The sequence below is a fragment of the Python bivittatus genome, unplaced genomic scaffold (assembly GCF_059951505.1).
Source record: "Python bivittatus isolate LINGU-HERP-01145 unplaced genomic scaffold, Pbiv_v1 ctg000080_np1212, whole genome shotgun sequence".
NCBI classification, from domain to species: Eukaryota; Metazoa; Chordata; class Lepidosauria; order Squamata; family Pythonidae; genus Python; species Python bivittatus.
In genome coordinates this window covers 4,315,296-4,603,653 of record NW_028277035.1, presented here as the reverse complement: position 1 = coordinate 4,603,653, position 288,358 = coordinate 4,315,296, and the positions used below count along the sequence as shown (strand labels likewise).

At 40.5% G+C, this 288,358-nt stretch overlaps 1 protein-coding gene across 1 annotated transcript; it reads right to left on the bottom strand.

The window, feature by feature from the left end:
- Nucleotides 1–58,764: 58,764 nt before the first annotated feature.
- MGAT5B (alpha-1,6-mannosylglycoprotein 6-beta-N-acetylglucosaminyltransferase B) lies at nucleotides 58,765–281,590 on the bottom strand. Its single transcript, XM_088134743.1, has 18 exons — nucleotides 281,326–281,590; nucleotides 269,026–269,138; nucleotides 195,681–195,825; nucleotides 166,831–166,943; nucleotides 157,952–158,025; nucleotides 154,405–154,575; nucleotides 152,596–152,760; nucleotides 152,271–152,440; nucleotides 117,111–117,242; nucleotides 110,276–110,409; nucleotides 105,054–105,184; nucleotides 103,402–103,461; nucleotides 95,281–95,436; nucleotides 93,106–93,252; nucleotides 91,973–92,089; nucleotides 67,451–67,525; nucleotides 63,927–64,198; nucleotides 58,765–59,264 (listed from the first exon to the last, which is right to left on the bottom strand). Exons 1-18 carry the CDS (start codon nucleotides 281,391–281,393, stop codon nucleotides 59,066–59,068), a joined length of 2,442 nt encoding a protein of 813 aa, XP_087990869.1. The 5' UTR covers nucleotides 281,394–281,590; the 3' UTR covers nucleotides 58,765–59,065.
- Between the last annotated feature and the right edge of the window lie 6,768 nt (nucleotides 281,591–288,358).

Genomic DNA, 288,358 nt, shown 5'->3' with positions numbered 1-288,358 from the left:
ACGTCCACCAACTAGAGCTTCCAATTATACCCAAAAGAGGGAGAAAAACAAGATCTGAATTTGTAAAATATGTCATACCACATGTTCAGGAATCCAGATGTAAATTCCTCAGGTTTTTCTGCATGAATTTGACTTCACAATTCTGTTGTTCACCTGCCTCACAGCTATTAACTCAATTACAATTGCATGACTATAGTAAGCATGTTACTACAGCTGGTATGCACATGACAGGGCTGTTAATTTCTTTATGTGTTTGTTTTGTCAGCCCACCCTCGATGTTCTTGGTGCACCTGAACTTGGTAGCAGCATTGCAAAGTGATAAGCAAAGCTGGGAATGTATTGATACACATTTGGGCCACTTGTCTGTCCCTTTAATTATCACCATGGCTCTATGATAACACATTTTCCCCCCAAATCCCAAGAGATGCCAGTGCTCACTGTCTTGGAGGGGTGGACTTCTGTTTTATCTAGTGACCCCAAAGATTCCCCATAAAGTCCTCATACTAGCATACCTCCCCATAAAATGAGGCAACTTTAAAGAGTATTTGATTCTTCAAAAAACAAAAGAACAAATATAGGCCCTGAGGATGTTTGAACTGAACAAGAGTGCAAACGTTATGGCCCAGGAGCAGCATGTAACACACCAGTAGTCCTTTTATACTCCTAGAATTCTCACTGAGTGCATGAGGCCAAATATATTGATTTATTCATCACCATAATCCTCATCATGGATTCATTCATCACCAATCCTCATTTCTGAGTTTTAATACATTCAAGAAATAGAATGGGTTCCTTCAGTTTTGCAGATGCATTTCACCTCCAAAATTCCCCAAATCATTCAAAAAATGGTTCCTGGAACCACTCAGTTTTGAAGTATGTTCTCAGTGTGCTATTGTGCAGCCTTGTACTAAAAGGATACTAACCTACAGTACTTTGGAGGCCCAGCTGGATAGCTGCCACCTCCCTTTGTTTACATACTGGTGTTGTCCTTGGGCAGCTGAGCCAGTTTCCTTCCAGCTGACCCACTGAACTCCCACCAGTGCAGCTTAGCAAGCAGGGCTCTTTTCTTTCCTGCACAGCAACAGTATGGAAAGGCAAAGATGGGAGAAGGTGCTGGCTGCTGGCCATGTTCTGCACTGCTCAGTTCAGGGGAAGGAGTACCTCGGAATTCAGGCTACGTGAGAATTACTGTGTCCCATTCCAAGACTGCTGCTGAGAACAAATGGAATGTTTGGCCCTCCAACAACACTGGCAGTAGGGAAGTAGCACTGTTCTTTGTCTGCATGGGACCATTTATGAATACCTGGTGTCAGGATTGCTGTCCTTGGTCCTGAATGTTGTATGGATCTCTTTCCATAGTCCTGAATCTGTGTGTCCATACTTGCTTTCATCATCTGTCTCATGTTGTCTTGATGTAATGGTATGTGAGAATGGCCTTGGGAGGAGGAAGAACTGCAGCCTAGAGGACAGTCTGTTAAATAAAAATTGAGTCTGAAGGAAGAGGGGTGGCTCAGAAGGGACCCTCCCTAGTTTTCAGGAGAGTAAAAGTGAGGGATGGGAGAGGTACTTTCAGGCTTGCAAGTTTCTGTTAATGTAACCTTACAGTAAAGATAGAGCTAGGACTTCTGGGTGTGCTTCTTGTCTGGACTACCTTGCAAGGCTGACACTCCCCTTGCCTGAGCTATCACTGACTTAAATGATAGAAACCATAATGGACCAGGGCATAAGGATGGGATGACATTAAATCAGTTTGTATCTGGTAATATAGGATGAGGATTGCTAAACCTTTATGCTGTGGAATGAATACCACCCCTGCTGCTTTCATCTAATTCAGCTCCAAAATGAAACAGCTGCAGGCATTTTGATGCTTTCCAACCATGGATGAATCATGAACTTGAATCAAATCATGACCACTTTTAATTTCAGATCTTCAATCTGAACTCAATCAGAACTGATTCATGCAAGCCTAATATTGACTTGGAGTCTCAGCCATCATGTTAAGATGAAGGGTTTTTTCCCCCCCCTACACCTATTGCCTGGAAATGTGAGATGGAGTATTTGTTGTCTTCAGGGGCCAATTCCAGCCCAGATTAAAAGTTGGATGATGAAAGATATGCAGAATGGAGTTGTGAGGACCAAGAACTGGGGACAAGTGTTCCAAAATATACTCATTTAGAGAAAGGGAACATTGTGTCTCAATATGCAGTGGTGTCCAGCAATGCAGGATCTTGTATGCAAACTCCCAGAGCAATACTGCCAAGGAGAATTTGAAGAAGATCTGCTGGCTTTCCTGGTGTTTTGGCAGCCATCAATCCTTCTCTGAAAAAAATGTCCTCCTGTGTTTCTGTTCTACTATGTTGCTACTCAGAGGCCTGCTCTTTTTGTTTTTTCTAAAACATTCAGTTCTAAGATGCTGCCAAGAAGGTTCTTCCATTCAATGCCCAATCTGTTCACTTTGTGGCTGCCTATGGTTCTAGTGGAATGCTGATGAAGATATAAATGCTACACTAGCAAAAGGGAGATGGCTTGATGGTATCCTCTCCCAGGGAAGGCATGAGAGGAAAAGGATGACATCCCACTGCCTTTCTATTGCTGTCCTGCCAAAAGTTCCAGCTTCATATTCATGGGTGTGCACAAGAATTTTTTTTAAAATTAATATTTATTAAGAAATGTTTACAGAATAAAAGTCATACAAACTTAGAAAAGAAAAGTAAGAAAAGATGGTGGATAGATAAAAAGAAAAAGAAGAGATAGAAAAAGAAAAGAAAGATAAAATAGAATGGCTTCTCATCTTCTTTGCAGCAGTTATAAATGCATTTATACTTCATCTTCTGACTTTAAAATTACATCATAACTCCCTTCTTTCCAGATTTTACACATTCTAATCATCAAACCCATAAATCTCAAGTTCATTTTTTTTCTATTTTCAGCAAAAAGTCCATTAACAAATGTAGTTATTATCTTCTCCCTAATCAGACATGCCAATTTTGCCATATCTGCAAGTTCTGTCATCTTCACCGATCATTCCTCTATTGTGGGTATTTTAGAGTCTTTCCATCTTTGTCCACATAATAATCTCCCTGCAGTTACCATATACAAAGACAATATTCCAAAAGTCTTTTCTAACTGACTGTCATGGGTGTGCACAAGAACAAAGACAATCAACAAGGGCTGCAGGATCAGCAAAGTGAATTGTCCATTGTGATGCCAAAATCAATAACCTTGGTCAATATAAGGATCTGGGGAAAAGCCAAAATGGCATGCTTGCCAGCTCTTGAATTCAATGGTTAGGTCTATGTTGGTTTTAGATATTTTTCACTTACCTATTGTTTGGTATGAAAATCATGGGGTATGGATCAAAGGCACATGATGCTGTCACTTTGCCAAAGGCCTGGGTGATCCACCACTGGGAAATGCCATGTACCCTACTATGGTTCTATGAAGAATAGTGGGATATAAGTGTACCATAAATACTATGTGCTAGAAACTGTAGGTATGGCACCATATACTATTGAAGAAAGTGATCAAATCTCAAAGGGCTGAACAGGTTGCATTATCTTAGTTAAAAGGAAAGGAGGACACTCCCTGGGATATAGGGAAAATAGGCAATATTTATCCTGGGAGTGTCAGCCCCATTAAACCAGGAAATCAACTCCAACACCATCTCTTATAGAGACTGGCTCCTCCCCTTCAGATATTCCTCCCCTTCATAATACTCCAGTGTATCAGGGAGGCATCTGCCTGAGCCACTTCTGAATGTTATCTCATTGCTCTGGATTAAAAAAATTGTCTCAGCCCCTTTTGCCTAGCTAACAGTGCTTAGATATTTCCGTCACGGTCATCTTCCTTACTCTCTACACTGAGCCTTAAAATCCCAGAGCTGGGCTTTGCTCATAAATCATGGCTAATAAATAGCTGAACTACTCTGGGCTTGTATCAGATGCTACCAGCTGAAAATGAAGCACTGTAGCGTAGTGTGACCAGGAATGTTAAAAACAGGAAGCTCAACTGCAAGTCACAGGCTAGTCCAATGCATACACCCGCTGAAGTATGTTCCACTGAACTGAATAGGATTTCTCCCTTATAGACTCCCTTCTTCATTTTGGACAAATCCACTCAATCAGGGCTGAGCAATCTGCAGTTTCAGGGTGAGCCTGGACACCTCTTTTTGCAGCATTTGGAGTCTCTTCCAATGACTGAATTTTATCTTCCTACTATTTTAGGAGAAGAACCCAAAGAAACAGTACTGGAAGTCTAAAATAGGCTTAAGAAATACAGGAACAAAACAAAAAGCTCCTCTTCTCATAGTCCACCCCACCCCTGAAAATGTATGGATATGTGAATGAGGAAACCACATCCCCTTTGCAATATTATACCATCTCCTGTGATCCTCCCCCCACAAAAAAAACTATATGTGGCCCTCCTCCACCAAAATTATGCCCATCCGCACTGCAAAATAATCTCACATATCTGGGGCTGCCTTTGTCATGCAGACTTCAAGGAGACCTCTTCATCTTCTCCACACCTCTCTTATCACTGGATACAGGAATGTAGCCTAAAACCAGCCATACGTCAGGAACTTCTCTGATATGGTTGAGAAACAGCAGCCAGAATGAACGCATTGCATCATTATGGACTTGCTGGGGTCTCAAGCTGGCCCTAGGACAGCATGCCAGCACGATTTGCAGAGAGGCACTGGTCTGTGGAAACCCATCGCGAAGAAACACACAAGCATTCCACAGCCAGGGTTTGACAAGAAATAATCACCTTATTTTTCAAGTGCATCCAAGAGGCAGTGACATGCTGACAGGACAGCCTGGCTTCTTTAGACTCTTGGGGATGCCATCTGGCATTGAGAGCAGGGCAACTGGCACTGAAGAACTGTGCTCTTGCTCAGAAAAAGGGATTTGGGTACACAGCTTGAAATCAGAGCAGAGTCGTCTTCCCCCTTTAGAGTTTCATGCTCGCAGCCTATCTATTCAGCAGGAGCCCCAAAATGAAATGGTTCTCTTTGTGAAACACCCTGCAGGAACTTAGAGAAGGGGTTGGGTATTGGCAAGATAAGTAATGGGCACAGTGTTGCCTCTGGATCAGGAACAATTGGGTTCAAATGTCTGCTGAGCCATGAAGCAATTCCTTAGCCTCCTTGTAGGGGCTGCTGTAAATACAATTGGCCTATGGACATACCCTTGGAATCTTTATAGAAACTGTAGGAGATGAATGGCGCCAATTCATGGCAGTGCTGAATAGCTGCTCATCAGTTGCTCATCCCCTTTACAATTGCATGTGAGGAATGGTCACTGTATTTGTTTGTATTCATGTTGCTGGAGTCAACATGACAATAATCCCAAGGAGGGGATTGTATGGAGCTCATGGTAAGGCACCGTCATTCCATGTTAGATCCCATGCTCTTTAGTCAGAAGGTTTGAAGTTCAGCCTATCATCTCTGCAGAAAACAAAAAGTTAGTAGGTGATAAGAATACCTGTGAAAAGGGACTGCACCTCAATCTGAACTCTCATGCCAGGAATTCAGCTCCCAGAATCAACTCATTTGAAAGGCATTTGGTTGGGAAAGGCTGGAGTAAGTGATAGTGGGAAAGAGGGAGAGATCACCTGACTTTGAGTAATTATCTCTAGAGTTCTTGTGCTTGAAAGAAACAAAAGAGAGCTGGGAAAGTGAGAGTGATATGGCTTGTTTAGCCACCCACCATCCTGATGTGGCTTGTCCCTAGGTTAAATGTAATGAATACAGAATATGGCAAAACAGGTCCAGGAATTGATCGTTCCTCTGTGCTGCCCTACTAAAAGACAGGGAGTTTGGGTAAAGCTTCAGTCAACTATGTTGACCAAACTTCAAGTATTTATGAAAGTCCATGTAACTCTGATAGCCACCTGCAAACTGTTTTGATCCTGTAACCCCTTGAGTGCTGACAAATGTTGTATTTAATTTCTAGCTGGAGGGATGCTGGTATAGTCAAAAAAAGAGTTTGTTGTATTGTAATCATGTCTTGAGACCAAACTGAAATACCTGGACAAACCAAACTTTTGTACTTGCAGACATAACTCTTCAGATAGTCCAATTAGTGCTTTAGACATAACATCTCACCTACTAGAAGGAGCTAAAAGTTCCTTTTGAATGTAATTTTCAACAACTGTTGTTCTTAAAGGACAGAAGAAAAAGAAAGTAAGTGTATGCATTAGGACTACACCCTGCTTCTAAAAAGGTGCTCATTTCAAGCATGCAGTAAAATCTATCTGCAACTCTTGACAGCAGCTGCATCTTTTTCTGGGATCACATGGCTTCCCAGCCAAAGGCATAGTTGCTTTAAAGGGTCAAGAGAAGCGTTATGTCCCATGTGCCCCAAAGCATGATTTAGAATTGAATCTGAAGTACTGTAAAGACCTAGTATGCATGTTTATATATATGTGCAAAGAAAGAAAGAGAAAGACAAAGAGAAAGACAAAGAGAAAGAGAGATGCTTATTACCTTGTCCTTTGTAGATCAAATCTTTTGTGAAGTCTATAGTTGAATCATTCCTTGGAGTTGAAACCCATATCCAATATTTTCAAATGCAGTGCTTGAATATCATCATTTGTTCCAACCAAACCATTACTGCGTATACATGAATTGAATAACATGTCAAATACCAATGATGCCCAAAATTGTTACTTACAAGTTCCTGGGGAAATTTTTCCCTGAACAGCTGTTGTTTGCACAATGTCATGCAACTGAAATGGATATTTTGAATGATATCTCACAGACTTCCAATATGCAGACAGAATTATGTATATAATATGCCTAGAAGTAGCATAGGGTTCATTGACAACTATGAGTCATGTTACAGCCACCGCATTTGTGAATAATTGTTTTATATTCAATAATCCATTTGTATATCTCTGCTTTAGTTAAGCCATTAGCTTAACAGCTTATCAGATATCCTTAGAGTTCTTAAGTATATTGTAAAACGTCCCTGGGGATATAAGTCTCTCTGGAATCTTATATGTCCAATATTTATCTTTAAATCATTTTCTGAAGCCAAAAGTCTCCCTCTCTCTCTTTTTATTAAAACACAATTCTACTGCAAGTTAAAACAGGCAAACATCATATCAAAGATAAAAAAGTTAGTTTAGCATGGCACAGCATTTACACAATCATGTAATAATATATTTCTACATCGAGACTGGTATGCTTAGCAGGACTAGCTGTACCACACATAAGTAAAAAGGAACTGTTCATTTTGGATAGTTTAAGCAGCTTCAGGATAGTTTTTTATATTCTTCCTGATCTAATGTTTATTAATTGTTCATATCTCATGTTTGATTATTATTTATGACCAAATAACCTAAGATACCATATTTTCTTCCAAACTGTAATATAGATCAAGATCTAGACAGATATTAGATTAATATCATATTCCAGTAATGTAACTGTCTGGCTTATACTGGCTTGAATCTATCTATGGCAGCAGCAGCAAGAAAGGAAAAGAAAAGGAAGTTGATGCTACTGGGAAGATTAAGAGGACAGGGCAGGTGAACATGGGCTGGTTTGCTTAGTGGTGGTGAGAACAGCAAAGAATAGGGAAGGAAGGTGCTGGTGCTGGGTTGATCAGTTGAGTGATGCACAAGAGGTGGGGTGCATCAGCATTGCCCTACTTGTCCGGCAAGACCATTTGGAATTTGTCACTGCCAAAAGTCAGAACAATCAAGAGGCAAGAGGTACCACCCATTCCCTTAGAGACATGGCATGGACCCAGCCCTGGGGCATGTTCTTCACTTGCATGTTGTCATGTGCTGTCCAGGGCCTGAAGGAAGGAGTGTACATCAGGTACCAGTTGGACAGCTCTCCCTTTGACCTTTGAAAGCATGGATGAAATGGCTCCATACAGTCATCCAAGAAACCCTCTTTGCTGATGATGGGTGCTCCTGGTGCACAAAGGCAGTGATCTAACAGTTGATGCTGAATGAATTCTCAGATGCTGCTATGCTCCTTGGCCTGACAATCAGGCTAAATAAGACTGAAGTGCTTTACCAGACCATGTCAAATACCAATCCTGTAGAACTAAAAATCACTGTTGATGACACCCAGCTGACAAATGACACCCAGCTTCAAATACTTGGGAAGCATCATCTCAAGCGATGGGTCTTTGATTCCAGGATCAGCAAGGCCAGCCAGGCACTGGGGTGGCTGCTTACTAGAGTGCTCAATGAACACAACATCCATATCTCCACAAAGCTGAAGGTCTACAGAGCTCTGGTTATCCCTTCTCTCCTATATGGATGTGAGTTCTGGACTCTGTACTGAAGGCAAATCAAACAACTGGAGAAATTTCACATGCATGCTGTCTGCTCCATCCTCTACATTCATTGGCAAGACTATGTCTCCAACCTGGAGGTCTTGGATTGCATGGAGTCCACCAGCACTGAGTCCATGATTATCAGAGTTCAGATGCAGTGGGTGGGACACATCATCAGAATGGATGACCATCATATGCCTCACCAGATGCTCTATAGTGCTCTTCCCAAGTGGAGTCTGGGAAGAGGCCTTGAGGTCAACCACATAAGTGCTACAAAGACACTGTGAAAGAAATCCTACACCACTGTGACATCCAGCCAAGGGAATTAGAAACTGTGCTGCTGATAGAACCCTCTGGTGAGCCCTGTGCTATGAAGCCTCCACCGATTTTGAAGACAGGCACCGTCAAAAACTGATAGAAAACCGTGAGTGGCATTACAGAATAATACCCACAGTTACTACTACAATGGACTTCCAGTGGCCCCATTGTGCTAGACTCTCTGCTTCCAGGCTGGGACTACAGAGCCACTTCCATGTCCACAACACCTCCAACTGCACAACAGCGCGTCTTCTTTGAACCCAAAGGACTATCATACAAATAGAATTTCAGCTGCCCTTCCCTCTTCTGGCATCTGCTTTCCCAGGAAAATAGAATATACTGAATTGCTTTAAGGCCTAATTGCTCAACCATTCCAAGATTAACTATTTCTCTGCCTGTAATACAATTGCTTCTGTTAATATGGCAGTTTGTCTATCTTGAGCTGAATCTACTGTGCAGCTATAATTAATCCACAAAGAATTAATGAATGGCATCAGTTGAAATTAGCTGGGAACCTCTCATTGCTAGTGCAGCCTTGATCTTCTTTTTTGATGCCTTCTGATCTTCTCACTCTGAACATCTGCATTGGATAGACAGATCCCATACAATGTCATTCTCCTTCCTGCATAAGAATTTATATGCCAATTCCTCTTCAGTAATCTTGAATCACCCAGTCTGAGATTGCCTAATTTCATCTTTGCTTGCTAGCCATTTTCTTCACTTTACGACTGAGTCCAATTCCCACATTACTTCTGCTTGCTTCTTAGTCTATTCCCATGAGAGATTCTGTGTGCATGGCAACCCATATATGTTCTTCTCTAAGCTATTTCCCAGACTCAGTTTATCACAAGTGCAGTTTGTATGTCTGGGAGATCACAGGACAGACTAGCAGACAGTGTTTACCTTCTTCATTCTGTCACACTTTCCATCCATGATATAATGGTGGGTGAATGAGAAGAACTGGCATGTATGACTGAGTTCTAGGTAGGCAGTGATTAGGATGTAGCCAGGTTGGAGAGGTGATGGCAGTGATCAGATATTCTGCTCTGATGATGCTTTGCTGATGACGCTTTAGTTTGAGTGTCTTGCAACAGCCTCCATTGTGGAAAAAGTTGGGGATGCTGCTGGAATACTACCCACCCTACTGATCAGTAGCAGCCCTGCCTGAACTCCTGGATTTCACTGCAAGGCTGGGCTGTTGTTGATGGTGTAGGCTTATTAAGCTAAGGGACTTATGCACAATGCCATAGCAATGGGGTACAGAGGGGTTCAGGATTTCATGGCTGCCACAGAACCCAAGGGCTTGCCTGATACTATGTTGTCTTGACACATTCTGACAATGAGGAAGGTAAAGTCAAGTCCGTGGTTACTCCAACACGGGATACCTAGGCCTGGCCTACTCCCCACTGCTGTATTTGTTGTTGAATTTTGGCTTTAATGTGATTTATTTCTGTGCCTTTCATCTTATTATTGGAGTCATGTGTGTGGGCTGAATATAAGTATTGTAAAATAAATAACATAGAAAAGGTATTTGAACTATTTCTATAATACTGTATTGAATTATATTCTTCAGATCATTCTTACAAATTGTTCATTCTGATATTGTTATTATCTAATCCATCTTTTTTTGCTAGGATTTCTTTTTAGATAGCATTTTCTACAATATTAATTAGTATAATCTGTAAAGAGGACTATAAACAATATTCTCCATATTGGCAAAGCACATGGCCAATGATGCCAAACCTTGAGCATTTTTTAACATTAGGATTTCAACTTATTCCCCTATAACATTTCTAAATTCTGATTTCATGTTTTTGGCACCAGTTCAACAAATAAATCATAAAAAAATGCACTCTATCCAGCTCATGAAGGAGTTCCTTTGGAATAGAAAATAATATAATATTAGAAAAATGATTAATCTTACAGATGATTTGAAAAAATAAAAATAAAGGCAGCAATAACTTTCATCAGTTTGGATAAAGCATACCTTTCCTTTGCTGAAGGTTCATAAATCTTATGGCTTTGGGATAACTTTCATAAAATGACTTAAATTGAGAAGCACTGTATCCAAATTATAAAAGATAATTGTACTCTATGCTGGTTGGATTGCACTTAAGAGTACTAATATCCAGGTTTGGGCATAGTACTGTAGGAGGATCATCGAAAGGTTAGACTAAGTTCAGAGGAGAGTTACCAGGATAATAAATAGCCTAGAGACCAACAATTGAGCATATTTAGCCTTTTTTTAAAAAAGAAAACTAACAGCCTATATGACTATGGTCTAAAAGGCTCTCACATACAAGAAGAGATGAACTCGTCCTCTTTGAAACAAAGAGCAGATCAAGAATTAATGGACTGGAATCAAAAAGAAATTCAGGCTGAATTTTATGGCAAGAGCTGTAAAGCTACGGAACTGTCTGCTTAGAGATTTTCAAATGGGGGCTGGGTAGGCTTAGTGCGGTGTTTCTCAACCTTGGCAACTTTAAGACATGTGGACTTCAACTCCCAGAATTCCTTGGCCAGCATACTGGCTGGGGAATTCTGGGAGTTGAAGTCCACATGTCTTAAAGTTGCCAAGGTTGAGAAACACTGGTGTAGTGGATTCCTATACTGAGCAGGATATTGGACAAAATGACTTATCAGGTCCCTTCCAACTCATACATTCTATAACTCTATCTACTTGGAACCATAGATTATTCTCATAACAAATGGGGTATTTTCTCCAAGTGTACTTGACAAAAAACAGGAAGTTGGAATTTCAGGCCCAGATTTTCCTCCCACTTGATTTCATCCAGCTTCCTTCCATTTCCAAGGAACTCCTTCCCTCTACCTTGATGAAAGGCCAGCAAGGAAAGGGGCCAATGAAGTCCTTTTAGTGGAAAGCGTTCTAAACATAATCCCACCTTGCCAATGTTTGTATGTGAATGGCAAGTTAGGAAAGCAGGCAGTTGGGCATTGTGGCTGGAAGATGTCCCAGCCCTTATAACCACAGCAATTGTTTGTTGTTGTTTAGTCGTTAAGTCGTGTCCGACTCTTCGTGACCCCATGAACCATATTGCGCCAGGCCTTCCTGTCCTTCACTGCCTCCCTGAGTTTGCTCAGTTTCATGCTCATTGCTTCAGTGATGCTATCTAACCATCTCATCCTCTGCCGTCCTCTTCTCCTTTTGCCTTCAATCTTTCCCAGCATCAGGGTCTTCTCCAAAGAGATCTCTCTTCGCATTAGGTGACCAAAATATCTGAGCTTGAGCTTCATTATCGATCCTTCCAATGAGCAATCAGGGTTGATTTCCTTTAAGATTGACTGGTTTGACCTCCTAGCAGTCCAGGGGACTCTCAAGAGTCTTCTCCAGCACCACAGTTCAAAGGCATCAATTCTTCGGCGCTCGGCCTTTTTTATGGTCCAGCTCTCACAGCCATACATTACTACTGGAAAAACCATAGCTTTGACTATGCGGATCTTTGTCGGCAAGGTGACGTCTCTGCTTTTTAATATGCTATCTAGGCTTGCCATAGCTTTCCTCCCAAGGAGCAAGCGTCTTTTAATTTCATGGCTGCTGTCTCCGTCTGCGGTGATCTTGGAGCCCAAATAAATGAAGTCTGTTACTGCTTCCATTTCTACCCCTTCTATTTGCCAGGAATTGATGGGTCCAGATGCCATGATCTTAGTTTTTTTAATGTTGAGTTTCAAGCCAGCTTTTGCACTCTCCTCTTTCACCCTCATCAAGAGGCTCTTTAGTTCTTCTTCACTTTCTGCCATTAGGGTGGTATCGTCCGCATATCTGAGGTTGTTGATGATTCTCCCTGCAATCTTAATTCCGGCTTGTGATTCTTCCAGCCTGGCATTTCTCATGATGTACTCTGCATATAGGTTAAATAAGCAGGGTGACAGTATACAGCCTTGTCGTACACCTTTCCCTATTTTGAACCAATCGGTTGTTCCATGACCGGTTCTGACTGTTGCTTCTTGGCCCGCATACAGATTTCTCAGGAGACAGGTAAGGTGGTCTGGTACTCCCATCTCTTTAAGAATTTGCCACAGTTTGTTGTGATCCACACAATCAAAGGCTTTTGCATAGTCAATGAAGCAGAAGTAGATATTTTTCTGGAACTCTCGTGCTTTCTCCATGATCCAGCGAATGTTGGCGATTTGATCTCTAGTTCCTCTGCCTCTTCGAAACCCAGCTTGTACATCCGCTAGTTCTCGGTTCATGTATTGCTGAAGCCTAGCTTGTAGGATTTTGAGCATAACCTTGCTAGCATGTGAAATGAGTGCAATTGTGCGATAGTTTGAGCATTCTTTGGCGTTGCCCTTCTTTGGAATTGGAACGTAAACTGACCTTTTCCAATCCCGTGGCCACTGTTGCATTTTCCAAACTTGCTGGCATATTGAGTGCAGCACTTTAACACCATCATCTTTTAGTATTTTAAATAACTCAGCTGGAATACTGTCATCTCCACTAGCTTTGTTGTTAGCAATGCTTCCTAAGGCCCACTTGACTTCACTCTCTAGGATGTCTGGCTCAAGGTCAGTGATCACACCAGCGTGGACATCAGGGACATTAAGATCTTTCTTGTATAGTTCTTCTGTGTATTCTTGCCACCTCTTCTTAATCTCTTCTGCTTCTGTTAGGTCCCTGCCTTTTTTGTCCTTTATCATGCCCATCTTTGCACTAAACGTTCCTTTCATATCTCCAATTTTCTTGTAGAGATCTCTAGTCTTCCCCATTCTATTGTTTTCCTCGATTTCTTTGCATTGTTCATTTAAGAAGGCCTTCTTATCTCTCCTGGCTATTCTCTGGAAATCTGCATTCAGTTGCTTATATCTTTCCCTTTCACCCTTGCTTTTCACATTCCTTCTTTCCACAGCTATTTGTAAAGCCTCATCAGACAGCCATTTTGCTTTCTTGCATTTCTTTTCTTTGAGATGGTTTTAGTTGCTGCCTCCTGTACAATGTTACGGACCTCCGTCCATAGTTCTTCAGGCACTCTGTCTACCAAATCTAATCCTCTAAATCTATTCATCACCTTCACTGTGTACTCACAAGGAATATGATCTAAGTCATACCTGAGTGGTCTAGTGGTTTTCCCTACATTCTTCAATTTAAGCCTAAATTTTGCAGTAAGAAGCTCATGATCTGAGCCACAGTCAGCTCCTGGTCTTGTTTTTGCTGTCTGTATAGAGCTTCTCCATCTTTGGCTGCAAAGTATATAATCAATCTGGTTTCGGTATTGACCATCTGGTGATGTCCATGTGTAGAGTCGTCTCTTGTGTTGTTGGAAAAGAGTGTTTGCTATGACTAGCTTGTTCTCTTGACAGAACTCTATTAGCCTTTGCCCTGCTTCATTTTGTACTCCAAGGCCAAACTTGCCTGTTATTCCGATTACTCCTTGACTTCCTACTTTAGCATTCCAATCCCCTGTGATGAAAAGGACATCTTTTTGGTGCTAGTTCTAGAAGGTGTTGTAGGTCTTCATAGAAGCGGTCAACTTCAGCTTCTTCAGCATCAGTGGTTGGGGCATAGACTTGGATGACTGTGATATTGAATGGTTTGCCTTGGATACGCACTGAGATCATTCTGTCGTTTTTGAGGTTGTACCCCATTACTGCCTTTCCCACTCTCTTATTCACTATGAGTGCAACTCCATTTCTTCTAAGGGTTTCTTGCCCACAGTAGTAGATATAATGGTCACCCGAATTAAATTCACCCATTCCCATCCATTTCAGTTCGCTGATTCCCAAGATGTCGACGTTCAATCTTGTCATCTCATGTTTGACCACATCCAGCTTGCCTTGGTTCATAGATCTTACATTCCAGGTACCTATACAATATTGTTCTTTACAGCATCGGACCTTCTTTTCGCTTCCAGATACATCCACAGCTGAACGTCCTTTCGGCTTTGGCCCAGCCGCTTCACTCTTTCTGGAGCTACTTGGAAATGCCCTCCGCTCTTCCCCAGTAGCATATTGGACACCTTCCGACCTGAGGGGCTCATCTTCCGGCGTCATATCTTTTAGCCTTTTAACATTGTCCATGGGGTTTTCTTGGCAAGGATACTGGAGTGGGTTGCCATTTCCTTCTCCAGTGGACCACATTTTGTCAGAACTCTCTGTCATGACCTGTCCGTCTTGGGTGGCCCTGCACGGTATAGCTCATGGCTTCACTGAGTTACGCAAGCCCCTTCGCCACAACAAGGCAGTGATCCATGAAGGGGAACCACAGCAATAGCCTTCTGTTATTCTGCATCTCCCTCAAACTCTTTAACCAACCCTATGTAGCATAGATTGCTCCGTGCATAGGTTGACTGTGAACAATCCACATAACAGCTACTTAAATTCTAAAATCTTCTGGTTCTTAGACAAGCCCAGGGGCAACCTGATCCAAAGAGATCCCAGAGTTCTCTCCTGTACCAGATCCTGAAGATCCTCCGTTTTCATGATATAATTGCAAAATCAACAATCATCTGTACCTGCTAAGTGGCAACTTTTAAAAAAAATTTCTTCATTCTCTATATTTTTCTGCAATCTATCTATCATTTCATCTCATCTCATCTCATCTCTGCTATAAGTGATAGGACCTTCATCTGCATTCCCAATTTATCTGTAAGATGAAAGCCTTCAGGCTGAATTTGCTATAAACTTATTCTGGACTATAAGAAAATATCCTGGACTGATATGAGTTAATTCCTCTGAAGAGTTAGATTCCAGATTGCAGACCTATATTTTGATTAGGTCAAAATGTGTTATTGTTCTTAGTTATTGGTTCTCAGCCTGAGTAGAGGAAGCTGCAGGAGATGGCAACTCTAACACTATTTTCTTAACTACGGCAATATTTGTATTTATCTACAGGATTTTAATTTAGATTAAAATAGGAAAATGTTCTGAACCATCCCTCTGAATCTGGTTTCAGGCTGTCTTTTCTTCTTTTCTTTTGAGAAATGACAAGATCATCTCTTATTCTCAAATTCTGGAAGCAATCAGTAAATTAAGACTCTCTCCTTTTTAAATATTTCTAAGTTTGACATTGTCTGGCTCAGTGATTGAGAAAATAATATTGGCTTAAAAGAAACAAAACAAAGAAGTCCCTAGCTGAAATTTATCAGATCTCAGTTGAGTATTAAGAAGGATAATCCAGGATATATTAACAAACAGAATGTATTCTTGCAAACATACTTTCCTATAAAGAATTGACATTATTAATGGATCTAAACAGAGAAAAATAGCTGCAGCTTTGAAGTAAAGCTCTGTGAAATGATGGTCAAAGGTATTTGACTCAAGTCAAATTATCCAGAACACTTAAAAACTACTGAGAATTAAAACATAATTGCAAGGGCAATTTTCACAGTTGCTGATGGTTTGTATCAAAATGCAGACATTTTGGAGATATTTTTGAAAAAAAAAAGCCACAATTGTATTATGAGCATTAATATGAATTGGACTCAAATATTTTAATAGTGGCTCTGCAGAGGGTAAAGAAATTTTGCATGGTAGTAGCAGCCAAAATTATCCCTGCTAGTTGAGAAATGGAAAGTACCCCACATTTTAAGATAAAATGAATAGAATGTGGAATTGCAGTCCATTGGGGTAAACTAAACTGATCAAAGTATATTAGTAATAGGGGAAGATGGCTGGTGTGGGTCTTCCGGGCTGTGTGGCCGTGTTCTGGAAGTTTTGTTTCCTAACGTTTTGCCAGCATCTGTGACCGGCATCTTCAGAGAGCAGGAGCACAGACAGGAGCAGTTCTCTCTGTGTCCAGAACTGCTCCTGTCTGTGCTCCTGCTCTCTGAAGATGCCGGTCACAGATGCTGGCAAAACGTTAGGAAACAAAACTTCCAGAACACGGCCACACAGCCTGGAAGACCCACACCAGCCATCGTATTCCGACCATGAAAGCCTTCAACAATACAATAGGGGAAGAATTACAAATAGAATAGATGTGGTCCTCATTATTCACAGGGTTTTCATTCCAGCTTAATTGTGGTTAACAAGACCTGGGGGAAAAGACATACTTTATAGACGTGTGGCATATGGTTTTTAGTGTTCTGGTATGGCTGTGGTTATGCTGGTGTGAATCAGCAAAAGGAGGGAGAAAAGGGGAGAAGAAACTCAATTCTAGCCTTCAGGTTGCTGGGGGACATGCTTCTGATCTGACCCACAATTGGAGAGAGAGAGAAGGAGGGGAGAGAAAACGAGAAAAGACAGTGTAAAACAGAGTGGCTGGAGAGAAAGTTACATCAGTGTGCACAACAGTTGTCGATTCCCAGTGGGAGACAGAGAAGAAAAGTCCATGGGTGGCTTCTCTAGAGAAAGGAAAGTGAAGTTCCAGAGAGACAACATCTTCACACAATACCCAAGATGGGGAGGAGGGAGACAGCTGTCATTGGTGAAGCCCTGATCACTGGGGAAGGATTGGGCAGAAGACCCAGAGAGATGTTCTCCCCTCAGTGGAGGAAAAGGTGATTGGCTGAGCAGATCCAAGAGAAGGAGACAAGCGGTGCTGAGCACACTAGCTATAAATCCAGCACATCCCTTCCTTGATAAGACCAGAAATGGGGGAGGGAGAGGGAGTGAAGGCCGAGGAAGTGAAGCAGTTAGCAGGAGAGCTGGAGGAAAATCTGACACAGGGTAAAAGCCAGAGCTGCTTGTCCTAACCCTGTTGTAAATATCTATTGTAAATAGTTTCATTGTATATAGCAAAAACAAAAACAAAAACAAACAAAAAAACCCATAAAAGCCTCCACTGTCTTGGTTTCTCTGTGTCAGTTGCCTTCCTTGCAAACCAAGATACCCCTCCAGTTCTAAAAGAATCTGGTCACACTGTAACAATATACACAAAAGCTATCTGCCATTTTTCATATGTGCAAAATACCCCCAAACTCCCTCAAAACAGAATTATGCTCTGTTGATATGTGAAATCCTTTACTGCAGATGTTGCAGTCTGTTCTGTATTTGCCAACGATGGACACATGAAATCACAGGTAATGGACTAGGGAAAGTGAGGGCCACCTGTATTTTGCAAGTGAATCTATCATGGTGACAGCTGCTTATGATATTTTATGGCACAGTAGAATGTCTTCTAAATCCAATAGCTCTTCAGTCGGTGGATGTTCATTTACTGATAAAAAAGGTCTTTGAGATGGGTTGGTGATTTATTCTCTTTCAGCGTAAGCAATGTTATACAAAGCTAAACAGGGAATTTTTAAAAAAGGAAAATCAAAGACAGGAGATAAGAAAAGAAAAGGTAGCTGAATGGACATTGTTCTCTCTATCTGTTCATACCTTTCTGTTCTGTCCTTACAAAGCATCCTTATTATAATCCATCCATCCATCCATCCATCCATCCATCCATCCATCCATCTATCCATCCACTGCTTCATACGTTGTCTTTTCTTCCTTAAAGTTCTCACCTCTTTCTTTCTGAGGTTCTCATCACCTCCATCCAACCACAGCTTTCTCAGTCTTCTCCTTCCTTTATTTATTTTGCAATTTGATCCTCATTCATTCACTTTATACAATCAAAAAACCCTTTAGCATACTCCTTTCCTATTGGTCCCTCACTTTCACATTCAGCTCCATTCATCCTTATCTCTTCTTGTGCTTCTGCCCATTTTGTTAAATGGAAGTGAGAACTGAATTTTTCAGGAGAAACAAAAAAGTAAGTTAAACTCAGTAGAAAATCAGCTTAAGAAGTATGCATGGTAAGACAAGAAGAAGACCAAATCACAGATCAGTGAGGGTCAACTCACAGAATAAATACACAAAGAGGAAATGGGTTGAGAAGATAAAGAAATTGGCAGCTGGATGAAAAAGATGAGATCCCAAAAAAGAGAGAAATTAGAAATTTAAAAAGCCAAAGATACTATATGAATTGAAATATGGACATGGTGAAAGCAACAATGGTTTGTAAGGACAGAAACATATGGAAAGGAATAGTGAATGGTGTGGGATAAGCAAGATTTAGATGTATTTCCTTTTTTTCCTGTATATGTTGCACAGAGGCCTGGCTACTTTAATTAGTAGCAGAAAGGTGCTATGCTTACATAAAGCTTGAAGTATTTCTTCAAAGCATACAGGGTGAATAGAAAATAATTATTTCATGACGAGATTGATTGGAATATCTTGAAGCCGCACAATTTATGAAGATGTTGCCTGCCACTGCTAAGCGCATGGGTGTTTGTAGGGCTCCAGTGTTTGTATTCTTCAGGCTAGATCAGAGAAACCAGGATGCAACCATCAGAGAAGGATATGCATCTATTTTAAGCTACTGATCCTAAAGGAGGAGAGAGGTATGCTGGTATTTGATTGAAAAATCATGAACTCTTCAAACTGCTTATCCAAAGGCAAATAAAAGGTAAGCCAAAAAAAAAAGGAACTCTGTATATTTGAACTCTGTATGTTTACACCAGTTCTTCTTGAAGAAATTTCTATACCATATACAGCAGATGACTTTTGGATATATTTGTCCATCTATAGTTTTCATAACATATTAGGAATGTCTGAAGACTGCCTTTTAAAAAGGCCCGGGTGAGAGCCATTGCAGGTTTTTAATAAAATAGTGTGTTATTCCTGCTGACATTTATCTGCAGATTTATTTATTTATTTAGCATCCTAGAAATAACTCACCTCATCACCGCAAACCAAACGGCGTTAAGCTGGTCTTCCAGCAGCCCTCGCTGACATCCATCAACCTGCTTGTATAGATTGTTCCTCATCTTCATTCTTATTCATTTATTCTAGAGACACGGAGACAGAACTGCAAGCTTAAATGCCTCCAATTGGGTTCTAATACCAATTAGAATTTTGCACAGCATCCAGTCAAAAAAACCATCTTCTGGCAGATACATACACACTTGCTATTTTGGGCCTCCAAGGGTGGCACTGTGTCTCATTTATTTATGTTTATTTATTTACTTATTTACTAGACTTATACGGCCACCCATATTGCAGATGCGACTTTGGGTGGCTTACAACGCATTAAAAACAATGAATGAAAACAGTACTGACAAAACATTAAAAATTTATGACGATTGCTGAAAATAAGCCCAAAGAAACTCATGGGCCATGTAACCTTCAGACCCCCATGCCCTGGAATACATAGAAGTTTTCACTGCTTTGTGAAAGGCTGATATTTTTGTTGTGTAAAATGTGACATTGCTACCAGGTTTTGGCTACGGGCCATCAAGTTGGTGTTGACGTTTAGTAACCAGACAGACCTTCTCCAGGATCATCTGTCCCCACCCTGTCCTTTCAGGACTCCCATCCTAACTGTAATCAAGTCCATCTACCTTGCTGCTGATTGTCCTCTTCTCTTTCTCATGGGTGGTGCCTCTGATTTGTTGGTATATTTGTCCATCAAACTGAAAATAGGTGGTGAGGCAGAGGTTGATGAGGTCCATGATTTTGGGTATTTCGATCTGGGTGTATTTGGTTAAGTTGGGTGTGTTGTGTAGTACTGCTGATATGGATTCTTTCGCTAGTTCTGGGTTCACGGATGTAAACGGTGCTGTGACATCAAATGAGACCATAATTTCATCTTCATCTATGTGTACGTCCTTGATTTTCTGGAGGCACTGTAGTGAGGAGTTGATAGAATATTCACTGTTCTCGGTGAGATGTCCAAGCTTTTTTGTCAGTTCTTTCGCTATGTTGTATGTTGGGATCCCTGGTAAAGATACAATTGGTTGGAGTGGTATGTCAGGCTTGTGTATTTTTGGTCATCCATAGAAGCATGGGAGGATGGGTCCACTGCTTTTCATCCGCCACTGTTCTTCCTTTGTGATCTGGCCTTTCTTAGTTAGGTCATTGAGGGTTCTCTTGATTAGGTTGTCTAGTTTCTGTATTGGGTTGGTGTTAACAGGGATGTAAGTTTCTTTGTCCTCTAATAACTGTTTGGCTTTTTGCAGGTATCGTGATTTATCCATAATAACTGTGGTGCGGCCTTTGTCTGCTGGGAGGAGGAGGATGGTTTGGTCCTTCCTTAGGCTATTGAGGGCTGCTCTGTCCTCTGCTTTGAGTTGGTGTTGATACCATGTTCTTCTGATCTGTGGTATGATTGTCTTCCTTATGTTTTTTTGGGTCTCTGGGTTGAGTCCTGTCGTTTTGAATGCTGCTTCTAGGGCTGCGCAGAAATCTAGTTGATTGGCATTGTCCATGTTATAGTTGAAGCCTTTCTGGAGGATATTGTATTCTGCAGTGGATAGTGGCCAGCTAGACATGTTGATTACCCATTCTGGTTTGGGTTTAATTTGAGTAGTTTAGTTTGAAGTTTAATTTTTCTTTTCTCTGCTTGTCTTCTGGATGTGTTCTGGATGGTGGTAGTCAGTATCTTAGTATGCTCTGGGGTCATGGTCAGTTCTAGTTGTTCCTTGAGGTTGTCTATTGTTTGCTGGTACTTGTTCAGTCTGTGGTGCGCATCCATGATCATTAGTCTTACCATTTTGTGGCCATTTTGTTGTGCTATCTTCCATCCAGCTGAGCTCTTAGGCATTCATGTAGAAAGAATAGCTGTTCTTTGGTGGAGGTTTGCCTGCGTGCAAATTTCTCCCATCTGCATGCTTTCTGAAGCGTTTGACGCCCATATGTGGTACCAATAGAGGTGAATATGTGTAGCTCAGGGTTGAACTGTGGAGTCCTTGGGGTTCTCTGAGCTTGGTTCTTTTCTTGCAAACATTTCATTACCCGGCTAGGTAACATCTTCAGTGCTAAAATGGGATGGGGTTTGCTCTCTATTTATGTGCTGTGGCCCGCCTTGCCAGTGCTGATGGGGGTGGGGGTTTTGTTTTGCTCCTCTGGTAGTTCCTTGATTAGCATATGTTTACTGCGTGATTGTGTGCCTGGTGGTGACCTTTGCTTATCTGGGTGATGATTGCTGGTGAGGCGATCTTCTGGACTTTCTTTCCACCTTTCCCAGCATTATGGAATTCTCTTTTTTTTACATATACTAAAAGTTTTAAAAAGAAGATAAAAACTAACAAAAACCAATATAAAGTAAAGAAAGAGAAGAAAGGAAAAGAAAGAAAAAAGACAAAAGACAAAAGTGCAAAAAGAAAAGATAAAAAGAAATAGAAAGAAGAAGCTTCTGATTTTCTTTGCAGCAAATACTTGTATGGTTACAAAAAGAAAAACTCTTTTTTCTATAATCTATTTGTTCTAATCATCAAAACCATAAATCATGTTCATTTTTTTTTCTTTCTGTTTCACGCAGAAAGTCTGTAAGGAGTTTCCAGTCAGCAATAAACGTAGATGTTGTCTTTTCTCTGATCAAAGAAGTCAATTTAGCCATCTCAGCAAGTTCCCTCATCTTCACGAACCATTCCTTCATTGTGGGTACCTGAATCTTTCCACTACTGAAAATATAATAATCTTGCTGCAGTTCCAGCATTATGGACTGCTCAAGGGAGACATGTCTTTGCATAACATGTTCAAAATCTTATAATTTTAACTTGGTCATTTGTGTCTTGAGTAAGAATTCTGGATTTGACATGATGACAGGTAGGAATGGCAACATTGGATTCCAATAACCAACAAGGTGTTTTTCTGTGGGGATATGCATGTGTGAACCTAAGCAGTGTTCAACATGTATTTCATTAATGTACATTTATTCTTTTTATATTAAGTTTTTATAAGGATTAACCAGGCTTTGGATTAACAAACTGATTACAATAGCCTTGCAATGAAGTGATGGGTGTCATGTTCCCAATAAACCCATAACCATTAGGGGTGAATTGCTGAGGAGATAGATAACAGAACCCAGACATAGCATTTCCTGGGGGAAGTGTGAAGGTCATCTCCTCACTGTAGTAAAGGGATAGTTTGGTTCATATGTTGATTGTAGGTGACAGGCACCTTCTATGGAGATACAAAGGATGAAGGTGCCAACTTGCCAAGGCTGAAGACCATTTAGTTGTGTTATCTAACTGTTACCCTTGCATCTCTAGGACATAAATTCATGACATCTTTGTGACACCTTTAATATCCTTCTCTTTCCTATATAATCTTTGTTTCTTTGCCCAGGCCTAGTGACCACTGTATTTCCTTGCATGCCAATGCAATAATTGTGTTGCAAATTCTCCAAACACTTTGGTTCTTCTTAAGGGTGGGCATTTTCCTACAACATCTCAAACCAGAGAGATCCTTACAATCAGGCAAACATTGGTCATCCTACCTTAAAGCATAGAGAGATGGTAGAGAGAAACAAAAAAGCCCTTAATTTCAATATCATTATCCATTTTTTTATCCTGAAATATATCTATTTAGGTAATCCAACACTTATTCTAAGCATTAGTGTAATTCTAAACCCCAGTAGACACTCTGTGTACATCATCTATCAAGCACCATGTTCAACAGGCGTGGGTGAAAAAGATTATATTGAGATACTGCTTTCCACCTGATATTATATTCACCATATTCAGAAATGGATGTGGATTTATGGCAGCTGAAGTCCAACTTAGGTGGAGGGCACAAGGCTGTGGACACTTGGCATGAAGAAATACATAATACTTAAACGTTGATTCCAGAAGCCTATATTCCAGCCTCCTCTTAAAAACCACCTGTTATACACTTCCTAGAATCTGGGAAAAGAGGGATGGTGGAAAATAAAGAAAGCTCTGAACATCTCCACATGCCTCCATTATCAAGGACACGGACATCTAGCTCTCCTGTCCATCATAGGGTGATCAGCAAGGAAATTAAGAAGAGTGTGCCCTAGCAACTTGGAGGTCAACTGAGATATAAAAATGAAGTGAGATGTCAAAATTTCTGTAATCTAATCCATTTCCTTTTCCAGTAAATATGATTACAGAGGTCTTTATGAGAATCATGTTTTCTTTTATGAAGTTTGTCCACAGAGGAACATTTTAGAACTTTCATGAAGATCCAGATCCAAATATTGACTCTTTAATAGGAATCGTTGGTCTATGGGCTGTCTCTGTACAGTAGCATACTGCTCTAAAAGCATAAGCCCCCCACCCCCAAAGTAGGATCCAGGATCCATGAACATTAAATTGGGGCACTTTCTAAAAGCAGCTAATCAGAATGTGAAGAAATTCATATTAACTGCATAATAATTTCATTTCCATTGCAAATGAAGCTATATTTATGAAAGAATAATTAACTGGGTAACCATTTTTATGAAGTTTTAAAGAACCCAGCTGGCCATTTTGCTCTATGCCATCTATCAATGTATTACCATTAGCCACATGTAAATACTGCTTATCATATGACTGTGAATCCCTCTGCACCACTATCAAAACAGATGTTTTTTGCTAAATCTTAGCTGTTTAGAATGTTATTGTTATCAGAATTATTAACAGCACAGACCAATTTTTTTCCTATTAAAGCCAAGTGTTGCTCTTTACTACTTGCTGAAAGCTGTTATTTGACAGATGTTCACCAATTGTTTTGTGGGTTGTTTAGGAGCTAGAAGATGTGTCAGGGACTGGAAATAAAGTTATTTTCTGCTGTTACATTTGCATCTATAATACCTTCCATTGGATCTAGTTACAGTTTCCAAATTTATGGATTTTCTAATACTGATACTCCTCTATTAGTCTCTTCTGGCAGCCAGAAATCTGTGCACTGAATAGAACATATTATTCTACAAATTTCCTTCAGGAAAGGCTTAGGACTGAACTCAGTCAGGAATCAAAAACATTAGATGCTCAGGATTCAACAGAATTTGCTGGCAGTTTGGAATAAATAATTCTAGTACAGAAAAATAGTAGGTTTTTCCCTTTTTTCGTACTTTCTCACCAAACTCCAGTTATAAATGGCTAGGTCAATGGTTGACCTTTATTGTTAACTGACCTTTAAAACAAATGTATTGCCTTTGAAATGGTGGACAAAATGAAGCCAGTTTGTAAGGCAGTCTCTACACTCACCCTCAATCTGCTATTAATTTTTAATGTTGTGGGCTGATGTTGATCTTTGCAAACATTAGGATTTTTTAAAATCAGCATTACTATTTAAGCCTGTTTTGATAAATGTGTATCAAATATAATTTGAAAATAGTGATTGAATTTAGAATGACATAAACACACACATTCTTCAGTAAACCTATTAACACAGAAGTATAAAGAACCTAACTGCTACAGATTATAGTTATGGAGGTGGAAGACTTCTAAGAGACCCAGTTTGATAAGTGGTTAAAGCACCAGGCTAGAAATCGGGAGATCGTGAGTTCTAATCCTGCCTTAGACCCAAAGCCAGCTGAGTGACCTTGGGCCAGCCACTCTCTCAGCCCCAGAAAACAGGCAATGGCAAACGACTTCTGAAATCTTGCCAAGAAAACTGCAGGAACTTGCCAGGCAGTCACCAGGAGTCAAGACTGACTTGAAGGCACCAAAAGGGGGGGGGGGAGGGAGAGAGAGAGAGAGAGAGAGAGAGAGAGAGAGAGACTTTTTACCATCTGTGGGAGGGTACCCTAGTGACTACAGGATTGCTCCTATTTCCACTTCCAGGTTCCCAAGGAGAGAGTGCTCCAACTTCAGAAGTTGAAATCTAACATCACATCCCTACCCTTGCTCAGCCAGACCCTTCCCCCCCACTGGCTTTCTATGCGGCATGCATACATTACAGCTGCTATAGGAACAGATTGCCCACTAGGATCCCTATCAACATGACACCGTGTGAACAAAGCAAAAGGGTTTGTTGGTGGATTTCCTGTGAAAGTATCATATCATATGAGGTTATTGGAGATTCTAGGAAAGGATGTTGATGCTAGCATGCAGTCCCTGAGATAACAGAGGTGGGGGTGGGGGTGGGGGGGCAGTGTGGGTAAAGGAGAGGTTCACAGTAGTGCCAGGCATAGAGATATACTGTAGGAGATGCTGGGTGACACTTTGCAAGCGAAGAGGGATTGGAAACTTCCAGCCCTCTTTTCTCATCTTATGGCCAGATGGTGGGACACCTATCTTCAGTTACTATTTTGCTGGCCACTTTGAATCAAAAGGATTGAAGCAGTATATAAACTTTCATAATGAACAAATAGATAAATATTGCTGTACATTATCTACAGCTGCCTTCACATTTTCTCCAATGGCTTCTATTATTCTTTCTGTCAAATCTCACGAAGGCCACAGGGATTTATTGAAGACTGAGCAATCTCTACTCTTTCTTTTCTCCAGCCCACCATAAAAGCCCGTGCACAGAATGTAGATATTATGCACCATTACGGGCTCAATCATCCTAATGGCAAAGGTTGGATCCAGGGTGCTCCTTCCACAGAAGGCAGCTTTTTAGGAAGCACAGCAAAAGAACCTCAACAAAGAACACTTCCAAACAAGCAGCCTTTTCATCCCTTAATAACACAAAACGTGACTGACCTAGGATGTTTTGGCTATTTTCTGATCTGATCAGACTTTGGGATACTATAAGCCCAGGCAAGTTTACATGTTTTTGAATTGGTCACTCACAAAGAACTGCCAGCCAGTCAGTGCTTGTCCTTCGTGGTCAACAATCGAACACAGAGAATGGTCAGCCAATCAGCACCAATCAGTAACTGAGATCCTGGTCCTACCTTCTCAGGTCAGAACCTAAATACGCCTTCCTTTTCCTTCTTCACAACAATGAAAGAGAATTCTCTCTCTCTCTCTATCTCTCTCTTTTTCTCTCGTGCTTGTCATGGTTAAACCTCTGTTGCCTTCAAAATACTTAATGCTCACATGCTGGCAGTGCTGCATTTGAATCCCTTTAATTAATTATACCAGCACACTGCTATGACAGCTCCTCAGGAGCTAGAAGGTACCGCTAATGAAAAATCCCTTCTACAGACAGCCCCTCCAAGCACAGGAAGGCGGCCATAGTTTTAGTGGCATTTGATGACTTGAAATGGCATTTTCTTGTTCAATGCCAGCACGCCAGGATACACTAGAATTGTTTGCAATTGCAAGCCCAATTATGATATTATGTGATTAAGGAGGGACTGTCCTTTTATTTGGAAAAGCTCTTAATTACTCCACCCCCCCCCCCCTTCTAGTGGGAGCATCCCATGAGTGAAATTGTGTTCAGAGGAACTCTGGATCCAAGTCTTTGCCTATACAAGCTGTTGAATAATTAAACCAAAGGAAATTAATACTTTCTGCTTTAAATCTAAATCAGGGTATGTGTAATCACACTTTTACACATTAAAAATTAAAGTGCATCTTGAGGTTGTACTTTAGATAAGTACTGCATTAAGTGCTGGACAAAGAATGAATATAGTTGAGGAACTCCAGGGAGAAAGCTGTTGATTAGAGACCTCTAATTAATGAATAATATAGGGAGCAACAAGCCTACAAAGAACTAGTGTTACATGGCCCAAAGTTGCCAGAGGAGAAGAGTTTTTACTGGAATTTTGGCTAATTAAAAAATGTGTACCATATAGTCTCATTATCCTAAGAAGTTAATTAAGGCACTCTTAGTGTAGAGAGTTGGGGCTGCTCATCTGTTATTAGCTGACCTTGCTGTCCAACTACATTTGATCATCTTGGGCTGAAAATGTAACATTGCTGAGCTGGACTTCATCCTAGAAGCAAAGTGTCCAAGAAGTTTTGGTTCCCTCCCTCCCTCCCTTCCAGTGGTGCAGTGGTTAACATGTTGGAATAAGATTGGGGTGATCCAGATTCAGTTCCACCCTCAGACCTGGAAGCCCACTAAGTAACTTTGGGCCTGTCACTCTCACTTTAACCTACCTTAGAGGGTTGTTATGAGAAAAATTGGAGACAGTGTTATCTTTAGTTTCTTTTTTAGGAAGAGAGGTAACATAAATCAATAATAATAATAATAATAATAATAATAATAATAATAATAATAGGAGGAGGAGGAGGAGGAGGAGGAGGAGGAGATACTATTGGGAAGGGAGAATATCATTGGGATAGCATCATTAAAAGAAAATATATTTATTTTTTTCCTTTCTTTTCAGATAAACACCCTCCTTAACTTTGCTGTTATTCCTGACAGGTGGGAAAACTTCCATTGGAATAAATGGAGATTTCTCTCCTTGAACTAATATCAGCTTGTCTGCGTGTTTTCTTTTTGTTAGGACCACTGTGGAGATAATGAGTTAATTTTCATCACTTTGCACACTGAGTTCCCAGTGAAAATTTTTCCTGAACTACCTGTTACTAACTTGACATCAGTTCAAGTGACAAATTTGGTGTCATATCTAAGTTAGTCCTGAGAAGGTCTCCACCTGAGAATCCAATGTGTACCTTTAATTCAAAATACAAAGTAGTTGCTAAAGTAGACATTGGGCCTAATCTAGCATGACAGTTCCTATTCATTCTACCTTCCTCAATATATAGGCACCACCATATTATGGGATTTGCTCATCTCTCATACTATCTGATCCAATCAATCAATCAATCAATCAATCAATCGCTAGCACAGCACTACAAAAAGAAATAATTTGCAAAGCAAAGCATAGTGGGATGCTGTATTGGTAAATATTTTCTTACCCACAACTCTTAAGAAAGATTTGGAAATCACAGTCTGAAAACAGACACTTTAAAAATAAACGATAAATATATGAGATCACCATTGAATGCACTTCAAGGTATATACCAGACATTTTTCCACCTTATCACTGACTTCCAGTTATATTTCTTTTGAGTGAAGAACAATCCAGAGGTAGATTTCTGATGTACAACCTAAGCAAAATCTATATGGATGAATACATTTGGTCTGAATTTGGTTTGGTCTGATTTAATTTTCTAGCTGGTAGACTGTATGAATAGGGCTACCATTTTTATTGGCCTTGCTCCTGTGCCTTTAGTTGTACCCAGTTGGCCTTTATGAAACCGTGGATATATGCAAATGCCTACCCTACTCTCAAGGCATTGCTTTATCCAGATAACACACAAAGCATCTTTGTAAAGGGGGACTTCCGGTGGAATAAATGGTGGACTGAAGATGGCTCTGTGAAAAGCGGAGCCATTGACCCTGGAGAAGAACAAAGAACCAACAAGTAGACCGGTCTTCGAACCTCTCCAGACAAAGAGAGGACTTGAGATCGCCCACAAGTGCTCCAGACAGTTGCTCCTTGCAAGGAGATCACAAGACAGCGGTCTCCAGTGGGTTTAGAACTCTGGGAGATGACGGAATAGCCATCTTGCTCAAACCACGGTTGGTGCCTTTGAAAGGACACTAAGTTCGCATACTTCCTTTACTAATCACTTTTGGAAATTGCTTGTTAACTGCTTTTCAGCTATTAGAAACCTTTGTATGGACAAGTTTGACAGCACTGGGTGATTAAAACACTGATTTTAGAAAATTACAAATGGACTAAGGATCCAGATAAATTTGAAATAAGATTTTGGAATTAATTATAAGAAATCCTTCCCTTGGGAAAATGATTTTGTTTTGAATCTTTTAAAAAAACTTAATAAGATTTTAAAGATTGCACACTAGGGGGAACTAAAGATTATAATTAAAGGAGAAGAACACATAAACTTGACTTAACAATTACAGAATGGAGCAAAATATTCTAACATTGGATATATTGAAGGATATTTTTGAAAAATGGACTCAGAAGTTAATATTAATAGTGTCAACAGAGACATCTTCCTCTATGGAGAGACTCTGTCTAAAGGATGTTATGGAAGAGGAACAAGTTCTACCTTCTACCTGACAAGATCAAGACTGAGTTGAAAGTGGATTTACAGCTGAATCCAAGAATACACAGGAATGACATGGAAAAAGATGTTACACTGGACATACAAAAGAAACTGGCTGATGTTGTAATAATTAAAAGGGACATACAAACAATAAACCAAGAGATAATTTTCCTATATTGGATTTACAAAAGAGGCTTGTTAAAGTTTTAAAGAAATATGAGGAGGAACAAAGAAAAAATGAAAAGAAATCAAGTTCTACAAAATTATTTGAATGGACTAAAATTAAGATTGTTAGAAGTAAAAGGAAGGAACATAAACTTGGTTTATTTGATCAAGATTAACATAGATATGTTGTTATTTCTGGTAACCCTTAATGGACTTTTGCTGACACCAGGACTGAAATAAAATGCCTTATGGATTTTTTTTATAGATAAGAGATGGGATATGGGAAGAAGATATCATTTGTTGTATTTTAAGAGGAGGTGATAAGTTATTAAAATTGTTCATACTTGTGATGAAGGTTGGAAGTCACTTTATATATTTATTTTCTTTTTCTTTACTATATTCTTACTTTTCTTCTTTTCTATTTCTCTATTTTTTCCTCTTTTTTCTTTTCTGCATCTTCTACTCTTTCTATTCTTTTACCCTTTTTTAGGGTACCATTTTTACTATGGTAATTATAACTTGAATAACATTACTATTAAAAAAAGCTCCTTTGTACAGGGATGAGCCCAACATCTTGAAGAAATACATGCACCAATTCTGAAGTGCCCCCCAATCCAAGGCAGATTAGCAATTTAAAGTATTGTCTGACCACTTTTTGTGATGCCCTTTGTGTACCCAACTCTCCTTGAGATGCATAGTTTTGATCTGTCAGTTAGCTTTAATTCAGCTGCCATTAACCAAGAACCTCCTTGAGCTTTCTTGAATTCCTTAGAGCCAGCAACAGAATGCTTTGCTCAATTTCATATTGAATCTGGCCTTAAATGATCAGTCCCTTTTATATTGTTGGTCTTTAAAAAAAAATGATATCAAATGTTCTTTCAGTTCACTTTTATCTTGGAGTTCAACATGGACAAATTGCATAGCTCCAGGAGCTCTCTTGGTTCTTTATGGTAAGACAGCAGCTTAGAAGTCTTTTTCTTTTCTTTTCTTTTCTTTTCTTTTCTTTTCTTTTCTTTTCTTTTCTTTTCTTTTCTTTTCGCCTTCGAGTCAGTCTTGACTCCTGGTGCCTGCCTGGACTAGTCCTTGCAGTTTTCTTGGCAAGGTTTTTCAAAAGTGGTTTGCCCTGGCCTTCTTCCTAGGGCTGAGAACGAGTGACTGGTCCGAGGTCCCCCAGCTGGTTTTGTGCCTAAGGCAGGACTAGGCCTCACGGTCTCCTGGTTTCTAGTCTGATGCCTGAACCACTACACCAAAGTGGCTCTCTTGGTTCTCTCTAGCCCATTCCTAATGATCTTACCTAAGAATCTCCTTTTTCCTATCCTGCTGCTAGCCCATGCACTTGGCTAGAGAAACAACTGTCCTGGGATAGCCACACCCCCTCCCCCAGAAGGCCCTCTGGGACAATCAGACTGGGGCCTTGGTCTTGGCTGACCCCTGTGATAGTGACAGCAGTGCTGCAGCTGCAGAAACGGGGCCACTCTTTCCTTAGCCAACATAACGCAGCAATGCACCATCCCCCTCCATCCCACTCCACTCCCCTGATTGGAGATATTGCTGGATTGGGATCCTGTAGCACGATCAGAGGGAATAAACTGGAGAAAGGGTGAAACGTGAGAGTCTCCAGTAGTAGTTCTATTATACGGCTGCTGCTTTTCTGCTATAACTCTGTTCTTATTTTTAAAACCAGACTGGGGGCTTTTCTGATAAAGAACAAAGTTGTATTTTTAAAACCTTACTGTTGCTCTAAAGCCAATCAGAAATCCACACAAAAACACAGCGAAATTACATTCAATTCCTCATAGAGGGCTAGCAATTTATAAAGCCATCCAGTAAAGGAAAGAAGTACGTTGTTCACAATGTTATCATGCTCCCCTCTGTAGTTAGGCATGTTTGGCTGAATCTTTGAGATAAGCATTTGCTACTGGCAAGATTAATTTCGCACAGAACTGCTCCCACAGTGGGAAACATGGCTGTAGCCGCAGTTGATAATATCTTGTTCTGTTGGATCCACCGCTGTAGGGCTTCAGAGAGAAATGCATGGTAAGGCAGTTGGGGAAAAGAGGAAAACTAAATACATAAATGCTGCATTACAGATCAACAAAAAGGTGAAAATCTTCTTCCAGGCAAGCTCATCTCCTTGCTACTTCATGGACCCATTATGTAGTTTTCTGGACAATATAAAAGGAACTTGACATTGCCTTCTTCTGAGGTGCTTTTCTGACAGCGGCGATATCCTCAGAAGACCTCTCATCCCAGTGTTAACCAGGCTTGACCCTGCTAAGCTGCTAAACCCAGACTCAGCCAGCTAGATCCTGCCGCTGGCTGAGAAACAAATGAAATGTTATGGGAAGCCTATGAGTGGCTGGCGTGATACAAGCAATCCGTTTATAGCAAGGGCCCTCAAACCTTACCACGGCCCTCTTTAATGAGAAACGAATTTGTGAAACTGCTCTCATGAATAAAATTAATGATTTCATGGGGGTTAAGGCAAAGCAAGAAATAAATGCAGCCAATTACTTAAAACTATGTAACTTTCAGCACACTTTCTTGAGTTAGGCTTACATACTAGGAAGTAGGTCTTTTACTACCCAGTGAAAGCTTTTCTATTTTGAAAGGTTAGGAATTAAACATGACTGATAAAATACTGAATTTGACTAACACATACAGACACTTCAGAAAATATGGATGTGCATCTACATATCACACTGGAAATTACCAGCCAGTGGAAAATGTAGTTTGCCTCCTCGAGCCTGACCACCTTTAAAGAAAATTTATGATCTCTTTTTAAGCTGGTCATGGCTCTCCCTGCGTATATGTGTGTGTGTGTGTGTGTGTGTGTGTGTGTGTGTGTGTAACCTACAATTCAAAAAGCCCTGCTTTACAGGGATATGCGAAGCTTACCATTTTGAGAATGGAACATTCCAGAGGACTCCAGACTATCCTGGAGGCAGTTCAGTGGTTTCCTGAAGTAAATCCTCCAAAAGCAATTCAAGATGTTCTGCTTGAATAATTTTCAGTTCAGATAATTTATTTCAGGAAATTGCTGAACTGCCCTCCTCCAGAATGGTGTGGTCTAGAGGAGGTTCAGCACAGTCTGGGAGGGGGCAGAACATTCTGGAATTCTCCAGAACATCCCATCCTGAATTGATGAGTTTTGCCCATTCCCTAACTCTATAGAAAAAAACCCTAGCTTAATACTTTTAGTAACAATGCCCCAAACTCATAATTAACTGAATGATGATTTACTCAACTAACCCAATTTTCTGGGTCTACATAATACACAAACCATAAATAACCACATGGATTATGTTTGCCCAACATCCTATGCTAAACTTTGTCTAGTTTGGGGTACAGTATTTTGTGGAAACAAATCTCTAATGGGGTATGAGTTTGCCAGTCACTCAGTACATAGAAGTAGAAGTATTGGGGTGGGATAAGATAAAGGGAGGGGAAAAGTAGTGCATCCACTTTCGAGGAGTGGATCAGAATTTCAAAATCAGCAGGTGAAATGTTTCAAGGCATGACAGTAAGCTAAATTAAGTTGAAGGTAAAGCTAAGCCACTCTAAAAAAAACAGAGGGGTTGGTAGAAAAGCTGGCAAGCTTGCTCATCCCCCCACCAAGCAAACAGGTACAGTGAAGCTGCCCTTGCATGGAATATCTTGCTATACAATAATTTTTCACCTCATTATCATGAATAATAATCAAAATAGAGATTTGACATAATATTGAACACACACACTTGATCCCATATTAGGTTATTCTTGTGCTACAATTGCTAGATACACACGCAGGTATTACAGATGATCTGCTCCTGCTCTGCTGACTCTGTGTGGCTTGCTCTCATATTAAAACATTTATTTTCCCCTTTCCTGTCGTCTAGCACAAGTGATAGATTTAGTGTTACTTCTAATAGCACCGTTTTCCTTCTCTTATTGTTTGGCAGCTTGGGACAATCACAGTCAACTCATGCACATGTCCGGTGGACGATGCACTTCTTATAGCTGCAGAACAGCCAGAAATTCTATAGAAGCAGCTTTTCATAGACGTATACATATGATAATAAGAAAAGCATTACCAGCTGAAATGTTTATGTCATATAACTACCGAGGTGTAAATCAATGGGCATCCTGGGTGATTCTATTGCAGAAAGAACTGATTGATTTCGGTAGACGGGGTGGAGGCAACGACTATTTCTATGCAAGAGGATGGGGTGTGCTTTGTTAGGGTTTTCTTGGGTGGCATTCTCTTCCTGATACTGGAATCAGGACTGTCATCTTTTTGGAAAGCTTGTTTTTCCCATCCTCTCAGAGGCACATTTTAAAATCCATGGCTTCGCTCAGTTTGTGAAGGAGCAGTCTCTGTTAGTGATCTGCCTCCCTAGTGCTGGCAGAGAGGATCCACTGGAATCAACCGAATTGTATGTGCAGGGTGAGGAAGGGCACTAAAGATTTACAACAGGGGAAATGTTGCAAATACGAGCCTAATCAGGGCATAAAAAGAAGAGAGCCAAGAGCAAAAGAAAACCCAAAGCCTTCTACTAGGAAAATAAGACTGTGAAAAGTAGACATGTGTTTGCTGTTCTCAGACCTTTTTACAAGTGGTGCCAGAATTCTAAGCAATCTTGTATGCTTGGAGATGCCTAAATAAAACTCCAATTTGAAACCTAAACTCCATCAGGTTGAAGGCCTATTTAAAACTTTAGGGCCTTTCAGTCCCAACCCTCAGGATCTGTCTATTATTTCTCCCTCCCATCTTGTTTGCTCTCATGCTTCTGAGCAAGACTTTCCTTCTCTGTCTCATTCCAGTATGGTGCACTACCAAGTCTTAAAAGACCCATACCTCTGGAATCAATTTCTTCTTTCCCGCTATCTTGGCAATCATTTGATAGCTTTTAAAAAGGGGGGTTAGGGCTTCTTCATTTGGAAGTGGGTTATTGCAAGAGCCTGCTTATTCCACCCTGTTCTCATTAATTATGTTTGTAAAGCACTCTGCCATGCTGTAGCATGTGTTCAATATGTGCACTTGCATGTACTGTGTTGGGGTTTATTTTAGTTGTAGTCACCTTACTGGGTTGGTTGTTAAGAGGTTAATTATTTATACTGGATCGAACTTTTGTAGCTACTGTCTCTCGGACTTGTAATGGTGCAGAATAATAATAGCAATATAATGATAACAGCAACAACCATTCTTATTTTCCTCACCAGAAGCATTTGATTTTAGCAGGCCTGCTACAGGTTCTCTGCATCATCGTTACCAGATTGAAAGAGAAGGAGAAATCCAGGCAAAGCAGAGTGCATATTTAAATCTTTCACCTCTGCTTCTGTTGCAGATGAGATGACTAGGACTGTGCAGATCTTCAAAGAGATGCTTCATTTCAAAGAAAGTCCAAGCACGGTGTGGAACTGCTTCATAAAGCATCAAGTCCCTTTGAGTCTTAGAATGAAGCAAAGCGGTCAAGCTGCCTTGCTTCACCACTCTATCGAGGCCTTCTCCAGCAGTTTCAATAACTGGAGGAGGCTTTTATACTTGTGTTGCACGGGCATAGAGCCTCTTCCTGTCAGCTTATACATTTCAAGAAGCCTTTTCTGCTATTTTAAGTGCCATTTGAGGCTATGAGGCAGCATGAAGCAACTTATCAGACAACTTGCATTACTTGTTGCTTTAATGATGAGAATCATGTCACTACCATGACACCAAACGTCTCATCAATACAAATCCAAGTGGCCACGTATCAGCTTATTGTCTGTTTGGGGAAACAAAGGTACATTTTGTGCTGAAAAGAAACCTGATCTTTGTAAAACCTTGCTGTCATCAAAAGACACAGAAGCTTGGGGCATCTTCTGAATCCTATATAGGATGACTACCTGAGAAAGCAGATTGATATGAATTTTGAAGTGGTGGAAATGCCATGATCAGGAACAGATGGGTTGTGGGTATTTTGGACATGGTTTTATCTGAAAACCTACAGTTAGCCACCAAGTTAAAGTGCTATCCACCAGTCCTTGAATGGACAGGAAACTTTACTGGTATAAAATTTGCTGCCTCCATGTCTGATCTCTATCCTGCCTCTATCGCTTCTGTTCTGGGTTGCTACTAAATGGTGATGTCCTTCCTTACTGTGTAGGGCATGCTAAGGAAGGAGATTGGTGGATTCCACTGGCTTTGTTTTTGCCTCTCCCCCTGGACAAATGTTACCAGCCAGCAGAAGAACATCCATCAGTCATTCTCCTTAATGTGGGATGGAGGTGAGGAGTGGGAAGGAAGCAATTTTTAACAGATGGCTAGACAAAATGAAGCTTTCAGGAATGTCAGGCAGCTCTCAGTGCTGGCATTCTATGATATCAAATGGCATCCTGTTGTGAGTATCACTGCTATCTGATCTGGATGACATGACTTAGATTCTCCTCAGTAAAGAGATGCATACCGTGGAGACCATGCGATGCTTTAGTCAAGCAAGAAAGGCAATGTGATTTGCTCCCATTAAGTTCTTTGTGCTGCCTTGAAGTTTTTTCCTGCCTCCTCCTTGTTAATTGCCAAAGCCTGGGAAGGAAGTCTTTCTTGGCTTCGGCAAGGCCACCCTTAAAAGGCAGAGAGGTGTGTTCACAGGCAGTGCTAACCAAAGTTTGTGGCAAGTCCTGCCATAGTGTGTTCTCCAGCAGTTTTAATCCAAACCTGGCAAATTACTGGAGAAGCTGCTGGAGAGGTTCTGCTGAAGAGCAGAGCAAAGTGAATGACATCGTTGCTTTGTTTCACTTTTAGAAGCGAAAGGGCCATGTTGTTTCGTAAAGCAGTTCTGTTGCAGCCCCTGCCCCACGGAACAGCCTCCCCCTTGGAATCCACCCTTTTCAACTTCTGGAAAGCACTTAAGACCTGGCTATTCCCCCAAGTGCTGGGATAGGATGAGCTCAGAGCGGGATGAGAACATTGTGGCTTGCATCAGAGAAGTGTGGTGGCGGCCCCAGGTTTTCACTATTTTTGGTTCTATAGACTTTTTTGTTTTATGGTTGGACATTGTTTTTATTGGTTGTAAGCTGACCAGAGTTTGGTTTTAAGATGGGCAGTTATACGAGTGTTTTAAATAAACAAACAAACAAACAAATAAATAAATAAATACATGTTGTACTATTAATGGTAATGAAGCAGCTATTTGGGGGCATTCACAGATAAAGAAACATGGCGTGCCTCCACCTTATCCCCCGAGTTTGCTTCCAAACTCTTTTAGCAGAAACAGCTATAGACGGTTACAGTGATGATAGTTGGACAAGGAAAATAACTGGAAGTGGTATTTCTGAACTTGGGCATTGTAAGTACTTAATTGTTATATAGACTACTTTTCCCAGGTATCTAAATGTTGCAAGCATGAATAATTGTTTTGCTAATGGCTTTAAAAATGTAATGGCTAGATAGGGTGTAAGAGAACCAGTGTGGTGTAGTGGTTAAGCCACTGAGCTAGAAACTAGGAGACTGTGAGTACACATTATTGTTTATAATCATTTATTAGTAATATGTTAATAAGAGCCAGTTTGGTGTAGTGGCTAAGGCATCAGGTTAGAAACCAGGAGATGGTGAGTTCTAGTCCTGCTTTGGGCACAAAGCCAGCTGGGTCACCTTGGGCCAGTCATCCTCTCTCAGCCCTAGGAAGGAGGCAATGGCAAACCACTTCTGATACCTTGCCAAGAACACTGCAGGGACTTATCCAGGCAGTCACCAGGAGCCAAGGCTGACTCAAAGGCATCAAAAAAGAAAAAGTAATGCCCTGATGAGCTTACTGTATAAGAAATAAGGTTCTACAGTTTACAGGCAAAGAATCTGCACTGCTTTCAGAGAAATATAATTGTCCTACTTTCAAAAAGCCAACAGGGAACAGAAAAAAAATTATTCAATTTCTAATCAAGGTATAGAGCTGCTTCCATCTGTGCTGTTAATTATAGCCCTGTACAACAAATTATGGGTTGAGAATTATGAACCTGAGTTCAAGTCTTAGAAACCCCCACTGGCTTAATTTCAAGAAAATCTGTGAATCAGAAGCAGTTGCAGATGCAAAAGGCGAAGTGGTGTACAAATTCAACTTTCGAAACCCTTGTGGAATATATGAGTTATCATAATTGCATCCTGGATTGCAATTGCAAAATAAATGAGCAAAAAAGAAAGTCAGAACCAATGGTGTGCAGGAACAGTGGTAGACATTTTTATTTATATTGTCAAAATGTAAAACATAAGAATAATTCAAAGGAACAGAACAAATGCACAACTAGATTCAGTAAAGTCCTCCAGAACTTCCAGAAATAGGGTGAAGCAGTATAAGCTTACCAACATACTGGAATGCTGAAACTGAGTTAATGCCACAAAAGGGTGACAACATCCTATCCCCTTGCCCAGATTTGTGTTCATCAGGTTCAGACACGGAACCCATGACTTCAAGAGGCAAAGTGACCCAGACAATGGGGAAGGGGAAACCAGATTCATCAAATCGGTACATTCACTTTTCATTTTGAAGTCACAAATATCTCTAGTCTTTGTCCTTGTAGAAATAAATCTTCTAATATATACCTATTACCTGATGAAATCTCAGTTGCTGAGGAAAAGGGTGGACCCAGCAGAATTGCCAGTCACTGCCAGGCAAAGGGGCTTCAGGGTGATTATCTAAGTTCATTCAGTTTTGGCTAATAAAATAAACTAAGCCAGGAATTCCCAACATTTTTGCACATTTAAAAATCTGAAAGTATTTTGTGGGCACCCTTGCAAAATGATTGGGGGGGGGAGTCTTTCCCATACACAAAATGGTAATCATGAGGTCCTTTCTGGGCAGAAGGGTGCATGTAAAAACAGTGGGCTGTGGCATCAAATCATTTTATCTCTCAAGAAAAGCCCTTTTGAAATCCAAAGAAATTTTTAGAAATACGGATGATTGTTGAAAGCTGGCTTTTTCTTGGCAACATGCCAGATTTCCTTTCTTTAATTAAGAGTTTTTAAAAATGTAAAAAAAAATTCAAGTACGGCAGATAACCTGTTGGGCATCAAGGTAGGTGCCTTCAGGCAGATTTGTGAGTGGATAGAAATGTGTTTCATTGGAATACTCCAAGCAGGCCATTGAAATCCAGTTTTTCTCAATACAGCAAGCGGATGGATTTTTTTCTGTTATAGGCAGAAGCACCATATGACCATGTCTCTAAATATATGATCATTAAGATTAATATTTTGTAGGAAACGTTCTTTTGGCTGGATCATCCAAGTGACTCACATACAGATCTCCTGTAGATATTGAAACCAACATGATCTCCAACCCTGATATTTCAGTCCAATTCCATTGCTAGAGAATATTCTGTCACTTACAAATGTCTTTAAATCCATAAATCATATCCTTTTCTTTCCTAGTGTGAGAAATCTCTATAACCATTCTTCAGGTGAAAATTATGACTCTGAAAAAGACATGATAAAGGAAGATTACCACCTCCCCCCCCCGCCCATATTTATCCCACATAACCAAGAATGGAGAAGAGTTGTTATAGTTATAGAAAATGTTATTAAGTTGAGAAGCAACAGATTATTGTTGAAGAGTTTAATCCTATGGGCATTTACTACAGAATAAATCCCATTGAATAGAGTGAGACAAATTTTTGAGTAAATGCCATACAATGCTATTGTTATACCTAGTAGGCTAGAGACTTGGGTTATATTTGATGGACATGGCTTGGAATTCATATTTTTTCTGCCTTTAAGAAAATTCCAGTTTAATGTACTATAGCTGGTCTCTCCATCTTGACTGAAGGATATCTACAATATAAATATAATTAAGAACTGGAAACATTTAATGATAACACAGAGTATCTCAGGTTCATATGTCAACATATCCAAATGATTAAGCATAGATGATTGCGAAGATACTTCAAATAATGGGTTGCAAGCTGAAACTCAATCTCTAATTATATTAATAGTCCGTTTTGCAGGAACCATGCATGGTCAACAAGATGTACTTCTGCAAAATCTACAAATGTCAGCACAAATAATTTTAACCAGATAGTGGAAATTGGCAAAATTTATCCCAAAGGCTCAATGATTAAATTATAGAAGTGGAGAAGCTTATTGGTGTTTTATATAGGATAAATATTCCCTGTAATTTATGTGAAAACATAAGCTCTACTTCTTAAAATTAAATTAAGCTACTGTATATTAGAAGGGTTTTTAAAATAATTCCATAACTGATAGGATAAAAAATAATATTGAATGTTGGAGATAATTGATTTTAAATATATATATATATTATTCTGGTCATGGGGTAGAACAAAATGATCTCACAAGGACAGACTTAACCATAGTCTCAACTAGGAAACTGTCAGCATCTTAGACCAAGCTAAATCCAAAAATGCGAGGGAATTCCTGGAAGCTTGGTATTCAGACAAGGCAGCCATCAACAGACCCATAGAGCTAAACAACATCTACATACTATTCAAAAGAGACAAAAGACCAGAAGATCGCCTCACCAGCAGTCATCACCCAGATAAGCAGAGATTAACACCAAGATTATCACCAGACATACAATCAGCAGTATACAATATCCTAATCAAGGAACTACCAGCTGGAAAAAATAAAACAAAACAAAACCCACACCCCCAACACTGGCAGGGCATGCCACTGTATACAGTATAAACAGAGAGCAAACCCCATTCCATTCTAGCACTGAAGATATTACCTAGCTGGGTAACAAAACGTTTGCAAGAAAACAACCAAGCTCAGAGAACACCAAGGACCCCACAGTTCAGCCCTGAGCTATACATATTCTCTTCTGTTGATCTCACAAGGTCCAGACTTAACTGGGCTCTTTCATATAAGGAAGGTAGGAAATAAAGCTTGGTGAATTTATAGGTCTGCAAAGAGTGGAAAGTTGACAATTAGAGAAAGAAAAGGAATCAGAAAATAAAGACACAAGGGTGATCCTTGAAAAAGTAAACAATCATTCTATAAATTATTCTATAAATAAATAAGTACCCCTAAACAAAATCTGTTCATACAATGTTAAGTTTTAAGGGTCCTTTGAGTAAATGAAAGGCAGAATATAATAATACCACTTCCATGGCTAAGATACTGTGCCACATAAAACTCTTAAATTTACCCTTTTGGGGTGTTGGCATTGAGACTTTAAATTGTATTTATTTATACCCAAAATAAACAAGAAATCAGATCAATTCTGATGATATAAAACCAGTTTCATCACATGGCTAAATTAGGAAACCAAAGGATAAGTCTGCAGCTTTTAATATAGGACTGGATGAAACATACAGAAACGTGAATTGCTTTTTCCCTGTATAATCACTCTAGAAATCTAATGGGATGCTGTACATATCTGTAAGGAGCTGGTGCTGTGAGCTGAGTTTAGCTAATATAGGCAGGTATCATACAAACTCAACTAGTCTCTTCATACCAAGGAAACAAAAACCTGGGAAAGAGAAGCTGGAGTTGGGATGAAAGGTTATGTTACAATAAAAATTGAAAACCTTACAAGCAAATTCAAGTAAAGAAAAATGAGCTTTGGGTGTTCTTTCTTCATTTCAAATCTTGTTCCTCCAGTAGATTTTCTCCTTTATGTTCTAACCATTTCTGATCTTCCTTGATTACTGTAATCTCCTCTTCAGCATTTTGTCTTTCTCCTATCCAATCATGGAAAATACCTCACCCTGAATAAAATGTCTCACTCCCATTACACTGTTTTGTTGTCACACCTACTCCGCCACTTCATGATTAAGCCTGTAATCCATTGTTCTTTTTCTTGGAAGTAAGCTTTTGCGAACACATGCAGAGAGGGAGAACCACTGGTCTGCCAGGCCAGCCCATCAAGACTGGGGGAGAAGATGGGAGCCCCAGGATACTAACCTCCAGTTGGCAGCCTAGAAAGAAAAAAAAAATCCGCATTCAAAGTCTCTAGTAGAGAGCTTTGAAAGAAGAGATTCCTCAGCATTTCCAAACAGAGCATTGTTACAGAAGAGGGGACATTATCCCACCCATTCCACAATGGACTGGATTTCTCTGTGAAGGAGAAGCCTGGGATGATTGTCTCAGCCTCTTCATTCACAGAGAAGGCAGGACTTCCTCCACTGTTGCTGTTGCCTTACAATGGTGAGGAGAGGCTGAGGGAAGGGATTCTCCTTCTTTGAAGACCCTCCTTAGTACATTGCTGGGTTTTTATGCTCTGCCATTTCTATGAAGCTTTCAAACAAACACTTGCGCTCTTCCTTTCCCAGTTTCACCTTCCTTATTTCCTCACAGAGTCCTGTGCCTTCATTAGCTGGAGGCAGAGCATCAGAAGCAACATAATTAGAGTCATGGCTCCCCTGGTTACAGGTTTTGTGGGATTTTGTACTATGGCAGTGTGCTATACCTCTTGTCTTCTTCTTGGAAATATTAATGGTAAAAGGTACAGATCGGGTCCTACAATGAACTCTTCATGAAGCATGGCCTCTCTGATCCCACGCATCACTGGTCACCTGACTTGGCATAATGAAATGTAACAGATTTGCACAGTTCAGGGATGCCCTTAGAGGGTATCAAAATAACTTGACTTTAATACCAGTCCACTTAAGACGTCTTAAGGCTGCTCACATAGGGGCTGGGAATGAGATGACAGTAAGGTCAGGGAAACACACTTGCCAGGTCCATACCATTGTTGGGTGCAAGTGGGAAAAGACCATATGGGACAGCTTTATGTCCTTTTATCCCCTTCCCTTGGGAAGGAAGGAAGGAATTTTGTATAAGAAAATGACTGATGGAAAAGGTAGAGTAGCCCAACAGCCATCTCTTCTCTCAAGTCACAGCTTTGCATTTTATAACATTTATAGCATGTATTTACATTGTTTAAAGGCTATATTTCTTCTACTTCCATTCCTCTGCTTTTTATAGTATTAATTTATACTATACTGAAAGTTGTTTCTCCTCCTCCTCCTCTTCTGATGCTGCTGCTTTTGGTCTTTCTGTCATATTTAGCTTTCTTTAACAAAGCACAGAAAGTGCCAGAGGAAACTAGTCTGCTAGGAGAAGGGTGATTTGGTCTCAAACCAGGGTGGGCAACCTATGTGCTCCTTACAGTCCCCACACCCAATTTTGTGACTCCCATCAGAGCCTTGGAATTATGCAAAATGGGAAAAAATGAGTGAAAATGAACAAAATCACCTCATTTTGTCATGATGCCATCACTTTGCCTCCTGCAGCCTATGGGTACCAAACAGAAGAGAAAAAACACAATGAAGCCCTCAACTGAAAAGTTTGCCAATTCCTGCCTAAAAGTAAGATCTTAGAAGGCTATTTAAGAACCCACCTTGTATACTATGCTTGAATGATGAACTTCATTTGTTTTTGAAGTAGGAAAAGAAGGGATGGTGATTAAACAGAGTTAACATTTCTTCTACTTGTGTCCAAGTGGCAGACAAGCTGTGGACTCAGGACTGAGTTTGCAAAGGAGAGACATCTTCCTACAAGGAATGTCCTGGGTCATGTTCATGTTAATCCCTGTCTTCTGTCCTTTTCAAAATTCGTACCAGAGATCTGAACCCAGTTTCACTGTCACCTACCAAGCAGAGACAAAACACATCTGGAGACACCCATAAGTTATTAAAAGAAAGTGCTCAACTAAGAAAGGGGAAAAAGTTGAGAGCTTAACACCACAATCTGTTCTGGGTGGGTATTAACTGTGCTAACAATTCTGAAACCACTTTAAATTTAACCACCTCTTATCTGGCTTGTCCTGAGAAAATGACAGTTGCCAGAAATCATTCAGATAGTCTATGAAAGAAGCTGAGAAGGGTCTTGTGCAAAACAGGTACCCTCCAGGTTTATTAGACAACAGTTGCCATAATTTTCAGAAGGCATCCAGTCTCCATACTGAGACTGACTTTAAGTTGGGGTTCTCAGAATCGCAATGCCTGTTCTAATTTTGTGGCTTTCCTCCTTCTTTTTCTATCTACTACTTTATGTAGGGCTAACCATGTTGTACTTCAAGAAGCAAGATGACCACTAGATGAAAATAAAGAGTTGAAGATTGTTGTATCTCTTTACTGCCATCTGGTGGTCATCAGGAGCTTTGCAGATTATGTATGATAGCCTTTTTTTAGGTACCACCCAGTCCAGAGAGTTCAAAAACTTGCATACAGTTCTGTGATATTTTCATTGGCCCTAACAACAGTAGTTTGACAAGGTAAACTTCCCATCTGTGGATTTTTAATTTTCCTTTTTTTTTTTCCTCAAGGACCTACACCACCAACTTTTTTGAAATAAAGGGGAAGGATCATTATCCCTTCCCCTGTTTTGCTCATCATCTGGTAGCATCATAACATTTTTGACCCTTATGCTGACTCTTTTAATACAAGAACATACATGTGTGGAAAAGTTACATTGTTGTAAAAATACAAATGTGGCACACTTTAAAAAGGTTTGATATTGGCAGAAGACTGCATGCAAATGCATAGGCAAGGGATTTGTAACTTTTGAGGGAGATCAGGGCACATTCGAAAGTTGTGTCATGCATCTGGAGATGCTCCTTCCAAAACTAGATGGGACCAGGCTGAAATGGGTCACAACCAAAAGTAATTAAATAAGAATAAAACACAAAATAATAAATTAAAAAATCAACTGCATTACATATTGTTAATGTTTGCTGTTGATCATTCCCTTCACCTGTAATAATTACAATTTGACAACAATTTTTGCGAGGGCATACCCAAAGGCAGCTGATGGAATCCTTGAAGAACTGGATTTATTTAGCATGAAGTCTGGAATCTTTCAAATTACAAAATTCAAATAAAAACAGGTGTGGGATATTTCTTTCTCCCCCACACACATTCTCTCTCCCCGTGCGCATGTTCTGAAATTTCTGATGATGCTTAATATGCAACATTTGTTTAACATAGGTGCTCTGAGTATTTCCCTTAACAAAGCTCCCATTTCTTTTGGCAGATGCTATTACAAGTGATGGTCTCACTGGACAGGACTTTCAGCTGAATGACATGTTCACTTCTTCAGGGCTGCAGTTTTCTTGATGGGCTACTACTGTTTCTTTATTTTCCTGATGGAGAAATTGTATTGAACTGGTTCCATCTCCCCTGAGAAAACATTGATCGGCAGTTTAAATGGCTTCCCATTAACGCACTACAATGGATGTCATTGGAGATTAAGTTTTGATCTGATTACAAAGGGAGGTGTCAGATACTTTGCTTCAAAGGAAACTGCTACATTTCAAGCCAGGACAATTTTTCTGCTGTTTTCATTCAGAATTTCTAAAAATGCCCTCTTCCCCATGCACATCCCTACATACACATCAAAATTTTACCATTGTGAAAACACTTTCTGCTTTAGCAAACAGAGAGGAAACTGGCAGTTTGTCTTTGGGGCAAGAGGAGGCTTGTAAGAACTGTGCTGTTGGGTGAAATGAGACTCAGGCAGCAATCCAACATGCAATTTGAGAGTAAGTCCTATTGGTCTCAATGGGGCTTAATCCTGAGAAGAAAGAAATTGTGGTCTCAATTTTTTGAAAGATGCGGGACATTCATGCTTCTGCCATATCATTTCAGCAGTCTAGTATACCAAAATTTTAAAAAAGAGCCATCTTCAAGGGAAATCTCACAATAAGGCTCTTGCACAATTTTAGATGTGCAAGAAGTTTGGGATTTTGTGCCAGGTTTTGTAACCCAAATCCTAGTAATTATTGCAATACATTAGGCAGATCAGAGCCCTTTCCATATTTTATTTAACACTACGTATTGTGTAAACTGTTACAGATTTGCTGGTGTTGCAGAAGAGAAACTCTAGGGTCATATATATGAGTGTGAAAGTTTCTGGCATCAAGGAATCAGCCTTAGGGCAGAAATGACAGGGAAAGATGAAAGCCTCAATTTTCTAAATCCTTGGCCATTTCATTATCCTTTGTTAAAGCTCATCTCCTTAATAAAAGGAAGGCATTTGACCAGATTTTTAACAAAACAAAATCCACTTGGTGAACGTGAACTCTTAAGCAATCATTCTGTTCTCTAAACCCTAATTTTATCATTTCAGCATCAGAATGTTGGGACTCTACATCAGTTTCTTTTTCCCACCTGTATCATGTAAAAATCCCCTATGAATATAAAGATATGGATTTAAAGAATGTTGGGAAAATCAATTCAATGTTTCTTCTTACAGTACTGATTTTTTAAAAAACAAGAAACAATATAAATTGCTATTTTCATGGAATTTGACACCTACATGATGGGAAAAGCAGTTTTATTATCCCAAGGGCACATGTCTAATACACCAAAGTGGAACAGAAATTAAGATGGCAAAAGATCTGTTTATCTCTTTTCTGGCATATACACTGGTCCAAATATTCCAATAGTTTGGAGATGTGGCAGAGACCCGATCAGCCACTGGTTCTTTCAGATCCAAATTCCTCTATAGTGGAATGAATCAACTTCAGAAGCAGGAGGTGAGGCAATACTTGGGTAACAAGATGGATCTTAGTAAGTGCTTTCATGATGTAATCCCTTGTCTACTATTATAATATTTAATAAAATATAAATATGGGATATAAATGAACATTCTTTTCAGGATTATTACTAACAGCTTATAAATATAATTTTGCAAATTGTAGGATTTGCAATTACATTTGCTCACAATCTAGTGAGGCTTTTTAATATAATCCAGGATAATACTTCTAAATATTTGGCTGTTTTGCAGATGGATAAATTAATGGATCTTCTTTATAGAGTAAGTAAAACAGCAGGTCAGACCTTTCAATATCAGAGACAACCAGGATGACTTGCACAATTGGATTGACAGTTCCATATCACTTGATACTGATTTATTCATGCAAAACGTTCTATTTTTCCCTTTGTTCTTAAAAAAATAAGAAGTGTGCTTTTGCCCTTTGAAGCTATCCATCATTAAGATAAGAAAGAGGCACTTGCACTGGCAACAGAAAAAGGAAATGCTAAATCAGGGGAAAACCCATGAAAACAATGAGTGGACTGGCCAACTCTGTTCCATCTAAGTTGCATTGATTTATGGTCACACTCACAGCATTAGGTAGAGTATGTTACTCCTGATCCAGATAGGACTTGGCTGATTGTCAAATCTGCTCTCAAAAGCTTCTCCTTTTCATGGCGTGGTTACAGGTGGCCAAAGGTGAGCCAGATAACACCACCCCATTCACAAATCACAACTCTCTGCCAGCTAGAGGGTGCTTACGCTCCCATTTATGCAGGGTTCCATTTATTCACATTCTATTGAGTCCTGTTTTGAATTCACAGGACAGCTTTACAATTCAACAGTAAAAGCATGCAGAATAAACCGCAACGAAAACCTACAGCCAAAAATACATCTTTGACCTTGTGAATATGCAGAGCTGCCAGCAATTTTTTTTTTCTGTGCTAAGATTTCTGGTTTTTAATTGTGTATCACGCCATTATTGATCCAGTGCAATTTTCCATGATGTAGAAAGAGAAAATGGTAGGAAAAGGTAATTTGATTTCAAACGTTGTATGTCACACAACTGATAGAAGCACAAAGCTCCAGCCCTGTTTGTGTTCAGGAAACAAGTAAAATCAGCCAGTCTTGGTTGATTATGGATAGTCATGAGGGGTATTATGTTTACATGATTTTGTAATTCCTTTTGTATAATTTTTATTATTGTGGTTTTAATTGTATTTTCTTGTTAGCTGCCCAGAGTCCTTGAAGGCTGGGGGTGGAATATGAATACTATAAATAAATAAATAAATAAATGAATAAATAAATGAATAAATGACAAATTATGGTTTCCTGATCATAAGGGGCCAAACAACAGCACACCCTTTTTATATATTTGAATTAAGTCTTAATTATCGTTAGTTTTTTTAAAAAAAATATGTACGGTAACTTCCAAGGTAAGCCTCGCATAATCACATGAACAAAAACCCAGCCAACAGTTAAGATCTGTTGCCTTTAATAGGAATGAAATAAGCATATGCTGAATTATTCTATTTACGTAGGCGGAGTCATATGTTCCTCTGCCTAACATCTGAGATGTTTTGGGATGTTCCTCTGCCTAACATTTGGGAAACCTTTGATTTCATGAACTGGTCCATGAGAAGATCATCATCTCATCAGCAACATTTATGTACTCCTATAGAACAGTACTTCTTAAGCTTTTTAAGCAACAAAATACCAAGCTTTTCACTAACAGGGAATACCTATGATTGTCTCTTTTTTAAAAAAAGCAAAAATAAAATGAATGTTATAATAAAAATATTTTAGCAATACTCTATTTCCCCCTTGCATTCAGTACCTCAGTTAAAGTAGTCTTCAACAACATTCCATGTTCTAGAGCAGCATGATGGCTGGGGAATTCTGGGAGTTGAAGTCCACACATCTTGAAGTTGCTGAGGTTGAAAAACACTGTTCTAGAGCATTTTTCACCTGGAATGTGCCGATTTGGATCTTCTGGGAGTGGTTCATCACTTTCTGGAAGTTCTGGGTGATTGGTTCACAAATGGAACTCAGCAAACCACTTCTTTTTCTAGAAGATTCACTTCCAGAAAATAATAAAGCAGATGGGGGAAAAAAACCAAGTTCCAGAAATAAGCAGAATACAAATATGCACATCTTTTTTTCTTACTTACTTACTCACTCAGTGGATTTATATAGCTGCCCGTCTCACAAAACAAGTGACTGGGCAGCATACAACAAAAAAACACTAAAAGGTATAAGAAACAAAGCTAAGAAAAAGAAGTAATGGGCAAAAGGATGTTAATAATAATGGAGCCACCTCACTTGTTCACCAGTCCCCTGGCGTCCCTAGGCCTGATGGCATAACCATGGCTTGAGGGACCTTCAGAAAGACAAAAATGACGGAGCCAGTGGGGGGGATATTCCACAATGCGGATGCCACAGAGGGAAAGGCCCGCTGCCGAGGGGCTTCCAAATGTCGCTACTTAGACGGAACTCATAACACAGCCTCGCTGCTGGATCTGGTGGGATGGGCAGATGTAACTGGGGAGAGGCCGTCCCTCAGAAAACCCATGAAGGACTTTGAAGGTCAACAACAGCACCTTGAATTGGACCCAGAAACAAATTGGTAACCAATGCAGCTCGCGAAGTTGTAATGTGAATTCTGCTAGGAATGCACATAACTGTTCGCACTGCTGCAATATGAAGTTTGGACGTTTCTAATTACGACAAGTGGAGGGATTTATCATTGCCATATGGTGGTGGTGGCGGCGGCAGCAGCTCAATTCAGCTCTATCATTCCCAGCACCCTGCATAGCTTCCAGGGCGGAGCAAAAACATGCCCCCTCCATCCTGGAATAGTTTTCACCTGCTCCTTGAGGCCTTACATGGGGCTTTTACCCCAGGCCTGGAGCAGACAACAGGCTGCCCCAGAAGTCAGAGACACCAAAGTGAGATGTCACTATGTAAGGAGCTGTGTTGGGGGGAACATGAGAAGCAACTTTATTTTATGTGTCTAGGAGAGATTTTCAATATTGGGGGAAGGGATGAGGGGACTTCAGTTGTGGTAATTGATTGAGGGTAACTATGTAGAGAGAAGCACAGTGCTGGGGAAGGAACACATCAGGAAGAAGAAGAGAGATGAGACGTCTTGTCCCTATCCACTCTTCCTGGTTTCTCCCTTGTCCAGATGGACTGTGGTAGTCATATTAATTTGTGGGTGCTGTCGCTGAATGCCAGATCAATAAAAAATATGCTCTGTCTCATCCATGACTTGATTGTGGAGGAGAAGGCTGACCTGGTGTGTATAACCAAGAATGGAGGCTGTTTGTCTTTCCTAGCCATGTTTTCCCCTCAGTATTTGCAGTAGCAGGTCAGGAGACTAAGAAAAGGGAGTTGCTGTGGTCTGTAGGAATTATATTCCTCTCTCCAGGCTTCCTGTCTATTTAAGTGCCAATCTAGTGTTTATATGGGGCAATCAGGAAAAATTGGGGTTTCTGCTGGTTAGCATTCCCCCTAGTGCCCAACAGTTTCTCACTTGAGCTGATGGAGGTGGTCTGCCACCTGATGTTGAAGACTCCCAGAATCTTAGTTCTAGGGGACTCCCATACTCAAACCAAGACTGCTGTGGTTGCAGAGTCTCAGGATTTAATGGCTGCCATGATAATCTGCCTGAACTTGTTACTGGCCCGAAACAGGTGGCAGGACACACTGGATTTGATTTCTTCAGCTGGGCGTGGGAGTCTGAAAGCGGGGCACTTTGCAACTGTTTTCTTGTAAAACCACTTCTTGTTGAGATTTAGACTTGCCCCAACTATGAAGAATCTGTTAGAATGGTCCACACTGAAGGCTGATGGATTGCAGAAGGCTTTGAGCGGCTTTCTGGCTAATATGGTTGGTACTTCTGTGGAAGATTTGTCTGCCCTGTGGAATACAGAGATGGCCAGGGCACTTGGGATGATTGTTCCTGATGTGCACTCCCACTGCTCAGATCTGTTTATTCCTTGGTAATCATCTAAGCTGAGTGGGAGATCACTAGAAGTCTGCGGCACTGGTGGATGCAACAAAAAAAAAACATTATCCTCCATCGTTGTATCCACTCAGTGCCACCCAGCAAAGCTATTCCACATGATTTGTGGCCTTTTGGGATCTGGCCCAGCTAGAAATCCTACGGAACCCTCAGCAGCTCACTGTGGCATTCTGAGGGCAAATCAATGAAGTTTGTCATAGCTTAGACTTTGCACAGTTCAATACATAGAAGTCTCCAGGGCACCGTCTGGTCAGTATTTAAGGCTTTATGATGCAGAGAAAGTGCTTGGTTGAATTCAGCAGATTGGTTGCTTGACCTCTGCTCCTCACAGTTATTATATCTAGTAGGAAGGAGGTGTTCACCTGGGTGCAAGAGGTTGTAACTTCCTCCCTTTGAGAAGAGGCTTCAGCCTTATTAAAGGAAGCTGTAGTGAGACCACCTCATTCGACCTAGAAAATCCTTGTACCTAGAAAATTGAACTTGTTCTGGAGTCAGGCAGAATTAAGTAATTAATTAATTAAACAAATAAAATAGAAACTATAGATAATTATAGGCAAGGAACTTAAGTGGCTAATCAGATTTAGATATTCTTGGATGAAAGGCATTTTCTGTATCCATTTCAATTGGGGTTTAGGGCTGGTTTAGCCTCTGAAACTGCCTTGATTACCCTGTAGGGTTGTCTTTGCCTTGTTGAGTCGCCTGAATCTCTTGGCAGCTTTCAGTATCATGATATTTATGCTATGAGTTTCCAGGTGGGCTCATTTTATCCCCCATGCTGTTTAACATCTACATGGCGCTGCTGAGTGAGATCACCTGGAGACTTAAAGTAAAATGCCACTGGTATGCCAGTAGCACTCAGTTCTGTCTCCCCTCTTCAGCAGACTCAGATAAGATGGTGAAATTGCTGAACCAGTGCCTGGTGCACTAATGGACTGGATAACAGCCAATAAATTGAAGCTTAATCCAGAAAAGGCAGATGTGCAGTTACTGGGGGACATCTGTCCAGGTGATTGGACTTCAAGTTGTTGTTGTGGATGTGGTTGCACTTCCCATAAAGCAGTGTTGTCCAAACTTGGCCACTTTAAGATGGGTGGACTTCAACTCCCAGAATTCCCCAGCCAGCCATGCTGGCTGGGGAATTCTGGGAGTTGAAGTCCACTCATCTTAAAGTGGCCAAGTTTGGACAACACTGCCATAAAGGATCGAGCTTGTAACTTTGGGGACACTTCTGGATCGATCCATGTTATTAGAAGCATGAGTGCTCTCTGGCCCAAAGCACCTTTAAACCAGCTCAGGTAGGTCCACCAGCTTCAACCGTACTTAGAGGTAGACTTACTGTAAATATCCATGGCCTCTAACTTCTCATTTAGATTACTTCAATGCATTACACATGGGTCTGCCCTTGAATAAGGTTCAGAAACTTCAATTAGTTTAAAATGCCGTACCAAGAGAACTCAGTGAGAATGGGAGGCCTGGCTACAGTATGAAGTTAGCCCTTTTCTCTATGTTCCTAATGGTCATCTTTAGAGGGCCTACTCTGAGTGTCCTCCTATGCCAAGGTGCAGAGAGCAGCTACTCCAAAACCAATCATTTCAGTAGTTACCCCTGACTTTGGAAAGTTCTCCCCAGTTCTGGTGCTGTTCTTATTGTCTTTTTGCAACAGCTAAAGATATGTTTATCCTCCAAGGCTTTTTAACAGTATTTGTCCTGCTGTAATTTTTATCTTTTTTAATGCCGCTTTTACTCCTGTTGCTTTTATTTTGTATTTTTGTAAAATGTCTGAATATTGAAGTTGTCTACTTTAACCAACTGTTTTAAATGTAAATGTAATCTTTAAGTGTAAACCACTTTGAGGTTTCTTTTAATGGAAAGCAGTTTAGAAATGTTTTAAATAAATAATCTTAAGGACGGATAATTCTGCACAGGATCCCCATGTTACCAGTGTTGGAAGCAAGAGCTGTTAAGAAAGTCTGAGGGCGTTTCCACGTGGCCTCCTAATGGCAGGTTAGAGATGCCTCAGCAAACAGATTTAGAAGACATGAATGGAGCTCACCTCTGACCCACCAAGAAGACAGCCTAAAGCAGTGTTGTCCAAACTTGGCCATTTTAAGATAAGTGGACTTCAAGTCCCAGAATTCCCCAGCCAGTCCACTCATTTATAAAGTGGTGTTTTCTAGCTTCTGGTACAAGCAGTGCTATCTGGTTGGTATGAAGCACATTATATCAAAGTAAGGTTAGGAGCACCAGATTGCTCTGCTGCCCTTGGCCACATCAAGTTGCTGCGGGATGCCCATCCAGCCACTGGCCATGATTTTCAGGACCATGCGCCTTTTGGCAGGAGGAGAGAGGCCCAAACATCATCTTTCCTATTTCTCTTGCCACCCAGTGGTCTACTCTGTTACAGTACTCCAGCACCAAAAAGGCCCACTTCTCTACATGGAGTGCCAGCAAAAAAGCTGTTTTCCTACATCCTTTCCTGTTTCCTCTCCTTTACTACTCCAACTTCACTTACCACCCATGGCAAAGGAGAAGGGAGAGAGAAGTGGGGGAGAATGGGCCCTCTGGTGCCAGTTCTCTCATCCTGTAGGATCAGAGAATTGTCAGCAGAAGACCCACTTCCTCTGCTTCTCTCCCACCACTTCACTTCACACCCCTGGAAAGAGAAGCTGGAGGAGAAAAGCCAGAACTGGATCTTTTCTCTCTCCTCTTTTTTCCCTCCCTCCCTTCCTTGTGTTTGGAAATGTACAGCAGAACTTACAGGTCTTCTGCTGCCATCCATTGGCACCAAAGGAAATATGATCCCCTGCTGACACCTTCCCCCACTTCTCAGCAGACCAAACATCTATTCTGCTTCATTGCCAAAGAAGAATAAGGGTTAGGAAGGTAGTCAGTTCTGCTTGAAGTCGTCATGCTTTTCTGCTGTCTCTCATGCTATTGTACTGCAGTACAGAAGAGCCATCCAAGTCAGAGTAACATTCCACCTATCTGAGTACTTTAGAGTGTTGAAAATCTACCTGTCACAAAGCTACACTGAAGAATAATACAGCAGGAATTTCAGTGCCCCCTGAAGATGCTTATGAAAAACCATCACGTTCTTCTATAATTGTGCTAAAGAAGACTACCATCTATAGTACTGTATATTCCTTTTGCCCAGTATCCAGTACCAAGGTTATTACCTCAGATTTCCAAATGGGCTGAGGTTGAGAGAGACTGGCTTGCTTGATTCACCTGGCAAGTTCATGATAGAGACAGGATACAAACTAGAAATTTCTTTGCTCAAAGTTTTGTCCCTTTGCATGACCTTATATGGGATATGAGTCACAGCTGACCAAGAATCAGATCCATAAAGATGTAGAGTATCCTATAATTGTACATACCTTTATACAGTACAAGGCTGAAGCCATGTTAAGTAACTTGTTCAGAAGATTCAGTATTTGGAAGCAATAAAAGCAGTAGTAATAATAACAGGTATGGGCACCTCATATCTAATTAGATGCTACTTTTATGATCCACAAGCCTTTGCATAAAGCTCAAATCATAACTGAGCTGCAACCCAGTCCTATGGAAAGGTTCCAGAAAGTTTGGAAAGCCCCCCCAACATCATAAACAGTTCCAAGATATCCCCCAAAGGTCTAGAACAAGGGAGGAGAGAGCTGTATGTGTGGAGGGTGCCTGAACCTGAACTAGAGGGGAAGCAACAGGATTAGGACATGTGAAAGTGGTATAAAAGAGGACCATAACCTGTGCTTGGGAGGTCCGCCCTTGGCAAGACTTGTGGGAACATCACAATCATTCAGGCCTGATCAGCCTGAAAGATCAGCAGGTCATATGCCTATGTCAAAAGTCTTTTAGGGTAATAAATATTACGGTCCTAGGATATGACTTCAGGTTTAGAGGCGTTTTCTCCTATACTTGTTAATCATATAGTGGTTCAGAGGCACAGCAACCATTTGAATTACAACGTGAAACTGACCAAAGTGTGTTCCAAGTGTTTATGCTTGCTGTGGGCACAGGAAAGGCTTACTGAGTTCTAAAAATAAACTATATTTCACGAATTCAGTCTTGAATCCAATATATGAGCCCTAGAAAGGCATAATGCACGCTTGCTATGGAATACTGTGTTTCTGTAGAGGGTAAAGAGGATGGTCTTGAGAGAGAGAAGGGAGTTATGTTACCAGAGCAATAAGGAGGGAAACATTGCTTAAGCCCAAATAATGAAGAAGATATGTGTGAATGTCTCAGACAGACATCCCCCTAATTCACATGAGTACCAGAAAGGGAGGAATCAAAGCATAATCAGGCAAGAGCCAGTTTGGTGCAGTGGCTAAGGCACCAGGCTGGAAACCAGAAAACCGGGTGTTCTAGTCCCACCTTAGGCACAAAGCCAGCTGGGTGACCTTGGGCCAGTCATTCTCTCTCAACCCTAGGAAGGAGGCAAGGGCCAACCACTTTGGAAAAAACCTTGCCAAGAAAACTGCAGGGACTTGCCCAGGTGGTCGCCAGGAGTCAAAAACTGACTTGAAGGCACCAAAAAAAGAAAAAGAAAAGAAAAAAGCATAATCAGACTTGCAAGACTGTGTTACTATAGCCAATCTTAATAACATTACTTTTTAGTCTTAATATAGAGTTGATTTCTTGGTCTGGTCTACATCTTGGAGCTGACAGTATATCAGAAACAAACCCTAGAGAATTCAGTGGGATTACCTCCCCTCTAAGTGTGGACAAGACTATGCTCTCATCCAAATGACTTTGCCATTTGTTCTTAAGCAAGAGAGTATCACTTTGGGGGGGGGGCAGCTACTGGTTTGAAAATGGTGAGGGTTGAAGATGTGACATGCAGACTGGAGGATGCTTCAGAAAGATTCTTTTGTTTCCCAAGAATTCTTTTAATTGTTAAGTGAGTCTCGGAATCAAAGAGCAGTGGAATCTCATATGGTTTAAATGTAATATCCAAAGAGTAGGGCCCTAGTCAAGAAGACTTGGATTAATTCTGATTCCTCTTCAAATTCATTGTTATCAGAGACCTCAGTTTCCAAGGAATCCTGGTCTTTGGCCATAACAGTTTAATCTAATTACACATAGAAATGCTCTTTTGAGATTGACTTCTCTCATTAGTATGAGGTAGACCCACCCAATAAGACCTGGAAGAGGGGGCTCCCTCTGGGTCCCAATTCCTATGTTGTGTTTCCATCTGGCACAATATAGAAAGGCCTTTTCTGTCATTTTCTTCTTCTTTGAAACAGCATTCCCCGAGAGCAGGTAATCTCCAACTCTGTTAGGTTTTCAAATAATTGTGAAGACCTGTTTTTCACAGGACTTTTGAGGTGTGATTTGTTATTCTTTCCTGCTGTGGAAATGTCTAGTTGTTACTGGGTGGTGTTCCTTGGTGCTTTGATATAATTGTTATTATATTGTTTTGCTGTTTCAGTCATATTATTGGATCTGGGAATGTTAGCAACTCAGAGTTGTGCATGATTGAAGTGGTATATAAGTCCTAATAAATAAGTAAAAAAATAAGTATTTCTTAACCTCCAAGAAATATTTATTTTTATAATACATGTTATTGTCAAATTAGGGTTCCTTTCCTCTAATGCTCCACTCTGATAAGCAATGGCTCAAATATAATCTCTAGCCCAGGGATGAACAATTTTATTCACACTGCAGCCATACTTCATTTTTTGAAGACGTGCTGAGAGCTGTGCTCTAAGAAGTGGGCAAGTTCAGAACAAAAATTTAAATTGAATTAAATGCAGCTAATAGGATTATTGTCACAGGTATTTAATAACTTCCCACTTCTATCACTTTAAGAACTTCAATTTAGCAACAAATTTTAGGATGACACATCACTTCAAATATCTTAAAGTTACAATTTGGCCATGAGGGGCCATGGCTTCAAACATGGATCACTTCCCTAGAATAAGAAGAAATAAAAATGCTTTTGTTCTGTGTTTATTTTTTAAATTAAGCTGCCCCAAAGCTCTGTGCTCTGCTTTTTCTCTGCTCTTATGGGACTACAGGAAACATCTAACCTTGATGGGGCAATGAGAGTAAAGAGTCAAAGGTTTTGCCTTCTCTTGGAACAGAATAATTCCCTCACTTCAATCTGCCACTTAATGGTTTCTAAAGAAAATTAAATACATAGCTAGGACTTGCAATCTAATGCCCTCCAGATGGGTTAGAGCACAACTCCCACCATTTCTGACTGAGGATGATGGGAGGGGAGTTGAAATTCAAAATACCCAGAAGGTAAGGAGGCAGGGGACCTCTCCTGCCTCCATGCCCTACCTTGATAATCTAGAGGCAAACTTTAATGAGAGAGGGAGGGAAAAAATACACATTTTTTGTGTATTTCTTCTTATAAAACTTGTTATGATAAATTACTAAACTTAAACAAAAGAAAGAGACTGGAGGGGGAGAAATAGCTGCTCTCACCTAAACCATTGCCTGCCCACATTGGCACAACACAACACAGAATGTACGGGGCACGTTGGCATCAAATAACAATATATCAGTCCCCAAAATACATATCCTGACAGAAAGTCAACAGCTTAGATCCAGGATGCACAATTTGTATGGGCCAAGGGCCACCTTTAAACTGATGGCTGCATTACATGAAGTGCATGTAGCCAGACAAAAAAAATCTAATTTCATTTCATTTGCATGCAATTAAAATCACATTTATTAGTTAAATAGAGCTCACATGATGACTCCCCTTAAATTACAAAAATTTAAAAAATCACAACTAGGTGATCAATATCGGAGGTCTGCATTGAAGGATTTTGGAGGGGGCACATGCCTATGTTGTGGCCCAGGGCATAAGACAATAGCCTTCTGGCCCCATATCTGGCCCCGCTTATGCAAGTTCACAGATAGGAACAATGGCAAGGAAAAAAGAGAGGGGAAAGATACTTTGCCCAGAAAGGGAACATTTTGAAAATGACTTGGCCTCAAACCCAGCCTGAAGATTTGAGCGCATTAATCTTTGTTTTTTCTTCTTGCCTGGAACCCTTATAGAAACATTGCCTTGGAACTCCAGGCATAACCACTTAACAGAGTCACTGGTCTGAGATGGGCAGCTCTATAAATTGAATAAATAAATAAAATAAATAAACAAACAAACAGCAGAAGGGGATTTGAAGCCCTACCTGTAAGGAAGCCTGACAGTTTATAGTAGTACGTTGTTGCTGGCTGTGTTACTCAGTTACTATTTGGCAGGTGTTGCGTACATGGTGCGTTTGAAGGATATGTCCTTATTGTGACTTCACGCATTCCCTCCATGTATAGCAGACCATAAAACCACTACCATCCAAAATGTAGCCAAATTTTGTCTCGCTGCTACAAGAGCGAGGCAACAAATATTGCCCAATAAAACTGCATTTCTTTGATACCTTTAAAATTTTTCCCCTCCCTTTCCCATGTTGGTCAAAAACCACAGTAAAGGTTTACCTACCTACCTACCTACCGTCCATGTATGAATGGCACACGAGTGTAATTACTGACAAGGTTCCTGATCATTTTGACACCAAGAGGTCTCAGTCTCAGATGAACACAGTGACCATCGTTCCAGTCAGGCTTAAAAGCAGAGGTGGCTGAACCTGGCAAGCTCACATTGACTCATTTTCTCATCCTTCTATTAACAATTCCTTCCATCAATTCACTCTTTTTTCTTTTTGGCAAGCCACCTGAAGATACATACACATTTTATGTGCATTTCTCCTCATATATTCATTTTAATGCACTTTTTCATGATGTGCATATTTGCATATTGGTGTGCATTTTTCTGTAATACCACTTTTATTTATTGCTGGCAGTCTTATTACATTGCATTTTTGCACTCTTTAATATTAAGTGCATATTGTTATGTGCCTGGAATTTTGCAATGCAGTTTGCAATTCATAAATGCCTACTGATAGGCACATACTACCAGCACTGATACTGGCATAGAACTCTGTTCCAGTTGGTTTATAGGTATTGGAAGTATGAACAGGTAACCCTCACACCGAAATACCAACCAAACCAATCCCACCCATCCCAGTGAAGAAATGCAAGCTCTGTCTAACTCAGAATGACAGTGAGGAAAACATTGAGGTCCCATCCCCCAAACCAACAATGTCATTCCATTATTGGTTTTTCAGTCTTTCAGTAGCAGATGTTAAGCCCTGATAGGCATGGGTCTGCCTTGGAGCTCTGGCTTGCAGCAAAAACAATCCAGAACTCACATGAAATAAATAAGCCCTGCAGTGCGGCATCAGTGAATGCTCCTGAGCTTAATGGGGTAGTAGACTTAGGATAAGGCAGCTTCCAATATCCTACTACCTTTCTGCCTTTTTTTAATTGCAACAATGACTCCACAGTATAAGAGCATTGCATGAGATGCAGCAGTATAGCCTCCCCTAACCTGATGCTCTTCAGATCTGCTCCAACCCACTGTGGCCTGACAGTGCTACCTGGGGAAAATGTGTTCAGGGTTATAATTTCAGGGTTACACCTGAACACATTTGGGGCATGTGACTTAGGGAAGGCTACTACAATGAATGACATGCTGTGCTACACCTCTTGGCAAGTATTTTCTTATTCTCTTCCTTTTCATTCCCAGCTTTGCCATATTTTACTGCAGGGTTAGGCAACTGGGTCTTTTCCAGATGTTTGGGACTGCAACTTTCATAAACCTGAGAGAGCCTGACTAATTGCCAGAGATTATGACAGATGTAATTCAAACCAACACCACTGGGGGACACCCCATTGCTTATTCCAGCACTCCTGGAAAGATTAGCTCTTTCCAAAGAGATAGCCAAACATTTTGAAGATATACCCATTTTTTTTAAAAAACACACAAACTGTTTCATGACTTTCCTGCTTTAATTTGAACTTATTTTCCTCATAAAAAATAATGTTCCAGGAAGATGAGATCCTAAAGTGGTGTTTTGCTTTCTGAAAGGTTTCAGCTGGTTCTTCTAAGCTCCTTCAGGGGTGCCACATGATTTTGGATGTGCTAGAAGACTAGTCTTAAAGGAACCCTAAAAGAGTCATTCACCCTTGATTGGCAGACAAACCAACCAATGAGTCTCACTGGCATCCAAGCGTGTTTGCAAGTCTCCAAAAATATGCTCCTTCTTGGAATTGTCTTGAGTTCTGAAACCTTCTTGACTATTGCAGAACAGTTTATGAAAAAAACAAAACAAAGTCACTCAGTACATGTGATATGTTACCACACACATGCTCAGTGAAGTCACAAACAGTCCCTGCAGAGTGCCACTTGTCCTTTCTGGTAGTCACGGCATGGGCAGAGGCGCTGGTACTTGGTATTGCATCCAGCACAGCTGAATAACAGAGGATCCTTCTGGAGGTAGCACTCCCGGATGTTTTCAGCCACAGCTGGATACAGGTGATTCATCTCAGATTCTGTGCTATCACAAACAATGTTGAGCCTAGAAAATGGAGGAAATCTATAGTAAGAGCTTTGTGATGGTAAAGTTTGGCATGGCTCTTGAGATGTGACCTCCGTGGAAGCAGTATTAAGGACCATTTAGCACTTTATGCAGCAGTAAACACAGGGTTGTCAGTGCAATTGCAGGCAAAGAACAGGAACAATATTGTCTCTCTGGCAAGCAAATCTGTGTGATGCAGATTGTTTTAAGGGGTTATAATTTTTATACTTGTAGACATTTCCTGAGGGCCAAATCATACGTTGTTAGTAAATCCATGAGTGGATAGATTCTTTTAAAAACTTTACAGAGATCATGGAAACTCCAGATTTGATCTGAACAGTCAGAGGTGTATTTAATCATCTCTCCCTGCTGTTTTTGTAATCAGTATCACTGGCATTTACACATATGCACAACCCATACTACTCTTAGCCCACCAGAGAAAGCAGTTACATACAAGGCCTAATTTTATTTTCAATAGGGATAATTAGGAACAGAAGAGTTGCATGGAGTGAAAGGGTTAAACTCTCTTTTACATTTGGTGAAATGTAGAATGTCTCTCAGAAGTCCTTTGAAGAAATAACTTCTGTGAAAATGCATATCCAGTGCTTCATGTAGTATGGCTGTGTATCGAAGGTGATTTAGAAGTGCTTTGGACTTTACACAAACAGGAGCAGTCTCTGTTATTCACTAAAGCAGCCTTTCAGGTTTCTGTGCAAGTGTCACATTAATCTGAATTCACTCCTTAAAGCAACAGCCTCTTTTTTTCAGGCTCCTGTGGAAGCTTGAAAAAAAGGTCTGTTTTAATGAGTAGTAGAAAGATGCCACATTCAAGCATGGTCAGAAGCAGTTCTTCTGAATCATTTTCAAAGTGTGCTGAGCCCTACAGTGTGTGTGTCTGAAAACTTGTACTGTATGATCTAGGATTTGATTCAGAGAGGAACTAAGTTATAGGCAAGCCTAGAGAAAACATCTCAATGTTCAATAGCCTTCATGGCCTTGGTGTTTTAGATTATAGCCTGTTATAGCAAGAGCAACACTATTCCTCACTATTCTAAAAGGCATATATATTTATAATGATGAGATTATTTTCATCTGCCCTCTGTCCCTACTTGGCACCATCAAGATATGCTGGAGCATATTGCTTGGGGATGATGGTCATCCATCCATCTGATGGGCATCACATTGGAGAAGTACATGATATAATTGTATTTATGTTATTTTTCTGAAATGTTTTTTGGTCTTAGACAGAATTTGCCTTTAACTGTAAGATCGTATGTCAAGTTGTCTCCAGATCTGTTTGTTAAACATCTCATGGCTAACTAGTAGTGAAATGACACATAAATTTCCAGGCTGGCAGCTCAAATGCTCTTGATCTAACTTATACATGCTTACTCCACACTCCTCCAATGTGAGGCCCTCCAGATGTGCTTGATTTCAACTCCCATCAGCCCAGCTTGCATTCTGGATGGAAAGCAAGATTGCAAGTATCTGAAAGGCACTTGTTGGAAAAATCTAGGTTAAGGTAACATTTGATTGATGATGTCAGCAACCATAAAGAGGTCAATGCAATGAATGTTCCCCAGAAACTGTACTTTACATCATAGTGGGTGCTTTTTAAAATAGTGATTGGTTTTTTTAAAAAAACATTTCCATTCACTCTATATTTCTGAGTCTGAACAGCTTTTAAACATGCATTCCTGGTCCATGTTCTTCCCAATCACAATCATAATAACCCTATCAGAATTATTAAAATTCTGTAAGCATCCTTTTTTTCCCCTTCTTCCTGATTCCTGGGGACACCCTAGGAATCCATAACATAGAAAAAGATTCTAGCTGACTACACTATTAGCATCACATTAATAATAAGCAGAAAGGGGTGAATGAAGGCACAAGGAAAGCAGTGTTTTGAAAAAGCTATCAACATTTTATATGTTTATTACATTTGTAACCCATCTTTCATTCAGGAATTTCAGGCAACATACAGTCCTCTCCCTCCTCCTATTTTTCTGTATAGCAACAACAGCACAGGCTGAGAGAGAGAGAGAAAGAGTAACTGGCCCAAAGTCCCCCAGTGAGCTTCTATGGCTAAGGGTGGACCAGAACCAGAGTCTATCTGCCCTAGTCCAACATCTTAACCTCTCACCACGCTGGCTGTCTAATAGCAACACTTGGTGTTTTCTCTCTAGATGCAACTCACTTCAGTGAAAGTTTGTTGCTGTTGTTTAGTCGTTAAGTCATGTCCGACTCTTCGTGACCCCATGAACCATATCGCACCAAGCCTTCCTGTCCTTCACTGCCTCCCTGAGTTTGCTCAGTTTCATGCTCATTGCTTCAGTGATGCTATCTAACCATCTCATCCTCTGCCGTCCCCTTCTCCTTTTGCCTTCAGTCTTTCCCAGCATCAGGGTCTTTTCCAAAGAGTCCTCTCTTCGCATTAGGTAACCAAAGTATCTGAGCTTGAGCTTCATTATTGATCCTTCCAATGAGCAATCAGTGAAAGTTACAAAGTAATATATCCTTGGGTGGCAATCTGGAACCATCCAGTTATTTTAAACTACATCATCCACAACTATTTGCCATTGACCTCGTTGACAGGGGTTGATGGGAGCTGAAGTTCAGAATAACTGAAAGGTCCCATGTTACAACCTCTGCTATAGCTTTTACTTTCCTTGGTACGCAGTAAATGGCCTGCCATCTCTTTAATAAACTATGATTTGAACTAGTGATTCTGAACTAGCAATTTCTCCAAAATGGTTGAATTTTAAGAAGCTAAAGGAGCTTAGCAAGTAGAATCTGAGCTCTGGCTCTTATTTATCATATAAAAATGTCACTTGGACTCAAATTGCCTGCTTGGCCGCCGTGACAAAAATGATAATGCACCCATTTTAATTGTCCAGAGCTATGTATGGAGCTGGGTGGCAGATTTATGTTCTATTAAAATGTCAGTGCCTGTGTGTTCCAAATGCACGCTCACAGACAGAGGGATAAAAAGGGAAGGGGGATGAGAAGAGAATAATGGTGTCTCAAAAATCCAGCATCTTTTCAGCTGCATAAAGCTATTCATACTCAATACAACTGGAAGGTCTGTCCAAATATTTTTTTGTCTGCTGCACTGTGTACAAAGGACACTAAACAAATGTCAGAGAGACATCTGTGAAAAAAACCCTTTTAAAACAGGAGGGCAGGAAATAAATAGCTAAAGTCTCTGGACTATGTGAGAGGCTTCAGGCTTGTGAGATCTACTCTGTGTTCTACTGGGCTACAAGCTCTGAGTCAGATGCCGCTAGAAGTAGATGCACATGGCTCTAACATAGAATGAAGGGATGAGATGCCTCTTCGCTGTTACTTACATGGGTACTAGAAGTACTCCATGTACTTCTGGTACCCAGAAGTACCAGAAGTACATGGAGCATCTGGAGTACCAGAATTGAGCAGAACTCATGGTTCTTCCACACAGAACTTATCCCTGGTTGCCACAATAGTTTTTCATTCCAGCAACCTAATTTGAGAAAGGGGAATCATTTTGTTGGAGCTTTTAGTAAATAATGTGGCACCAAAAATGTACATTTCCTACAAATCACTGAAAGATACACAAGTTGATTTAAAACTAACTCCTGCCTATCCTTAAGTTATTTGTGCCTGGAGAGCAAAACAGCTTTTGAATTAGGGCTGATATGGAGAATGCTGTTTTCCAGCTGTGGCTGAACTACAATTCCCAACAGCACCAATCAGCATGTCCAAACACTGAGAGATGCTGAGAGCTGTAGTTTTGCCATAATTCAAAGATTACTGGTTCTTCATTCCTGAAACTTATTCATTCATTCATTCATTCATTCATTCATTCATTCATTCATTCATTCATTCTTATTTGTGTATGTGTTTGATTTTATTGTATTTTCACTGTATTTTTATACTGTTTTTATTGTATTTTAATTAATATTTATTTGTTGCTTTATTGTGAACTGCCCAGAGTCACTTCTTCGTGAGATGGGTGGTATCTAAATTTGAAATATCAATCAATCAATCAATCAATCAATCAATCAATCAACAGGGACTGATGCCTCCTACCTAGAGTAGTCTTCCCCAATCTTGGGCTCCCTAGAAATTTTGGGACAGTCAATATTGATAGCTGCAGAATTCTGGGAGTAGTAATTACAAAAGATCTGGGGGGAAAATTTGGGGGAGGATGGCCAAGAACTTTATGGAGTGCCTGTTTCTTGGCATTGTCAACTAATCATGGCAGAGTAATTAAAATGCTAACATTTGATTCATATTCAACAGATTCCCCGCCTCCGTCCCCCCAGTAGAATTTCTACAACTCCCTGTGAAACAAAGCCATCTGCAAAGTTCAGATTCAGGCATTAAAGTGCAAGTTTTGGAACAATTATTTGAAACTGTGAAAAGCTTAGCATGCCATCCTTCTGAGATTTGCTCTAAGACTCTATTTGGGAAACAAAACATTTATTTTCAATATTTTCTTGCCTAAATGTCAAAACTCAGTATCAATTCAGATAATGATAATAAGGTGAACTTTACCACTTCTCCCTGCAACTTCAAAGTATAAATGCCTGCACTGGAATTTTACACCTTTAATGTTCCATAAAGAGGAAGAGAACTTCCTGGGGGGATAAGGGAAGGACACAAGAAAGCAAGCCAACTTACTGCTGGAACACTTCTTTTTTGTTGAGGAACTTGAAAAACTCAGGCTCACAGACTAAATTGTGCCGCTGACAAGTTCTGGTGCACGCTTGGCCAATCTCCGATATCCACACCTGCATAGACTTGACTGGGGGCCAGGCTGGAGGATTGTTGCTGCTTACATTATGAGACCATACCAGGACAGTCGAATTGGGTTGTAGGCTGAAAGGGCTGAGAGAGCTTTGCATAGTCGGGCTGTTGGACTTGTCTGGCAGAGCAGCAGTAGCACAGAAATCCTACCGGATTGGGGGGAAAAAGAGTTTGTTACCCAGACATTTCAAAGGACAGTCCTGCAGATATGTAACCTGACCTATCCAATGAAGCAATTTTCCCTAATCTGGTGCTTTCCAGATATTTTTGGATTATAGCTCCCATAATTACTAGCCAGTATTGCCTGAGAATCCTGGGAACTGTAATCCCAACACATTGGGAAGATTCCAGATTATACCAGAGCCAAATTTGAATACCTATAATTCCCCCCCCCCACACACACACATATTCTCTTAAGTCTGCAACTAAATTCATACTCCATGGTTTTAATAACACTTTCTCCCCCACCCCCTGGCTTTTTAAAAAAATTGCTTTGGTTATCAACTTGCCAGGTGGAAAGTTCTGGAGACCTCAAAAGCTTACACATTGTTTTGTGACCTTGAATTGGCCTAATAAAGGTACGACTATACAATTGCATGGAAAAGTTTAGCCTCTCCCCTATTCAATTGTATGCTGCAATGAATCCCTAAGTGAACAGAAGCTGACACAACCTCTACATCGTACAAGTTAAATGCAACCTCTTTCTTCGAATTTGAATGCATACTTACTATTTATGTATTGTTGTTTAGAGATTCCAAATAAGAAAACAGTAAATATGGCAAGCGTGGACATTTGAACATTCTTCCCATTGATTCAGTGCTCCTTTTTTCCTCCTGAAAAGTGATTAACTGAACCCTATAATTAGCCAGAAGATGATTCTACAGGTGAACAAATACTCAGGCTCTTCTAATCTCTCAGTTTGTGACCGTTGTTCTACCTACTTTCAGCAATGATGAGCTCCTCTAACCAGGAGCATTTGAAAATGAAGGTAAGTCACTCTTACAAAGAGTGAAGGGGAAGACTGTTTAAAAAAATTAAATGCCTCCAGCTAGTAATTTCTACTGTGAAAAATATTGTTAAGAAATGGAAGTTACATACTGTAACTGTTAAAGTCAAGCAAGATCTGGAAGACCAAGAAAACAATCTTTACTAGAACTGTCTTAAAGCTGGTCAGATCTGCAGAAGAAAACCCACAGGTCACTGCAAATAAAGCCAAAAAGTTTAGCTGATGCTGGAGTGGTTGTCTGCTGGTCCACAGAATGGCACTGGTTATACAAAGGTGATTTTCATGGGAGACTAATCAGAAGGAAACTTTTTCTGCAACTACTCATCATCTAGTATACAAAAGAAAATCTTGATAAAATACTTTAGAAAAAAAGTACTTTGGACCGATGAAACAAAAGTTAAGCAGTTGGGCCACAACCACACAAGATACATTTGGAGAAAAAGGGTGAAGCATTTGAACAAAACTCCTAGACAACTGTTAAGCACAGGCATGAAGGTGAAAAGAAATTAGATATTTCAGCAAGACAATGAACTAAACATCCAAATCAATCATGAGGTACCTTCAAGAAAGAAAATAAATGTTTGGAATGGCCTTCACAGTTCCACCAGACTTGAGTCTTATTGAAAATCTGTGGGAGATCTCAAGACTTTTAGCTGGCTACAGGAAATTGTGGAAGCTGTTATTTTTGCCAAAGGAAGTGTTAACAAAGTGCTGAATGAAAGGGTATCCAGACTTCTGCACCTGCCATATCCTCTGTTTTCTTATTTTGTATCTGTAAATGACTGCACATAAATAGTAAGTACACATTCAAATTTGCAGAAAGACGTCATGGTTAAATTGTTCCATGTAGCAGTACTGCCTCTGTTCCCTGAGGAGTCACTGAAGCATACAATTTGATCAGAGATGCCTAAGTTTTTGCCTGCACCTGCAATAGAGCCAATTTCTTATGGCCAACATGACTATCTTTGCTTTTACACAAAAGTATGTCTCATTAAATTCAATTAAACCTATTCCTTAATAAAGCAGTCCTATCCATCTCCTCTCAGAGGTAAGCCCCACGGAGTTCATAGGTATTACCATAGAAATACAAATAGGTATAGAAATACAACTCTGTGAAATGGAGCTTATTCCCACGTACTAGAAACTTCGTGTGCTTATTCACCACTTAAGAGGCGAAGGACTGAATTCCAGGACGACTGGCAGTGTTTTTTTAATAGATTGGTATCAACCTTGTGATGTTATGGATATTTGGGGGCATTTCTTTAAGCAATCTTTAGTTATATCTAAAACTGAAGTAATTCAAAACTGTGGATCTAAGTTACCTTGCCAGGTCTATTTATCCTCTACTGATGTTGTTGGTGTGCTTTCCCGATTAGATTTTTCCCTTCTTGAGGTGCAAAACACTTTTCCATAGTACAGTATTGACATAGTCAAGGAATAAGGGAGAAAAAATTACACTCTGCTTTCTCTGCACAAAAGGGGCTAGGTTATACCCTCAGTTTTTATTCCAACAATAATCACAACATTATTTCCAGCATTAAAAATGGAATAGTGTGCTGAAACTCTCTATGATATCAAAGCATATCATTTTGCCAATTAGCAAACAGAAAAAAAAAAGGTTGAAAATAGTAACTGTCATTACTGTGGATAGAGGGAACCCAATTATACAGGAATAGATGAAACATGTTTCTGAAGAAAAAGCTCCAGAGAAAATGTATGTTTAAAACAGCATTTTCCCATTTTGATTGCTCAAAGTTTGCTGGACTACAGCTTCCAACATGGCCAAGAATTGGCAGGAAATTCTGGGGAAAGGAGCTCAATTCTACTGATCATTCAGAAAGCCAAAATATCTCATGTGGGGATTTCTTCTGGAGTCCTTCTCCATATTTTCATTTTTCCACATATAGAGCCTCAAAAGAAGGGAAGAAAAACTCCCCTTTCACTGTAGCCCTCTAATAGAGAAGTGCTTTGCTTTTTATTATCATTAATATTTAGAATTTAGAATTATTTGTATTGTCTCCAAAGGTACTAGGGGCATGGCCAATGATGTCAGGATATTGCTGGAGTATACAAGGCCAGAGTTTTCAACCCATCTATTGAAAGATAGTTCCTTGGTTCTCTCTTAAAAACTTTGGCTCCCCCAGACAAAATAGGGCTCAGAATTTGGCCTTGCCCACTTTGCTACATCTAATTTAGATGTTAGTAAATATTTAAGCCAGCTGATGGCTGTGTCAGATGAGGAGGTGGGAGTTCTAATCCAGCACAGTGGGAAGAACTAGGATGGTGAGAGAGTTATTTTATACTACATAAACAAAATTAATGGTTCCAGGATCATTCCCCTCATGCTGGGCTGAGTCAAAAAAGACTGCAGAACAAGGTGAAGATAAGCTACCTGGTTCTGAATGTAGGCATGAATTCGCTCTAGCATTCCTTCGGATGTGTATTCATAGGGCAGGTAAGGGTCAACCTGGAGGAATGGAGAGGAGCAAGAGATGTAGGCATGAATGAGTTAGAGGAGAACAGATTATCTCCACTTTCTCTCAAAAAGTTATGAAAAATGTGGTATTATATCATCACAATGTCTAACTTTCCATGTGAAGAAAATGTGCAAATAGGCATATTTGACTGTGTTTACAATCTTTACTGTAAATATTTATATCTTACCTTTTTTCATACTTAAAAGTGAAAATATCATCCTCATCCTCATCTACATACTATAGCCTTTAAACAGGTTTTGGCCATGGCATATAAAAACTATCCAGTCTATAATGTAAAGCCCCTTAGCCTAATTATATATTTTGGTCAGTAATTAGACTGGATTGCCTTTTAATGCAACTCTTAGAATTTCAGCAAGTGAACCGCGATTCCTGTTCATTTCATGAACACACATTGTCCAAGCAAATGCTCTCTGACATAGACAACTGGCACTCAGAGTGGGCAGTAGGAGCTAATTGCACAAACAACAAAAGTGTAACCTCCATTGCCTGGAGCCACCACCTAGTTCTCATGCAGGTTTAGAACTTTTAACCAGAACTACAAAGGCAGCTTTGCACTTCAGAGATTTTCAGAAATCTGATGAAATTACTGTATTGATCAAACCTGGGATTTTGCACTTACATGTGACCATCTACTGAGATACAAATAAAAATGCAAAGATTTGTCAGATCAATTCACTAATACGTTCTGATCAAAACCATTGAAGCCAGCTGTGTATTAGACTCCTAGCACATTCTGCTGGGCCCGAAATATGTAGACTATTCTGTTTCAAGTTTACATCTTAGCAAGCCTTGGCACACATTCTCCCCCCCCGCGCGCGCACACACACACACACACACACACACACACACCTCCTCCTCCTCCTCCTCCTCCTCAGAAATGCTGGCAAACCTCCTGCTGGATCTGTCAAATACACTCATGATGGCCATGACAGCAGATGCTTGCATCCAACTGCTACCAGCAAACAATTGGATGAAGTGTCTCCTTGTATGGCAAGCAGGCCAACAGCAAACAGATTCATTAGGATCAGTGGTTCTAATGAGCCTTTGTTAGCTCTTTCTCTTTTCCCTTTATTAAAAAAAAGGAAATAAAGATCAAAGCTGATAAAAATGTGCCAGCAAAAAAATCAAAATAAATGTAAGTAATTAAAATGCATGGCATTCTTTCTTCTTCTATCCAAGGCCTGCTAAATGCTTTAGCTAGGCCTGTACTTCTAAATCATAGCATTCTAGCTATGAAGCCCTCAGCCCTAGTGGAATCTGAGTCCTTAAATAGCTTATCGGTGAGGAATGACAACAGGATGGATTCTCTCTGTCAAGATCTCTGATCTCAAAGCTTCTTGACACTCTCCACCTATTGCTTCTCATTTTACTCTCAGAATATAAATTTTGAACAGGTCCTTCTGGGGAGTCCTCCAATCCTGACTAAGCATTTAATAACTGTTGATTTCTCCACTGATTCAGATTTGAGAGCAGACAAGCCCTTGAAAGGCTCAGCACATTGTCCTGAGAGTAAGGCCTGTTCAAAGAGCTTTTGAGAAGAGGCTGCCAAAAGAAAGGTCCTCAGGACTCCCATTTACAAGCCTCTGTTCAGATGTTCTGTCTTTCCCATTTTAATTGATTTTCTCTTTTGATAAGAAAGAAGAGCAAAACAAAAACAAAAAACAAAACAATGGGAAAACATGGGAGGGTTTCAGATGGACACCTCCTTTCTCATGAAATTCAAGGAATGAAGCAGAGTGATTACTGATTAAGGATCTTGCCTGGAAGCAACCAGAGTAAATCAAGCCTATCAGCCTATAGAAGAATTGTACCTTCAGGTTAAGTGGAACATTCTACATTTGGAAACAAGATGCTGAATCCTGATGCTCAGGAATACTTCCATACAACCATCATTTCAACTCATAAACCAATTGTCAGAATTCTGCAATTTATATACACCACCAGGAGGCAGTATATGACCAATTTCATCCTATCAATCTATTCAACCCATTTCATTTGTCCCCTATATTGGGACTCATCAGATATGCATAGGCATCTTTTCTGTAGGATTCAAACCCTCTACCAGGAAATGAATTCATGGACCATTGTACTTAAGATGACTACATTCAGTACATTAGCTTTAGGAGCTATTTAGGTCCTGGTTCTCAGTGGGGTTGCAAGAAGGAATATATAAATCTATCAGAATAGTATATAGAGTGCCCCTTCTCTTAAGCTTTCGGGTTGGGGAGTTACATTATAATGTAGCATGATGTGATGGAATGGAATGATGAAGGCCAGACTCAGGGAGAAAAACATTTTCTTTCATCTCCTGAGGCGTGAGGGAAAGATAAGAGGATGAGACTGGCACCTCCCTGAGGAATTCACAATGTTGTGGCTGGCATTACTTGGGAGTTGGGGTTTCAGTCTGGGAAGATTCTTGCTAGAGGTTGTAGCTAATAAACATTGCTGGACTGAATTTACATGGTCTCTTGGAGTTCCTTGGGCTAGGCCTGACATCAATCAAAGAAAACATTTTTCTCCCTGAGTCTAGCCTTCATCATCCCATTCCATCACACATGACGTACTATAATATCTGTATTTCTCTGAAAGTGTAGAGGGAATAGGGAATGGCCTTGAAGGACAGGAAGAAGAGCCGCTACCAAGACAATGATCAGATAAGCAGTGCTTGAGCCCAGACCAAGAAAATAACTTGAGAAAACATCTCAGACAAGCCCCTCCCTAATTCACAGGAAGATAAAGTGAGAGGGGGAAGTACTGTACACTCAAACTTCCAAGATTCTGTTGCTATAGCTGTTACAATAAAAGTAGTCCTGGACTATATCACATTGGTTTCTCAGTCTGGTCTACTCTCTAGGGCTGTCAGAAAGCTTAAGGGAAGATACATTATATAGACCATTCAGACCACATAACCAAGGTGACAGGGGCTTCCTCCAAATGGCCAGATAGGGAATACAAAAATGGACATGCTGATCAGTGGATCTCCAAACCTTCCTGTGCTGCTACTGTAATGGTATGTGGGAATGACCTTGGGAGATGGGAGAAGACATGCTGCCTAGGGAACAATCAGATAAGAGAGGACATAGCCCACAGCTGCATAATGGAGAGAGAAAGAAACTCAGAAAGGAACCTCCCTAACTTCTCAGGCTGTAAAAGAGATGGAGATTTGTATTGTCAGACTTGCAAGACTGATGTCAGCCTTCCCAGGTAGATCAGACAAGAAACACGCCAGATGAGATAATTCTACTTTATTGTAAGGCTACATTAACAGAATCTTACAAGCCTGATAATACAAATCTCCTGCTGTCTCTTTTACAACCTGAAAAGTTACGGAGGTTCCTTTCTGAGTTTCTTTCTCTACAGTGCGGGCTATGTCATCTCTTATGTGATCGTTCACTAGGCAGCATCTCTTCCCCCGTCTCCCAAGGTCATTCCCACATACCATTACATCTACTAAGCCAGAAACAAATTAGCTCAGCTACCCAAGGCAGAAGCCAATGTAGGAACAGAGAAGCACAACATTGACTCAGGAGGGACACCAAAGCCATTTAGGTTGTCCTCTTAGCTGCTATTCTTAGAGGTCCTACTTGAACTTGGGAGGGAGTTCAAGTAGTACAGTTCAAGTCCTACTTGAACATGAGAGGGAAGTCAGTGGGTAGAACATTCATGAAAGGCCTCCTTTCTTTTTGGACACAGTAAGGGCATTGTCAAACCCTGAAACAACCAGGATAGTATTTCAATTCAGTCCTGAAATTTAATATAGGCAGGCAGCAGTCTTTGCAGCATCTGGGCAGATGGCTTAAAGATGGAATAAACCTCTCCCCTCCTGCTACAGAAAGTAACCCAAGAAAGAGAACAGTAATTTCCATGTTTTACTGGCAATTGTTCCTTTCCCCATCCACCATCATTCTATTTTTTTCTTTTTCTTGTCTAGCATGTTGAAAAGGGAGGAGGGAAGCACTGAGCAGTCTCAGTGGATATTTCACATTTTCAGTTTAAGTTTTATTGCACCAGAACATCAAACTGTATGTAAAAGAGGTCCCTGCCACAGAGAAAGATTAGCATTTAAATGGAGGTCTAAAGGTAGAGAAGGAGAGGGAGACACGAGCGTTACAGCATTAAGGGACTCAAACACTGGCTGGCATCCTGCCAGCCTCCAGTATTGTGAATGCTAAACATTGTGGATACTTGAACCTGCTTTGTTTGCCCAGATTCTCACCCTAACCACACCATAGGGCAGCCTTTGTGGCCTCTACTTAGGAAACGAGAGACAGACAGACTCCCTCCCCCTGCTCCTTCCCTCAAGCCAAGCTCAGTTCCTGGGGGCGAAGTGCTTTGCCGTTGCTCCAGTTCATCCTCCGATCCTGAAATGTCTTAGTGGGATGGGAGTGCTTGGCTCTTTCCAGGTTGGCTTGGTGGTGCCACCTGCTCTTTCACACCTTGCTTTCCTTGACACAATCCGGCCTTCTTCCATGGGGGGACGGGAGGGGAAGAGATTGGGCTTGCTTTCTAAAAGGCCCAAAGAGCCCTTCTATAACTTTTTAAAAGAGAAGCAGTCGTGTCGGGCTCTTTGAAGAGCATCGTTTTCTGTCCCAGGCCTTCCTGGATTCCAGGCAATATTGCGATTTGTAAGTTATAGATTAGTGTGAAATGTGACTCCAGCCAGTTGTAGCCATTCAACAAACCCAGCTTAAACAAATGATGATTAGGGTAGTGTGTGATCCTAGCCACTGGCATCCCTGCACGCTTACTATTCTTTCATAGAAACCAATGGGGCATCAAGGTGCTTTCCTGTGGTTGGGCCTTGCCTATCGCTTCAGTAAGAGGGATCAAAGTAATGACTTGGAGTCCCAGCATTAGTGAAAAGAAGAAACTCTTCTGGTTATGGAAAGGTCAAGATCTAGTGGAGGGCGTGGCCAGATTCTCACTACGTCTCCCTTCCTCTGGCAGACATCAATTCCAGGTCTAGAGCAGGAGTAGCCAAACCTTGGGGCTAATGGGGAGATTTGAAACCTTGGGCATGTGTCATGGACACACTCACAGAATGGACAATGTGGCAGGTGGCTTGCCTATTGACATTGATATTGTGATGAGTGTGGCCATTCGAAAAGCATTCCTTTTGATAAGAGGCAAAGGGGGAGGGTGATCACTGCCATTCCTCTCTACCATCCCAGCTTACCTTTATCATGTTTTCTGGATAAACGGACATTCTTCTAAAACAAACATAAATAGGCTGTAGCCACCTGCCAGTTTAATTTCCTAAGAATGCTGCTGGAATTTTCTTCTGCAGCCAAACTATTTCCTGTTTTTTAAAATTAAAGATAAAGTGAAGTGGAGCGCTCAAGAAGGTGCCTACTAGTACCAGGCTGTGTCCTTTTCTTCTGAACTGTCCTCTAGCTGTCAAGGTCAGATTTTCAGGTTCTGGGGCAGTAAAAAACTGGTGAAAGTGTCTCCTCCTCTCTTCTGTCAAAGGGAGTGTTGTGAGCCAAACTCTACTCAGGAGGTGCTTCTGCCAGTGATCGTTCAGACAAGTCTTGCAAGTATATTGAAAAATCACTTGGAAATGAAACAATGGCAATTTCTTAAGAAGGCCAAAGATTAACTCTGGCAATTATGCTGCAAAGTAGCTTGAGTATGCTAAATAAACAAATTAGCATAGTCCTTACACATTTGTACAAATTATATCGCTGGTTGGGATCATTATAGACAAGAAGAAAGAACTGTAATGGCACTTCAGTCCATTTCAAGTGGAATTCCAACCAATGATCTCCCACTCCTCCAGTTTCTGAAATTTTAGAAGATTTTTTTCCAGAAAAGTAGAAATTTGCTTTTTCAGAAAAAGCTGACTATTTCAAGATAGTGAACTCCATTTCCCAAAAGTAACATTTACAATTGTATAAAAGGATATTTGCACTGATGCTTGCATTTACAGTATGTGCAAGGAATAAACTACAGCCAGTATTTAGATTACTATCAGTCCTACACCTCAGAAGGTGACAGCACGTAGTCAGTCTAGACTGGACTAAGAATGAACACACGTGCACAAACACACACCCTAAGATTATATATAGAATCCATCCATCCATCTCCTGGACGAAGGCAATGGGAAACTACTTCTGCCAAGATAACTCCATAGATGAAGTCACCGGGAGTCAAGCTTGATTCAGGGATGTCTTTCACCTTTTTGCTAGCTCTGTACCTCCATAAAGTGATGGTCTTCCTAGTGCTTGGACAGTGGCAGTAAATGGGCCCTAAGCCAAGACAGTCTTCTGATTTATGACCTATTTTCAGTCCATTGGTCTAGCTATATATTCAGTGGAGAGAATTATTTCTTCTCTTCTGATGAATGAGTCAAACTGAAACTCCAAAGGCTGGGAGAGATAACTCTTAGCAACCTTTTGCCATAAATATCTCAGCGGAGAGTTCAGCAAGGCTGGAAATTGTACCCATTATATCTAATTACAGGTGCAAATGGTAATAAGTTTTGACATAACGACAGCAGTTGATACTGCCTATGAATTATTGAACTTGCCCCAGTTTGATTGGGTTACTTTCAGACAGCAATTGCAGGAGGTGTCTATGGAGCTCTTAAAGGGCCTGGCTGGTCATAACCCAGATCCCTCCAAATGGAGAACTCTGCATTGTGCTTGACTTTCACTTACAGAACTAACTTTTCTATGACCTATTTGTCATAATTCAAATCCAGAAGCAATAAAAAAGTGGGAGGAGAAAATTCTGCTTCTGGGACATTGGTGTCCCAGAACAACACTACTTTTCACCCATTTCAAGCCATTTTAATCATCTGGTTTCTTTTCTGATATCGGGCCTGAAGAAGATCAGAGAAGGGAGACTGAAGGGCAGACTGCAAGTAGCTGAAGGGTCATGGAGGGCAGATGTCACCCTCGATTATTACCTGATGTAAACTAGTTTTAGCATAAAATACATTGAAATTCAACATATTTGTATAAACATAGTGACAAGGACACCAGAATGAGAAAAGATTAAATAAATCAGGGGACCATTAACAACAAAGAGGGCAGTAAGCACTAATGTTCTCAATGTATTACAAGTCCTGATTTTACTAAGTTTATACTCAGAATAGAACACAAGCAATAATCCCCCCCCCCCACACCCATACTTCACATAAAAATTCGCAACAAATCTGTTTGATGAGAAGACTTCAGAAATTATGATGGTTACCCAATGGCTTTCCCAGATGAGTGGGAATTTGCACTCCAGTCTACTTGGTCAAAGACATACAGTACATCCTCCCTCCCCCTCCCTCCCTCCCTCCCTCCCTTCCTTCCTTCCTTCCTTCCTTCCTTCCTTCCTTCCTTCCTTCCTTCCTTCCTTCCTTCCTTCCTTCCTTCCTTCCTTCCCTTTCACTCTCTTTCTTTCATTCATTCTAAACCTACCTCATTTCAGAGGTTCTAGTCAGGCTTTATCTTACTATTAATGGTCATGCTGATTTGGAATTATGGATGTTGTGCTCCAACAATTGGACATGCTAGATTCAAGAAGGATGATTTATTACACATTTGGAGCTTTTCCCCACTGATGACTGAAAGTACTATTCACCCATCATCGAGTCACCAGAAAAATATACTGGTGTGAAATATGCTGCTCCCATTGCCAATTCCTCTCTTGCTTCTCTTGCTTCTGTTCTGACTCACAGTCAAATGGTGCTGTTTTGATTATGGGTTCCAAACATGTGATAAGCAAAGTGATTAGCTGAGCCCTCTGGTTTTCCTGTCCTCCCTTTTCAGAGTGTCACCATCCACTGTGAAAAACGTCCACCAATCACAACTGTACAGCAGGAACAGGGCAGGCCTGGCTCTGGGACTCATCTCTAGGTGGCTTCCTGTGCTCCTTTCCTTACATCCTGTTCTGTCATAACCTGTGCTGAATAAAATTAGCAAATGCAGATTGTAACCACAAAGGGATATAAGTCACATGCAGCACTTTTAGTTGGGGTTATCTCCTCTATCTTTCCTTTCTTTATGTAGGTGACAAATGCCAACTTCCAGATCCCTCTGTCATCTCTTTGGGAGGCAGTGGGGCAATGTGTAGGGAGGTTGCAGATATAATTCTACTGTTGTGTTCTAGCCTACTAAACCACCAAGGCCCAGAGAATTAAATCCCTTGCAGTACTGCCAGCTGAACAGATGAGCAATTTTTGCATAATTCTGGACACCGGCATGCTATATCCAGCTCTTTAGAGAAACAAAACCAGAATGGCAATGGGCGAGTCTGATCAGGGACCTGCATCAGCCCAAAATGGCAAATAAGAACCCTGTTCCAGAATGACCTGTTATGAATTGCTGAACGCACTTTTCTGTCTGCTGCACATTTCATTCATTGAATTTACAATAGTGTATGCATACACAGGTTAATCACCTGTTAAAAAGACCTTCATAAAAAGCAAAGTTGGGGAAATGGCTTATTAAGAACAAGTATTGGAAAATTACAGAAACAAAGATTCCATGAAGACAATAAGGTTCAAGGGGTGCAACACCATTACCCAGGACATATTAATTTTAGAAAATAATTTAGCTTGGTTGGCTCTACAAGAAGGGTGAAAATGAACTATTGTATCAAGATATATTATAACTCAATTTCCTAAACTTGGGAAACTTTATCAAAGCCTTTTAGCCAAATCCATCAAAATAATTGGTCTTAAGCAAAACAAATGTCCATATATATCAGGCTCTTAGCCAAATCTGGGAACCTGCCACTTTATCATGTTTCCTTGCATGTGTTTTATACAGGTAGTCCTCGTTCAGTGACCACAATTGGGGCCAGCTGTTTGCATTTTAAGAAACCTCCCAAGGGTGCCATTTGAAGCTTCTCCTTGTATGAAAATAGTGACTTCACAAAGCTGATTTTTGTTAGGCCAGTAGCATTAGGTTTTACAGACTTTGTGGCTGTTGTTGGATCCTGGTAGCTAATGCAGGGAAACAGTACTTTAACACCAGTAGAGCCAAGAATGACTTAAACTGGTTTCACTCATGCACTCAAGATAAGATGAAGTCAGGAAAAATGCTGTTGCCAAGAAATATTTGTGCAGTGATTAAATCCATATGGAGTAAGGTCCAATACAAGCATTCCACTTTAAGTTAAATTTATCTGGAGAAAAAAAAAACATATACTATATTCTAATCTGGATACTTGAGTTGTACATAGATCATTTGAATGTGTTTCTGGTGATTATCATATATGCACCACCTGCACTTCATAACCATGCTCTTTTGTTCATGGAAATGACTCCACTCAACAAGGTTTGCAGAATCCAGAAGTGTTGTCAAAATGGCAAAAAACACATTGTGATATCATCATGCAAGCTCTGTCCCTTATGTACATGCATGCAGAAATTAGGAACTATAGAGAAAATGGGCTGTATAGTCTTAAAGAAAGCCTGTCCTTTTCTAAAGTGGATATTCCATTTAGCAGATGAGATTATAAGCCCACTGGAAGAGCTTATAAGATTTTATCTACCTCTTTAGTCACCTCTTTATTTGTTTATTTGTTTTAGAAACAATTAAAAACAACCTTAGAAAACATTGATAAAAAACCATGCATAAAAATGTATGGAAAAAGATATACAAGGGTTGAATGAAAAGCAATGTTTCCAATGTTAGATGTCACCAATAGATGGCAGTATTGACATCCTGGAAGCTCTCACATGTTCTTTAACAGCTATTCTTTCACTTCAGTTGGCAGGAAATTGTTGTGAGAAAAAATTGTGTTGCTATTGTTTGTGAAAAGGAAGGCTACAGTTAGTACTCTTCCATGCACTTCAAGCAATGTGCCATGATTGAATTTTTGACTGGCAAAGGAGTTCCTCCAACTGAAATTCACTGCCAGATGCAGGTGGTTTATGGTTATGACTGTGTTAACATGAATACTGTATATTGCTGGCCCCAAAAATGTAAAGATGGAAGAGCTGATTTGTGTGATCCAGAACAAAGGGGATAACTTGCGGCAGCAATCAATGAGTTTCACAGGAGAGAGGTTGATGAACTGATTAAGAACAATTGGTGGATCACTCAAGTAGGAACTGCTGTCAAGTTTGGCATTTCATAGGAGCATATGGATCATATTAATGATGTTCTTCAATATCAGAAGGTTTGTGCAAGATGGGTTCTTCACATGCTGATGGCAGAGATGAAAGTTTCAAGAGTTGAAATTTGCCAGCAATCATTGTCACATGGTGAGAATAAATGCGAGGAATTTCTTCATAGCATCATGACAGCTGACAAAACATAGGCTCATCATTATGATCCAGAAATGAAGCATCGGTCCATAGAATATCACAAAACATAATCCTCAGGGAAAAAAAAATCAAAACCCAGGCTTCAGCAGAAATATTTGCAGTTAGAATATTTGGGAACACAGCATTACTCCTCAAACATGACACTATTATCAACTCAGAGCACTGTGTTGCAACCTTCAAAACTTTGAAACAACAATTAAGCTGAATTCAGAAGTACAAGAAGGAAATTACACTATAATGTAACAGTGCTAGATTTCACACTTTATGAGACACCCAAGAGACAATTGTGAAGTTGGATCTCACCATCTTAACCTTTCCACCATACAGTCCAGACTTGCTGCCATGTGACTTCCACCTTTTCCCAAAATTGAAGGAATACCTTTGGGGGCATCTGTTTGACTCAGATAAAGAGGTAGAAGGGATTGTCAGGACCTGGTTGAAGAGGCAAAGTGTGAAGTTCTTTTGTGACAGCTTTAAGAAGCTAGTCCATCACTGGCAGAATTGGGTAGTGAATGGTGGCGATTTTGTGGAAAAGTAAAAACAGGTAACAAAAGAGCTCATTTCAAGGACTATTTTCCCATTTCATTTATTAAACTATCCCCATTTAACTAAAATTATGGAGGTGGAAACATTACTTTTCATCTTAAGAGCAGCCCATTCATCCTGTGGTACTGTAAGACAACAGGTAGCTTGAAGGTGAGCTTTGTAGAAACTGGAAGGGAGCAAAATTCTTTAAAAATACCGATAATGAAATGTTGATAATGAACACAGCCATACCAGGACATAATTTCACTGCAAGAGATATCCTTTCACATTGCATAACAAGAAGCTTCCTTTCAGTAAATGGAACAGTTCCTTCTAGATTACAGATAAAGACTGGACAGCAGCAAAAGCATGGTTGAAAAAACAACTTAGGCTACAACCTCGCTTATTTTAGAGCAGTGTTTTTCAAACTTGGCAACTTTAAGATGTGTGAACTTCAACTCCCAGAATTCCCCAGCCAGAATGGGAATTGAAGTCCACACATGGGACTCTGGGAGTTGAAGTGCACACATTTTAAAGTTGCCAAGTTTGAAAAACACTGTTTTGGAGGAAACTTACAGAATCCAACAGGGTTTATTTTCAAGTCAGTATAGGCTTGCAATGCAGTGTAATCTCCTCAACCAGATCTTGGAAGCAGATCTCCCTTATCTCCCCTCCTAGTTTCTAGTTAATTCATCACTTATTTGTTACTGAAGGGGCTCTGGGCATTGGACTTACATAGCCACCATACTAATATAGCCCAGTAAATATATTGTCTAAAAAACTGGAGTCTCCATTCAAACAATGGGGAACAAGCAAACACACTCATACTGTAATCCAGAAATACATACCAAAACAGGATTTCTCCACAGGAAATAGCTCTGAAAAGAATAATGAATTATCCTCAAACAAAATTGTGGGGGAGAGGAAAAGAGGAAGGAAGGAAGGAAGGAAGGAAGGAAGGAAGGAAGGAAGGAAGGAAGGAAGGAAGGAAGGAAGGAAGGAAGGAAGGAAGGCAGGCAGGCAGGCAGGCAGGCCGGCTGGCCAACCCAAATGTTATCAGCCAAATAAATAGAAAATAATGCAATTGTCTAACAGTGTGTAGCAGCCTGGGGAATGTTTTAACCAGCTATTTTCGTGCTGATGCTTAATATGCTGCTTTCCCAAGCATAGCCTGAAATACATAATTTTCCATTATATTCCTGTAAGTTTGACTTTAATATAATGAAGCCTTCTCCCTTCACTACACCAGAATATTGACTGCATTAAATTGCTTATGTAAGAACCATTTTTAAAAATGTAAAAGTTCAAGTTCAAGTAAAGGACCTCAAAGGAAAGCCATACCATCTCTATGGATCACCTTTAACCCCTCCATAACAGCTGCAATTCATCTCCGGGACAATACCTCTGATATCACCTTTCTCAGAGGACTGTAATTTGTCTTTTTGTCTCACTTGCTCTCAGGGTGTCATACAACTGCCCTGTACTCACCTCTCCTCCTGGTATGAATGTTGTGTGTCATGTGAAAAATGACAAGCTCCTAGTGTAATTATCTTGGGGAAGAATAACTTAGCTTTGATAGCACAACCAAATACACACACTCAAAAACTAGCACAGTCCAGCTTTTTCTCTGTAGGAGAAGAATTATGGCCATCCAGTCATGTAGCACTGAACCACCTGTTTGGGCTGCTGCCTAGGATGATTTCAAAAGGGAGAAGATCTGTCAAGTTTACAGCAGAAAATACATGGCTAGCACACAATGTATCAGAAGCACACAGGGCACCATACATGACGCAGTTCTGCTAAGGAACCCAAGGCAGAAGTTCACATGTGTTTTATTCCAAGCCAAGGAGTGGTAGGTTTCCATACACAGAAAAGCTCATGCCTTAATGTTTTCCAGACCTTGGATGTGTTCCTTAAACAGCTTTTTAAATTATCTCAAAACAAAACTCTAAAGCACATGCTTTGTGTTTCCCCTATACCTTTCCAATGATCCAAAAGAGACTATGGGAGGCAAATAAATGTGTGAGCGTGGGATTTTCAGTCCACATTGAAAGGAACCCTAAGAAAAAACCATCCACTCGCACCTCATCTATTTAAGGCAAAAATATATAACCTGAAGCATCAGAGCTGTATACATCCCTCCTGATGTCAGGGTGGTACCCAAAAAGTGCTGCTGAATTGTAATTGTTGAATGTGATTGAAGTAGAGAATTAAATACACAGAGAATAATCATATGAGCTGTAGTACTATATTTACATCTAATTTAATTTTTGCCCTGGTCTGCCCCATCTATTTCCTTTTCCTGGCCCCATTCACTTTTTGGAGTTCAGCCTCCAGAGTGTCCTTCAAAGACCAAGTGTAACTGTTGGCCCAAAAGAGGTGTCCTGGCCCTCATCAAAGAAGAAGAGAGACTGAGGAGCTCTAAAACAAGGGGGTCCTCAAAAGTATCTGTGTCTCTAGGCCAGAGGTGCACAGCTTTCATAGAAGGGAGAGTCCTAACAGACACTGAATGGCATGTTGAAGGTTGCCCACTGTAAAGGAGGCAGGATGAGGGGCAGAGCATTAGTGGTTCAGGGATTTGTGATTTAGCAGGAAGAAAAAAGAGGTTGCCACACAGGGCAATGGTGCAGAAAAGCAGCAATGGCAGGGTGAAACTAAGAGTAGAGAAGGAGGAGTGGAGACTCAAGCAAGTGGATTAGTGCTGCTGAAATTCAGTGGCAGAATTGTGGGGGAGGGATTTGGAGAACTGTATGTGAACCCCGGATGGCCACAACTATCCCCTAGAGCAATACAAATTCAAGAAATTATTATAGCATAATTAAATATTGTACTTTAATATTAGGAAAGTATTACTTCCCTGAGACTGTGGTGGAAATCATTAGACTGAAAGAAGACTGTGAGACTAATGATACCTCACTATGTTATACCTTTAGCTAAAACAAGCAATTCCCAATATAACTTCCCAACAAATGGTCTGGACAATGATCCGTATCTTTATAAGCAAAGAAAATGTGGCGGTTTTAAATAGGCATTACAATTGTATTATTCACATTATTCAGAAATGCCAGTGATTCTCCTTCTAGTTAGATGTGCATATGAGCATGGTGGAGGGGGAAGAATCTCCAGCATAGAACAAGCAAGCTGAGAACATCAAGTTTCTAGCAATCACCAGTCTGTGTATTCAGAAGTAAGCCTCACGAAGTTCAGTGTGGCTTATCCTAGACAAATGCCTATATTGCTGCGTACTAAGCCATTCTGCCTCTCTGCACTGGAATTTGTTTTTAATTTTCTGTTATAAGAAAGCAAAGTTTAAAAGACAAACTTTGGGGAAATCCAGCAACACAACCCTAATAATAAGGCCTTTAAGATACTTTGGTATTTAAGCCTTATTGGCTTGATAGCATTTCTAATATTCTGCATTAAAAAAAAAGAAAACCAATGACATAGCTCTTTCTATTTTGTAGCTATGTTCTAGAGCATATTTTTAAAAGCAAGTCCAGTTTTTACAGGATTTGTCTAAGAAGATATATGTTCCAGTATGGAACTCTGGATGATGGGAAGTGACTGGAAAGAAGTGCTCTCAGGTTTACTGGAAATGCCAGTTGCTGAGCCATCAGGTTTTGTTTTGTTTTTAATTATTATTTTAAAACTAAGGTTGGAACCAAGCCCTGTTTCTGCCAACAGGTTCAGGGGCTACAACCTATTACTGCAAATGTTTCTGGTAAAACTCTACCAGTGTGGTTAGAATGTCTCTTAAGGAGAGTTCTTAGGCTCTGGACAGCTTCCAAGCTGTTGAGTTGTTTTCGGTCTGGAAATAACCAAGATTTCTAAGAAATGCAAGCTCTTTGTCTGATAGTAAGATGATCTAATGCTGCTTCTTGAATTTTCTTAATTGAAAAAGTCAATATATATTTTTCTTCTGTAATTTTCTGCTGTCTGAGAATCTGTCTATGGATAGTGTCACTTCAGAGAGGCCATGATAGTATCTTCTAGTGTCACTCAGCCATCTCGGACATTATATAAAGCTTGTCCTCATTAGTGCTATATTGGCACAATGATGATTGGATGATTCTAGAGCAGTGTGTTTTCCAACCTCAGCAAATTCCAAATAAGTGGACTTCAACTCCCAGAATTGTAAAGAAGTTGCCAAGGGATGGAAAACTGCTCTAGAGGACTCTGTGAAGCCAGATTCCCACTTGCACTTAATCAGACTACACGCATGTTCTGGAGACATTTTTTCTCTGTCATATCCCCATGATGGTACTTTTATCTCATCTCCAGTCTTAAGTTTTGGTATTTATATATTCCAAAATATCCTTATTCTGACACAGTCCCAAAGCAGCCTCTAGCTGTATAAAATCTATTATGCTTTGTCACCTTCAGAAGACAGGTGACTCGCAGTGTCTGGCAATAGAGTCAGGATAAGGATCAACAAGGGGAATGGCCAGTTTCATGGCTGTGTAGTTTCCTCCTGACTAAAGATGTGAAGAGCGCTATAATTTAATAATGGGGATCCAGCTTAAGTGATTGGTAGGAACCTACCCAAGTGAGTGAGGATGAGGCGCAACCTAGGTCTGCCTATTGCTTATGGTTTGGTTGAGAAGAGGGTGGAAGATGTGGTACCAGATCACGCATGGAATCCTGGATAAGACCATTATTATACAATTGCCTGCCCCCATTTGTGGAACAATATAGGAGGTCCAGGTGATTGCTTTCCATTACTGATAGTCTTATTTTGCTTTCCCTGTGCTGCTGCTACTTCTTTTTTTCCTTATCACACAAAATCTGATAAGGTAGAAAAGATGAATACCTGCACAATGCCTTTTGATTGGTAACTGCAGGAGCCTTCAGTCTGGTTGTGCAAAGTAACAATGATATTTCTATATATCTAGTTGCTGTTTCTTCTGGGCCTGCCTAGAGCCCATTACAGATAATGGGCAACAACAGTCTTGCATATAAAGTCCTAAACTCAGTTCAAGTAAGGTGGTCAGATTGAAAAAAACAAACAGACAAACTTCTGCCCCTTGACTATCCTTCTCTTCAAGGCATAATGTTTTGTTCTTATTCTATTGATATTTTATTCGTATGTTTTAATTTGGTAAACTGTTTTGATGGGCTTTTCTTTCTAGAACAATGACACTTCAGACATGAAAGATTGGATTCAAGAAATGTATAATTTATCTATTTTGGAAAAGGCTGGGTTTTTTTTTATCAATCGAAAAACAACATGCTTCCCTTTTAGCATGGATTTCATATTTTACCAGAATAGATCATTTTTATGGGTAATCTGATACTTTGTTACTAAAAATACATGCGGTATATTTGGAGGATTTATATATATTAATTCTTAGAGTGTTTGGTTTTGTGCGTTTGTTCTTGGTTTTGGTTAATAGAATTTAATTATTAATTAGGTGAGCATTTAGAAAACTGCATATTGCTTTTTAAAAATGTGTTCTTCATGGTTTCTTCTTAATCTTTTTCTTTGTGATAACTTGGTTTCTCTGTATTTTTTTGCAGGTATGTCATGTAGGTTGCATTTCTCTGTATTTTTTTCAAATGGGACAATGGTATTTCAGTCTACGTGCAACAGCAAGGGGTCTTCAGTCGCTGTGCTCTGCCTTCTGAATGACCTTGAAATTCCCTCTTCTATCCTCTTGTGGATCCAGCCACCCAAATCTCCTGCAACACCTCCTGCAAGAAGTTTTCAAAGGCCTTTATTCGGCCTTCCTGACAGACTTCCATGATGCACAAGTCTTAGACTGGCCTGATCCCCATGTGCCTGTTCATGCGCTCCTGGGTCATAAAATGCTCCCGAGCTACATTTCAAAAATAATCCTAGGATAGGTATTCAGCATCCAGGACTGAAGAACGGCATTGAGGAAATGGAATGAACAGATTCTTTTCTTTTTTGGGATTCTAGTTCAGAAGCCTCGGTGTCGCCATCAGCATTCAAATAGGCAATACGGAAATGTACTGTTTCCTCTTTGCTTGGATTCTTCTACAGTGGACTGTAAGGTCTTCCAGAACAATGATTTATAGCCTCACCCAGCTATTTCTGTGGTGATATAAAGCTTGTCTGCATTAGAGATGTATGACCACAGTGGTGGCTAGATGACACTATATATTGTTAGTCTAGAAGACACCTCAATTTAATATGATGTAACAAAATAGAAAGGAAACCAAAAGCTAACTGATTTTTATTTTTCTGAATATGTTGTGGAAATATAGTGAAATTTTGGGGATATAGAAACCTGCAAGTTCCAAGGGTGGACTTCCTTCCTTCCTTCCTTCCTTCCTTCCTTCCTTCCTTCCTTCCTTCCTTCCTTCCTTCCTTCCTTCCTTCCATCCATCCATCCATCCATCCAGCATTATTTGTTTGAACCACCCAAATGTACACTTTGTTCGCTTTTAATCTCTGCTGATGTTTGCTTGGTCTTCTGGGTTCTGATTTAATGCATCAGCCTCTAGATTCTACTCAGTTGCAATATAATAATAATAATAATAATAATAATAATAATAATAATAATAATAATACACTATGCAAGTCATTTGTAGTTGGCTTAGTTTTAGTGAGAGGTGAGATGAAAACCTGGGCATTGTAGATTTAGAATTTCTGGCTTAGTGTGTTAGGTGCACTGTCAGTTGTGAGTTATTCAATAAATCATGTAAAACAAAGCTTGGCATAGTATGATATGAGAACCAAGATTTTAGGATAAGATAATATAGAGTCTGCAAGATATAAAGAAGTAGCTTCTGATATTCTTCACATCAGTTATGAGTACACATATATTTTAACCTCTCTCTCTAAAGTTACATCATATTACTCTTCTTTCTATAATCTGTGTTTTCTAATCATCAAAACCATAAATCACAAGTTCATTTTTTTTTCATTTTTACATAAAAAGTCCATAAGAGGCTTCCAGTCATCAATAAATGTAGATAATGTCTTTTCATTAATCAAACAAGTCAATTTATCCATTTCAGAAAAATCTGTCAGCTTCACCAATGATTCCTCCATAGTGGATAGCGTTGAATCTTTCCACCTCTGTGCTTATAGTAATCTCACAGCAGTAATCATATATTGAAATAATTTTCCATGGTTTTCTTTATATCTTTTTTCTTTCTTTTTTCTTTTTCTTCAACTTCTTTTCTTGCACTTTTTGCTTTTTCTTTGATTTCTTTCTTTTTTCTTACTTTATATTAGCTGTGTGTTAGCTTTTATCTTTTTGTTTAAAAGTTTCAATAAAAATTATATGTATGAAAGATAATATAGGGTCTGCAGAAACAGCAGCTGTGCATTTATTTAGTTTACCCTCCCTACCTTTTCCTTTCCAAAAATAAGTTTCACAAAGTGTATTATAAAATATAAGCCATAAAAGTAATGCATTATTAAAATACAATTCCCAGACTATAAAAACAAGCATCAGAGACAAAAACTTACACAGTGAGGCTAAGTAATAAATTACAGCAAGATTTATCATTCCCCCTCTCATTCTCAGAATGATTAGTAATATCAAAATGCAAGATGGGAACTTTAAAAACCACAAATCTCTGCTACATTTTGAGGGGAAGCAAAATTAATTAATGTTATATCTTTCTTTTTATGGGTGTGGAATGTTCACACTTAGAGGTTGGAGTACATCAATTCTGATAGAGAGATGTTGCTTGCTGCATTTCTGATAACTTTTTTCCCTAAACCCTACTAACGTAGGCTTTGCAAATTAGCAGTGGGCCCTGTCCTCCGCTTTGGCCATGACTGTGCTAAATTAAACACACCAGACATACACATCATATTTATTGTACTGACAACTAATCTTTTAGATGAGGAATAGCTACCCTCGCTGTTTGAAATCAAAAATAGCAATTGATTCTTTTTCTCTTCCCTTTCCATCTTTGCTGAGAGGGGTCAAGTGGCCAGGCCAGAGACATTCAGAGCCCTCATTCCAAATCAACTGCTGCTTCAGACTGATTGGGTCTGTAACACTGCAATGGTGGTAGGAGATATCGTGGGACTGATCTTTTTGGTGGATGATATGGTGGAGTTATTTTTGTATCCGTTTTGCTCTTAGCAGACTTGGACTAAAGAAAAAAGAAAAGCGAATTAGGACTTGGATGGGAGACATTTAGGAAATCCCAGGAATGTAGGGAATCAAGAAACATCCTGGAGGAAGGCAGTGGCAAACCATGTCCACATTGTTGCTAAGAAAACTATGTGGACATGCTAGTAGTTGATAAAAGTCAATGTTCAACTCAAGGGAGTTTTCACCATTGCCTGATGTTTCTTCAAGGTGCACTTCTCAAAATGATATTAGCAGAGGATGTTCTGTTCCTGATGCCAAATGCATATGGCTTTTGAACTCATTAGAGGCATCTGTGCATATTTTCCAGCAGAGAGGGAAAATAATTTTGGTATGTGATGGGATGGAAAGAAAAGGAGACTCAAATAAATATTCAGCCTGTGGGGCTCTTACAATGGACCATCTGTGTCACATTTAGTATTGATTTAATTACACACACATGGAAAAGAGTGTGGAAGAAGTGTTTCAGATGGGGTGCAGGCACCATTTTTTAGGAAAATAGTCTGAGATCTTAACACAGCTGTACTTTTTTCTGGCTCACACAGAAGCCAGAGGAAGTGGTCAGGCTGCTTTAATGAATAGCAAGGAGGTGCTGTGCTTATGTCTGCACAATATCCAGATAGCTTCTTCCAAGTGTGTACAGCCCTAACATACACCTTGCTGAGCAAAGAAGGGTGGGAGAAAGTTGAGCCCCATATTCTCTGTCACATCTACATCTGGGCTCAACTGACACACCCTCTTGTACTGACTCTATTAGAAGCCATGCAGGAGCAAAACAAGGGGTGCCGTAAAGGTGCATTGAACTGAAATGCACTTGCCAAACAATGAAGCAGATCCTCTTTTATGTTTGGAAAACCGAGATCGCCATAACCTTGGAGGGCCCAAACTATTTTGCTGCCTGAAGGTAGAAGATTCCCCTTGTCACATTCACCCAAGCTCAAGAACATAATCCTGAAAGTCAAATAAGTTATTTTGGCCCATGAAGCTGAAAATCCCTGAAACACCTTCCTTAGATATGCCTTCCCCTTCCTTTCAGCCCAATCAATCTTCCTACACATATTTGTTTTATGATTTGATCCTCATTTATTCTCTCTATAAGACCTCAACACGCTTCTTTCATGTTGGTCATTCACTTTTGTATTCAATCCACATCCATTCATTGCACATTCATTTTTGGCTCCCTCTGTTCTTGTTTTACCACATATATTTCTTAAGTAACCCATTCCCAATGCATTCAGTTTACTTTTGTTCTTCCTGACATAGCCAATTTTCACTTCCATATAACAAGGTAGGCAGAAACATGTCCTCATACCCAGCCATTTTCACTTCTTTCAGCATTGCAGGAGACCACACACTACCAAATACTGTTCTATCAGCCTTTGCACATCTTAAATTTTCTCCATCCATTCTCCCTGCTTTACTAAACATTATTCTAAGACTGATTCATATACTTTAGTTTTTCACAATTAATGTATAACTTGAAATGGTCCACACTATTTGCTGCATCAAACACAACTACAACGGTGTTTGATTCACTAGTTTTAGATCCATATCCAACACTGCATCATACTCAGTGAATAATACAGCATCACCTACACTTTAAAGTATGTGCACATTTATGTCCCCAAGTGACCTCTAATGCTACCACATGCTTTCCTTATGTATTTATCCATAAATTAAGAGACATCATACGTACTTTTCTTACTCCCTTATCAATGTTGAACAATTTGCTAAGCATTTTATTTATTTTCATACATGCTTTGCTTCCATCATAAACCACTCTTACTAGATTCAGCAACCAACTTTAAATTCCACATGCACACAACACATTTCATAATGCAAGCCTATTTTCTTTATCATATCCTTTCTCTAAATCAACAGACATATAATCAACTTTCTTTCTCACATTCCTACATTTCTTAACAACCAGCTGAAGAGCAAGTATGCAGTTCTGAAAAGACCTGATCTGGCATAAAGCCATTCTGCCTTTCGCAAATTTTACTTATTGTCACTTCTCACACACTTTTGATCAGTTCTGCCAAACACCTTTCTAGGCACTTAACACACTAATCCCCCTACAGTGTTTGCATTCACTCTTGTTACCATGCCCTTTGTATAGGAGAACTAAAATGGCATTTTTCCGATCAACAGGCATAGATGCAGTCTTCACACATGCTTTAAACAAATCACACAGGCACTTCATAAACAAACCACCACATTTCTCCAATTACACTGATTTCACTTGCAGTCATACCATTTGTCAACATTCTCACATTTTTTTCCTGGACATTAATGTTTATTGCATTCATTTCAAACCCTTCATTTCTATTCTATACTTGTCATTCCCATACTATCCCCTAAAATACTCCTACCAGCATTCCCTTACTTCAATTTCATCACAAATAATTTAATCATTTTTATTTTCAATTGCATTCGCTGGGCTGGAAGTTCCCTGTTTAGCCTTTTTTACTTTCTACATTGACTATGTTCTTTGCAGCTATCTCTTTTCTCTCTACTTTATAAGATCTTTCTTGTCTCTTCATTTTGTTTTCAGCCGCCATTGTCATAAATGCAATTCTTTTTTTCATCTTTCAGGTCCCCATTCCACCAAGCATCCTGTTTCATACTTCCTATCATATTTTTGTGGTCCTTCACAAGGCAGTTCACATTTAGTCATTGCTCCCCTGTGACACCCATAGGTACCGGGGAAATGTTTTAAAAATCTCTTGTAATAACATTGTGAAGGTAATTTGGATGAAACTTGGAGGGTGAAGGTCCTCCCTTGAGTCTCCCATCCCTGCTATTTTGTTCCCATTCTGCCGAAAAAGGAAGGAAGCAGCTTCAAATATTCTGATGCCTCCCCATTTATAGCCTATGTAATCTTGAAATGATTCGAATCAAACTTGCCTGCCCTTGAATTTTCAAATATGATTTAATCATAAACCCTTTGAATCTCTAATATTCAGTATGAATGTAATCAGAGCTGATTTGCGCAGGCCTAATAGGAGCTTTTCCCAAGAATATGGGATTAGCAATTACTGTACTTCCTAGCACATGTGCACTTGGAAACAAGCCAATTTTGCTATAATATATGAAACCCCTCACACTAGTCCCTAAAATAATCTCTTTAATAACATCTCAGGTGAGCTGGATTTCTTGGCTCCTGCTGATCTTCTGAACCAGATATTAAAAAGAAGCATCATTTTGCAGTGTGCCATCTTTGGAACAACAGGGAGCAGTTTCTACCCCCTGAAGCAAGTTGAAAGCAAAATGGAGATCAGCCTATTCCCCCTCTCACCCCAGGAAAATGGACTTTAATAGTCTAGACAAGTTGAAAGACTTCTGCTACTAGGGAGGTGACAGATACATGTTAAAATTCTGGAGAAAAAACTGCATTACACAACAGGAGCTGCATTTTTCAGAAGTCCCCTTTCTTCATTTTTCTCAGTAAGTTTACTGGGAAGGGGCACTTGACACATTTCCTCCTATTGTTGATTAGCTTAATATGGCTTATACTAATAATCATTAAATGAAAGAACATACATTGTTTTTTATAGCACTCACATTTGAGGAAAAGGAGGCTTCATGGAGCTAGCGGGGAAAAAATACCCAGAAGCTGACAATGAATATATTAATGTCCTGAAGTCTGTGACTGCTTGTTCTTAATGATGAAAAATAACATCAGCCACTAAGTTATGGAAGCTGGGATGCACAGTGATTGTAAGGCAGCCTAAGAGTCATCAGTGGGAAGAAGCAATTTGCAAATTAGATGGAACTGCAACATATGCTTTAACTGCAGGATTGGGCAATCTTTTAAAACTGGGGGAAAGCTGGAGATTACTGTGGGTAATTATCCATAGTAGGAAGTATCAGGATTTTCCATGTTTCTGGTCTGGAAGCAACTGGAAAGTCCTTGTGTTTTTAATTGTTTTAAACCCATGTTAGGGCTTACATTAAGTTTACCATGTGATTCCAGACTCAAAATGGTAAATAAAATACTCGTAAGGCAGAAGAAGGATCAAGGGCTGCAGGCTGTCCCCTGCTTTGTTGTAATTATTACAAAGTGTTAGGCAAACTGGGGTTACCAGCCACCTCTAAAAGTAAGAATCTGGATACTGGGTTGTCCTGCAAATATGCATAGGAAAGGAGGGTAAGAATGGAAGCCAAGCTTTCTATTCCATTAATGGAATAAAGAGAGAGCCAGTTTGGTGTAGTGCTTCAGCACCAGGTTAGGAACTGGGAGACCGTGAGTTCTAGTCCCTCCTTCGGCATGAGGCCAGCTGAGTGACCCTGGGCCAGTCACTCTCTCCCAGCCCTAGGAAGCAGGCCATGGCAAACCACCTCTGAAAGACCTTGCCAAGAAAACTGCAGGGACTAGTCCAGGCATTCACCAGAAGTCAACACTGACTCGAAGGCACACACACATAAAACGCAGTGGAATAAAGGCCACAGAGATTGGCAACTGCTGTCAGAACTTGTCGCTATAGGATTTAAGACATGAGCATATTCATGTTGAATGCATGAAATGAGATTTTACTATAGAGAAACCAGATGCTGAACTGATGAAAAGATTTGGACCTGCAAAATCACTACTAGAGTGGCAGGTAAGCTTCACTAACAGCCTGAATCTGCCTTTATGAGTATTATTGGCTTGAAGCTGAACAGACCAAAAGGAATTATGTGCAACCTAATTTGTTGGCTTTTGATGGATGGAGTCTATATTGTGCAACAGGTTCTTGCAATTCTCTCGGATTTTGAATCTACTATGAATAATGCCAGAGGACTTGTGTTGATTATGCTTAGATCTTGGAAGGGGGTAGAACATTGAAAGCTTTGAGATATCTTCATAGTTTTGTCTGTTTCACTCATCTTCCATCAATGTTCTTTTTCCTACATTGAAGATATACTGTTGTTTGCCCATCCTCATGTGAGGATGGAAAAACTGCAGGCCAGAGGGACAAACTGGGGTCCCAGAACCGATTATAACAAGAGAAAAATAACTCTAGACACCATCTTAAGCATCTACATTCAAACTAAACTAGGAAGGAAAAGAGTGGTGTTATCCAAAGATGTATCTGGATACGTAGTCTGCCCTTTTACCCTTCTGTAAAATTTGATAGAAAAAGCCACGTGTTTTGGCACGATGATAGCCTCTATTTAACAACCATCATCAGACCTATAGAAAAGGAGCAGCAAACACAAGGCACATTTGCGTCAGGCTCAGGCAGTGCCCCATGTGGGCACCATGTTGTTATAATAAAGCATCTCAACATGTCTTCTGGATCAACTATGGCACAAGTCAAATTGCAAATGTTCCACTTTGTGATATTGACTGTGGAGCTCCATGGGAGCTTAGAGATGGGCTATTTTTCTCTTTGTGGAAACTGCAATATATCATGATTGCCCACATTCATCCTCAGATCCAGGGCAAATTCACACTCATTCTTAACTTAGCGTCATTCTTATTGAAGCTATTCTGTAGAGAATTTTATGAATGATTGAAATACTAGTGCAGTCAATCAGTAGTTTTCACCTACAATTACCTTAGTACTCATAATGGCTTTGATGGCCGATTCAAACTCCTCTGAATTATTATAATCCACTGTCCATACATGAGGTTTTCCAATGAAATCTTCTGCATAGGGATGCTGAGAGGATACCTAAAATGCATATCAGAAATGAATTACTTAGCACTTCCCATATGAGGCCCTGTGATGGGAAACATTTCAGAAAATATGGCAAAGCATTAGAGTCAGAAGAGCTAGTAGGAGATAAGGATGGGAATGGGCTCATTTTAGTTTTATTTAGCTGCTTCTTTTCCTGACTCTAAACTCATTTTTATTCCTCTTTCTGCATCAGTGAATTCAGGAAAAAAAAGAAAAGAAATCTCCATGAAAATTCATGCAAATGCTGTAAGAATGTTTCCTACTGATTTCAGGCACATAATTCTACTACTGTTTGTGTAAAACAGGGGGGAGGGGGTCTTCTAGAGCCCACAAGCTCTCACCATTGGCCATGTTGGGTGTGGTTTTGGGGAGCTCAGAAACATTTGAAGGGCCAGAGGGGCCCCACTATGGTTCAGAAAATATGCGTTTCATAAATTTGCATGAACATTTTCATGCACCAAATATGTCTATTGTTCCTATTAGGGAAACTGTTAGAAAATAATTTGAGCCCATTTATACATTTCTTTAGGTTATTCAAAGTCAGACATGAATTTGGCCTAAATATGGTCCAAATCTCTCACTCGTTTATCTATATGCATATTGCAACATGCACAGTAGCTTTTACTCTTGTTTTATGCAAGCAAAAATAACACATAACAGCCCTCTTTAAATGCATTCATTGTCACAACAGCACAGTTAGGTAAATGGTTTCTATTCAAACGACATTTACCGATGGGAGACTTGACGCCCACAGTGTGCTAAAGATTCTCCAGACTTCAGCTATGTTGAAATCCTAAACCTGATTTAAGTTCTTCATCCTGGCCTCTAGAACAGGCTATGTCTCAAAAGTATTGGCACATTTAGTGTGGGTACAAATTACATTTTTCTGCTTCGGATATCCAAATCAACCAGACAGTCCAGACACATTCTGCTGAAATCATAATGCAGTATGTTATAAAAAAAACAAACAGAAAAACAAGCTTGGTGATAACATCACAAAGCAGACTAACCTCTCTTGATGTTGGCTTCCCTCTGAAGAATTCATGATTGAGTGAACTGTGGGGTGGATTGAAACGAGCTTGCAGAAAAACACACCCATTCGCTATTGCTTCCAGAGGAGCAGGGCCTTCATAAGGAAAACCAAATCCAATAAAGAGCTGTGGAAAGCAAAACCAGGCATTTAGCAATCTTTGGAAGACATAGGCTATTCATATATATCAACTTTCTCCTTCAGTTCCTTGACTTGGCCAGGGGGCCAAAAATGGGTGTACGACACTCATGTAAAACTGTTTTGACTACTCCTCTCTCACCCATTCAGCAGGATGAAACTTATGGCTGTTTACTATCAGTGGGAATGAATGTTCCATGAAGTCTTTCCTTGGACTTTTCATTAGCATGTTTCCTACTGGCTGATCATTCTCCTCTTACTGCAGAACAAGCCACAGAATGTTTTTCCTATTGCTGCATATGTCAGTTAGCCAATACTAATTTGCATATATTAATAATCAGCGATTGAAGTCTACTTTTCATGAATATGCCAGATGTCAAATGATAGTGTGTGAATGTTATCTTGAAGTTTACTTTATTAAGAAACATGGTGAGCAGTCTGAAATTAAAAGGAGCAGGTTTGGAATTTGGTTTCTTTGTACCTTCTTTCCTAGACCTCCTTGTATTTTTCATTTCTTTAATCCCTGCACTGTCAAGACCTATACAGTGAGTCAGGCTTTAATATGCTAGCTGGGACTGTTGAGAGAACAAGGGGGCAGGGAAAAGAGACTGGGACTATTTTGAGCAAGAAGCTTCCACAAGACAGAACAGCAAAACTTGTTTTCTTTTTTTTGGCAAGACAGAAATACCTCCCCCCCAATACCTGCTTGCAGCCACATTGCTTTCATTTTTAATACAGTGAGTAAGGAGTAAGCTGGTGATTTAAGAAATTTATTCCTAAGCAAACAGGGATAGGATTCCACTGATTTACAGCATGAAAAAAAATATGCTCCACATCTTGTTATCACCAGTAGAAGCCATGATCATACCAAGGCTATGTACATATGATATTCTTATCCATAATTAACTGACAGCTAAATGAAATTTCTGATTCATACGGTACAGTGACCCCTAAATTGACCACATAGCATGGGTTCACATAAGAGACTAGGCCAAAAAACGTATGTGGCTAATTTGTGTTCAGTGTGTTGTGTAAATGCAGCAGCTGAGGAATATAACAAATTAAATGGGGTTTCATTCGACCCGGCAGTCTCAAATTCCACACGTACATTCAGTTACAAAAAGTTTCACTGGTGAAAAAAAGTGGACTACACACTATAGCAAGAACATGCTGTATGTGTTCTTGAGAGTCAGACCCTGTGTTTGACCCTTGGGGGAGGCTAAGTGTTTGGAACTACATCTAAGAGTGTGATCTCCTGCTCACTCCCATAGGAATAAAGAGTTAAATGATCCAGCTTTGGGTGGGAAATGGTGTGCGTTGTCCTTGGACTGATGTCTACCCTACCTTTCCTTCCTGATAAAGAAATGTTCCAATTCTGCTTTAATTTGTCCTGGGTGATTGTGTTTCGTTTTATTCTGGAGTAACATAAAAAGCTAAAGTAAAGGCTAAATCAAGCTAGATAATGAGATTTGAGCTCTGCCATCCACCATAAGGCAATCTGGTCAACATCTACTGATGAAGTCCTTCCCAAATACAAAGCCAGCTCTACCCAGTAATGAAAGCTATCTAGTGGATAGCTTTCATTACTGGAATGCAAAATACTGTGAATCTGTGCCATGCATTCCTATGGTTCCTGAAAATCTCCCTTCTTAAACTATTTCCCCACCTCTCCAACCTTCATAATTGGCCATTATTTAGAGCAAAAGATACAGGCTATCAAGTGCCTAATCCCTATTGGCAAATCAAGTGTTTTGTCAAAGGACATCCTCTTCACTGATGTTCTGAATACCTATTCCCCTGATATTTCCACTGTTTGACAGCTCTGCAATCCTGCAACACAAGGCCATCTATTCCTCTTTCCCAAGACTTGTTGCAGGTAGGAATGCATTTTCACAATGTGCTTCTGTGTTCATGCAACAGCAGGAAGCAGAGTTTTTACTGCCAAAAGGGGCTTTCCTTTAGCATCCACAACTTCCTCAGCTGGGAGCAGAACTATCTTCTTGACTGTGGCCAGTACCTTGGCTTTTCTCAGCAGCTGCTGAAAGTCATGTTGGGGCAAAAGGCCATGATTCTTCACAAAAGCTGGAACCTCGGGTGGGCGCTGGGTTTCATAATAAACGGTGCCATGGATCTCCATGTACTTGTTAAGGATGGCTAGAAACTTCTCTTTACCCTGGAAAGGAAAGGAAGGAAAGGAAAGGAAAGATGCTCATCAGGGCCAACTAAGATCAGGCTGAAATCCTGAATATGTTGCTCCCTATTTTTCTGCCTCATTCTCAGCAGGCTTTAGAATGGTGAGGTACTGCTGTTCTTGCTTTATTGTATTTATGAAAGTTACGTACAATCTCAATCCAGTCAGATCTAGGCAGTTTTCAGGTATTTTGCTGCTTAGGTAACCTCCGTACTTGCTCCCGTTCCTAGTCTGACAAAGTCCCATGGGGTTTCTTTCTGATATGTTTCTTGGGATTTCACATGGAAAGATGCAGTACAGTGCATGGTCAAACACACTCAATCCTAACTAAATCAAGGGCAAGAATATCATAGCCCACCAATGACAGCTTGAGAGTAGCAGCACAGAAATATAATAAAATAAATACATAAATAAACTTTGATAGTTTTTCTCCTTTGGGGGTTGGGACACAATATAATATTTTTCCACCAAATCCAATATGAATGGCTGGAAGAAGAGCCAATGGAGAATACATTTTCAGCAGTCTATTGCCAACTAAATTTGGGAATAACAATTCCATAATACTCATATTTTATTAAACTTACATAGATCTTATTCAAGTGTTAGTCTCCTACTAAAGAAACATAGAATTGAGCAAATAAAAATGCATTCCAAAAACATATTTGTAGACCCACTAGGGTAGGGATTAAAGAATACGCTGTGATTTGAGAACGTTGTTGCTTCAAAACCTCACCACTACGAGCTACCTATTTTTAGACACCCCTCCATGAAAGTGAGATAAGAATACTGGCCTACCTTAGAGGGAATGCTGTAAGTACTGATTAGTCCTAATGGATATTTGCCCTTCTGTAAGGTCTTTTTTTCACTAACATAGTTGATTTTGCTTTATGTATATCATATCAAAAACCAAAGTTTACTTTTTAATGAGTGGATCCTAAACCTGATGAATTTTTTATTACCTGAGAATCACTCAATCCACTAAGCAGTGCAACTGACTTCAGCTAATATTGAGAGGTAATGCCAATATAAGCACAACACTTAAAATGAATCACACTCTTTGTATCTGCAAAAACTGCATTTTAGATTAACTTTAGATTAGCAAGGGATCTGTGCAGTTTGCCTGCTGCAGTTCGTTTCTCCCCAAATGGGGAATCTGCAACCCAGATCTCCCTTTTAACACTTAATATTAGCCTTGATAAATTTAACCTCAAGCTAAGCTTCTCTCCAACCCCACTCCGAGGTTTACTAAACACGCAGCCTGGAATTCTAAGCACCTGAAAGCTTGTTGTAGGTATTTCATTTCTGGCATTTATTCATTGATACTAATAAAGTATTGCTGTAGTACAGAGTTGGGCTTTTTTTAGACTTAAAATGTGTGTCTGTGTCTGTACCTGGGAGTACAACAAGACCAAATAGTAAATACACACACAAATTTATTCTGAAGTGGGGCTTCCTGTATAATCTCTCTGTTTCATTCTCATTCTTCTAGGAGTCCCACTTCGTTAGAATATGATTGCCTTTGGTCAATGTATGTATTCATTTATCCACAGGTTACTGAAAAGTCCTCACAATAAAAACAAGTAACCATGGTTAAACCAGAGGTAATAATTGGGAAAAAGAGGGTGATATGGAAAATTTGGATGGAAGCAGGGGTATTGACTCTGGACTGATTGATAGACGATGAAGATGAATTTTTAACATATGCTGTGTTAAGAGATAAATATCTATCAGATGTAGCCCAATAGCAATATTTATAGTTACAACAATTATTAACAACATTGTTTGGACCAGCAGCATTTTCAGCTTCCTAGACACGCGAGATACAAGAACAACTTGTAAAATCCTTTAAAACTAAAAAACCCTAATATTGGCTTTTATAGATATTCATTATCAATAAATTAATTTGATATGTAGATGTTAAGGGATGAATGAAATAAAGAATTAGAGGTTTCTATATTGCCTAGACAATGGGAGAGTATTTAACTTCTATAGCAAGATTGTCAATGGACCTTAAACTACAATTTATACAACAACAAAATAATATTTAGAATTTATTGGACTCTACTACATTTGTATAGAAAAGGATTGTCAAAAACAGCATTTTGTTGGAGATGTAATAAGGGCAATGCCTCTTTAAAGCATATGTTTTTACAATGTCCTATACTTACTAAGTTTTGGGAGATAGCAGTGGACTATATAAATAAGATTGTGTGACGAAAGCTAACATTTTCAGGGGAAAATATTCTTTTGAACTATATATCTAGTACATGGAATTTGACATCTGGACAACATAAATGGATTCTCTGTGCCCTTACTATGGCCAAAAGACTGATGTTGCAACATTGGAAAGATAAACGCATGGCCCCATTTATTCAATGGTTTGAAGACCTGATTGCACTTGCCACTTATGAGCAGATTGCCTCTAGACATAGACTTTGCATGGACAAGAATAATGAAATATGGGACTCATTTATACAAAATACAGTTGGTTAAAAAAATGATAGTCACATAAATGTATTGGAAGTATATATGCATCTGAATAATATTTGCATTAGAAAAATATATATAGATTTGTAACTGTTTACTGTTATAATGATATACTATTTATTTTATTTATTTATTTATCAAATTTATATCACCACCCAACTCCCCCACAAGGAGGGGCTCTGGGCGGTTCACAACAAAACAATTTAAGATCAGTAAAAACATAAATAATACAAATATAAAATACAATTATTAAATACAATGAAATCCAAGAGATGGTGATATTATTTCAGCCTGTGACCAGATAATATCGGTCAAAGGTAAGACTAGGGAACCAGCCAACCCCAAAACTATTCCCATCCCCACCCCACGCGTGATGACAAAACTCTTTGTTGTATTTTTGTCACTTTTTCATAATAGCACTTTTTAACATCTTTTCTTCTTCTTGATAGTATATTATTATTATTATTATTGTGTTTTTTCTTTTTGTTATTAATTAAAAAGCAATAAAATTTTATTTAAAAAAAACCAGAGGTATTAAAACCAACAATTAAAAGCCTCTGTAAAAAGATCTATTTGGAAACAACCAAAGAGTGTTTTTAGCAAATGGCACATTAAATGCAAAGCTGAAGGGAAAATGAGGGTGAACCATTGATATATTAGAAGGTGAAAGCCTCTTGAGCCGTCACACCTAGGAAACCAAGAGTTCAGGCAGACAATGTAGTTGCTTCTCTCTTGTTTAATTGCTTTATTGCAGGAAGAAAATAGACAGATTTAAAAAGATAAAAAAAGAAAAGTGGCATCTTGCTGTCACTTCCTGGCAATTTCCCTTTTGGAGGCCCAACATGCATTAGGTTGATTAACTCTGGAGCTCATCTGATGCTATCTTTAAATAATTGCACAGAGCTGGTAAGGACTTCATTATCGCTCTATCAGATGCATATGCTTGCAGATCAATACATGCTACACAATGTTCCCAGGCATGGATCTCTTTTCTATGCCAGCATAAATTCTACCCAAAAAGAAGCAAATTCCCCTTTGAATTCAGCTGTGGTCAGCACCAAATAGTACTCCGAATAGTACTCTTTTCATTTTCCGCTCTTTTCTTCAACTCCTTATCTACCTTAGCCTTAAAAGACCCAATTATTCTGGGGAAAGAGCAGAGGTGTCAAAATTCAATATGGTGGATTTGAAACAAGCTCTTTTCAGCCCCCCAGCTTTATACACGTTCTCCTAATTAATGCTCATAGCCTATGAAGGAAGGAATGTCTCAGTATGGCTAATCAATTCATAGAGGCTGCAGCAGCCATGTGATACATAAATTGTACAACAATTGCTCCCACTTCAAGAGGTCAGTAGTGAGCCTTAGTTATTTCAAATATCTGCATTAATCTAATTCTTATCTTCTGGACCAGTGTGCTATACTTCCTGTGCACAGCATCATATATCAGCTCTTGGGCAAACAGTGAATCCAACTGAATAGGCCACAGAGTGCAGCCAGAGCTAGGTGTGCTAGTAGTGTCCGGCTGTATTTGGGGACCCAGGTATTTATTTCTGGATTCCATGAACTCTATAGATTATTTGGAGCTTATATCACAAAATATAAAGACCTGCAAACAGAAGTAGAATGACTATGGCAAAAGAAAACAAAGATAGTACCAATAGTAATAGGCGCCTTAGGTGCAATCCCACATCATCTGGAGCACCACTTGAACACCATCAGCATTGACAAAATCACCATCATTCAGTTGGCAGCTTTACTTGGAACAGGTTATATCCTGCGATGATACCTTTAATGCCATCAAACAACATTTGCCTATCCCAAGTCCTTGGGAAGGACTCAATAGGTAGATAAAAATGCCAAATCCAGTTTAAACATCTGGCTGACTGTGTGACAAACCATCACTATGATCATGATGATGATGATGATGATGATGATGATGATCATGATCATGATATTATTATTATTATTATTATTATTATTATTATTATTATTATTACTTATCTACAACTTTCTTCAGATTCCCCAAAATTTCAACAATGGCAGTAAGCTATTCCTGGTTTAAAATTCTACCCCTAGTATTTCTGGCCATGAAACAGACCCCATGGCTGCTGCTAGACCTCACAGGAGATGCACATAATGCTTCAACATATCCCAGAGTTTGATGGTAGCCTGCCACTACCTAGAATTAGGCCAAGGATGGGTCAAGTAAACTTTTCTACCCATGAAAAAAGCTCTTGATGTGTTGCCTGTCAGCACAGATCAGTCACCAATGAGTCTACAAGGTCATGTGTAACACAGTCAAGTTCTTCCAGAATTTGAGGGAAATAAAATAAACAGAGAACTGGTAAAGCTAATAAACAAAAACAATGATACAAATAATGAAGGTAGAAACCTACAAAAAGTTGGATTTTTTCTACCATTTTTCCATACATAATCACTTGGATTATGTCAATGCATTCTGAGTATCTGGCAGCACCTAGCGAGGAGTTTGAAATGATTTCTTTACTATAATTGTTATTTCTGCTGTCAGGGACTGCAGAAAGATCAGTGAGGTGCTTTTGCTCCATCTGCCTTCTTTGTCTCCACCATAAAACAAATGCAACATATTGGATCCAGGTAATAAAAGTCAGCATACTCTACAAGTAAGCTTTCAGATATAGGAAGAAGTTAGTGCTACCATTTATCACTGAGCATAATATACTATGTGTAATTGTAACTATATACTGTATGTATATTCTATATTTTTATAAAATATAAAATTTTTATCTGATCAAAAGGATTAAATGATGATGCTATCCATTCAATCATGCCTGATTCTCGACGATTCTATGGACCAGCTCTCTCCACATTTTCCAGTCTTGTTCAGCTTCTTTCAGTTGTTTTCTTCTCTGGTTGGTGTCGGCTTTCATGGTGTCTAGCCACCGTGTTTTTTGGCAGCCTCGTTTCCTTTTACTGCTGACCATTCTCAGCATAACTGTCTTTTCCAGTGAGTCTGATCACATGGCATGGCCGAAATAAGTAAGGTGGAATTTTGTGATTTTGCCTTCCAGCAATGCGTCAGGTTTTATACGCTCTAGAACTTGCTGTCCAAGGAATGCATAAGAGTCTTCTCCAACACCACAGCTCAAACGACTCGATTTTCCTCCTGTCTAGTTTTCTCATGATTCAACTTTAGCAACTGTAGGCAGCAATGGCAAACATGATGGTGTGGACTAATCTGCACTTAGTTGCCAGGCTGATGTCCGTGCTTTCCCATATTCGATTCATGTCATCATTGCTGTGCGACCTAGTGTGATTTGATGCTTTATTTCTGGACTGCATTCATTGCTTTGATCAATCTGCAATCCTAGGAAAGTGAATTCTTTCACACATTCAATCTCTTCACCTTCAACTGCTATTTTGACATTTCTATTCCTCACAGTGGTCATGAGCTTGGTCTTTCTGATGTTCAAGAAGAGGCCAAATTTCTCAGTTTCTTCTTTAATCCTTTTGATCAGATGTTTCAGGCCTTCTTTGGTTTCTGAGAGGAGAGTTGTGTCATCAGCATATCAAAGACTGTTGATGTTCCTTCCTCCAATCTTTACTCCAATTGTTGATTCTTCAAGTTTCAGCTTTGTCATGATCACTTCAGCATACAGGTTGAATAAGAAAGGTGAAAGAATGCAATCTTGCCATACCCCTTTCTCTATCTTGTATCCATATGGTGTTTGCACAGTGGCTTCCTGATTTGTGTACAGCAACTGCACCAACTTGACCAGATGTGTTGGCACACACCCCCTGGGTCTTCTAGGGTTCTCCACAGCTTGTCATGATCGACACAATTGAAGGCTTTCTTGTAGTCAATAAAGCAGATGTAGATGTTCTTTTGATATTCCAGAGATTTTTCCATGATCCAGCGTAGATTTGCAATATGGTTATGAGTGCCACAACCATTTCTGAAGCCAGCTTGAACATCTGGTAATTCCCTTTCAATGGTCGGTGCCAGACATTGTTGTATGATCTGTAGAATCTTGCTAGTGTGAGGAATGAGGGCAATTGTGTGGCAATTGGAGCAAACTTTGGGGTCACCCTTTTTCGTCACTGGAATGAACACTGATTGTTTCCAATCCTGTGGCCATGTGTTCATTTCCCAAGCTTTCTGGCACAAGGCTGTAATGGTTGTGGGTGGTACAGGCCTCAGCAATTCTGCAGGGATGGTATCAACACCTGGGGCCTTCTTGTTGGGCAGTTGGCTCATTGCCCACACAACTTCTCCCTGAAGGAAGGCTGGTTCTATTTCTGTTTCCTTTTCCTCAACATCCTGAGGCCTCTTTGCTGCTGGCATACAGCTCTTCTGTATACAATTCTGTACACACACATACGATACAGTATATATACAATTTTATATATTAATTGTAACTATATATTTATATTTTAATTGTAATTGTAACTATACATTTTAAAACAGATTGATAAAGAGTCCACTGCAGCCCTCACTGGCAATACAAAATAAGGCTTATGTTTTGTTAGGGGAATAAAATGGAGGATGTTTAAATCATTTGCTAGATTCTGAGACTGGAAGGGAGTTGTGTAAAGCAGTCTTGCACAAATCTTGTTTACAAAAAAGTGGGATGTATATGTAGTTTATATGAGTCACACAATCATACCTACATATCAAGAGAAGGAAACCATTTAAGAGCAGATATGTATTTATAGTATGTTAATTTATTTGTTTCATATTAGATGTACATGGAGATGAGCAGAAAAGTAGCAATATGTGTTGCATATTCAGTTGGAGTTGTAAATATTGTGGGAATAGAGAAAGAACTTTCTCTAAAGGAGTCCACAGTTTCTGCTTGGGGATTTTTTGCAGTTTGCTGTCTAGAGATCTCAGTAAGGAGCAATTGCACACTGATTCATAACTGATTTCATCAATTGTGGAGGGGCCAGATTTGCAGGGAGAAAATGCCTGTGCCAGAGAGAGTGTGGGGAAGAAAAAAAACCTTTCTCTTTTGAAAATTCACTAGGCAGGCTTTGATTTTGTTCCTGGGAAGGGGTAATTGTTTTCTGCTGAAAATGGAACAGTAGTCACAGGAGGGAAGATAACTCTTTTCATAGATATGCAAAAGTAGAAATCAGCAGCAAGTAAGAGGAAGCAACGTGAAGAAAAGAGAACTTGCCATGTCCGTGTCATATATTTAAAAAGAATGTTTGTGTAAGTTAAATTGAGCTAATGCCATTTGTACCAAAGCAATCAGAACAAATTGATTTGTCTTGGGGAAAAACAAGATGGATTAAACAAATGTCACTTTAAAAAATTATCCAAAATCTCACTTTGTAATAATTCATATTAAACTCCATTTTGAAAATGGTTACTTAAGTTTATATAATCTACATATCAAAAGTATTAAATCAGTATTTATTCTGCTATAATATATTAGACACATATACAATTTAAAATGATTTGTGATTTACTGTACCTGTAACTGGAAATCCATGTTGGCACATAGGGAGAAGCAAGAAGAGGCAAGATTGACTTCCTGTGTACAAAAGACAACAAACTAAAATGCTCCAAGATGGTGAAATATAAGTTATATGACCATGAAAAGAGCGCTGTTGGATCAGACCAGTCATTCAACAAATCTAACTTCCCCCAGCCTGATGATCACCAAACAAGTTGAATTTATAGTTAGCCCATGGCAAATTCTTCTTCATTTTTGAAAAGGCCAGCACCATAGCTATCACCACTCTTCTCCTGGAAAAGAATTCTCCAAATAAAATCCAGAACCAATGGTATTAATTTTTTAGATGATTTATGACTGAAGAGGTCAGCTTGAATGATTAAATATAGAACACAGAGCTTTTAAAAGTGTGATTAGCTCAGAATCTGATCTCAGTGTATAGTATTTAAGGTTGGAATTCATGATCTAAATAATTGCTATCTTCAGTCAACCTGTCTGACTTATCTTCTTAGAGTAAAATTAAAATAGTTTGATGTCTTAAATAATTTTTTAAAAAAAGCTTTGGTTGCCAGTCTGTATGCTGGAGATATGAGCTTTGCATTCTGGAGGCAGACTAATCATGGCTTCTCCCTCTCAGTTCTACCATCCATCCCATACTGCAGAACCTGCTTTTGAAGGAGCTGATCCCTAGTATAGTAGCTGGTTGGAGGATTCTGGGAAAATCTCTGGGTTGCAGCCTCAGAATCCAGTCCAAATAGTGCTTCTGTTGAAACTTGACATGAAACCAACACCAGGTATAACATTTTAACAGTCAGTTCAGGGTTTTCTTGGAATGCCAGTTTTTCTCCTCCTTGGCAAAATTCTCATTGAATGTCACCATGGCTTAAAACTGTAGCCTTTTTTCCTATGACATTCATAAATGTCCTGGGGCCATTATTAACATTAAATAGTGCAAAGAATAACAATTAAGATAAACAAAGGTTAAGGTCTGGACCAGCACAATCTATCTAATAGTTATAGTTTTCCCAGGCTAAATATAGAATTGAGGAACATAACCAACAAGAGTGACACTGTACGTCTGAGTTTGGTCTGAAAAATGAGACCCGCGTGTTCTGCACTGGTAGTTGGGCAGAATTAGCATGCCAGGTGTGGTGACTGAAGATGGGATCTCTAGAAAGAGGTTCTCAAATTGCAGGACTGCAATCCCTAAAATGACACATACATTTGTGGGATTTTCCCTGCCTCCACCCTTAGGAAAACAAATGATTTCATTGGTATTAGGGCTGGTCAGGACATAAATATACCCCTCTTACTCATTAATACCACAGGGTTTTCAAATTTGGGGTAGCAACTGCCCTCCAAGGTTTGGGCAGGTAAAATCAGGAGCAAAGCTCAGAGCAAATTTTGACACTGCTGCTCCTTTGCCTGGGGAGGCCTGATCAGGTTGGGAAATAATGTGTGAGCTCACCCTGTCAGTTGAATCTCAGTTTGAGAAGAAAAAGGAAACATTCCCCATTTCATGAAATCCTTGAGTTTATATACAATGTGCCCCAGAGCCATAAAAGGCATTTCAAAGAGTGGTGAGTGGTGAATGACTTTTTCATCACAGGAAAGTTCCTCTTTTTAATTCTTTATGCAGTTGGGATGAAAAGCTTGTATATGTAACCCACCTTCCAAATGCTGGCTTCTTTCCCATAGACAACTGCCATGTTGCTGGCCTTGTTGGATTTAATAAACTGCTTCTCAGTCACATTGAGCTCTTCTGACACAAACCCCATGAAAGAGTTATCTGGTGTATGAGCTGTGGAGGAATAACAAAAATATGCCATTGCAGCAACGGAAACCTCCATCACTCTCCCCAGAATAATGCAAACAATCTATCCCCAATGAAATGCCATACCATTTCATCAGAAGAGTATACTCTTTGTAGTGGCTGCATTGAAGTTTGCACTCACCCTAGAGCAATGTTTCTCAACCTTGGCAACTTTAAGATGTGTGGACTTCAACTCCCAGAATTCCCCAGCCAGCATGGAGTTGAAATCCACACATCTTCAAGCTGCCAAGGTTGAAAAAGATTGCCCTAGACTTTCTACACTTTTTGTGAACTCTGTGTATCATACCCTGAAACATGAGACGATCCATCCTACGCCGCCAATTTTCTGGTTATTCACATGAGAGGCGCTTTGTTAGTTTAGAAGTCAAATACCCTTATCTTAAAAATGAGTCCACTGACATATTTCACACCTCTCTTACCCAATATTTTTCATTCTGTAATGACATATCCATTTTTTGTTGTTGTTGTCCGTTAAAAAAACTGCAATTGCTAGTTGAATGAGCTATCTGAAAAAGAATAGGCGATTTTAAAAATAAAACATCAGTCCTGAAAAATGTTACTTTTATAAACCAATTTATTTTGGCTTATAATTTGCACTTGGTATAACGTTTTAAAACTCTGAGTATAATCTTGGCTGAGCATGCCAATTCTCATTACTCATTACTGGAAAGTTTGCAAAACTTTCATGACTTGTGTCATGACTTAGGCAGACTTGATAATTTGCTCTGAAGTTGTATTTTTCCACAATCCAAATGTTTGTGTAACTGAATTGTTTTAGAACTGAATGGTGCTGCAGGATGAATTCAGCAAACTGCATGGTTTGCAGTTTGTAAGATTAACTCAGCGTCTGGTTCCATGAGTGAAGTTTGATCTAAAATGTCAACATAATGAAATAATGGTGATTTCTTAAAACCAAAAAATATCTGCCATTGATTCTGTTCTTAGATCAGTGATTCATCAGATTTCCATGAAAAATCCATGGTTATTGGAAGAAAACAAAGGGGAAGCAGAGCAAATTGTAACAGTACTCGCTTTGGAGAAAAGGAAGTATGATACAGTATATTTAATTCCCAGAGCATTTTGTAGACTGTGTGCTAAAAGACCACATGGGCCTCCAGATGTTATTGAACTCAGATTTCTATCTGCTCTAGCAAGCATGCTCAATAGTTAGGAATCATGGAAGCTGCAGTCCATTAACATCTGGAGAGCTATAAGTTGCTCATTCCAACTCTGAGTATATATATAAATTGCATGCTCATAACTTGGTTTCTGCAGTTAGGAGTATTTCTTTCTCCTCAATCCTGGTCATATATACAATTTGTGTTTGTGTAAGGTCTGTTCACACTGCTAATGGAATATGTGAAGATCAGGGCTGCTCCTTTTTCTCTTCCATATCATGTATGAAAAGAACCTCTATTTTAGAGTTTTGTTTATAATCTTTGAGCACTTATAATGCATTAGTGTCGGTAATATGTGTAAGTAATATATCTAAGTTGATTTGTAAAACCACTTATTTATGAAACCACTTTTCATTAGGAAATTCTATTTTTCGAACATACTCTTTGATTTATACAGATGCTAATGCTTCTCTCAACAAACTCCCTTCCCTGCCCAACATATACACACACACATTTTTATGCACTACATACATGCATGGCTTTACTGCATAAGTGCACAGACTGCATGGCTGGGCATACAAATTCTCACAACTGTTTTGCCAGGTTTGTAGAGCTTTGATGAATTGTGTCATGATTTGGGCAGAAAATGGAATCCTTACTGAAAGGATTTTCCAGAGGACCATTCTAGAGCCATTTGAAAAGAAAGCTTAGAAATAACTCTTCTGTCTTCTTCTTGATCAGAACAGTGCTAGTGGCTGAAGAACAGAATTGGGGAATCTCTGTACATTTCCCAGTGTTGCTGAGCTACCACTAACCAGCATTGGTCAGGTTTGCAGGCGCTCCCGGTATTCAGCAACAACTGGAAAGCAACAGGCCCCCACCTCTGCTTTATCAACTATAAATGCCTTCCTTACTCGTTCTAATTCTGAAAATCGGAAGAATCATTATACTAAATTTTTATACTATTATTTTGTCCTCACATTTTTACCACCACTGATTTTGAGTTTGGCTTTGCTTTGACTGCCCCCTACCATGAAAAAGAAAAAGCAGCACTGACCGGCATCTCACTAGGTCTGCTTGCATTCCCAGCATGTTGTCAGACTCAACAAAGAACTCGTTCTAATGCCCTTATGCGCGCCATCTTTCTTTTACGAGATGGCAGGAAAGATCCACTACTTCCTTTGCATGTATCTAAATAGGTGCTGGAGTCACTCGTACAAGAGTGGCCTTCCTGAATAGTGGTTAACAATGCCTGAACTTTTACTAAAAGCGACACCTTATTTGTCTAGGGATAGTTCTTAATTCTTTGATATAATCTTCCTATGAGCATTTCCCTGAGATAATATTACAAACAAGAAAAATGTTATGAGGTAATTACTGCTAAATGTCACCATCAGCCAATCTATATTGTTAGAGGAATTAGGATGGCTAGAGTTTTGGACAGATTGGGAAGACAGAAGTTGAAATTCACTCTTGTTCACTGGACAAGAGCATCCCAAGGGGTCAAAAAGGTCAAAATGGTGGCTGTGACCAAAGTTCCACTCTTGGTTTATGTGCATTGCATATGGACACCCCTTCACTGGGTGATCCTTGGTTCATCTTTTCTCTCAACCTGACCTGCTTCATAAACTTGTTAAGAGGATAAAAGTGGATACAGTGAAAACCTATGCTCTTTGTTAAAAGTATATCATAAAACATGCCAAATAAAATAGTAACATCGGATAAATCTGTTCTAAGTAGAGCTACATTGAAAATGGCATATTATCAGTGGAAAAGCCACAGACCTGTCTAGGCTGGGCACCCAGGAGCAGACCTCAAAGCTAATAAATATGACAAAGAAACTGATTTTGACTGTAAGAGACTGTCTATGAAGCTATGTATGAGCTCATCCTACTGCAAAAACATTTCATTTCTAGCCAGCACATTGCTGATGCTCACTTTGATTTCCAGGGACCTGGCAACAGTGAAGTCACCCATCCCTAACTAAAACTAGAGCTACAATCTTCAGGCCACACATAGCTGGCTTCCTTCCAGGAAACCTGCGGGCTTCTTACAATGGTTTCTGGTTGTTGTCATCCTCCCACAGCCCATCTCTCTTTCACCTTCGAGCCAGAACTGTGCATTTTTCCACTAGTCTTTTCTGATACTTTTATCATATCCTCAGGGAATTCTGAGACAGCATCTATGCAATAGTATATATCAAGGGAGGGGGACATAAGAAACCTGACATGATGCCAGTCTATAAAAGCCCATTTGTTTCATTGCTCATGTAATCCTTAGGTTATTTTGACCACAACATCACATCACACTTTTATTGCTGTCAATTGGTTTCTAGCTGGGTGACAAATGATTGGTTATTCTGGCAGCTCCCAAGGGGAGAAAGAGAAAGAGAGGGAGAGAGAGAGAAACTTGCATGGGATTCATGCAGTGTCAGTCACAACTCTTTCCCTGACTATGCTAAGGAGAAAGGTAGATGCTGGGGCAGCCTGAAAACATAATTAACAGAACAGTGGGAGTGGGGTAGTTAAAAGCTAAAGTGAAAGCTAATTAAAATGGCAGGCCCCATTAAGCCAGCTTATCCTTGGGGTATCATTGTCAAGGTTAAGGTCAGGTCGAATCAGCAAATTTGCCTATTCAGGGCCCTCGGGAAATCAGTGCAGAGGTGCACAAGTGGCAGAATTTCTTATATTCTTAACACAACAAGAGGTAACCCAGGGCAAAGGTATTTTTAGTTTCTCTATTCGTGATTCCTTGGGGACTTTTCCATTTCTCAGTGTCTTCAGCTTTATTCTCTAGTTTCCAGAACTGTATGTCAATCAGTCCACCTGATCCATATCACTGGGTCAAAAATGTGATCAGATCTGGACTGCACAAAAATCAGGACAACCACTAGAGGACAGCAAAAAATTAGAGTTATATGCAACTTTTTGTTGCCATCATGGGGTCATTTGTGCAACTCCGATCTGGTACCTCTGATTCAATCTGTAATCCAAGCAGTAGTGAAAAAAGCATCTGACCCATCACAGACTGATTACCTGGTCAGGTAATGAGATCAGTAGCTGATTGTTCAGAATATAATCACCAAGCTAGTGTCAGAGCAAAGAATGTTTTGAAGATACAGCTATGCTATAACAAGAAGGACAGGTTAAAAGAGCTCAGATAGTATATTTTTCTTTCCTTTATGTGTGTCCACTCCTGGAAAAGCAGAAATAAGGGGGAGGCTTGGAGAGCACAAGTCTGGTGTACGTTCTGGGGCAGAGAAAGACAGCTGTGACCCTCAACTCCAGGAAAAAAGACAATCAGAGGGAATTCTTTGAGAACCTTGAGCACACTCAGAGCAACAAATTGTTCGAATATGAGCGTTTTGCTTTCAACAGATACCCTTGTACATTGCCTACTCTTCTCTCAAGCTCCATCACCTTGCCAGAAAAGGACAGGATGTAATGGAGCAACTCTCTATCACCTATTTGAGATTTCTTGCTGGCTTGTCTCCAGAACTGATGGACCCTTGAAGTACTTCCGCTGAAGGTCTCACAGGCACATTCAGTAAGCTACAGGTGTGGGTGGAAGAGGAAGAACTACTGCCAAAGAACATAAAAACTGAACAGGCCTTATCTCCTTTCAGGTAAGTTGTTCACTGCTTGAGAGTAATCAATAATACATTGAATTGTGTTTAGATAGTGAACCATGTGGTCACATGCTTCATATAACTAGTCAATGGATAATATTCAGCATTCTGGACCAGGTGGAGTAGCCCAACATATTTCAAAGGGAGCTTCAGACCAGCACAGTAGAGGGGTTTTGCTTTTGTGCTCTACACATAAGCTTCCTGGAGATTTCTGTATAGCCACTGTGGAAACTAGGAAGGTTCTTATCCTGTTATCCTACATCTAAAAACAGCTGTTCATGGTAAACCATAATGAATACAAAGACCACTTACGAAACATTGTCATGAACTGTTTAGGATGGAGGTTCCAATAGCCCCAGTTTGTTCGATATCCATGCAGAGTGGCATATTCCTCATGATTGTATGCAGGTTCAGTCCCAAAAGTATCAATTACTCGAACACGGCATCTGGGTAAGAGAATAAGGGGGAAAAGCCATGTTGCCTACTGCTTAATTGGAAGTATCCTTTTAAGGAATCTGGAAGCCCTGGGATCTCCAATGGATAGTTACGGACTCCTTGCACCAGGAACCTCTTTACTTGTTTGCTTGTTTCTTAGATGCATATCCTTCCCTTTCTTCAGAAGTTCAAAGTGTGTACTCAGTACTCCTACTTTCCATTTGTCCCCACAATAGCAACCTATGAGATAGGCTGGGCAGAGAGAAAGTGACTGGTCCAAACTCACCCACTGAACTTCCATGGCTGAGGATGTACCAGAACCTGGGTCTCTCCAGTGCCATCCAACACCTTAGCCACTACACCATGCTGACTCAACATTAGACCTGTGTTCAGGAATAGTCTTACAGGTCAAGCACTGAGGAAATGCATTGGGTGAAGCAGAAGAATGCACCCCCAGCGCTTTGCACAACTTCTCCCTTCCACTTCATGTCATGCATGTGACCTAGCACCCAAGCTAGTTCTGGACTTGAGTTTAATGCTCTTTCAGAAGAGTGCTAGCCTGTAGCCCAAGTGACAGGTTATATGTATGAAGCACCTCTGTACTGGTGATTTGTCATTCAGGCCACTGGAAGGATGGCCAGATCCTGTCTCAGGCACCTGCTTACACTCATCTCCACCTCACCAACTGTTACAGACAGCAATTAGGCTCAGCCATCAGAGTAGTGAACTTTATGCCAGCATACTTTTCCATTGACTCAAGGAATGGAGGAATGCATGTGAAGTGGCTGGGGTACTGTAACGTGCGCTATCTAGGACTGTCCTTGAAAACAGCAATCGACGTGTTAATGGGAAGAAGCTGATATTGTCACATAACATCAAGACTATGAGACCTGCATTAGCTGCTGCTTTGTGTCTGGTGCAATTCAAGGAGCTGGTTATAATATCTAAAATCTTGCATGGCTTGGGGCCTGGTTATCTACCAGACCACTCACTCCAAGTAGAGTCCATCTGCCTGAGGCACATCTACTGAGAGGGCTTACTGAGAGTCCCCCCATCCATAAGGTGCAGTGAGAGGGAACTTGGAGGCAAGCATTTTCTGAGAGCTCCCCTTCTGTGGAATGCCCCCACCCACTCCTGGTGCTCAGAAAGCTGCTGAAAACTTGGCTTTTCCAACATGACTTAGAGACAGATCTCTGTGACGTGTAATCAGATGTCCTGATGCAATACAGCCCTAATGCTTTATGATTATGGGATTGTTAGAATTTGAACTATTACGTTAGATTTTGATGTTTTTGGTTTATGGTTATTGTATTATTAATAGATACTTTGTATTTTGCAGCTTGTGAGCCACATAGAATTGAAATAATGGAACTAGCCACAAACCAACAAATGTTAATGCAGCCAAAAGGAGAAGCTCTAAGAATGTCTTCTTCTTGAAAAAACATGTTCATGAATACTAAAAAAAAAAGTTTTTTAAAACAGCTGGCAAAATGGAGCATAAACAAATGAGAAAGACAATGGGAGCCACTCATAGAGCTTTTACTATTAAACTCTCCACTCCATTAATCTACAGTCCACCCCACATATATCCTGCACAGGAAAGATTGTCCAGTAAACAATATCAGTCTGTAAACAGCCTTTGCAACAATATATTTCTTCAGAGAAGAAACACAGTTGTTGGATCAAAAAAGGGGGTAAAGCAAAGGGCAGTGGAGAGAAACGGATGAAAGAAAACAAAGACTGACAATGAGATCTCATAGTATCATCGGATTGGAAGGGACCTTGGAGGTCTTCTAGTCCAACCCCCTGCCCAAGGCAGGAGTCCTCATACCATTTCAGGCAAATGGTTGTCCAATCTTTTCCTGAAAACCTTAAGCGATGGAGAACCCACAACTCCAGTAGGCAAGCGGTTCCACTGCTTAAAAGTTCTCACTGTCAGGAAATTCCTCCTAATTTTCATGTTGAATCTCCCATGATGAACTTCCAGCCATTGCTTCTTGTCCTACCCTCAGGTGCTATGGAAAATAAATCAACGCCCTCTTCCCTGTGGCAGCCTGCCCTGTCTCCCCCCAGTCTTCTCTTTGTTAAGCTAAACATACCTAGTTCCTTTAGCCATTTTTCATAGGATTTAGCCTCCAGACCCCCCATCATCTTTGTTGCTTTTCTCTGACCAGAACTGGATGCAGTATTCCAAATGTGGCCTCACCAGTGCGGTGTACAGTGGTACTATCACTTCCCTTGATCTTGATGCTATCCCTCTGTTGATGCAGTCCCGGACTGCATTGGCTTTTTTGGCAGCTGCAGCACACTGCTGACTCATACTTAAGCAGTGGTCCACCAGCACCCCTAGATCGCTCTCCTAGGCACTACTGTTGAGCCAGGTACTGCCTATCCTGTACATGTGCATCTTGTTTTCCTGCCTAAGTGCAGGACCTTACTTTTCTCTCCACTGAACTGCATCTTATTGGATAAGGCCAAGCAATACCTCCCCAAAATCTCAAGCAATGTTCCCCAAAACAAAGCACAAATAACTCTCCTGCCTCAAATCCATACTGGTGACAAATTTTGGATCCCATGGGAATCCATCAGCAAAATCAAAATGTTATAAAAAATTTATGTGCAATGGATGCTAGTTTGAACATAGGAATTTAATGTGGTTTCATTTATCTGTGTATTGTGTGTTTGTGTTTTTCTTGAACCTTCTCAGTCTATTTCATAAGTGCACAACCTATAGCCCCCTACACTAACATTGTAGCCCCCCAAATACCCTTAGAATGGATGGAATTATTATTTTTTTCTTTTAGGGAGTTGGAAGGTAAATTTAAAGATTACTGTGAGTGTCTTTGTCCCTTAAAATTCACCAACCTCTCCCCCTAAACAAAAAGTCAGCCAGAAACTTTGATTCTATCCATTCTAGTGATTTGATTTCATCAACCCAATTCCCTGGGTACTAGACAAACCAACTTTCTAAGTGAACAATCCAAACCCTCCCTCCCTCTGCCATGAAATCACTGTATGATTCTAATGTGTTTTAAAATAAAGTTATTTTTAAAAATCCGATTTCGTATCTAGTTGCCCAAAAATTCTGTTTTCTCTTTCTGTACATTGTGGTTTTGTTTTTGTTTTTGAGATGATAGCCAACTGAAAATGGGCCTATAATGTTAATGGAATGACGAGAGTCATTCTGGAAGCATGCAACCACCAGATGCATAGAGGAGGAAAAGGGATGGGGTCTTCTCATTGTTCTCATCCTTCTTCTGGGCTCCCCCTTGCACGGAATATCTATGGATGAGCCTTCCCACTGATAGGCTGCATGGGTGCTGGAGGGGAGGAGCTTGCTTATGTGTCCCTCCTCACTCCTCACACACTTTTGTACATTCTCAAGCCAACCCAAAAGAGGTTGGGAGAGGAAGAGAGCAAGATCTGAAAATACAGCAAATATAAATCAAGCATCCAAATCCCAACTCTGCTCTTTTAGTCAAGTAAAATTCACAGGGAAGATTGATTTATAATAAAAGCCATACTGCGTTCTGATATTGTTTTCCTGCACAGAATCATGGAGGATAGCAGGAGGGGCAGAAGAAAAAGGTACTATCAGTGTAAAATGAAATCACAAAATTATGCTAGCAAAGGATCTGGCAAAAGACAGTGAGTTGGGTCGTTTTGTTTTGTTTCCCCTGCCTTTAGTTCTGGGAGGAAGGGCAAAATAAAGATGTCATAGGCTGCTTTTTCCCTGTAACAGCCACTTTTTCTTTCTTGTGATGTTTACAGATTGCACTCGCAGAAGGCTGTCCATTAGTTCCCTTTCCTCTCTTCATACTGATCACCCAAGACCCTTGCCTCCTCCCTTGAAAGCCAGATGATGATGATGATGATGATGATGATGATGATGATGATGATTTCTTTTATGAGAACAACATATAATTTTGCTCTTTTGCCATTGTAAGCGCAACCTAGTATGAGACAATGGCAGCTGGGAAACAGTATGGAGGCTGTTGAGTGTGCAATTGACCAGCTGTCACAGTCATGGAGATAATCAAGATTGGGGGTAGAAGTGTAAATCTTAAGGATGTGCTGGAAATGTACTTCTGCCTGCCTTCCTCTCTGCTTGAAAGGAAAAAGAAAGGCTAAGTATTCGAGCGATTTTCCATTTCAATCCCATTCAGAATTTGGAATAACTGCATATTATAGCGATGTCCAGGTAGAGTGGGGAATAGTGCAATCCATTTTGTTGCTTTGAAAAGGTAAACAACAACAAAACCCATCTTTTAAGAGGAACCTATTGAAACAAAATCACTCTCTATTCTGAGAGGTGTCAAATACCGGCTAAAGTAAAGATATCAAAGGAATACCAACAAAGGGAAACTAGGCAGAAAAGCATAATTTAAAGATTCAGCATGTTGAATATCATCCAGCATTATTAGCAGGGAATGCTACAGGTAGCATGGGTATAAATAAGGCTGATAATCTAATCAACATCCAATTGATGCCTTCTCTAAAAGTATGTGAAAGTCTCAACTGCCCAAAGCCGTGCTTCTCAACCTTGGCAACTGTAAGATGTGTGGATATCAACTCCCAGAATTCCCCAGCCAGCATGGCTGGCTGGGGAATCCTGGGAGTTGAAGTCTACACATCTTAAAGTTGCCAAGGTTGAGAAACACTGGCCCAAAGCCATGATGGGCAGCAAAGGACAAAATGGGACTGTCTGTTGGTAACCAAACCTACTGAAGACTCAGGATCACCACAACTTAGTGTGCTAGTTGTGTACTGCATAAGGGCATCACATGAAGAAAGGCACCAGTTGCAAGTTTGTTTTTTTTTTAAAAAAACAAACACTTCAAAAGCCATACAGTACCGTTTTATAGAATGAGACCATCTGAGAAACCAAAGGAGGTACAGTATTTTGAATATTTTAAAATTTGTGTTTTCGCAGGGGGTGCTCACTAGAATACTGCACAAGGGTGCCTTCTATGTCAGCAGTGGCCCTGGAAAGACTGCGGTTTGGAGTGTAAGAGGAGTAAATGGTAATGCGTCTAAATGAACAAGTGAAAGGAGAAAGGAAAATACAGTGGTACCTTGGGTCACGAACGCTTCTGTTCACGACCAATTCGGGTCACGAACAGCACCATTCGCAAAATTTTGCTTCCGTCCGCGAACTCCGCTTCGGGTGACGACAGGATCCGTGGCCATTTTCCCTGCCGTGACACGTGGTCGTGGCTTCCTGTAGGGAGGGGGACTCTCCCTCCAAGCAATAACCGCCTCCCTACCCGCCTTCCTGTTCTCCACGCCAGAAGTCGCCTCGAGCAAGGTCAGCGTTCTCTCTCTTCGTACTGTACTGTACTGTACTTTGTTTCATATTTTTGTGGTTTAAAAAAAAAATGCATATGGTTCAGAACGGATTAACCGTATTTACATTGAACCTTATGGGAAAATTTGATTCGGGTCGCGACCAATTTGGGTCGCGACCAGAGTCGCAGAACGAATTAAGTTCGTGACCCAAGGTACCACTGTAGATATGCTCTGTGTCTGTGAAACTAGGAGAAAGGGAAGGATGTAACAGATTGAACTAAAGGTGGTCTGGTTAGTGACTGAGTGAGCAAGGCAAGTAAAAGGAGGTTGGCAGATGATGTCAAGGGAGAGTCAGTTGTTGTTGTTGTTGTTGTTGTTGTTGTTCCATCAGAAAAACGGAAATGGAAGGAAGTGCTGCCATGGCCAGGCAAACATATATCCTCCAGATTTTTTGGACAGTTCCTTGCCTTTTGGGCCATGCTGGCTAAGGTCGATGGGAGTTGAAGACCAATGTATCAGGACAAACCACCTTGCCTGACCCAGATATAAATCAGTCCTTGAGCATTGTAGGAAAAATCATTTCTTAAATGGGATATTTTGATATTTTCTAAATAAGCACCAGGCTCTTCTCTAGGATGGGAAACAAGAACAATGTCCAAACAATCTTAGAACTGGTTCTGGATTTACTGTAGCCTCAAGCTATCTATGATCCCATACCTTCCTGTATATGGATTAACATGATTTTGGAAGAGGGCTTGGAAGGGAAAAGATTGAGCAGTTTTTCTCCCCTTCCTCCATAACCCATTATCAAATTCAGCCTCCGAGGACTTGCATTAAAATCCTGATGCTGTCAAGAATCTCTCAGCGGACCACCACACACTTTTTTTAACCTGGAAAGCACTACAGAATTGTGATGAGGGACGGTCTGATGGCTGGAATAGCATGGGGAAACTTCCAGTGCACGACAGAGTTGGTGGAGTGGGTCTGAAAGCTGGAATACCAAAAATAGCAAGCACTTGAAGAGATATACTGAGTATTGATGATTACAGGGGCTTTTATGCAGTTTCATTCAAAAAGCAATTTTGAGTGATTTACAAAAGTGGTATACAATAAATTGTACAGTATATTACATTATAATAACAACTTCAAAGAAATGAAAACATAATCATAACTACAGCCTTAGAAGAAGTGCTCATATGCATTCCAGATACATACATCCTCCCTATCAATCCCAGAACGTCTACTTTGAAAAATATACCTTCTCTGATCAAATTAGCAATGAGGGTGCTGATTTTATTCCTATAGGAAGCTGATGCCATGGCAGTAAACTTGTACATCTGTCTGCCAGTTCTGTCATTGTCACGTCCACCAAAAAGGTTACAAAACTGGGTCAGGGGATGGGAGAAAATAGCCCAGTTCTTACCTGTATTTTTTAAAGGAGAGGCCCATATGCTGCTTCATCTGCTGCAGCCCGTGGTAGTCCGTATAAATGAGATCGAAGGGCAAAGGAACCATCAAGGGACAATTACCTCGGCCAGGTGGCACTCCTAAGTTACTGGAAAGAATAAATTGGTGAGTTGCATTTGGGTACAGAGGAAAGGAAATATGACAATCTGTTCAAAAGAATTAACACTGTGAAACTGTTTGGGAAATAGGTACTATTCTAAATAGGCTGGGTCCACACAACACTCTGGATTAAGCTAGAATGGAGTTGGGTAGTTTGTGATACAGCAGTTATAGGAACCCAGCCATTGTCTTAGCATGTTGTGTGAACCAAGCCACAACATTAAACTGTGATACTGCTGGGTGAAAACAGTGACTGTATTTCATTAACAAGGATTCAGGGTTGAATGTGTTGTATGAACTTGGTCATAGTGAAATAACTAAGGGAGAGATTCTAAGTTGACCCATCAGTTTCCAAGAAAGAGCCAACAAGCCCACAGTACCTCAAAGGCTTAATCCAAAGCATGTTCATTGAGGATTCAGTGGACTGTCTCCCAATTTATTACCTATATGATTGTAGCCCAATTTTTTGCCTATAGCCATGTTTTCAGAGAGTAGGTCACAAACTCCCAGGGGTGCATGAGGCAATGGATGGAGGGTCACTCAAGAATGCCTCTTCTATACTAAGGATTCCAGAACTCTGAATATTCTATGTGGTTTCTTAAAACTCCTCCTTTCCAAGGAGGAGGAATCGTGCCTGGAGGGCACAAGACTTTTATGCAAAACTCTATCAGACCTGACCCTGGGCAGAGGGAACCATGAAGGAGGGAGAGCAGAGAAAGAAGATGGGCTCTGTAATTTCAGTGAAACTGAGCTGGCAGAGAAAATGCCAAAAAGAACTGACAGCCTGCCGATGTTTTGCAAGCTGTAGCATTTTAAGTGAATCTGATTTAAGGTAAAGAAGCACATTTTTCATTCTTTCTTTTTTTCTTGACTTCCAGATTTCAGGAATTATGGAAAAGTAAGCAAGATTATTCTGGTTTGACACCTTATTGGCTTTTGTTTTGTTTTGCTTATCATATATGGTTCTAGCATTGTTTTATTTGATACATAGACTAACATTTAATTATTAGATATGGTATATTTATTTCTTGCCCAGCCCTAACTCCAATGAAATCAGTTATATTCATCTCTCCATCCATGATCAGCTTATAGCACCAGAGGGGTAGCCTAAGAACGATGGTTGCTCTCTGCCAAGCGGTGTAAATGTTATTGGTATGTAGCCATGGCAATGTGTCCCAGATGACTTGGAAAGAAAGCTATTGTACCTGGAAGAGCTGACACGCTGGTGTTGGCAGTTACCAGGACACTGTTAAAATGTATATGACTGGATAGTATAGCTCTGTGGCAGCACTGGTGGCTACCAGGGCGTTGCATAGTCCTGAGGCTCTGGATATCACCCAGAAAATTGCAACACCAAAGAACACTGTTGACCTAGAACATCTTAAGTGGCATCCAAGTGTGGAAAGACTGTACCAAATTGCTCACATATAATGCTGTACTGGCAGCTTTAACTGAGATGCAACTACCTCAGTGTGGCAGGAAGGAGATTTACAACATAGATGGTTCTGAATACACACACCTGTATCATTCTGGTGGTGAACATCTGCTACAAGCATAAGATTCATAGTCAATAATAGGTACAACAACTTGATAACACCTTTTGAAGCAGTTTGGACTGTACTGCCATTTTGACCTCCATTGGAACCTTATCTTGTGTATGTTCTACTACAATTGTCTCATTTCTTGATAGTGTGTAGGAGGTACTGTGCTGGCCTTACATGCTTGAGATGTTGAGATCATGTGAACAGTGCTAGGTTTGACACTATTTGCTTTAAGTCTTTTATATTTGCTTTTCTATGGCCTTGGTTGGCATTATGGAGGCAGCCATTATACCTGAAAGGGGGACTCCTGGAAAACCTGCTCCAGAAACAAAATCAACAGAGCCCTTCTTTCAATGGAACTGTACCAATTACTATCATTGCATCCTATGCACCAACAGAGATATGCAGTGAGGACAAAATAGATCATTTTCTATACTGAACCACAAAACCCCCAAAAGAGGTTCCTCATGTTGGCAGGTGATCTAAATGCACAGATTAATAAACTGTGGTTTGGCTGGGAAGAAGCTGTGAGCAAATTTGGGTCTGGTAGCATGAATGAAAATGGCTTGGGCTGCTCAGTTTTGCATCATTATACTCACTGGTCATTTGCAACAGTTTATTCCAGCCAAGCCCATTCATCAGTTCGTTTCGTATTCACAAGCACTAAATGCTGCTTCTACAATCTATGCTTCTATTCCTGATCGGCAAGCACATCAGGTCTGCTGTTAATGATGTCCAGGTGCTGAGAAGTGCAGAAGGAGGGTCAGATCATAACTGGTTTGATGCAAGATCAAACTGAAATTGAAAGCTATTATCACACGGCCATCCACCACTTTCACTCCAGTTGAACTCGCTACTGGTCCAGCAACACCATGAAGCTATTTAGATAGAACTACACAACAAATTTGAAGTCCTGCTCCCAAGTGAAGGTGATGACAATGTAGAGGAGCCATGGTTTGAAATCAGAGAAACTATCAACTCATCAAGAGAAACGATCTGCCTTTGCAGGGAGAAAGACAGTACTAAAAAATGGATAACAGATGATACGACTGACTTGATATAAGGAAAAAAATGTGGCTACCCTTGCAAATCCAAGAAAGACAAAAAACCTGACAAAACCAAGCTGAAAGTGAAAAGGAGCCCTATATGGACAACACAGCTGCAGAAGTGGTGGCAGCAGCTGGGCACCGTGACCAACAGGCATTCTTTTCAACTTTGAAAGTACTGTCAGGGAAGGCCAGCTGACCCAGAATGAGCATTTACAGTGCAACAGGGTGAGTTGCTAAAACAACAGCCAAAAATGCTAGAAAGCTGGAAACAGCATTTTGATTTAGCCTTAAATTGTAATCCACCAGCAGCATTAGAACAGGAACTAGATGATCCAGGATCATCCTCTAATATGGCCTGTGAATCTGAGTCAAGCAAAACAGAGATCAGTGCAGCTATTAAATGACTTAAAAATGACAGAGCTGCAGGACCTGACCAAGACACTGTGGAGGTGCTAAAGGCAGGTGGGCCTGTAGTACTTCACAGGCTATTCTCAACAGTATGGAAAGAACAGGTCCTTCTTGACTGGAAATCTGCTGATATTGTGCTTATGTTTGAAAAGGGTGATGAAACATGATATGAAAATTATAATGGAATCAGCCTCCTCTCATTTAGCAGCTATCTGGTTTAGCAACTATTCACAAATACGACAGTAATTTTTTAAAAAAATAATTTTCCAACCAATGCGCACACGTACGACCAAATTTTGTGTGCCTAACAGCAACGCACACTGGAGTAAGAATAATGCTGGCGTTCTGCATGAGAGAACTTTATCTGAATGAGACAGCAGCAACCAGTGATCCTTGCAGCATCTCTCTCTCTCTCTCTGTCACGTGGTTTCTTTAGTGACCATTTTGCTTCCAAGTTAGGAACAGATTGTGGTTGCTAAATGAGGAGAGGGTGTAGCCAATGCAAGAATCCTCCACCTGGGAAGAGCAATCTGGCTTTAGACCAAGCCACAGCTGTGTGGACCAGATTTTCACTGTCAGTCAAGTATTTGAGGAGTGTATTTGCTGTGGAAAACAAACTACTGCTGTGTTTACAGAGTTCAAGAGTGTCTTTGGCAGCATCTACTGGGACTTTACATGGAAAGTTATTTTGGCAACTGGCATACCCAGCAAACTCTTCTGAATCATTGCTGCCTTTTACAACAGCACTCCTTGGACTATTACAATGCATCCTGACAAAACTAGCTCCTTAACAGTCAAAATAGGGGTGAGACAAGAGTGTGCATTACCACCATTGTTATTCAGTGTGGTGATAGATTGGATAATGGGGGAAAGCATCCTGAGCATACAGCTTAATGTGGCACAGATAAGCTGAACTTCACAGATACAACATACACCAATGATATTGTTTTCATAGACGAATTGGAACTGAAGGCACAGGAGCTATTAGCTGTCATAAGCAAAACAGCAGAGAGGCCCAGGCTATGAATAAATACGAAACAAAAACAAAAACAAAAAACAAGGCCATGTCACCTGATGGCAACAAATTAACCTTGCCCTTAGAGGTGCACCAATTGAGCAGGTGCATGAGTTCAAATACCTAGACTCTCTGATCTCTGCATCAATGATCACTGTATCCACTAATGCTGTTACACAAATTGATAATGCTCAAGGGGCTTTTACTAGTTTACAGTGTGCTTCTAGAAGAAGAAAAACATCAGCCTGAAAACAAAGATGAAAGTATTCAATGCAGCCATCATGTTAGTCTTGCTCTAGGGAGAGGAAACATGGATATTGCTGACTCAGGACCTATGGAAGCTGTGTGATCAGGAGCAGAAAGAGGACATTTCACAGATATGCAGTCAATAGTGCATAATTCAGAATAAGGTTTGGCAATAATGCCTTCACTGGCTTGGGAACGTCTGGAGAATGGACTAGGTGACTGCTGGGAAGACAATGTCCACCTGGCAGGAAAGCAACAAAATATAACCTCCCCCCATGAGACCTGTATCAGCAAGACAGAGGCTGAAGCACAGTGGCTACTCTCTAATATCTGCTCAGAACACAGAAACTGGATGGGTCTCTGCAGGGACTTATTAGCCATGCCCACTACAGCTCCAGTAATGATACCCTTCCATTTATGTGGCTGTCTTGCTGGTACTAGAGTACATGAATGTATGAACGAATTAGCAAGGAATTGCATGGATTAATTTTTCTATTTTAAGGGGTCATGCTACTGCAAATTTGGGACCACATGGTAGTGTGAGACTAGGCTGAAGCTGCCATAACCTAAAGATGAAGCAGGCACGTAAGCAGAGAGGACAAAAGCCAGGAAACTTATCTGTGGGATCCCTTCAGGGAGGTAAATAAGAAGGAAGCAAGTCATTAAGGAAAAAAACAAAGGACCTAAACCAGAAAAAAAAAAGTTGGGCCTGAGCACATGGAAACCCCAATCTCATCAACAACTGCCAGACTTGTGAATCAACAAAGCAAGGACTTTTGGGGATAAAAGGGGTCCCAAAGCCCACCTACTCTGAGTCGTCTGAGTTATCTGAGCTGAGTCATCTGAGTTACATTTGGATCCAGACTTGGCGGCTTCCGTCCCTCTAGCTAGTGGTCTCCGTGTATTACAAAGAACCTCTTGTGCCTCAGTGTTCGGTTGGAAGTGATTTGTGTGTATCCCTAATTATTTCCCCGCTGTTGACCAGGGCTGTGTGTCTGTCTGCTCCAGCCACACCTATCTGGAAAACCCAGGTAGAAAGCAAGGGGGGCTGACAAGATCCGCGTGCCTCAACAGGCTGTGAGTGTGTGAGTGAATGACCATAAGCCGAACCTGGGAGTAGCATGTGTAACAGTAGCCCAGAGTTGAAGGGGAAGGGCATGGCTATAGAGGTCCAATGTCAGCGTCTGAGCTGGCACCTGGTGCAACACTGCTGACTAAGTTGCAGCCTCCATTATTCATAATTTTGAAGAGAAGAAAACACAGCATTAGAGCAGTTGGTCAAGCTTGCGTGTGATTATTATGCTTTTTTAAAAATTATTTTTACTTTCAAATAAGTGTTATCCCTTTCTACAGCATAATACTGCTTATTTCCAAGGAGATTTTTTAGCACCAAGACAATTCCATTTGAGTCTTATAGTTGTAATGGTGCAGTGATTAAAATAAGTTAAAAATGTGGAATGGCATATTTTTAGAGTTCTAACATACCATAAACGTAAAAACAATTCTCAAGTAGGAGAAAAGAAAAAAATTAATAATGTACATTACAACAGCAGTAATGCTTAAGATCTCCCTTCTAATTAGATCATGAAGTCCAGTCTATAACCACTAAGCAGGATCACTGATTCTCAAGTGATCTAATTTTTAGTTGTGGTCAATGCATGCGACAAATGTTTGCCCCAAGTAACCCCAGCACATCATCATACTGGCCACAAGTTTGAAAGTTAGAAGACTAATTTCCGGGGACAGAAAGACCTAGTTTTATTGCTTCTACTTTCAGTTGCACTCTTTTTATAGATTCTTGCTCTTTTCTCACATTCCATTTTGCTTTATGTTTATTAGAGTTTTATACTCAAGATGGCATGCTTAGCATTCCCTCCTCCTATTTTCCCCTCATCAACAAACTGTAAGCTGGGCTGAGAAAGAATGATTGACCCCAAGTCATCCAGTGAGTTCCAGTGGCTGAAGGCAGACTGGAACCTGGGTGTCCCATCTCCTGGTCCAACACCATGCCCACTACACCACACTGGCTGTTGCTTTGTATTACCCCCCAATGATCCTCCTCAGACATGCCCCACAGTTACTCTCAGTTTGTCCCTTCCTTGGAAGGCATACAGTTGTTATTCCTTCAGAAGGAAGGGGGAAGAAACAGGGGAGTCTAATCTTTTCCAGTTCATAGAAATGGTTGATATATCATCTTGGACAGGCAACCATACTTAAAGAAACAGTTTTATCTGAAATGTCTATTTTGAAATACTATTGTCTTGGCAATGCTTTTTCTCACTATGTGCTGAAAATATTCTCCTAATTTGTTATTTCCATTTCACTGTTATTTCAGTTACAGGTGAAAGGTAAAAATGCCCTGAAGTTAAGACCTAGACCTAGATATAGATAGTCAGGGCACTACAGTAATACCTTGGTTCACCAACGCTTCTAATCACGAACAATTCGGTTCGTGAACAGCAGCGTTCGCAAATTTTTGCTTCCATTTGTGAACTCCGCATCGGGTGATGAACACGACCCATGGCCATCTTCCCTGCTGTGACACGTGGTTGTGGCTTCCTCAAGGTGAGATCGCGGTCGCAGACAGACACTTGCTGTGAAGCTTTTTGGTGTCGCTTCAAGCAAGGTTAGTGTTCTCTCTCTTCATACTGTACTGTACTGTACTTTGCTTCATATTTTTGTGGTTAAAAAAAAATACATATGGTTCAGAACGGATTAACCTTATTTACATTGAATCTTATGAGGAAATTTGATTCGGTTCACAACCAATTCGGTTCGTGACCAGAATCGTGGAACAAATTAAGTTCGTGAACTGAGGCACCACTGTATTATTGTTAGATAGGAAAACCTGAAATTGAAGACTATCTTAGCCATGACATTTTACTAGGTGACTGTGAGCCAGGCACTTTCTCTCAATCCAGTCTATCTCACAAGAATCTAGAGATGAAAAAGTCATCTTAAGATTCTGGAGATAAGACATGATATCAATCTACAAGTAAACAAATATCTCTGTATCTAGATGCACATGCAAATATACGTGTGCACACTTAATGAAAAAACAGAAACCAACATGTCCAATTCTTTTTATTTCTACAGCCATGACTGTCACACTTTAGATATGTGCCCCAAACTAAGTGGATTATAAGAAAGACAAGTAGATTTTAATAAGGTCCAGGGACAGTGCTGGCCCAAGGTTTGGAAAGGTTTCACAAACTGCCATTCAAAGCCTCTCATCATTCACCCAACATTCCCTGCCTCCTTCCACCTTGAGAAAGGACAAGGAGAGGAGCAAGTTGAATCTGTTCCATCTTGCTTCCTTCAAGATGCACTAAGAGAGAGTCAGAAGGCAACACTTCATGGCCTAGTGGGTCATGAAGCATTTGGATTATCAACATGCTGATTTGCGGGTTCCTGGAGAACTTTACACACTCTTATTGCTCACTGCTCATCCTGAAGGGACCAATATGTCTCTACATACTGATGGGTAGAGAGGGAAAAAGGAGGTCTCTTTCACCTTCTCCCTCTCAGACTGGAATTTCTAAAAGAAAAGGCTGAGCATTAGCTCAAGAGCAAATGCTCAAGTCATACTCTGGGCTGAAACTAGGAAACACTTAGAAGAAAACTAAGGAAGGAAAGGATCACAATACATTGCAGTGTAAGGGGAAAATAGATCTTTGGTGTATGGGTGTCTTAGCTGGTGATAAGTGGTTGCAGCTGCTTCATTGCTCTTGTCGCAAAGAATAGACGCCCCTGCACCACACACAACACCAACAGCTGGTGAGTGGCTAAGACAGGCTACTTATGGGCAATTTAATGCTAAGTGGTTGGCTGGAAACACAATATGAGCAGAGGGTCTCAGACAGACACTTAAAAGTAATGACATGATGCAAACCAGCACAGAAGGGCTTGGGTGACTATTACAGAGGGACAGGTCAACTTTCTAAAGCTTTTCTGGTGCTTGTTAAATAGCTGGGAATACAATACAGCTGAAAAGAAAGGTGGGACAGAATCAGAAGGGAAAAGGCTCCTGTCACTCCGAGCAGCATTAAGAGAAAAGTGGGGTATGAGAACTCTAAGACCCTGCCCATATTGTGTTTCTGGCCCTGCAGACTTGAGAACTGCACACCCCTGTCAGACTTGCAAGAACACTGTTGGCAATGCCTTGAATGGTTTTTAACACTACTACCAACTGCGGCCTAATGCTGAGAGTTTTGAAGCACGTAACTTCAGAATCATTGGGGATAAGACACTTCAATGGGGTTGTGCAGTGATTTGGAATCTGTTCCTAAAAGGTACTTTGGAATGTGTGGGGTTGTGAACTTAACAACCCTGTACTTCTTTAAATTGATTGCTTCTTTTCCTGGGTCATGTGGCAAAGGGCAGCCATGAAATTCTGGGAAAAGAGGCAGCTGTTCTAAGGAGTTGCAGACAGTATGTTCATCTCTTTATTTAGATCAGGGTTTCTCAACCTGGGCAACTTTAAGATGTGTGGACTTCAACTCCCAGAATTCCCCAGGCTGGGGAATTCTGGGAGTTGAAATCCACACATCTTAAAGTTGCCCAGGTTGAGAAATACTGATTAAGATTCTCAGAGATACTCAGCGATAAAGTAGTGGCATAAAGATTCCACTGGAGTTAGACAGCCAATAAATATAAATAAATAAATAAGTAAGTAAGTAAGTATTTTTGGGCTCAGAGCTACACTTCGCTTATAAATGACATCCCCAGGCTAGACTCCTAAAGTGGACAGGTCCAGATCAAAGACATGAGCAGGGTATGGACAAAGATAAAAAATAGCAGGCAGGACTTACGAAGGAATTTGATTCATTTCATTTAGAGCTACACATACTGTGTTCCCTTTCATGGTAAGCAATGTGATGCAAAACACAGAAAGGAAATAAGAAACAGTAAGCCTAAGCCATTAAAGGCATCATCTCTGATTCTTCAATAGAGCTTAACATTTACTACCACCTATGCGGTCCTATTTTCATACACACACACACAACAATCCAGATGGCATCCATTTCTTACTTTCGGACATTGTTTTTAGCCTTTCGCTTATGATTAAACCTATACCTTTATTTCTCTGCATATGTTCATCAACTCCACTCCAGAAGGTCCTACAATCATGGAATGTGAGACTTGGAAGGAATCTTGGAGGTCACATAGTCCAACCCTTTGTCCATTTCAGAAACCCACTGCTATGCATCTTCAATAGATGGCCATGCAGCCTCTGCTTAAACATCTCCAGTGAAGGAGAGTCAATCTTCTCCAGAGGCAATTTGTGGTATTGTTTGACAGCTCTTACCATTTGGAATTTTTCCAGATGTTCAACCATCTGATTTAAATCTATTGTGTCTTGTTCTGTCTTCTGAAACAGTTTTGAACAATTCTGCCCCATCTTCTAGATGACAGCTCTTCAGCTAGTTGAAGACAATTATCAGGTTTTCCTGCAGTCTTTTCTTCTTCAGGCTAAACATATCCAGTGTCTCCAACCATTCCTTGTAAGTTTTCCAGGCCCTTTATCATTTTGGTTGCTCTCCTCTGGACAATTTATCAATATCCAACCTAAAATGTGGTGCCTTAGACTGGGCACAATATTCTAAGTGTGGTCTGTCCAACACAGAACAGACAGGAACAATTACTTTGTTTGATTTTGACACTACTGGAATTGCATCTACCTTTTTTTTGCAGCTGCATCAGACTATGGGTTTATATTCAGTTTTTGATCTACCAAGACACCCAGATCCTTTCTGTATAGCCTGCTGCCCAGTATGATCCCTTCCATCCTATGCCTGGTTTTTTCTACAAATGTAGGATTTTGCATTTGTGTTAATTAATGAGAAATTTCTCGTTTCTCTTTTCTGTCCATTATTCCAGCTTCTCAGGATCCTCCTGAAACTTACTACTGTCTTGTAAGGCAGTTTTTTTCCACCTCTGCACCTTTGAGATATGTAGACTTAAACTCTCAGAACTCTCCAGTCCACACATCTTAAAGGTGCGGAGGTTGAGAAACACTGCTCTGAGGTGTTTACTATCTCCCCATCTAGGTTTTATCTGCAAAAAATATCATATTTTCTAACCTTATATCCAAATATTTCTAAATACGTTGCAGCACAAGGACTACAACAGAGCCTGTAGTATGCAGCTCAAAACTTCCTTCCAGCTTGATGCTAATCTATTAGCATATACCCATGAACATAAGTTTGACTGGAAAGAGTAAATCAAACACCACATATGGTTCTTCATTGCCTAGTGATTCATAGTCCTAGCACTGTCTCCAAGACTATGTTTGGTTATGTCATTTGTTCTCATGTAGTTCAGCAGAAAGGGATATTTGTCAGTAGGTTTGAAGACTCTTGGGAGTTACATCCTCAATCTGTGTCAGACTTTCCTTGTAGCAATCTATCTAGAACTTCTCTGTGCGTACGTGCACGTGTGTGTGTGACACATGTGGCCTAAAGCAAAGATTTCTTTAACACTGACATGTAGAACTAAATCAAAGCGTTTTTTTTTAACAAAGCCTCTTTTTTTCGCTTTATTAGCCATTTTATTAGCCATTTTAAGAATAAGAAAGCATGACAGAGTTTTTCAAGTATCAATGAGTACTTCAGATTAGATCCCAGAAAAATGTGAGATATACAGTATTTATTAGAATGACTTACAAAGCAAATGTATTTGTATGTAGTAGGATGAATAATAAAGCAGAAAGCTCAGCCTAAAAACAAAAGGTCTCTTCTAAAATAGGTTTTAAAAGTATAATTGCATAAAACTAAAAATCTCAGTTGCATAACAGACATGAACCACTGTGTATACATTTCACAGGGTTCAGATTCTCTTGCCTGCAGAAAGTACAATTTTGTTACAATTCCTTCCTTCATTCTTTCTAATAGGAAAAAAAGTCCTATTGGGTTGTAGAGACATTAGATGCAATTCAAGATTGCACAGGGGAAGGCAGGAAGGTTATCGCTATCACGGAGAAGTGTGATAACATTTATCTCTGTGCTTTCAGGAGCGGAGGGTAATCGGCTGGGAGCTTTATGACCTACAAGGCAAAGAAATTTCAGCAGCTCAGGGGTTGTAATGCATAGAGAATAACTAAAAGCGGGAAATCTCTGAAGGTTGTCTGAACTGGGTTTCTTCTTGTTATAATGAAAAAAAAAATCCCACAGTTGTTCACTTGCCTCAATTAGCTGCATGCATCTGTATAGAGTAGTGACTGGAAAGGTTGCATAGGTGTGTAAAGGCTTGAAAGAACGAGGGAGAAGCTTCCTGGCTTCTTCACATTTATTCATGCCAATTCTTATTTATTCCAACAGCTGCCACCTGCTATGGTTCCAAAAGTATGAGTAAGACAGAGCTCTTCCTGAAATTGAATTCTCATCTTGCTACATGGCATTTGGCAAGTCACGGCATCCATTTATCTCCTGGCAAGCAAAAAAGGTGTCAGATCTGGACACTATGATTACATATCTCCAGCCTTCAAAGTGGATCTCTCTTGATTGCTCTGAATAATTATAAACGGTATGAAAGTAGGTTTTGTTGTGCATGTCTCTGTATGTGGATGGATCAATGGATGGATTAGATAGATAGATAGATAGATAGATAGATAGATAGATAGATAGATAGATAGATAGATAGATAGATAGATAGATAGATATTTTTACTGATCTAGAAAAGATACATAAAGGAGCAAAAAAGATCAGAATTTTATTAGTCCATAGTAGAATAAAACTGTAAAACTGACATACTATAAAAGGTTGTCATAAGAATGTTAAGATGAAACTTGCAAAGCATTTTGCAAATTAAATATGCTAGATGAACACTCTGATCACCAAATATAGCTCCTTCTGAAATCTATTTTCTTTTCTATTTTTAATTGCCAAGTTTAGCCTGCTGAGAGATTTTATAAGAACCTGTTGTACTTTAATTCCTTGTATATGAATGACTCAGGAAAAAAACAAAACACAGGCCTGCAATGGCATTTTCTGCAGTATAACAGTGGCTACAAATTACAGCCTACCATTGCAATTTGCATTTCTCATAAAAGCAAAAGCCAACATATTGGCTAGTTTAAAATCAGTACATTTTCATACCATATATTGACTGAGCCATATTATTTGGTGAACCGGCCTATACGTTTTCTTCAGCTGAAAATTTTGCATTCACTATCTGTCCCTATTTATCTTTCACATCTAACATATTCTAACTTAAGTACTGAGCTTGTTTCAGCCTACACCTTGAAGCTTTATTTCCACAGTTTCTCCTTCTTTAAACAATCTCTATTCAAGCTTTATCATCTGGCAGTTAAGTCAACTAATTTTCTACTAAACCCAATTTCACTCATGGCTGGAGTGAAATCTTGGTAATTTTTCCTCATGCCATGTACTATTAATGGTGCTTGAAATTATGCAAATAAAATTGGACACAAATGCTTTCTTTGCCAAGAGCTTAACAGATTTGTTTAGGGGAGAAAATGAACTTTGCATCCAGGGCCAGTCATTTCTGAAAACTTAATCTTAAAAGAGGAGGAGAAGAATTTACTAGTGAAATCTGATTGGGTTCCAAGGTACCCTCTTTCTCAGATTCTACAGACTTCTTACAAGGGTATCATTAATTAAGATAGCTCTGGAACATGCTATAACAAAGCTAATGAACAGAAAAATTTCTGCAAAATGAATCTCAGTTGCTTTTATTGAATAAAAAGTAACATGAGCAATAGCTGACATAGTTTAGTTTCCCCTTTAATTAAACTGCTTAACAGTGTTGTGTTCACCTACTCAGCAAAGCTGTGCTACCTTAAGGGCATCTGTCTTGAACATCTGCGCATATCCCAGAATAAATATGTAGCCTGCATTTCCCCCACTATTTCCCACTTATAAGTAATTTACCCAGCCAAGAGACCATTTTGAAGCTTATATGACAGATTCAGATTACAGCAGGATGACTTTACAGCCCATTGACCTATTTTCAAATTAAGCTGAGTTTTGCTTCCAAGTTATTGATCCCTGAGCAAAAACATCCAGCACAAAATATATCTAGAGGGATCTCTGCTTTCTTACAGAAGACAGGCCAATATTCTAATTTCTCTGCTGTTGATCCTTCTTAACTATAAATGGAAACACTGGAAAAGCAAGGGGGGGAAAGACTTAACCCTAATTACATGAAATCCCTGGGTTTTTTTATTTATAAATGTTGGGTTAATCTAACACTGGAATTTTTGGTTTGTACCAGGAAGCAGAAGAAGGAAGCCATGGATGTGTGTATGGGAAATGAAGTGAATGAAGCTATAGGAGTGAAAAAAACAGAGAAGGCTATGGAAAAAATACCAAAGAGAAACTGGAGGTTGATAGCATGGGTGGAGAAATGGAAAATAGAATGGATGAATCCAGGGGACTGGGGCAAAAACTGGCCATGACAAAGAAAAAGATCAAGACTGCGGAGAAAAAGAAGATCTGAAGAGATGGAAAAGATGGTCAATATATGTATGCACACAGGAAGACAGCTGGGAAGTCAGTTGGCTGGCACAAGAGTGGGTGATAGTGATGGCTTAAGAAAAAGAGAGCTGTCTTTAGAGAGATGGGAACATGGTGTTCTTGTGGAGCAAAAGACTGATAATTCAAAGTGTCCTCAATCCTGCAGGCAGGTTCCTTGTCTTTTAACTTCACGAGTTTGCCTTTCTGCAATGATATTACCTTATATAGCTATCATTTTAGTAACAATGCCTACAACTGCTTCTGAATATGCCTATGGGCCCCAAATGGTTGGAAACCCTAATCTACATCTCTATATAATACTTGAGATAGAGCTCCCAAATTCAACTCCCTTGTCTTTCCCTCAGGTGCATTCATCATATTAATTTCTCCATAATTTCTTCATTGTTTTCTGGATCTTCTCAAAAAGAAGAGTATGCAATGAAGAAATGCCTCCCTACAATTTTGGGGGTAGAGGTAGGGAACAGGGATAGAGAAACATTTGTGCAATGTGTGCTTTCTATTCGTTGTTGTCACAGAGCTTCTTCATGCATGACATCATTTGTATGCTGGATGGAAGTAAGATGTAATTTTTCCTCCACTATGCAGAGAGGAGAACTATAGAGAAAGCGATATCAGAATTGGAGGAAGAGGGTTAAATTTAACATTTCTTCCTAGGAAACCCAGTGGTGTGCAGGCCATTAGATGGGACAGCTAATCTCAGCAAAGAGAAAAAAAGTTATATGGGTATCCATTTAATTTAAAATTGGAAATATAAAGTAATCTCTCTTCCTTGCAGCATGTTTGGAAAATTTGGACTTTCTTTGTACATTCTAGAGTATTCCATAATAGTTGTTTTTGCACCTCTCCAGGTAAATCATCATTGACAGCGATGAATAATAGAACTAAGATTCACCAGGGATGGCAGAGAAGTGGAAGCAAGCCTTTAGCATAATGGTTGGATTTTAATAAAGTGCTTCCCCTCGACTGCTTTCAGTCCTTGCTTGATTCACTATAATGTCTATTTGCTGCTTTCCTTCTAACCTCCCCCCTCCCCACCCCATGCAGACCCATTTAGATGTACACAGGTGGACACTGGATGATGTGTGGTGACAGAGCAGGATGTTCTCTGCATATAGCCTCACAAAATAGTCTATTAAAAATACAGGGCAATTATATAATGAGGCTCTGGTTAACATTTTATAAGTGGAGATTTTCCTCTGCTGCAAGAATTCAGTGAAATAGTCCCCATTTGAGACAAGGCGAACAACTTTTAGAAAGAAGGGAAATGTAATGGCTCACGATCTCCTTTCTTCAAGAATCAAGCCCTAAAGGGGAGGAGTTCTTCTTTTCTAGAAATTACAGGGGCGTCAAGCTGCTTATCCACTTTCCTCATGCAAATGTAGTTCATCAACCTAATCAGCTGTGTGTTCTAAGAAACAGAGTTGTTCCTCTCACTAAGGGCAACCCCTTTTATAGATGTCCTAACTGAAAATGATTGGATTTAAATAACAGTTCTACATTTCTGGAAATGTACCCTGGATGTCAGTTGCCACAGTTTATGGACAACAGAAAGCTGCACCAGGCAAGTGGGAAGCAGGAGAGATCTGCTGTATGAAGCTGAAACTACTAGATAAGCCACTGAAATGTTCTTCTGTAAGGAATAGTAGTATTACATAATAAAATTAAAATGTGGTCCTATTACATAATAAAATACATATTACATATGTAAGGAATAGTAGTACTACAGTTCCTCTTGTGCCAGAGATGTGGTCAGATTGCCACATCTATGCCTCATTCAGACATACAGTGGAGAAGTTCTTGTTTTAACAGTAAAAAGGCACATAGGAGAAGGTTGTTCAGCATCTGCCTTGCCTTGCCTTGCCTTGCCTTCCCACAGGCACTGCTGAAATCGGAGCTGGGAATGGGGAAAGGTACATTTTGGAACATTAGACAGAGATGAAATGGGGTCTACCATTTTTCTCCTATTGGATACCTCATCTTATCTGAAAAAAGACAATGCAGGAATGGCCATCTTGTCATTTCACATTTGGCCTCAGGGTCAAATTAGCACATAAAAAACATTACACCACCTTTTACTTCATGCTATATTTCTAATATTAGAGATATGTCCATATGTTGGTACTTTAAAGTGCTTTAAAAACACACACAAAGCTGAGAGCAATTTCAAGCATGAAAGAAAAAGTTGTTCTATTTTAAGTCATGTTTGTTTGCATGGGAGAAAAGGAGAGCTATTGAGCACCAACTGCTATTGGACAGCTCCTCCGTTTGTCAAAGAGAACTCCATTCCATGCTTTTATCATTGCAATAACCAAAGTTAGCATAGGTTAGACATCTCAGGGGCTCCTAGAATTGGAATGGGCCATTTAGGCCATCAGACCCAACCAGATTAGTGCATGAATCCAATTGAAAGCATCCCCAACTGATGGCTGTCTAGCCTCTGCTTGAACACATCCAATGAAGAGAACTTCCCACCTCCGCCCCCGATAAATGGTTCCAGTGACAAAGTGCTCTTACTATTAGAAAGATTTAGGAAAAAAAGGAACAAGAACTTGTCTTCTTGTAATTTAAGACCATTATTCTGCGTGCTGCACTCTGGGATGATAAAGAACAAGTCTTGACCTTCTTTTGTGTGACATTCCTTTGAGTACAAGAAAAGTGTTATCATTATCCCACTCAGTCATTTCCCCCCCTCACAGCTAAGCATTCCTAGTTCCATCAGTCCTTTGTTTTAAGACTTAGTTTGCAGTTCCCCAATAGCCCTTCTCTGAACTTGTTTCTATTTCTTTGAATGTTGCTTACAGTATGGTTCCCAGAACAAGGCATAGCCCTTGAAATAGAGTCTCATCAGTGCAGAATATAGTGGAACTATTACTTTTCATGATTAGGAAATTATACTTCCATTGATGCAACATAAAATTGCTTTTGGCTTTTCAGCAGCTATGTCATACTGTTGACTCATAGGCAATTTGTGATCAAATACCTTTCCAAGAACCTTTTCATATATCCTACTGTTACCAGACTGTATATTCCCCATTACATTCATTTGTGTTTGATTTTTTTTCCTTACTGGAAGAACTTTGCATTAGTCTCTATAAAAGTTATTTCTGTTATTTCCAGTTGAATTCTCTAATCTAACAAGATTGTTTGTATTTTTTCCTGTCTTCTACAGTGTTAGCTACCTGCCCATTTTTTTTTAATTTGAAAAGCATTCTTTCTATCTCATCATCCAATTCATTGATGAATACTAGAAACAAGATCAGTCCATGGCACCCCAGTTGATATCTCACTCCAGTTCATTGAATAAACACAATGAGCACTCTTTGAATATGGTTTTCAAGCCAGTGGTTGATCTGCCTAATAGACATGCCATCAAGCCCACACTTAATTAGTTTGCCAATCCAAATATCATGGAACACTCTGTCAGGTGCTGTAATGATATGTGGGAACGACCTTGGGAGACAGGAAGAAGAATGGTAGACTAGACAACCATCATGCAAAAGGTATCTTAGCCCACAGAAGGAAAAGGGGTGTGGGAAGCATCTCAGAAGGGACCCTCCCTAGTCTCCCAGAAAGTAAAAGTAAAGGAGTGGAGAAGTGCTTTCAGACTTGCAAGATTAACCTTACAATAAAGGTAGTGTTAGTACTCATGGTTTGTGCTTCTTGTCTGGACTACCTCAAAGGGCCAACAGATGCTTTGCTAAGGTCAAGAAATATTATATCTCCAACATAATCTACTAAGAAAGATACCCAGTCAGAACAGAACAGAAATAGACTCAGTTTAACAAAGCTTGTTCTTGAGAAATCCATGCTGCCTTCTAATAATATCATTGTTTTCATGACACCTACATATTTATTACTTCATGATCTAGCTTAGAATGTCAAATTGATTGTCTTGTTCTTCCCCAGAATCTCCTTCCTTTGTTTTTTTAGATAGAGACATTTTCCCTCCTTCAGTCAAGTGGTACTTCTCCACTACTCCAGGATTCCAAAATCACAATGGATAGAGATTGGCTACACCATCACCAAATTTCTTAAATAACTGAAATTTATTTAAATTCTTAAATACAAAGAAATTCTTTGTATTATTCTTAGTGTCATTCACTGGCCTCCATTCATTCCAGCTTGGCCTTTCTTAAACCCATCTCTACAAATCTAGAATATTTGTTGGACTCTTCCTTAGTAATATGTTTCTCTTTCTACCTCCTGTATGGATGCTTTCTTATTTTAAGATTTTCACCAAGCTTTTTATACTTTTTATGGAACCTCCTGGGCATCCTTCTTTCTTGGGACTGTTTTCAGCTGTGTCTTTTGTATCTCAGTTTTAGCAGCTCTCATACACCTCAAGCTCCTTTTTTCCCATTAGTTTCTCCTGCTATGGAAACCTCTGAATTCATCAATATCTGCTTTCCTGAAGTGCAAGATATGCTTCTCATTACACCCAGCTTTAGTTTCTCTTAATATCAAGACGTTTAGCATTGCATAGTCACTTTCCCCCCAAATTCTCATTACTTCTATTTTATCAGCTAAATCTTCCCTGTTGGTTAGAATCAAGTCAAAAATAGCTGTTCCCCCAAGTGCCTTCCTCCACTTTGTTAAGGAGACAGTTATCAATGAGAGAAGAAAGGGTTATGCTAAATAGAGTTTGTCTCCCTACTGATGGTAGTGCAAGTAAAATCTTCCACCACTACTACATCATGCATTGTCGTAAAAATTTGCATTTTACTTTTGGAAAGCATTATCGATATCTTCCCTCTGACAGGGTGGCTGATAGTGAACATCAATAATACTGCTGCTTTTATTCCATCTTCCTTTTATTTTAACTCAGATTCTTTTAACAGTGCTACCAAGTACTCTCCCTTGGGTTTTTGAATAGACGTCGATATTCTTTTAACCTACAGTGTAAGTCATCCCCACTTTCTATTACTTCTGTCCTTTTGAACAATACATAGCTGTATTCTATGATTGCTCTGATCCAATCATGAGAATCATCACTTTTGCTTCTGCCCCATAAGCATGGAATATGTTTGTGGAAGAACAGAAGAAAATAGCTTCTCATTAATTTAAGGACAGAAGTAGAATGATGTTTGTCTCCCTCTGATTTTTCTTAGTACCAATTTCTATGTGCCCAGTGCAGGCAAACTGCATCCATCTCACTTGGCAACAAGTTTTATGGGTACAGATCAGAACATCAGACTTTCTATATTGTGTCCAACCTCTTTTTCCAATTTCTTCATGCATTATTAAATAATGAAAGAAGGACAGAAGAGGTGGATTTCTGAACATCCCATCTAGCTTTGCATCATATGTGTGTATATGTGTGTGTGTGTGTGTGTGTGCAAACGTCTACCTTCAAGTTTCCACAACTGAACAGCCATTTTAGCAATCCAACTTTTAAAGCTGCCACTATCAATTATAAGTAAGTATGCAATTAAGATTGAAGACTAGAGTCAAGAATCCAAAGGGATCATTATATAAAGACCTGAGATGCATCCTAGCTTTTCTTGTACCTTCTGTCAGGATTCCTCACATCTAAACACATTTATCATTACTCCCCTGGCTGAAGTCACACTATGTTAAGCTACAATATAATTTGTTTGATTCTGGATTAATGTTTAATGTGAAGATAATCATTGTGATTTATTAAACAAGCCAGGCTTAAAATAAGCCATAGTTTTGCATGTTGTATGAATGCAGTTCACAGGGCAATACTTTCTTATAATCCAAGTGCTATAGTATCACTTGAAAGAGCAAAAGAGGGGTACCCAGCAGTAAGCAAAGGATTTTTTATTTCACAAAACCAACACAGTGGTCTTAAATCATTCAGTACAGCAGTGCAAAATGAGGACTATAGACTATTTATCATTAAGTCTTAGACTACGAAGTATATTTAGGTGTTTACAGTTGGCACTGCAATAGTAATGTAAAAGAAATCCATCATAGATGTCTTTTCAGGCCAAAAGCATGATCTGCCAAATCAAAATCTGTCCTGACACAAATGGACACTTAATGCAGGGAGTCAATGGCATTCAACTCCAAATATTTATTAGGCCAAAATTGTATCTAATACTAAATCTGGGAAGTTGACTACAAAAGTGAAGTATATCTGAGGAAACTACATGCCAAACAAGCATATATTAGGGAACATTGCCTAGAAAAGATGCGTATCTTAGATGTCATATACTGTATATATTAGGGGAAGTTATGCATGATAATTGCTGGTGCTTATTTTGTATCTTTTTTTTTCTTAAAAAAGTAAAATCTGAAGACAATTTTATGGCATAGACTTGAAAGTATGCTAATTTGACCAATCCCAATATATTAGTAGGAACTTCTCCATGCACTTATATTCTTTCTGGCTATAACATTCCAGCTAGTATATAATACTGTACATGTTTGTTTTCTACATTTTGCCCAAGGAAAAGAGAGAAAAAAGTCTAGATGCAAAGTCTGACTTCCACATAAACAGAGAGATAGAGAGAGATGACCACATGTGAAGTGATAGGCCACAGATCTAACAATACATCTCATTGCTACGGTAGGAGGAATCAGTGTCCATCAGATTGCTGGTTCATATGTTTGATCAAAATCAAGTGTGGGCTTATCCAGAAAGATACTCAGACTCAATGGCACATATGTATACAACCAACGGTCAATCACTCTAGTATTGTTCTCCCAAAAGATAGCAGTGCCAAATGTTCTCGGAGCAGCCTATCTTTCCTTCTCTGTCCCCTGCCTGCACACATCTACCTCTTATTTTCTCAATGTCAACTCTATTACAGGGTGCAGTGCAAATGGGTTTGCCTGTACAGAAGCAGCAGACTGGAAGCAAGTGCAGTTAGCAGGAAATTTGTCCTGAAAATTAGCTGTTCATAAACTTATGTAAATTTTCCGCAGCTAAGAATCTTGCCATTGAAATAGGACTTTGCTCCCTTGATAATATCTCTATTAAAAGTAAACAGGTATAATTATCCCATCAATACATCTTGAAGTTTTATCTTTTCCTGGCAAACACACTTCCCTTGATCTATGCCAGTTGGGAGTCATTAATTCATTGAGAAGCATTATAAGGATAGGAAGCATTAGATTCTACTCCCCCTCTTTCATCTCCTTTCTGAGTTATTGTGAGCTTATTTACACTAAAAGCCAGTATGGTGTTGTGGTTACAGTATGGGACTAGGACTGAAAAGATTGGGGAGTCAGGAAAGCTGGGTGCCTTGGGCCAATCACTATCACTCAGCTCAACCCATCTCATAGAGCTGGTCTAACCAGAAATTAGAGAAGGGAGTGCTGTGTGTAAATCTAACCAATAAAAAAGAAATTGGAATCTTAAAGAAACAGATCTGCTCTCCAAGAGGTTCCCAGATAGCTGTTCCTAGAAGTACCTGCTGCTTCATTGTAAGTTATATACTGAATTGCAACAGAGTTTCCGGACTTTAGCAATTATAGCCCTTCTTGGCTGTGGACATCATACCTTGTTGCATACACACCACTAGACATGATTAAGTGGCTGGTGTCTATAACAAAGGAAACTGGTTTTTTTTCCAGTCAATTTTAAAGTTTTACTGGTATGCTAGAACCCAGTCAATTGTTACTAGGGTTTTATAGCATTTTGCATTCAATTCCAAAAAGGGGATCTGGATGCATGCAAGACTGCAAATGTAGCAGGCGCATAGAGAATGGAGGTCTTTTAGTATCGCAACTAGCAATTGTTAGGGCTGCACAATGAATTGGCTTCACTTCCCAAAAGGTGCTTCGGCATGTTCAGGAGGGCGAATGTACCACCTCTTTAATACAGCCAGACCTCTGCAGTAGCTGTAGAGGGCAGATACCTGATCCTGGGAGAAGATGTAGCTAATTTAAAATGTTGCAGGTAGGTTTTACATTCACTCTCTTCATGCCTTCCTACATGGTCTAGAGCACTCTTTTGGAATTCCATCTAAAGCATGTACAAACCTAATGGGCTCTAGGCATGCCTTTTCCAGAATCAAAGTGGTTTGCCTCCTCAATGCCAGTTTTGCCCTCATATCAACCTTGCGGACTTTCCGGAGGCACCTTTTTGGCTCCTGTGAGAAACAGGCTCTGGATACTAATAGAGGCAAATATATGTAGCTCAGGGTTGAACTGTGGAGTCCTTGGGGTTCTCTGAGCTTGGTTCTTTTCTTGCAAACGTTTCATTACCTGGCTAGGTAACATCTTCAGTAACTGAAGATGTTGCCTAGCCGGGTAATAAAACATTTGCAAGAAAAGAACCAAGCTCAGAGAACCCCAAGGGCTCCACAGGCTGTGGATAGATTAGGTCTATGACCTAATTAAGTAACTTTTTTAGAAGACAGAAAAGAACTATTCTTCCCCAAACTTTATTTATTTATTCAATTTAAATAGCCGCCCATCTCAGACCAGTGACCCATCACCTGGATTAATACATTCATATCCAGTTTGTTATCTGAATTTCCCATTCTAGCAGCAATTGTTGAAGCTTATAATAACCTATTTGGGGGGGGGGGAAGAGCTACAGTACATTTGCATTCTACTCTTTATTCATGGATCTCAGGGCAGTGAGGATACATGGAAACAAACCACTTTTATTGATGTAACCTCTTATTTCTCCTGTTCTGTTCTTTATTTTGTGCCATACTTCATTCGCAATTGGAAAATTTTCTACAGTTAACTCTGAACTTAGAGAATACATTCTTAGCTGTAGCTTTCTGTTAATCTAATCTTTTCTCTTTTGTTATTTGTGTGTATGTGTGTTGTGTCCAGGCATGTAGTATATAGGGATGAATGTGTCTATAGTATGGTTGTTTGAATAATTTAATCTTTATAAATTGTAAGACCAACTTCTGGACTAAATAATTTTGTGCTTCATCAAATGTCAGAATACATTTCTTGGCTAAAAATAAAACAAAACAAGAAACCGAACTGCATTTTTAAATGCCATATTTTAAAATGCATTTAGGGAAATGTATACTTTGAAATAAAATACATCTGTGTGTGTAGCAGATCCATAAATAAAAAGCAAATAATTGATGGATTTAAACATTGGCAGATGCAGAAACAGGATTGATGCATGAAGAAACAAGAAAGAGATGCATACAAGAAAGATTCAGTTGTCAATCTCTCATATAACTAAAGCAAAACAAAAAAAGGAATCTGCATTCATATGATTGTCTCAAGATTATTTGCTATTTTACTGATAGAGATGTGTCATACTATGAGGCTATGGGAATCATAAAAAGAGGCTGCAGTTAGCCCCAGGGAACAGAATATACTCTTTTTCCAGTGTTTTATTCTGATTTTCCATATTTGTTATCAGAGATACATTGATTGCATAATTGCACAATATATTAATCAAATACTAAACCAAACTAAATGAGTCTGTAAAGTCGATACAAGCCCCTTTATAGCTCGGTTGATACAACATGCTAAGCTATAATTTCATTGGTTTTGGTTAGCCACTATGGTTTGTAAGCCTTGATTTATGGTTTAGCATGTTGAATAAGCACAACATAGTCTTTTTCTATGGCTTTAAGTTTATATTTAAGCAAAAGTTTTTATTCTGACATGTTGATTTTTCTGGTTCCTTGAAGGAAAATGTGATTGTTTCAGTACTGTTTTTCCCCTGTGTTTTATCCAGGTACATGCACATCTTGATAATGTAGCCAGAACACAGTGTATAATGATTAATGTTAATGAAGCAGAAAAGGATTCATCAGCTTCACGCTGGGAACATTTTTTTATTATTTTAATTAGGTGATGGGGGAGGAGGAGAAAAATTAGAAATTTTCCTTGTTTTTCATCAATATACCTGCACACATTGGTGACGTAACAGCAGAACACACTGTAATTGGATTTCTAATGAAGCAGTGGAAAAATATATCAGCTTCACCTCAGGATAAAGATCAGAAAATCTTGCACTCTAATGTTGGTGAGAGGCTATATTACACAAACAGTACAGAAGGTCATGAGTTCAGTTTGTGGCACCTCCAAGAAAAACTGAAGAAAATGCCTGTCTTCTGTTCTGGGAAGTCCTTTCTAGTCAGTCTAGACTGCACTGAGTTGGTCTTTGGCTTGGAAGGAGAGAGCGAACCATTTAGGTTAGTGGTAGTGATGTAATACTCAGGGCACAAATAAATCATATTTTGTTCGCTTGCTGGTTTTTCATTTTCTCAGTTTGTCTCCATGGTATCAGGGATTTAAATCCTGTATGTTTATTCTTTTCCTATTTTTTATAGAAAAAAGTTGTGTATTTTTTATTATTAATAACATTGGTGCTTGCATATGAACTACATGTTTCTGCAGCACAATGAGCCAAAAAAAAAAAATTGTTGAAAGCACAGACAAAAACAGGACCCATGTAAAGGATTAAGGTGCAATAGACTGTTTCTTTTCCTGCTGATCTCTCAGTGCATGTAATGGAAATGTACTGTTTTTACTAGGGATGCTAGGGGAAATGGGGATGGGGAGTCATATAATTCTGGCAATATCAAAATCAAATGAATAAATAAATAATAAAAATCCAGTATGAGCCAACTTGCTTTATAATTCCCCAGTTAGTAAGTAGATTGGAATCTACTTATCCTTCTATTTTCATAGTTTTCTGAAATTTATTACAAAATGTCTGGTCAAAAATATTCAAAGATATCTAAGACATGTATTTGGGGATTACATCTGTACTGTATGCTTTTTTAGGCTGAAATGCATACAAAAATGGGAACTGTATGGGAGAAGAAGAATGAGAGCATCTGTCCAATCTTTTTCTGCTAAATCATAGACTGTTGTGGAAATAAGAATGGCATCGACTTGTAAATGAACACATGCGTAACTGACATGGCATTGATTGATCAGCTTATCCATAATTCCAACCATTCCCAAGGATTCTCCTTTTCTAGCTCATCCCAGCTGAAATAATTGTTAGATCTACCTTAAAAATGAAAAATGAATTATCCAGAAAACATGTCCCATGTGTTTGCTTATCAGATTTGGACTTCTTTTGTAACCAAAGTGACTTGTAATGGTTCAGAAGTTCCATTCATAGCTGTTTTCCCTATGGGTCCATTCACAGACATATTCATGCAGGAAAATGGGATTGTATACCCTAGAAGTGCTTGAAAGGAGGGAGGGGGAAATCTTTTGTGGTTCCAGAAGGAAAGCAAATGCCATTAGATTTTCTTGCTATAACTGTGTTCCTTTCAGGGTAACATATGATCATATTGATTGGATTTACCAGTCCTAACTTATGGGGCTTTTGGGGGGGAATGGGAATGGCTTAGCACCTGTATTAAGCACACCCAGTGAGATGGTGGCAATTTCCTTTCTGTGCTCTTGGGATTCTACCCCCCACTCTAAAATTGACTAGAGAGAAAGTTCTCCCTCCATCAAAGGACCCAGGTGGTTCTTTAGTCAAGGACATTTTTTTTCTCAATGCTGATTTTAGGAACAAATCTAGAGGCATCTATTGGTACTGAAAATTCTCCCTTGCCCAACATTATATTGAAAGGGCACAAGGCCACCCTCAATAAAGACCCTCTTATTACAGGTGTCCTGGCAGGAGGGTGGTTTCACACCTTTCCAGCAGATTTTCAATAGAAGGCTTTATTCCTCAATGGAAGTCTACGGAAGGACCTTTTCCATAAAATGTCTGTAGAACCCAAACCTCCCCAAACCAAGATCACCTGAAAGTTGGTGGTTAAAGCTGGGCACAAATACCTTTCAAATTTTTCCATCAAATTTATGGGTAGAGACACTGGTAGATCGTTTCTCTGAAATGTATTATATAAAATCAATCAATCAATCAATCAATCAATCAATCATGGGGGATGAGAAATTCTCCAATAATTTTTGAAGAGCAAGACTCATTTTCAATGTTGAATGTAGACACATTCTATGTGTGTGTGTGTATACGTATATGTGTGTTTCTGTTTGTGAGCATTCCTGACAGCAAGAATCTGATCTGAGCAAGGAATCAGGTGTTCTGTAACTATAACAGAAAGGAGATTTATTTACAGGTAGTACTATATTGGGATAGGCAAAACGTGGCACCTAGATAACTACATCCTGCCAAGAGAAGGATCAAAGACCATGTGCTCTGTGCTTATGTGCCTAGGAAGAAAAGCAGAAGGAAGCAACCTGAGATTAGCAATCTCTCTGTCAGGCCTAGCCCAAGGAACTCCTGGAGACCATGCAGGTTCAGTCAGCAAGGTTTATTAGCTAGCGCTTGTTTACAGAATCTTCTCAGACTGACCAGTAGTTCCCAGGCACAAGTCTCTACTATCTTCTGGAATGTTTAGGGTTGCGCCAGCTTTCTCCGCTTATCTCCAGAGCGTTGCTCTGGAGACGAGAGCACTGTTTTCACCCCCCTTCCTCCATTCCAGTCCATCACACTCTCAGATAAAGACCAGGGACAGGGACAGAAAATAAAGGGACACAGAATAAAATGTTAACTCTCTATCCACGCCCCATTGTCCCTTTCAGTCAGTAGGTCATGAGGACTGAAGAATCAACGACACTAAGTCATGCTCCCAACACTTTGTCCGGAGAAAGGCATTCCCCCATGATATCTTCCCTTGTGACTTAACAGAAGCTTGGGAAAACACAGAGGCTATAAGCTGCTAGAAAAAAGATGATACAACGAAAGGCAGAAAGACAGGCATACGCATTTCTCAAATATACGCCCAAAACCATGTTCCATGATAGTTTCCTCCTTTCTAAATGATTAAGCTTGACACTTGTGTGGTCTTTCTGGGAGATGCAAATTGCTGCTGATATTACAACCTGGCGGCGGTGGCAGTGATGAAGGCCAGACCTGCAGCTGAGTTGAGGATGTTGGTGGAGACGAGACCAGCTGGGCTGAGAGGGACTGTGGAGCCGAGGCCAAAGCCCAATGCTGCAGGTTCCGGCGGTGGCGGTGAGAGCACTGGCAGTGAGGCCAAGGCTGGCCCGGTTGCAATGGCCAAGCTGGAGGTCAAAGCCCGAAGGCCCACAGAGATATTGGGACCTGGGGGGTCTGTCTTTTTAGCCCCCTAAGGTGATTGGGGTGGCAACCTCCAGGTTAGGGCCTGGGAGTGACTGGTGTGGTTGTGGTGTGGGCCTGTTGGTGGTTGTTGTGTGAATGTGCTTCCTCTTCCCAGGTGTGAGGAGTGGATGTTGCCCCTCTTCTCACTGACTAGTGAGAGAGACCAGTTGAGAGAGGGGGTGTTGTAAGGGTAGTGGGAGTTGGGGGGACTAAGCCCCTGTTGGCGCTGAGAGCTAGTAGCTGAAGTGCCGTGGGGGCCCATCCCCTCCCCCCCCCAATAATCCTCTCAAGCTGATTGCTGGTCAGTTTAGTTTTCTGAATGGCTGATGCGATGCTGACCCCTAGTCCGGAGGCCAGGATTGGGTCTAGCAGGGTGGGTAAGGGTATTCTAGTGGTGAAGGGCATGGGATGTTATGACGGGAGCTGGAGGGCAGGCCATTTCAGGGGAAGACGCCCCCAATATATGATACCGGTGATGTGTTCTAGCCCTCTGTGCTCCAACCCAGACCCTGGTCAGTGGACCTACAGAGGCCCAGGCTTTCGGCTGCTGCTGATGAATGCCAGGTCAGTCAATAATAAGCACTCCCTTATTCATGACCTTATTGGGGAGGAGCAGGCCAACTGGCATGCATTACTGAGACCTGGCTAACACCAGAAGGAGATGTTGCCCTTTCAGAAATGTGTCCAGCTGGGTTTAGGGTTTGGCACCAGCCAAGAATCCAGGGGAGGGGAGGGGGTATGGCAGTGGTCATCCGGGAATCTCGGCAGGCCTTCAGGACTCTGCGCCACAAGTTGCTGGATGTGAGACCCTGTTCCTGAGGATGGGCTCACAGGATCAGTTGGGAATTTTACTTCTGTACCAGCCTCCCTGCTGTGTAGCAACCTCCCTGCCTGAGCTGCTGGAGGCCATCTCAGGGTTGGCGGAGTTCCCCAGGCCTCACAGGCAGCTTGGGAGTTCATGGCTACCATGGTGGCCTTGGGCCTATCCCAGGTATCTATGGCCCAACTTGGGACAGTGGCCACATTCCAGACGTAGTTTTCTTGTCAGAGCAGTGGCAACGTGATCTGCTGGGGGATTTGGTATTGTCCTCTTTGTCATGGGCAGACCACCCCCTGATGGCCTTGAGATTTTCCTATGCTGTCCCCCTCCACAGGGAGGCAGGACCTATTCAAACAGTCGGCCCTGGTGACTGATAGACCTACAAGGGTTCCAAAGGGAGCTGGGATTTGTTCCTGAGGCCTTGCTGCATGATCCGGTGGCGGCCCTGGCCATAGCTTGGAATAAGGAGATGGCCAAGGCCTTGGACAGGATCGCACCTGTGTGTCCTCTCTTGGTCCATCATCCCCGGCACTCCCCATGGTTTATGGAGGAGTTAAAGGTGCTGAAAAGGACCAAGAGATGTCTAGAGCACCACTGGTGGAAAACTAAGGACGAGTCTGACTGAACATGGGTTAGAGCCGCTATTAAGGCCTACCTCGTGGTGGTAAGGGCAGTGAAATGCCATTATTTCTCCACTCTTATTGCATCCTCAGAGGGTCGCCTTGTTCCAGGTCACCTAGTCCCTCCTGGGTAAGGACAGTTCAGAGGACCATCTACAGGGCCGTACAGAGGAATTTGCTGAACACCTGATGGATAAAATCGCTCAGATCTATTCCCAGTTGGAGGCTAAGCATGATGCAGTTCTGGTGGAGACACCCAGGGGGTGGACTTACCCGGTTATCTGGGAACGGTTTGATCCTGTTGGACCTGAGGAAGTGGACAGGATCCTTGGGTCTGCTACTGCAGCCACCTGTGCATTAGATCCTTGCCCCTCCTAGTTGGTTAAAGCACTTCATGTTGTGCCTCAGTTACGCCCCTTCCTAGACCAGGAGGCCCTCCACGCGGTCACTCATGCTCTGGTCACCTCCAGTTTGGATTACTGTAATGCGCTCTGTGTGAGGCTACCCTTGAAGAGTATTCAGAAGCTACAGCTGGTGCAAAATATAGTGGTGCAGACAGTTTTGAATGCCCCTAGGGTGGCACATATAACACCTCTGTTACGCGAGCTGCATTGGTTGCTGGTTTACTTCTGGGTCCAATTCAAGGTGTTGGTTATCACCTTTAGAGCCTTCCACGGCACAGGACCAGGTTATCTGAAGAGCCATCTCGCCCCCGTTATATCCGCCTGCCCCACTCTGTCCGGCAGAAGGGGCATGTTGTGGACCCCACCAGTCAAGGAATTCTGGCTGGCGGGGTCTAGGAAGAGGGCCTTTTCTGCCATGGCCCCTGCCCTGTGGAACAGCTTGCCACCTGAGGTGTGGGCTTCCCCACTCTCCTGGCCTTCTAAAAAGGTGTAAAAACATGGCTATGCCACATGGCCTGGGGGCCTGATGGGGACTTGCATTGCTGGAAGTGGCTGGTGGGATGATTGATACCGCTCCCCCCATCATCTTGAATTGTATACTGGCTTTTATAGAGTTGTTACTTGTGATTTTAATTGGGGATATTTATATCTTTATTGCTTTTATTGTCTTGGATTTTAATTGTAAGCTGCCCAGAGTCACCCTCTGGGGGAGATGGGCGGCATATAAATTTAATAATAAATAAATAAACAAACAAACAAACCTTCCTGAACATGGTCTGCTGTCAGAATGCATAGAAGAGACAGGGAGGGACAAACAATGAAACTTGCATCTGCTTTAACTACAAGAGCTGAGGGGCAACCACATGTTTTGTTCTCATATGCTCATCAGCTGAAATCAGGATTACTTGGACAGAAAAATGAAACGAAGTTTAACTTTCCACACTGAAGTTTACAATCACCAAAGGCATTCTATGCTTTATGTATGTCTCTGCCATCCTTGACCACAATGCACTGAGCAAATTAAGACAATTATGCAAATCTGCTTAAGATGCAGCATTTGGGCTCGCCAAGCCTGTCATGCAAGGGAGAATTTGGTGAGCAAGGGATATTAATGGGAGAATAAGTGTGAGTTTTCAAGAGCTGGAGAAAAAAACATGATTACTATTATTTTTTTGATGAAGGAATGCTTACAAATCCTTCCTTCTGGATGTTTGCATTTCTTGCTTCAAACAGAAATCCCACTCTCTAAGCAACATAGGTGGGCATAATTTTGCCCTTCCCTGAAGAGAAGGAGAATAAAACTCCATGGCTGTGGCTGGACTGGCAAATGGCTAGACTATTTGGGCCACCACCCATAAATTAGCTTTGGTCTATGGGGAGAATATTTTTGCATCTCCTCTACCATACCAGAGAGGCAAGAGTCAGTATGAATTCATTTGGCATACTACAGTATACTTGTGGAGGGAGGGAGGGAGGGAGGGGGCGGAGAGAGAGGAATTTAGGCATGGGCCTTCCCAGTCGTATTCCAGTATGCTAAGCAATTTACCACACTGGCTAAAACATCTCATTTTGAAGTGATTGAATTATAAGGGTTGAAGGGGCACAGCCCCTTAGATGGCTCCACTATGATTTATTTACTTGTTTATTTATTATTTATTTGTTTAGAAAATGTGTATGGCCACCCAACTCACACACAGTGACTCCGGGCAGCTCATGAAGTGAAATCCCCAGTACAAAAACCCATCAGTATCCACCCTCCGCAGGGGCCAAAAACACATTCAACACAACCACTCGATCAGCTCCTTTTCAGCTTGGGGTCCGCAGGCCCACTGGCAAAACCATGTCTTCAGGGCCTCCCAGAACAACATCAAGGTGGGGGCCAACCTTAATTCAGTGGGAATAACATCCCACAGGGAGGGGGCCACCATGGAAAAAGCCCTTCTTCGTGGTCCCATCAGATGTACTTCCCTCAGCGATGGGACCCACAACATACCCATCCTCCCTGCGCTGGTGGGCCAGTTAGATGTAACTGGGGAAAGGTGGTCCTGCAAATAACCAGGCCCCAAGCCATGTAAGGCTTTAAAGGTGATAACCAGCACCTTGAATTGGACCCAGAAGCAGATCAGCAACCAATGCAGCTTCCGCAAAAGAGGTGACACATGTGCAAATCTTGCGCATAGGTCTTGCGCAGAACTATGTAGGCTGCTGCATTTTGAACCAACTGAAGCTTCCAAATAGTCTTCAAGGGCAGCCCCATGTAGAGCATGTTACAATAGTCCAAGCGGGAGGTGACTAGGGCGTGGGTGACTGTGAGAATGTTTGATATTCTGCTTTCTCCATGGGGTTTGTATATTTTAAAATTTAAAATTTTTAAACCTTTTGATAATGCTTGCATTTTAATAATCACTTTTTTATCTTTTATCTTTTATAATGACTGTTTTTATCCATTTGTTATTTTATTCAATTGTTGTATGCCGCCCAGTCGCTTTGTGTGAGATGGGTGGCTATATAAATGTGATATATAAACAAACAAACAAACAAACAAACAAACCCACATACGTCTGAGTCCCTCTTCAGAAATACACCAGCTGTCTCTGACTATGATGATTCTATTGGCTTTAATTATGGTGACCCTGGCTTCTGACCTACCAGCCCCATTAGGCACTAATAATAAGCAGTGTTGCTTAATTACATCACTATTGGCAAGTTCTGGGTGTGTCAGGAGGCAAGAGGAGAATTAGGTAGGCTGAAAAAATGTCTCAAGGCATTGTGAGGTCAAGAGGAGTTTATCCAGACCTATATCTCAAAGCATATTGGCTTGAAGGTCATGGGAGGAGTAATTCCTTTGGGTCCTGAGAGCTACATTAACCACCATTTCCAGGCTTATGTCTCCTCAGCTCAGTTGTAATTATGGATCTATGACATCAAGCTAGGATAGGACTGTACGAACAAGCAAGTAGCAAAACACATTTTTTCTTTGCTTGGGCCCCAGAGAAAATATACGAAGAAAAGTTGGATCTAATTAATACCATATCATTGTAGACCAGCAAATAAAGTTATTGCTGGTACATGAGTCCTCCAATTTATTTGGTCTTGTCATTCTGGCTTATAAACGTTAATAATACATTCACTAATAGGTTCTGTATGGAAGACCAATGTCATTTTTAAAAAGTAATAATAACATTAGCCTATGGCAACTTACCATCGGTTATGGGGTTACAAAATTCTGTATCTGGGTATGCAAAGGAAACAAGCTTGAATTTATAACAGAAGCCCTAGAAGAAAATGATAGCAAAACATTTCTCTCTTGCTGCCCAGAAAACAACAGGGAAATGTCCACCTATTCTCCAAGTGACAAGCTTGACTCCAAGGTGTCTTTACCTTTATATAATAGAAGAAGACAACTTTAAGAACTTCTTTCCATTCACACTGATGAGGGAGTAGGGATAGGCTTTATACTACCAAGCAAGATTCACTAGTTAGGTATGGGTTGGAAAATACAGAGCAATTACCCAATACGCCTTTTCCCAGTCACATCTATGCATCCCATCAGGTCTGGCAGAAGGGGCATGTTATGGGTTCCATCCACTGTCATCTGGTGGGACCCAGGAAAGCTCCTTTTCTGCTGCAGCCCCCACCTTTTGGAACATCATTCCCCCTGAGGATGGCTATTGGTCTTCCAGAAGGGCCTGAAGACATGGCTGTGCCATCATGCCTGGGGATCTGGTAGTGGTGGTATGGAGCTGAAAAATGGCTGTAATGTTAGAGAGATTGATTGCGTTTTCCTACAGATTATGTTTTTAACTTTTTAAACAGTTTTTATTGTGTTAATGGTCTTTTGTTGTTATGATTTTGATTATTTTTTCCACTTTGTGTATGTGTATGTGTGTTTAACTCTGTAAGCCACCCAGAGCCACATATGTGAGATGGGCAGCGATATAAATTGGACAAATAAGTAAATAAAATTAATTGAACTACAGGACACTATAGTATCTCATCAGTGCAATCCTGGAGCAAAGGTAACAGCATCTGAAACTTCCCTTCCACAGGCTGCCCCAGGCCTTGCTCCTGTCTCAAGACTCACTGGTGCTAATTAACAGCTTCACACTCCCAAGTGCTCTTGGAGTGTCTGGGTCATTTTTCCTCCTGAAGTCCTAATAGCCACATCACCAGGTCATCTCTGTCTAACTGTTCTGCATGGAATATGCAGCCTGCAAAAAAGGTATGGAAGGAAAATTCCACAAGCTGCAATAAGTGTGATTTGTCTGTTTGTTTTTAATAGATTACCAGCTTCATTAAATGGAATACTTTTTCTTCCCTTTAAATTTACCCCCCCCCCAAAAAAAAACGCTTCTCATGGTTTGTGCCACTACAGAACCAAAGCATGGCACAGTAAGTGAGGAGTGGAGCAAAAGAAATTAAACGTTTGAGTGGCTCTTCTTATAGGAAGCCACTTGTGACAGAAGAAGATATTGGTAGGGATATGTCGGGAAGATAATGTTTAGTTCAAGTGGGAAAATGACTACTGAAAAGGAGGTCCCCTGCTGATTACACAGAAACTGGATGTGATTCAGGAAGAGATCTAACCTTCCACACCAGCCTTAGAAAGTCACGGTGAATCTCAGAGTCTCCTCCTACTTACCGTTGAATGTTCTGATGCTAAAGGAGAGTTCCTCCTCTTATCCTGATACACATTTGGCCCATGGATTCAATCTCACAGACTTCAGTGACCGTTCATTCAGTGATATAGTCAGGTGACTCCTAGACAGTGGGACTGGTCCAGCTTTCACTGGCCATTTTAGACTGGTGCAGGAATGCCCCCTCTCCTCTGCCCCCAGGCCCTCTTCTGCAGGGCCATTCTTTTCTGGGCATCAGGAGATCCCAGATCTTTCAAACCAGCCTTTTTCCCAGTACCCACCAAGTCCCCAAGCTAATCACGGGCTCAGAAAACTGGCTTTGAAACAGGGCTCATCCCCCAACAGGTAAAAGACACTGAGGTGTCTTTGTGGTGTGCCAGGGGATAGACTTCCCCATTGCACTGTGCAACATTCCTGTGTGCTTGAGGCAAAACCTGGAAAGCAGAGGCCAAAATGATATAAGGAAATGGGATACCCGGACCAAATATTACAGGCAGGGCTGTGGACCTTGATATGGGGTTTTCTTTCTTGTAATACTGAATTTCATTTCCTGCAACATTTACTTTGACACCTTGATTTATTTTGTTTAGAATAAGCAAGGGAAAAAAGCTAGGGATGATCAGGGAGCACACTATTCAGACTGAATCAGCAACTGTTAAATACTAATCAGCCCAATCCTGCTCTGATCCTGTTTGCTCTTCCTTTTCTTACCCCGCCTCAGAGAAATCCTGCATTATTTAAGAAGATTACTTTTCCTTGCTTAATTTAGTCTGGAGTCACTTTGCTGGGAGGAGAGAGTATTTTTAACAAACGTTCAGCATTAAAAAGAATCCTTTGCTATGGCAAGGGGGTGCGGGGCTCGCCTGTTTAAAAAAGGATCACCCTAAATAAGCTTCAGTCCCAAGAAACATTGCTTTTTCATGCTAAGCCAGCTTTGTTTACCCTCAGCAGTTATGCAGCATTGTTAAATCATCACTTTCACCACAGGAACCTTGATTAGCTGGGCTCATTCTATGAAAGAGGATGAGGTCCCCTATCTAAAGAAGAGGGAGTAGTGAAGAAGGAGTAGCAGTTACACAGCACGTGTGTGGGAAAGGCAATGATGTTTCTCATAGCAAAGATTTGCTTTAGGGATATTTTAGGGTACCAAAATCACCCCTTTTTTCCTGTGAAATTAAGGCAGGCAAACATTAGCAATAGCTTTGGTTTTAAGAAGGCGAATGACATGAAGTTATCTATAATGCTTTGAGATCCTACTAATGTTACCATGCTCTATCTGAGAAAAGCAGCATTATTTGGGCCTTATATACATCACAAGGAGCTTTTGTAGCTGTTGATCATGTAAACATGAATATCATTTTGTCAGTTTTCATGCATTAAATAATTTTCTGTCACTCTTTAAAGAAGAGAAAGAAAAACGCATATGAGAGAGTGTATGGATAATGCCATTATATAGGTTAGCCACTAGATGGCGCTAGCCACAAAATACCTGGGTGATTTTTTTCCTTAATAATCTGTTATTGTATCAGATAATTCTTCTCTAAATTCTGGACTGGTAGGTCTTCTGTGCCTTTCATAGTATGAGGAATCTAAATCTGTGAGAGCAAGGCATTCGATCCAATGTGATGAAACAGAAAGCCCTTCAGTTTTAAGTTACTTTCAGACAACTACCACAGGATGGGAATGGGTTAAAAACAAGCCTTCCATGCTGATTAACAAAAGTGTACATACAGTAAATGCCATGCTTAGATTATGGGAGAAAACCCACCTCTGAAGTTCTTTCAAAGAGACTGTGATCTTCAGACTATGGCCCAGGATGAAAAGGACAGCTAATATATCTGCCCATTGGACCATCTCCCCCAGTGGACCCCCTTTTAATACACGAGGGCTGAAAACATCTCCTGATTCTTCTGTCAAGAAGCCAATATGGATCAAAATCTAAAAAAGCAAAAAAAGAGAGGGGGGATAGTTGTAAAAGTGATAGGGCTTTAGGAAGGCAAAAAATGAACTACAGAGCATAGCACAGTTGAATCTCTGTGCCTTACACCTGTAACACCATACACAATGGACAAGCAACTAATTTAATTTTGTACCTGCTTCTGATCTCTGTGTTTGCCCTCCAGCTTCTGTTCCAGTTTATGCGAAGCCCTTAGCCACTGTGTGGCCAAATGACGGATCCGTTTCTTCATGAAGATCAAGGACTCCTTGCCACTGCCAATTAGCTCCAGAAGATAGGAGAGGTCTCTCTGAAAAGCCGCCTAGGAGAACAAAAAACAATAGCCTTCCTATTCATGCAAGGCTCAGTGATCTTCATAAAGACTTATCGCTTGGCATATGGGCTTCTTCTGTCCATTGCCTCTTTGGGCAAGATTAAAGATACTACTGGAATGGTTTAGTACAATATGGTGAATTTAGGATAGTACACTGAGGATTATCTTGAAAGTTAATTGTCAGATACAGGCTATTGGTATAGTGAAGGGATAAAAGTACAAACTACAACAAGTTGTTGCAACGTGGAATGCCCCTGTTCATGTTTCCAGCCAGCCATGTCCTTCTCCAGGATACTGATTTGCTTTCTTGTATCCTGTGACCACTGACAAGTGTTCAGCATATTTGATGAAGTTTTCCGATTAGGGTTGTATTTTTTCCCCCATAACATTTATTTTATAGTTCTATAGGTCTTAGACCATGCAGCAGTGATCTTGATGTTTCTCAGTGGCTTCATTTGGTCTATTGCCTTAGGAGCACCCACCAGTTGAATTCATGACCCCAAAGTGTGACCACTCTATGCTCAATAGATAATGTAAGACCACCAGGGAATTCCAGGAGTATAAACTAGGCTGGTAAGTCTAAAAACATCCTAGATGGGGGCAATGACAAACTACTTCCAAACTGTTATCAGAAAAGCAGTAGAGATGTGTCCGTATAGTCACCAGGAACTATATGACTGAAAATAGATTTTACCTTTTGTATGCATCAAAACACAAATTCATGCATTTTCCACTATTCATGTAATCTGTACATCAGCAGCTGGCTTTTATATCTAAGCTGGTCAAGAATACAGTTTTTCAGTTGCTAAATTCCATCAAACTTCATGAGACTGGAGATAACATACAAAGGATCATAGCTATTCTTACACTGAATTTGGAAAGATGCTAAGGACTATGTGAAAGGAGAATTAAAATTAAGGCTCCCATCATGAGCAGATGCTTACAAGGGAATTTTAGGATGGGTGTATTGGGTTTATACACTGTTTCTAGGGAGGTACCATTTTTTCCACCCATTTTTAGGATTTTGTTTGTTCAGCCTATTTCCAAAATCTCACTTCAGGTCATCTGAAAAGCTAAGAACAGCCTTCCTTCTGTTTCAACTTTCCTGTTCTTCCCCATCAGGTTTTCAAGCAGATGTAGTGGGACTAATTCTCAGCAACCTCAGTTGCTACTTGATGAAATTATACCCAGCATCTCCCTTACTCAGGCATTCTGCCAAGAGGAGTGATGAGCCAATATTAACACCACTCTACCATGACATCAGGAGAAATACAATGGGGAGGAAAAATGTCCCTGTTGCACCTGATCCCATAGTAGTCTAATGGACTGTGTGCTTTGATTTTACTTATGTATACTTAATGGAGAATAGAGATTGAGTTGGATGTGTGACCATACTTTAATTAGTTGTAGACAGTACAGAATCTTTTCCTGTTCCTCCCATACTCGTCCTACAATAGGAATCTTCCTGGAAGTGCAGGTTTTTGCAAACAGATGTTCTGACACATGCTTTTCTCTGGATGGCTGCCCATGGTCCATTACTATCATCTGAGAATATTTAGGCTAGTTTCAGAAGAAACCCATCTTGATAAATAGGTCATAGCCCTGAGACAATCCAAGAGCAGCAAGTCTTACCTGTATCCTGGGTGATGGCTTGGAAGAAGGGGCAGCTGCTGACTGATTTCGCCAAGGCAGCACTGGGCAAAACCACTCAACTTCACTGAGGTAGATGAGGAACGAGCATTCTGTGCCGTCCACACCAAAGAATGCATAGCAAGGGTCCGACGTCCACCGAGCCCTCATCCACTGCAAGGCAAAGGGGTTGTCCGTCAGGCGGGTTTGGTTTTCTGTGTGCGCGGGTAACAGTCAAGAGATCTTTTTAATGGTGTGTATGGTAGGAAAAGACCACAGACTTAGAAAGACACCGGGAAAAAAGCAAACATTTCAAACATTGATCTTCAGTTGGTCTTTGATCTCTGTGGCCAATGATGTGCCGCTATAAGCAAAGTTTTGTTTTAACGGTAATACAAAGAAAGTTGTGCAACAAGAACGAGTCTCGTGAAGGAGGAAAAAGAATGACAACAATGCAGCATGAGAAGAAACTTTCAGCATGTTCTGTACAGGAGCAAATTTTATTCAATATACCCTGTGAAAGCAAACTGTGTTTAAAATAGATTACATTCTGATATGTATCTGCTAGTGTTATGTTCTTATCTAAATGCAGAGGAGATGCTGCCAAGGAGCTCAGGATAACTATATCAATTCATTGTTCACAAAGCTTATCTTGCCTTTTATTTCAGTCAGTACTATCAGAGAAAAAATAATCAGCTTTATAAAAGTTTGGATTAATTTCGCCAGGAAAAAAAGCATGCTGGCTAGTAAGTTTCAGAAACAACTAGGTGAAAGATAATTGCTAGCATTAATATTCTATTGCCCAGCAAGGTAGAGCTGCCATCCCTGTGTTAAAGAAGCAAAAATTTAGCAGGGCCCTCAAAAAGTGACTTTGCATACAAAGCAATAAGCATAGGCTCCTCTGTGTAGATCCATCATCCTCCATAATTGCTGGTGCCAACCTCTTCCAAACTTAACTACACAAATGAATCCACTCAAGAGACAGCCCTCCACTCCCAATATGTAAAACACACCAATCATCCAGACAGGAGATCGAATTACTGCCACCAACAATTAAATCACACTTAAAATTTAACCCAGGCATGAACAAAGACAGCAAAAATGAATGCTGCGTAACTGGGAAAATCTGAGTAATGCAATGGTTGTGTCTTGTTAATCTATCAGTTAATTTATATTGTCAAGTAGCTGGATCAGTAGCCTAATAGCTGAGGTCCAGTTGGGGAGGAGATAACTAGTTTTAACTTGTGTATGTGCCGTCCAGTCAGTGTTGACTCCTGGTGACTGTCTGGACAAGTCCCTGCAGTGTTCTTGGCAAGGTTTTTCAGAAGTGGTTCATCCTTGCCTCCTTCCTAGGGCTGAGAGAGAGGGACTGGTCCAAAGTCACCCTGCCTGCTTTGTGGCTCAGGCAGGACTAGAACTCCTGGTCTCCTGGTTTCTAGTCTGGTGCCGTAACTTAAGCTAAAACATTGTTGTGCAGCTCTATAGAGCTGAACACATCCACTTCTTGTGCTGTAATCCAGCCAAGGTTCTGTACTTTGTTAAAAACAAAACATAAGGTACCTGAAACTCCTCAGGCCAGAGATGACACTCTAGATTAAAAATAAGCAAGATGATAAATCCATGTTGGTGCTATTTTTGCATTGCTTATGTGTGAATAATTAACACTGCTGTAAAAGCTACATCCATGCATTAATCATGAAAGGCAAGGCAACCTAGCTGCTATGACTTGAGAGCAAGAAACATCTATCCTCACTCTCCCACTCTCAAATGAATATTTGTTCTGTTTTTCATTAAGCTAGCCTGCTTCACTGCTTGATCCTTTTGAATATGGAGTGTAATATAGTCTTCTATTTCAACACTGCATTTATCAGGGGAAAGATAAATTCTTTCAGGTGGTAACTTTTGGAGGCTTGCATTATCAAATGGAGGAGGAGGAGGAGGAGGAGGAGGAGGAGGAGGAGGAGGAAATGTTACATTCAGTACATTTCAAGTGTTGTCCTATATAGTTGCAATAACCAGGATAATCTATTGTTTTGCATTACCAATGTCAATTTTAAGATGTAATTTTCTAAAAAATAATAATAAATGTTTCTTCAAGTTATTGGACCCTAATGGAATTTCAAATCTCTTTCTAGAATCTTCAACAGTATGGTTTATATTATGGCTGAGCTGAAATGTGTGACACGCACACACTCATAGTAAATGACAAATGATTTCAGCAGTCTTTGGGTGGGAGTGAAAGAGAGTAAATTAACTGCAATAGTTAATAGTTATTGCATTTCCTGGAGTCTTGGCAATTAGTGAGTGTCACTTTCTGCCTTTCTAGCAGGCAGAGAAAGGACAAGAAGTCTGGGTTTAATGTGAGGGTCAGGGATGGAACGTCAGCATGAAATCCACAGGTAGCCACATCCTGAAGAAAATCAGAATTGGGACATTCTTCCCACTGCACAATTTTTGCCTGCTCAGAAAAAAAAAATGACACTGATAACCTGGCACTGCCACTGCCACTGCCACTGCAGCTGCGTCAAAAAATAAGGGCTGGATAGGGAAGATTGACCCAGTAATGGTAAGAATACCTAGATTTTAGATTGTCTTCTGGAGTAAATGATCCCCAAATGCTTGATAATTATTCAATACACCACTATAAAACAACGCCCAATAAATGCAAAGCATGCAGAATGATAAAACAGGAATAGGATATCTGTAGTGCCATCCATTTAAGGGGATGTCCAATGAACTTTCATCCTAAAGTTCTTTATTTATAGATAACAAAGGAATGGATTTGTGGGTATCTGACCATAAAGCCTAGGCTAGAGTTGTGAATCCACAGCCCTGGGCCTCAAGCAGCTCTCGGTGGGTGCCTATAACTTCCCTAACCCTCCAAGTTAGTGATTGCCACTATTCCCAATTTCTCAGTAGCCCAGTGACTATGGATCAATTGGTGTGGGTAAATATGTGTGGTTGTGTGTGTGTGCCTATGAATGTACATGTGCAACTCCCAAACCAGTTTGCATGAAGCCCTAAATCTAAAAAGGCTGCTCCTCCCCACCCCATCCTTCTTCCCCACTACCACTAGTGATGTTCCCAGGTCCAAAGTATATGTCTGGTGCCAACTTTACCAACTAGGCAGATGTGCTATGCTTCCAGGGTTTAGAAAAAAATGAAGTGATTTAATCATCACCAACACAAGCAGTTATAACCTAATCCTGAAGTCCAAGAATCTTTGTATAGCCTAAGGTCTATATTATATATGGAATTAAAACATTTAAACCTTGCCCTATGTTAATAGATCAGAGGATAGATAGAATTTAAAAACTAGTAAAACAAAAGAACTTAATAAAAACAAACTAGAAATCTGTGGGTCCTTTAGGAATGGTACAAACTGTGAGAAGGTGTGGGGAGGCTGAAAAGAGGGTTACCTCCCCCCCACCACCTTGTTTTTAGTTTGGCAGATCCTGTCCTTCTGGCAAATTTTAATTCCCATTCAATAAGAGAACAGACCTTTTCACTGATCCCAACCAGAATATGATTTTAAATCTTGCATACTCACCTCCACTTTTCCAGAGCAGTCAGGGTACCTAGGATCTCTGGGCACTTCACACTGGTCCTGTCTGCTGTCTATGGCTATAGGAAAGAGGGAGGTGGGTTAGTTACAAATTTGGAAGATGGTATAAACTGTGGTTTCCTAACATAATTTCACATTATTGAAACAACCAAACCACACTGCCCTTTGAAATAGCTTGTGTTCCCCCACATCCAATATAGATTATTTGCCAAGGGGAAGATGAAGCAGGAAGGGAGGCAAAATATGTTTAGTTCACATTTTAATGTAAGCAAACCAAATTCAAACTCCCTGAACTCATATGAGTAGTGGATTTATTTATTTATTTGCTCTTCCCCAAATATTATTCTGCAGTTCTTCAGTTTAAAAAATGTACAGAAATATACACACATATATAAATTTCAGCTCCAGACTCTGCATTAGCCATAAGACTATTCTTTTAGGCATAATTTTCTCCCTATTGTTGGGAGTCTTGATTTTTATTGTTAATATACTGTATGCTTCATTATGAAAAGCCCTTTTTTTCAAGAGTGAAGTAGATGGTTCCCAATCTCTGGTTCTTCCCCACTTTTTAACCAAATAATCATAATTTATCCAAAAGCTCTGTCATAAGGCCATGTCATAAAGCTCAACTAATCTGGAAGATTTATTTATTTTTTTTTATTTATTTAATTTGTCCCCGCCCATCTCCCCACAATGGGGGACTCTGGGCGGCTTACAACACACATGATCTACTATAGGATGCAATGTGTCTTAAATATTGAGATTCCTTTTCTACCAGTTATTTTTCTGTTCAGTGTTACTAAACTGTATATATTGTATCTACAAAATAGATTGAACTGGCTTTATATACGCTAAACTCCTGCTTGGAGACTTTATGCTTTTTACTGGAAACCACTTCTAATTCCTTCATTAGAGAAATGGCAGCTGAAACTATGGGAGCACGCAGCAATCTCCAAAATACTTCATACATGAAAAAACAAGTCTAATATTAATTTTAATTTAATCTGAAAACAATTTATGGAATATAATCCTGTGCATGGCTTGCTGCCACATCCAAGGTTTGGGTTCTCTTAAAATAAGGGTTTTAAACTCTTTAATTTTGATTGTTTATTTTATTTATATAAATATCTTAGCTAATCTAACATTTGGCATTCATAACAGTTAAATATAACAGTTTTGAATGTGACAAAGTGTTAAATTATCACACAACTCTATTTGTATTTGTTTTAAACCAAGTTGATACATAAAGGTAAACGTGAAATGTTTCTTCTAATGGGATAGTCTGGATTTTCTTCTAATTATATCTTACATACTCTGCACATTTTTCCATGTAATATATGTTTTTGTAATTTCTGTGTCTCTTTCTTTTCCTTTTATTATCTATCGTCTTTCTCCCTCTCTCTCGTTCTCTTCCAGTCCCAACCTTCTGGCTTTTACAAGTTCAGAAATTTGTGTAGCACCTGCAGCATCCCCTTATGACAGAATTTAGGGCTCAAGAATACTGAAGCTGTTAAACCTTTGGTTTTAATAGATAATATTTGGTTCAGGCCTCATAACTAAGTTCAGGTAGAGAGACAGAACATTCTCCCCATCCAGATAACTCTACACTCAATGGGAAGAACTTAATTTACAATGCAGAAATCACTGTGACTCACACGACATGTTCCGCCTTGAATTGTACAATTCCATGAATCTTTAAAAAACTGCTTCCTTTCATTGTCAAGAACTTTCATGAAGCTTAAAGGGGCAGGAGAAAGAACATTTTTTAAAAAAAAATCCGTGCTATATTTTTAACTCCAGTGAAGCCTAAATGGAGGCATAGCAAGTTCCATGGCTTCTCTTTATTCAGTTTCTTAAACAACACAGTAGATTAATGGTTGGCCCAAATTTCATTTCTAGCAATTGGCCATCCTTGAAGATTGTGCCTACTGGACCCTACATTTCTAACAGCATCTTTAAAATCCCTTCAACATATAGATATGTGCAAATGACAGCATAAAATTATGCAAGCAATCAATTAACTTCCAGGCCATCAATGAGACAATTACAATAGCTAAAGGCACAGAAATCTTCTGGAGAAGATAAAATGTAAACAAACGCTGTTTCTTTGAGATATGCTCCAATGTGCTATACACAGCTGAATGGAGACCTTGCTCATACTTGTCTTACTCAGACAGTCATTCAACACTAGCCACAATCACACCATGATTGCAGTTCCTTGGTATCTGACCAAAGACCACAGCAAGTTCCAGAACACATAGGTTTCTTGGAATAATCAATTCCATTTCAGTTAGAAGAAATGTTCCCAAGCTTGATAATTTCCCACTAGACCAGCAACCTTATGCACACCCTCTGGGAAAGGGAGGCAAACAGGAGAACAGTAAGACTCCAGGGAGTGGCATCAGTCCCAACTAGGACCTGGGCTTCCATAGTGACCCATTGAAGTGGATCCACGTGCAACTGGACGCACCAGAGTACATCTGCCTGTCCCCTCACAGCACACTCTTAGCACTGGCCCAGCAAGCTCCACTTTGGTGTGATCCATTATTCATACAGGAGAAAGCCAGCAAGGCCTTTATCAACTATTTATAATGTGCTTTATTTGTTTTCATGAACAGTTTTCTGAAGCCTATGCAATTATTCATGTCCCTAACGTTGAATAAGGTCATTGCTACTCAGCTTTATTAAGAACCTGATTTGCAGATTAAAGACTGATGTTAAAAACTGATATTAAAACAGCAACAGGCTATAGTTTATTGGCTTCTTTGCATCTCTCTTGTCTGGGGAGAGATGGGAGCCACAGCCATTTGGAGCTACTGCTGGGCAAAGAACGTTGAGGGAAATTGTCAATATTTAATATTTGAGGGTCAACACATGATAGCTTGGTTAGCCAGGCAGTCATAAAGTGCTCTTGCATCTGCCACATTAATCATCATAATGAAATCCACTGGCAATTAAGTCTCTGATTCAGGAAGGCAAAGGCTTCATTTCCAAGTCCAGATGATAAAAAAGCTCTTTGAAAAGCAGAAAAAGAGGAAAAAGAATGTTCAACTATCAGGCCGTGAATGAAACCCTAATTTGGGGACAGTAGTACTGTATAACGTAGTAGGGGGACCACAGTAGACTGTTGAGTTGGTACTAGAAGGGAAACCTTTCTCTACACCAGCCAAGAGCTGAGTATTAGGGCAGCAAACATTTTGGGATCAGTTGTAGTAAGAGTTGTAATAGTTACAGTTTATCCATTTAGGTTTCCTCTATCATCGTACCCCAACATCTTCAGCGGAAAATATTACATGATGTCCAGAAAAGGGCAAGGCTCTTTATATGCTATATAAAGTAACGAGTAAATGTTAAGCAGGAGGGAGGGAAGGAAGGAAGGGCGGAAAAAGATTGGCAGTTGAATTTCAGATGTAAAAAGGCAAGGCACTCAGATGAATTGTAAAGTCTTGAAGCACAAGTTGCATAACAGGGAATAGTAAAACTATAATTAATAATAGGTCAGTGTTGCAAAGTTGCCACTCAGGCCCAGGTTGGGGAACATTTTCCAGGATGACATTCCCCCATTGCAAGGGATACATACTTGGCAATGTTTGGGGAGACCAAAGTAGCCATCTCTGGTTTGGCAACCCGGCAGATTTTCATTCTGGCAATATAGAAGCTAATGGAATTAGTGGAATGTTCTAGTATGCCCACCCCTTAGAACCACCCAGGTCTTTGCCCCCACAGGGGAGGGGGTGAGATAAGCACATAAGGACATAAGCAATGCCCTGCTGGATTGGATGCCTGGCCCATCTAGTCCAGCAGTCTGTTCTCATAGTGGCCAAACAACTGCACATGGAACCCCATTAGTCTCCCAGCAGAAGGCCTTCAGAGTATTGGTGTAATCACAACAAAGCAAAGCACAAATAATTTTATTTATTAATGCTTTTATTTTATATGACCGCCCATGTTCACCAAATAACTCTGGGTGGCTAACAAGCATAAAAAGAAGAACATACCTATAAAAATGATGGGATCGGGGTGGGGGAAACACCAGGTAAAAAAATCTCAATCACTTAAGATAAAGTCATAAAGTGGGCTGCATTAACCTCCTGGCCCTAAAGCGTGAGAGAAGAGTCAGGTTTTTAAGGCCTTCCAAAGGACTAACAAGGTCAGGACTGGCTGAACTTCAGAAGGGAAGTTGTTTCACAGGACAGGCACTGCAATAGTTATGTCCCTGAAGGTTACACTGTTTTGCAGAGGAGCTCTGAGGCATTCCCACACTGACAGATCTGGTAAGATGGACAAAACCACTAGAGACAGGCATCCTGGACTCATGCCATGTAGGGGTTAATAGGCAATAACCAGCACCTTGAATTGCTCTCAGCATCTTCAAGGGCCACTAAACCTCTTCTCCACTCCCCAACAGCAACTGGAACCAGCCTTGGAGGAAGGAGAACCACTGAAGAACAGTACCTCCCACTCCCAACACCCTAAAGATATAATTGCTGATAGTATTGAAAGTTGCTGAGAAATCAAGAAGGGACAGGAGAGAGACCCCAAGCCCCTCTTCCAAATAAGGAAGGTTGAAGTGTTGAGCAGAATGCAGCAATATTCTTGTTGTGCAGAGTGTAGCAATACCTCTAGGAAAGTGTGTGTCCAGGAAAAATATACATCAGCATGAGAAATTTATAAAATGTAATGTCCATTTGTTCTTTTGCAAAGAAATCCAGCCAGAAAATATATAGTAACTGGTGTTTATTGATAAAAAATGTAAAACTCTATAAAATGTAAATAACATATAAAATATAGGAAAATCTTAACATGAAGATCAGATCAAAGTTGTCCAGAACCATTGACTCCAGCACTGGCTTCCCAAGAAGAGGGAACCCATTACTGGCTTCCTTCAAAGCAGGCAGCACCATCTCCTCCCCAAAAGAGGCATTCATCACAACCTGGATCTAATGACAGCTTCCCAGAAGGCCTTAACCAATCAGGAGGTAATTGATCAAACCACAGGTGGCAGGACTCAAAGTTCTACAGATGCTGTCTACTTTCTCAAGACCAACAGGCTTAAGCTTTCCCAAGGTAATTGCGCAAGCCTGTGCCTCAGCCAATTCCATAGGGACCTGCACAGCCCTAGTCCAACTCTGAGCAAATCTAAGTGACATTACCCAACAGATGCTGAAACTCCTTACAACAACTCTGCAGAGGCTGTCATATTCCCTACACAGAAGGGTCACCTGAAACAGGACCACTGGCTGGCTATCTGCAGACACAATAATAGTACAAAAATAAACATATTTGTCTGCTTTTATCACAAGACATTGCTAATAAAGTTTACCTGTGCCCAGTCAGATTTGTCTTGCTCAAGGCATCTCTTGCCACTTCATCTCCCAGAGTGCCTCTGGAGACACTCTAGGGAAACAATCTGGAGACAATCCTGGGGACTCTTCAGGATTCATGCACACAGAGACTCCACACAGGTGGGATCAAATCCATGGCTGCCATCGCATACTCATTTTATGCAGCAGCTGAGGCTTCGGTTGAACCATGCACCAGAGCTTCAGGGATTACTCCAAGTTCCCTCTGGAACCCCAACAGGTCCATCAGATGCCTGGGATAGACCAATCAAACTGGTCCTCCCTCCATGCAGCAGGGGGAGCCACAGAGAACCCCAAGACTAAAAGGGAGTGATCTGTCCATGACAAGGAACAGATGACTACATCTCCCAATTCCAGGTAATGTTGCTACTGCCCCAAGACGAAGACTATATGACCCCCCACTATGAAATGAGCCATCAATAATTTGAATCAGGTCCATGATTGCTATGAACTCCTGAGCCAGCTCATATACTTGGTCTAAAGAAGGCAAATTGAAGTCCCCCAGAGCCATACATCTTGGGAACTCTATCACCAGCTTTGCCACAGATCAAGCAGCTCAGATAGAGAAGCAGCCACATGACAAGGAGACTGGTACCCCTGCAGCATCCTCATCAACTTCGCAAAGAGTCTCACGTCCAACCATCTCTGGAGCAGCACCCCTGGAAGCCCAGAACCTCTTGGATGGCAATAGCCAGACCCTTGCCTGATGCCACACCTGAAAGCCTGGTGGGCACATTTTTGAGATGCATTGCCTCATCTCATGCCCAACCAGGTTTTAATAATGCATACCAGATCAGCCCTCTAATCCATGATTAAATCAGTGAACATTAATGTACTATCAATGAGAACCCACAAAACTTCATTTAGGATGTGAAAAGAGACATTGGCTGGATTTATACAGTACATGATACTAAGCCATGAATTTTTACCCATAGTTTATTGAAAAAACCTCAGTTGATGGGTTCAAACATAATACTAACTCACAATGGCTAAATTTATATATTGTATCTAAGCACGCATACACAAAACCACATTATGTCTTAGTGTTGCACGGGAGCCCAGACATGTTCAATGAAGTGGTTCAGACATCAGTGAAAACTGTGTGGGAAAGCACACTTTTTCCCTCAAGGCATTAGCACATGACTTCTCTCGTGAAGGCTGGATTATTCTGGAAGCTGCTAAGATGTTATTCATTGCATGTGCAGGATTTTGTAAAGACTGTTTGCAAAAATTCATTTTATTAGGAAGATGTTAAAGGATATACAGTAATCCCCAGACAGAATGTCAGCTCCCTCCCTGTTGACTTTCTATCTCATAGTTAAGGCGTTTCTCTTTCAGAGGACTTCTGGGGATGGAATACAAGGCTATCACTGAGGGTGTTGATGGATGGGGTAGGATTGTGATTAGTTTTGATTATTCTGGGTTTTTTTTTTAATATATTGCTTTTACTCTTATTTATTGTAACAGGAACTTGTAAGCCACTCAGTGTCTTTGGATTATAGCAGTACAGAAGCCTGAGTAATAAATAATAAGTAAATAATGAATAAGCACACCACAGAAAAGCTGCCCTGGATTTAGATACCACTAGCTTTAATACCAGTTAGTAGCCAGGGTTTTGTGGATAGAGGCCCCAAATGCTACTAGTCCCAAGCTTGATAACCCACAGCTTAATGCTGAAGCCTGACAGGATGTCTGTGACAACCACCCAGTTTGGCTCCCATGGCAAAACCAGAAAGCAGAGTAGTTGCTATAGACGCTGTTGACTGACTTAGAATGAAAGTCAGCCTGGAAGAGGAGAATAGCAGAGGCATGGGCCATGGGGAGAAGGAACAACAACAGAAAGCAAAGTTGATGAGTCCACACGGGATTTAAGGCATGTGTTTTAATGGTTCTGTTGGGGCTCATTTTCTTTAGTGGCTTAGCAGGAAACAAACGGAATCACTGTAGCATGATTTCCCCAGGATTATGCCTTTTAGCATATTCATCCACTAAAAGGAGGTGATACACACAGCAAGTAATGCTGAAGAAAGAAGTAGGACGAAGGTGTCCTCAGGATATACATCTGTTGCCAAGGGGACGGGCTCGCTCTCTCCTTCCTTCCTTCCTTCCTTCCTTCCTTCCTTCCTTCCTTCCTTCCTTCCTTCCTTCCTTCCTTCCTTCCTTCCTTCCTTCCTTCCTTCCTTCCTTCCTTCCTTCCTTCCTTCCTTCCACCATGTTGCTGCTGCTGACTTAGGAGTTGGCTTGGCAGTTTTAACAGTGAGAATTACAGCTCATGATATTTGACGCTCCACCTATCAACAGCTTTGCAGACAGTAACTCTTCCATCCCCAGCTGAGTCAAATGAGGCCAATGTTAAAAGGTTCTTCTCTTCTTTACCTCATCCCCACAAAAGCTGCCAAACAGAACTGAATGTGCAAATGTCTGTGGTGTAATTTCCACAGTTTAAAGCCATGTGGAAGGGAGATACTATTATGAATGTTCTTTTCACTAATATTTGCACGTTCCTATCTTTCAAGTCTATAATTAAAATATGCCTATAACAATTTTGCTGTAACTATGTTTCCATTCATCCCTAGTCCAGATTGCCTGATTTTAAAAGATGGATTAGTGCTTCTGATCTGTACAGAATCTGGACATGAAAGATGTTGACTTCTCATTACACTGATAGCCATGTGATGGCCATACTCTTAAGCATGAAGTGAAATGTAAAGGACAAATAGCTTATAAATCACAGCAATCAGAAAGAGACTACCTATGAACTACATTAGGAAATAGAATGAGCAGAATAGATGAATGGCTGATAATCTCTGTGTGGCTAAAGGAGGAAGGTAGAGGCATGTTATATCAACCAGAAAAGAATAGAGGCCCTCAGAGTTTCCTTCAGCGAAATGCCATATTGCTTTCTTCTCATGTAAAGTGCACTGTTTGGAGAAAGTTTCACTGATGGCCCAACCAGGTGGGTAGATACTTAGAATTTAGGTTTGGTTTTGTTTAAATTTATATGCACCTTTATCTAAGAGGCTAGTTACATATCTGCATATTTGCACATGCTAATTCATATGTAAAGATGCAGGCATAAATACCCTAATTTAGTAGAAACAGAAGACATCTCATCACAGTTGGGAAGATTGACCACGTCTGTGTGCTGCTGATAGGCAATTTCAAGCCATCACTTTCCTTCCCACCTTTGACCGGAGAGCTTTTCAAATAGAGAATTGTCTTCTGGATTGTAGAACTTACATTCCTCTTTCTTGGATTCCACTATTTTAAATCATGTCTCTTAAATTGGCATAGTGGCCCAAGACATGGTAGATTTCCTCCATGTGAGAACATTACACCTTAATGCTTAACCCTAGAGTTTGGGAAAAAATAAAAGGTATCCTGGGCCTACACAGAGGAACTATAGCATGAGAGTCTCAGATTCAGTTCATTCAGTGTACTGCACAGTAAATAAAGATTCCAGCTCCAGCCCGTTCGCTTCACACCTGATGGTGTTCTTACATTTTCCATTTAGGAGACTGTTGCGAAGAATCTGATCCACCTTCACTGCAATGTCTGAGACATTCTGAGCAATTGCTTGAATCCTCTCCATCAGACCAGCTGCTGGATGGAACCTGGAAAAAAAAAGAAGGAAATATAATCCATGTTTCATTCTTGGTGGGCATCCCAGCTTGTCAGAAAGAGTAAAGAGGGCACTCTGTTCCTGAAACAACAATTTTTCAATGCAGAAAAGCCAACTGCCAGAAAAGAACAGCTCTGACAACCAGAAGGATATTGGACCCAAATTATGGATCTAATTTGCTGCCTGTAGGAAGCGTCTTATATTTGGAGGACAGTAGAACTGGACCAATGACCAGTTTCTTTCTGGCCGTGCCTTCATCTTTTCTAAGCACTCTTTTTTTCTTTGACCAATCTTCTCTGAATTGCTTCCTCCCACCCCACTGATAATTTGAATGTCATTCACCAGCCTCAGGTGGCTTCATTTTTTAAAAAAATATATATACACTAAAAGCCACTTCAAACATACATCTGAGAAAAGGTAAAAGCCAGAACTATGTGCTTGCAAACATATGCTCTTTGGTACACTTGCCAGGAAGATATGACCATATTGACTGAGTAGCCAATAAACTCAGAGTAGCAAAATTGAATTGGCTTCCATGTATCATGTGAAACCCACTTGCTACCCCAAAGAGGGGTAAGCACAGCAGCCGTATTCCAATGGCACACTAAGCCAGAATCCTGTTCACGATTTGTCCACACTGAAGCTTCATAGAGATAAGCACATTTCAATACCTTATTGCCATTTTCTTTTAGGCTTACTGAGTTTATTATATGTTTCCTTTATTAATTCAAAGTAACTTTTATATCCCACTTTTCGATCACAAAGAGGCCGCAACATTTCAGTGTAATATCTGGCTTGTATCTTTGGACCAGATCTATGAACAATTGCTGCCAATTACATACCATCCTTCATTTTAATGAAAAGGAAATGTGAGTTATTAACTCACTATGCAAGCAATGGTTTTGCAGCCCAGATCTGGTGGCCTGAAGCTTGTATTAATTTCATTACATATTGTATTTGCAATCTGCATATTTGAGATACCTATTGCTGTCTCATGCATTGCTTGGCCTCTTTAGTTTGATTTAAAAATAAATATTTTTTCAACTATCAGAGAACATCAACCAACCCTCACCACCCCCCTTTTATTTATAGCAAGATTTTTTTTAAGTTCACTGCATAATGGGTTTCTTCACTGCCAGAACATCCACAGGGGGACTCAAAAAATATCAAGATGGTGGCTGAGACCACTGGTCACACGGTTATGACTGCCATCTTGATTTTTCCAACATGCGTCTGCACCCATGTGTGTGCCCACACACACCTCTGGTAGATGCCATGCTTTGCCCAGGAGAGGGGATGTTTCCTGTGTATTTGCAGAGCAGTGAAGTAAGATTCCTGTTCTTTGTTTCAGGGCAGTTCTAATATTGGAATAAATGCCATACTGACCTCAGTAAAGATAATGGTTCAACTATCTTGACAATGATGTTACAATTGTCGTGGATCCAACAATATTTCCCATGGAATCTCACAACAGCTCTCAAAATGTGAACTGGCAGTTTTGATCTGAAATGGCTGTCTGCACCTCAGCAAGACGGCTTCAGGAGGGGGGAACTATTGAGATTATTATGAACTTGTATAATTAAGGCTGCAACTTTTATTTATGCACAAGTGGTTTAGAAATAGCAACCCAGAAACTATTCAATAATTTGCAAGGGAGCTGTAGGGGCTACTTTAAAGTTCAAGTACTCAACTGTAAAGCCTTATTGATGTCTTACTCAGAAATGTCCCATTGTTTCACTGGGGCTTTCTGCCAGATAACTGGATGTTTTTTTCCATTATTCTTTAAGGATGTTGTGGAAAAATGGGCACAAACTGAATAGTTTCAAAGTATATATTTGACTGTATTATAAAATTAAATTTTGAGTGGTTTGTTAAAAAAAAGGGGCTGCATCCTATTAATAAGTCTTAGGGCAACTGTATTATTTTTAACTTGCCAGATATAATACTAATGAAATACTGGATATTGCTTCGAAAGGCTGCAGTCCTACTTGCCCCCTTTCCAGGGTGTAAGCCTCACTGAACACAGTTATCAATAAACAGTCCTAAGTAGGAACGCACTCTAAGTACTGTAGAAACCACAGCTGGGAATGCTGTAAGATATGTAAATGAGGGAAGCACACATTTGCATGTTCACAACAAACTCAGACTGGGAGAATTTTTATTTTTCTCTCCTTTGTTTCCATTCCTTTTCTTTTTAATTCAGGGCTTCCTTTATTTTATCCGTGCAGACAGCAATACCTCAAGCCATGGATATACATTTTGGGATGGGGGGACATGGCCCATAATCCTCACTGGGCGGAACTCCCATTTGGGGCTGGGCTGCCAAGCCAGCTGGTGTCACTAGACACCCACAAGCACCAATCCGACAAAACATTTTTGGGGTGGTTGAGACACTTTCAGTTTCACACAGGGTCTGGCTCTGCCAGTTCTCCACACAGCACTAAAAACACAATTTCTATAATTTTGTCTTTTTACCTGCTGTACGAAGGTGTTTTTTATTTATTTATTTATTTCTATTTGTTTACTACGGCTCATCCCTGTCCTAACCCCCAACCTGCAGAAATTGACCAGTGCAGAATAGGCAGCTTGAAACATTGGTGCTGAAATTCAATACTAGGAGAACCCAAGGGTTTTCTTCTCCCTCCCCTCCCCTCCCCTCTCCTCTGCAATACCAACCTGCTCCTGTCCCTGCAAAAAAATTAAAAAGCCTGTGGAGGGACTCTTTCTAGATTTCAGGGAGAAGGCAGAATTGCTCAATTGGAAAAATCAATTTCAGCTCATCCCAGCTGCTCTTCTTGGAGACATTTCTCAGTTGGTACATGGGATTTGAGTACAGGAGAAAGGAAATAAGTTATCATTACTGTCTGAGGCAAGGAATAAGACGGCATCTTCCTTCCTATTCTTAGGTCGGCATGGGAACCTTTCTTCAACCCTAATGATAAGGCAGTGACCTCTGCTGAAGGCAGGCCGTTTTAGGCAGTGCAGAACAAGTCCCACATTACCCCATCCTCTACTGTCAAGGCTCCCTACTGCTGCCCAGAACCTGCTGACTGACGTGACTGCCTCCATATGCCTAATAGCAAGGCTGGCCTTGAATACCTAAACTTGCCTTTGCTCATATAGCATCACTAGAGATTTTTTTTCTTCTTTTGCTTCCAAATTGCTTTCACTTCTACTTTAACGTTGAAAATTCCTTGGGCATTATTGTCTGTAAAGGCTGGGGGGGGGGGGGTAATTGAAGACATCTCTCCCAACACTGTACTTAGGGTGTCTCAATTTCCCTAGTTTCCAATGCATTAGGCAATGATTGCAATGCATGTGACCACCTTAATCCACCATCACATATATAAATGGCCTGAAGACAGCTTTTCAGAATCAGAATCTGGCCTACAATGTTCCTGGGCATCTCATGGACCAGCAGAAATTGTCTGTCTCCCATCAAGCCAAACGCAGCCCACCAGCCATATATTGTGGCTTGCCAGTTGTTTCTCTTCCTAGGTTAGCCTTTGCAGTTCCAGCATGCAGCAATACAAGGAGATTCATTTTTTCCCTGTATTGGCCATCATATTGTATTGGCTATCATTGGCTGATAGGCTGTGTGATAAGCCACAAGCAATTCTTCTTCTATTCCCTGTATTTCCTGTAACAGGAAACTGAAAATAAATAATAGCTTATAGAAAACCTGCAACACATTCCCATCCATCTCAACTTTATAAACTTCTACATATTAAAAGAAAGCTACAGGACAGGGAAATAATGCAGTGAGGAAGGCAAGGGCCAAACAACTCTTGAGACTTATTCCTTATTTATATAGTTAGCTAGTGTGAAACAAAACCTCTACAATATGGATTTCAACCAAGGTAGACCTCTTAGCAGAAACAAAAGTTAATCGGATCTCTGTATGAACCCACAGGATATTCAGCCCTTCCTGTAACTCTTCCGCAGTGCTGCCCTAATTTGTCTGAGCATTTCAATTTTTTTATTTGTATGCTTATTTTTCATTTTATTTTTTTTACTTAATTCTGTGTTGCATAAGTTCAACAAACTGAGATGGATTTCAGTTGTACAAAGGTTGGATGGACTGTTGTAAAATTGTAACAGGAATTGTCCTAAACGCTGGAATATCAGTAACAGTTGTGCAGATAGGCAAACTTCAGTAAATGAATTTGGACATGGCACAGTGCCATAAGTATCTAAAAAGTTACACCTCTACCTATCCAACTGTCAATGGTGCAAGACCGTAAGACTGAAAGGTTGGCCATCCCCAATCAATGGAGTTCCTCATGAAAACTAAAGGGTTTATGCTTCTTAACAGGTTGATTGGAGGAACACAGAATAACAAGCATAGCTTCAAAGTATAGCATTTACTACAGGGAGTCTGTATGGTTCAGTAATTAATATGCTGGCCCAGTTCTACAAAAATCCCAATTAAAAATCTCAGCTTAGTTGTGGCTTTTCTGGGCAAACTGTCTCTTACTTTCCCTTTTGTAAAAATAATCCAATCATTGTCTACTTTTCAGAGTGGCTTTTCTGAAGAAAGACCTGGACAATTCCCATGAGCTTAGTAGACTATGTGCTAAATGCTTCTTACACAGGGAAGCAGATGCCACAAATTTCCCCCACATCCTGCTTCTCTGAGAACAAACTGGGGAGGGGCACTTTGTTCTAAGAAACAAAGAAGGCAAAGGTAGATGAAGAAGTTGCACCTATTACATAGGGAATCTAAGGGAAAAAGAATAAAAATGCTAAACCAAATTCTATTATTCTGGGCACCTGACTATGTTTTGCATAGCTATCTTGAGTGCAGAAGATGGTTTCTGTTCCAGAACAATAGTGAAGCTTAAAAGATTGAAGTCTAACTTAAATAAAACATAACAGGAATGATGGATTAAAATGCTGAAGACTTTTTCCAAAGACCGGCATATATCAAATGACATTTAACTGCTTCTGGGTTCCAGTGTAAATTTACCAAAGGAGGAAAAGAAAGGAGAATACAAGCTAGAAGGCACGTCCACGCTATACTCTCACTGGCTGGGATGTTTGCCGATCTGCCTGTCAAAGTGCTGTTGTCCTGGCACCTTGTCCATTACCTAAAATATTCAGTAGGGTTAGAGTTAGAAGAAACTACATTTCTAATAAAATGTAGCACAGAAACCTGCATTTACCAAAAGCCATTCTGATGGGCTCCCATTTGGCAGTTAATTTATGGGTTGTGAGCAGCTACGTTAGTCCCCTTATCCTTTGTGACTGCCAGCCCAAAGCCATTCTATTTAGGACGCTAAACCTACGGTAAGGAGTAAAAAGGGAAGAGAGTAAAATTAGAGTAGGGAATAAGACACATTTCCTGTTTAAATTATATATGGAAATCCCTAAAGCTGCGATCTTGTGAATGCTGGCATGGCAGTAATTCCCATTAAACTCCCTGGAAAATTGCTTTTAAATAAATATGGTCGGAATGAAAGTGTAGCTGCTTTAATTGTAATATAAAAGGCTAGAGTGATGAATCCCCAATTACACCTGTTTCTAAAAATCTTTAAATAAAGATCATTCTGTAGCTATCTTTTTACACTAAAAAAAAAAGCAGTGAAATTACTAAAGAAAACTTTCGTTTGACTATACATAAATGAAATCCTTTGACAATAAACAAGATTATAGCATATTAAAATCCTGTGGAATCATACTACGTAAAATATTAGAATGGAAGCTGATTCAAGTTTGCTCAGCCAGAATGTTCACTTGAACAAGCCATTTAGATTTACCTGCCATGTACATGGAAAAGCATTATCAAAAGTATGCAGTTCAGTAGCATCTGCATGGATGTGGATAGCTATATATGGATATGAATAAATATGGAATTGGCCAATCATGAATTTGGAGTAACATTCAGATCAGTGTTGAGACTATAAACTTTCCCTCAGAATGCATTTACTATTTCCACGGAAACATCTGAAGTGGAACTCTGCAGAAGATCCTACTTCATCTTTCCATATATTGTGACTCAAAGACCATTGGGACTAAGTATCTGGAGTGTATGTCTAAACTAACTAACCAGAGAATAAAACTGAAGGAGAATATTTTTGCAAATAAGCCAAACTTTACAGGGCTATCTTGAATTAACTGAATTTTAAAAATGTCCTCTGATTTCTAGTCCTTCTATTTAAGTGTTAGATTGGTTCCTGAACAGATCAATGAACTTGAAGAATGGAATTTAAAATACCCCAAGGCGAAACCAAAACCCCGAAACCTCTTTACCTCTGGTTTTATGAATCTTCACAGTTTGAGCTCTTGATTTAAAAGCCTCTGTCTGGCAGCAACTAAGGTGGTTTATGGCTGCTATTATTGACCATTCATATTATTAGAGGGAGGTGGAGAACTAACTCCACCTCCCATTCTACCTAAAATCATAAAATCAGATTCCATTGCAAGAACTGAGCTATTGCAAAGAATTGGAGCAAGATGATATCTTGTATCTGGCATTATGTATGCCAGCAATCCTATTACCACATACTTATTGGGACTTAACTATTGAGCTAACTGGTATTAGGTTCCCCCAAAAAATAAAAAAATAAAAAATCAAATAATCAAAATTGTCTTCAGCAGGGAGGAGACTTTTTAGCTGAAAAATGAGTTATCCTTCTAATGAGGCGTAATAGTCAAGTTTCCCATCTACTATAAAATTGCTGCACTCAGTTAAGTCTTGTTTTACTTTTTTTTTTTTTTGTCTGCACTCAGTCATTGCTGACCCTGCAGTGACTGCTTGGACGAGTCCTTTGCAGTTTTCAAGGCAACTGTTTTCGGAAGTGGTTTGCCAGAGCCTCCTTCCTAGGGCAGAGCCCAGCTGGCGAGCGCAGGAGGCGGGCTTTCCGTTGCTTCGCGCCCTTTTCGGGCGCGCATGGTTTTTCGTGCTTACCGGCAACTGCTCCCGACTCCTTTTTGCAAGGCGCCGCCAGCATTTTTCCTCCCACTGGAGTGAGAGTACCCATTTATCTACTCACGTGAGTTTTCGACCTGTTGGGTTGACAGGAACTGGGGAGGAAACAGGAGCTCACCCTGTTAACGCGAAGGCTGGACTCGAACCGCTGAAGCGTCGACCATTTCTGGTCTCCTACTCAGGCAGAGTTCTACCAGTTTTATTAATTGTCAGGCGTTCCTTTATCAAAAAGTATTAACTTGGAAACCAATATTTGGCTATTCTGCTCAAGCACTCCTTCTGTCTTTTCCAAATGAGAATGTTGCATCATATTAAGGGCTCTTCTGGAACGTGAAATGGGCTGAGGATATTTCTTTGGAAACAGATTTCAGCATTTGATACCAAGAAGGCACAGGAAACAATACTCTCTCTGCAGCTATTTCAGAGTCACACAAGAACTTATAATCTCTGGTGTCTTCCTTTGCATTTACTCCTAAAAGAGTTGCAAAAGAGAGCCAGTTTGGTGTAGTGGTTAAGATGTTGGGCTAGAAACTAGGAGACGGTGAATTCTAGTCCCGCCTTAGGCATGAAAAACCAGCTGGATGACTTTGGGCCAGTGGCTCTCTCTCAGCCCAACCCACCTCACAGGGTTGTTGTTATGGGGAAAATAGGAGGAGGAAGGAATATTAAGCATGCTTGCCGCCTTGAGTTGTGCATGAAAAAAAAAAAGGCAGGATAAAAATCTAAAAAAAGTAGTTTCTCGAGACAAGTGATAAAACACACATCTGGAGCCAATTTCTTTTACACACTTATCCATCCTTTTTCAAATAATTTAAAGAAACAAAGGTTGGCCAATGCTTTGGGAGACTTAGATATGTATATCTGTTGTCTTAACATATACAGAAACATATGCAGCTTCTAACTGCACAATTTGCACAGCCTTCATCAACCATCCATGCCCCACCATGGACTAAAATAACTTTTTGAAACCATATTGGAGACTCAAACTCTAGGAACAAGATTCAATTCATGTGCAAGAATAAGTTGCTCCTCCTAACATAGAGATCCTGTCCTTCTGGCAAAGTTAAGGTGAATATTGTAAGGGGAGTGCTCTGTCCCTGAAAGTTCAATGTCCCTGAAGTCTTGCAACCTCCCAGGTTCAGCGCAGCTGTCCAGGCACACGTGGACCTATGCTAGAGATTGCAAAATCTATCATCAAGAGATCACAGTGGTCCAGAGGGGCTTTCAAACTGGCGTAGAATCCTCAGGTGGAAGTGCCCCATGCTCAGATCAAACCATGGTCAAAACCATGCTTGAAATATGATTCTTTACCTATGGAAGTTCTAGTTGTGTACAAATGCTCCAATCTGGATTGATTTTTTGCTGGCCTTATTAAGATCTATCCATTTCTAAAACTATAAAAGGCCAATATAATATTGTTTGCAGAATTGTAAAATTCTGGTTAGTTTGAGTATTTATGAGTGTTCTTGGCTGCTATTTTCATGTTATTTCTGTTGTTTTTAATTCTGGTTGTTTTTATTGTTTGTTACTCAGTTTTAACTGTTAGCCACCCAGTTAATCATGTCATGTATATGAGATGGGCAGCCCATATATTTATGACATAAATTAAATCAATCAATCAATCAATCAATCTCACAATGAAATGATCATACACAGACACCCATAAATGCAGCTGTCATTATTTCAGTTTCTGGAAGAGCTGCTTGCTTGTCCTGTTAGCACATTTTCCTGGTGCATCAGCAAACTGGCAGTAAAAAAATAATAAATGATGCTTGTTTATAATTTTTTTCTGAAGCAATGATATAAATCCGAAACATTCTGGGAGTTTGCCAGCTATTGAAATTATAGTAAATTACCATAGCTTCTTTCAAACGAATTTTTCCCTGGATCTTAAGAGCATTTACTAATAAAAATATAGTACTTTTATTCCTGGGTATAAATATTGATTTTTTGTTCTTTTTCTTTTTAGATGTATATTTCTGAGTCTTGATTAAGATTCAGCCCACATGGCAGTTTATAATCAGTATTTATCACACTTGAAAAACTCCCAGGAATATGAATGTTTCCCAATAGCACATCATGTTCGGTATAAGACAACTGAGAGTTGACTTTAGAGCGCGCACGCACGCACGCACACACTAATTCAAGTCTCCATTCTCTTTGCTTTCCTTCATGCTTGCCGTTTTGCCACTTTATCTCTTTACAAGATGCTGTGTCTTTATTGCTTCTTGCAAAATGGGCATGCCAAACAACGGATCTTTCTATTTTTGCATGGTCTCCTAAGACAAACCCTCTACACCCTCAGTCTAACCTGGTATTCTGAGCAGTTCATTGCCAAAAGCAGTGACTTAAGTCTATGACAAATATCACTTGACATAAAATGGGTACTTTTAACACGGAAGATGAGAACTGCAGTGAAACTGAACCGCTATAAAGAATGTACACCATACATTCACAAGTCTCAGGCATTGTGTTATCTAACCCATATCCTTTGCTTTCCTAATTAGAAAACGAAAGGTGATTTCATTTGCAGTGAAGTAAAAGACTAAGATCTCACCATGTGAAGCTTTGAAATGACAATTTAGTGTCAGAAAACATATAGGTTAGAATGGTCTTCTAGGTTACTTGGTCCAGTCCCTACTCAGCTCAGGACTCCACTAAAATGTCCCCAAGTTTCAGCAAGGGAAAATCCACCATTTTCCTAAGAAATCTTTACTGAATCTTGTCCTGCCTTGATTGCCACAGAGATCGGATCTAGCCCCACATCACACAACCAACTTTTAGATATTTATAGACCATTAACATGCAGCCTTTTCATTTTTTTTTATTTTTTTTTTTGCAGGCTGTATGTGTCGAAATCTCTTCTCTGAGCCACAGGCATCTGCCGCTAACCTTAGGGACACCAAAATGACGAAAGAAGTGCTGCAATATCATGAGGCGTCACGGTGTCACGCATTACCGTGGCACAGAGAGATACATAAGTGATGGATTTTGCTTCATGATATTGCAACACACATTTTCTTCCTTGTCCCCCTTGATCCCCCTGGGGACCCCTGAGCTCTGAACCTACTCCAGCTTTTTCATGTTCCATTTAAAATACTGTGTCTGAAACTGGACATGGTGCTCCAAGTGTGGTCTAAACAGCACAGAGGGCAGTAGAAGTGTGATCTCCCATGCCTGGATCAGTCCTTCTTTTCGCATCACACTGCTTGCAGTCCAGCCTCCTGGTGGTCACCTAGATCCTTCTCAGACGCAATGCCTCTACTGGTTTGCCATGCAGCCAAGGACTAGAACTAAACTGCTCTTTATAAAGTTAGAGCTCCAATGTTATACAGCTTGTAACCAGTCAAAATATTGGGGAAGGGAGACACACAGAAAAATAAGGGGAAGTTAATTTGGTCTCTATATTTCAACTAAAATATAGGGGGAAGCAGAATATGATTAAGGAGGCAGAAAATAATTAGGGTCAAGTTCTCCCCCCAAAAGACTACTGTGTTATACAGTACCTAATGGACTGAAAGCACCCCTAGGTAAAGCTGTCATGATTTGCTCCAATCCGTGATAAAGACAGTGAACTGAATCTCTTTGGTGAAGCATTTGGATTTGCTGGAAGACAGCAATTCAAGTTCCACCTCTACTATGAAATTACTGACTCGAATCCATTTTAAACCATAGTATATCAAATAAGCCGCATATGGCTTATTGCACTAAGCCACAGCCATTTATAGATATGTTTTATTGTTTAGCATTAGGTGTGAATCAACCTACTGTGGTTATTTCAAACAAATTACATTTTAGTGTTAAACAGACAACTTCTTTGCAACTTGTGTTGCACTTTTTCAATGGGTGGGGCCAGAATTTTCAACCCCTTCTTCATTTTTTAAATTTTGTGGGGGAAAGGTCTTTGTGTAGTATTAAACTACATTAAATGAGTGGAGGCTTAATTCAATTATTTTACTGAATTCAACTTACTAAATTGCAATGGAAGGTCTTTGTGTATTATTAAACTGCTTTAAGCTCCATGATCCTGAATCAGCACAGATTAGCTGGGACTTCTGTGATGCCTATCCCAGGACACTGGGAACATGTCACGTTGGGCTGACTTAGGCCCTGTTTCCAAATGTTAAGAAACCTTTGCTGCTCCAGCACAGAAGAAATCACTTAAAAGTACAAGGACCCCATTACTCTGAAGAGGTCAATCATCTTCCTTCCTCTCACCTATCTTCCCCAGAACAAACAACCAGTCCTAAAAATAAATATATCTAAGCCTTCTGCAAGAGCCAGTTTGGTGTAGTGGTTAAGGCACTGGGCTAGAAACCAGGAGAATGTGAATTCTAGTCCTGTCTTAGTCATGAAGCCAGCTGGGTGACCTTGGGCCAGTCATATTCAGCCCTAGGAAGCAGACAATGGCAAACCACTTCTGAAATCTTGCCAAGAAAACTGCAGGGACTAGTCTAGGCAGTCTCCAGGAGTCAACAATGATGTGAAGGAACCAAAAAAAAGAGTCTTCTGCAGTTGTTCCTCCTTCCAACTTCCCTAGGATATTTGGCTATTAGGTCTACATCGTTAAGAAGCTTTGAGTGCCATGGTTTTCATTTGTAAATGGCTGAATAATATGACAAAACCAGGCCAGGAATGATCCTAGTGAACAATTTATCATCAAATATCAATGCAGGGAGAAACAAACATGTCTTATAATAAATGGGCTTTCAGTGTATTGACATTTAAAACTGGACACAATTCAGAAAGAGACAGAATGGAAGAAATGCTGAGGAATTGGCTCTCAACAAAGAAGGAAGCATATTATGTATTCGTACAATGTTCTTACCCATGGTTAATCCAACCATGGCTTACTTAAGTAAACCAATTTTCTTTGTTTGCACAACTTATTGAACCATAAATTAACCACACTGGTTGGATTCATGCAACATGTTAGGCCAAGGATCAATAATACAGTATTTGTGGGTGCAGTGGCTGCCCCCTCTGGTTTTCAAAATTAAACAGATACACATTCAAAAAAGGGAAAATGACCTAATTTTCAGGAGGGAGTTAAATGTCAAGAGTTCTGTCTTCTCACATGAGATCTTGGGAGACTCTGAGTAATTGTCATTTATTTATGTACAAATATTTGGAAGATATCCCACAAAAAGTGCACTGGTGCTCATCTCTGGCAAAGATGGCTGGCTTCTGCAATAGGCTTTAAATAGTGGGAATGGTTACTTTGTGGTTTAGTGTATTATGTGAACACAGCCAAAGAAAAGAAAAGGGTGTATCCCTTGGCAAATGGAAGGATGATTGCTAAAAGCCACAAATGCACATTCACTTTCAGAATGATGCCCCTGAAGTACAGTGAGGCTTCCTCATAACAATTCCCTGCAATGGAGATTCTCCTCCACCCATGGACTCATCACTGGGGTCACTCTCAGGTCTCCTGTTACATACGTAAAGCAGAAACGCATAGAGATCGCTCGGTCAGAATTGTTTGGATGATGAGCAAGGATTTTTATACATGAAGATTTATGCGTATACTTTTGCATGGAATACACGATTGATGAGTAATGTTCAAATAGTCTGAAGCATAATCTACTTTGGAACAGAATCTAGACTGGGAATCAATAACATCAGTGCAGTTCCCTGGGAGCCAAAAATCTTTACACAGCTCCAGTCCACATGTCAATACAGCCACAATGTTTGACTTCAAGGCCACTGCCTTTGAGGGTTTCGATACACCCGAGACAATGCTATTAAAAAAACAAAAACGTACGTGGAGACTCATATATGCTGCTCATTGCCATTCTGACTTTTGTGCTAATCACAGAACTGTACTGCATGCATTACAACTACAACTTGCCCATGCATGAACTACATTCTAATTTTCTTGTATTATATTGAGCCGGATTTCTACACGGTAATACGTATGCAAATCAGGCCAGTGTTAATATGTATTGCACACTGTTGTTGATGGTTAAAGGAGCCTTCTCTCTGTGCTATTTATCTTGGTTCTGTTTGGAAATCTTTGATGGATAAATGACACTGAAAGTTTTCCACCAATCTGGAAATCAGGAAGGAATCATTGGCCCGACTTCTTTCTTATTTGCAGGCTATTCCAGATTAAATCTTTAACATGGAATCATCACTCTTCATTCATTCAATCCATAGGGATGCCACACAGTGTCATCATCCGTTGGTAATCTTTCCATGTTTCCCTGTGCTGTTTACTGCATGCAATCCAACCATTTTAAGGACTAAACAGTACTGCAGTATGTAACACAGACAGGAATATAGTAAGCAGGTAAAATAGCACAGTTTGGCCTGCATTCATCTGAACATTTGAGGGGAATACCATTTGCAGCTCTGCTAACTACTCATTTTTTAAAATATGCATGAAAATATTCTTCTTGCTGTATTTTAAAATATTTCAACATTAGTGAGATATTTCTTAAATGAAAGCATGTTACAATATTACAATCTAAAGCCCTAATTTGAAATAAAGAAATAAAGAGGGCCCTGTTTCAGCCAGGTGAGATTTCCCTAATTAAACATTTCTTATCTATATATCTATAGATACATTATTTGTCTAATCCCAAACAAATTTTAAATATATTGCTTTAGTGTTTAGATTTATGGGTAGCACTGAACAATTACATGTCAATGAATAAAGGTGTGTTGTTGTTTTTAAATAAGCGTTGGTTGCATGTATTCTTGCAAAGCCTGGCATTGTCATCTGCAACTCATCTGGGCACCAGGTTGGGAAAGGCTAGGAAAGAAGAAAAAGGCTCGCCGATGAGTTTAAATCTATAAACTGTTTGAAACCTCTCTGGAGACCCCATGTCATCGGGAAGTTTAAGAAGTGGGGATCCAAGGCCTAGTGGCACATATGGATGAGAGTAAGAGAATGAATGAAAGTGAGTTAATAGGAAGTGGAGTTGGCACAGACATGGCACATGCCTTCCCTAAATCAGATAACAGGAGAGGAAATTGAAAGATAGCTGTATCTTCTGTCCAATTTTTAATCCTGAAAAAAAACCCCAATCTTTGCCCAAGCACTTCTCTAACAGCAGACTTATTTAGATCTGGTTCATACAACATACTAAGCCACATTTTTTTAATCTCAGCTGGCTTTAATCTCACTTGGAAATGTGGAAAACATGAAGGGTCATTTTACCATGCACGGTGGACTTGCAAAAAAGCTAGAAAATTCTGGGTACAAATGCATATAGCAATACAAAGAATTTTAAAGATTAATATTCCGATTTTGTTGTTGTTGGGATTATGGATAGTCAGCTAGAAAAGACTCACGGAAGATTGTTTTTGTACACAGTAACTGCAGCAAGACTAATATATGCACAAAGATAGAAAGATTCTGAAATATTCACAACAAAGGAATGGTTGGTGAAGGTGACAAAATTTGCAGAGATGGCAAAATTAGCTTGCTTTATTATGGAGAAGACAAGTACATTTCTTAGTGAATGGAAACCCTTTATAGACTTTTTTGCTGAAAACAGAAAAAAAATGAACTAGTGACTTAGGGATTTGATGATTAGAAAGGATAAAATATAGCAAGAAGGGAAATATGGTATAATCTTAAAGAGGGAAGATAGATGATAAATTTATTTGTATCTCCTGTAAAGAAGATCAGAAGCCGATTCTTTATATATGTTCTTTTCTTTTCTCTATTTACTTTTTCTGTTTATTTACTTGTTCTCTATTTGTCTTTATTTTTTTCTTTATATCTGCATGTTTTCATTACTATATAAAACCCTTTAATAAAAATTATATTAAAAAAAAAGAGCCCCCCCACTCTCTCCATTGAGAGGGGCATGGACAAGACAACAAATCTTCTCTGTGGTAGCCTCCATATTTTGCAAATCCCTCCCTCATGGTTTTTAGAAGATCTACAAAGGCAGTTTTATTTCACCAGACTTTTAAACCTAGCTAAGTTTTATTGGCATCCATTTTGGAAGACAGGTGATTTATTATTGTTGATTTCTTATTACTGTGGCTTTTATTGTGATTTATATTATTGTTTATAATGTTAACTTATGTGAGCTGCTTGGTGTCTGTTGAGTGGGGCATGCTAAAAGAACTGTAAAATTAAAAAATCAACAAACAATTAATTAAGCAGATTAAGCATTATAAAGCGCTCCTATGCCGCACCCTAGCTGCTAAATTAACAAAAATCCCTTCACCCTCTCATCACGAAAAGAACATCAAATAATTTGCTCCACCCCAAATCCATCATTTAGCCTGCGGTTAGCAAAAGATTAGCCGGGGGGGGGGGAGGGGACCCTAAAACCCGTCTGAGAGGCAGCTGGATGTGGGCGGGAAGGCAAGAAATAAAGTTTTTAAAAAGGGCAGGCAATTGCCCCAGTCTGCAACAACTTCATCACCTTAGTAATTATACTAGCAAATCCTGATAGAGACATCCAGAATGGTTACACTTATGAAGGCATGACTGCATTTAAGCACCTTTCCAAATGGCTGTGACTGTGGTGCCCCATTGCTGATCCGGGAGAAGGGGCCCAGAATGAGGCAACATCAGGTCTAAACTATACAGGTATAAAACCCAGAACCTTGAAAGTTGAGTAAAACCACTCTGTCTGCCCCGATTAACCATGAGGGTTAATGAGGGCAGGGGGGTTGCAAAAATGCCATCCAATGGAAAATAGACCACCCTTCCCAAGTTGAGCTTCTTGATGCTCATAACGGTGTGGCAACCTAGCCACAGGTATTGCTTTATAGAGAGAAAGGACACAGCACTGGGAAAACTGGCCACAGGCAAGGCATTCTGCTGGTGGAGTAATGTAACTGTCTGGAAGAGGTCTGGCATATTTATATTTCTTTTTATTATTATTACTTTCTGTACACTTTGATGAAGAGAGTTACAAAACTTGAAAGCTTGCATTTTAGGTAAGGCCTAATAAAGGTATTGACCAACTATCATGTTAGCATTTTTCTTCCTTCTGGCCCAATGCTGTTATCCTTGTTTTTGTGTTTGTTTCTGAATGCATTATTGTTTCCTTACAAGGTATGATGTTATTGATTCTCTCTCTCTCTCTCTCTCTCTCTCTCTCTCTCTCTTTTGGAGGAGGTAGTTAATAGAACATAATTGGAGGTCTACTTCTATGTGTTTAAAACCCTCTGGTACTATGATCTGCAATGGATTTTTGTAAGAGCACCTTTCTGAAAAAAAGTTAGTGGAATGCTTAGTGCAGTGTTGTCTAAACTTGGCCACTTTAAGATGAGTGGACTTCAACTCCCAGAATTCCCCAGCCAGCATGGCTGGCTGGAGAATTCTGGGAATTGAAGTCCACTCATCTTAAAGTGGCCAAGTTTGGACAACACTGGCTTAGTGGAATGCTGCCCACCATTATTTTTTACCAGAAAATGAACTGTGATTACTTTTCAGGCGCTAGCCAATTATCACATATGCATACTGTCAAGTGTTACTCCTAATCATTTCCTTCAGTGGGGTACATTTTCTGGTCCAGGGAAGACATTGAGATCCTTATGTACTTCAAATTACGTGTTACGTTATTGCTGTAGATAGATTTTGAGTTCAAAAGGTGATGGCCAATCATATAGCTCAAAATCTCATGCACTGTTTAATTAGGGGGCCTCTTTGCTGCTTTTTTCATTACTAGGACCTAGATATAATCAAAGGTAGTGGGGCTCTGCTTTTATAAACATTCTCAGACAATTGCCTATTATAAATGGGATAGGAGACCCAGCAAACTGGGTCTACAGTAATGATCCAATAAGATTTATGTTTAAGGGCATGAATAGATCAAGAGGACAAGCAGAGAAGGGCACAGTGCCTCTCAATAGTTCATCTAAAGATGGTCTATATTTGGCAACAATTCAGAAGCGAAAAGAACAAAGCTGGCAGAAGACTAACAAAAACATGTCTTCCATTAAGTGTTATGCTGTGACTCATTATATATAACCAGGAGTGAAGTCACTAACTAGTATTGAAATGAATGTTTTACACTGGCGAAATTAGCTGATTCCTGAAAATAATTAAGTGTGAAGAGTAATTGACCACTTTTTGGAGGCCATCCATTACTATAGTAATCAAATAATTACAGGACTTTATGCAAACAAAATAGCAAGCAATTCTGAGGATGCAGCTGTGGGAGAGCACTCCACCCCTAACACAAAGGCTGTGCTTGTCACTTCTAGCCTCTTCTGCCTTCAGAAGATGCATTTCAGACTCTAGATATGTCACAATGGCGCTCGCACAGCGTCAGAGACATAGCCAGTCTGATTAGGCACATGAATTCTGCAACTACAGAAATGTTCCAGATTTGCCCCTAGAGGGCAAATGTGTCCATATTTCTCCAGAAAAAATCAGCGGCTTTGAAATACCAAAGACTAAACCAACAGCAACTAACTGAATAGGTAAGTATTGTTGAAGGCTTTCACGGCCGGCATACGATGGCTGGTGTGGGTCTTCCGGGCTGTGTGGCCGTGGTCTTGAAGTTTTGTTTCCTAACGTTTCGCCAGCACCTGTGACCGGCATCTTCAGAGTGCAGGAGCACAGACAGGAGCAGTTCTCTCTGTGCCCAGGGTGAAGTGACCCTTCTGTGGGTATTTATAGAGATCTGGGGGGGGGAAGGGGGGGATGGGCGTGTGTGGGTGGGGTTGGGTTACTGAGTGGCTGCTTGTTTTGGAGTCAGCATCGGTGTGTATCTTCCTGGGGATTAGGCAGGGTTTTTTCTTCTACTGAATTGTTAATGAGGGGCTGCTGGGGGTGATTAGCAAGTTCATTGTGTGAACTGTTCACATGTCCTGGTGGTTGAGCTGAGTTCGTTGACCTTTTGCAGGCTGTATTTTTCAGGATTGGTAGCCAGGTTTTGTTGATTTTTAGACTCTCCTCTTTTTTATTGAAGCTGTGCTGGTGTTTGTGAATCTCAATGGCTTCCCGGTATAGCCTGGTATAGTGGCTGTTGGTGTTGTCCAGTATCTCTGTGTTTTCAAATAGGATTTTGTGTCCAGTGTGCTTGAGAGCATGTTCAGCTACTGCAGATTTTTCTGGTTGCTGTAGTCTGCAGTGTCTTTCGTGTTCTTTTATCCTGGTATGGATGCTGCGTTTTGTGGTCCCGATGTATACTTGCCTGCAGCTGCATGGTATGCGGTATACTCCTGCGGCGGTGAGGGGATCCCTTTTGTCTTTTGCTGATTTTAGCACTTCTTGTACTTTTCTGGTGGGTCTGAAGATTGTTTGGAAATTGTGTTTTTCCATCAGTTTTCCCATGCGGTCTGTGACCCCTTTGATGTAGGGCAGAAATACTTTGTTGGTGGGTGGCTGTTTTTCTTCTTCAGTCGCATGTTGCTTTCTTGGTTTGATGGCTCTTTTTATTTCATTCTTGGAGTAGCCATTCGCTTGTAGGACCCAATTAAGGTGGTTAAGTTCAGAGTTTAGGAATTGGGTTTCGCAGATCCGATTGGCACGATCCATGAGGGTTTTGATAATGCCTCTTTTCTGAGGCCACCTCTTTTCCAACCACCACCCACGTCAGAAAAGAGGCATTAAGGCCACCTCTTTTCCAACCACCACCCACGTCAGAAAAGAGGCATTATCAAAACCCTCATGGATCGTGCCAATCGGATCTGCGAAACCCAATTCCTAAACTCTGAACTTAACCACCTTAATTGGGTCCTACAAGCGAATGGCTACTCCAAGAATGAAATAAAAAGAGCCATCAAACCAAGAAAGCAACATGCGACTGAAGAAGAAAAACAGCCACCCACCAACAAAGTATTTCTGCCCTACATCAAAGGGGTCACAGACCGCATGGGAAAACTGATGGAAAAACACAATTTCCAAACAATCTTCAGACCCACCAGAAAAGTACAAGAAGTGCTAAAATCAGCAAAAGACAAAAGGGATCCCCTCACCGCCGCAGGAGTATACCGCATACCATGCAGCTGCAGGCAAGTATACATCGGGACCACAAAACGCAGCATCCATACCAGGATAAAAGAACACGAAAGACACTGCAGACTACAGCAACCAGAAAAATCTGCAGTAGCTGAACATGCTCTCAAGCACACTGGACACAAAATCCTATTTGAAAACACAGAGATACTGGACAACACCAAAATCAACAAAACCTGGCTACCAATCCTGAAAAATACAGCCTGCAAAAGGTCAACAAACTCAGCTCAACCACCAGGACATGTGAACAGTTCACACAATGAACTTGCTAATTACCCCCAGCAGCCCCTCGTTAACAATTCAGTAGAAGAAAAAACCCTGCCTAATCCCCAGGAAAATACACACAGATGCTGACTCCAAAACAAGCAGCCACTCAGTAACCCAACCCCACCCACACCACACCACACCACACCCCCCAGATCTCTATAAATACCCACAGAAGGGTCACTTCACCCTGGGCACAGAGAGAACTGCTCCTGTCTGTGCTCCTGCACTCTGAAGATGCCGGTCACAGGTGCTGGCGAAACGTTAGGAAACAAAACTTCAAGACCACGGCCACACAGCCCGGAAGACCCACACCAGCCATGAATAGGTAAGGTTTGGGAAGCAGTTTGGATTGTATGTAGAGGCCACTCATTAAAACGTTTAACCAGAGAATTTGTTTTTAACCCCCTGCCCCTTAAAACCTTTCAGGAAGCTTATGCACAGACACTAAATATTTAGAGTGAAAAAGAATTGGATAAACTCTCTACTGTACTTTAATGTCAGCAGGGTCCCAACATAGCAGTATCATCCCTTTTAATGCCTCAGTTGTGTTTTGAAGTGGCTATAAATTTGAGAATGGAACAGGCCTTCTTACAATAAAACTGGCCTCAAAGGACAAATTCAACTACCATATACTATATTATTTTGTAAAGTAAAAACACATTGATGAGGACCTATTCCCACCAATTTCCAGGTCCTGCCCAACACTGAAAGAAAATGGCAACAATCATATCTCCTCTCTAACATGCAGGACGACAACAGCAAAAACTTAAATTCTCCTCCTCTTCATTATTAATTGCGATATCCCACCCACTTCATGGCAGTTTTTTTCTTTTAAAAAACAACCACCAATATTACTAATTGTATGAATCAGCTTCACATTTGGCTTGGCCCAGTGATAACGCTGGAAGAAATCTGAAAGCCATTTAATTCAAGCCTTGTGGTAAAGTATGGCATTGACAATCCACCCTCCACCCCTGGTTGAATTTCACACTCCAGATTTCAAGGCTGCTTCAAATATTACTTTTTTTTTAATCAGGCAAATACATGAATGAGACAGGTTCCCTTATCTGACAGCCAGGGTTGCCTCCAGTTCCTTGTCTAATACACATAATAGCTGGGTTCATGCCACATGTCACAGAGTGGCTGGTTATATGTGTCTAGTGAGTTTGTAAAATGGATTAGTGTGATGTGTGAATCTGGCAAACTGATTTATACAATGAACCATGGTTAACAAAATTTGGGCTTAGCATGATGTAAGAATCCAATCGGTGCAGAGCTTAGATATGCTGCTTTGCAATATGCTAAACCAGTTTTGCTCTGCCACAAGACAAACAGCTTAGAAGTTACTGGGCCCAGTGCCAGCTACACTTGACAATCCTCCAGGATTTCAGCAGGGAGGATGGATGAAGCCCTGTTTCTCCAGTGCCCTCCCTGCTGTCCTGATTGTAATTGCAGTAACAGTCATTCATCAACACTTCCTGAACCCAGAAACCCCCATTGTTCTATGCTGCTACCTTAGGACAGGTGCCATGTTTCTACCCAGGATGTGGTTGCATCTGTGCAAAGTAATGGATGGCTCAGGAACCCTTGAGGCTCCAGTCTTACTCTTTTTCATGATGACACATTGAAAATGGGAAGCAACATTGATCTGGGATCTGCATTTAAGAAACTCTACCTTCTACAAAACACCTAATTTGGGTAAAAATTATGGTTGTAGGCCATTGTCCTCCAAAAGTCCAGAACAAGAAAACAAGTGCCAGCAATATTAATGAGAAACATCAAAAAGGAACGATCTGTTTGAAACTATCACCATCCAAAGAGTTGAAAATTTCTTGTCGGTCTCAGTTCTCCTGGTGCCTCAAAGTAAGAGTTCTGTGGCAAAGGCAAAGCCAAGGCAGGGATGCTCAATCATTTGTAAGCCCTAGAGGAATCAACCCACTATGTTCCACCCTCTGCAAACTCTTACGGAGAGTGGGTTTAGCTTGGATTCCCTCTGTCTGCTAACGGAAGAAATGATAGACTTCAACTCAGCCAAATGAGAGGCAAAGTAAGCCCACAAGCCAATCCTTTCTCTGTCTAGTCTCAAAACTAGGAGTAAGTTCTTGATAACGACAGATTCAAAGAAGGTACTAGCTAGGAACGAATGGGCCCAAGTCAGAATAGTCACTTAGTAATTGGCAGCTAATGCCTCCGCAAGTGTGGCCCTCAAAATGACTCTAATAAGTTGGGCAGTGGTAAACTGAAAATCAGGAGGAGACTCTATCACATCTTCCCCAGGTTTCAAAGTACTCGTTTGAGGAAGTTTGATACCATGCCCCTTTTCACACAGGAACTTGCATCTTAAATTAGGATTCTTTCTCTAAACTGGAAGTAGTCATTGTTAACACCAACCAACTGATTCCTGTAATTCTCAAAAGGCAAAGTCCATCCTAATGGCTTAAAGCTACACCCTGCCTATGGCAACATAACATTTCTTTTTGTAATGAAGTTTTTCTAGTCCTTTTCTTCAAGGCACATTGGCTATTTTTTGCTGTTGTTGCTGCTGCTGCTGTTCTTATGTTATGCTATACAAGAGCTGCTTAAACAAGGGAGATTTAACATAGGTTTTCAAGGTTGGGGCTAATAAGAATTTTTTTTTTCTCTCAGTAGGGAAGCAGCATGGCTTAATTGTCTGCCAGTTGGGATGAATCCATATGGAAGTTAATTCTGAAGCAGGTCCTGCAACTCTGGGCTTTCATTAAAGAAGAGATGATGCTAAAGGGCAGAGTTTTCCCCAACCATATGTTACCTAGATGCGTTAGACAACAGTACCCACAAACTGCAGCCAAAGGGTTCTTTCCTATGGAAGGTGGGAGGTCTAATCTAATACACTGGAAAATGTTAGCTGGAGAAGGCAGCTTTAATTATGGGCACAACCAAGCTTGTGGTATTTGCATCTGGAACATCTCAGAGCCCTAACTACTTTTACATAAAGCCTGAGTTAATGCAATCCCATAACAAACCAGCCAATCACAACTTGTCCTGGTATGTTGTATGGACCCAGTATGCTTAGCTTAAGTTATTTGTATTTTCCTGAGCTACCTACTTTTCTACTGGGCTTTCTTGTTTAAATAAGTCCAGTGGTACACCATTTTAATGAAGCACGCACAGATAGACTTATTTTTATTTTTTTTAAAAGCACAGCATAAAATTGGTAGCTCAGGAAAGAAAAATAGTATTCAAAAACAAACACATACACACGCTCCTACCAAGTTTCAAACCAGGGACATTTTGCATGTCAGGTAACTGTAATAACCATTACTCTAGTAAGAAAAGCTTGCTGTATCTGGCATGGAAGCAGACCTTGTTGAGAAAAATGAGGTGAGGGAGTCTTTCTGCCTCTGCAAATGCGAACAGAAGCAGGAAAACACTACTTTGAAAGTGGAGCAGGGAAATGAATTAAAATGTCACATTTGATGGGCAAGTACAAGGCAATGTTAACTGTTCTTGTCCTCCAAAATCAGAAAGCCTTGAAAACCTGGTTGCCTCCCCAGGCATGAGGACTGAGAGAGTAACTGAGCTTGCACTGTTGATGTATGGTTTAATTGGCAGCCACTTTGTGTTTAATTGGTAGTGAAATGTATTTTTATATTGTATTCATATTGTATTTTTTTATCTTTGTCAGCTGCCCAGAGTTCCATTAGTGAGTTGAGCGGCCATATAGATTGAAATAAATAAATAAATAAAATGATGGTTGACTCTGGATACTGGGGATGGAGCAGTATTTTAGATCCTTGTCCCTCCTGGTTAGTTAAAGCTACCAAGGAGGTGACCTTAGGGTGGATACTGGCGGTGGTTAATTCATCCTTGCAGGAGGGGGTGTTCCCAAAGCCTTTCAAGGAGGCTTTGGTCCACCCCCTCCTCAAGAAACCATTGCTAGATCCCACCCTTCTGGACAATTTTTGTCCAGTTTCCCACCTCCCCTTTTTAGGAAAGGTGGTGGAAAAGGTGGTCATGTGGCAGCTTCAGAGGATCCTGGAGGAAACGGATTATCTGGACCCCTATCAGTCAGGGTTCAGGCAAGGTTATGGGACAGAAACAGCATTGGTCGCACTTTTGGATGATCTCTGGTGAGAGCGGGATGGGGGTAGTGCATCCATCCTTGCTCTTCTTGACCTCTCAGCAACTTTCAGTACCATCGACCATGATATCCTTTTGGGTCGGCTGCAGGAGTTGGGGCTGGGTGGCACAGTGTTGTGCTGGTTCAGCTCCTTTCTCCAAGGCTGAACCCAATCGGTGTTGATAGGGAGCGAGAGGTCCAACCCACAGCCCCTACTCTGTGGGGTGCCTCAGGGTTTGGTGCTTTCACCGCTCCTATTTAATATCTACATGAAACTGCTGGGTGAGATCATCCAGCACCATGGGATGAGGTATCATCACTATGCTGATGATACCCAATTATACATCTCCATCCCAGGTGACCTAAGTGATGCTGTGACTACCCTCTCATGGTGCCTGGAGGCTGTAGGGGCCTGGATGGGGGCCAACAGGCTTCAACTGAATCCTGGTAAGACAGAGTGGCTGTGGGTACGGGGAGCCTCAAGATCCAGGAGTTTAGCATCTTTGGTTCTTGATGGGGTCGCACTACCCCAGACAGACCTGCTGCGTAACCTGGGGGTCCTCCTGGACTCACGACTCCTGTTCGAACAGCAGGTGGCAGTTGTGGCTAGGAGGGCCTTTGCACAACTTCATGTTGTGTGGCAGTTGCGTCCCTTCCTCGATCAGGAGGCCCTCCGCACTGTCACTCATGCCCTGGTCACCTCCCAGTTGGATTACTGGGGAACGAACTCTACATGGGGCTACCCTTGAAGAGTATCTGGAAGCTACAGCTGGGGCAGAATGCAGCGGTGCAGAGAGTTCTGAATGCCCCTAGGAGGGCACATATAACACCGCTGTTACATGGCTGCATTGGTTGCCCGTCTGCTTCCGGGTCCAATTCAAGGTGCTGGTCATCACCTTTAAAGCCCTTTATGGCACAGGACCAGGTTATCTGAGGAGCCATCTCGCCCCGGTTATTTCAGCCCGCCCCACTCAGTCCAGCAGAAGGGGCATGTTGCAGACCCCACCGGTCAAGGAATTTCAACTGGTGGGATCTGGGCAGAGGGCCTTTTCTGCTGTGGCCCCCGCCCTATGGAACAATCTGCCTCCAGAGGTCCGGTGTGCCCTAACTCTCATGGCCTTCAGGAAAGGGGTGAAATCCTGGCTGTGCCAGAAGGCCTGGGGGCCGTATGGGGGCTCGCACCAGTGGAGATGGCTTGTGGGGTGATTGACCATGCCCCCCCCCCGTCATCTTGAATGTTTTTAGTATTTATGTACAGGGTTTGTTGTTTAGATCTGATTTTTAATGGATTATTTAACTATTTATGAGGGGATTTTTAATTGTTGATGGGGTTTTTGATTTTAATTGTGAGCCGCCCAGAGTCACCCATTGGGGGGAGATGGGCAGCATACAAATTTAATAAATTAATAAATTAATTTTAAAAAAAAACATGGCAGTGTGGATAAGCTCTAAGCAACCACTAAGTGTATTGTGTAAACACTGAATAACCAAGTTGGGTATTGAGTATATTGTACTGAATTCCTTACAGACAGGACCAAATCTATTCAACATAGAAAGGGAAGTTTTTCAAGTTTACAGACAAATATCACATTCAAAAAAGCTTTTTGTAAAAGACAACCAAAGGTGTTGCAATCCTACCATAACAAAAAAGTCTCAAAGAAACAGGACAGCACACTTTAAGTTCAGTTCCTGAGATACTCTCACATTTTCCTGGCAAAGTATGGAAGTGGTTAGCTATTACCTTTTCCAGGATATTTTTTTTTCAACTTTCTATTTGCCTTGCAAGTCTCCAATCCAAGCACTAATCAGGCCTGACTCTGCTTAGCTTCTATGCCCAGCCAAGCATTGCCGCCAGGAGAGGTGCCCTCTGAGAAGCTGGCCTTGATTAGACAAATGTCAAAAGCCGCCGTGTAGATTCCAATCAATCCTGACCCCGGCTTGGAAGCGTCCAAGAGGACCACACATGATCTACTGATGATTCTATCCACGGGCCACATTTGGGTATTTGTCTCATGCTCTTTTGGTTTTTTTTAAGCTGTTTTGCTTTTCTTGGCTAGCTTGAAGTTCCATTTTGATTTTTGCTGTTTTAATATCATCAGATATTTTAACTGTTTTTTAAATGCCTCTAAAAACCATTGTATAAGCATTAGCTGAACAGAAATATAAACTGCTTACAAACAAGTAAACTTTCTTATACATGACTTTAACAGTTATGCCGACAGTACTACCTTACTAGTGAGCCACTTTGGTGCAATGGTTAAGGCACCAGGCTGGAAACTGGGAGACCAGGAGTTCTAGTCCCACCTTAAGCTCAAAGCCAGCTGGGTGACCTTGGGCCGATCACTTTCTCTCAGCCTAGGAAGCAGGCAAGGGCAAACCACTTCTGAAATCTTGCCACGAAAACTGCAGGGACTTGTTCAGGCAGTTGCCAGCAGTCACAAGGCACCCATAAATAAATAAATAAATAATTAAATAATTAAACAATTAAATAATTAAATAAATAAATAAATAAATAAATAAATAAAAATGTACCTTCTCACCAGCAACCCTCAGTCTCGTGACCTGGTATGACGTCGCTCTTTAAATTCTGGAGAACTGTGAATACTGACAAACATTCCAGAGCATCTCTGTAACTCAGCAAAAATCTCAGGAGGTTTGATTTCAGATCAAGGTCAAACAGTTTGCCATTGTAATAACTCAGAAGGAGAGTCAGGTCAGTTAAAGGGAGAACACTTACAGCACCTTAAAAACACATTTAAGTCACGGTTTATTTGGGGGTAGTGGGGATGATAATAGTGATAGCTTACCTTTTTTTAAGAAAAAAAAAAAGGAGGGGGAGATAAATGCACTAGGTTTCTGCAAAACTCCATGATGTGTGTCTTAATGCAATACAACCTATTAAGCTCCCTAAAAGATTATCCAAAGCTGGCTTTGATTTCTTATATCGATATTCACATACTTCATTGCTCATCATCTGCTTCCTTTCTGAGATCAGAAGAAAGTATGGAAGAGGCATCAATTCTGTTTCTAGATAGAGGAAAGTACGGGGGGGAGGGGGGGAGTGAAGAAGAGGGGGAGGAAAGATTGCCAGAGCAACCCAGCAGTCAACTCTGCCACCCACTTATTTGCTACTAACTTAATCAAAGCTTAACTTCAAAGCAGCCCATAGCTGCATTAAAGAGGAAATTGCTCTTCAAAGCAGGCTTGGACTATTGAAGTAGAATGAAGCTGAAGACTAAGGCTTCTCTTGGTATTTTGTTTTTGTTTTTTCCCCTTTTTGTGAGGCCTTAGTAGTGTGTCTGCAAGAAGCAATGAACAGGTCCCTCTGAAAGGCAACTCCTGGAGAGAAAAGACAATATAGTAAATTAAATGTGAAGAAGTAAGGACTGAGCCCCATCACAGTTGGAATCCGCCTAGCCTCTAATAATAAACAGCTTATCACCTTAGCATGCAACAATTTTAGTTTCAATCCCTTGTGTTTGTGGTACAGTAGAAATCCATTGGTCTCACAATCCTTGATGTCCAAGATCTGTTGAATGTTCAATATTGAACAACTCAAGTTTTTACACTTGATCGGGTATACTGTATGCTATTGGATAGCTACTTAACACCTGAGATAAATTTATAGGTGGGGATCAGTTATGATTAATACATGAATTTGGGGCATTACTGCTCTATGTTATGCAGCCTGCAGCTATACTAATCTATACAGTTACAGGAATTGAGCCCCAATTTAACTCAGGTTTATTTCCGGATAAGCAGACCTATGCTTGCACTGTCACTCTTTTGTAATTATGTGTTATTTCTTAAAAAGTATGACAGCTTCTCACTTTAGCAGTAATTTTAAGCTGTTAAAAAGAATGCAAAACTCCTCAAGGCAGAATTGTATTACTCTTATCCCATAAGACAGACCAAAAAGTGGATATAATTAATAAAGAACCATTAGCTAAGAGTTAATTTGAGTTTTTCCACTGTGAGGTTTTAGGTGGGGCAAAATCCTGCAGAATCAGGATGACTACAGCGTGTGAAGAGACTACATATAGAGGCAGAGATAAATTCACCCACCCCATGGACAGTGTCAGTTCTACAGTAACTCCTTCAAATCTCTGAATGCCTAGATTTCACAAAAGGACAGAGGAGATGCATTTAAATTCCACTGAAATCAAACAGGAGAAGATCATTACAAATAAAATCCCATTCATTTCAGTGAGGTTTAAGCCCCACTAACTCACAGGATTGCAGCCACTACACTCAGCCTAAGTAAGCAAGTCAAATGTATTGTTTGAACATACATAATGCTTTGATGATAATGAGTGCAAGAATTAGAGAAGAGGGAGTTTTCTTTGGCTAAATTATTGTGGTATTAATTAGTCTGGATATTAACTTTGTTCCATAACAATGCCCAACTTTAAAAAATGTTATTTCCATTGTTAACAATTGCACAGTCATCAGAAATTAATCATCCATGTTCTCAAGAGCTACATCAAGTTGAAATCAAATTAGAACTCTACATTTAAAAAATGAACAGCCAATCCATCATACAAATTAATTGCCATCTTTAGCCTTACTAAAAACCTACATTACATTTCCCATCATTGTTCTAAACATATTTTTATATGGTAGCTATTACTCATTTCAAGGTACTCCTAATTCCTGTCCTTTTTCAGGATACCATCAGAGAGTCCACGGAACTGAATTCTGGACCAGTTCCCCCAAATTGCTAAAGTTTCTAATTTTTACTGAAACTCTCTAGCCTACATTAGTATAAACCACATGTAATGAACCCCTAGAATTGCTGGATCTTTCAAGCTAGAGATCATATATGTATGTATACACGCGCGCGCGCACACACACACACACACACACACAGAGGAGATAGTATGCAAGTTGTTCCTCCTAACAGTGTCCCTTGAACCTTCTGTTTACCCTTCTCTCCCTTCATTTTGCACTTAACCATGTTGAAATCTTGCTTGCTAGGACAAGCAACAAGTAGGAGTTATGGTACCTGCAACCACACTGCATTTTGACCCTCAAATATAAGCTCATATCTGGTTCTCTTTTTGAAGCAAATGTACCACCTGATGAACAGAGCTTCATAGACTGTGTTTACATAATAAGCTGAACATAAACCATGGTTTTCAAACCACAGTGGCTAAGCCAGAACCAACCCATCATATTGTATCTAGGCCATCACACTAAGCCCTAATGAGTTTTATTTGTTTTTGCTTGACATGTTATGTAAACACAGTCCATGTGGCTTGTTAATCAGGGATTATGATTCAGTGCAATATGAGAACATAGCTATGGTATCCCATATAATGATTTACACAGCCTGATTGTGCCAAGAAATTGGAGCCATGCAGAAATGTCAGTGCTTCGTGCAGAAGAATCCCATGTAGATCAATGGATTGACCTCATTTCTTAAGTCCAGAAGAAGATGCATGGGCACTGGGGAATGCCAAATCAAGTGTTCAGACCTATAGGTACTGACCTGTCCATTGGGAAATGGGCCTCTTCCCCTTTCCGGAAGTCTGTGCTATTCTCCAGCCTGGCTAGAACTTCCATCCTCTTCACCATTGTCTCCAGCATATCACTCATTTTCCTCAGCACTCCTCTGGACTCCAGAGTCCCCATCACTGCAGTCATACAGGAAAGCAGGAGAAAGAAAAAGGAACAGAAGAATATTCTACAGTGGTGCTCAAGAAGCAGCAGAGATACATTCAGACAGAGGGGAAAGGCAAACATTAATTCTTGTGTGGGGGGAAAAGGTGGGAAGGACCCTCAAAGAGTTGCTGACAAGGTTCCAACCTGACACACATCACTACATGGTACACTCTGCTTTTGCATTAGCCTGTTTTCAGTAAAAACAGCAAAAGAACCGTTGTGGCCCCCTAAAAGCAAACATAATATTGTGCAATGGGCCTGTGTCAATCAGTCCTGATTCAGATCAAACTGGAGACTCAATAGGCAAAGAAAGCATGAATCCAGCTGAGTTTGCAATTTGAAATTCATAGACAAACTGAGTTGAGCTGGAAAAAAAAAGATTCTCCATTAGATATCCAGTGAGAAAGTTTCACAGTGCTTGCAACACCTTCATTTTCTGACAGAATTAGGTAAAAATATCAGAGGACACTAATCCTGCCAACTTTCAGCTAGGTGACTTTATGTCTTTTGAAATAGTCCCCCCTGCATTTCTTTAAGGCAGAAATAGCAGGAGTAAGGAAAAGACAGCCCAGCAGTTTCCAGATTATCTGGGAAAGAGCCTAACATGAACCAATGCAGAATATCTCCTAACTTTAAAAAGCAAACAAACAAGCTTTAAAACTAGCTTTAAAAGTAAGTTCTAGCTTTTTCTCTTGCTTTTCTAGACTACCAAGCTTGGCTTAATACTGAAGAACCACCACTGACTTGCTCATGTAGGATGCTATAGCTTTGCTCCTCTGAGCCTTGAGGCTTTGGAGGTGTCAGGAAGGTGGGCCCCTCCTGCCTCATCACTGGCAGGACTTGATGGTGTCAGGGTTGCAGCAAACTGTGAACACTTGGTTAGCTAGTTACTAGTAGTAGAGGCAGCAGAAGCAGGTTGCCACAATGAAATACAACAGCATGCACAGAAACAGTCCATGGAGAAAGTTGCATTTGTAGCCTGCAACCCTATACTTAAAAAAAAAAAAGTGTGGTTTGGCCACTATTTGTGCTAATCTGACTCCTATTTGTTTATTGTCCAGAGACTTAAATCTACCTCAGTCATGGAAATGTTAAAAGTAGGACTTGATTGACAAATACATGTAGGAAGTCCACCTTGATCCCATGTGCAGAGTGCTAAGAACTGAGTTGATTCCCAGTTAGGTTGGCAGGACTAGCGGAGAAGTGTAACAACCGACTAGTCCAACAGAAAGCAAAGTTAAGTTGTGGCTGGCTACATTTAAAATGGTGAGAGCTGAGGAAAGGCAGGAAATATTAGATATACTTCTTAGGACTCCAGTCTACATACCTGATGAAATGAAACACAAGACGGAACACAAACATTTATGTGGTAATTAAAAAAAAAATTGTCTTGCAGATATCACATGACTGTTACTTTTGATATAATAGATTAGCATGGCCACCCAACAAAAGTTACATCAATAATCTGGCATTTCCAGCATTTGTGCTGCAACCTTAGGCTTGTTACTCAATAAATGTTTTCACAGCTTTGAGAGTTATTTCTGGCAAAACATGTTTGGACTACATTACAAATGGCATTACCTTCCATTATTTAATATATTAGCCCATAGATTTCTTTATCATGTTGGCTGAAAATCAGACCTATTGTTTTTTTGTTTCTTTCATGATAATGCCAGAAAGACCTTGAGATGAAAGTAGAGGGCAAAGAACAAGTTCCTCCTGTATAATATTTGTATGGTTCCCCCACCCCTCAAAAAACTAAGTTACTCATCTAATTTATTGCTGTCATTTCATTCCTGTGAACTTCTTTAAAGCAAATTTTCATTTACAAAGCAGCAGGAGGTTAGAGGACAAGAGAAACAATTGGGGACCTACAGACACACTGTAATGTAATGCATATTTTCCCTAGCGCTAAACATACATCTGCTACTAAAATTCAGAGTGCCCCAATGTTTCTGGATTAAGGGACAAAGTTCTTTCATCTCCCATATATGTAGAACACCCTATCTGGGCTGCAAAATCTCTACTGCTCTGCTGCCATCTAGGGGGTGTCTGGATTTTGCCAGCCAAGATATCAGACGCCTGATATATGTGCAGAGCAAGTTTGGTCTAGTGGTGAAGGCACCAGGCTAGAAGCCAGGAGACTGTGAGTTCAACCTTAGGCATGAAGCCAGATGGGTGACCTTGGGCCAGTTAGTCTCTCACAGCCCTAGACAGACAGATATAGCTATATACAGATATAAATATAATTACAGATACATGCCTTATTTTATTTATATTTTTGTTTTATTATTTGGTTAGATTTATATCCCAACTTTCCTCCAAGGGCTCAAGGCAGTTTACAAGGGATCTCCCTTCATTATACTGTATACCTACACAGCAATCCTATGAAGTAGGTTGGGCTGAAAGAAAGTGACGGGGCCAGAGGCACTGACTAAGTTTCCATTCATGGCAGACCCTGAGTCTCCCTGCTCCTAGTCCAGCAACATAGCCTCTATACCATACTGGCTCTTTTAAGACCTACTTATGGAATCAAGGATCAAGTCCATGGTGGTTTTCTTTTAAATTTCAGGTAATTACCTGCATGACCTTTCATGGTGAGTTTCAATTCTTAGCAAAGTTTGTATTATAACAGGTAAAGCATAAATTGTCCAATTACTTGCGCAGAGATTGGGCAAGAGAAGAAATAGCTGTTGGAGTTCTACTTATCTACCATGAAGCCATTAAGGCACAAAAAAGTATCAAAAACATGGCCATCTGAGCGAAGGATGGCAAAAACTACATTGCATTTTCATGCAAATTTCCCCAATATATACTTCTGAAAGTGTCCAAATTTTGTACCCCTAAAAAAAAGCCCTTACAGTATTCCATTAGGGAAAATACATTAAAGATATAGTATTGGGGGAAATTGCTCGCAAAAGTGCATACATTAGGTGAAATGCATTTAAAAATAATATTAGGAGAAAGTGCATACAGAATGCATATATTTGTGCAGATTTTTTTTTAAGTTAACACAGAAAAGAGCTGACCCAACCCCTGTGTTGGAGAAATGAAACTTGGAGGTGAACAAAATGTATGAAGTTATTCAGTTAAATCTTCCTGAATAATTTAAAATGCATTTATCTATAAAACTGAGCTCAATACATCAGGGATAACCACCTTGTTATTGTTTACATTCTTATTTTTCCCCAAATGAGAGCAGAAATAATTAAGAATCCCTGATGCTGTTGGGATTGCCAAATTCTTAACTAGTTCTGCTCCAGTGCTTTTAAGAACAGCCTGACATGTAGAAATTAGGCAGTTGGAACTTTTCCCATTGCTACATATCCATATTCACATCAGCCACTTAATGTCTGGATCTCAGGCTATGTAGAATAAAAAATAGACATCAGAAGGTGGTTCAAAGCCCAACCAAAACTTTATCCATCACAGTAGCAGCTGTGCAAGATATTTAACTAATTACTAGCCTGCCTTCAATTCCTTAATGTGGATGATCTATCCAACAATATCATGTTGTGTGCGATGGGTGACTATGTAAATGTGATGTATAAATAAACAAACAAACAAACAAATAAATATGTCTTCTCCTTGGTTTACTGAAGCAATTCCTGTAGGTTTTAAAAGCTCAGTTAAGTTTTTTTAAAAAGAGGCTTCTTCCTTTTTTTCTTGGCAACACATCTTTCAGTTGTGGAGGGAGGTTCTGCCTTTACCTAAGTGGTAACCTGGTGAGCATCAACAAACTACTTCACTGTGGATCCTTTGGTGTGTGAGATGTCAGACAACTGTTCTGAAGTTTACCTTTGAAGTATAATGATCACATAGCTTATATTATAGATAGTTCTTTATTAATAGGCAATCAGAGGATGATCCCCTGTTTGACAGATTGTCTGATCCAGATAAGATAAATTCTCATAAGTTGAGTTTGATTCCTGGTGAATTCATGGACATGTCCATGTTATTTCTTGGCAGCAATACAAAAGTGGTCTGCCTATATGTACTTCCAAGGTGCTGTCTCAATTTCCCAATCTAGTTTACAGCCACAGGATTTCTCAGTGGTCTCTCATCCAAATATTAACCAGGTCAGACCCTGCTTAACTTTTCAAGATTAACCAAGGTTGATTAGGTGCAACATATAAAAGAATCATAGGAATAATATGTGGAGTCTTTATCAACAGCTACCTATCAACAGCTGAGGAAAAGGACAAGTATCTAGGACACCCCTTCATTGCTTGCCCCACCAGAATGAAATGCATTTTTATTTAAATTACAGTAACATTTTCTAAAATTGTGTCTATCCATACAAGCTAGCATATGCAATCTGGATACAAATCTGTGCTCACTTCACTTCTTTTCTTTAGTGATGTTTAGATGATCGCCCTGCCTCAGATCATCTTCCAGTCCTTTCACTGAAGTGGCTATATACTGTGATATGATCTATCAGTTAATATAAAGTCCCACCTATACCCACATATACAGGGTGTGTAAAACTAATTTCTATCCCAAGACCATTAGAAGAAGAACGTTGGGGGGGGGCTTGTTTTCTATGAGCCACAAATAGGACTTGCCCTGCCCTAAATGATTCCTGGTGAAAAAAGTAGGGAGCTCAAAGAGAGGTAAGTCTAATCTCCAGTACTCATTGCAGTTAATCATAACGTGATTTGGTTTGAGCTTAACTTGTGCACAAACTGTTGCTGCTTATTCAACAAACCATAGCTTTACAAACTGTGATTTAGCACAAGCTTTGATGGGTTGGCCTGGATAAAGGGTAAATAAAGGGCCAGCTAATTATGCTTCTTCCATTGTTTGGAAGGTGGGGAGGCTGGAACAAAGTGCTTCCTTCATGCTGTCTCTTCAAAATCTGATTCAGGTCTTGTGTGTGCAAACAAATCAGAAATGGAAGAAAATTGGCAGGACAGCCTTTCACATAAATGGCCCCCAGGTCTCTCAGAGGCTTGTTTGTACATTAATTTTTATTTGTATCTTGCCGTAAGCAATGTCCAGTGTTCAGGAGGAAGGATATTGAATGCAGCACAATTCAATACCAAATAAAGTTCAGCTCACCAAATACTTGCACTCTGTATGAAACTCCAGAGGAAAAAAAATAGAAGCAGGGGAAAACATAAAAGGGTAGGTAGAAGTGTCAGCAAAATAATACATTCATTATTTAAAAACAATCCCCTAGCACAATGTTGTCCAAACTTGGCCACTTTAAGATGAGTGGCTGGGGAATTCTGGGAGTTAGTCCACTCATCTTAAAGTGGCCAAGTTTGGGCAACACTGCCCTAGCAGCATCAGCACCCTACTTGGAGCACAGAGAACTTCTGGGATTCAAGCTCTGAATATTGTGAAATGTGGTCAGTGGAAGCCAGCTGGTAGTTTTGAAGGACGTGGTTTATAGACATGCATGAGGAGGTCAGTGGCCTCAATCCACTCCAGCAGACCCTGTATCCCATCAGTCTTCAGTAGGAACTGTAGTGGGCTCACAGGATCCAGGCCAGATTTAGCTTATCTCTTGCACACTGTGGGGCAGTTCTGTTTGGACTCCAAAAAGGGGCCAGGGAACAGCAGTGGAGAACTGAGATTGGAACAGGGGCATGGCCAGGCTGCAGAGGGTTCTGTGAGTGATTTAATAAGTGTGGTTCTCTTTCAGCCATCCATTGACTGGGCCTGTGATGACTGCTAAAGCCTGGACACTCCAGGAGTTAGCTATGGGATTAAAAAAAAACCTCACAGAGAGCAATTGAACTGTTTGTACTTTGGTCCACCCGTGGTGCTAAGCCATAGGTGGTTTAGCTATCGTTTCTGAGATATGACACAATTGCCTGGATTCACACAGCGTCCTAAACCATATCAACCCTAGCTGATATAATAGCTGGGTTCAAATGCCATGCTTAGCCAATACCAAATCAATGATATTACGACTTAGCATAATGGATGGATCTTGCTGGGGCACTTCTCCATCCTCACTGTTCTATACCCCACAACAATCCTGTAAGGGAGGCTATGCTGAGAGAGAGTTACTGGCCCAGTGATATCCACTTTAGAATTTGGATAGAGATTTGGTTCTCCACAGTCCTACTATAACACTCCTCAGAGGCAATCTCCTAATATCTCTGGTCATTTCTTGTGTTGGTTTGGGATCATGGAAATTGTAGCCCCGTTAACCCCTCAAACACAAAGATAAATGATGTCTTGGCCTGGATTTGGGGGAAGAAGCTAAACTCTGATCTCTCTGTATTTCTGATCCATGTTAGTTTCACATGTGCTTTTTTCACTATTCTTTCTGATCCATCTCTGAATACATGTGTGATTTTAAAAGTATCTATCATCTATCTTTCTATCTATACACCCACCCACACACATGTGAATATATATTTACTTCTCAACATGTTTCTCACAAAAACATATTTCAAATATAATCTCCATTAATGTGACTATTTAAAATATTTTTATGGTAAAATATGCATTGTTGCATTATTATAAATCAAGATTTACACATAATAAATTCCCTATGTACCCCTATCTGCAACAAGCCAGCCTCATTAAATGGAGAACTTATCTTATTTAACTTCAAAGTTAATCAAAACTGAGTTTCATTCTGGGAAAGACAATCTCCAGTCCTCAGAGGTTTATATGGCGACAAGGCCATTGCAGTGTGTGCCTGTGGGCTTTAATATATTGTATTTCCAGTTTATATAAACACATTACCAGTAGACCTTTACCAAGAGACATGACTAAGTTGCCGCTTTCAGCCTTGCAAAGACCTGCTCCAGGCAATGTCCTTGTTCATACATCATTTGCAAAATCACACATTAACTTCTCATTCCACACACTCCTTGGCTGGCAGTGATGTATGATGCAGGAGGGACACTATTAAATTATCTGGCTCCCAGGTAGACCCTTTGGATGTTATATAAACACAACTGCCTCAGATGGCAAAAGAAAAAAAAACTGCTGGCAGAAAAAAAAGAATAGGATTGAAGTAGAGATTTGTGAAATATATTCATTCTTTATAGCAAAATAACTCACTTTGCGAGTTCTCCATTCCATGAAGAAAATGAAAGAGCAACTGAGGAGAGTTACCACTAGAATAATTTAGTTACATCATGTTTATCTTGCCTGAACTCCAAGATGGCATGTACAGTTCTATACCTCACAACAATCCTGTAAGGGAGGCTATGCTGAGAGAGAGTTGCTGGCCCAGTGACATCCGCTTTAGAATTTGGATAAATAGAGATTTGGTTCTCCACAGTCTTACTATAAGGCTTCTCAGAGGCAATCTCCTAATATCGCTGGTTGTTTCTTGTGTTGGTTTGAGATCATGGCAATTGTAGCCCCAATTTTCTGTGGGACATCAGGTTGTTTACTTCCTTTCTAATCAAAGCAACCAGAGCAGAAACATCTTAATTCCTTGGGGAGAGGACCATGGCCAGAATCCAAGCATTGGTGCAGATTAGCTTGGAAAGCATGATCAATTGTGACAGAATCCTGCCATATTTATAGACAAAAAGATGGCAACCCCAGCTCTTCATCTGATTAGATGGCAATCCAGAGCAGAGCTAAACATATAAACATAAATAAAATTAAGAGCTGTTCCAGCTCAAGTTGATTTTCTAATCCTGACACCTTCTCTCTTAATACTGGAGGTGTGATAAAGTATCATAATTTATTTTACTCCCCAAGCAAAAAGAGAGTCATTCATTCTACAAAGTCATGGGTTTTTTTTACACCTTCCAGGCATAAGCGTGGGTCTCAGTGATGGGATAGATAGTTAAAAACCTTACTGCATGCAGTTATAGGGAAAAATAGCCATCTGAAGCACTTGTCTGTTACCCACAGACGACTGATTGACTGACTAATGGAATAAAGAAGGATTTTGTTTCACGGTGGCTGTGTTCCCTTTGCTACAGGAGATGCCACTTTACCCCAACAAAGGCTATTTTAAAATCATTATGATTCTGACCCAGTGGATATAGCTCATACTTACAGGTCATGTCTTATCATTATGAGTCATTGAAGTTAGGCCTAGGGAAAACCACCATCCCCAATGATTGCCCTCTGATATGTTGAACTACCATTCTCATTATGCACAGCCAGCATGGGCCATGCAAATGGAGGAAACAGCTATAGAAGGTTTCATGATATCTCCGGACCTTTAAATGTATCATTTGGTTATGACATATTATTAATCCCACCCAACAGTGGGAATAGCTTAACTGCCTTCCCACTGGAATATGAATTCCAGTGGGAAATCATCAGTCTTTAGGTAAAGGTTGACCTGCAAGGTCTCTAACCTAGGTTCCAAGTCTTAGGGTAATTCCTAAGCTACTTGTTTCTCAGCTGTTCCTGAAGCCAGTTTAACAAAATTCAGTCCAGATTGCATTGCTGTGCCAACAGGACCATATTCATCCTCAAGACCTGATTGATTGTTCACCTGCTTCTTGCCCTTCCCATCTGTCAGGGAAGCCAAACCTACATTGGCTGCCCTCTGTGTGGGTGGGTCTCCCTGTACCAGTCTTTCCCTTTTAGGGGCTGTTCCCTCCTCATTAGTCTCCCTGCCTTTCCTTTGCTTTCCCAGATGTTTGCACACAGGGATCCTTCACACACCCTTCCCACGTTCTCTCCTTTGACATGAATGTGGAGCCCTTTTTTTCCCCTTATGGTACTTTTATGGCTCTCATGCTATAATGATTAAAAGCAAAGGGAACATGATTACAGAAACTTTGTGGCAACAAAGGATTGATGGTTTAGGTTCATGCAAGCAAAGAAGCAGCATTCACTGAAACTTTGTAGTTTCATTTCAATGTGTCTAGGTTGCAAATTAAAGAGTTTTGGGTTTTTTGCTTTGAGGGAAAAGGAACTTCTGCCATTTGGTGACATACGATGGGAAAGAAAATAGAGAATGCTTCACCTAGTCTGGGCAGAAACTAAAAGATACCCACTGGGAGATGTTAAGGTGAAGCAGAGGCATGCTGGCAGAAGAGGTGGGGAAAATGGTAACTAGGAGATTTTATTGGACTTCATGGACAATCACTGGATGAACCAGGAAAAAAAGGAAGTTACTGAGCAGCTGAGAAGACAGCAGTCCAACAGCCCTGGTTGCAACTGCCTTACAAAGTGGGTAGAAAGTAGGTGCACCAGGCACTGTAGCCAGTCAGAATTGGGGATGTGACAAGACTGGAATGAAGCATTATAGAGTAATTATTTGGATGGGCTTAAGACAGCTCAGGATGGAAAAGAGTAGTATTGATGCTACTGATGCAGAGCTTCAAAACATGGGCAGGACGCATTTGTGGTGGACTGGCAAACAGTCAGAACAGCCCAGATCAGTGTTGGATGCATTTTACATTGCAATTAGGAGAGTTGAGAGGCAGAAAGGCTGGTCATCTTGAATAGCTCTAAGTGAGCCCATAAAAGAGCTCCCTATCACCAGCATGCTCATTTAGTGTTCAAAGCCAAAATTAAACCAATTTCTAAAGCTCCACCTTTTTTGGAAAGTTCTTTAGGGATGGAAACTGGCACAGAGCATTGTGTTAGATTCCAGAAGGAGAAAGAGCAGTCAGCTATTAATTATACCATTAAACAGGCAACCAGCTGAAAAGGTGACTGCTAGCCTGTAGGGTCAGGCACAACCACTATTTGGGCATTGCCTCCTTTTGAATGCCTGTACTGAACCCAAAAGTGTTGGACTCTTGCCCAGATATTGGGGAGCAAGTAAAAACACTTCTGTTTGAAAAGAGGGAACTTGCAAACAGAATCAGCTTGCAACTGAGTATTTGAAACTGATCCCAAACATAGCATTTGATTAAAGTTTCAGATCTGCCAATTTTTATTTTTATTTTTTTTCCTGTGGGTTTTACTGAATATTTTGGAATTAACCAACTCAGAAAGACAGAAAGGGAGCTGGAGAAGACAAAGTCATCTGGATGGAATAAAAGTGCAGACAGCAGAGAACACTATTAAAATGCTGTAAATTGGTTATTAAACTAATGAATGAATGCCATAACAGCTGAACTGAACATTCCCCAGGAAATTGGTATCTAATTGATTGAGCAGATTTGCACATGTCAGATGAGTAACATAGAAATATCATTTATACATGCCATGCAATGGAGAGACTGTCTGCCTTAAACCCATTTTCAGAAAATTAAAAACTCTTGCCTCTGTCCCTCATTATAACACCTTGGTATTGGGTCTGCCCAGAATGGATTTTCCAGCAGTCTGGATGCTGTTCCATACAACTTGTTTTAGCCTCTGTCTGCATTACACTGAGTGTTGCAAGAGGGTCATACAGCCGATTTGGAAAAATGAGATCAGTTGAGAAGTGGGTGAGAAATGGTAGTCAGCTTTCCCCAACAGGGTTTCAGTGCCATTTAACAGCAGCATGACAGCCAGTTGTTCAACAGACGGAGTTGCATGTAGATGATAGAGAAAACTGTCCCATAAGACAGAAAGCAATTAATGAAAGAGCAGCTGCTCTGAGGAAGGAGAGGGGAAAGTTCTGTGTGGTCTTAAAATTATTTAATGTCACTAGTGCATTATAGTCATCATATAGCAAATCACTTATGCTCATATAACCAGGTATAAGACTCTCTGGCTGAAGGTGGGCTTTAGGGAACAGGTGGGATTGTTGCTGTTGTACAACCCTCCCTGCCTGACCTGCTGGATTCGGTTACTGAGCTGCTGATTGAAACCCCAAGGCTTGTGATGCTCAGAGATTTCAATTTGCCACCTGGCAACATTGAGTTTGGGGTAGCTCAGGAGTTCATGGCTTCCATGGCAACCATGGACCATCAGGGGTTCAGTGCATACTGGAAGTCACACATTAGACCTGGTTTTTGTCTCAGGGCAGTAGAGACGTGATCTGGTTTTGGAGGACATAGTAATCAGTCCATTGCCATGGTCAAATCAACTTCTGATTGCTTTTCAGCTTGCTGGTGCTGCCCCACCCTGCAGGGGAGCAGGGCCTTTAAATCGGCCTGCCCCAGGTGACTGATGGATGTAGCTGGGTTCCAAAGGGAGCTTGCGGTTTTCCCTGAGGCCCTGGTTATGGCCTAAAATGGGGCCTTAAACTGAATTGCCCCATATGACCTCACCTGAGGCACAAATGACCAGGATCAAATTATCCTACTCTGGATGCATTATGTGACAACCTAGCTCTCAGGAGAAGGGTCTAATGCTGGGAAAGATGGAAGCAAAGAGAAGAGGACAACCACCAGCAAGGTGTATGGATTCAGTTACAGCAGTGATGAGTGCACCAATGGAAAACCTGAAAGACCAGGTGAGGGATAAGTCATAATGGACAAAATCTATCTATGTGGCTACTAGGAGTCAAAAACCTCTTGGTGGCAAATAATCAATCAATTATATGAGCCAAAGCCACAGCTTATTTAACAATGGTTTACTCAATTAACTACAATGAGTTAGGTTTACATATTGCACTAAATCCTAGTTTACAAACCCATATTGGCTGGGTTCACACAAGAAGTTAAGTCCAATTGCAACAAATTATATCTTCCTGTGATACATGAACTCTGCCTTAATGTTCAATGAACAATAATCATTAAAGGCAGAAGTGCTCTCTGGGGAGCCTAGGAGCTGATCAAACCCTTCAAGACAAGAGAAGATCCTCACTGATCCATTCAGAAGTCAGAGTCCTGGAACACTGGCACAGAGTGGGTGCCTCTCCCCTCCCCAGGCATGCAGGCTGGGAAAAACTTGTGGAAATAGTTGAAAGACAAGGAAGCAAATGTTATTGCAAGAGCAGAAGTGGAAGACATCTTGCTTCAGTGTTAAAGTCAAGCCAAGCTGACATTCCCCTGGGAAATACCCTTTTGGCTCACAGTTGGAAGGTGTGAGACAGAATGAAATTATCTCCAAGTTTATTCATGTGGCTGATATCCCCACTTTGCAAGTTGAAAACCCACCAGTAGCAGCACAATTTCCCTGGAAAAAAGACTCTTTGCTAAGTCCCTTTGTTGCAGGGGGTTGTGAAAAATAAAACACCCTCTTCTCCATTGCTGGCTAGAGGAGCGGCGCTGCCACTGAAAATCAGAGTGCACTGTCCCCCGCATTTCCCCCACCAGCACTCCCTAGAAATGGGGTAATAAAACTGGAAGTAGTGAAAGATGTCATCTATCGTTCAAGGGATGCCTGGAACAAAGGCTAGTTTGTATTCATACCTGCAGCTACTGAGCCAGAAATAAGCCAGGACATCCCAGGAACCCTCAGAGATAAGGAAACAGGGCCCACTTCCTTCTTTCCTAAAATCTTTTATTCTCCCCAGCACTGTTGTCAATGTAAGTGATTGTCTTGCCCCAGCTATTTTTTCTTTCTTTCAGCAACTCATCCACATAGTACTGCGCAGTGCGAAAAACAAATGGGTAGGGTTTATTTCCTTTAAATAAAATTTTAGCTAAAGAGATTTTTCAAAAGTGCTCTCTCTCTCTTTTACATGCTCTCTCTCTCTCTCTTTCTTTTTCCCAAGCTAGAGGATGGGGCAATCATGGCAGACCATCTGACAAATTCAGAAGCTTTTCTCTGGCCTGGATTTTTCTCTCCCAGCCCCACCCTATTTTTTTTGCAGTGTGTTGCTCCTGAGAGAGAGTCAGAGGGAGGGAGAGAGAGACAGAGAGAGAGGAGCTGCTGATGTGAGGATTTTATAATGCAGGAAGCCAAGATTAATTTGCCCTAAACACAAAGCATATTTCTTGCCACTTATAGAAATGCAGCTAAGTGACACCTCGTTCAAAAGACAGCCAAACCAGGGTACAAGACGGAGAGCAAGAGAGCCACTTTTTTTGTTCCAGGGTTGTTTTAGGCAATTGGATAGAGTGGGCACTGCTGAGGCCAGGAAGCTGCACAGTTGCAGTGGGAAGCTGTAGGCATCCATTTGTTCCACTGCCTTCTTCCCTTCCACAAACCTATTAGCACTAGGGTTGCCAAGCATCCTGCATTTTACTGGCCTGAGTAATAAAACTGTGTTCTGCTACTGTGCAGATGTCAGCAACCAGCACACTTGGGCAGCTTCCAAGGCCCAACATCCTGCAAGCCCAGCATTGCTGATCTTTGACTGAGTTATTTTCACCAGATGGCCAGTCTATGAGATGCTATTTTAAGTTCACATACAGTTCCCCAGTGCCCCAGATCTGTGACAAACATAAAAGGATGATGTCTAGCGAGCTGGCCATGTGAACAATATGCACATCTCTGCCTAGATAAGGTGCACAGTGTGAGATCTGCCAGGCAGATAGCAAGCACAGGGGCAGAACAGTCATGTTCTAAATTACTCAATCCAATAACAGGAAAATCAAAAGTAAAAAGGGGAAAGTTTCAAATGAGTTTGATAATAAACAAAGAGAAGCACAGAACCCTATGTAAAAAACTTGCATGGAATTAATTGGAGTTTGCTAAAGAATGACAGGTTTTTCCCCCTGAAAGATTGGCACTCTTTAAGACAATTAATGAATAAGGTAGAGATTTTCATGCAGTACTTTGAAATAATCACCATAATCAATCACTTCCATTGCCTCCAGAGATGTGACAGGAAACATGGAGGAGATTTGTGGAAAGTACTAATGGAACTGCAGAGGAGCACAAAACTTCATAAATAGAAACCATCAGATGGACATAAAGGTGAATAAAGACAACTCTTGAGTTTCACACTCACTGAAATATGTTGTATTTTCTCAGGGAAGAAGAGGAATGCCATACTAGTTCAAGAACTAGAGAGTTCTAGGGACAGAAAAGAACTCAGATTTCCTCTTTTCTAACTGTGATGCTGAGGAGGCAAACTCCACGCACCAAGCGTCCCCTGCAAATTAATTTATATAACTCAATTTTAGTGTATCATAAAGTAATATTATATAGATTGGGGAGGTGTCTGGGGACCGAACAGTGGATCCCATTGGCCCATGCCTGGCATGAGATCTGACAGTGGAAAACCACAGTACTGAGAGTGCTGCTGAGGTCAGATCTCCTCTTCCGAGGGTAGACCTCTCTCTTTTTTTCAGGGAGAAAGCTGTAAGAAATGCCATGGAATGGGAGGTTGCGGCTTTTCACTTTTTATCACACTTCTGAGTCTCATAGATGCCGGAGATATTAATATTTTTGTTACTTAGTGAATGGATTTGTTTCCATAAAGCATAACATTCTAAGTGTTAAAAATGCTCAGAATTATTACTATCACTTAAATGCTTTGTAAGAATAGTTAGGTTTGTATTTATTACTGCATTTGGGGATTGGATTACTCAAATCATAAAGTTGCGTTCTGCTGTTAATCCAAACTGAAGCAACGAATTTTTCCTGCTGATATTGGGAAGATATGGGTTATGTATGAACAGGGCAACATGATTACCAAATGCACGGAGATGGCTGAAGCAGACACAGTACAATTTATCACACCATGGGAAACAGTAGACAAACTGTGGAATCTAATAAGACTTACAGAGGAGAAGTTCTTCCAAATTAGAATAAAGGAGATTTATTGAGCATTCAAAGCAAAAACGTGTCTGCTGAGTAGTAGCTCTGAAATATGAATGGAACAGTATGAATGGAACAGTATGAATGGAACAGTATGAAAAACGACCTCATTGCCATTCAGGAGATCTCACTCTAGCCACCTTTGATGCTTTAGATTACACATCTCCAACCCAGCACTCTCCAGATATGTTGTACCTAATACTTATTATCTCCAAAGACCATAGATGAGGAGATGTTTGGGGACAAAGGCAAACCAGCACATCTGGAGCTAATTAGGTCAGGGACCGCTCTATTATGGAAGGAAGGAAGGAAGGCAGGCAGGCAGGCAGACAATATTCCTGACCTTAAAGAGCTTCTACAGGTTGGAAATGATCTGTGACATGCTCAGTGAACCCAGTGAGATTTTGATGCATCATTTCTCCAAGTGACCTTTTTTTGCCTTAGTTTCAAAAATGAGGGAAGACAGCTGAGATTACTAGACAAGTTTGGCAAAAAATGTATCTTCTCCTCTAATTTCTTCCTTCGTAATTACACATTGCAAAGAGCAGGGCCAAAAGATAGGTCTGTTGTTTTTCATTTCTTCTTCTCCTGCTAGGTAGCCCAACAGGGCAAAAATGTTCTTCTCTGTGCTGCTGCACAGCTTTCAGATGCTTGCTACAGGGAGATGTGCAAAACGTCTCCTTCAAACTGAAGCAATCTGCACACACAGCATTCACCCAAGATAGCTTTACTAGTGGTAGAGTCAGTAAATAAATGCAATCTGTCATTCAAGTGGCTGTTCCCTAGCAGAAGAGGCAGACAACTGAAAAATTGACACAGCGAGCCTTGACAGAAATGCCATTCTTCTCCTCTTTACTCAGGCTTCAAACAATCCACCCAGACAGATGCACCATAATTAGCCAATATTTTACTGCGGTTTACAGCCCAGGTAACTTGCTTTTATTTTTGTTCCATGAACATTTTCCCATTTGCTTGTCCTGTAAAAGCCAGGTGCTCAGTGGAATATAAAGGACTCTAGTAAGAGCAGTTTCTTTATAGAAAGCTGATTGTTCAGAATTTCTAATTGCACTGCCTGCTCTTCAGAGCAACTGTCTTGACTCGATCATGTGTTTGGGAACCTTCAACCCCAAAGCCACCCCATCCAGCCCACCATCTCCTTGCCATGCCTGCCCCCAAACATAGCAGCGGTTTTAGAAAGCTTCAGCAAGAGGATTTTTCAAGCTAAATTGCAGCACAGGTGATAGATATTTAAATATCACCTTTAAATGCATATGTTTTGGAGACTCACAATATACTTTTAATCTGCCTTAAACTGCTGAATGATTTGGATGCTTTAGGAATCTTGGAAGTATAGATTTAACAAGATCAAGAGTGATCAAATGATAGCAATGGTTCCTTCTGCCATACTTCCCTTATTGCCCTTTCTGGATGGTCAATCTATCAAAGAGAGGGTTCAAGAAAATCCAAAATGTTATATCTCCAAAAGTGGTGGTGGGCACTATTCTTTTTTTTTCCTTCCCCATATTCTTCTGCCATGTTCTATATTGAGACTGTGACCATGTAGAGTAGGGTGAGATCGCTGGTGGCACTCCAAATGTTGCTAAACTACAGCGCCAATCATCCCTGACCACCGGCCATGCTTCTTAGGGAACTGTAGTTCAGCAATGTCTGGAGTGCCCTAGAAGTCATACCCTTGAGGTAGAGTGTAGGTAGACAACCCACAGAATTTGCAGGGCCCTGTTCACTTTTCCCTGATATCTGGTAGGCACTGGGGAGAGAATGCTGCTAATGGCAGTGGAGATGAACCAAACCTCAACAGGATCACTAGAAAGGAAGGAGGCAACCTCTCCCCCTAGCAATCCTGCTCAGGATCATTTTCTCCTTTCTTTTAGCAGCAGAGAAATAATGACCTTAAGCAGGGTCACTGGGAGTTCTTCCATACTGTCATCCAACCCCAAAATACTTTTCTCCTACTTTGTCCACACCACCAGCAGATTCCCAAAGCATCTGGAGAAGCAAAGTAGATCAACTTCTCCCTTGGTGGATGGAACAAGGATGTAGCATTCTTCCACCTAAAGAACAAAGGACAGCAGCAATATTGCATTAGGCTGGGACGCAGAGAGTCAGAAAAGAAGCTTGTTTTTCAGATCTCACATGGACACAGCACCTCTCTGCTATTCCTTAAAGCAGCCTGGCAGAGGCCTGGGGGGAAAAAAACCTGGGCTTAATGGACAGCAGAGAAGAGCTGTGCTTAGGCAAAGTCAAAAGCACTGCTTCTGAATTATTTTCAAAGTATGAGCTCCTGTGTTTCCAGGAGATAGACTGTCTAGTAACAGGGGCTGGAGAAAGAAAACATGGGACTCAAGGTACCAGCCACTATCAGAGGCTGATTTCTTCTCTGCAGGAAACCACTTATTACTTCTGCCCCATAAATTGCACAGGGATAGAAAAACATCTCTGGAGGGTATGGAAGGTAAGGATCTATACCCCTTTCACCTGCCTGTGCTTCCCACACTCCTTGGGCAGAGCACCTGCCTGAATGCCTGCTGAGGTGACGTATTCATTAGATTCTTCAGGCAAAGGAAGGAAGGACAACTGAGGACATTTCAGGCTGTATCAGAGATAGCCGAGGGACTTGATCTTCAGCCTTCGCAAATGACTGTGGGGACTCATTCACATCCACTTATCTCTAAACCTTGTGTTGGCTGCCCTTCCCTTTGCTGCTGATGGTTTTTTGCAGATCTGTTGTCAGCCAAGTGTGGGAGAAAGGAATGGGAGTTGAGAGCCTCATAGACTTGATTCTTTTCCTCACCTTGGCTGGTCCATGACCCTTTGCAGAGGCACTTAGCACCCTTCCGTACTTCTGACAGATTTTCTGTCAGGAACTATAATACTGCTTGCTTCTGGGAAGATATTAGGGCTGTGCAAAGTTTCAATGCGGCGATTTGACTGGAAGCAATTGGACTGAAACACCTCACTGAAGCTGATTCATGAAGTAGCAGGGTGCTTTGGCTTACTGACTTGGAGCAGTCACACTGCTTCAGTTCAGCCGCTTCTCTGGCCCTGGAATTGTGTGGGTGTATGTATGCGGCAGCTGGTCAAAGTGGATAAGCCCCGTGTTGATGCTTCATAAGGCAAAGCCCACAATTTCTGATGCTTTGCTCTGACTACTGAGGCAGATCTCACTGTCACCAAAGCTTCAAGTGAAACAGCAAGAAAGGACACTCCTAGTAGATGATGTGGTGGTGGTGGTTTTATTCATCACATCTTTAGAAATTTGATTTCCAGCCAGGAATTATCCAAGCAACATCTTAAGCTATAACTTGTGCCTGGCAAGGGGAGGAGGTTGTAATTGATATAGCCAAAATATTTAATTCTTGTAAAAATGTATTTAATCTGTTATTCCATTTTATGCACCAATTATTATAGGGATGACTTTGCAAGATCTTTTCCATAATCTACCCATTTCAGTTCTTAGGTCTCTTATTTGTAATTTTTTTCCCACTCTTATTCCTCACTTCTGCTGTCCCTGGGAATTGCCGTATCAACAAAAAACTACAGTACCGTTTTCCTTTCAATGGTTGTTATATTTGATGTGTTGTGTTCTAAATAGTGATCAGTTTGTATGCAAAAATCCAATAAATTTTAACATCATCTTCAGCAATGTTTTCAATTTTGTGATTATACCATATTCAGGAGCCTTGGAAATTATCATTTTTGCACTGATACCAATAGATTGTAGTGGCTACTCTGTCATTATGTAGTTTGTAATCAGTCTGAGTAATTTTGTTGCATTACTTGATTTACTGTCTCCCCTTTGTCTTTTGAAAGTCTGCATTTGCTGCCGTTTGATACATGTTGAATGTATGACAAAAGTACTGCTGTGATGCACACTCCACCCATTTTCTACATGCATCATGGTGTGCTTTCATCATTCTGATGACAGCTCTGGTTCTTATAGACACCTCTGTTTGGAGCCTTAGAGAAGAAGTTGCTTCAGCTCAGAGCTTGCAAAAGGGTGTTGCACTTCAGAGACATCCTATCTGACTGTGATAGGGAATTTATAAAATGTGGAGTCCTGGGTGCTCTCTGAGCTTGGTTGTTTGATTGCAGACATTTCATTACCCAGCTAGGTAACATCAGCAGTGCTAGTGGGTGTGGGGTTTGCTCCTTGTTTATATATATTAGCTTGTCCTGCCAGTGTGGGTGGAGGTGTAGTTTTCTCCTTGGTAGTTCCTTGATTACGCTATTGTTTTCTGCTTGATTGTTTGTCTAATCTTAATCCCTGCTTATCTGGGTGTAGGCTGCTGGAGAGGATGTGTTCTGATCTTTTTGTTTCCTTCTTAGCTTTCTTATTGTCTCTTTTGAATGGTGTATAAATGTGGTTTATCTCGATGTGTCTATTGATGGCTGATGTGTCTGAGTGCCAAGCTTCCAGAAATTCTCTAGCATTTTTGGATTTAGCTTGGTCTAGGATGCTCACAGTTTTCCAGTTGAAACTATGGTTGAGTCTGTTCATGTGTTGTGAGTTTAAGGAGTTTTCATCATGACTTCTGACTGCTAGTTGTTGTTCATGGATGTGCTAGTTGGTGTTCATGGATGCAGACAATCAAGCAGACAATCAAGCAGAAAGCAATATCCTAATCAAGAAACTATCAAGGAGAAAACTACACCCCCCACCAACACTGGCAGGGCAAGCTACTGTACAGTATATAATCAGGGAGCAAACCCCATATCCTCTAGCATTGATGATGTTACCTAGTCAGGTAATGAAACATCTTCAATCAAACAACCAAGCTCAGAGAGCACCAAGGACTCCCCAGTTCAACCCTGAGCTACATATTTTCTCTTCAATTTATGAAATTGCCATATTGCTTTATTACATATTGTCTAAATTGATTAAAATGTGCAGATACAGTAGTCCTTTCCAATGGAATGAGGATTGATACCACTAGGTATGGACCACCTGCTTCTCTTGAATATCATGGCTTGTATAAGGAAAGAATACACAAACCCATCTAGACTATGGAGCCAAATTCCCACACCCCTGGTTTTGCAATAAAATTCAAAACTACATAATTCCTTGCCATACTTCTTGAATGTGTTTTAGCTTTCCTCACCCAAGCCAAATCTCTCCCATGGTGACTTCATGCTGCTAGTCTTGACCAACAGGCCATCTCTTCCCCACAGTTCTAAATTCCCCAGAAAGATAACAAATCCTGTGCTGTCACATGTGACATTTTAACTTCCTATGACATCTCATTTAAGGAACAGCTGCTAATTTATTCATCACAGCTTGTCCCTTATACTCTCCTTCCTGTGATGTCATGTTTTTACCTTTCTTCCCTCCTTTGGTGCAAGGAACAAGGCTTTGAAAGAAAGGCTAGTTTAAAAAACTAAGGGTGTAAGAGACAAACTGGAAGACAAGAGGCAGTATGCAAATGTGTAGCAAAGCAAGGAGGGCAATGAAAGGTTGTCTCAAGGGATTTGGGCAAAGCAAGGAAAAGTGTGTCTTCACAACAAGCAGCCAACAATCAACGATTGCTCAGGTGATCTATTTGCCAAAGCAATTTCATATTTCAAGGTCAAGGAGAATGTATCTCATTAGCTGAATCTCTGAACCATAAAAAGGAAAGGCAGCAGGTTGGTCCAAATTCTATAGTTGGCCATTTTTGCTAAGAGCAATCCTAAATCCAACTCGGTGACTTTGGCCCAGTTATTCTCTCTCAGCCTTAGGCATTGCCCTAGGCAGTGGTAAACCACTTTTGAAAATCTTGCTACGCAAGCTGCAGGGACATGTCCAGGCAGTCACCAGGAGTTCATAATGACTTGAGCCCCCCCCCCCAACAAAATCCTAAAATCCTACTCTACCCTCATAAGCAGTATGTTGATTTTTGCAGAACTTTTCGCCTGGCTTTTTATTGGAGCTGTGCAAATTCTCTGAAAGTGCTTCAGAACATGGAGTGCATCCCACATACTTAAAAAAATGATTCGATAATTTTTCTGAAACAGATCTGGGCTGCCTTTGGATGCCTGTTGATGTAAAGCCACTTTGCTCTGCTGGGAAGTCCCTGTGAACAAATGTGCATGTGGAAACAGCTGAGAGCAACTTCTGAAGCAGTCATGTGATTGAAAGACACAGGTGCTTTAACGAGTCAAGGAGATGGTTCATATGCACTCCTGTGCATTCAGGAGCACCTGTTTCAAATGATTTGCACAGCCGTAGTTTTAATGCCACTTACACCAGCATTCCCCAACCTGGTGCCCTCCAGATACAGTAGTTGGATTTACAACTCCAAGAATCCCAGAATTCCCAAATAGCATGATTGTTGAGCTAACCTGGCAAACTCAAAATCCTGTGCTTGTGTGGTATTTTGTTTGCTTGAAACATAATCCCACTGCTTCTTATTAGCACTATGCCTTTTATTCTGGGGAGACTCAAAGCAGTATAGAAACAGCAACAACAAAAGCAACAGTACTTAGATTTGTATGTGTGGGGAGGTACTGAAAGAAATAAGCATTTACACCCTCAGAACTTTCTGAATGTCATCCAAAGTGATTTTATATACCCTGAAGAGGGTATAGAGAGTAATAATAATAACAATCACAAATCTGTTAATGGTTACTGAAAAGAAGCAAGGTAATATGTATCTAAAGGGGGCCTTTATGCCAGCAACATCGATTGACACCTGTAAATGCCTGTGAATCAGCTTGCAGGCTTGCTTTTTAAAAGTAGCATTTCACAACTTCTGCAGATGCACCAACAATCTTGCTGAATATCATTAAAGCATACTGACAGTAAATGTATTCCCTTGCAGATGGTCAAGGAAACAGACTTCAGTCTTTTGAGAGTAGGACTGTTATGTGAATTATGCTGTTAATGCTATGCATTTTTTTTTCTTCCCAGTTCTCATTTTGATGGAGAATCTGCTTTCCATGTTTCCCCATGTGGAAACCCTCATGAGTGGGGAGTGGTACTCTTGCCCCTTTCACAAGGCGGTCCAGGAGGGTATAGAACACCCTGTACCACCCTTTCTCGAGGGCTTTCCAGTTTACTGGCTTCTATTGCTTCCCTGAAATCCCAAGGGAAGACCCACAAGGGAATTCCTCTCCTTGGGCCTTTTCAGAAAGGGAAATCTGGGGGAGATGGGCAGCATATAAATTTAATAATAAATAAAATAAAAATAATTAGATGTCCACATGGACAGACAGGAAGGCTTCAGAATGATGAAAAGGTGGGAACCAGAAAACAGCAGCTTCATCTGTTTTTACCTTCAACAATAAAAAAAAAAACTTCAGGAACACAGTCAAGAGAAATTGAAAAGTATTTCTCAAGCACCCTGAGAGTAAGGTAGATGCACAGAAATCTCTTCTACAGGGGAAGAAAGCTTCTGAGAAATTGCCGCATAGCATTACTCTCTCTCTCTCTTTCTCTCTCTGTTAATTCATTTCCCACCCTGTCTTGCCTCCAATAGAATCAGTACAAAAGGCTTATTCTTGTTCTGTTTTCTATGGCTGATCATGACAAAAAAGGAGAAAATATATATTTTATATTCTGTACTTGAATTTTCACTTCTGTATTTATAAGCTGCCTTTCAGGTTGACTTTCCCAAGATGGTTCAAAAACCCTATTGTGTGACTTCCTACAGAGATGGCTTCACTGTTTGTCTTTATTCTCAGTGCTCTTGTTAGTTGTAGTCACCAAAAATTCTTTCCCTGGGTGCTAGTATCTATAAGGAGGTTATTGAGTACCCAGCACCCTGAAGAAGCCAAGGTCGTCTTTAACATAAAGCAAAAAAAAAAAAACTTTCTATGGATTCCATAAACAGGAAATGAAACAAAGTAGGCATATTCACCTCATGCCTGAGAGCAGGGATTTTCCATTTTTGTGAAGAATTTTAGAGTATGGATGTAGGGTTCAGTTATATTGCTTGATTGAGTCAAGCCTATTTTAAAACGAACAATTTTCATGTCACGCAGATTGCAGCACCTAGATGATCTTAGTTGATTTCAAAAAGCTAAGTATAGTTGGGCCTGGTTAGTACCTGGATGGGAGACTACAGGGGTATAAACTAGACTAGGAAGTTGGAAAAGCCCCCCCAGAAGAAGGCAATGGCAAACCACTTCTGTCCTATTGCCATGAAAACAACACCAATGAGTCCATGTAACCACCAAGAGTTGAGCTTCACTGACAAGAAGCTTCTTTTTTCCCAGTTTCCCTGTAGCCAATCTGAGGAATTATGGCACTGAAATTTAGTGCAGCGGTCAGGGCTACAAGGAACATGTCACCTTGGGGTCACAGGTTTCCCATCCTTCTGAAACGAGAGAAAATAAAGCCCTCACCAACATTCAAATTTTATTTTTCCAAAGTCTTTGCAGAATCACAACACAGAAGAAAATAACCATCTCTGGCTCTACCTTTCTCATCCTTTCTCCTTTCCTTACCACATCTTTAAAGGAAAAGTGTATTCAACTTATATTTAGAATGGTTGTTCAAGACATTGCTTCTCAGCCCAGAACATCTCATCTCTTGATTTAGCCTAAACTGAAACATATTTAACATGGCTACACATCTCAACATGCCAATATGTTCCCTCCATATTTCTCTGTAAGAAAAGTCAAGGACTCAGCTAGGCCAAGGGGCCTTTACATTATAAATGGGCACCTTTTCATTACTACTGGATAAAAAAGGCTTTCTTCTATGTCGATTTATCATTCGCCTCCCAGCACGTTCCACAACTCAAGTTTGGCTATTGAAGAGAACCCAGAGCACATCTTTAGAGAACTCTTTCTTCTCAACAAGACTCTCTCTTAAACATTCCCATTTCTTTTTAATGAGATTTGCACAGGAAGACTTCACTGGACCTTGATTCCATCAGCTAATAAGAAAAGCTGGTTTCTTAGTATAGAGCAAAGCCTTCTCTTAGCCTTCTTGGTTCGAAAAGAAGAAATTAATTAGTTGGGAAACCAAGCCAGTTTTGGCTAGTCAATAATTAAAACATTTAATTATTGCACACTCATTTATAGGCACTCAGCTTGCACACTTCTATGAAAAAGAGGGGAATATAGCAGAATTATTAATTGTGTTAATTTCTTATCCCTGACTATTGCTTGGCTGCAACAGTTAGCATCTACAGGAAGTCTGATTGAGGAGGCAAGTTGTTTTTACTGTCCCTGCTCAGGAAAGCAGTAGCAAGTACAGTTATGGCCCTGGACTAGGAACATTCAGAACCTGAACAGCCATGCATGGCAAGAGCTCTGGAGAGTTATAAGAACTAATTTCAAGATTGGAACCTTCCCCTTTGGATCCACTTCGAAACCATGGGACTCCCAAGAGATGATGCTGCCCTCTGAAGCTAAGTAGAGGACCTCAAACTTTTCCAATGAACAGGGAGACAGCAAGGAACATTTTCCAATCTGCCCATTATGCCTCTCATCCATACCTATGGAAGGAAATACCTAACGAGAAAGAAGACAAGTTTTTATATAGCCAGCTACAGCAATTGAAGGGATGAAGCTTTTGGCAAGACTATCTGGGATTGGCTTCAGGAGAGAGTTGGGTGAGCTCTTTGAGCCCTTGTTTTAAGATTGCTCTTTCTAGTCCTGAAGCTTCAATCTTTTCCTGATTTTCAGGGCTAATAAACTGAAGCTCATTCTAGACAAAAGAAAGGGACTCAGTGGGTGATTTCCCTGTCCAGCTGATTGGTATCCAATCTGTTCTGGAAGGGGCTGCGCTCCTTCTAAAACAAGGGTTCTCTAAGTTTGCAATACTGGGCCCCCCAAAATGAGAAATGAATTTGTGCAACCACCACATGAATAAAACTAAATAAAAAACAAATAAATAAAGCAGCTATGGTTGGCAGATGGTTTTGACAGATGGCTATCTCTCAAAGCTCACTTGGGGATTTGCTCCCCATTTTGCCTGCACCAGCTTGCTGTGGGCTCATCCAGGCAAAGCAGGAGCAAGTTTTGAGAGACTGGCAGGTTTGCATGCACAAGCTATTGGTTTGCAAAAGCAAAGCAGGAGGGCTCTCAAGATGCACTCGGGCTTTGCAAAAGAACTGACACCTCCCCTCCACATTTCTTATGACCTTTGAGAATCCTAATCCTAAAAGGAGCAAAATTAGCCTAGCAGTGCTTCTAGATCCACCTCTGTCATTAGAGGCAAAAGGAAGGTAGTTCTCACATGGTCAAAAGTAAACAATCTGATACTTGATCAGAGTGTTACCAAAACAAGGAACAGATGGAAACTGTATATCCCACCCAAAAGACATTTGTTTCTAGTTCTTTATATAAAATGGGCAAGAAAAAGGCACAAGAAATTTGACCATTGTTATAAATAGCACTCACATTTCAATCACAGCAGTTACTGGAATTCTTTGTAATGACTACATAGTTTTTCTACAATAAAATTTACTTATCTTTTATAGAAAAGAAATGATAAGTAAACATAAATGGCTAACTTACCATGATGTACTAGAATTTTCTCAAGGGGATTGTAAAATAAAATCTAGAGAAGATTTAACAATAGAAGGATATCCTTGTCAATGGTTTTCTTATGTACAATTGTTAGATTTAAAGTGCATAAAAGATTTTATGATTTTGAACAATGTAAGAATGAGTTTGAAACAGAATTATGTACAAATGATGAACATGTTATTGCTAAAATGTGTAAACCTTTGTTGAAATATGAAACAGAAGAACAAGTGAAAGAATGTATGATAAAATGGGCCAATTTTTTTGTTACAACATACAAATGGAACAATGGGAAAATATGTGGCTGAAAGGACTGAAATTTACATTATGTTAAAGATAATTTTTATAAAATGATGTATCATTGGTATTTGTCACCAGAGAAATTGTCTAGAACAGGGATTCCCAACCTGGGGTGCCCGTACTCCCAAGGGGTGTGAGATGGAATTTCAGGGGATGTGACAATTTTATGCACTGAGTTAAAAGCTTATTTTTTTAAGTTCAATTTGTTCACCCACATTAGAAATTAGACTTCTTCATATTCAAATGTGATATTACTTTTGTAGGGGGTGTGAACATTAATCAAATATTTCCTAGGGGTGTGGGGCATAGAAAAGGTTGGGAACCACTGGTTTAGAATGTATAAAGGTACTTTGAATCTTTGCTGGAAATGTGAACAACATGATAAAACAACATTTTATCATGTTTGGTGGACATGTGAAAAAGCCAGAAAATTTTGGACACAAATGCATATATTAATTCAGAAGATTTTAAAGATTAAAGTATAGCTGAACCCAGAGACTTTTTTGGGGGGACTAACGGACAGGCAACTAGAAAAAAGTCATGGAACTTTGTTTTTTGTATATAACTGCAGCAAGACTATTATACGCTCAAAAATGGAAAGGTTCAACACTACCCACAATGGAGGAATGGTTGGTGAAGATGATGGAACTTGCAGAGATGGCTAAATTAACTTCTTTGATCAGAGAAAAAACAAGATCTACATTTATGGTTGACTGGAAACTCCTTATAGACTTTTTGCGTGAAATGAAAAAAATGCACTTATGACTTGTGGTTTTGATGACTAGAAAAAAAAAGGATAATAGAAAAAAGTGAGCTTTTTTTATTCATAGAGTAAGAGATAATTTTGTAATTGTACTATATTTGCTGCAGAGGAAATTGGAAGCTTCTTTCTATTTTTATTCTTTCTTCACTTTTGTTTTCCTTCCTTCCTTCCTTCCTTCCTTTCCTTCCTTCCTTCCTTCCTTCCTTCCTTTCTTTCTTTTTCTCTCTCTCTCTCTCTCTCTTTCCGCTTTGTATTCGTTTGTGTTAGTTTTTAATGTTCTCTGTAAAATTTTTAATAACATTTATAAAATAAAATAAAATAAAATTTACTTATCTGAGCTTTGAGTCTTGGGAATTATATTATTGCAGCCTTGTCAGCCTAGAGAGACCTGACACAAATATGCTCTGCACTCAGAGTATCTTTCACCAGCTAAGCTACTGCATCAGCTACAAACCTACTTGGATCGATAGATAGCATTTGGTTAGATAGCTTTGCTACAGTAATCCTAGCCCTGGTAACTTCAGTTTTAGATTACTGCAATGCAGTTAAATGTGGGGCTTCCTTGAAGGCAGTCCAGAACCCCCTATTAGTACACAATACTGCAGCATGAGTATAAAATGATGAAAATTTTGTACTGAATTATGAAAATATTACACCAGCTTTATACCATCTTCATTAGCTCCAGCTCATCTCTGGTGATGATGTTAACCTGTACATCTCTTCATGGCTTAAGACCCTTTCGCCAAAAGGAAGCTTCTTCCCATATATTCCCAGGTCCTGCTGTGTATGCTGTCCCCACTGAGATGCAACAAGTGATTGTTCGGTAACGCCCCTGGATGTGAGAGTGATCTAGCTGTGACATGGTTGATTTGGCTGACCTGGCTGGCTAGGCGGGTGTCTCCTTCCTCCATCATTGCTTCCATGTGCATCACTCCCAAAGATATGTGCTTGGTGGCAGAGAACAACTATTCAGACAGAAGGCATGTACCATTCTTTGCTCAATGGTATACATTAGCTATGCTATTTGCTAGAACATCCAGACAATAGCGTGCGTGCACACGCACACACACACACCCATATCAGAATGCCTTCTCCAGCAAGAATTCCTGCTGTCAACATCATAGTCTTTTGGTGCCAGGCAAAAAAAGGTTTTAATATATAGACCTGTTAATTTTAAATATATGTGCTGCGTCAGAACTGTGAATTAGTCTGACCATTGCTTTGTTTCTTTTATGTTGTGGTCTACTTTAATTGCTATTTTAACATTTTATCTGTGATGTCAAGGAGTTGCAAGCCAAATTGGTGTGAAAGGGCAGTATATTTTGTTGTTCAGTCGTTAAGTCATGTCCAACTCTTCGTGACCCCATGAACCATATCGCGCCAGGCCTTACTATCCTTCACTGCCTCCCTGAGTTTGCTTAGTCTCATGTTCATTGCTTCAGTGATGCTATCTAACCATCTCATCCTCTGCCGTCCTCTTCTCCTTTTGCCTTCAATCTTTCCCAGCATCAGGGTCTTTTCCAAAGAGTCCTCTCTTCGCATTAGGTGCTCAGCCTTCTTTATGGTCCAGCTCTCACAGCCATACATTGCTACTGGGAAAACCATAGCTTTGATTATGTGGATCTTTGTCGGCAAGGTGATGTCTCTGCTTTTTAATATGCTATCTAGGTTTGCCATAGCTTTCTTCCCAAGGAGCAAGCATCTTTTAATTTCATGGCTGCAGTCTCCGTCTGCGGTGATCTTGGAGCCCAAATAAATGAAGTCTGTTACTGCTTCCATTTCTACCCCTTCTATTTGCCAGGAACTGATGGGTCCAGATGCCATGATCTTATTTTAATGTTGAGTTTCAAGCCAGCTTTTGCACTCTCCTCTTTCACCCTCATCAAGAGGCTCTTTAGTTCTTCTTCACTTTCTGCCATTAGGGTGGTATCGTCTGCATATCTGAGGTTGTTATATGTTAAAGGGCAGTATAGTCTTAAATAAATAAAAAGGTAGTTGTGGCTGGTGCTGTGTCTCTGCTTTGTCTGGCTCCACTGAATTGCCTTTTGCTCTGCACCCTCCCCAGACCGGTTGCCTGGAGCAGCTGATGGAGTCCCAGATGGACCTGGGCAACTGCATGGAGCTCTCCAAAGAGCTCATGCAGGAAGAGGAGATTTCGTGAAAAGGGAGAGCACTGTCTTTCAGAAACAAGCAGCGGGTGGCAGGTATTCTATTATCTTTTTTTCATTTTTCTACTGCCCTTCCTAAACATCTCCAAGATTATAATGTAGATCATTTAAGTGCAGTAAAACAAAATCACAGACCAACATCAACTTAAAAATCATATTTAAAACCATTTAAAACAAGTGAAAACTTTTAAAACCAGGCTGAAAAGTGGAGTCTTTAAAGTGTTCTTGAAAACACATAAAGATAGGCCACTAATATCTGCCCAGAGCACGTTCCACAACCTGGGAGAAGGCCCCATTTAAAGTCATCACCAAATGATCTGATGGCACGAAGCTGGATCACTCCAGACAAACTTCATAAGCGATGGGGATCCTGAAAATAAAGGCATTCGCTCAGACATGCTATTTAGGCCTTTGATAACCAACACTTTATATTTGCCCAGAACAGAGTACAATTGTTTAAGAAGAAGCTTAATTTGATTTTTCTGCATAGCTACAGCCAAAGCAGAGCAAAAACACATATCCTCAGTTTGGGAAGGGAACTAGACTTTGCTCAACTAAACTATAATCTAGTCACAAAAATAACATTCAGCCCTGCTTCATAGAGTTTATTGATTTTACAATATTTATATCTCATTCCAGTCCTAAGGGACTGTGGGTGGTGTACAATAAAAGATAAAAACAGAAATAAAAGCTCAATATTAACAGTTAAAGTAATATCATTAAAGGCTGTGATAAACCTCATAGGCATCCTTAAAACTAAACTAAATTAATCTTAAGGGCCAAATGCACACTGGGACAAAACTACTTTAGCTTGTTTATGCAATGCCAGCAAGGTTGGGGTCACCCATTCTTCCCAGGAGAGGGCATTCCATAAAATGGAGCTGTTATTGGGAAATATTTTCTCGGTACGTATGTGTATTTACTGTCTAAAAACTGGTTAGACACTGGTCTCTATATAGGAAATGCTAAACATATAAGGCAGCCCTCCTTCAAACACGAGGATGAATTTTCGACTTGTAGAACATAGGAAAAAGCATGCCAGTTCCATGTGGATCATCATGCCTGATGCATTTCACACCCAGATAGATCCCCAACAAAACATTTGCACGCCTGATCATTGTATGCCAGCCTCCCTCAATTTGATGCCTTCTGGATGTTTGCTACTGCAATTCTCAGTTGGCACGGCCAAAGGCAGCAGGTTGGAGATCCCTGTTGGAAGTTTTGTTTCCCCAGGGATTCTCATGCTCACTCTTGCCCTCCATCCCACCTAGACACAGAAGTAATACTGATGAAGCAATATATTTTGGTTTATCCTTGATAAATTAACCATAGGAAGCAAATATGTGCACAGTGGATAATTTATGAAGGCTCCCTGACCCAAGTATATCAAGTGTACATTTTTGTCAGAAAACGTACCAAAACTGTGGATTGATCCTTTCTCAATAACTGTGTGTATATTCTTACAAAAGGGGGAAACAAGCAAACCCTGCCATGGTCTGATCACATAAATCAGGTTTATGTGGGTTTAACCCTGCCATGTGTACATGGTCTGATCACAAAAATCAGATTTATGTGGGTTTAACTCTGCCATGTATACATGATCTGATCACAAAAATCAGGTCTGTGTGGGTTTCTTCACAAGACTCTATTTGTCATGTATGTAGTGCTGCTTTGGGTGTGGCTGGCTGGCAAAGGAAAACATTAGGACATAGGAAGAAGCTGAAAACAACATATCCTACATTAGTGCTTGGGACAATTGGGTGGGGAGGGAGGAGTATGCAAACTGGAAGAAGGGAGGCTAAGATGTGCATTCAAGAGCATGCTGGTAACTTGATCCAAACTTTAGAGACATAGGATTCTGGAATACACTGGTATCCACTGCATAGTAGCCCCACTTGTACAACTGTGCAGGAGTACTGTGTACATCTTTTCAGCACTGCATTAAAAGAACAGTCCTAAACAGTGTTATTTGGGGACAAGGGCAATGTATCTCAGTTTGCACACATGAGGATATAGAAATAACCTGAAAAGTGTGGAACTGCTCCCATTCCAAATTTAGAACCTGGAGTGAGGGTGGAGAGCTGGTTATAGACATGAAGGCTATTGACTCCAGCGAGCTACCTTCTAGAGCAGCAACCATGGGCTCGCCCTCTGAGGGACCCCCTTCCTTTTCTGTGAGGACATCTCCTCAGATTTAGGGTCCAAGCAAGCATGGCTGCTCCAAATATAAAAATTATAAGCCACTGTCTTCCACATCTAAGTATCAGTGTCATACAAACACATTTCCAGTGCCTGCTATTATGGGCTGAGAACTTTGAAGAGATTATAGTTTCCAGGTACATTTTTTGAACCTGCTACAGGAACCATCAGAAATCCATGGCAATTCCTGCGAAAGCCATGTATGTTTGCACTGAATCAGAGGAGTGGAATTGTAATATTAACAAAGCTGTCAGGAATTGCTGTTACTCTTTCCCCATTCAGTTATTTTCTTATGAGAATAGCCACTTTTTTCCCCAATTATTGCCAATGAAATAATTCCAGACAAACATGTTAAACTAATTATAGCTAAGCAGTTTTCCTTAGCGTGTATGACATATTGTACTGTATCAATCAAATTGTTTTTAACAAATCTTTGGAAGCATAGCAAAGGCTTGTGAGACTTTTAGGTAATGGAAACATTTTCCCATCACCCAAATAATTGGATTTACTATTATTATCTGTAGTAAGGATTGGCTGGATTTCAAATGGAAATAAATGACATGGATCTTATGCCAGTGATGTCTTAACTTCTTTTAAAAATTAGCATTTACATAAGGCAAGGATATGTTTGGCAACTTAAGGACCTAACTTCAGGTTTCCTATAGCCAAGCTGATTCCCTGAGCATTGCAACAGCATTCAAATGGTCATTTGTGAAATATTCCATTCCTGCTATTTCTAATCCTTGATGGCCTGGATAGAATCATAGAAGGGAAAAATCCTTGCATATAGTCAAACAGAACCTGCTAACTGTGGGAATAGCATTTCTCAGGTGTATGTATTCATCATGGTTCTTTCTCCATGTGCTTCAATTGTGTTTCTTAATGTCCTTCATCACCTCCAAGTCTATGCATTCCCTTCCCTGCTGTTCTGCATTTATTTGCCTGGCAGATGTGAGGGCTGCAGCAGCAGCCACCAGTAACACAGCCAGTGCTGCAGGATACGCATCCTCTGTTGACTCTCAATCATCTGGCCTTTGTGGGATGGAACCTGATGGGCTTGAAGCAAGCCACCTGTCTGTCAAGCCAGAGAAGTGAATACTGAGGCAGAGAAGATCTTCCAAGGGCCCTGCTTATCTGGCATCGTTCTCATTGCTTTTAGTTGGTGGCTATTCTCCCATTCTACAATGGCTTCTGAGGTGCTGTTTGGATGAAGCAGCCATAATGTATTCTAAGAACCCCAGACATTTGCAAATGCAAGAGAAACAAATACTTTTAGACTCAGTGTAGATCATTAGATTAACAAAGTGTAATCCATGGAAAGAAAAATCCGCAAGTAGAGAAATTATCTGTATTTACTTTTCATGCTCTGTCAAGATCTATCTTGATTAAACAGTCACAACAAACTTCAGTTCCCAACCAACTGAATCACTCCTGAAGTATCAGTCAGTTTATCAAACCAAGTTCTCTAAAACCTGCTCAGCTGAAATGTAGAGAATTATCTAGACCAGTGTTTCTTAAAGTGTGGTCCAAGGATCCATGGGGGTCCCCGAAAACCCTCTCAAGGTCCACAAAATCAAAATTATTTGCCAGATAGTGAAGATATTTGCAAAAATTTTAAACATCACTGTTCTCATTATTATTTTTTATTTGTTAAAAAAAGGAAGGTTTTTACATGAAAAATATTTTATTTATGTCAATATCTAATGGGTTTAATATTGTTATTTTACATATTCAATAAATAAATGTTCTACAAATGTGTCAGTTTTAATTTTTAATATGGTAAAGATCAATAAATATAACCCATACAAACAAAAGCTCTTTCGGAGTCCTTCATAATTTTTAAAAGTGGGAAGGGGTCCTGCGAGCAAAAAGTTTAAGAAATGCTGTTCTAGACACGTGGCACTGCATATACGGTTACTGTACCACAGTCTTTAACACTGTGAGTTCACCATGTCAGAGTATTTCAAAAGGAAAAGAGAACTGAAGGGAGCCACTACCCCACAATGTCTTCCATCATCCTGATGTAACCTTGCAATCTTATGATTTATTCAAGTACAGCCATATATTTTTTTTGTACTTTTTCACTTTTTGTTGTTGTACTTTTTCACTTTTATGTTAAAGAACTTTTATGTATTTTTTTCCTTTTTTTTGTAATAAAAAAATTAATATATATATATTTTTTTAAAAAAGTAGAGCCACATATAAGATATTTATGGCTTCTTCCAAACACAGCAAATTTTAATAGCACACATTTACGTTGGCTCAGAAATAAGCTTTCTTTTTTTCTAGGTATGTACACCCAATTGTCACTACTCTGGATGGATTCAAAACATGGTCTATGAGATGAGAGCATACCTCTTCAGTTAGGCTCTGCTGCACCCCAGTTATTCCTAGGGATAATATAGTTTGGAATCCTGGAAGTTACAGTCCCAATCCATTTAGACATTGCTAAACCTGAGAAGGCTGATATAAAGTAATTTGGAAGTTTCTGAACTTTGTCAAAGAGATCTTTCAAATCAATGAACTATGCCAAGTATGTTTTCTTTGTCTAGAACATACCAGTTCCAAATGACCTATTTTTCTAAAAATGTTGAGTCCCCCAACCCTAATGCGACTTTGAACATAATGATGTTGGCTCCTGAGCAGTTCATTGTGTCACTACTTTTCTTATGAACTACATACCAGAGGAGAATGTACAAAATAAATTTCAACATTTTACAATGAAGCCCTGAGTCAGGCAGAAGATGCCAAAATTGATATCAAGTGCAGTTTCCCAAACAAGGGCCCTAGGCAAAACTCTGGGTCAACCTGTCAAGCAAGTACATGATCTAAGGGAGAAAATCCTGAAGTGGAATGGTCCAAAAGATCATCCACCCTACTGTTTCCGCTGCGTATGACAGACCTGCCTACCCACCAGCCTCCAAAGAATAACCTGCTGAACTATTGGTGGGATGCAACTCTACTGAAGTTTATTTCTTTGCAGGGAACAACCTGCAAGTAAATACAAACCAAGCCACACTTAGGAGTAGGAAAAAGCATACATCTAACTGGGAAAATTGTTTGTGATGGAAAAATAATAAAACAAAGCTGGACACTCTCCCCCACTCCCCCTTGCCTCTCCAGCAATCTCTTTTCTCCACTTCTTTCTGCCATTCTTTGCTCATGCAAAACAGGATCAGCTCCAGGCTATTGCATGACCCAAGAGTGACCAGGTTCCACTGCCAGAAATAGCCCTCTTAACATCATACTGAAACAATGGGAGGGCCATCACCTGTCTGCTTAAGGGTTTGCCATAGTTCATCTCTCACAGTAGAAAAACCGTTTATCCCCCATTTAACACCTATCCAAACCTATCCTCCAATCAGACCCCTCAGATTTCCCACCTCTCAACCTCAAAAGTGTATAAATTCTATGCTTTTCTATTGTTCAGGGTCCCTCTTTCTTGAAAGCAGGCACCCAATGATCATTGCAATAAACATGGTTCTTTTCCTCAGCATTGTGCTCCTTTTTTTGGCAAAAATTCCATGACAGGTTTCATTTTCAATCACAAATTTTAATATCAAAGGTTTTTGCTTGATTATCAGAAAACTGGAGCCTTGGGGCAGGAATTCAGGTCAGACTAGAGCCTCTCCCCACCTGCACCTATCCATGGCACAAACATGCCCAGGCAACATCTTTTCCCCCTGCATCCCCATGGCATCGCCTTCATCTCATGAGTGAGATTGCTTAAGTCACTCATCCCCAGCTCAACTGATGTTACAGTAGTCTTTTCTGCCTTATTCTGACACCCTCCAAGGGCAACTTCAAGAAGTAGAAAATCCATTAGACTTTGTCACCCAAACCCTTGGAGGGAAATCAAGGGACTGCAGGGGCTGGGAACAGAAAACTGACGAAGGATCAGCAAGGAGGACGACTAGCTACATGCTGGTATAGGCTGGGTAGGGAGTGCTTTGACTCAGCAAGGGGGAAAGGCTAGATTGCAAAGTCAGAAGAACATCCTAGAAGAAGACAACAGCTGACTGCTTCCTTTACCCTGCGAAGAAAACGCACAGATGCAGAGACAGTTGTCAAGTTTTAACTCAAGGGTACCTCATGCTTTAAAGCTAAGCCAGGGAATCCTGCAACTTGAATGCTTTCCTGTATTCAGGGAAAACCCTGGACACAGACTCAAATAGATCAAAGAAAGGGTGAAGCTAGAATTTTCCTGCCTTATTTTTTTATTATTTTTTATTTATTTAATTTCTATAGCTGCCCATCTCAGCCAAGTGACTGGGCGGTGAACAATTCTAAAGCAATAAAAGCTATTAAAAACAATACAAAAATAAATATATACAGCAGCCAAGAAAATGATCATAATAAATATCAATATAACCAAGAGACCGGGCTACATTGGGCTTATCTTTTTATATTATATATAATGATATTATATTGGGCTTATGTTTTTATATACAAGGCTTATGTTTTTCTCTGTGCATGGAGTTGTTATTTTCCTTTGTAATACTGGGGTACTTTCAGCAACGTAACTCAGACTAAAGGGAGAGGACAATATAGCAAGAACTAAATTAAATTGTTTGGAGTTTCCTATTATTTACATACTGATAGCACTGTTTCCTATTCCCACTCCTGTGTTCATGCCCTCTGCTTAATGCTCCCTGTACAGAAAGGATCTGCCTTCGCTGACCTAGATCTGGGGGCCAAATTAAATTTTACATGCAAGATCCATGTCTGGATCTCATGCTGTCCCCCCCCCCCCCCCGTTTTCTCCTTTATTCAGCTAAAGCTTGGGAAGCAATCAGCCAATTTGTTGGGACTGCAGCAGGAAGAGGAGTATTTGACCCAGTCAAATCCCACCTCTTATTTTTACTAGTAAAGTAGGGAAGATAGAAATTGGGAGGTTTTTGTTTTCAGAAGCATACAGTTTACAAAAGAGGAATGCTACATGGAAAAGTCTGAAATGATGCTTCCCCCCACCCCACCCCACCCCTGTATGAACAGATTTGAGAAACAAACAAAAGCGGTGGGAAATCCAGTCATAAATCTCTTATGCAACATGTCCTCACTGAAGTTGCAACCCTCTCCTTAAGGTTATTCTTGTTCTGAAAAAAGAGTCATAAGCAAATTAAATATTATTTTCACTGGTGCTTATTTGTGTAGCTGTAAACATACATGCACACAGTTGGCATAGTGGGAATGTTCCCACTGCATCTGGAAAAGTATTTGCTACTTCAGGCAGAGCTATATGTCTCTGAAGGAACCACTTCCACTATCCTGCAGAGGTGAGTACCAACCACAGTTCAACAAGTCACAAAAGCACCTAGTTCAGGTTGGACTGGTCTGGAAGCCATCCAGCCCTGAACATTAAGACTATACAGTATACCCAAATACTGTAGTTTTCCTTCTTCTTCCCTGTGCCTCTTTTCTTTTGTGTCTTGAATCATAGAATGCAAGATAATGCCATAGAATAAAAATGCACCAGACACTGTATAAAAATAAAATAAAAATAATGAATACAGTGGTACCTCGGGTTACGAACGCCTCTGCTAACGAACTTTTCGGGTTGCGACCAGCTCTGGTCGCAAAAATTTACCTCGGGTTACGAACCAGATCCGCGGCCATTTTCCACCTGACACGTGGTCCGTGGCCATTTTCCACCCGTTCCACATGGTCCGTGGCCATTTTTCCCCCCGTGCCATGTGGTCCGCGGCCGTTTTCCTGCCCTGCCGCGTGGTCCGCGGCCGTTTTTCCGCCCGACGCGTGGTCCGCAGACGCCGGAACAGATTAACGGTAATTACATTGAACCTTATGGGAAAATTTGCTTCGGGTTGCGACCAGAGTCACGGAACGGATTAAGATCGTAACCCGAGGTACCACTGTATATTAAAAATGCACTGGACACTGTATATTGCGGCCATCATAATCCCCAACCAATGCTCCAAAAGCCTTCACCTTTCAAAGATAACAGGGAAGGACCCATCCTAACCTTAGGGGAAGCATATTCCATAAGGTCAGAAAAATGATGGAAAAGTCTTGCTTCCATGAGTCTGTCTGTATGAGAAAGACATACTTTCTGACATAGGATGGGCAGACTCTACTCAAACACAGTCCCACAGCTAACAAGAACCCAAGCCAAAAGGCCTTAAAGTAATGATCATAATGTGTCCCAGAAACTGTTCAGCTAATGCAACTTCTGCAAGGCAGGTGTTATTCTGAAAAACGGATTATTTCCCATTAGTGAGAGGGCCACTGCATTTTGAACTAATGGTAGTTTCTGAATGGACTTCAAGAACAGCACATTACAGAGCATCCCGCTCTGAGAACAGACGTACCTGGAACACCTGAGGAAATTAGGTAAACCTTCTCCTGGCTGTGGCTTCCATCCCCAAACCCCACAGGTTCATCTTTTTACATGAGTAAAAGATAAACATGAAAACATATATAAAGGAAAGTTAGGAAAAAGATAAAAGAAAAAATGTGGGAGACAATACAGATAAAGAAAGAAAAAAGGAAAAAAGGAAAAAAGGAATTAAAGAAGTGACTTCCGAGCTTCTTTACAGCAGTTACAAACAAACTTATTATCCCTCCTCCCTCTCTAAGACTGCATTACATAGTTCCTCTCTATCCCATATTCAACCCTCTTTAGTCCCAAACCCCACAGGTTTAAAAGAATCTGAGATGCCACCACAAGCCACTGTTCCAGGCATCCCATTATGTTCAGTCCCAAGCAAATGAGAGATTCTTTTCCTCTGTCATTCCACAATAGGATGAGGGCCATCCCAAACAAGGTTGCTGAATGACATTCCTCAGACACAATTAGGGTGGAGTAGTACCGATGCTTTGCTGCCCTTATCACCATGGTGGAGCTTGAACTTGAACTTCCTAACCATTTCTGATCATATTCACTCTTCACTGGCACTCTGGGCATCTCTTCTGTCACTTCATCTCCCAAAGCTCCTCTGTGATACATGAAGCTAACCTGGATCTGAGCAGAGATAGACTGCTTAGGAGCAACTTCATCCAGCACCCTCATCAATTCTGTATTTTACCTACTTGCTTGTAAAATCCTCAAATGCCCACTGGAAACCAATAGGATCCATAAGCCACTTGGGGTGGACTATCCTAATCAGTCCTCCCTCATTGCAGAGGTCAGTAATGCTTCCAAATCCAGATATTGAACCAACTACTCTAAAGTAAAAATATGACACCTGCATGTCAGGCTTACTGTCATCCACTTTAGCCTATGGTTTGCAAACCATAGAAAACCTGAGCCGCTCTTGACTCAGACCCAGAGCATGGCAACTGAACTCCCCCAAGACCATCAGTCCAGGAGAATCAACCACCAGCTTCAAGGCCAAGATGAGAAAGTCAGGAAGAGATGCAACTGTGCAGTAGAGTGGGCAGCTCCCCCGACTTGTCTCTAGAGGCCAATTTCAAGCACAGGGACTCACATCCAATCACCTGAAGAGCACAATATGGTCATCACTAGGGTCTTTTGGAAGATCGTCAGGAGACTTGGAGCTGTCAGAAGATAACCCTATATTTGAAGGCAACCTCTATAAATAATATGGGTTACTTCATCCAAGAACCTGTTATAATTAACTATTAAAGCATCACCCAAAAGCCTGGCAATTCCAAATTGACCCCTCCTGGGTATGATTTGTGCAGCCTTATCCTGCTGTTTTCCATACTGCAAGGTACTGGGCAACAGCAAAACATAAATACAAGAGGACAGCAAAGATAGTCAGGACAACCCAGTGTGCCAGCTAGAGCTAGGTTCTGCTCAGAGTCTCTAGTAAGGAAAGGATAAAACTCCAGGCCCTAAGAATGGAGAGACCTCAAAGTTGCCTTCTAGTATATGGAGAGCAGAGTGAGCAGGTCTGGTCACCCAGACACAAACCACCCCATCAATGTATTTCTGCTGAGATTAGATGAATTATTTCCAAATTTGCATTTCATTGATACTTCTCAATTAGCTCAGGCTATTTTGGGGGAGTGGTGATAGTAAAGCATTTCCTCTCCCTTGATGAGGCAAAATTGGCCTTGAGACAAGAAAGCAGCCACAAAAGCTGAGAGCTCTGCCAAACAGTCCCCAGTCCTGCCTTCCTGCTTGCTGACACTTCACTGGTGCAAGCACAACCACATAATAGTACTTTTCTGGGTTGCTCTGCCAGCGTGTCATTTTCCAATTCTCCCTGTGCAAACTTTCTTTGCCCAGGAGTGCAAAGGTGTTGGGCTATTCCTTCCACTTTCACCATTCTTTTCCATCTGTTCGTCCTGCCTTTCCACCTTACCTTTGTCCTACCCTCAGCCCCATCAGTCTAAACCCACAATTCCCAAAGCAAGCAACTGCTGTGAATGAAACTCCATAGCAGGTAAGAGAACTTGAGACCAAGTACAGGAACATACAATATGGATCCATTGGTCTGAATCATAGGAGGATGTTAAGCAATGCAAGAGATGATACAACGGTGGCTTATTTTGGTATACTGTGAAGCAGAGGTTTTAGGGCCAAACTAGGTGTGGTGTGGGAGCCTAGTTTCAACTAACAGAGAAAGGAGTACAGGGGAAGGGTACTTAACACCAGCACCAGCACCACCCCCATATTTTCCCATTCTAAATCATATTCCAGGCTTTTTGGTAAAAGGAACCCAACAGAAGCACAAGGAGGATCTAAAGCTGGGTTCTTTCCTACTGCTTTCTACAGCACGTTACTTCTAAGTCACCACGGAGCATATCACAGAAGGCTTACACATTTGTGCACATATACAGGGAGAAAATAAACCTAAACCAGTAATTCCTCAAAGAGGAGGAGAGGTTATTTTATGAAAAATATGCAGAGATCAATATCAAGCAATAAAAACACAAAACTGACACCTTTTATTAAAATGCAGTTCTGATCAGGATGTACTTTTAGTTTTTAGCATTGAGATTACAGCTGTTACTTATATTCTATTTTTTTTTTTAATCTGTTCAATCATGTCTGATTCTCGAACACTGCCTGGACTAGTCCCTGCAGTTTTCTTGGCAAGGTTTTTCAGAAGTGGTTTGCCCTTGCCTGCTTCCTAGGACTGAGTTTGTGTGACTGGCCCAAGGTCACCCAGCTGGCTTCGTGCCTAGCCAGGACTAGAATTCATGGTCTCCCAGAATCTAACCTGGTGCCTTAACCACTTCACCAAACTGGCTCTCAATTTTTTTTATTTTATAATTCTTTTATATATTTTTTATATTTTAAATCTTATGATCTAGATTCAAAATAGCTCTCCCTCCACCCCCCGCATAATATTTCAGCTTAAGTTATCCTATGATTTATATTTCATTTTAAGCTATCCTATGATTTACAGTAATTTCATCTGTATCCAATTCTGTTCCCAAAGGATTGCCATCATGTTGTATTAAGTCTGAGTGGTTCAAGGAAATAAAGGAGGGCAAACTAAAAATACTGCATTAAGTGCTTTTCCAAGTATTTCTTACTGCTGTTCTCCCTTTGATTTCCTAAGACAAAACTGCTGCCACTCTTCCTGGTCCTATTAATGGCACTGTGACATCACCCCCAGGACTCCTCCCCTCTCTTGCCATGCATAATTAGCTGCTACAGCATTCTCAGTAAATGGCATGATTATGGCAACATCTGCAGGTGATTGTATTCTATCAGCCTTTCCCAGCATGGCGCCCTCCAGATGGGTTGGACTACAAAACCTATCATTTCAATATCATGGGAGTTTTGCATAATGTACCCAGCACATCTGGAGATGTCCGGGGTGGGGGAAGCAGAGCTGACTGGCAGGGCCATCTGCTGCCTACCAAGTGGTGGTAAAGTGTAGCGCATTTTTCTAAGACATTATCGCATGAAAATCAGCTACTGATTTGGATCATGTCATTTAGGACTGGCAGTCAATTTAAATCCTATTATTGGAAAGAGGAAATAACTAACTTTAGAGTGAATGGAAGCAGCAATCCAAACATCACTGGCACAAATAATTAATGGCCATCCCAGAACACACATGTGTAAGTGAGGTACTAATGAATTGTAAATACCAATAGTAAGAGAGAAGCATGGTGTTGGCTCATACAGTCTTAGCATTTTTCACCTCCAAAAGATAAATGTATGGGGTGATGTGACTTACCTATGGAGTCACTAGAAGGCCCAGTCTGAGCAACTCCCTTTGCAAGTTTCCTTTGCAGATCTGAAACCTTATGAAAAAGGGCTCCCAGTTTCTCTCATCTTTATTTCCTTACATTTGAAAACCAAAGGGATAACAAGGAAACCGATGTTCATGAACCTTCACACATTTCCCTCATTTCTGTTATGTTGGAGGGCTTTAGGCAGACATCCTGTCTCCTTGAGTGTCAAGGCCATGGAGATGTGGGAGGAGGTGACCCTGGTCTGCATTCTGGAAAGCAGTGGAGTTCAGAAGATCGGAGGGGGTGCCCCCGAACTCTGACTAGCAACCAATAGGTCATCAGGAAGATAAGTTTCCCCCAATAATAAGGAGGATCCAAAACTTATGCCAATTTCAGCCAATCATTTGTTAATTGCTGTATCTCTTTGTAAGAAACATGTATAAAATCATCTTCTTTCGGTGTGATCGGGGCTCTTCTCTGTCTTAAGGGGAGACCCCAGCTGACTCTATGGGCAAGCTTTCAATAAAACTTTAAAATCTCAGCTGGTACTTTCGTGTCTAATCTTCTGCTGGACTGAATCCTAATTGGGGAGAGTCAGAAACTCTTGAATTTTGCTAACAGATCAAAGGGTAAGAATTTTCAGTAAAATCTATTTCTTTTCCTCTTATTTAAGTATAGTGTTGGAGTCTTCTGAACAAAGGTTAATTTAGTGGCAATGCATTCTAAACTCTCTCTCCTCTTTGTTAAGCATTCAGTAGCCAGCAAGAGAGCCATTTCAGGCACATTCCATTCAATCAACAACTTTTACCCACTGAGTGCTACTCTATCTAAAGAGTTTCCTTTCCCCAGCTTGTTTCATGTGGAAATATATCCTTATAAATTTAGCCGATTTAGACTGATCTCAAGCAGCTAAGCAGTTTGGAACTGGTTAGCACCTGCATGGAAACCACCCGGAGTTCCTAGGATATTCACTAAACTGGGAAGATGAAAAAAACATCCCAGAACAAGACAATGGCAACCTATATCTATATTGCTACCAAGAAAAATACATAGATGCGTCCATTAAATCAGCAGGAGTCAACCTCAATTCAAACTAGATTTTACTTTTCCCTAAAGTGTATCCTCATTTCCCCCTCACTTCGGATCAGAGCTGGAATGATGTATTTTCAGTACAAAAATAGACATCTATATACTACTAAAACTCTTGTGCCTGTAACCTTCAATTGGGCAAAATGGTGCATCATAGGGCAACAATTTTTGAACCAAGGTACCTCAAATGGGCTAACTTACAGAATGCATTCAAAATCCGGGACCCATTACTCCTGTGGGATTGACATTTGGGAAATTTGTGGCCACTTCAGCAATGCTGCACTGCCATGCTGTCGCAGTAAGCCCAGGTCATGTGATCATCACAGGGATATCCCCGACCTCTTTCCTGCCTTCCTCTGTCCCCTGTGCCCAATCAGCTGATGGCAAGGTCTGACAGGCAAGTGGCAACTGGCTGCTTTCAAAACGAGGCAGAAATTTGAAATCTCTTAACGGTGGTGGGCATTGATGGAAAGAGGAGGGAGCAATTTGGATGCCTGCTGGTGAGGTAGGGCTGGCTGGGGGATGCCGGTAGTCGATGGGTGAGCCCACTTCTTTGAGGGAGGAAGCCCTGGGGGACACACCAGAATGGGGAGCGGGGGTGCAGTTTTCCTCATGGTCTGCAGCGCCTTTTGTTCCACCTCCCCCCAGCAAAATGGCAAGCAGTTCTGCTGGTCAGCTGAGGAGGAGGAGGCTTCACTGGGGCTCTCCTAAGTGTCATGAGGGGAGGGCAAAACTTATATGTAGGTAGGTAGGTAGGTAGGTAGGAAGGAAGGAAGGAAGGAAGGAAGGAAGGAAGGAAGGAAGGAAGGAAGGAAGGAAGGAAGGAAGGAAGGAAGGAAGGAAGATTTCTGATGCTCCCTGCCAGCTTCCCACAACCAAAATCAGTGGGAAAGCCAGCAGCAAGTCGTAAGTCGCTTACATTCCCACTGCTTTTTTGCCCTTGGTCATTCTGTTTCTATGTTTAGGTAAGGAAATGTCTCTGAAACGAAGACCCAACAGGTCACGGATTACCTAGTGGTATATAAGTTCCTTGTAGAGACGAATGCTGGTTCATCAGGAAGCATCTCCTTCCAACCAACTACCACAACCACTTTTCCTTAGCCTTTCCTGAACATCAGGCATGATACAGAACAGCTCCCAAACAGAAATCACCACAGGCCCTATTCTAAAAAGGCAACTTGTTTTTCTAATGGCAGGGGGACTGTGTGGATCCAAACCTTGATTGATTAAACTCTGAGTGTGGCAGCAAAATCTTTTTAAGTAAGCCTTCCCAGAAGATTGCTTTATTAGTCTTCTAGTTCTGTAAGAAATTATATGTGAAACTGCCTTTGAAGATGACTCAGAAACCAGATGTAGAATTCATTTTAGCACAGTATATTCAGATTACATTTCAGGGCTATGAAAAAAACACTATACAGCCTACTGGCCTACTGTCAAACCCAAATGAGATACTGTATACCTGAAAGAAACAGCATCTTCTCCTGTACCAACCTATCTGTGCTGCAGGACCATCAGCTGATGACCTATTTCTGTATTCCAAATATACATATCCACCTCTCACACTATTCCCTTTTTTAGGCAAGCATCATTATCCAGAGTGCAGGAAAGGAGAAAGAAACACTAAGTCAAATAAGATCTGAGATCAGAAAAAGAAAAGGAAACATAAATAGAATTAGTTTACACCATTCATTTATAACTCTCCTTTACTCTTGCAGATAATTCCTGTTTCCTCCAGATCCATCCCTTCATGCTACTTCTGCATCAGGCAATCAGCCTGGAGGACCTTTTCTTTCCTGGTTCACCTTCCCTGGTACCAACATGGCTTTTTTCTTTGTCGCCAGATAGGATAAAGATAGGACACCTCTTTTTTTCATTCTCCTAGGCCCAGAATTTAAAATTCCTTCTCAGTGCTTTGCTTCTCACTGCTGGTCGTCTTGTTTGTGTAGTTTAGTTTTTGATAGATTCATTTTTTGAACTCTGGAATCAAATCTGGTAGTGTGTGTGTGTGCTTAAAAAACAAAAATAAACAAAGAGATTGAATTCACCCCAGCTCTTGCTTCTAATTATAACCAAATAGCATAGTGCAAAGTTTAGTCAGGGTAGTTCCATTCAAAGGTGATTGAGTCAAATCTTGACATCAAAACAAGTCCAACAGTAGCCCAGTGTTTCCATGGACCAGATCAGAGCAGCCATTCAGCTTCACTTGGTCCTTCAGATGAATTTGAGGCCTGAGGCAGATTTTCACACTGCCAACATTGAAGTATTGTCCCCCAAAGCATTGAGCCCATTTATACAGGCTTAGTAACTATTACTTCAGAGACCCCCATTCATCTCTTTTCCTGTCACACATAATTTCATCTTCTTTCTGTACACATCTCTGGCTGAGGACAAGTCATCAACTCTTCTCAAAATTCAGGGTCAATCTTCCTGTTTCACCTCAGAGCTGCCTAAGCAAATGAATTCTCTCAAAATATAAACACAAAATCAACCCTGGAGCAGAAAATGGGACCTTTCCTGAGCCAACAGCACACACAGCCACATTCTGAGTCCACACAGGAAAAAAAGAAGGAATGCCAACTGTTGTTGGAAATGTGAGGGGGAATTCAATGAAGCTGAATGCAATTATCTGAGCTGAAATTCTGGCCTGCCTGCTGAGAAAAGGGGGGGGGGGAATGTGGCAAGATGGCTTTTACACTGAAATTTTGCTGGCACATCAGTTTACAAGAATTGGATTAATACCCTTAGAACTTCAATAGTGGTTTGTTTGTTTTTTTAAGTGACTATAAATGGATGCAACAGAGCTTTTCCCTGGCTGAATTTAAAGTCTAAATAGAAGAATGTATTCCCATTTGCCTTCTGAACAGGCTGTGGTTTCATCCTCCACCCCCAATGGCAGAATAATGAACAACTGATAGTTACATCTTGGCAAGCCCAAATAATAATGGGTCAAATTCCCAGTAGGGATATAGATACAATTCCACTCAAACCAGCATTACTGTTAAAACATCAGTGTAAGATTTGGTCTTTTATACTAGTATAAAGGGATCCCTCAAAGTACTGACAATAGGATTCTTCAGAAATAACTCAGTAGAATTTTGCAGTCTTTCTATAGACCACCTTGATCTTTAGCAAAGTTTCCAATTTTAAAAAATCCTCAGCAGGGGGCTAATTTTTTGAAAGGGGGGACAGCCTCCTCCAACTTCTTTCTTCTTTCATCTGGTTGGGCCTCTCCAATAGTAAGGGAAGCAAATTGAGGCGTTCATCTCCGAAAGACACCTGTAGCTCGTGAATGCTATTCATTAGAGAGTTCATGTTTTCATAAAATCAGTCCAAAACTGTGCTGGGAAAAAGGGAAAGTTCTGTGCCCTAACTTCTGAGAGTGCAGGACCTTTTAAAAGTAAAAAGAAAAAAAAACCTCAGTAGCTCCCTTGTCTACTTAACAAAGTAAGGGAGTACCAGGCCTCTCTCACTCACACGCGTACATTTTCCAAATGATCGTTTTTTCTTCTAAGAATGTTTAACTGAAAATCCATAGAAAAATTCAACAATGAGAAAATGGTTAAAGCCAGCAAAGAAACAAAATAATCTTACAGATATCTGCACATCCCAGACTTACTGCCAGCAGTGACAATAGCACTGAAGCAGAAGGGCAACCCACATGGCTCTCTTCTCTCGCCTCTACAATGTCAAAGGAAGAGAACACACTTTCAGGTTGCCTTCTAGCACTGCTGGAGCTGGTCAGCAGTGAGACACATCTACCTCTCCCTCCCTTGTGTTTGCTGCCCACCAACCACTCCCAGCAGATCCATATACATTGGGAAGTTACAAGAAAGCCATTCTGTCCCTGGTGATACAGCAGTAATGAAGAAAATCTCAAACAACCTCACCATTAGCAGAAACCAATCAGCCTTTGGAAATAGAGGAGCAATGAAATGATAACAAATGTTCCCCTGGCCTGTCTATAAATGGGCCATATTATCAAGCAAAGCAAGACTCAGCTATTTGACTAGAATGAGAAGCACCCAGTAACCATCATCTTCTTCAGTGAATTACAAGATAAAGGTTCAAGGCATGAATCCATAGATTACTGAACAAACCCAGGTGCTAAATCCTTTTTTTTTCCCTTAAGCCCTCCTCTTCAGTTTTAAAGACCAGCTCTATCTGAAAGAGTGTGGAAATCCAGCCTTTAATCCTTCATTTTACTCAGTTCAGCTGCTCATTTCCTGGTGATATTGAATATATCTGCCAGCTCCAAAAACTGCTTTTAAATGATTCTCACTCCAGCCATATAGTCAGAATAGTCACAAGAAATGAAGTTAGAATTATTTATGCAATGGCTAACTCAAGACTAGAGCATTTAACACAGTGTAGTACCTGGTAATTATATTTCAGGTTCAAAACCATGGTGTATTAAATCTGAGAATACCATGGACAGCCAAAAAAACAAACAAATGGATCATCGAGGAAATCAACCCAAAGTTCCCACTCGAGGCACAAATGACCAGGCTCAAATTATCCTTCAGACACATTATGCGAAGACCCAGCTCTCTGGAGAAGCCTCTAATGCTGGGAAAGATGAAAAAAAAAAGAAGAAGAGGACAACCAGCGGCAAGGTGGATGAACTCAGTTACAGTGGCAATGAGTGCACCATCATTGGAAGTCTTAAAACTGTTACAGGTTACAGACAAATCATCATGGAGAAATTCTATATATGTGGTTGCTAGGAGTTGAAAATGACTTGATAGCACATAATCAGTCAATCAATTAAGCCTTCGATCCTCTCTTATGATATGTGTCTCAGCCAAATATAGCTTACTCCAGCCTTTCCCAACCGGGGCCACTATTAAGAATTTGGGAAATAAAGTCCACATTTTTGGAGGCCACCATGACTGGGAAGGTTAGCCTACTCCATTATTGCTAGTAACATATATGCCAGTGTTGTCCAAACTTAGCCACTTTAAGATGAGTGGACTTCAACTCCCAGAATTCCCCAGTCAGCATGGCTGGCTGGGGAATTCTGGAAGTTGAAGTCCACTCATCTTAAAGTGGCCAAGTTTGGACAACACTGATATATGCAGAGATATCTAGGTAAGCTGTGGTTTTCCAGAGATTGCTGAACTACAACTCCCAAGTGCTTCTCCAGTCCAGCACAGCCAATGATCAAGGATCACTTGTCAGCAAATCCTGGAGGGCCACAGGTTTCCCAACTGTATCATAAAGGATGGTATTATGAGGCTCAAATCTCTTGTTTATTTAATTGGAAATAAGCCACTCTAACACAGTGGAGCTTCTTCCCAAAATAAATCACAAAGGATTCAGTGCTTGCAGAAGAGGCTCTTACTGTGCAATCCCATTGACTCTTTCACAGAAGTTTATGTTTGCATGTGGGAAAGGGTAAATGTTTGGACTCATTGTTCACCTTTTTTCATTTTTTTTTCTTTTAGAAAAATGGTCAGAACGAAAAGGCGAAATATCTGCACAATGCTTTTTTAGGAGCTGTCATCCGTGAGAAGTCTTCCCCCTCCTACTTTGCCCTCAAATAATGATGCATCAACTCAACCATGTATAATTTTAGATAAACTAAGCTTTAGGCAGCAATGCTATGAACACTGATCCTGGAGAAGGTAAAATATTCTTCCTATCTTCAGAAAGGGGAAAAAAGAGGACCCAAGTTACTACAGACTGGTCATCAATACCAGGAAAAATTCTGGCACAAATTGTTAAGCAATCAATTTGTGAGCATTTAGAATAGAATGCATTTCTTGACAGAAGTCAGAATGGATTTTTCAAGAATAAAGCATGCTTAACCAACCTGTTGTGCTGTGGTTATTTTGTTTGTTTTCAATCTCCCTCCCCCCACCACCACCCTTAAAATAATAGAGAAAGTGGGTGCATACACAAAAGGGCTGCTTCTGCCAGTCAAGCTAATAATTGTGCCGTATTTGAAATGCCGCCATTGTCCTTCTAAACTGATTCCTTTCGTGCTACAGCTATTTGTACTTTAATGGGCATCTTGTTCAATTGCAGCAATTGAACATCCATTCCTCCCTCATCAATTACTTCCGCGTGTCTGCCTGCTTGGGCTCTTTAATCACAAGAAGTGTGCTTGTTCACTGCACTGGAACAGAGTTAAACGGGTCCCAGCATATCCAGAAAAACAGTTTGCTGATAAGACAGGGAGATGGGCCCTGACCCAGAAACAGGCATGGGAATAGTGAGCAGGAGCTCAGCACCTTCTTAAAAAAAACTCCTGAGTGAGCAAGAAGAGAAGGCCAAGAACAATGCGATTACTCAACTTCCCACCCATTCAATCCCTGTTTTGTGCATCTGTTTTCCTGTTTCACATAGCAGTGTTTCTCCACTTCAGCAACTTTATGATGAGTGGACTTCAATTCCCAGAATTCCCCAGCCAGCATAGGGTTTTCTGGGAGTTGAAGTCCACACATCTTAAAGTTGCTGAAGTGGAGAAACGCTGTCATATAGCAAGCAGAGAAGAAGGGAAGCTAGTGAAGAAGCCAGTGGAAGGCACAAAACGTTTCCTCTCCTGAAGCCACAGAACTATTAGAAAATTTTATTGACATACATTTGAAGAGTTCATTATGAAGCCTCCACATGTTTGGATTGCAGCAGGTAAAGTGCATAGGATGACTTTTGAGCTGGGGGATACATTTTAAATGTTAAGAGAACATGGGGGTGCTTTCACAAAATGGCTGCTGGGCTGAACTTCCCATTACCAAAAAGGCTGCAGTGAGGAACAGTGTGCCAGAATGTTACTTGCCACACCCTCCCCATATCCTTGCTTATTTTTGCCTTTCTATGTGGTCTGGTGTATTTTCTCTTTAAAACAGTTAACTTAGTAAACATGGGAATATAAATTAACCTGTTGGTTCCTTGTCTGTTTGGTTGTTTTTCCTTCACTGTTTGGTTGTTTTTGTTCAGATCCTTCAGATCCTGATAATAAATGTTTTCTTTCTATAAGATTTGGATGTTTCAGGTCTGCTTTGTATGTGAGGTTTGTTGCTGTTGTTTTTATTGTGCCTTCAAGTTAGCCTGGATTCCTGGCAACTGCCTGAACTAGTCCCTGCAGTTTTATTGGCAAGGCTTTTTCGGAAGTGGTTTGCCCTCTCCTGCTTCCTGGGCTGAGAGAGAGAGAGTGGCCCAAGGTCACCCAGCTGGCTTTGTGTGTAGGCGGGACTAAAGCTCACGGTCTCCCAGTTTCTAGCCTGTTGCATTAACCACTACATCAAACAGCCTCTCTTGTATGTGAGTAGGCAATAAATATTACACGGTGTTAGAAGCTGATTTGAATCATTTTGCCGTGACAAAGATGTAGTATTGTAGCACTAAGAGTGTGCATTTTTTCATCTGTTCTGGACTTGTTTTATCAGACTGAGATAGTAAATACAGCACAACTTTCAATATAAGAATGATTATTTGCTTTATATTAGGATGTTTTTCATGGCCTTGGTGAATTTGAAAGAGCTCATCATATACATATTGATCAAGCAATAATTCCTGTCATACATGGGTACAGAAAGATGCCCTTTGTGGTATTTCATAGACTGAAAGATACTCTGTGAAAAATGGAAACTGTCAAAGTAATGTCTAGAGTTACAGGATTTACAGGCTGCGTGAGTCATTGAGTTATTAGAAAAATGAAAAATGAGAAGCTGCTATTTTTGTGATTTTGTTATTATTTTTATGTATATATGGGGCAGGGGGTGGATGTTACTTTTTATTTTAGAGTTACCCACCCAGAGCCTTCAGAAATGGATGGCATAAAAAGTTAATCAATCAATATACCTATTTGGATCCACATGGCCTAAACAATGCTAAATATAAACAGCATTATATTAACTCTATAGCAGTCTTGGCTGTTTGGCAAGCATGAAAAACTATACTATTCTGGGATAGCTATTAGTAAATGAAATTAAATGAATCTCCATTGTTTACACCAATGTAAATTGAATATGCCTAATGGGAGTATTGTTTTCATTGTTTGCTACTTGGCCAGAAATCCTCTAGTGAAGAATTCCAACAGACAAATGAAGGAAGGGTATATATAATAGTAGATGGGATTATCATTGCAGCAAAGATTTCAAAACATCATGGTAAAATTCCGTGACAAATGATAGGAGACAGTACACGCTAACAACATTAGGTTTAAGAAAATAAGATTCAGTTCAAGGTTGCTTCGGTTAAATGCAGGGTCAGGTTGTATTCATTGACGGTATCCATCCTGAGGAGGATAACATTAGGGCTATTTGGGACAATGGGATACCCACTAAACAGGTTCTTTGATTTTTGGAATCTATGTAATATCTGCCCCAATATGTTCCTAGAGAGGCAGAACTGACAGAGAATTTGCCGAAGAAAAATGTGTCCTTTCAGTAGCTTTCAAATTAGAAGGGCAGATGTGTTAACCACCCATTCTTCAATATCTTAATAGCCACAAACCAGTTACTGTGCAACTAGGTGTAGCAAAGGATGGTCTTGGATCACATTCACTTCAGGAGAAAGCACAAGTTTTATATGTTTCCAGATCTCTGAGACTATCGCGTAGAATTATGCACAGAGAAATAGTTGCTTACATCTGATGAAACAGTTCCATCAGTTATGTGTTGGAGACATTGTTTTGGGTCATACTGATCATAAGCCTCTGGAAGCAATTTTTCAGAATCCTATGGGTGGTGCTCCTGTCTGCTTGCAACATATACTTTCAGCTTCAGAGGCATCATCTTAATGTAGTGGATGCTCCAGGCAAATTGATGTATCTTGATGATATGTTGTCTAGAGCAACTGCAGGCATTCTACAAATGATATTGTAGGAGGAGAGCTCTGTTAGTCTGTGGTGGCAAAAAATGAGGATTCAGGTAGCAGGTGGTGATGATATTTTTAGAACATGAATACCTACATTTGAGAGAGATTTCCCCTGCCACAAATTTATTTTTACTGTAAAAAAAAAAAAACGTATCTTGTTGGAAAGGTACTTTCTATCTGGAGGACAGAGTGGTTATCCCTGAATCTCAGGAAAAAAAAAAACTCTCAATTTCATTAGTCTCACTGAAGCATTGCCAGGGCAAAAGGAATAATATCTTCATCCTGGGATCTGTGATCTAGTGGAATGGCTGAAAGGTCAGTCAGCCAGTGGAAAAAAACATACAAAAGCTATGGAATCTGAAATGATCAACTCCATCTTTCCCATTGCTGGAATAGAGGAAAGCAGTATTCTCCTGCTTGGTGTTTGAAGGGTAAGATGCTGAGAAGAAAGTTATCAGTACCTTTATAGACTCAGGCTGCTCATATCACTGCAGGCCCATCCATATTAGGCCATCCTAATTAAATCAAGCCCAAACATTAACTCTAGCATAGTTGTCCAATTGATTGCTTTTTCTTGAAGCATAAACTGGGGTTGGGTGATAAAAATGCAGTCCCTGTCTATATCATTGTTCCTTATCAACGAAAGGAATGAATGTTTAAGACAAGAAAAGACACACTTTTTCGAAGATCATTTGTCTGCTGGCTCTGTCTTTCTACCCCAGTTAGAGAAGCCTTGCTATGCTATCCCTTGAATTATGTGCCAGTCCTCTACAGCCATAAACACAGGAGCAAAACAGGCAAACTGTCAAGAAAACAATCCTCTGTTCTGAAGCAAAAGCCTTTGGGACTTTTTTCATTTTTCTGGTTGAAAAGACCAATTCCATCTGGCTCAGAAATTGGACAAGCAGGCTTGTCATCCTGGGTTCCTAAATGTGATTAGAGGAAGGAACAGAAATAAAGGAGCTTTCTGCCAAAGCCAAAGAGATCAGAATCCATGAGAAATTATTCCTCTCCAAGACAACCACAACGCTTCTGGGTCAGCATTTGGCCATTGCCTCTTGCCTGCAACCCAGTTCTAAGAGGAGACTTCTCATTGGAGCTTTCTGCATGCTTTCTGGAAGCCATCACAATGGGGTGGTGGCCACTGGAGGCAGCTGGGATTTTTAAGGGGAGAGTTTCCAGTCACTAGGGGGAAAGAACTTAATTTCATTTCAGCAGTGCTCATGTGTTCTGTTTTCAGAAACTGAGAAAGCTTGGCTGCTGGAATTGTTCCTCTTCAGTGAAGAGGGCCTTGGCTGTAAGGTAATCAGCCTTTAAAGTGGAGTCAGGAAATGCAATTAAGCCCACCAGGGCAAGTACTGTACACTGTATGGGAGGAAAGCTAATGTTTTAAACTGAAAGTGAAAACTGAAAATTGAGAATTAAATTACTTTACTTCTTACAGGAAGGCCTCAAACACTATACAGGTACATTGCCATAGTCCCTGGAAAATAAACATTCTGTATATTCTCTGAGGAATTTCATGTTTTGCAGTTTGGAAATTGCAAGATTCGGCCACAGGAATACACAGGGTAGAATGATAGGCACCTTCCAGCTATTTAATTAAAAACAGCATTTCTTTTATTAATTATGACTGGCTGGCTGTAGAGACCGCATTATTTTCCCCTGAAGATAAAAGATAAGACAAGGCAAGGCAAGGCAAGGCAAGGCAAGGCAAGGCAAGACAAGACAAGACAAGACAAGATGATAAATAAATACATAAATAGCCAGTTTGGTGTAGTGGCTAAGGACCAGGCTAGAAATCAGGAGACTGTGAGTTCTAGTCCTGCCTTAGGCACAAAGCCAACTGGATGACCTTGGGCCAGTCACACTCTCTCAGCCCTAGGAAGGAGGCAAGGGCAAACCACTTCTGAAAATCTTGCCAAGAAAACTACAAGAACTTGTCCAGGCAGTAGCCAGAAGTCAAAAATTGACTCAAAGGCACACACACACACACACAAATCACAAACCTCTTCTCAGAAATTGATCTATGGATTAAGCATCCTCTGCAGAATATATCTCCCAATGACAGATGGAAATGAAGAAAAAAAGTTGATCTTGTAAGCATGGGTGAACATGTCCCAAATAACCATGTGGCTGACCTGCAGCTTTTTTCTGATGGGGCCCAATGCCAAAGTCTTGTTAAGAGTATCATTTCCTAATGGAATGGACTATGATCCTTTCACACATTGCAAATCTGATAGCAGAGTGTACTAAGCCTATCCTCGAACCAACAAGTTCACTTAGAATGATCCAAATAAGAAACTGCCCTCTCTGATTGGTTTGGTTCTATGTAGGTATAATTTTACTGCCTTATGAGCATTAAGGATCTGCTGTGTGGCCCTCTGGGGGAGCAAGTAACATCACCAGTGTCATGATATCATTGTGCTAATGACAAAAATTATGTAATTTGCATACGGCACATTCTTTGTGCAATGACATGACATACATGACATCTTCATGTCTTTTAATGGAGGTCTGTGGCCAGGCTATTCCTACTTGATGGGAGTAGCTATCTGAGAGCAAAGGGAGAGAATGAAAAACTCTGAGTGTACCTTAGGAATGAAGGCTTGACTGCTAATAAGACCCGAACTCTACCTGACAGTTACTAGAAGATGGTATTCAGGGTTAGGACCATTAGGGATGTTGCAGCCAGAGACTCAAAAGGACCTTGGGCAATGCTTTCACCATGACCTGCAGGCTGTGTGGTGAAGGACCTAGGCACTACTAGGGAACTGATCAAGGTAGCCCATAGAAAACTCTTTAAAATGAGGATAGTTTCAAGTCTTCTTCCCCCAAAAAACTGGAATTTGTTGTACAGCACACCTGTTGCCTTATCATTAAAGCTGGTAAAGATAAGTTGGAAGCTAATTGCTTCATCCATTCCCCCCTCTCCCCCCCACCCAGGGTTCCATCCACTTTCAAGAATCCTGTTCCAAGCATAATTCCAAACACAGAATGTGGTCTGAACATTCATCTGCATGAAAACTCATACCATTGCTAATTCAAAAATAAAAGATGACAAGCGTTTTCTACATCAGGCTCCGTTGATAAAAATTGTGGTCTGAAGTTCACAGGACAGTGTAAATTAGTTGCATTGCCCCCATGTCTCCAGCTGCCACTGTCCATGGAGGAAATAGTTTTTTGGACTCAATTCAACTTACTGGTTTATCTGATCTTTCCTATTAGGGGGATCTGGAATCCAAAGCCTCGCAGACTGAGGACATAATTTGTCTAACTATGATTTATTGAATAAACTACAATTGGCCTAGCCACTAACATACTAAGTCAGAAACCATGGGAGTGTCAGCCCCATTTGGTAGACCCAACCAGGATACCAACTCCACAAGAAGGCTACACCTACCTTTCTTGAGATTGGCCATAATAACAGACTCCTGCAGGTCTGATTGTGCTGTATCTCTCACTCCTTCTTACACTCCAGTGAATCAGGGAGGTGTCCATCTCAGCTGCTTCCAAATATTAACTCTTTCTCAGGAGTTAACCATGTTTCAGCCCTTTTTGCCTAAGTAACAGTTCTTATATACATATTTCTGTCAAGGTCATATTCCTTACTCTCTACAGTGAGTGAGTTGACCTGACATGCTAAGTCAAATCCAAACAAATCACATTATGGCTTAGTGTGAGGCATGAACCCAGCCATTGGATAGCACTAGTTCAAACCATGTAGTTATATTCCTTCCAGGCTTAAGAACAGGTTCCTGCATGGCAAACAGGCAGCATAAAGATTCTTAGGAAGATGTTTGAGATGCAATTTAACAAGCGCACCATAGCTAATGCCCCTAATCTTAAATAACTAAGAGAGACCAAAGAAGTACTTCAGCTCTTCACCGTGGGATTTCTGGAAAGCACCATTATATTTGAACAGCTTGATTGTAAAATGATGATTCAAACCATGCTGTGTGCTGTGAATTCAGTCAGCTGCTTCATTAGAAGGAGCCTCCTACCCACACCCCTTGACAATATTGTTCTATTCTTATCAAATACTTGGTGCACTGAACACCTCATTGCCCACAAACTACAACAATGCTACAAACCAATCTGGCTGAGAATTATGGAAATTGTAGTATGATACATCTGAAGAGCACCAGGTTGGGGATAGCTGTTGTAAACATCTCAACAGGAGCCCTGCCAGGGTTTCAGAACAACTCTAGCTGCAACCTTTGTAGCAGCGCCCCAAAGATCTCCAGCATGATCTGTTTAGGGCCCTATGCAAATCATAACTCAAGCCTGCAGCAAGGAATTCCAGCTTCTACAAGGCAAAAAGCTGATGCTTGGTAACCAAATGCAGAATATTCTCATAATATTACAGACATTGTGCATTTTGGCTTTTTGGATATCAGTCTGCCATTTACAGGCAAGCAGCAAATATTGCTTCATTGGCATTATCAAGAGATGAGGCCCACCCCACTATCCCAAAAACACCCTCCAGGATGCAGAGATCAGCGTATCTGGAAAAAGACACTCAGACATGTAGAAGTCAATGGTCTCCAAGCTAACGTTTCAGAGCCGATTTATATTGTGCCATAACAGAAACACTTTACTCATATACTGGGTTTAAATCCAGGGACAAATTCCATTTTTCCCTTTCATCTACATTCACTTATTCTACATAGTACAACAACCTGAAGTCTGAAAATCTGAAGAATGTTTCGCTTCAGCAAAGGAACTATAGCTCCATGGGACAGCACAGGCATTTACTCATGAAGAAAGTTCCAGGTTCAATGCCAGCCACTTCCGTTAAAAGAATAAGGAAGCAACTCTAGCGTCTCCCCAGTTGTTCCGATCAAATTGTAATTTTAAAAATAATAGAAGGAAAAATTATTAAAATTTGAGGTGTAATCATGTTAAGATTACTTAATTAGATATAATTTAAAATTGCATTTAATTTAATCAAAATTAATTTTTCTCCTGCCCCATCTACTTGAGCTGACTTTTCTCCTGAAAAAAAGCTCTATACCAGTGCAGTTTCTGCCTTTCCTTCCTTAGAGATTTTCTGCAGTGGGGAAAAAAAAAAGGAGGAAAAGAGAAGGAGACAAATGGGAAATACCCTCTAGCTTCCCATCCTATTCCCCCCCCCCCCATTTCCATACTGGAGACATAGCAAAACATCATCTGGAAGCCCTCTCTAATAGTTCTGTTTCTCCTTCAGGGCCCTGCCTTGCATTGAAAATCTTCTAATGGCTATTCCTGTCCCTACCTCCAGAGTAAGCAAAATATGTATCTTAGGACACTACCGCACGGCCCTCTTTTTCACCCACCCCAATCCCTTACAATCATTTTCAGGACAGTTGCAATTTTGCTCCTCAAAACCCAGGAAAATTCAGATTGGTCCACCAGCGCTCTTTCCAGCTGATCAATAAAAAAGCACAAAAATTAGCATTCCATTACCACCTGCCCTGCCCATCCTTAGTTCATGCTGGATGATTTCCAAACAAAACCAGATCAGTCCCTTTCAGGGTGAGCGGAAAAGCAATTTTAGAAGACTGAAAGGGGGCTACTAAAACATACCATTATGGCTTCGTAGCTACAGAGAATGAGGAGAACCAAGGAACTCCACAGTGGGTGGACTCAATAGTTCCTGCCATGACTCCGAGCTCCAGTGTTCATACTGGGAAAGTGTCTTTGCCACAGTTCCTTTTGTACCACCACAGAAATAGAAGTTAATTAGACCTGCAGCTGAAAGGAGACAAAGAGGTGTAATTGAATGGGAAACAATACCATGGCCTTATAGCAGTGTTTCTCAACCTTGCAACTTTAGGATGTCTGAACTTCAACTCCCAGAATTCCCCAGCCAGCATGGCTGGCTGGGGAATTCTGGGAGTTGAAGTCCAGACATCTTAAAGTAGCCAAGGTTGAGAAACACTGCCCTGTAGGGACCTGCTCTTTCTTATTTCTGCAGTGGGATCTTATCCCTGGAATTCATTCCTCAGAAAGGTTCACTGCCATTTAAATCTATCATGTCACTTTTTGCCTTCCCTTCTTTAGAGGTTTTCTGCAGTGAGAAAAAAGATTGAAGGAGGAAAAGAGAAAGATACAAATGGGAAATGCTCTTTGACTGAATATTTGTGGTCTTGTTCTATTTTATTCTGCTGTTATTTATCCCTTAAAATGAATTTACTGTAGTTTCTTTTGGGAGTATTTGTTCTACCACTTTTAATTTTAACAGAACCTGCCTTGAGGAATTCTGTAATAGAAAGACAAGAGGGACATGTGTTATATAAGCAAGCAAATACCTAATGTGATATTCTGTGAACACTGTGAGCCAATGACATGTGGAGGGAAAGAGAGAAAATGCTTCCCGTTCATATATTATCTGAAGCACTATGGAACTCTGGCAGAAGGTTCATAACCCACTGAAAGCCATTGTGGTTACATTGCCACAGAATTCAGATCTTCTCTATTTACATAAAAACCTCTGTCCCATCAATCTAATGTGCAAATGGTATTAGAATTGCAATATTTACACAAATGTCATTTTTTTCTTTTGCAAAAGAACTCTGCATTCCCTTTGGCTGAAGCAAGCTGCTTCACAATAAGCCAGGCACTGGCCAAATCAAAAGAGGGCTCCTCCAAACCAGATACTCCTCAAATTCCAAGTTGGTGGATTTGAGAGCCAGAGTCTCTCAGGGCAGAGATGTCAGTTATGTCAACTGCCAACAGCCAGCTTCAAGGTTGAAAAGTGCAAAGCAAAAAGCCCATTAAATCATGGAAAGACAGGACAATGAAGTACTAAAATTGAACTGCAGAACTACACTTTCAGAGGCCAATTTTAAGTGGCTACATCCTAGTATGCAAGAAAGGTTTTTATCTAGCTGGGCCATGTCATGTATCTGAGAGTCTTCAGCCAAATTTGAGTCTAAGAGCCTAGTCAAGCCATGCCGAGTTGAGTGTCTGGCACTACTGTGAGTTCTTGGCAGTGAGCCTGACACAAGGGGGTGAAACTGGCCACAAAGCTTTGGGTCAGCCATAAAGATTTGGGGGATACAGATCAGACTCTCCATGGGAAATGGTTACACTTCTTTCCAAACTCTCCATACAGTCATGCAGACAGCAGGAAATGTTATGGGGTTTTATGACTGGGTTCCAGCCATTAAATAAAGGTTAGCAAGGCTTCCACTCATTTTCCTCAGATGCGATTTATACTATGTTGAAATCTGTCTTCCAATGTGCCAAAAAGTTTCTTGCCCTGCAAAAAAGGATTCTGCTTCTTGACCTCATTATTAAGATGCTTTAATATCTCTTCAGCATTTCTTTTGATGATTGTTTTTAGCTTCTTTGAATGTTGAAAAGTGGCCAAGGATCCTGATCTTGGGACAGAATTTGTTATGCACACCCCCCATATCATTCTGCAGCTTCCTTGGTTTCCCCTGTGTTTTGAAGCCCAGGCTAATGGTGTCTTCCCTTAGGAATTAATCGGGTGTGGGAAGTCAGGGAGAGATTATTGTTTCATTAAGCAGGCAGGACATTCACACACACACATATACCTCTTGGCTATCTTGTTACAAAATAAGTGCAAGAACACCCCACTGAGAATTTCCCTGAAGTTTTATTTGGGGAAAAAATGGAGGGCATTTTCTTCTGTTTCTATTGGGAAGATTGAAATCAATGCCAAATACATGGTTCAGCACTGGAATATGTGTTATGAAAAAGACCTAAGGAGGGAGGAGTAGGATCATGCATGCTAATTCTTTCCAACATGCCTGTGTGCATCATATTTATTATCTCATTATAATGCATTTCCAATTATGGGACAGATTTTAGTGCACTCAGCTGAATACCTGAAAACTCTTTCAGACTCTTTTGCTTAACACTGGAATATCATGGATGAAGGTAATCTTGGGGACATGTCCCATCCATTCTTCCCTTATGTGTTTGAGCAAAAAGGGCTGAACAGGGCTTCAGAGGGTTGTAGCTTACCAGTCAGCTCTTACTTATCAGTACTAAACACAAAGCCTCAACCTTTATTTGAATCAGTATAACTCCCTTAACTCAATACCTGATGGCCTACCATTTTGTAGCTTACTTTCCTAGCAACATTTCTACAATGTGTGCCAGTTATAAAACATTAGTAAGAAAAATGAATTTCTTTCCTCCCTCCCCTATGTCTTAAAGACTTCCTTGTATTTGCTAACTCTGCAGTCAGCATCTTGGATTTGCTTCAACAGAGTTTTGCATTATGAAGAAACACAGTTAGGTTAACTGAGGCAAGAGGGTGACAATTCATAGCCTTCATCAGCACTTGGCAATGATTGGAAGAGGCTTCTGTGCATGCTTAATGAGGGTGCAGTAGCCTTTTTCAGCTCTAGGAATTGCTGGAGAAAGCTCAAGAGAGAGATGAGATGAAATCCATGGACCATTTTACTTCATCCTTAGCACAAGAGTCACTGTTGTTTTTCAAAGGAGCTTTGAGGGATGGCTCTCTCTAGCTTTCATCAAAGTGAAGCCCCCTTTGAAAATCTCACAGCCCACCACACACTCATACACATTTCTGATAAAGCAACAGTTGGTATTCACCAACTGTGAATCTGCCTTTGCACAAAATCTCAGCAAGTTTCATCCCCAGCAGATTTTTGTACCCACACATTTTAACCAATCTAAATTAACAAATATTAGAGACATTCCTATTTTTAGTTCTTGCACAACCCCCCTGCAACTATTATCCACTCAGACATCCCTTTAGATTATATACCTTTCAAGCAAAGAAATTACCAAAGTGTTAATAGTTTATTTGTAAATTAATTATGAGGCATGGGAAGCCTCCAGTTTTAAAGTATGGCTTCTCTTTGGACACAGGGTGCTTCTAGATGAGATTTTTGTTATGAATTCACTCTTTCATTCATGGAATTTTTAATGGAACTGGATAAGATTGTTCCATGTGTCACCCTCACCTGTTTCTCTACTGCCTCCCCTCAGAAAACCCATTAAGGAGCACAGATGCCAAACATCAGAAAGTATTTCCAATCAGTTCAAATTAAATTGATCCACCTTTGGAAGTATCCAGGTACCATCCAAATCCATTCTTACTTTCAATACCCATCCCAAAACTTCACATTCCTACTCTTCTATGCACAAATCCCCTTTTCATGGTCAGCAACCATGCAGCCAGCAAAAGACATGGCCGCTGCAAACATGAGGGGCAAGGAGCTTCGTGCATTTTTTTTAAGAAGATGACTGGGTTGAAATGAATCCAAATGACGTAAACTAATATTGTATATTTTAAAGTTACTGGCATTTACTTCTTTAAGATCCAACTTGTTTAGCTGAAACTACTGCTGGCTTTTTCCAATGCTTGCTTTGCAGAAAGGAACGTGAGAAGAGGAACCGGCTAGACTTGAAAGTGAGTTGAATGTAGAGTGAAAGAGCTTCTTTTTTTCAATAGAAGAGAATACACGTAGCTCAGAGTTGAAGTATGGAGTCCTTGGGGTGCTCTGAGCTTGATTGTTTTCTTGCAAACGTTTCGTTACCTGGCCAGGTAACATCTTCAGAGCTAGAAGGGAGTGGCGTTTGCTCTCTGTTTATATACCGTGGCATGCCCTGCCAGTGTTGGTGGGGGTGGGGGTGGGGGTTTTGTTTTGTTTTTTCCCCTTCTGGTAACGAAACGTTTGCAAGAAAACAACCAAGCTCTGAGCACCCCAAGGACTCCACACTTTTTTCTTTTTTTGTTTTCCTTTTTTTTCTTTTTTACTTTTTTAATATCTCAATTTTGTTAAACTTGTTTTGTTCATCTATTTTTTTCCTTTTATTAACGTGTATAAAAACATATATACACACACACATACACCAAGTAACAACATGATGGAGATTTCAATATCAAGTAATTTAGCTTAAGACCAAAACCTTTATTACATAACAGATATCTTGATGCAGGCTCTTCCTTCTCATTTCCAATGCTATATTTAAATTGGAATGAAAAAGTCAAATAATCATAATGCTTGTAACATAGTTACATTACTATTAATATTGATAGAATATCCACTTTTTCTTTCCTCTGCTCTATATTCAATACTCTAAGGTACCTAAATATTAAAGTGCTAAGGATTTAAGTATATTATATAAATATCATTGTGTTGAAATAACACACTGTATCAAGATTTATATTAACACAATAAAAATGGAAAAAAATGTAGAGTGAAACAGGTACAGTAGGTCTCTGAAAACTTAGGAAGCAGAGCACCAACTGGCCCTACCATCCAGCAATGAGAGGACAGCAGACTTTAAGGTAGGCAGATTATTTTTATAGAATGCTTTTACTGAAGAGAAGAATACTTCTTCGATTTGCCACCTCTGACATCAAGCAATTTTTGTTGCTGAAGAACTCCAAGTTACAAATCCCCAAAGTGCACTTCTGCTGCAGTTAATATAAAATCAATTGTTGCAGCGAAAGGTCTTCCTACGGATTTCTTAGATTGGAAGTTGCACATAGCAATTTGTGTCTGTGTTGTTTGCTTTAATGTTTTTTTGGAAGCTCGTTGGCAATGTAATGAAATCTGTATCTGTTTCTATTATTGTGTGGTCATTTAAAAATATGTCACTTCGTTAGCTTTGTCCTTTTGAATTATAACTGAAGTACATCATTAGGAAATTTCCATTATATTCAGGAAGAGCAGATTCTGATTCAAGAAAAATCCCTATAAAAATATTAAAAGTGTGCTGGCAGAATTGTGTCAATTTATCAGCAGCAGAAGGGGGAATCTCAACTGAGCCGTGATTGTCCCCAAAATACTCAATAGTTAGCTTCCCATTGTGTGTGACCATCATTTTCCACTGATGTGCAATTTTGAAAGGCATCAGAAAATAACTTGAATGTTTCCAGCAAAACTTAAATACCTAGCTTTGTGATTTAATGACTGACAAGCTTGATTAAATCTGGAGGAATAAAAAAAGAAGCAACAGTCATTAGGAATCTGAAATAACTTCTGTAGATGCAGCTAAACTGAGACACTGTTATGCCTGCACAAAGAAAAGGGGAGGAATGCAAGATGACCTGTTACCCCAAAATATTCCCATCCACCCACAAAGCTTTTTAAAAAGCAAGGCTAAGTTAAGAAATAAACATATGCCAAAATCTCTGCTTTTCTGGAGTTATCATTTATTACAGTATACCAATTGCTACCTTCACTTTGAAATGATTTGTGTGGCTAGCAACTAAGGGTCCTGCCCCATTACTTGAATTAAAGTGCTCTCCGCCCACCCCTGAGTCATCAGAAAATTACACTGGCATGAAATTTGCTGCCCCCATGGCTGATCCTTGTCCTGCCTCTTTTGCCTTTGTTCCCCATCACTTGACTTCTCTCCAAGGCAATGGTGACAAAGCCAAGCTAAAATTCCCACCAGCAGGAAAATGAACTGCTTCCAAGCTGAAACATTGCTGAAGAAAATATCAGTTTTGCTTTTATTTCCAAAAAACCAGTACAGTGCAAGGGGAAAAAACCAACTCAGCCATCAAAATAAGCCAATATCATTTAATCCGAGTGGTCTAGAGACAATTTGAAAGGGTGGAAAATCCTTCTATGGAAACATCCTCAGTCTGTCTGTCTGTCTGTCTGTCTTTCTTTCTTTCTTTCTTTCTTTCTTTCTTTCTTTCTTTCTTTCTTTCTTTCTTTCTTTCTTTCTTTCTTATTTATTTAACTTGTATGCCGCCCATCTCCCCCAGTGGGTGACTCTGGGTGGCTCACAATGAAAGTAAAACCCACAAACAGTTAAAACGAAAGTAAAATCCACAAACAGTTAAACAATAAATACCCCCTATAATTAATTAAAATTATTTTTTAGGCTGTATGGGAGCAGTTCCTCAGGATTTCATATACGCCAGGAATTGCATGCAAAGTGCACGCAAATGTGCACACAAATGACTTCAACCCGTCCCACCCGTTCACACAGAGGGGGCATGCTTCGGACCCCCTCAGTAAAAGAACTCCATCTAGCGGGGTCCAGAAGGCGGGCCTTCTCTGCGGTAGCCCCCGCTCTTTGGAACATTCTGCCCCCGGAGGTGCGATTGGCCCCCTCACTCCTGGCCTTCCGAAGGGCCTTGAAGACCTGGCTCTGTCACTTGGCCTGGGGTGGGGAGGGAATACCTCAAGCAGGGAGATGGCTAGCCCCATAGTGGCTGGCTGTCCCCGATCCGATTTTCCATCTTCTTGGATTTTTTATTGTTTTAATTTTATATATAGTATGTATTTTATATATATTTATAGTTTTAATGTCTTTATAAGCCGCCCAGAGTCCCCTATTGTGGGGGAGATGGGCGGGGGAGAAATCCAATAAATAAATAAGTAAATAAATAAAGTGCACCCTATGCCACAGAACGTCCCCCTCGCTTAAATTTTGGAACAGTCTATGCCTATGTGATCCAGAAAGGGCCTCCCTCTAGGGTGTGAAGTGGGTGTAAGAGAGGCAACGTGCTGTGTTTAAGTGTTTCACTCTGCCCCATAAAGTGTCACGGTGGTCTGAGTTGCCTCAACCAGCCACCTTGTCTCAAAGGAAATGGGTTCGGCCTTTGCCCAGCATGTGAACAGAAGCACTTTCCACAAAGGCAACTAGGCCTCCATTCCTGCCTCATTGTGGGGGGGCTGCTTCATATTTTTGCTTTTAGGGAGCACTCTGCTCAGCATTTCATCAAAGCATCATTTCATTAAAGCAAAACAATCCCGAGTAGTTATAGTCTATGGAAGTATCTGCATTTTAAAAACAGAAAAATGAAAAGAGTAACAAAACTAATAAAGCTTTTCCCATAAAGAAATGTAAAGATTCCTACCTGCCAAGTCCACCACCTGTCACCTGGATGTATTAATAGAGTATCTAGCCCAGCCTACCCCGGCCTAGTATCCTCAAAAGTTGTGGGGATTGTAGTTCCAGCACTACCAACTAAGAAGGCCAACACGTGGAAGGGTCCAAGTTAAAGAAAGCTGTCTTAATGCATATACTTATATTCCTATTCATCAATTGCAAATGTTTCCACAGGAAAATGCATTTTCTAGCATCAAAATCTACATCTTCCATAAAAAACTATCTTGTTGTACCATAGGAATGACTGTGGCAATATGTGTGCTCTTCTTAGCGTATCTTGAAAATTGAAATTATCGCTTTCCCACGATGGGAAAAAAAAATCCATGGTTTTAATGGCTGTTCATCACATAGCATACAGTGATGTATAAAAGAATCAGTACAAATCCCCAGATTCCAGTTATGATGTAAACTGCAGAGCCAGTACCACATCAGATAAGTCATAGTTAAACATTCAGCTGGATCACGATTTTGAAGCAAGAAATATTGGCCCACAATAAAACATGTCTGCCTAAAAGGTTTGCCTGACTGTGGTATCATTGGAGAGTGGGGGAGAAAAAGAGAGATCAAGCTATTTTCACTCTATCAAAATCCACTATAGAAAACAATCCTTCAGCCGCAGATGTAATGGGATTCATAATGATTAGGGAGACAGGAAACCAGGTTTATAATACTTTCCCCTATCATGGAAAAAGCTGAATCGAATACCAAAAAGACAGCATTGCATGATAATCTCTTCTGAAGACAACTAGATATTTTATAAGTATCACAACAAATTTTTAGGAAACAAGTTACCCATCTTCTTCCATAGCAGTACAGGTCTAACTAGCAATCTCTGTCAGTTGTTTGGCATGAAAAATGGACAAGAATAAACTTTGTAGGGAAAAAAAATGGGGATGCTTATTTCTGCCTTCTTTAAGAAGGCACCTTCCAAATGTGCTACAAATTCTAGAGATTCTACTCAGGGGTGCTCCTTGCCCCCTTTGGGGTGACCCCCCCAAAGAGTACCTCCACAAGCAGAAGAAACCCCTTGGGAAATGCTTACTGTATTTTATTAAGCAGAATTTAATCAATTCAGTATAATGTTAATTCCATTTAAATTTACATTCCATTCAAATGAATGTTCATCTGGGCCCCCTCTTACTTCTGGAATGCAGCCCTGGCTCACATCTCTCAGTCTAAACTAAATCCTGTCCCTCTCCCCCCCCCCCCGAAAAAAAGTTTGCACATTCTTGTTCTAGCGACTGAACACGTGGAGGGGAATACCATCTTGAGCAAGACTGACTTTCTCCTCTCCATCCTCCATCTCATGCAGCACAGAGAAAGATCCAAAAACCCTTGATTTTATCTATTAGAGTCCTTGAAAGATATCTCTTACAGGAAAATGTCACCAGAATAAAGAACAGAAGATTGCCAATAATCATGGAAACCTTGCAACAAGGTACTTTCCTCTGCTCTGCCCCTAAAAACATAATCTCTCTCACACATAGCATATCATACCCTGTGGCCACAGAACTGGTTCTTGCTTGCCCCTTTTTCAGGCTTGGCTGGGAACTTGTTTCCCCTGGAAACATTTCTTCCACTTTTAAACCTTAAATTGGGATACAGTTTCAGAGCTCCCTCCGTCAACCCAGGAGTCAGGTAGTAAAAGCAAACTATCTTTCAACTAGTAGAAATTCTTTGGTCCGTTGACTGAATGTAAGAAGTACTACAGGGAGCTTCACTGGAGTAACTCTGTGTGAGGAAAGAAGTTAAAGGAAACCTTGGCTAAATGACAGTTTATGGGAATATGACCTCTGTTTCTGACTCTCCTGGGGTACATTTGTGACAAGGCTTTTCTTTTCTAGAAAGTGCATTTTTATTAAATTCTACAAGAATCAGCACAGCTTGGGGCTGAAATTTGAAGACACTCTGGCTAAAATTAAAAGTGGAGTTACAAGAATTATTGGGCCAAAGGGGCAGCAGAAAAAAACATGGTGAGACAGTAATCGTGTGATTTGTGAAAGTGGAGCTGAAGAAAGCTCCCTGAACATTTTGTAGAAAGAAGATTATGAATGTTTTATATGCCTGTGCCAGCAGATCACCAAATGCCTTAGCAAGCAAACAGGCAAGAAAACACCTGTTCCCCAACATTCACTTGCCTCCTAGAGAATATAAGTCAACTTACTTTTATATTAAGGACTTATTCTTATCTTTATTTTTTTATGTTTTATTGATTTTATTGTAATTTCTTTGATTATTGTGAGCTGCCCAGACTTGTTAAAAGTTGGGTGGCATACAAGTTTAATACATTTATCATTGTCATTATCATTATCATTATCATACAATCTACCTCTTGGGGAAAGACAGTGCCTTCTAGTAGGTGACACAGTATATGTCTCCTTGTATGGTTGTTGGTAAGGTATATTTAATTTGCTACCTCCACCAGGAAAGACAAGAGAATTTTAGCACAGACATCAATACCTAGAAGTTGGGAAGCAAAGTCCCACTTTGGGGACCCAGAAGATGGGGTGGGTGGGAGCCACCAAATTTTCCATCACCATTTAATTAACAGGAAGAAAAAGCTGGTACTAGTATATCTCAAAGCTTTATTCCATAGTGAGTATAAGGAAGAAGAAGGAGATCTGGACAACCTTCAGATGTTATTAACAAAGGCCACTCCATTTTACTCACAGTAGTGACCATTGTACATATGTGAAACATAGGTGTAGTGACAGTCAGAGGCAACCTGTTTATTCTCCCTGTTTGATAGATACATCTTTTCATAAGTGAAATTGCCCATTATATGCAAAACTATCCATTTCAGGACTTGAAGACTAATCATCATCATCATCATATCTCCTTTTTGTTCGTTACAATGCTTTCTATGAAACTTTAAGGGAAGTGGTATAGAATACACTAAATTATAAGCTAAGGAAGCAAGTAATAGGAAAACATGCCACAGTTCTTAGCAGACAAAGGCATTTCATAAGATGGAAGGAAAGGATTAATCTCTTTTGACATCCACTTTCTGTAATTTCTCAGGTAGCATTAAGTGAAGAGATGTGACATTTTCAGGAAATGGATGGAAAATTTTGTCTACTTGTGATTTCTGAGAGTTGCATTACATGGAAAAACGGGTATGAAATGTCTGAAACTGATTAGAAAGTATCATTGTGCTAAGTGGCTTGGCCTCCTGGATTAAACAGTTTTTAGATGGAAAAGAAATTCCACTGATAGGCTGAGACACATACAGGCTGACTGGTTTGCCCATGTAATTCAGTACAATACACAGTTATTTAAGATCATGGCATTTTTTGGGGGGGGGGTGCCTTTCAGTCAATGGTGACTCCTGGCGATTGCCTTGACAAGTCCCTGCAGTTTTCTTGGCAAGGTTTTTTGGAAGTGATTTGCCATTGCCTGCTTCCTAGGGCTGAGAGAGAGAGTGACTGGCCCAAGGTCACCCAGCTGGCTTTGTGTCCAAGGCGGGACTAGATCATAGCTCTTAGGGCTGCCCAAACCTAAACTGATGCTCTAGAAATAGTCTGCCCAACCTCAGGTCCAGAGGGAGTTTGTCCTAACTTGTTTCCAGCACTACAGCATGATTCAGGAAATCCAGAAATTCATTCTTGCAGGGAGGATTCTCAGTGTACTATTTCAAAAAAATCTCCCTCCAGGTGTATGAGCTAACTCTAGCTATGCCATGCAGCCAGGTCCCTTTTCATCCTCTTCTTCCAGGACAGCCAAGTGTCCATAATCTCTCCAGAGGTTCTCTGTCCATACAACTCAAAATGAGACTCCAGAAACCACCTCCGTCACACAACCATGCAGGACCTGCTCTCGGTCCCTAGAAAGAGATTTACAGGCTAGTCATCTGCAGATGGAAAGAAAGAGACTGCACAGTCCTTTCCCCTCAACCCTCTCCATGCTGTTCTCTCAACCGTCCCTTCAGGCAATCGTGAGAGCATCCGCTGCCAAGCCAGATTGCATGATTGATCCTGGCATGACTTACCATAGCCATCTTGTACTATAATTTTGCTTTTAGTCTCTGGATGGTAGCAATTGCTTGCTCTGGCCACTTCTGTAATGTTTTGAAAGCTCTCTCTAATCTTCTGTGACTAGATTTGCCTGAGAACTGGAGCCCCCATGCCTAGCCTCGAGTGCTCTGGCTGGCCTCTTGCACTCCGCAGGCAGACTCCACGAGTCTCTGTGCCCAGGATTTTACCACCCATTTGAAAGGCTGTGATTATGGTCATCAATAATGGCCAGAACACAAGGATTATTCTGAGCTGGTGACAGATGTGTTGATCATGAATTTAATACTTTCCCTCTTTGACCCTCCCCTCTTGCTTCATAATAGCATTTTGAGCAAGCAACCTTTTTTTTTTTTAAAAAAAGGAATAAACAGTTTTGGCATAGCTATTGCATTGACATTTGCAGTAGACAAACCTATGGTATAATAAATCAAGGCTGAAACTTAGAGGTTTTTGAATCAGAGCCTAGATTTGGGCTTTATCTGAGTCCAAGATATATGGATGGATGGATTTATTTATTTATTTATTTAAAGTTATTGGCTGCCCAACTCCAGTGGACTATGTTCATATCCTAGCAATGGGTGATAAACCTATAGAGCAACTTTATTTATTTATTTAGGAAAATAAGCCACTGCACTCTACTTGATAGCACCTTTCTGAAATTGGTTTCCTCCAGATATCCTGGATTGCAATGCCTATCAGTCCATCCAGCATAGCAAAAATCTGGGAAACATGGGATCTGCAGTCTAGCACATTTAGAGGGAACCACCACTTAAGAGTCAGTTCTGACTGAAGCATCATAACACCTCATAAATAAAGCAAGCAGGTCAGCCATGGAAGACTTTGCACCTCAGATCTGTTTAGATCCAATTATATAACCAGCAGAGCGTTCCACCATAACCTATTTTTAAAAAGTATTCAGGTAGCTTCTGACAATGTTATCCTTTGCTTTTAAAAAAAGGGGTGGAGGGAAAATATTTGCCGCCAGTAGCATTCTAATTCTTCTGAATGTCTTGAAGTTAAATAAAACGTACAGTTGTTTCTTTTCTGCCCTCTCTACTGCATTAGTTACAGAAGGAGGAGGAGGAGAAGGAGGAGGAAGGAGGAGGAGATCTTGTTGCAGAAAGGCAAAAAACCAAATTGACATGCTACTTCTGTTTCCTTTCTCAGCCATAATCAAGTCACCTACTAGAGTTACAACTATTTCCACATGGGAGCATTCAATTATACTCTGTATTTGAGAAAAGGAAAAGTTGTTAGACATGGGTACCTTCAGTGGTTATAATGCGTTTATGTTTATTGTATCTTTCCTTGAGTCAGTTACATCTGAAGTTATACAAATATAGAGTTCTGTCCTCTTTCCTTTCTAGACACCATTGCAGAGCTATCAAAAATATTGGCATGAAGTCCCTTAGTCTGCCCAAGTCATTTAAACCTAAACTACCCCTACCATATTTACACAATGGCTGGAATAATCTTTAATTACTTTGAAGTCTTTCAATTATGTCCTTCTCCCATCCAAACCTGCCCATTAGCTGAAATGATTATTCAAGGCCAGTCCCAGTTATCAACCTTTAGAGAGTAGGCAAGGGAAGGAAGGCATCTACAGTCGACTAGTGCCCTGTCCAGGTACCCTTGCTGTTCTCCAGGTGCCAATATTTTCAGCCAACTATCCTGTCCTCCTAGTGTTGCTATATTGTTGCTTTAACTATGTTCTCTCTCTCTCTCTCACACACACACACACACACGAATATATATAAAAGATGAAACCATCTTCATCCTGATGGGACACACATTTTAATTAAAGTAGATGAATGTTGTGATGTTATTACACTCAACATCATTTCCTTGCCCTTCAAGGTAATATTAGGTTGAAAGTAAACTCTACTGGGAGATGCTGTCTGGAGATGTTGAATGAAGACAACCATACATTTATGGTGAGATATAGCCTGGATGCTGTACAAAATGAGATGTCACAAGAAAGCAATTTGTTTCTTTCTCAGCATGTTTTTTAACCACTCATTTCACAGGGTTATCATGTAGACTGATCAAATGATAACTGCAAAAATAAATTTCACACTGGAAATTTGCTGTGAAAGATCCTCCCACCTTCTGAGGCACACATTATAGCAAGCATGTGTGACTACTATATCTCTGGAGGGGCCAGCGGGTCAGCAAGTTTGTAGCCTAATGATTGATGGAAAAAGAAAATGGACCTCCTGCATAGGCAACAGATGGCAGTCTTAGAGTCAACTCCCCAGTTCTGAAAAGTGGTTTGAGTAAGTGTGCAGGTCAAATAGAAGATTATCATGAATAAAATTAGCAAACACAGCACCTTTTTTTGCGAAGTCTCTGATAAGAGCTATGGTACATGAGATGCAATAGGAAACTGTGAATTCCTTCCCCACTTATTTACAGTATCAATGGCATTGAGAAGTTAGAAGGTTAGGACAGAACACCATGTGCTGTGTGGAAGTTATCTAGCCAAGAATTAGATTTACTACTCACGAATAAAAGGATACCAAGCATGCAAATACTCCCTCCATCCCCAGAGGGAGCTTTGGAAGACACAGCCTTGCTAGAAAGTTGTTATGGAATTCACTGAATCCAGTTGTGATGGTGGTCACCTCATTCTCCTAAGCTGATCTAAGTGAAAGTGAATTAACTCTATGATGAACTTTGGTTTGTGCAAGCATTAAGATAGTTTTCATCTCTTATTTCATGATATACTTACAATGCTGAAGACAGCGTAAGTTCTGATAACCCTTGGGACCCTGTCCCTGTTTAACCATAGTATGATACTTCCATTTCAGAATGAATTAAACCCAATTTATTTATAAGACCAAGGGGTGGGGGATTAGCTAATTACCGGTCAATGAAAAAGCAAGAAATAAAGAGGGATGAAGAGAAATTGACTCTTTCCTTACCTGTTGTTATGGAGAGTATGCTATAATGAGGAAACAAGGTCCAGAGTATTTAGAATAATGATTTACAATATTCATTAAATTTCAGACAATACCTTAGGTATTTCAGACAATACCTAAATTTCAGACAATACCTGTTTTGAGTACTAATGTATCATTCAGACAATGACAAAAAGATCTATCTAAATTTGTATGGCAAAGGAAAAAAACCACAAGTTAAATTTAAAGTGTTACAAGGTGCAAAGGAAAGAAGAGGACTAGATTTACCGGACTTGAAATTGTATTTTGCAGCTTGTTGTTTGGTCTGGATGAAAGAATGGATGTTGCTGAGAAACGAGAGACTTTTAGAGTTAGAAGGTCATGATTTGAGGTTTGGATGACATGGATACTTATGGTACAATAAAGTTAAAATTGATGTGGATTTAAAAAATCATTTTATTAGATGTGCCATATTGAGAATATGAACAGATATAAACCCGGGTTGTGCCTGAAAATACCTTTGTGGCTCTCGGCACAAGAAGCATTTTATAGAAGAGAAACAGTAGGCAAAGACAAATGGTTAACATACCAGGAATTATTGGAAAATCATCAAGAGGAATATAAGATTAAATCAAGAGAGCAACTAATAGCAGAAGGATATAGTTATCAATGGTTTTCCCATTTACAATTATCAGAAAGATTTAAAATAGATAAAAAGACTTATGGAATGGAGCGAGTAAGACAGAATTTGAAGTACAATTGTGCACTGATGATGAACATGTAATTGCTAAAATGTATAAACTTTTGTTGAAATTTGAAACAGAGGAAGAACAAGCTAAAGACTGTATGATAAAGTGGGCTAAGAATTTTGGTTATAATATACAGATGGATCGATGGGAAAATATGTGGTTAAAAGGGTTGAAATTTATATTATGTTATGATCTTAAAGAGAATTTTCATAAAATGATATATCATTGGTACATGGCACCTGATAAATTATCTAGAATGTATAAAGGCATTTCAAACGTATCTTAGAAATGTGAACAACATGAAGGGACATTTTATCATGCTTGGTGAACATGTAAAAAAGCTTTAAAAAATTGGGATTCATACATACAGTGATACAGAGGATTTTAAAGATCAATATTTAGTTGAAGCCAGAACTTTTCCTTTTAGGATTGATGGATAAACAGTTAGAAAAAAGCCATGGAAGTTTATTTCAATATATGATTACTGCAGCAAGATTACTATATGCACAAAGATGGAAAGATTCAGCACTACCCACCATGGAGGAATGGTTGGTGAAATTGTCAGAACTTGCTGAGATAGACAAATTGACTTCTTTGATTAGAGAAAGGACAATATCTACATTTGTTGGTGACTGGAAACCCCTTATGCACTTTTTGCATAAAAATGAAAAAAATGAACTTGCGATTTATGGTTTTGATGATTAGATAGGATAGATTATAGAAAAAAGAGTCAACATGTAACTTTAGAGAGAGGTTAAAATATAATTGTACTTACAACTGCTGTAAAGAATATTGAAAGCTACTTCTTTATACCTTTATGTCTTTCTTTATATCTTTCTCCTTTTTTTCTACTTTCTTCTATTTTCTTATTGGACTTTTAGCTTTTTCTGTTATTTCTCTCTTTTTTTTTAACTTTCTCTATTCTAATTTAGTTTGTATTAGTTATTATTGCTCTTAAATCTTTAAATAAAAATTATATTAAAAAACCAACATTTATTTTCTTTCGATGAGGAAATCCAGTTCAATCAACAAATCTTATGAGATTTTGGTATTCCCAAACATGAAAAGTAATGTTTAAAATGTTGGAGTAGGACTGGGGAGATCCAGGTTCACTAGATTATTTTGAGTCAATCACTCTCTCTCTCATTCAATCAATCTCACAGAATTTTTGCTGCGGAGAAAACTCAGAGAGGGAGTGCTATCAGTGTGGCATTGAGTTTCTGGAGGATATAACATCAATCAAAAGTTCTTAAGGGATTTCAAGTGAGAATAACAAAATCTAACAAGATTGGATCATTTCACAGGATTTCTACCATTTAAACAATATATATTTTTATTTCAGCATCCACAACAGGGATCCCTTTCAGTGTCCTCAGGGACCACCAGTGAACCTGAAACCACAGACTGGGAACTGCTGGTATAAATCTTGTTTGATATAGCTGCTTTAATCTACCATTATTTTATTCAACTCCATTTCAAGCTCTGTTTTATAATCCTACTTCTTTACTCTGAACACCATCCAGTCCTGCTAGGAATTTCCCATAGTTCCTATCTGGAACTGAAGACACCTGCTATGGGATTCAGGCAATATCATGATATATAAATTCATGTTTTACGTGAAGATGAATTTCAAGGAGGGGGGGTCTTTTACACACAAACATTAATATAGCAAGTCATCCAGTGCAATTAAGAGGTGATAAATCTGGAGTGACAAAGAATGTTCTTTATGCCATACATAGTTTAATTATGGAATTTACCATCACAAGGTTTAGGGATGACTCCAGCCTGGGAATTTCTACAAGTGAATTAGGCAAATTCATGGTAGTTACATCAGGATGGATATGTATTATCCCAAATTTCAGAGCAGCATACCTCTTAATACTAATTGGTAGGGAGGGTGTTATTGTGATCATGCCCTAACAGCGAGCTTCCCAAAACTATCTGGTTAACTATTATGGAAACCAAAGGCTAGAGCTGCCCTTTGTCTGATCCAGTATAGCTCTTACCCTGTTCCTTGGATGTGTTTAGGACCCTCCTGAGGTCAGGAGCAATTGAGGACACAGATGAGCATATAATAGATTGCACATTGATGGAGCCCAACCTCTCCTTGCCTCTAACAGCTCCCCTTGGTGCTCAGTGGCAACCATATGCCTCATCTCACCAGCCATATTTCCCAAAATTATTAAAGGAAGTTTGTTCTCTGGATTGTCAAACTGGAAACATCTAATTAAAATTAGTTATGGTATTACCTTCAGTCCTGATGGTGAATGGAGAGTCTCCCAGTCTTTTGGCTGAAAACTGACCTCCCAATGATGTCATTAAGAAGCAGAGAGTGAAAAATCCAATGCCTACCACAAATATCCTAAATGGAGACAAAGAGAGGAGACACAATCAGAAATATTATAGCTGAACAACAGACAGAAACATTCCTACATTATCCATTAATGATTACAGTGAATATTATTTCAGATAGCTTCACCTCCAGAGAAAGCTAGTATTTGTCTACATGCTACCAGGAGATAGGATGTTCTCCTGCACAAGAACCTTGTTGAAAACTTGCTGCCCAGTTCTCATACATCTCAGATATATCATGTACCTACTCCAAGCTAAGATTATAGAGTAATATCTCTGCTTAACAGAGCTCATTTTAATAGACTTCAAATGCACACAACATTTCCCCTGGATATTCCCCAGAATAACAGACAAGTCTGTTGCATTTGAAGCAATCTGGATGAAGCCCTTAAATATAGCATAACTTAACATAAACATATACCATTTGTGTCAGTTTATGTCTTTTGAGTAACAATGTCATTAATTGACATAAGTGACAAAGTGACATAAAAAGTGCTATTTGGGTTGTTTGTGTAATGATATGCAAATGACATACATTGCTGCAAATGGCACACTTTTTTAGATTTGGGGCCTTTTCCGACTTACACTTAATCATAACACAAACATGCTGTGGCAACTTCTATTTCTGCCATTTCCTGATGTGGTTGATTATCTTCATCTCATCTGCAGCCATGAATGAGACAGCTTTCAAACATCTACAGTATAGCTCTACAAGTGTTAAAGCAGTACTGCCTTGCTTGAGCTGGCAAGACTCAACAGCACCCACCTGCAAGTTATATAACATCTATTATACTTGGTCATCCATTGCAGGGGTTTGGGAGTATGTGAAGGCTGGCAATATTCTGTTTCTGTCTCCCTGAAGAGTTGCAAAAAGCTGTGCTATGCTGGGTTTCTCAGATTTGCACCATCATGCTAGCCTGATCAGTTGGCAATAGGGCACATGCTTTCACTCTATGGCCCTTATTGGCTTAGTGCAAGGCTGAAATAGTGGAATAACAAAACCAACCCATCCCCTTTTGTCTGCTACACAGAGCACTAGAGTGCTTGTGGTCCACATCAACAAAAGGAAGGGGACAGAATTCCTCCATAACAATGTTCCTTGTGATTTAGCTCCCTGTGTGATACCCATCAGATGTTTGCTTTTATCAGGTTATGACAGGAGGAGGAGGAGGAGGAGGAGGAACACAAGAAATAGGCTGGAGATGATGGACAAAGTCCTATAGTCAGACCAACCCCGTTCCTACTGCAGGTCTCTATTTTTCCTGCCAAGGGGTGATGGCTCTACAGTTCCTATTCTAGAGAAGGGGTGAAATTGACAAGTGGTTTGCCAGTTTCCTTCTTTTCTTCCAGGGATTTGAGTAGGTGTTCAAAGAACCACACTAGGGGTTTCTTTTTCTTTCCTCCTTTCCATTCCTTTTGAGTGAAGCAGTGTTAAGGGGATTTTTTTTTTTTTTTTTTTTTTTGCAGCGTCTGTACCAGTTCTGGACACAGCAGTGATTTTCCTCTCTTTGTTTTCTATAAGCCAGCAGACATGAAGAAATCACAGATCATCTCTTCAAACTTCTTCTGAGGGTTTGGGAAATGAATGATGGCAGCCATGTGAAAGTGCCCTAGGGTCAGAGAAAGCTGGCCAGTTGAAAGGCTCTCAACTGACCCAGGGGAGAAAACCTGAAACCAATATCTCACATAAGTGGCAATTTCAAGTTTAGGTCAATTCATAACATTTTCATTCAGTTAAGATAATAAAATCACTGGAGCAAAGAGCTTCCCTTACTACAGACCAGATTTAGTTCATTACTATTTTTCCTTTCACGAACAAGAGCTGATCTGAGTCCAGTTTCACATTAAATTTGGTTACTTTTGCCATTTCTCTTTGACTTAGTGATAGTGCCCTTATCCTCTAGATGAGTTGGATTTCCATTTCCTTAATTACCAGTAGCTGGCTGAGAAATATGACCATTGAAATCCCATCCATCTGGGCAAGACCACTGAGATCTGTGCAATTACAGTACTTATGTCTCTTCCCATCTCAGGATAAAATTCTGGCAATCTTAAAATGGAGCATTTGACTTGATACATCTAGACCTCCTGATTTAATTTTTTTTTTCCAGAAACCTAAGAATTAAGAAAATACAGAAAACCTATTCAAAGCAGAGCATGGTTTATGAAAACACACTCAGAATTATGCCAACCTGGGAAAGATCCAAGCTGGAGTTGCTGCAGATTCTAATTTGTTAACATTGCTAGAAAGTCATGGAGTTAACTTTTTAAACTTTGCAGCTGAAGTAATATGATGCTGGCAGACCATGCTTGAAAATTATTCAAGCAGGTGACTTTTTAGCAAGATTGATGACAGTGAAACAGAAGGCATGGAATTAAAGTATTAGTAAAGAGTACTGGTGTAGTGTTCTAATTTCTATACCACTCTGTGCATTCTTTACTAAAAGAGGAAGTGTCTTTGTCTGAAAAGACCAGGGAACCTTCCTGTAGTGCAATGTTTGTCAACCCTGGCAACTCTAAGATGCATGGACTTCAACTCCCAGAATCCCAAACCAGCATGCTTGTAATCCAGTGGTTGGAGCTGCATAGATGCTAGGACAAAGCCAAACAAACCATATCATGATTTAACAGATTGTGTGAGACCAACAGAATACTTCTGGATTAGTGCTACCTGGATAAGCCCTTAAGAATAATGGACTGAAACTTTGACTAATTAGAATATTGCATTTCACAATGAGAGATCTATGAGAATCTGATTTCTATACTTGGTTCGCTCACTGTAGTGAGAAGCACTTCTCCCAAAATTATAAATGTAGTGATGGCCACAGGGGAGAGAGACTTTCATTGTCTGGATCAGCCATTCTGTACAGGTAGTCCTCACTTAACAACATTAATTGGGACTGGAATTTCCATTGTTAAGTGACATGGTCTTAAAGTATGACATCACGTGACCACACCACTTAGCAGCAGAAATTCTGGCACTTCCAGTTGCTGTCATTAAGCGGATTGTTCAGTGAGGACATCACATGGTCACCATTTGTGACCTGCTGCCAACTTCCCCATTGACTTTGCTTGTAGACAGTTAGCAAAGAAGGTTGCAAATGGTGATCACGTGATCGCAGGGACACTACAATGTAAGTACGAGGACTGGTCATAAGTACCACTCATTCAGTGCTGTCATAAGTTCAAACAGTCACTGAACGAGTGGTCATTACACAAGGACCACTTGTAGAGAATAAGGGAGAAACCGTGACAGAAATGCAAGAACTGTTCCATGAGCAAAGAGGGCTGAAACATTCTTTAGGTCCTGGGAAGCAAGATAGTATTCCCAGGGGTAATCACTGGGGTATAAGAAGGAGTGGAGGTAAACCACAATCAGGCTTGCAAGATTCCATTATTATAGCCTATTTCAATAAAGTGTAGTTCTAGTCTTCCTGTGGAGTTTTCTGGTTTGATCTACTTAGTGGGGTTGGCACTTTCTCAATCTTTTTATCCTGAAGGAACCCTTGAAATAATTTTCAGATCTCAGGACCCCCTATAAATATAATTTTATAATTTGCATAAAATTATTATATCTACAGCTCACAGTATGTTAGTGTGATCAGTAAGTTGTGGCATATAAAAATTCCCACCACTGTGAACACTAGCATTGCACAGCATGCGAAGTTCAAAAAACAGTGTGGGTCCCCCCCCCCAATCACAACATCTTGTGGAATCCCTAGTGACCTCTCAGAGAACCCTAGGGTTCCATGGAGCCCCTGTTGAGAAAGACTGATCTGGATGGTTTCTGCTTTTCTTTCCCAAAAGTTTCTTTAGATTCTTCCCACTGATAAGAAACTCATTATTATGTAAAACCATGTTTATACATTTGAATTCTCATAATTATAATTTAGCAAGAAGTGATTGTTAAACACTGCATTTAATTACTACTTCAGCCCATTGGAGAAGTGGGGAAGGGGGGAGAAAACCTTCATGATTAACTGAAAAGGAAAAAATAACAGAGTTGCACAGTCTAGATAGAATCTCATTACAGGATGAAAAAAGTCAAAACTGCAAGTGCATTTCAGAAGATTGAAACTGCAATGCATGTAGTATACAATGATTACTGTAAGTTGTGGGAACTACAGTAGGCCAATGTGAGGATCCGATAATTAAGAAGCCAAAACCACCACATGATCGTTGTTGGACTTCTCTCCTGCTACATTTTCTTAATTCATAACATTACTCCAGGGAAGCTTTAAGAAGTGTCACTACTGGAAGAGTTTATTCATCTGAACAACACTAAGAGTCACAGACTACTTTGGATAATTCCACTGACAGCCAGCACAAGAGCAGAAGGCATTCTTTTGACTTCTCCCTTCAGATGGGGAAATGCAGAAAGCCAACTTGGACATTTCCTTAAATGTCAATCCAGACTGAATCAATCCATTCCCTTTCAATCAGGAAGAAAAGAGTGCATATAATAAGAAGGAAGGAATGGAAAATACAGTACCAGTACTACATTACCATAATATATCTTAGTTTTTCCATATGTGGGCTCTTTCAAAAAGGACCACAGGAGAACCATTAAGCTTTAGCCAAAGGGAAGGGACAGGGAAGGGAGAGACTTCCTTATCCAAGAATTTTAAGAGACAGTAAGAAGGAAAACAGTTTCTGGCATAGCAGGTTAAAGACCAGCATTAGGTACTGGGGCTACTGCCAACATCTTTCAATTTGGTCAAATGTGGAAATTGGCTGCTACTTCCTATAAAAAGTATCCCCAGTATTTTCCTATACTGCTTTCCAACATCCTTAGCAATTGTGCATGGTACACGGTTATAATGTACAAGTAAAGGAAGGGTATGTTACACCAGTCAGAATAACTGAAGTACATTTAACCTAATGAGCCACCTGACCTTCTTTCTGAGATGTTTTAATTACAGAAAAGAAAATATATAAATGGGATGCTGGCATGATGCAAAGTAAGGTGTCAGTCTGTTCCTTGTGTGTGTTTATTTATTTATTTGGTACGTATCTTTTTTTTTTTCTTCAGGATCTCCCATTGTTTTAACACATAATAGCAATTCTATGTGGTAGGTTGAGTTGAAAGGCCCGAAGTCACACAGGGAGCTTCCAGCTGCATAACACAGCTAAACAGTTTGAGACTAAACTGTTAACAGCTAAACACTAGAGCCAGTTTGGTCTAGTGGTTAAGGCTCCAGGCTAGAAAGCAGGAGACTGTGAGTTCTAGTCCTGCCTTAGGCATGAAAGGTGGCTGGGTGACCTTGGGCCAGTCACTCTCTCTCAGCCCGACCCACCTCACAAGGTGGTTGTTGTGGGGAAAATAGGGGGAAGAAGGAGTATTAGGTATGTCTGCCACCTTGAGTTATTTATAAAAATAATAAAGGGCAGATCAAAAATAACTTAAAAAAAATATCAGCATATGAACACTGCCCAGTCCTATTTCAATAACTTAATTGCTCTAGTATTTTGGCTCTTTTTTATTAAAAAGCGTATCTCAGCGGCTTTTGATACCATCGACCATGGTATCCTGTTGGGACGACTCAGGAAATTGGGGGTGGGCGGCACAGTATTGTGCTGGTTCACCTCCTTTCTTCAGAGCCGATCCCAATTGGTGTTGATAGGGAGCGAGAGGTCCCATCCTTGGCCCCTCCTTTGTGGGGTGCTGCAGGATTCGGCTCTCTCCCTGCTCCTTTTTAACATCTACATGAAACCGCTGGGTGAGATCATCCACCACCATGGGATGAGGTATCATCAGTATGCTGATGATACGCAATTATACATCTCCATCCCTGGTGAAGCAAGTGATGCCGTGACTGCCCTTTCTCGGTGCCTGGAGGCTGTAAGGGTCTGGATGGGGAACAACAGGCTTTGGCTGAACCCTGGTAAGATGCAGTGGCTGTGGGTTAATGGCTCCTCTGTATCCGGGACTTTGTCATCTTTGGTGCTTGATGGGGTGGCACTACCCCAGACAGACCCACTGCATAATCTGGGGGTCCTCCTAGACTCACGGCTCCTGCTTGAAGAGCAGGTGGCAGCCGTGGCAAGGAGGGCCTTTGCACAACTTCGGGTTGTACATCAGTTACGCCCTTTCCTGGATCGGGATGCCCTTCGAACAGTCACTCACGCCCTTGTTATCTCCCAGATAGGCTACTGCAATGCGCTCTACATGGGGCTACCCTTGAAGAGTATCCGGAAGCTACAGCTGGTCCAGAATGTGGCTGTGCAGGCTATTTTTGGAGCCCCAAGAAGGGCCCATGTAACACCGTTGCTCCACGAGCTGCATTGGGTACCAGTTTGCTTCTGGATCCAATTCAAGGTGCTGGTTATTACCTTTAAAGCCCTAAATGGCATGGGGCCAGGTTACCTGAAGGACCGCCTCTCCCCTGTGACTTTAACCCATCCCACCTGATCACACAGAGAGGGCATGCTTTGGACCCCCCTCAGTAAAAGAACTCCATCTAGCGGGGTCCAGAAGGCGGGCCTCTCTGCGGTAGCCCCTGCCCTTTGGAATATTCTGTCCCGGAGGTGCGATTGGCCCCCTCACTCCTGGCCTTCCGAAGGGCCTTGAAGACCTGGCTCTGTCACTTGGCCTGGAGTGGGGAGGGAATACCTCAAGCAGGGAGATGGCTAGCCCCGTAGAGGCCGGCTGTCCCCGGTCCGATTTTCCATCTTCTTGGATTTTCCTTTTTTAGTATTGTTCTTAATTCTAGAACTATTATGTATTTTATATATATTTATAGTTTTAATGTTTTTTGTAAGTTGCCTAGGGTCCCCTATTGTGGGGGAGATGGGCGGGGGAGAAATCCAACAAACAAACAAACAAAACAAAACAAAACAAAACAAAACAAAACAAAACAAAATAAAATAAAATAAAATAAAATAAAATAAAATAAAATTGCCTATACAGCCTATGTGGGACCTGGAGGAATTTCTATAAAACAAAATTGATTGGTAACCACCTGTGTGTGCGTTTGTGTGTGGAAGTGCAGCCATCTGCTTCCTAAGAAACAAAGATGTCATAATAAGAAGAGGGTGTTACTCACTCTGTCCATCACAGCAGCCATTTTGTGAATTGGCAAGTCCTCCATATGCTAGGCATTTTGTGAGAGTGCCTACAACATTCCCAGTTCCAAATATGCCCACCAATGCAAAACAATTGCCTATCCCTCATTTAGCACATTGACATTTTTATTAGTTTATCTGCACACTGCACTGTGTATTAGTGGTGAAAACAACGCCCAGACATTTTTTAAAACAAACACAGACTAGCACACAGACTATTTATTTAGTCAGTTTACTATATCTATCTATAGCTGAAGCTCTCTGGACAGTTTGCATAAGCATTTGAGGACTACAATCAAGCCCAAAAAGGTGTTGGGGTGCGGTGGGGCATCTGCATCTTATTCCTGGTGTCGGCTTTCATGGCCAGTATCTGTTGGGCAGTGTGGAGGTTCCAGGTTTTCCTGACATTTGGTCGACAACTGTGGCTGGCATCTTCAGACCACAGGCAACTGAGCAGGGACTGACTGGGCTCCTGTCTTTATAGCCAGGCGTTCTAACTTCTAATTGGCCTTTAGCTGAACTGGTTTCCGATTGGTGCAGGTTGGTGAGGGCTGGTCTCTGCAGGTTGGTGAATGTCTGAATACGTACTGGGTAAGGGTGCATTGCATCACTGTTTGTTATGGCTACTATGCTTAGTGAAGCTGTTTACATGGGCTTCCTAAGGAGAGTGTTGGATTATCAGTGTGTGTGTGCGTGTGCGTGTGTGTGCGCATGTGTGTGTGTATCAGAAGGAGAGGGACAGAATGAACTTATTCAATTTGTATTCTGAGTTTTATGCAGGTATTCCTACACTAATGCACTTGCCTTCATGTGTAAGTATAGATTTCAAGGTACCAGAAAACCAAATGATGCAAAAATTGGCTCACCATATCAACATTTTCAAGGGCCTAAAACTTGCCGACTAAATTAGTCTGGTCTTGATATCCTTCCACTTGCCATCTTTCAGCTCAACCTACTAAGTCAAGTTCTACAGTGCTATTAAGTTGGGTGTCATTCAAGTGACAGCTCCCACTGATGGCTGCAGATCCTTCATGACACAACCAGCGCAGCCAGGGACCTGCTACCAAGAGAAACCTCCTTCCACCCCATTCCTAGGCTTGCTCTCCACTCCACCTTAGGGCTCATTTTGCATTATGTCAGGCAGTTTTACCATCAACCTTAGCAAAATCATGGCTGGCATTTTCTTTGTTAGAATGATTGGGAGGAAGGTGCATCCTTGAGGTGAATCCAGGAAAATTTATTTGACAGGGAAGTGCAGCCAATTACAGCTCCCTGACAAACATCCCTGGATGATGTTTGCCCTCTCTGCATTCACATTGTTCATACTTAAAGACACATCATCTTGGAATTGTTCTACATAGCACAAATCTGGCTTTGCCACCAAATGTGCACTAAACAAGGAGCTACTTCTGGCTGTAGCCCTCCAGTAAGCAGGATACCTGTATTTTCAAACACCTCTCAGAGTCTACATTTTGGATGTATAACAATCTGAAGTGTACTCCTGTAAACAGTATGTCAACTGAATAACCTTACATTCATGCTGAAGACAGCTTTGCATTATTGCCTCCTGTCAAGAGGACAGCTGCCCTAAACATTTATAATAGTGTACATCAGTTTTCCCTTATCTTCTGCCTTCCAACCATGTTTGTTTTCAGCTCCCAAGGGCCCAACACATCTGTACAGCATCAAATTGGGGACATCCAACATATGTAGTAATGGCTAATTTCAAAGAACGTTTATAAGACTTCTCACATGGAAGTTCTTTCTCTCTGCTCTAGAGACATGAGAACCAATTGTAGCTTTTCTGCAAGAAATAATTATGTGTGGGTGTGTGTGGAGAGAGAGAGAGAGAGAGAGAGAGAGAGTGTTTCTCTGTTCCAGATCAGTACTACTGCCCTGGATATATCTACCTGATATATTTCTACACCACCTCATTGCAAATCCAATGTAATGTAGTGATATTTAATGATATTTTAATAGTATTCTGGTATTCCTACTGGCACATCACCTCCAAATAACTTATAAGCATTTTGAAGATTTATATGCTGTTTTTCCAATAAAAACTCCTAGAGCAGCAGACAATGAAATAAGAAAAACAATGAATATGCAAAACACTACAAGAATAATGCAGCAAAAGCAGCAATTAAGATGAAGGCAGAGATTTAGCAAAACAGATAAAATCATTATCAAATTCATCTGAGTTACCCCCTGAAATAGCTGAACAAACACCTGGAACCAAAGTATTTATGCCAATGGCAGGCAAGTCCCTTTGGGAAGAGCGCTCCAAGGTGCCACAACCAAAAACATTAGTACATTTTTCTCCCTTGAAGTAGCTTTGTTTGGGAAATGATCAAGTGAACAGCAGACACCCTAAATACACCATTCCCCAACCTTTAATATATGTGTAGTCAATTACTACTTGGTTTTATGAAGCAGGAATCCTAAATAAGGATCATACCTAGTTTTAGTTCTTAAAAAGCAAGACCTAGTTGGGCTTGCTTTCAAGACAACATGGATAAAAACAATCTGCTGAGGATCTTAGTTTTTACCAGTGATCTCCAGTTTCAGACACTTCATTCTGGATGTACATTTACAATCTACGGGCAGACCCACACCTTCTGCTTGGCCAATCACCAGTGCAGGCTTCTCACCACTTCCTGAGTGCAGGAAGGGATGACATCATCCTCCTCCCACTCCCAGCCCATTGCAAACGTATCCCACAACTGTGTTTTACTGCTTTGATTCAAAACTGCTGTTTTCTGACCTGAGACATCTTATGCCCTTCAGAGCGGAGGATCTCCAGTGCTTCATTCTATTTTAATCGAAGCCCCAGCAATGATTGGCTGCAGAGACCGACCTGCTCCCTCCGCTGCAGAATCTGGGCCCTGCCCTGGACAGCCACTTCATCCTGGGTCATCAGGCTGTTGAGTTTTCTATTCTTTTTGCAATCTTGAGATTGTTCTAACAGTGGCCTGTTAAATCAATGAATAATCTTCATCCCTAGAAGCTCACACTCCATTCAACCTTTACATCTTCCAGTGTGCACTCTTTTGGTTTCTACCCAGGCTGGGTGAAGCATGAACCCCTTGCTTTCCCACCCTCTGCTCCCATTCCTGCAAAGCTTCCCTTCCCGTTTTTAACATCTTTAAGTTGCAATGTAAGAACATTGCTACTCTATGAAGCTGAAGTCACAGTTCTTCCTTGGTACAAAGTTTCCATGGACCTACAACAACCTGTTCCCTATTGTTCTGATGATTGTAGCATCAGAGTTATGATGGTACCAACAGTGGGGGGGGGGGGAGGGAAGAGATTGCTTTAGTGTCAAAGGAGGTAATGCAGGTGGGAGGTGAAGGCATCCCATCCTTTATGCAAATATCTGGGGAAAGCAAGGGAAAGGCTCAGGGATTAGTGAGGATGGAACCATCGCTAGAAGGAAAAGACAGGCACTGGGAGACTCATCCACCCAGGAGCCAGCCAACAAAGCTTGCCTTACCTGCATGGCCTGGAAAGGAGAAGAAGCAGGGGGATGACCAGTCAGGTCTTATATTGGCCACAATCCAGTCTGGTGCTCACTGCCAACCCACTGCAATCCAGACTGGAATTTCTGAAGTTGGTTTAAGAAACAGCCAGGAGCAGCCTGGGAGACAAGCAGCTGAAGCTGCAGTGCAGAATTGCCCTACAGCTATTTCGTACTCCACAAGACTACTTATCACTAGATGGGAGACCTGTGCAGCCAATGGATAGCTGGAACAATTGTTGACCCACTTTCTTAGGATTACAGTTGGTTTTCTCATTAGATAAAGGATAGGAAACCTGTAGCTTCCCAGAAGTTGTTGAATCCCCATGTCTAGATTAAGCACTATGACCTAATCCAACAAGGCTCTTCTGATTTTTTAGAATGTTGCCAACCCCACCATCATCCCACTCACACAGACAGGTCTTCCACCTATGAAATGAATTAGGCTATACAGTAGTTGCCCACACCCCTCCAATCCATAGCCTCTGTTGTAATATCATGGGATACATCGCATGCTTACATCCCAGCTTCATTTGAGCCTCTTCCCTAATCACCTTGTTGTTGTTGTTAGATTAGCTCATTCTGAAAGTTCACCAGCTCCCCTCTAAGTGGAGCAGCCTTCTGCTAGAGGAGGCAAATCAAACAGCACTATGGCACATTTGCGCCCAAACTCCTGAAGACAATAACTTAAACATCATTTAAGTGAGCCCCGTTGGTTGGTTGTTAGTTGTGGTCTGAGTGACTAATGTGATATGCTTTTTCTTCCACCTCCAGGCATGTGGTATATTATGGGGCTTTTTTCTATATTCTTTACACTGTGTTTGGTTTCCAGTTTTAATTTTCTGTAAGGCACCCAGAGTCACTATGGTGAGAGAGGCGGTTATATAAATTAATAAATGCATTTCTTAGGACAAAGAAAATTTGAAACTGATTGGAAAAGGCTAACTCAGTGCATCCATTGATCTTTGTCTGGGGTTCTCACTCATGTTTGTTGCCATCTATTTAATGTCTCGCCCTTTACCTGGTGAAATCAAAAAAAGGTGCCATTTCAAAGCAGCCAGAAAATAAGCTTCACATCCTGTCAACTAATTTTAGGAGAAAGGAGAGGGAGAACAGCAAAGGAAGGAACCTGAGAGAAGCCTCTAAAGGAAGGCAAGAGGCTGTTGTGTTGAAGCAGACTGATGTGGAGACCCAATCCAAATAACCAACCTTATTGCCCCAGTAAAGAGGAGAAAATAAGAATCAGCAGTCGCATAGAGAAAGAAAGAGAAGAGGAAAGGTGTATCTGGAACAACCCCATCTGTGAGTTTATAACAACGTATCACAATGAAGTTCAGTACTAACGCCCTCTCCCACTGGTGAATCCTCCCCAAATTCCAAACAAGCTGCTGAAAGCTATGCTATGCCACCCACTTGGCATCTATCTGTCCACACTTCATGTGAGTCTCAAGCAAACCACTTTCTGCTACCAGGATTAATCTTAAAGGGTTTATCACATAAGAGAAAAAAAAGGAGGGGGGTTGACTGCATGCAGTTTTGAAGCCACCCCACCCCCCAGCCCCACTCCTTTCCTTCTAGCGGCCCACACCCAGGAAGCAGTAGAGGAGAACTTTACCTAAAAGGCCTCAAGGTGACGAGACATCTTCTGACCATTATTTTCCCATCTGAATTCACTGTGATCATGGTTCAAACTTTTCTTTGAAAAAAGCAAAACCAAACAAAAAGGAAGGAAAGCAGAGATTCAGAAAGTCCGATCCCAGTTCTTAGGAGGAGCTCATGGTTACAGGGAGGTGAAGATTGTCCAGCAGAAGGCTAGAAAATTGACCCAAGAAGTCCATATGCGCAAAGAGAACAAAATCAGGCTTGGTTTCCCAGCTAGGTGCTCTGCCTCCTTGACTGCTTGCCTCTTAACGGATGGTCGCTTCCAAAAACATAGGTCTGCATGCACAAAAGTGGAGGGTGGATGATGAGATGTCTCCTCCAGGGTTTCAGTCACATTTTGGAGAGAGGCTGTAACAAGAAGCACAACATCTTCCCTTTCCTCAAAGTATTAAATCCACTGCCCAGGTGAGCAGCCCCTAGACCTAGACCCCCTTCTGTTCATGGGATCCCTCATCACAACCAGACTCTCTCCTCCCTCTGCTTTCACCTGAACCAAAAATCCTCCAGCGAAGGCTTGCCTCCTTCCCTTCTCCAAGCTGCCTTCAGCACTTCCAGGAAGCTGCCATTCCCTAGGAATGTTGCCTATTTGAGTAGTGACTCCCAGTCACAGCTAGAGCTGTCGTTAAAGGGACTGCTCCATCCCTGCCTGACAGACAGCTACCCTGTCTCATCCTGGCCATCCAAAACATGCAGTTTTAGTCTTGCGAAGAAGCTGCACTGTCTCCATCTGCGAAGGATGCGCTGCTCCAAACCAGGATGGGAAGACCCTTCAGCCGGAATTTGTGAATCGGGTGCCATCTAGTGGCAGCTGTAGGGAGATTCTCTGGCCTTTCATTTATTTATTTATTTATTTATTTTTCCCCTGCAAATAAGGATCTTGGTAAGTTCTAGGGACAGCATTCCTGAAAGGTGCAATGTGATGTATCCTTCATACAGCATGGAAAGATGCTGTGTACAACCACCCATCATTTGTAGGAGAGGCCTTGCCAACCGATAATGCCAAATGCATTCATATCATCACTACTGACCCCAACATATGCTTGAAGGAAAGGACCAAGGTGTGGCCCATTAAGTCACTTCAGTTTATGATAGCAGCCATAGCAGATTAGAGGACTGGACAGAAAAAGATTTGGAAACAAAATCAGAATGGTTCAGAATGCTCTGGCCAGCGGTTTTTGAGGGTCACTATTTGCAAGAGCATATTATAGTAGGGCTTTCAGCTCTGTCTTAGTTCACTGTTTTCAGGCCAATTCAGGGAACAACTGGGAGTATCTCTCTGATCTGTGGCAGCAGAATTCAAGCATCTTTAATATACAAATGGATTAGATCACACTTCCAAAAGCAGGGGGCAACTGAGCTGTGGGGACACATTTTTCCTGCTCCAAACCATGATACCTTAAAGGGTGCTAACAATTTTCTCAGGATCTGCCCTTTCCCTTTTCTCCATTCGATTTATTTTACTTATTTGTGTGATGTATCCACTGCCTGAATCCTAATGGACTCTAAGCATCTTACAGATAATAATATATAAAACAGCATTCATAAATACTGCATTGATCATGAATTAATTTATTATTTAAATAAGCACAGCTGATCAAAGTGGCAGTGGCTCCACAGGCAATCCCTGAAGGCCTTCCAGAAAAACCAAGTTTTTACTAGTTTCCAGATGGCCATGAGAGGGGAAGCCATTCTTATTGGAGGGGGGGGGGCAGGCTGTTACATAGAAGGGGAGCCCCCAGGGAGATAGCCTGTCTTTGGATCCTCTCTTGCCTCACCTGGTGGAAGGTTGAGACCCTTAGGAAACACCTGCTGACTATCTGAATTAGCTGGGCAGGCTTTGTCTGGGAAAGGGGGTCTCTTAGATTCCTAGGTCCCATCTATAAAGGGCTTTAAAGATAATGACCAACACCTTTAACAGCACTTGGAGACACACTAGTGCCCCTCCTGCAGAGTGTTATTTTAGTACAATGACTTGCTAGTCCATACATGGGCTGCTGCAGGAGGACCCCCAGTTTGTGAGCCTGCTCTCTCTGGGGGACAACAATCCTGGAGTCAGTGACCTTCTGAATTTACAGCCACTCTGACTTGCTTAGGTTGAGTCTTGAGCCTGTTCCTCTCTATCCAAATCTTGACAGCCTCCAAGCACCAGATCAGAACTTCCATGGAATCTCACACTGGGCCTGAGATGGTGATGGACAACTGGGTATCATCAGCATATAGTGGATGGCCTCTCCCAGCAGTTTTGTGTAAATGTTAAACATGATAGAGGACAGGATCAAGCCCTGAGACATTCCAGAACATAATCTCTATAAAGGCCTGATCTCTCCCACACCTGCCACCACCAATTGATCCTGCTTACTCAGGTATGAGCACAACCACCATAATATGGTTTTCCCAATTCCCAACCCTCATAGGCAGCTAGAGGGATATTGTTATTGATAGTACCAAAAGCTCCTGAGAGGTCTAGAAGGACAAAGATGGTTGCAGTCCCTCCATTCAAGACCCTCCATAGATCATCCATGAGAAGACCAATGCAGTTCTAGCCCATGCCCAGACCTGGGGAAATCCAGACTGCCATGGATCTAAACTCTTTGTAATTCTGGCCCCACTACTTTCTCAACAATTTTCCCCAAAATTGAGAGTTGGCCGTAGAACCCATCAATACAAGAAAGTGATTTGTTCCCCTAGTTCCAGGCCTCAGTCTTGAGAAGCGGAAAGAAAGTGTCTCTTTCAGAGCCCTTGGGACATTTCCTTCCTTCAAAGAAGCATTGGCTGCAGCCTGGATCCATCTCCCTGTCTCTTTACTAGCTGCTTTTGCCAACCAGGTGCAGCAGGGTCCAATTCATAGGTAGCAGATCTCAGTTCATAGGAAACTCTATTTACTCAAGTTCCAGAAATCACCCAAGTAATATCAGAAGACATCACCTCAGTCATTTCAATAGCTTCCATAACCTGGTTTCCAATACAAAGTGAATGCAAGTGATTTTATCTATGAAATGTTCAGTCAGATAATCACAATTTATACTAATTGGTTCCTCTGGCCCTTAATAGAATCTGGGTCACTTTAAATAGAGTAGCAGGCCAACATTTCACAGATGCACTAAGCATGGAGAAGTAATTCCACTTCACCACCTTTATTGCCACAGAATGTGCTCAAACGTGAACTCCTATCTGGGTCCAATCACACTCACTTCTTGTTTTCCTCCAGGCATCTCTTCACTTGATTCATTTCCCAGAGCTCCTTGGAACACCAATGATTGGCAGGTGAGGAAAGGCTTGTTGGGACAATCCTGTCCAGTTCCCTGGTTGTTTCTGTGTTCCAGAGACTGACAAGATACCCAACAGAGCTGCCCTCCAGATTGCTGGGGAAATGGGGAACCATCTGGAACCATCAGGCACCTTAAGCAAGCCATCATAATTGTCCCTTCCTCCCTGTGAAGGCTGGTGGCTCTGGTTAACCCTAGCAACATTAACTCCAGAAGTGATCTGTCCATGACAAGGGCCTGATGGAGATATCTTTGAGAACCAGATCATGACTCATGTGTTCTGACATAAAACCCAAATCTAAAGTGGCCAGCAATACAGGTCAGGCCAATGATGCCCTAGGACAAACCCATGGTTATCATGGCAGCCATGAATTCCTACGCTGCCTCTGGTCCCAGAAAGGGGAAGTTAAAAATGCTGTGGGTAAGTCCTCAATCACTCTTGCCATGAGTTCAAGCAACTCAGGAAAATATTGTAAGATCTGAGCTGCTTAAAACTATTCTATTTTACGGGAGCCCTTACCCCATTACCCCTCTAGGACACAGTAAAACAAATTAAATGAAGATGCCCAAATGTTCCATACTATCCAGTGATTTGAACTGTGTATATTACCAAAATCCTGATCATGGAGCAATATTAGAAGAACATTCAAGTGGTAAGCAAATGTTTTAGACATTTGTAGAAAAATATTTATAGGAGGCTCCCAATTTTTTACATGTTCCTAGCTACCTTCATTCCATGCTCTCTTCCACCACGAATCTCACCAACTGAAGCTGGAAAAGAAGACACTTGAGGATTGATGATGCATGAATTTTGATTTGTAAGGCACATCTTTGTGAAAGACTTCACCTATTGAAATCAGCACTGTGGAGCTAGCCTCAAACAGAAAATGTATCATTCATAGAAGAGTACTGGAAAGCAAAAGTATCATCATCATTTTTGCAGTAAATTTAGCAAAATAAAGAGCAATCTTTTAGGGCCTACATGTTTTAACTTTAATTCAGACAAACTTGTTATAGGAAATTAATACCAAGTGGAAGATTAATTATGAAAACTAAGGAGTGAGCTCAGTGGGCAGAGGAGAATACAGCTATCACCACATTATTCATATGGAGATATGCTATAGCAGAAACTTCCTGAATCTAGTGACACCCAGAGATGTTGGGACTACAATTCCCTGAATTTGCAGCCAGCATGGAATTCCAAGCCAGGAGCCCCAACGCATTTGGGCTGAGGAAGGCTGTGTAGATAGCCATGGAGCTGACCTTGGAGAAATTAGGTGGAGATGATGGTTGCATAACTAAGGCATGCTTGGAGTCCAGAAAATAGAGAAAACATGAGGAAGAAGCTCAGAGTGCCTCCGCCCTAATTCACTAGAGTATAAGGGGAAGAGAAGGAAAAACTCAGTCAGACTTTCAAGATTCTGTTACTGTAGCCTACTTCAGTAAAATAGAGTTCCAGTGGTTCTTCTGCCATCTGTTTCTTAACATGATCAATCTTGAGGGGCTGACAGGTTGCACTGAGGATGAAAAATTCAAATTACAGAACTGTTACTCAACCAGCTATTCCCCTGTCCCCTCCATATCTAACACATTACTTTCTGGTATCTTTTGTTTTATACAGTTCAAAGCTAAACTATGATAAACAGATAGGATGGCCAGATAGGATGGATTCATTCTGATATAAAGCAGGGTTTTTACAAACAAACATTCATGTAGGTGGTGGGAAATAGATCTTTCTGCCTCTTACAATCCATGATTCTTTCCTCCAAACTCTTTCTCCAAAGCCTAAGTACAATGTATGAAATGATCCAGGCTGGGAAGAAAAATACACCAGGACTCAAGATGAAGGTCAGAATTAAAGTTCAGCTCTCATCTCCTGCATGAACCAGGTGATGTTAGATTCATCCAATTGCATTATATGTAACTGGTACAGGAATATCAACATGTCTGTCTCATTTGGCTATTAGTTCTTGTGGTAGTGAAATTAAAACAATTTGCCCATTAAGTAATTTGTCTGGACCACTCTTCTGTAAGCTGATGTTCTCCAGATGTATTGGACTCAGATGTATTGGATCCAGATGTATTAGACTCCTGATGTATTGGGACTGATGTTACCTGGTTGGGTACTGAAACATCTGCAAGCAAACAACCAAGCTCAGAGAGCACCAAAGACTCCACAGTATTGGACTCAATTCCTGAACACCTCAGATAGATCTTGGCTTGCAGTTCTTGGAGTTAGAGTTCAATACATTAGCAAGAGACCAGTTTTGTGAAGGCTGCTCTGGATCTATTAGAGTTGGGAGCTTACAAAGGCAAGAATACAGCATTTGAACTGATATCCAGAAATGTTTATAGGAGCATCTGAGTATCTGTTGAACCCAGATTTCCCACTTTCTCTGTTCTGGGCTGGGCTGATTTACACCTACAGGTTTCACTTTTTAAACTGTCTGCTATATCAATCAATCAATCAATGAATCAAACCTTTATTGGCATTAAAAGGATGAACAAAGAAATATAAAAACACACAATTACATATCGAAAACTAATCAGAGGGGTAGACATACTCATTGTGGAAATTGTTTGCGTTCACTTTTGAGTACTTCCTCCAAGAATTTAGCAACAATTCTGGTAATTGCAGGCACGGCGTCTCTCAATAAATTTTGGCAGGATGAGACAATATTTAGCAGATATTTGCCCTGCAAAGGTTTTAGAAGCAGTTTGTAATGGAGAGTCTCAACTAAGTGGCAGTCAAAAATTATATGCTGGATTGTATCGGGAGTGCCACAAGAACAGAGCCTCTTGTAATTGGAGATGCGTTTATACCTTCTGAAAAGTTCCTCGGAAGGAAAAGAGTTTACTCTGGCCAAAAAGAAGGCCCTACGCTGAGATGGAACCTCAAGATCATACAAATAATGCACCATCTTACCCAAGTAAGTTTCAATACCTAGTATGGCAGGGGAACAAACACGGGGTTGAGCAGGTCTGAGTTTGTGGTATTCTAGATGTAAAAAGCTCTGTTTAATAATTCTAAATACATAGGTTTCATCTGATCAATATAAGTCATCAATCGCAATCCCAATTTGCTTGAGTTTTGACATAATGTGCCGAGACCAGAGCAAAATATATTTGTCCATATTAAGATGTAATAACAGACTTCGAGGAGCAGCTCTAAATAAAATCCTGAGCCAATATTTGATTGTTATTAACCAGGCTTTGGTTTCTATCAGGTGTTGATCGGTTTCTGAGCAAATTATGAGATAAGAGGCACAACTGGGAGCCCCCAGAAGCTGCCTCAAGAAAGTTGCTTGAATGCTGTCTACTTTGCGATTAAAAGCTCCCAGCCAAATGGGCATACCATATAAAATTTGGGAAAGAGTTTTGGCATTAAATATTCTAATTGCTGCAGGTACATATTGATTTCCTGTTGTAAAGTAAAACTGTTTAATCTGAGCACCCAAACAATTAGCCAAGTGGATTGTCTTATTGCAATGAGTGATCATTGCAATATAAGAAAGATTATAACTAAATGTGATGCCAAGATATTTAAAACTTTTAACTTGTTCAATTTCTGTGTTACCTATGAACCATCTCTGTTAGCGCCATCGTTTGGCAAAGGTTATTACCTTTGATTTGGTGTTGACAATAGCTATAAAATACATCCAAATATCTTTGCAAACCCACTCTCGTATGAAAAATAATTGTAGTATCATCAGCGTAAAG

Coding starts and splice junctions, on each gene's coding strand:
- MGAT5B (XM_088134743.1), bottom strand. CDS start 281,393: ATGATCACAGTGAATTCAGATGGGAAAATAATGGTCAGAAGATGTCTC. Junction 269,139..281,325: donor GTCACCTTGAGGCCTTTTAG/GTAAAGTTCTCC, acceptor GTCTCCATTTAG/GATATTTGTGGTAGGCATTG. Junction 152,761..154,404: donor AGCCATCACCCAGGATACAG/GTAAGACTTGCT, acceptor TTGTTCTCCTAG/GCGGCTTTTCAGAGAGACCT.